Source organism: Podarcis raffonei, chromosome Z (genome assembly GCF_027172205.1).
Source record: "Podarcis raffonei isolate rPodRaf1 chromosome Z, rPodRaf1.pri, whole genome shotgun sequence".
In the NCBI taxonomy this organism is placed as follows: domain Eukaryota; kingdom Metazoa; phylum Chordata; class Lepidosauria; order Squamata; family Lacertidae; genus Podarcis; species Podarcis raffonei.
Window position 1 is genome coordinate 10,219,191 of NC_070621.1, and position 285,341 is coordinate 10,504,531.

The window sequence follows — 285,341 nt, forward strand, 5'->3', positions numbered from 1 at the left end:
GGAGAGTCCCCTGTATATAATTTCATAAACAGAACAAATTTGCTCATATCATTAAAATGATACCCAAGTAAGCCAAGAATACATTTCCTTGACAGAACATTTTGTAGATAAATATTCTTCCTTTTTATGAATGTCCACTGGCAGGACAGTTACAAAAATAAAATATTTATTTTACATGTGTCTTCTGATTGAAAGTAATAGAAAAATTAAACATTTTAATTCAGTAGTCCATCAGCCATTGCTAAATACATTGTTTTTCTTTGAATGTCTCAGTAGATGTAAATTTACACTTTAGAAGTAATTATGATTTTTTTTTAAGGTGAGATGTGTTAAGCAAGTAATGTTTCATATAAAGATCGATAGGAAAAAAATGAAACCACCATAATGCCATCACTCTAATTTTAGATGCTGCTTCATCAAATTTGGGCAAGGAAGAGGGGCAATTAATTTCTCTTCTGTTAAGTCATGTTGGTCCTTTGGAATAAGAAACAAACAAAATCAGGGATGGATAACAGGGAGGGATGGGCAAACTGGTTTCTCTCAGTTTCCCATTTTTCAGTCTTCAGTTCTCTACATTTTTGCAGCAATTTGTGCATTATTATTATTTTAAGTCCTCATGAAAATTCATCAACTTTATGCTGTGAATTTCTCCAAATAGATTGCACTTAATTCCCTCTAACATAATGCATTTTCCTGTTTTTTATTAACATAGGTATTTTTAATGCACATTTTATCCTATCAGCAAAACATTCTGTATGCCTTGCTTGGCTGTAGGAAGTGCATTGCAAAATCCAGAGGTGTGCAAATGTTGGAGGATTGCTCCAGTTTGATTCATATATTGTTTCAGGAGTACTAATTAGGTAGGCTCCCCTTTAAATGTGTACTGAACTAAATTTCTCCCCCCACAACCCCGGTAGCCGCTGGATCTGGTCCCCCAAAGGAACTTTCTCTGGCCCTGCACGGGTCCTATCAGATTTTAGTCATGGTGTGACAGAGTACTGTCTCTCTAGTTTCACTCATGAGGAAAAGAAAATGCTACCAAGTTAGAACCAAATGGAATATTCCACTGTTGCAACATCACATCTCTCCTTTGGCTTTTTGCAGAATCTGATGAAGTTGAGGCACATACACTGAAAAATAGGGGATGAAAAATCTGTAGTGCCCCAGATGTTGTTGCATGCCATCAGCCTCAGCCACCATGGCCAGTATTCAGAAAAAGTCCATTCAGTTCCTAAATTGCCATATTGGCAATAACCACAATATGAGTTTTCTAATAAGGAGGGCTTGAGGGATGCAAGTGGCGCTGTGGTCTAAACCACAGAGCCTAGGACTTGCTGATCAGAAGGTCAGCGGTTTGAATCCCCATGACAGGGTGAGCTCCAGTTGCTCAGTCCCAGCTCCAGCCAACCTAGCAGTTCAAAAGCATGTCAAAGTGCAAGTAGATAAATAGGTACTGCTCCGGCGGGAAGTGTTAATTCTTAAAGGTACATCATTAATTTCATTAAACATGAAAATATGGTCTCTCTCATTAACATTTACAGAAATTGTAGCCACCTGTGTTAGAATCTATACTGCCTCTCTGTATAAAAAGGAACTTTGGCCAGTGATTGGATTAACTGAATTAATTTTGTTACATGTTTCTGTCATACAAGAATATGGTATATAAACCTGTTGTTTAATTTGTATATTGTGTTACTTGGTTTGTATAAGGATTATTTTATATCATGTTTGTTTAATTTAGAGTATGCATGGCTGACAAAGCCGGGTTGGGCGAAACAAGGTCTCATCCTGGAATCCTTGTCACCATATTGTGGTTATTGCCAATATGCCAGTTTAGGAACTGAATGGACTTTATCTCCTGACCATCGATTGGACTTTGATTTCTCTCGATATGTTCTGTTTGCATGATGTGTTGGTCTATGGAATTACACCTTGTGAGATATTATATGTTGAATTGTGTTTGAAATAGAAGTTACGTAGTCAAAAACAGCCTGTTATGTTGTGTGTATTGTTACCAGGATTGTATTTACGTAACCTAGTGTTTTGCATGAAGCCAAACCAAAGTCACTGTTTCCTGACCCCTCACTGGCGACTTGTGGGTAATTATTTTCTTTAAAACAACCACCACCACTCAGGCCATGAAGAGGTAGAGGCAGTGGAAAAGATGAACAGCAGATATTCATTCTTAGACCCTTACACACACACACACACACACACACACACACACACACCACGCCAAGTACCACTTTTGAGTCTAGCAAGTTTACTAGCAAACTTCCATCTCCTCTCAGACAAATGCCTCTAAATTATATCACGAATGGTCACCAGTTCATCACTTGCAAGCAGATAAAGAAAATGTGGACCTAGAGACACTGTCAAACTCCCAACATCATGGGCTGCTACTCATGCTGCCTGGAGCTGATGGAAGCCAAAAAGCATCTGAAGGCCCACAGGCTCCCCATCCCTGGTTTATAGGATGGGAATAGACACATGTTTTGTAATGGAGAGGTGTGTTCCTAACTCAAGGAAGATAACTCAATAAGATACTTGCAGCTTGACAGCACTCATCCAACAATGAAGTTGTTGTCCCTTCTGTAAACAATTCTACCCAAATGGACATCTTGAGTCTCCAGCAAATGGTTACAGCCAATTCTCATGACAGTTATGACCACTCTAATCTGATTCCTTGTGTTTACCAGATTTCCTCTTATAGGACATGGCAACACATGTCTAGAGGATAAAGATACCTAGCAAATCATAAGTAACCACCACCGGAATGCTTCATTGTTTTCAGTTTTGAAGCTCTTTTGCTTTGTACATAATGTGGCCTTGCTTCTGGACTGGATGGGTGGCTGAAACACCTGGTGCAACAATCACCTGTGGAAACCCTCCAGTGTATGACAATGAAGATAGATTTGGTACATTTTAAAAAACCCATCCGACCTTCCCTCTCCCAATTTTTTTTTAAAAAAGAAATGATTAAAACTGAGACTTGTACGAATCATCCATGTCTTCGATTGGACCATGTTTCCTTTAATTCTGAAACTCTCAGGACCTTCCATTAGAAGCCTTTCTGGGGGAGACACAAAGCCAGGTTGGGGAGCGGGGGGAGGGAATGTGACTTTTTCTCAGTGCCCTGTGGGTCACTCGGTAAGCTGGTCAGGATCCCCAACCAAGCGGTTGTCTTTGTCTTTTCGATGAGAAGCCCATCATCAATCCCTGCAGAAAACTGTCCATCCCCTTCAGCAAAGTTCATCCATTAAGTTCTGTTATAGTTCCATGCATGGACAAGAGGGGGAGGCAATAGTGTCCGTGCAAAAGGAGGGAGGTTCTCACAGCTGCGTCTCATCTCTCGTTTCGGGGCTACAGGGGTCCAGCTTGTTACTGCAGCTGCTCTTTCGACTGTGGGTCTCATTTTCGACATGAGCTAAAGGATCGGGTCGTATTAAATACCTAGGCAGAAATGATTATGCATTGCTGTTATTCTATTTCTTGTGCCCCCACCCTTCCTCTCATGAGAACCCAGGGCAGGTAACAATAACAATACACCATGAAAGCAAAAGCAAAACCACAAATACATTGGGTGGTATTTAACACAGTGCTATGTAGCGTTTTGCGTGAGCAGAACAACTCTCCTCTCCCCTTTGCACCCCCTAAATTTGGGGATAGGGTGTATGTGAGGAAAGGAGGGGAGGAGAGTCCTGTTGGGGAAATGGGAGTTATTTTTCTAGCTGAATACCACCCAAAATATTGTAAATGAAGCAGTAAGATGGATAGCAATAAATTATCCAGCTAAAGGCCTGGAAGAACAAATAAGCCTTACCATGTTGCCAGAATAATCTCAAAAGGGTTGGAGTTTCAGAACTGGGGTGCCACCACTGAGAAGGCCCTGCTTCTTCCAGTGGCCCTACCCAGCCGTTTTACCCACATAAAACTCCTGGAGCCAGATATGAAAGGTGTTCTATCCAACTTACACTATCAATGGTTTCAGTCAACCACATCAAAGGTACTTACACAATGTCGTTGAGTTCCAGGCGTGTGTCTGGAGGAGGGTTGATGAGAACATAGGACAATGTGTTCTGATGGTCATTCATTTCATCTGCAAGAAATATGAGGAGGACTGGTAAAACAGCAAATCCTTTAGTAAAGAAAGGCAAACCTCTGAGCCCTTTGGAGTGTTTGAATCATAACTACAAGGGGAGAAAAATTCTGACCTACCCACCCGCCATAGTATTTTGAGGCATGCAGGTTTCCAGCATGCAATAATAGCCATTATTATCATCCCAGGAACAGTTCTGGGGCTGACTTTAGCTCAGGCGTGGTGAACCTCAGGACCAGGGCACAAATGTAGTGCTCCAAAATTTGCATTCACTGCTTCACTCACTTTTGTGCCTGTCCCTTCTCACTACTGACATGCAGCCTCTGGCAAGTTTCCCAGGAAACAATGCAGCTCTTGGGCTGAAAAATGCCCCCCCCCTAAACTAGGCTAGAGGTGTAATGGCAGATCTCTAGCAACTTCCCTTCTCCCCTGGCCACAGGCCTTGCCTTGCACCCCACCCACCTGAGTGTCCTTTGCCTGGCTAGATTGTGTCCTTGCCTGGCGGGAGGATTGAGATGGATAGGTGAGTGTGAAGGAAGTGAACTTTATATTATTTCCTCCACCCGCTTTTGCCCCTGATCCCATCCACCATAGGCATGTGGTCCTCAGAAGGCTGCTCCCAAAAGAATGCAGCCTCTGGTCTTCAAAACAAAACAAAACACATTCTCCACCTCTGCTCTGGTTTAAAACACCAAGCACAACCCCATTCAGACTGATGAAACATGGCTTTATGCAGCAGCATCTTCTCCCCTTGGAAGTGGGTATGCTTGGCTTTGTGCAAGCCATCTGAGAAACCTGGCCTTCCACAAAGGACCTGGTTGTTCCACAACGACAGAAGCATGCATGAAAAACAGGGCGATGGAAAGGAGGGCCACACGTCGGAGGGACAGGCCATGGGAGCATGCTCAGAAATGGTTAAAAGTTGGTTGCTTGTCAGATGGATGAATCTGGGTCATGTGAATTCCTTTCAGGCAGAGCCTGTCTGTGAAATGTTATTTTTTTAAAAAAAAATGTGTGCTGGTTCATTTGGGTGATGGAGACGTTTCCCCACCAACTTCAGCCAGTCCTCCAGCTGCTGGACTTCTTGGTTACATCCACCCCAGGGGGCAGCCCTGTCTGTCAGGTTCTACCTCCTTAGTCTCAACATTGCCCATGGACAGCCTGGCAGGGAAGAGAATGGGGACAAACTAGAATGAGTTGGTGCCACCTGCTGTTGGCCTCCTTGCCTTCTGTTGCACCAGGCCTAATGGACGGCAGCGCCCAAATGACTCTGAGCATCTCTGTGTGTCCCATATCCCCATCTGTTCTCTGCAGAAATTCATTGTATGAATGCCTGGAACACCTTTTGACACACACAACTGCGGCACTTTCAGAAGGCATCCCTCCAAGAAAGGCTTCTCCATTCACTGTGCAGGCAGGACCAGTTCTATTAGAGCCAAGTGGCAAAAGGAGGTGCGTAAGGTGGAGGGGGTGGCGGGATCTTTGGAACTGGAGGCTATGCTCAGAGATAGTAAATCTCTGTGGGTCTGATGGAGCTGCTGGCTTGCAATGGCTACCCCAGGTTCAGACATTCCCCGGGAATCTGAGTGTTGCCCATTTATAGATATGGATAGAAGGATCTCTAAATTCAGGGAAATTACTCAAGTCAAGCAAAAAAGAAAGAGAAGAAAAAGAGAAAGCCTTGATTTTAGCCATTCATCTGGATATTTAATTTGTTCCCCTGGTGACCTTGTGAAAGCACAAGTTTGTTGTGTCTCGTATGCTGTGGAAGTCTTTAATTGGAGAAGGGCTACACATGTACCCATGCGGTTGTCTAATACCCTCCTCTCTCTCTTAGCCCCAGTCACATATATGCAAAATGTTGGATATTACTGCCTTACATTATAGAGCTTTGTAAGCAAAATTGCAATGTCTTATATTTTTTAATGAACACACAAAAGTGCATACATTGTTTCATTTTCACTTTTAACCAATCAATATTCATTGATGTTTTAAGAATGTTTTTGTGCTTATATTATTCTCATATGTTGTATTCCACCTTTAATTAAAAAAAAGTACAGATTATAAACAAACAAATATTTTTTATTTTGGTGAGGTAAGGGATTGACACTCTGAAAACTGAATTCACTATTGGCATATAGTATTTGCTTAGCTTCCTCTGCTCTGACTCCTGAAACCCACCCAGGCACTTTCAAGCCTCAAGAATTTGAGGACTAGAAACTTGATTTGGAGCAGAGATTCCCGAGGATGCCAAATTATGTGCAACTTGTGGGACTGTATCAAACATACATGCATAGTCCTATTAATATCCACGAAGACTCCTTTGAGGCCAGGGATGTGGGTGCTCTAACCCTCCAGAAGTTGTTGGACTCCAGTTCCCATCATCCTGGCTGGGAGTGATGGGAGCTGGAGTCCAAGTGCAACCAAGCTGGGAGTCTTATCCTAGCTGCATCTATAACTATTCACATTGTACTTGAAACGGTGGGTTTGATGGGACCTTGGTTTCTTCATTTTGGTACTGCCAGAGTGTGACCCTGAAAATGAGGAGCATTATGACAAAAGCCAGCTCAACAAGCACAGGATGATGAGATGAGAGCCAATGGGATTCTGAGAAACAATAACATGCATATGTGAACCAGCCTATACAGTGAGGAAGTCCATCCTAATGCCCAGCTCAGATTTCTCTCTCTGCAGTTTGATCCATCATTCTTCACCTAGAACCCAGCAGAAGGTGCAATAGAAAGGACCACAGCATTGGGCAAGTGTTGGGAACTACAACTCCCATCAGCCTCTGCGAGCATGGCCAATGGCCAGGGATGATGAGAACTACAGTTCAGTAACATCTGGAGGGCCAAAGTTTAGGGCTATGTCCTAATGCCATTATGTTCATTGTGTGATCTCTGAGTGGGTAGGATCACCCTTGTGGCATTTTCCATTCATAAGTTCAGTTTTCTACAGTTCCGCATCAATCAGTGATTTCTTTGTAAAGTCCTCATGGAAATCCATCAACATTCCCAGTTTTTGTGCACAAGTTTCCCAAAGTTTTGCAAAGCAAATTTCCTTACTTTAACGTGTTTCTGTGTGAACTTCACTCATATATGCATATCCATGCACACTTTATCCCAGTATATGCATTTTTATTTTTTTTACACATTACATGGCTGGAGAACTGTGTAACAAAATTAAGAGATGTGTTGAGTTCCAAAGGATGGCTGTTAATTCAGTTCACATATTGTTTCAAAAATTAGGTACAGCCATCTTTAAAGATAATATGAATGAAGATTCTCTCCAATCCTTAGTTGAGACTTGGAAGACTATAAGAAAGAACTCTTGCATCTTCAGTCTATTTTGGCATCTTATGAGCCCCTCCATATGACCTATTTATTGATCATAGGAACATAGGAAGCTGCCTTACACCAAGTCAGACCATTGGTCCATCCAGTTCAGCTCTGCTTAACCTGACAAGCAGCTGCTCCCTAGGATTTAAGGCAGAAATCTCTCCTTTAGCCCAACCTGGAGATTCTGCCAGATTGAACCTGGGACCTTCTGCATGCAAGGAATGTCTTCTACCCCTGAGCAATGGCTCTTCCCAATAATACAATTCTGATTTGTTCGTGGGGAGGTTAGATGGCATTGCATCAAACAAAGGTCATTCCACATTTTCCAGCCCATTTCTCCAATAAGTTTGATCTTGGAAGCGGGTGGGAGTGAGTTTGATGCTACAAATAAACTTTGCTGCAAGCTGAGTTTTCTGGTACGTGATAGTCACTATCCGAAATAGTGACGGTTTGGAAGCTCCTGATGAATTATTAGGATTTAAAAGGTCACCCCCCCTTACAACTGACATCATTTGGAATGTGGTAATGTGGAATGGGGGGTGGATTTTTGAAGAGGAACAACGCATCGGCCATTCACCACATCCTCCTAAAAGGCCACTGAATTTTTGGTGGGTATTTTGGGAAATTTCCCCGAACCTCCCAATTGTTGTGATGATGCAAAATGGTCACCTCTGTGCCACCTCCACCCTCCACCACCATGAGATGCATTTAACTTGAGCCTCTGTATGGCATGTTCTCAGTCATGCAGTTTAACCACGAGTCAAGCCTGACTCTCAGGGAAAAGAGATTTACCTTGCAAATATCCAAGGTTTACACGATTCATCACATCACAGGCTGTTAAATTTGCTACATCCTCTACAGAACACACAGAGAAGGAAAAACGACGACAACGAAAAAGAAAAGGCACAGACATAAACAGAGAGAAAGAGAAGAAAGAGAAAGATCAGCGAGCAGCGATTTAGAAAGTACTTAAGAGACCAGCATTGGTGATTATATGGGCAGGAATGTAGTAAAAATATATATACACACAAAATAAATAAACAAAATAAAATAAGAAGGAAGCCGGACTTAGGTGTTCTGTTCATGGCATTGTGCAGACTTCAGACACCAGCGGGTGATATGGAGTGAGGATGCATTCAGAGAACCATTGAAATGATCAGTGATGTTCGTCTTACATGCCCATCCCTCACTCACTAGGCAGTTCTTTAGGAGAGTATGGCAGAGTCTCTATAGCAGAAACGGGCAATTTGCAGCCCTTGAACTGATTTAATACAGCCCTCAGGTAATTTAAAAACCCCTCTGCCAGTGATTGCTTCAGACATCTGGCAGGAGGAATCTGCCGCTTCCCCAGCGCAGCACAGAGCGGGAAGGAGGTGAAAGATAGAGGGAGGGAAAGGAGGAGAAAAGAAAAGAGTGAGAAGGAAGTGGTGGCAAGACAGAGGAGGAGGAGGAGTGTTGGTGTCAGAAAGAGATAAAATGGTGTGTAAAAAGAGGATGAGAAAGCACACACACACACACACACACACAGAGAGAGAGAGAGAGTGACAGAGTGACAAACAGAAGTGGTGTCTGAATGGGAAGGAAGTGGTGGAAAAAGGGCCTCAGGAAAGGAGTAGGAAGAGAAGGGGAGTCAGAGAGAAAATGGGGTGTCAAAGAGAGAGGGGGAGAAAACTGGTGTAGGAAAGACACTGAGATGGGAGTGTCTGAGAGAGGAGAGAAGGGGAATTCAGAAAGAGATGGAGAGAGGGGTGGCAGAAGGAGACAGAGAAGGGAGTGTGGTACAAACTCAAATTTGAGCTGGGCCAAGCTCAAATTGGGTTTTGGCCCAGCTCAAATTTGGGGAAATTCATTCAAAGTGGAAGAAGGAGGGGGAGGGAGGATTAAAAGGGGCAGGGTGATCTGTCTATTTTGGGTTTTGGCTGTACCTGTCGACACTTTTGGTCCATCCACCACTGCCACTCGGTGCCCCCCATAACCCTGCAATAATGCTACTGTTTATGGAAATGTGCCCACTCCAGTCAAGCCAGTTCTCAGAACCCACCCCCAAGACACCCTAGATAGAGGAAAAGATTTTGACTCTTGCTATCTTTTCACTCAGCTCCTGTAATCTTGGTTCAAATCTACCACTGCATTTGCTGAGAGCCACCCTCCTCTGTGTCTGCCGATGAGCTCCCTAATCAATATTACACATATTCCCTTTAGGCTAATCTTCTAGAACAAGCCCTTCTCAAATGGCAGAGATGCACAGACCTTGCCAAGGCACAGACCTAAATTTGCATTCCCCCCCATTCCACCAAAATATTTGAATGTCTCCTCATAGGAAAGCCCTGGTATGAGCCTTACTCTCCCCCTACATCTACTCAAGTAAGTGAGGACGTGTGTGTATGGGAGCCCTAAAAAGAAATAGCAGCCTACAACCCTCCGAAAAAATATGTTGGTTATAGCTTCATATCACTTTAACCACCGCAGTGTCCACACAATGAATCCTGGGAATTGTAAGTTTGTGAAGTTTGAGAATTTGGGGCAAGTTAGGGATGGGGAACCGGTCGTCCTCCCAATGCTGTTGAACTCCAGCTCCCTCCAGTAGCAACAATAGTCAGGGATGATGGGAGTTGGAGTCCAGTGACATCTGGAGGGCTACAGATTCGCCCCTGAAAAGTGCTTCTTAAGAATCTAGTTTCTTTCCAAAAGTAAAAGTCATTGTGGATTGCTTCTGCATTACCCCACAGCGTGTCCATTTGAAAACAGATGTAAGGTGGTCACAGCAGTTTGGGATGATGGCATATCCACAGCGTTGTGGGTGAGTGTATACAAAGATTGTGACCACCACTTTCTTCTTCATTCACCTGATAATCATGGATAATCTAATGAAGGAGGAGGTTTTCCAAATTTATATCAAGGAGCCTATGTGGATGGCACCATCTAGTATCAAACTAGATTAAATGCAGAATGTTGAGGATGAGCATGAATGACTCCTCATTCATGAGAATGAGAAAAGCTACATTTTTGTGCAAAAAATGGGTGTATATTCAGTCTCCGTCTTTTCCTCTTATGGCTCTGATTCTTTAACAGTTGCTGAATTTGGGGGGGTGGGGATTTGGTGGCCGTCTGTGGACACAGTCATACAATGCAGTCTCTGGGCGATGTGAACTTGTTACTCACTACTAAGAAAGGAAAATCACATGCATTCACTCATTTAAATATTTCAGGATGAACTTGCATGTCTCTTTCAAAGCCCCATTGGATCAGTTCACACATTACCCTCTTTAATTGGGGGGGGGCGCACATACAGAGAAGCCTCCCTGAACCTGTAGTAGCCTCTGGTTCTGACAGCCACTACAAGCAGATGCAGCTGTAAACCCACCTCCCAGCTTTTGCCTCGTTCCCTACTCCTAGTAAGAAAGGTGAATATTCCTGTCCGCTGCACCTTGTAGCAACACCTCACTTTTTATTGCTAGAAAAATAAACAAGGAAATTGCTGCATCAGCATTTTCATTGCTTATTATCTTATTTCTGACGGTGGCTATAATTGCCTGCAATCTGAAGGGGGAAGAGGAGGAAAGTAAATTCCTTTTTCCATTTCTCAAAAAAGGAAAAAGGAAAAAAGAGGAACATCTGTGTAGGTGAGTAGACAGAGGACCTCTTCTGTGCAATATATATATGTGTGTGTGTGCAATATTTATAAAATATTTTTATCACACTGGGGAAAGAGCCCCATAGGCAGAACCTCTCCAGCTGTGGCCATTTGTAGGGATTATTATTAATATTATGTTTTATTGAATTTATACACTGCCCTATACCCTGAGGTCTCAGGGCAGTTCACAGATCAAAATATAAAACCACAAAATATATAATCAAAAACAACAACCCAATACCCTCCCCCAAATACCCCACATTTTAAAAGGGCACAGGGGTTGTCAAGCCAGCAGTCATCACTACAGGCTCAGGGAGGCTCTGATATATTGGGTACTCCCTCACTAAATGATGCTTGGAAAGTAAGAGAATAGCCATCTACTGCTTCTTTCCATTTCATTGTTAGCCTGTTGCATTCCAGGCTTTTTGGGGGAGTGGAGGTGGGGGGGGGGTCAGTGGCAAGAAAATGCAACTCCAAAGCCTGGCTGCCTAGCATGGACAGACAAAATGCTATTGAGTCTTTTAAGTCCTCCTATTCCTTTAATCAAACACCCCTCCCTCTTATTAGTTTCTTTGAATAATAATAGTGTTCTTTAAATTAATGAAAGGGGGGGGATCAATTAGAGGAAATAAACCGTCAAAGCTTTGTCCCACCCGTTACAGAAACTGAAATTGAGACAATTAAGAGAGGCAATTCCAAGAGCAATCTACAAGTTCTATGTCATGAATCCTGTGCCTACACTCATCAGGAAACAATACAGCAATGTAGACATACAAGGAGGAAACTGTTAATTAACATTGCTGGAGACCTTTATCAACTGGGACGATGGTGAGGCAACCATTCCAGGAGGACCTTTGCTACAGATAAGGCTATTACTGGATAAGGGACGCAGGTGGCGCTGTGGTCTAAACCACTGAGTCTCTTGGGCTTGCCGATCAGAAGGTCGGCAGTTCAAATCCATGTGATATAGTGAGCTCCCATTGCTCTGTCCCAGCTTCTGCCAACCTAGCAGTGCGAAAGCATGCCAGTGTGGCAGGAAGGTGAACAGCATTTCCGTGCGCTCTGGCACTTGTCATGGTCCTCTGTGCACCAGTAGCGGTTTAGTCATGCTGACCACATGACCCAGAAAAATGTCTACAGACAAATACCGGCTTCCTCGGCCTGAAGCGAGATGAGCGCCACACCCCATAGTCGCCTTTGCCTCACCTTAACTGTCCAGGGGCCCTTTACCTTTTATTACTGAATAATGCAGGGCTTTGAGAAGTAGTGGTGCTGAAACTTGGTTTTAATTCCCCTACCAGTTTACCCATAGGAAAAAGAGTGCAGTAGTCATAACACTAAAGAGCTCTAATGTTGAAGCAACTTTTTTTCTATTTGGCTTAAGGATGTACAAAAAGACCTCTGTAGGTTTCTGGACCTCATTGAATCAAGTCTTCATGAGAGGAAGATTCAATTCTTTTGAAACACTCTTCATTCCTTTGAATACATTGGGCCTGCAGGTAGGGATCAACATTGACACTTTGATTTGCCTCAGTTGCTTGAGATGCTTACCCGCAAAGCACCACACACCAGCCCTCAAAACTACCAATTTTGGTTTGGAAGGTCTGGCTCTGTTTTTGGCAGAATGAATGAATAAATAAATCCTGTTTGCAAACAGGTGCAGGGAGCCATTTTCTAGGCATAAGAAGGTTTAGTAAGGTATAGAGCATAAGAAGAGCAAATGGCCAACAGCACAGGATGGCAAAAAATAAATCTAGAAAGAAAGGAAAAGCAAAGAAGCAAGAAAGTTGTGTGTGTTTTAATTGTAAGGGTCTTCTTCTTTTCAATATACAGTCAATTAAAAAAACATTCCATTTTGTATGGATTTCCCACAGAAATAGCTCTTGGGCTTGAATGGAGTTGCCATTGGCAGGTGTGCCATTGTTTTTTTCTGGGAGAGGAAGGGCCTAAGGCAGTGGAAAGGTTGGTGTTGTGCAAACAGACCAGAAAGAGTGAAGAAGAAGAAGAAGAAGAAGAAGAAGAAGAAGAAGAAGAAGAAGAAGAAGAAGAGGAAGAAGAGTTTGGATTTGATATCCCGCTTTATCACTACCCTAAGGAGTCTCAAAGCGGCTAACATTCTCTTTTCCCTTCCTCCCCCACAATAAACACTCTGTGAGGTGAGTGAGGCTGAGAGACTTCAGAGAAGTGTGACTAGCCCAAGGTCACCCAGCAGCTGCATGTTGAGGAGTGGGGAAGCGAACCTGGTTCACCAGATTACGAGACTACGGCTCTTAACCACTACACCACACTGGCTCTCACAGTGTGAGAGTGGTGGATTGGGTCCGCTGGTCTGTTTGCTTCTTGCCATCTTGCCTCCTCCCTCCTGGTAATCATCACTGACCTATCTGCCAAAGAGCTAGGGTAGCAGCTCTGTCCCACTCAGAAAGTCGCTTCTGATTTCCAGTCCTAACTCTGAGACAGCCTCATTAACCCCTCCATTCTTATGTCATGTTGATCTCATCGCTCTCTTTAAGGCTTGGTTTCCTGAAGGCAAGGAACCCTGTGACAGTCCCCCCTCCCCCCGCCTGATGAAAAAGGTGGCTGATGGCAGAATAAAACGACCATGGTATTTGCATGTCAACAGCAGTGGTTGCATGATGGTCTGGTTTTGACTCACCGCCATCTCCTTTTATGTATTATTTCATAGAATCATAAGAGTTAGACCTACGGGATCCTCCAGTCCAACCCTCTACAATGCAGGAATCACAGCTACATAACAACATAGGAACAGCCAGTGGCCCACCTAATCCTGCACCCTGTTTTTGCAGTTATCAACCCAATGCTTGTTGGAAACCTGGAAGCAGCACCTGATCAGTAGAGCACTCTCCCGCACTGTGGCTCCAGAAACTATTTATGAGTGGATTTGCTATACAGTTTCCCTGCCTTCCACCACGGAACTCAAGGCAGCGTCTGTGGGGCACATTGGGCTGAATGTTACATCGTTACATGAAGAGGCGCTGATTGGAGATGCCACGAATGAAGGGGGCCACTACTTACCGTACCCTGTTGTGGGCAAGCCCAGATGTTTCATCCGGTTCTTCACCAGCTCTGAAAGCTCCTGCCGCTCTGATCGCCTGTAGAGGCTCAGCCTCTGCTGGTTGATCCACTCAGCTGTTTTGGGTGTGTGTTTGCTTGCTCCTTTTCGACTCAACCGGCGGGCCCACTGCATGCTCTTGCGCCGTAGCAAAGGATGCTCTGATTGGTCAGTGGGGCACGAGTTCCGGTGATGAGGGGTTTTGGTGTTCCAGTGGTCCTTCACCTCTTTTGTATCCTCACAGTCTTCCACGTTGATTGAGATCTGTGACTGGGAACACCAGTAGGCCATGAGGGAAAGCAAAATATGGCTTTTGGTCCCCTGATGGGCCACTGATGTCATTCCATGAAATCATAAGAAAAGAAAGCTTTCATTTCCCCAAAACTAAAAGCAAACTTTTATTGGGAATAGATCATAGTTCGGTGGCATGACCCATTCTTTAATACTGGGTGAGGAACTTTTTAAGTACCGTAGTAGTAGTAGTAGTAGTAATAGTAGTATTTGTTTCCCCCCCTCTTTCATTTCTTTCATTATTTTATTTTAGTTTCCTTTTTTTTAAAGGAAAGCTGTATAAAGTGTGAGGTTGCACAGGCTGAATTTATTGACAGCATTGGCTGACTTGGTACGCACTATTTTGATGTTGTATATATATATATATATATATATATATATATATATATATATATATATATACACACACACATATAATCTTTTTTAATGCAGTTATCTTGAGTCTGCAACTCGTCAAATTCAGGTGAAAATGTTCACTTGTTACCCAAGGAAACTAAGGGCATCCTTATTCTACCTTTAGCTGAAAAGTTGTAGAGCTACAATAACTTTTCTCAGCATAAAGACAAATAAATATTTTTTGACAGAAGCCAATACTCACCTGTGTCCTGATGTCATGAGGCTGGGGTTGCAGAGAGAAAGAAAGACATAATACTTGAAAAACATAATTTTAAAAAGTGTATCATTGTTTTGGCCCGACATTCCTTTGCTGAAACACAACACTGAGAAGATTCTTGTTTAAGTGATGTTTACTTTACCTCTCTTGCTCCCTTCTCAACCTAAACTGTGTAACAAAAATGGTCACCTACTTATCAACTGTGGGCTCTGTCTGATTCAGTGGGGATGGGCAAATCTGTCCATTTCAGTTCCTCTCAGTAACTGAAATCGACAGACTCAAGTCTTAGGTTCCAGTCTTAAGTTTAGTTCTCCACATTTCTGAATCAGTTTGTGATTTATTTTTAATTTTTTAAAGAAAAAGTCCTCATAAAAATTCATCTGCATTTGAGTGCAAATTTCTCCAGATGCACACATTTTTGTATGCAATTTTGCTTGAAGTAATATAATGCATTTCATATATTATTTTCACTAACACGTGCATTTTATCACACACGTTCCCCATAACATACACATTTTTGTACATGTTAGTTGGCTGGAGAACTGCAACACAAGACTCTGAGAAGTGGAAATTGCATAGAATAGCTTTTTTAGTTTTCATATTGCTTTGGAATTGTGAGGAATAGGTAGGTTCGCATTAAAATCCTAACCAAACCAATTTTCTTTTCTATTCCCTAATAGTCAATGGTGATATTAGTCAGGATTAGGTTTATTATATCTGTATGTCGCTTCCCACTAAAGGTCCCGAAATAATTTAAAGGTAAAGGTAAAGGGACTCCTGACCATTAGGTCCAGGCGGGGATGACTCTGGGGTTGCGGCGCTCATCTCGATTTATTGGCCAAGGGATCCCCCATACAGCTTCCGGGTCATGTTGCCAGCATGACTAAGCCGCTTCTGGCGAACCAGAGCAGCGCACAGAAATGCTGTTTACCTTCCCACCGGAACGGTACCTATTTATCTACTTGCACTTTGACATGCTTTCGAACTGCTAGGTTGGCAGGAGCAGGGACAGAGCAACGGGAGCTCACCCCGTCACAGGGATTCAAACCGCTGACCTTCTGATCAGCAAGTCCTAGGCTCTGTGGTTTAACCCACAGCGCCACCTGCGTCCCTCCTGAAATGATTTACAAGCAAGTAAAAAACCCAACAAGAAAGCTACAAAAATTAGAATAGAATGGAATAGAATACTTATTGGTGGTGCCCACATACATGGGAGGGAGAGAATCTATTTGCCCGGCAGCAAAACAATGACAAGGTTGGTACTAGATGGGCCTCCCTGAGGACAGTAATCCATAAATTGGGGGGCTGTTACAGAGAAGGCCTGCTCTCTCATCAGTACACTCTGGACCTCCTTTGAAGGTAGTATGCCTATTGATGGGGTGGGGGTCTTCTAGACCTGGGATGGGGCACCTGTTGCTGTCAAGAAGTTTGTGAACATTCTAGGCCACTGAATGTGTCAGTGGCAGAACCTTCACACAAGGCAGAAGGGGGTCAAATGCTCTTGGCAGAGAAGGAACAGGAGGGCATGGGAGAGTGTGGCTAGCAGAGAACCAAGAAGAAAAGGTAGAGGTATGGGTGGCTGAAGACAGGTCTGGATTTGATACACTCATATCTGAATTAATTGCAGGGCCCCCCCGGTTGGGAGAAGCAGCAGTAGAGAGAAAGGAAATCTGGATTTGGGTGGGTGGATATTGGGGATTAGGGATTCTGAGGAGAGGCCAAACAGGTTGATTCTCAACTTCTTACATCCATGGTGGAAAACATGTGGGACTCAGTCCTATAGATGCCAATGGGGATCTCAGCGCTGGAGGAACATAGCTTCTGGAACAGACGCCCGTATGTCCGGATCCACAGGTCATCCTCAGTGATTTTCATCTATCCAATAAAGGATGGAAAGAGAGAAATAATGAAAAGTTACAATGGGTGACAAAAACAGATTCCTTTGCATTGACACTCTCCCATCAACCTCCATGCATTGGAATATGGGATGGTGCATTATGCTGAGGTCAGACCATTGGTCCATCTTACTCAGTATTGTCAACACTGACTGGCAGTGGCTTCCCAAAGTTTCAGACAAGAGTCTCCCCCAGTCCTACCTGGAGATGCTGGGGAATGAACCTGGGACCTTCTGCATGCAAGGCAGATGGCTCTACCACTGAGTCACAACCTTTCCCTACTTCAGATCACTGAGAACAAACAGAATAGGGAGGCCTATCACCTTTAGGCATCAAGCTTTTTCTCACTGGTAGGTAAAGGTTGGCAGAAGCTGGGACAGAGCAACAGGATCTCATCCTGTTGCCCGGATTTGAACCACCAACCTTCTGATCAGCAAGCCCAAGAGGGTCAGTGGTTTAGACCACATCGCCACCCGTGTCCCTTCTCATTGGGAAGGACCTTGACTAGCGAGACTAGCGAGAGAACGCTGGGGCTGAACCCTGAAGAATGGCAAATTCTAGCAACTCATGCTTAAAACATTTTTACAGAGCAAGAGACCTCAAAGGTTATCCAGTTTGACCTCTCTACCAATGCCGGAAAACTGATGCTACAGCCTAATACTGGTCCCCACCATTCCCAGAGAACACCACCCAGCACTGTCAAGCTCCATCTTCTGTGTGAAAAACCTTTAGATGTGTGAAGACAGCCATAAAGTCTCCCCTTAACGTTTTCTTCTCTGGGCTAAACATACATGGATATTTGGGCCATCCCTTGTAGGATTTGGTTTCCACACCCCATCACCATCCTGGGTACCTTCCCTGGATAATTTGGAGGGTAGATCTTCTTCACTCGGACTGGGCTAGGCAGGGAACCTACAAAGCACTATATTTGCCACTTTGGTACCACTGAAAAGAATGCAGAAACTCAACACTTACAGCACAGAGGTAGCCGGACCCTGGAGTGGTGTCTAGACCGAGAAGCAGCCTTGTGATGGTGATCATATAGTCTTTCACGAATGACTGCAAGGGAAGAACCCATCAACAATTGGGCAGCGGCCTCTACTAGGGCAACAGCATCTAATAGATTTGGTCCCTCGATTTGATTCAATAACTGAGCTTGTGAAAACTCCAATTAACCTAACAACAGGTAAAACTCATTCCCACAGGAGGCAGTGATGACCACCAATTTGGATGACTTTTAGACAAATTCATGGAGAACAGGGCTATCAATGACTACTAGCCACAATGGCTATGCTCTGCTTCCATAGGTGGAGGCAGTATTGAATGTAACAACATAAGAAGAGCCCTGCTGGATCCAGCCAAAGCTCAACTAGTCCAGCATTCTCTTCTTATAGTGGCCAACCAGATGCCTGTGGTGGAGTCTCCTTCTTTGGAGGTCTTTAAGCAGAGGCTTGACAACCATATGTCAGGAGTGCTCTGATGGTGTTTCCTGCTTGGCAGGGGGTTGGACTCGATGGCCCTTGTGGTCTCTTCCAACTCTATGATTCTATGACCCCAAGCAAGATGCAAGCATAAAAGCTCCCTTCTCCAGTGGTTTCCAGCAACTGCTATTCAGAAGTATGACTGCCTCTCAGAGCAAGGTGCTAAGATGAAGTTGGGTGCCTCTGCTGCTTATTTCCAAGAACCCAATCTGGGGGGAGATTGGAAAAACAGGAGGGGGGAAAACTTGATGGGGACAATGTTATTGAGACTTGCAGAAGCCAGAAAAAGTACATCACAAGGAACTGAAGAAATATAAATTCAGAACATTTGGGGGTGGGAAGAAGATGAAAAGAAAAGTTATATTGGACTTCCTGAGTGACAGAAGTGGAACACTGGAGACCCATGAAAGAAACTAGGGAACACAGCATTAGCAGTTTGGGAGAAAAGCTGATTATCATCAACTACAGTGTCAAATTATTCTGGAATGTATATGCTACATTCCAGTTATGGCGGGTGGGGGTGGGAACACGGCTATTGGGTTGTTCTTGTTTTTACTTTGATTATGTATTCTGTACTTTTATATTGTGATTTTTATCCTGTGAACCACCCTGCGGGTATAGGGCAGTATACAATTTTTAATAATAATAATAATAATAATAATAATAATAATAATAATAATTGTAATACATACAATTTGCAGATAGAGACATGGAATTACACCTCTGTTTTTCCCTTCTATGTTTTTCCTCCTCCTTTTATCTTTTTATCTTAGTTCTGTTTGTTCTCTTTTTCTCTTTCTCTTGTTTTCTCTTTGTATTTTTTATTATTTTGTACAGTATTGGAAACATTTATAAAAGGCTTTTTTGGGCGTGGGTACGGGGCAGCGGGTGGAGACGTCCTTTACCATGGACTGAGGAGGACACAAGCAGGAAGGGGACAGTCGTAGGAGGGGGGTCCCTGCACGAAAGGCAGGGTGGATAGGGTCTCCCAGGGTGAGAGAAAGAGGCTCCCCAGTGGGAGATGGGAGGGTCAACCTCTTTGTATGTGGATAAATGACAGGATATATATGATATAAATATGGCAAAGGGCCTTTTAGGCATTTCCTCCCTCTCCTTCTCTTTTTTCTTGCTTTTTTTGGTTTTTTAATATTCTTGTTCTGTAGACTTCTTATTGATTCTTATTATCAAATTATTATTATTATTATTATTATTATTATTATTATTATTATTATTATTATTACTACAGTGGTACCTCAGGTTACATATGCTTCAGGTTACATACGCTTCAGGTTACAGACTCCGCTTACCCAGAAATAGTGCTTCAGGTTAAGAACTTTGCTTCAGGATGAGAACAGAAATCGTGCTCTGGCGGCGCTGCGGCAGCAGGAGGCCCCATTAGCTAAAGTGGTGCTTCAGGTTAAGAACAGTTTCAGGTTAAGAACGGACCTCCAGAATGAATTAAGTACTTAACCCGAGGTACCACTGTATTATTATTATTATTATTTTAAGAAGCATTATTGCCTCTAACACCAGTTGCTGGAAACTAGAGGAGGGGAGAGTCTTACTCTTGTGCTTGAGCCCTGCTTTTGGAGTTCCCATATGCATCTAGTCAGCCACTGTGAGAATATGATGTTGGACTAGATAGGCCATTGGCTGGATGTAGCAGGATTGTCTTACGTTCTTAATATACGTTTTCTTTTTAAAAAAATATTTTAATACATATTCTTCTGAAACTGAAATCAGCACATCACCCAAGATTCATTCTTTCCTGTGTGGAATAGAACAAGGCGATGGAGAAAACGTATCATCTAAATGCAAAGCATTTGTGCCCCCCACCTGCCCAACATGGACCCCCTTGAGAACCCCTTCCTCAAATGCAGTATCTACCTATCAATCCATGCACAAAAACTCATACATTAACTAACATTTCTTTAAACTGTGTGACAGTCCTGAGCGACAGCCTTCTGCCACCTGGTGGCCTCTGGACATTGTTGAATTGAAACCTCCCATCAGTCTCAGCCAGTATGACCAACATAAAAAAATTCCTTCCAGTAGCACCTTAGAGACCAACTAAGTTTGTTATTGGTATGAGCTTTTGTGTGCATGCACACAATTCTTCAGATACACTGAATCAGAAGTCACCAGACCCTTATATATAGTGAGAGGGTGGAGAGGGGTATTACTCAGAAGGGTGGTGAGAATGGGTGATTGGCTGATAGGTGTGGTAAACCTGCTGACGACTGTTAACGACTGCAATTGATCTTACAGGAAAAAGCAAGGGGTGAGATGGCTAAAAATAGCTATATCGTGTATAATGAGATAATAATCCAATGTCTCTATTCAGACCAGGTCTCTCCGTGGTTTTAAGTTTGGTAATAAGCTGCAATTCAGCAACTTCTCTTTCCAGTCTATTTCTGAAAGACAGCTACTTTGAGTATGACCAACAGTTAGGGATGATAGGAGTTGCAGTCCGATAACAATTCTACACAGAGCAGACCCATTGAAGTTAGAAGGTTGGGCTGAGACCTGGGAAACTGGGGTTCTAGTCCCAACTCGGCAAATTTACATTTACATTTACATTTAGAGAGGTCCAAACAACTCCATTCTTGAATCGGATTCCTTCCCTTCCTGGAGATTCAGTATGCCACAGTTTGCAAAAAAAAAAACATCCCAATGCTACAGGGGATCAAATGTTACAGCTAGAAGGCCCTTCTTTTGGAACGAATTGGTGGCTCCCTTTTGGAACGAATTGGTGGCTCCCTTCTTCCCTTCTTCCCTTCATTGTTACCTGGTAAAGCAGTGTATCCAACATGCTGATGCTGAAAACTCTGCCGGCAGCAAACGGAAGGCGGAACATGAAAGCCAAGTTGGAACCGTTCTCCCGCTCTTTCTGTGGGGAAAGCAGAGATGAAAATAATAGTATGGCAGCCTTCCTGGATTAGACCAAAGGCAATCTGGCCCAATATCCTGCCTCTAATGGTGGTCACCCCAAAGTTGGCAATAAACAATATTTATTTTTATTTTTTAAACAACAAAGTTTGAAGGTAGAGACCAAGACAGCCCATGGAATACTTAGAAAGTTCATGGCTAGCTGTCGCCACGATCAGGTGTGCTTCACAGTGTAGCACTTTGTTGCAGGTCCCAATTTCTGCTCGACTTTCCAAGGGTTGAATTCAATACTACTCCTACTCAGAGTAGACTTATTGAAATCAATGGGCAAGACTTATTTAGGCTCTTAATTCAATGGGTCTATTCTGTCTAGGACTAGAACTGGCTACAACCTCAGCGCTCATGATCTTTTTTATATACTATATTAAGAGGTAGCATGGCAGTGGGCATACAGACATCCACAGAACACTGCTGGATTGCCCTGTGAAAGGAAAGGGCACAATGAGAACTGTGCTTCCTTTTGAGCCTTGCATGTCAGCATGGAATCTCATAACAAGGGAGCAGCTGGGACATGACCTGCTTGGTGGGTAGCAATGAAAGTAATGGTGACCATGATGGCATTTTCCTCAACAGCGGGAATCAGGGAGAGGTGAAGGGGCAACAAATCAGCATTATTTTAAATATATATATATTATTTTTCTCTCCAAAGTGCCTCATACCACCATAAATTAGGACTCTGATAACCAAATATACAGATTTTTGTTTGTTTGTTACCTTTTCTAGTTTGGAAAGGGCCAATGAGTAGCTATCCTTTGCTCGGAACTGCATGAACCTCATGTTGGATGGATGTGTCAGCTCTGTAATGATGCTCAGGCTTGGGAAAAGCCTAGAATGAAAGCAAGGGGTGCGGGAGAGAAAGCAAATACATTTCTGTTAGACATTTCAACAAATGTAAGAATAGATGGGCCACAGCGTGAGATTCATAATTTGGCATCATGCTCCCCAAAACCGGCCAGCTGGTTTCTTCTGGGGAGCCCACAAATAGGGCACAAAGACAACAGCCCATCAGTAGGGATGAACCAATAAAAACCTAGAACAGCCCACTGAAGAGTGGCCACTATCTAGCCATTGCTATGGAAAACGCGGTTGAGATGGAAAACGAGGAAGGGGCATGAAATAGAGTGAACACCTAGCTACCCCATTTCATTTTTGTTGGATATAGAGATAGAGATGAATTCCTGGATGCCAAGATCCAAGTTTGGGGCAAGCAGTCTTTGGTAAGAGAACCCCCCAGAGATTTAAGGTCACAAAATATGCAGCAAAGTAAAGTGTGGAAGTATAGGCTGTTAGACCATTAAAATATGCTCTTCCAAGTAAATTCCAAGATTTCCTTCTCCTCCCAGTACAGCAAGAGACCGCATGTTTGGTAAGTTTAAAAATGGATTACTTACAAACTCTCCAAAGGTCAAATTTATGTGCTTTCCCTTACATCAGTCAGGAAAGCTGCACAGTAAGCAATACTTAGTTACAAAGTGGTAAATGTTTCTAGATTATTAGTATAAGAACTCAAGAGTGGCTCGTAAGAGCCACGTGGTTGAGCTGTAGCTGGAATTTCTCTTTTTTTTATTATTAAATATTTATTAGCATTTTCAAGAATTAAACAAGAACAAAAAATAAACAAAAAAATACATAACAAAATTAAACAACAAAAAAAGAAAAAATAGAAAAGAAACACATAAAATTATTCATACTTATTGTTCTTAACCTTATTTCTCAGACCTCCTCACACCTCCCCTTCTTGTATTCCAATTTAAATTATCAGTTCAGCAAGTCCTTAACTTATTTCTTTACCTTAATTTATACATTTATTCTAACATACCATTATTTTACTTTGCCTCTTTTTTCCATTTCCTCCATTTATTTTTTACAATCTTATTTTCAATTAATTTAAAAAAGAAGAAACCAATTTTACCTTATTAAAAACACACATCAATACTTATACCTCATTAATTGTTCTTAAACCTTTTTCCTAAAGTCGACCAAAATTTCCCTTCCACGATTTACCCAATTTCCTTACCACTAATTAAAAATGAAAAGAAAAACAAATTATCCTTATGTACCCTTTGGATCCCAACCTCCACCCGCCCTTTTTCCCGGTTCTAGTCCCCAACCAATGTCCATCAGTCTTTATGTTATTTATTTAGCCTGGAGACCTCACGTCCGAGGCCCTTTTATCTCTCTCAGTTCCTTTCTGCCGGTCTCTTTGATAGTCCTTAATGTTAAACCCCAAGTCTCGGAGGGGCTCCAGCCCAGCAGAATCCTTGTTGCTTCCAGCCAGTCTTCCATACTTGAACGCGAAGCCTATGGGGGGCTCCAACTCTTGTTTCAAATTTCTTACAGATCCAGATGTCCCCAAGGCTCCAGCTTTCACCTTCCGCAGATTTATAATCTCCCATTCAGACCAGGCTTTCCACATCCAATTTTTATTGTCCTTTTTTATCATCATGTCAGGCCTCATATTGTAACTCTCCTTTAACTCCTGCACATCTCCTGCTTCTCCTTCATTTTCTTCAAAGACAGCACCTTGCTCCATCATTTCTGCACTTTCAGTTTCATTTACTTGTTCAGTTAAGTAGGCTTCCTGTTTCAAGTCCTTATCAGGCTCAAAACTGTTGTTCACTGTCCAGTGTAGTAGTGTTATCTTTGTAGACATAACATTGTATTCATCTTTCAAGTTTCCCAAGAGAGCGAGTGTTCTATCCAGTTCTGCTTGAAATTTACGTGCTCCAGCCATTTTTGTAATGTAGTATCCCTATTACCCCTCTAGGGGGATTTTAGTTCCTTAATATTCCTTTCAGCTCAAAACCAAAAGTCCAGTTAATTTGTATCAGCCCTCGTTATTTTCAAATAAAACAACAAAAACAGCAGAAACAATGTTCTCTTTTTCCAGCTGGCAACTAGCTGACTCGCAGCTCTCTTGACAGCTGTCAAAATCTTCCTTGCAACAGACTTTCTCTTAGGACGTTCCCGGGTCTCGGGGGGGGGGTGAAATTTCAGTCCCCAAATTCTTTTTATCCTCCAGTAAATCCTTATAGTGTCAAAACCGTGAAATCAAGATCTTTTCACTAAGAAACAGGTTCTCTCGACCTTAGTTGCCCAGTCCTTTGCTTTAAATTGTTTACAAAGGGGGGGGGGTGACTTCCTTTTTAGCCCCTTCCCGCTTGTTCCAAATCCAGAATTAAGTTTTTTAACGTTCCAATCTCCGTATTACTCACGGGTTTATATTTTAGAGTCCAGTCGGTCTTGGAAGAAGTTGGCGCTCTCTGTCTATGGCTTGCGGCTTCACTCCGTAGGCGAGGGAGTACTCTCAGCACCACGCCTCACCCTGCCTCCGCTCCGAAGCCTTTAAAAAGGCTCCGGCGCGGATTGGGGGGGCGCAAATGGTGCCCGCCGAGTCTCTGTGTTCACAGGCATCCGCGCCTGTGATTTTAAGGGTCCCCGCTTCGCCGCAGCGGCCAGACCCAGACGCTACGGAGCCGATTCCCTCCGGAGCTCGGAGGGAATCCGCCATTAAACAATGGCGCCAACCCGGAAGTCCCCTGTAGCTGGAATTTCTCATGTAGACTGGGGGTGAACAAACGTTTGATTTCCTATTTTCCCCAAGGTAAAGGGAAGTGACCTCACTAAGCTTATTCTATGGTCTTAACCATGTATTAATTGCACTGAAGCATGTTGGTTATATGATGCTGATTATCCCACAACTTTAATTGCTACTCAGTTGGGAATTGCCAAGGAGGACAAAATAGTCTTGCCTCCCCCACCCTCAATCAAGTCCAGCTGAGAAACAGCCTTCCTATGGCTTTAAGAGCAGCAGATGCAGCTGGAAAGGGAGAAGAGGAATATGGGGGGGAGGGAATTATTTTAAGTTATGTGATCTTGTTGTTAAATTTGATCTGTTTATATAGCTTTTACGCATTGTAATTTTGCTGTTGTTTTGTAATTTAGTAATGTTTTTTTATTTTTTTGGGGGGTGGGACATGGGTGGCGCTGTGGGTTAAACCACAGAGCCTAGGACTTGCTGATCAGAAGGTCGGCGGTTCGAATCCTCGCGATGGGCTGAGCTCCCGTTGCTCGGTCCCTGCTCCTGCCAACCTAGCAGTTCGAATGCACATCAAAGTGCAAGTAGATAAATAGGTACCGCTCCAGCGGGAAGGTAAACGGCGTTTCCGTGCGCTGCTCTGGTTCACCAGAAGCGGCTTAGTCATGCTGGCACATGACCCGGAAGCTGTACGCTGGCTCCCTCGGCCAATAAAGCGAGATGAATGCCACAACTCCAGAGTCGGCCACAACTGGGCCTAATGGTCAGGGGTCCCTTTACCTTAATGATTTTTTTTAATTCTTAAGTGAATTTCTATTTAATTATTGTTGATATTATTGTGTAACTTTATGCCGTATTAATTACACCACATTGCTTTATGCCAGCTTCATGTGCATAGGATTGCTCCCAGTGGTGGGAATAGCTCAGGCTGCATGTCTGAGGACCAATTAAAATATGCTGTAACCTCTGAGCCTTTTTCCATTTAACTCTTGCCCTAGTTCTGTCACTGGACAGCTCAGCTGGTTAGAGTGTGGTGCCGATAATGCCAATGTTGCAGGTTCGAACCCCATACAGGACAACTGCCTATTCCTGCATTGCAGGGGGTTGGACTAGATGATCCTCAGGGTCTCTTCCAACTCTATAGCTCTATGATATTTTGTGTGTTATTTTTGTGTGCTATTATATTACTTTATTTTGTATAAGCTGCTTATTCTAAGTCATATTTTTAACTGTGACTTTTTTTTGCATTGGATCAGATTGTTATGAGTAATCTTTGCTGTGTATTTTGTTGCTTCTTCAGCTTGTAAACTGCCTTGTTTATCAATATATAGGTATATAGAAAGGCAGTATACAAATTTAAAGTGAAACAAAATGAAATGAAAATATGAGAACCCCACATTGCAATGTCTCGTGTATGTGGGGGGGGGGGCAAAACTGTCAATTTTTATTCTCTCCGTTTCTCATTTTTCCTGTCTTAAAATTCAGTTGTCCACATTTCTTCTGCAATTTGCATTAAAAAAAATGTTTATTCAGCATTACATGTGAATTTATCCTACTCAACACATTTCTGTATGCAGGCTTGACTAACAAAGGACGTATTTTCAAGGAATTTCCTTTGATATAATGCATTTTGCTATGTTATCTTCACTAATATAGGTGTTCTTGTGCACATTTCCTTGGCTGGTGAGTAGATGATAGCCTTATCACTGAATTTGTCCAGTGTTCTTTTAAAATCATCCAACCTGGACCCAGCTCTCCATTATGGGATGCAAGAGAAATAGTGGGAGTGGGGAACTGAATACAGCTTGCCAGGCCTCTCTATCTGGCCCTTAGAACTGTCCCCAGGCCACACTTTCCATTGGCCATGCTTGGCCCTCCAAGTGTGCTTTGCTTGGCTGGAATGTGTCCTTGGACTTTGACGATGCTGCTTGCTTGCTTGACTGGATGGAGGACTGAGAGGTGCGTGTAGCAACCAGCCCCCTGTACCAAAAGTAAAATTGGCATTCATTGCTCCACCCACTCTTCTCTCTGGCCCTGCCCACCACTGGCATGTGGCCCCCAGAAGATATCCAGAAGGAAATGCAGCCCTCAGGCTGAAAAGGGTTCCTCAACCTGGAGAAAGAGGGAAGATTATCATGGCCAGAGATGCTGAACCTTCAAAGCACTTTGCCTCACCTGAACATGGTTTGGACGTTGACGATGGTCTTGGCATCTGCCATGTAATCCTCTTCGGCGCTCATGGTGCTCTCCTTGTCCACCACCACCAAATTGTCAGCATAAATGATCCCACACTGCAGCAAGCTGTCGAGGCTAAAAGGTATTCCCCAAAACAAGTGACAATTAGGAGGCTGTTGGAAGGCGGGAGGGGTTAGGGTTAGCCAGCTTTGATGCTCGAAATGTCTCAGAAAATTATGCTCTTGGCAATTTGCTGACAATTTTTTCCTTATTGTTTTGAGATCACCCCATCCCAAATTGTTGCATTGGGCCAGCATGGGGAACACTGCCTCAGGACATAAAATTTAGGAATCAACTTAAGGAATGTACAAAGGCAGAACTGTTTTGTATGTTTATGGATCTGAGTATGAATTATTAGAGGGTGTTTTTTTTTTTAGCCCAACAAAATAAAACACCTCCAAGTTTCTGTCCCTCATGGTGGTGCCTTGGGGTTGTGCCTTGGGGCACTGAACCAAAAGAGACAGAGACAGGTGCAGGGAAGGAGAGAGAGAGAGAGAGAGAAAGGAAGGGGAAAGCTTACTTATCAATTGTGCCTTCCATATAATAGACCATTGGAAAACAGCAGATGGCTTCCAGGAAATGATGGTCAGGCCTGAAAAAGAGACACTCAGTTTCTCTTTTTTCCAATCTTAAGTCCAGTTTTCCACATCAGTCCGTGAATTCTTATTATGAAGAAGCACCCATGAAAATTCTTCAGCCTTTTAGTGTGAATTTCTCCTAATGGACCCATGCCTGCATGCAATTTCCCCTAAAATATACACATTTTGGCAAAGCAGCTTCCCATAATAAACTGCATGTTGGCATTCTATTTTCACGAATACGTGCACATTTATACACACTTTGCCACAGCATATGCATTTTTGTGCGCATCACTTGGCTGGAGAACTGCACTGCAAAATCCAGAGAAATGCGGATTTTGAAGGATGGCTGCAGTTTGATTCTTGCAATGTTTCAAAAAGTGTGAATTGGATAGGTCCACTTTGAAAGGCAAACTGAATTGAATTCCTTCCCGGCCCCCAACCACCAGCCTTGCTTTCTGGTGCTGTGCTGTCCAAATCTTTCACCCTTCTTGCCACTCTGACCATGATGACACCCCACCTTCAGTCTCTGCATAGGTCTCCTCTCCTTCCCTGGATCCTGTGCCAGCTCCTCATCCTTACTTTCGAAGTTGTACTTCTCCACTCTCACAATACACCTCCGCCTGTGACCTTTGCTGGTCACAGGCGCTGTAGCTCAGTGTTAGAGAGTTGGCACTTGGAAGGCCCCTGGTTCAAGTCCTGTCTTGTCCCCAAAGTGGGCTGTGAAAGATGCCCACCTGAAATTGTTGCTGCCAGTCAGTGTTTGCGCAATCATTTCCTAAGCTGCTCTAATACGTCAAGGACCACCACTCCCCACATGAACAGACCCAGATCCTGGTATTGCCATCTGAGGCATTTCTCTGTGTGCTGCCACCATGGAGAGGACTGGAGGGTGGCAACACAGAACAGGCCTTCCCAGCGGTAGCTCCCCAACTTGTGGAATGCTCTCCACAGTGAAGCTCGCTTGGTGCCATCTTCATTTTCAGATATGAGACATTCCTTTTTACCTGGGTGTTTGGCCCTTAATTTGAAGGTTTTCAATTACTTGTGGCCTCTTTTAGAAGGCAGGATCCATAAGACTGGCCTTTATTTGTTTAGGTGTTGTGTATGTGTGTGTGTGTGTCAGGTTCTATTTGTTGCTTTCATTGTAATTCGTCTTTGTAAATTGTATTAGTGTTTGTGCACTGTGCTTGTAAGTGACTTTTTTGAGTAAAGCAACTGTTATGTACTGAAGTTCTCACCCTGGGCCAGCAGGGGGATACTGTAGATAGTTTTCACTCAGGTCCACATATGCAAATAAGGGATCGAAAGTGACGTTCAGTGATTGAATAGTTACAGAAAGTTGTTACAGTTACGTTGTACTGGAGCTCTATATAAGCAGGCTGGCTGAACCCTTCAGTTCAGGTCTGGCCTATGAATAAACAAGAGCTGTTTGAAGAATCGCTGTGTCGTCTGATATGTTCACCCACAACTTAACAGCAACAGTATCATCACGTACAACACCAGCAGAAGCAGTCTGAGTAGGAAGAATTTCAGAGCAGAGCATACCACCATCTTTCTTAATCACTCTCTGAGCATCAGCTTTAGGTAGAGCCTTTCCCCTAAAAGCTTACTTTTCTATTTACAGGGAGTGTGTAGGGTGTGTGTGGGGGCTCTGATGTAGCACCAGTATATTTGTATATTTGTTGTATATATGAGCTGGAGCGGGGAAGTACTTACTTGTTGTCAAGCAACAGTACGATGGGGTTTAGCTCTTTCCGTGACCGGTAGTAGGCACGGAGAGGAACAATGAAGTTGTACAAGCCGTTCCCAGCCGTCTCTGCTGACACAATGATCAACTTGTTCTTAAAGCCGTAGGCTTTGGCGTCTTCATAACTGTTGTGCCTGCAGCCCTGGAAAGATGCCGGGAAATGTTTTATTTTACACTTCCTGGTTGGCGCTCAATAAAGGGCCAATGTCACCTATTCTCCCCATAAGAAGATAAGACCCAATTAGCCTAGCATCTAGTCTCACAGTAGACAACCAGATGCCCCAGTGGGAAACTTGCAGGTAGGACCCACTCACAAGAGGTTGTGGTCCTCCTGTGGCTTCCAGGAACTGGGATTAAGAAGCACTGCTGCCTCTGAGAATGGAGGGAGGGAGAATGTAGCCACCAAGGTTAAAAATCCTTCACAACAAGGTAATAAAAGCAGCCACAGCAAGCAGGGCAGTTGGTAAACTAGACCACTTTCCCAATAAAATTATCCTCCCTCCCACAGTAACCATTTCCAACTCTCCTGGATATGAAGGAGTCACAAAGGAACAGCCAACTGAGAGGATGAAATGAACAGGAAGATGGATGAAGTAGGAAGAAGAGAAGAGCCCCCACATGAACAAGATGGGGGCAGGGAAGCTGCTTAGATGCAAGAGCTGGGGGGGGGGAGAGGAGAGAAACAAAATCTCCAGCTGCTTCACTTTTATCAGCTGCCAATGTACCAGATGTTTCCACTTTATAGAGAAACCCTGCTGGCCATTCAAACAGTTCCTCCAGCATCAGAGACGTTTGTGTGGCTTTTTAGAAAGCCCAGCCCAGGTAGCAGCTTGTGTACATGTCTGCATCTCCAAAGCTCCCATTCCTACAAACCCCTGGACGTTTTGTTTAGCCTGGAGTAGCTAACCTCTTGCTCTCTAGACGCTGCTGAACTACAGCTCCCATCAGCCCTTGGCAGAATGGGCAAAAGTCACAGACGATGGGAGTTGTTAGTTCAGCAATATGCAGAGGGCCAGAGGTGAGGCCACCCTGATCTAGACCTTCTCATGCCTCTGATCATTGAGCATGCACTGCATGCACGCCTTTGCCACAGTAGGGACTAGAAACCTTAAGATAAAATAAAATTGGTGATTTTCAGGAAATATTTTCAGTCGCTGGTGTTTCTAAATTAACCTTCAAAGGTAAAGAGTAAAGGCACCCCTGACCATTAGGTCCAGTCATGACCGACTCTGGGGTTGCGGCGCTCATCTCTCTTCATTGGCCGAGGGAGCCGGCGTACAGCTTCCGGGTCATGTGGCCAGCAGGACTAAGCCGCTTGTGGCGAACCAGAGCAGCGCATGGAAACGCTGTTTACCTTCCCGCCGGAGCGGTACCTATTTATCTACTTGCACTTTGACGTGCTTTCGAACTGCTAGGTTGGCAGGAGCAAGGACTGAACAATGGGAGCTCACCCCGTTGCGGGGATTCGAACCACCGGCCTTCTGATCAGCAAGTCCTAGGCTCTGTGGTTTAACTCACAGTGCCTCCTGTGTCCCCTGTGCCACCCGTGTCCCCTATGAACCTTGGTGCCCCACAAAAGGGTAGAAAAAGAAAGAACCTGTTCAGAAATGCATGCCTTCTAATATGAAGTGGCCCCAAACTGGGACACCCTTTTCTGGGGTCGCACTCCTTCACAAGTCATGCAACACAAGATCCCCCAGTGCTTTTTTTGGGCACAGCACCCAAAAAGGAGTGTTTTGGGCTGCCATGTCCAAAAAAATGTGCAACCCTAAGTTGTGCAAGATTACAGTGGGCATTTGGGCTGCTGTCCTCTCACAAGAAGGGACAGTTGATAGATATGGAAATGTGACAGGTCCTTACCTTATCCAAGCGCAAGCAACAGAATGGAGCTTTAACGGGCAAAAGGTGGCATAATGTGGGAGAACTTCCAATGTAGGGAGAGTTGGGAGGGTAGCCTTTCACATACCTGTAGAACAAGGGGGAAGTGGTCAGGATTCGGCCCACCATTTTGTTTTTTGTGGTTTTCCATTTCCACACACAATGCCCCTTGCAATGGGGGAATTCCAGGAAATGTAAAATGGTTGCAGCAAGCCCAACAGCATACTCTCCAACATTTATCCAATGAAAATAGGGACATCCTATTCCATAATAAAATAAATACTAATAATTTTACTATTTATACCCGAACCATCCGACTGGGTTGCCCCAGACACTCTGGGTGGCTTCCAACATATATAAAAGCACAAGAAAACATTAAACATTTAAAAATTTCCCTATACGTGGCTGCCTTCAGATGGCTTGGGGGGGTTCAGGTAACTCCATACCCTCCAACATTTCTCTGATGAAAATAAGGACATCCGACAACACCTTACAACATTTCTCAGATGAAAATAAGGAAAAGCAGGACATTCCGAGATCAAATCCAGACCAGGATTTCAGAATACTTTGAGTCCACCCCAGGCAGTCCCTAAGGTACCCCTGACCTAAGTTGTCCAGGCCTTTGTAAATTTATACAAGGACCTTGAGCCTGGCTTGGTAGTAGATGGGCAGCTAATACGGATGCTTTAACAATTGCATCACATGCTGTCAGTCAGATGCCCCCACCAGCGTTCTGGCCACTGCATTCTGCATGAGCTGTGGCTTCGAAACCAGGCCCTAGGGCAGCCCCACAGACAGTGCATTGCAGTAACCAAGCCTTGAAGTTTCCAAGGCATGGACTACAGTGTTCAAGCAAGGCTATTGTATATAGTAGATGCATTTGATGAACACTTTATCCTAATGTATGCATTACTGGATGCATTTTATGTCTGGAGCATCACAAAATAAGGAGAAATGCAAACTTCAAGAGAGAGCTGCATTTCAGGTTATGTGTTGGAACCACAAATTAGGTAGATTCACATCACACTGTGCAATAAATTGAATTTCCTTCCCCATCCTCTATCCCATGGGTAGGCAAACTAAGGCCTGGGGACCCGGGTGGTCCTGGAATCAGCGTTTTTGGCATGAGTAGAATGTGTCCTTTTATTTAAAATGCATCTCTGGGTTATTTGTGGGGCATAGGAATTCATTCATTTCTTTTTCTTCAAAATATAGTCCAGGCCCCCACAATGTCTGAGGAACAGTGGACCGGCCCCCTGCTGAAAAAGTTTGCTGACCCCTGCTATCCTCAACCACTTTCTGCCACCTGCATGCACATACTTTCTAAGTGTCCCTATTTTCCAGGGACAGTCCTGGAATCACAGAAGCCATTTTGGTTTCTGATTTGATCCTGGAATGTCCCAGTTTGCCTTTTCCATTCCCTCCATGTCTCAGAGAACAATTAAAAGTGGTGTGTTTGTTTGTGTATCTTTGTGTGTAGGTGCAAACACTGAGTCCTGTTTATACTGAAAATAAAATTCCTGCACCAAATGAAGGAAATGGTGAAGCAATCCCTGCAATTTTGAAGCGGAAGGCCAACAATCCACTTTAAATTGTTTCATTGCGATGGTTCAGCAGTGACTCATTTCTTAGGAAACATTTGGAGTGTTTATTCCTTTACTGTAAATGGAGTCTTGCTCTGTCTACTCAGAAGTAAGTCCCACTGTAATCAATGGAGCTCACTCCGAAATAACTGTGTAAAGACCCGGCAACCTTACACCACAACCCAAAATATTTTTTACTCAGAACTAAGTCCCACTTAGTTCAATATGATTTTCTCTCTTGTATGTTCCTCATTATTCTCAGTTTCCATTCTTATTCTTATTCTTATTTCTCACCTTTTTCCTTGACAGGGACTCAAGGCAAAAAAAAATTTCATTCTGTTTATCTATTGAAGGTGCTGTACATGACTCCTTCCCTCAAACATTTTTTTCTTTACAACACTTCTGTGAGATAGGTTTGGCAGAAAGGTTGTAACTGGCTCATGGTGACTGATGTACCGTATTTTTCGCTCGATAACACGCACCTGACCATAACACGCACATAGTTTTTAGAGGAGGAAAACAAGAAAAAAAAATTCTGAATGAAACAGTGGATGTATCATTTTTGTGCTTCATGCTGCGGCCACAGACATGTGATTTGACGGTGAGTTTGGGGTAGCCCAATGCAAAGATCCTGAGGATCCATGTGGATCCATGCTTTGTAACCACGTTTTTGCACCATTGCAGCCCCAGGCAACAGTGGGTGCGTGATTTTTTTGGTGCAGGCTGTAGCCATGGACATGCTATGTGATCTGATGGTGAATTTGGGGTGACCCAATGCAAAGATCCTGAGGATCCATGTGGATCCATGCTTTGTAACCACGTTTTTGTACCATTGCAGCCGCAGGCAACAGTGGGTGCGTGATTTTTTTGGTGCAGGCTGTAGCCATGGACATGCTATGTGATCTGATGGTGAATTTGGGGTGACCCAATGCAAAGATCCTGAGGATCCATGTGGATCCATGCTTTGTAACCACGTTTTTGCACCATTGCAGCCCTGTTTTTGCCTCAGATCATTGCTATGTGATCTGATGGTGAATTTGGGGTGACTCAATGCAAAGATCCTGAGGATCCATGTGGATCCATGATTGGAACCACGTTTTAAGTACGGAGAGAAGGAAAAACATAGAAGCGACAAGGAGAGGGGTGTGCAGAGAAGCAGCTGGCTAAGAATGCAGGAGAGGGGTTTTACCGGAGGGAGGAAAGGAAGGCAAAAGTCCCCCCCCCCACACAAGCCAACCAGCTCTCTTTCTCCCCCCCCCCCAACCTGCATGTTGCCTTCGAGTCCCAGACGCACGGAGAGGAATTAGAAGGAAGGACGCTCTGCTTGCCTGGAGGGGAGGGGTTTTCTCTGCTCTTTGTTCCGTTTGAGCAAACACAGTAAGGAAACAGAAGCGGGTGGGCAGTAAGACCCTGAGGCAGAATGCAGGAAAGCAGCAGCTTCCTCCTTTCCTCCCTTCTCCGGACGATTTGATATTTGCCTGATTTTTGCCTTCACTCGCGCTTGTCAGCTCCAGGGACCACACATTCGCTCAATAACACGCACAGACATTTCCCCTTACTTTTTAGGAGAAAAAATCTGCGTGTAATAGAGGGAAAAATACGGTAGATGTGCAGACGATGTATTTAGGTGTGAGGAGACCAAACTTGTGAGAAGCTTCCTGATGAAGAATAGAACGTCCCTATTTCCATCTGAGAAATGTTGGAGGGGCTACAAAAGTCTGTGTGTATGGTAGGGTTGCCATACACCCGGAATTTCCTGGACACATTCGGCCCTTGTCAGCAGTGTCGTTTTTGCTGATTTTGCTTCGAAATAGCTGGAAAGCATCCAGTTTTTTGTGATTTTGCAAAAATCTAATTAGATTTTGGGCAAAACAAAAAGAAGCTCAACAACTTTTCTGTCTGGATTTTCGCATTTTGAAACATGGCAACCCTAGTGTTTTTGGTGTTGTCGTTTTTTGAAGTGGGGGGAAGAGACATTTAACTCAGCCCCATACTGATTTTGCAAAGCATTTATGGAGTGGAGGAGACTCTTGAGAGTCCCATGGACTGCAAGAAGATCAAACCTCTCCATTCTGAAGGAAATCAGCCCTGAGTGCTCACTGGAAAGACGGATCGTGAAGCTGAGGCTCCAATACTTTGGCCACCTCATGAGAAGAGAAGACTCCCTGGAAAAGACCCTGATGTTGGGAAAGATGGAGGGCACAAGGAGAAGGGGACGACAGAGGACAAGATGGTTGGGCAGTGTTCTCGAAGCTACCAGCATGAGTTTGACCAAACTCCGGGAGGCAGTGGAAGACAAGAGTGCCTGGCATGCTCTGGTCCATGGGGCCACGAAGAGTCGGACACGACTAAACGTCTAAACAACAATAGCAATTTAGCTATTACAAATGTGTCCGGAAGATGGCACTGTGGTGCCACTTTAAGAAAACCATGGCAAAGTCCTTCACCTCCTGCTTGCTCTAGTGAGATCTAGGCAGAAAGGAATGGAATAGAAAGCATGCCACCCAGGAACAGAGCTGAAATGGAGCAGAAAACTGTTAATGGGAGGCTAATTTATGCAAATGGCCCATTAAGTGCAGGAAATAACAATAAATTTGCACGGCAGTGCTTCCACAGAACAGCAAGTTGGCATCTTGCTGGGTCCTTTAATACCCAGAACACCATCCTGGAGGCACTTTCCACTCTGCTGCACTCTAAAAGCCACCCCATTTGTTGTGTGTGTGTGTGTGTGTGTCTTGGAAGCAGCATGGCTCTAATCTTGGCATTTCAGCAGAGGGATGCAGCAAACGTCCACCAGGACTTGAGAACACCCTGGTCCCAGGTTAAGAACTGTAAGGCAGGGCTGGACTGAATGATTAAAACATACAGTATACTGGCAAGCTTCTGCAATTCTCCGGCCTTTGTCATAGCATCCTGGCATGTTCCTTATGGAGGAATTAAGCGAAGCTGTTGTGCCCCCTGGCGGGTCATGCGCTTCAATGCATTTTAATGCTGCCCAGCTAGCTAGAATGGCCCTTTGTAGGGCGCAAGGGGAAGATAAGAGGAAGACAAAGGGTGACATAAGCTAATGGTCTAGAATTCCCCAGGATTAAAATTCCCATGCGTATAAAAAACTAATGTATCAGAAAGAAAGCTAGGCTAAATGCTGCCTTCCTGACATGCTAATTGCCCAAGTGTGGGGAGCTATTTAATAAAAAAATGGGAGGGGGGGCATACAATCTGTCCAGTCGTCTAATGTTAGATTAGCCTCAACCAGAGCCAGGGCCTTCTCAACACTGGCTCCAGCCTGGTGGAACGCTCTGCCTCATGAGACCAGGGCCCCGCAGGATCTGATTTCTTTCCGCAGGGCCTGTAAGACAGAGTTGTTCCGCCTGGCCTTTGGCTTAGAATCAGCTTGATTCCCTCCTCCTCTTTCTTTTTCCTTTCTCCTCCTGTGAAGAGGCTGCATCCTAACGTTTTAATGATCTATTCTAATCTTTTTAAAATTGTATTTTAATCAACTTGTTTTTATTATTGGTTGTTAGCCGCCCTGAGCCCAGTCTTGGCTGGGGAGGGCTGGGCATAAATAAAATATTATTATTATTATTATTATTACTGTGGTGCAGTCCAAGAGCCAGATTTACTACTCTGCCACCTGCAACCAACCCTAAGAAATATATTTCATTTGTTTGTTGTTAAATGTCTATACTGGATCAGAGGATCACAGGGCAGTTTAACAACACAGAAATACATATCATAGCAACAAACAAGAAAAATACTCCCTCACGCACACACAGTTTAAAAGGCCATAGATATGAACTAACAGCTCACTGACTCGATAACAGTGAGTCCTTCATCATCCGACTGAGTCATCTCGTCCTCGGACTGGTCACTCAGCATGTCACACGGCAAGAGGGAGGAACTGTCGGCCACCTCTAGGACAGGGGCAATACTGGGCCTCCTTTTCCCAGAGCCATTTTCCGCTGGCAAGGTGAGCTTGCTGTTGTTGATGGGGCGGCACTCTGTGTTCTGCAGATCCATGGCCACCGTGCCTGTGGGGACAGAGGGAAGAGGCAGGATCAGGCACCAAAGGCAGCTACTACAGGCAAACCAATGCACATATTACACTTTTTAAAAAACAAAACACACCTATTTTTTATTTTTTGCTCTACATTGCAAGCTACCTACAGCAAGGGTGAGAAACAGCAGGCCTGACTGTGGCCCTCCAGGTCACTCAGGCCATGCCCTGCACTGGCCTCGCTTCATACCCAGAGCATTTCTGCCTGGCTGGAATATGTCATTGAACTCTGAACATGCCTCTTGCTTGTCTGGATGTGGGATAGTGTGGGTGTGGATGTGGGTGTGTAGAGAAATGGATCCTACTTTACAAAAGGTCAAAACTGTGTTTGTTGCTCTGCTGAAAGGAGCAAGCCAGCAGTAAATCACACTGTACACATTGCAGTTAACTCTTTACAGTGGTACCACGGGTTACATATGCTTCAAGTTACATACGCTTCAGGTTACAGACTCTGCTAACCCAGAAATAGTACCTCGGGTTAAGAACTTTGCTTCAGGATGAAAACAGAAATCGTGCGGCGGCAGGGGGAGGCCCCATTAGCTAAAGTGGTGCTTCAGGTTAAGAACAGTTTCAGGTTAAGAACGGACCTCCGGAACGAATTAAGTACTTAACCTGAGGTACCACTGTATTAGCAAGAACTTGCACAGACTTGGTGGAGTGTCAGGCCTAATGAGCACAGGAACTAATCCCTGGTAGGTCTTGCCCCATGGATCAGGTGCCAAGACTAAAGATCCCTGCCTCCTCACAGCTGTCTATGTATCCTCCTCTTCAGAGTCTATCTTTGCTCCTCCCACTACATGCCTCTTCTGGTTCTGGGAGGTTGGGAGGTGGGAGGAGCTTGTCAGAGCAGGAGGGGGAGACACCCATGACTCTTCACCAGCCAAACTCATCTCTGCCTCTCCAGATTCCACCTCTGCTTCTGCTTCAGTACTGCTCTCTGCCGCCGACTCTCCCAGCTCACTAAGCCCTGTTACCCGTTAAGCTTGTGATGCCTCCTCTCCCCACTCTTCTCTTTCTTTCTTCTCATTGTTGTCCTACTACCACTCCCTAGGCTCTGAGCCTTCTTCCCTTGGGGATTCCCTAGCTGGTGCCTCCCCCCACATTCCTCTGCATCCAACCAGTCCATGAACATCTGCCCATTTTAGCCTCTGGCTCCACCTACCACTGGCATGTTGGAAGGTCCCCCTGAAGGGAATGAGGCCCTCAAACCAAAAACAGGTTTCCCACCCCCAGCCTAGAGAGCCTTTACTATTAGGTGACCTAAAAACAACCCAGATAAAGAAATCCATATATATAAATAAGACTTGCGCTGGAACAGATTAAAGGTTCACCTAGTCTAGCAACCTGTTTCCTACAGGGGGTGCCACTGGGGAATCCACAAGCAGAGCTAATAGGCAGCAGCCCCCTCCCCAGCAACTGGTATTCACAGGTATACTGCCTCTGAACATGGAGGTTTTCTTTAGCTGTCATGACCAGAAGCCATGGTCCTAGTCCTCATTGTTGTAGCTCAATGGCAGGGCATCTGCTTTGGATACAGAAGGTCGTAGGGTTGATCCCAGGTATCTCCAAGTCAGCCTGGGAATGTCATCAGCCTGAAACTCTGGAGAGGCACTGCTTGTCTGTATTGAGTTGCATAGACTAATGGTCTGATTCAATATAAGTCTGCTCCCTTCCCCCCAAAAATCCTTCCATCAGTGCCCCCCCCAATAAGCTCCTGTGGTGTAAATTTCCCCCCAAATTTATGGTAAGTTGTTTTGGAACTTCTGAGGAATGTCTGTATATTTATTTATTTATGCCTCACATTTTCTTCAAAGGTGGTGTAAATAGTTTCTCCATTTCCTATTTTATCCTGGCAACAACCCTGTGATGTAGGTTAGGCTGGGAGACTGCAATTGTCTCAAGGTCACCCGGGAAGCTTCATCATGGCTGAGTGGAGATTTGAACCAAGGTCTTCCAGGTCCTAGCCCAACATTCTTACCACTGTGACACCACACTGAGCAGGATGGGTCTAAGAAACTCATTCTTTACATATTCGGCAGCACTAACATCTCCAGCAGGTGTGCACCTGTGTGCCATTTATGCAGATCTGTTTCAGGTAAAATGCAGACTGCTCTTTATTCTGCAAAGCGACGGTAGGTGGCCCTAATTATCTGGATTGCAGTTTGACAGAAAGCAGCATGAAAAGCCCCATCGTGCCTGGACTTCTGGGTAACATCTTTGCTGAGAGGGGTGAATCAGGGCTCCATGAGAAGGCCAGCAACAGATTCTAATTGGTGAACCCGAGGAGAGAAAAGGCAGATGATGAGAAGAACGATCTTTGACTCTGTTTGGAGGAGGAGAGCAGGAAGAGAGGGAGGGAGAGCCTTATAATGAGCTAACAGAGTGGGCGGCAGAGAAGCAAGATTGTATAAGGGAGGAATGATTCAGGAAAGGCATAAATAGCACTCCTGTATTTCGCCTGTGGCGCTCTCTCTGCCTTGCGACAAGACAAGGATGCAGGGTGCATATTCAAAGGGCCCTTTCAGCTGGAGGGGAAATGCATAGGCACTGAGGATAAGGCTGTGTATTAGGGGGCTGCAGTGGTGGCTTGTAATCATTGGGATGCCATGCGGGGACGCTGAAGGTAGGGGGAGCCAGAGCCAGTATTGAGCAGTTTGGCACCATCAGGGATGCTGTAGCATCAGATTTCCTGAGTTGGCAGATGGGTCAGACTGAATGACACCTTTGAGGTCCCTTCCAGAGACTCCATCTCTTAACAGCAGCACCATGGTATCTGTGGTGCCTGGTGGAGCCCAGCAGGGACAGAACCAGAGCCAATGGCAGGCAGAGCCAACTAATTCAAGCTTGCTCCCATACTTCTTCCTGTTGAGTTCTATAATAGGGTTACCAGATGTCCCCGGTTCCCGGGGACAGTCCATGGATTCACCAATCTGTCCCCAGACAAAATCTGCCCCCGGAATGTCCCCGGATTTTAATTAAGAAGAAGAGGAGTTTGGATTTGATATCCCGCTTTATCACTACCCGAATGAGTCTCAAAGTGGCTAACATTCTCCTTCCCCTTCCTCCCCCAAAACAAACACTCTGTGAGGTGAGTGGGGCTGAGAGACTTCAGAGAAGTGTGACTGGCCCAAGGTCACCCAGCAGCTGCATGTGGAGGAGCGAGGAATCGAACCCGGTTCACCAGATTACGAGTCCACCGCTCTTAACCACTACACCACACCGGTGTCCCCAGATTTATGCCTGGGGACTTCCGGTGAGGCAACATGGCAGATGCCATGGCAGCGAGCAGCACTGGAGGTCCCAGCCACGTCAAAGTTCCAGCCAGCCATTTATTGATCAATGCTCGCCCCGAACTTGCGCAGAGCTGCCCACAGCAGAAGAGCTCACAGTGCTCTGCACACCTGAATTTAGGGGTGGGGGTGGTGAACGATGCGCTGAGGTGGTGAAGAAAAGGAGGAGAAGCATAGAAAAGAGCTATGCCGTGTTGCGAGACAGAGAGAGAGAGAGACGGAGTGTGGTGGCAGCTTCTCATGGGAACAAAGAGGCGCGAAAGTGAAGGCTGAGGGGGAAATGGGGAGGGGAGGAAGGCAGGCAGGTGAACAGGCTCCTTTGCTTTCCCTCCCTCCTGTCCCTCCAATGGCCACTGAGGAGGTGGTGAGATTAACGAGGGGTGAGGAAGGCACTGCGGCACCCCTTGTCCCCGGCGGTGCCGCGCTGCCTTCCCACCAGGAGTGGGGTGCGGGGGGTGGGGGTTGAAACGTTCTCAGGAGATGGGGTCTCCTTCACTCCTTCGTGCCTCCTCCGGCACCAGCAGCCTCTCTTATGAGGAGGGCTGTGTGTGAGTCCTCTGTTTGTCCACCTCTGGTAACGAGACACCACCACACCAGTTAAATCTCCATAGAGACTGCACTCACCCTCCCGCTGTCTCCCAGTTATGGGAAGCCGGTGCCTTGCGTGTGTGTTTTAATGCATGTTTTCCCAAGACCAGCGTGCACCTTTACTCGATCTCCCCCCCTCCCCGCAACCAACCTCTTTTTTGGGGGGCTTTTGTGTGTTTGTAGATGGGCTTCTCCACCTGCCTTGTGTCAAGGTGCATGCCCAACAACTTTGGGGTCCCCTCCTCTAAAAAAAGGTCAAGAACTCTGGGCAACACTTTCCTAAAATAAAGCATGAAATAATAATAATAATAAATAGTGTCCCCGGATTCCTTGAAAAAGAATCTGGTAACCATATTCTACACAGAAACTAAGGAAGGGAAGGAAGCAGACAAGCTGTTCCACTCCCTGGACTGGTTATAGGTAAGCAAGCAGGCAGGGGCTGGGGCTGGTTGAGAATGATGGGGAAACATCCTCCCTGAATGTTTAAACATCACACTGAGGTCCAGCGCTGAGGGCCTTCTGGGGGTTCCCTCACTGTGAGAAGCGAAGTTACAGGGAACCGGGCAGAGGGCCTTCTTGGTAGTGGAACCCACCCTGTGGAACGCCCTCCTATCAGATGTCAAAGAGATAAACAACTATCGGACTTTTAGAAGACATCTGCAGGAAGCTCTGTTTAGGGAAGTTTTTAATGTTTGAAGTTTTATTCTGTTTTTAGTGTTCTGTTGGAAGCTGCCCAGAGTCGATGGGGAAACCCAGGCAGATGGGCGGGGTATAAATAATATATATTAATAATAATAATAATAATAATAATTATTATTATTATTTACTAGTAGTAGTAGTATCTGTATCTATATCCAGTGGCAGGTGGTGCCTTTTGAGGCTGGTTGGGCAGAAGGCTGAGACACCAACAGCAGGCGGCACAAGAATCAGAGGAGCCAACTCATTCTAGTTCTTTCTTCATCTTCCTTCTGGGATCTACAAGTGCAGCACTCAAGACTCAAAGAAGAGGAAGCTGACAGGCAGGGCTACCCCCTGGACCAGGTGCAAGTAGGAAGATAGGCAGGTGGGGGGCTGCCTGAGTTTGAGATTTCTCTTAATGAACCAAACTCCACCAAATGGCTGTATGCTAATTCCAGAACCAGAAGCACCACACCTCTGGGTACCAGCTGCTGGGGTGAGAGCACTGTTGCACTCATGCCCTGCTTGTGTGCTTCCTATTGGTTGGCCACTGTGAGAACAGGATGCTAGACTAGATGGGCCTTTGGCACTTCTTATGTTATTGTGAATCTGCTGCTCTCCCCACCCTTGGAAACTTTAATGTCAGACTAAGTTCAGACTAATGTCAGACTCAGAAGTTCACAAAATAGCCTTTGAATATTTGCTGGATAATCTGCAAACATTTGATATTTGCATCTGATAATCAATGGCCATTTGTCTTCAGTATTTGATCTTAGGCAGATGAAACTGGTTAGCCGTCATACAATGGTGTGCAGTATTTGAAAAAGAAAAAAAACCTGCGAAAATCAGGGCACCGGTGATTTGTGTGTGGCCTCTTTTTATATGCCAAATAATGAAGCAAATTGGGGTGATTCAGGGCTTTCCCTGCCCCAAACATTGAAGCACAATGCCAATTACCCCCATCCCCAAGATGGATCAGAGCACCCCACAAAGACTTGTGTCTATTCTGCACCATATAGTTCTGTACTTTCTGTACAATCCCCCCCCTTCTTTTTTTTTTTTTTGGTCTGTGGGGCTTTGCTGCCTGTGACACATTGAAGAGACCTAAATTGTTCTTTGTTAAAGCAACATTGTTTTAAGCTGTTTTTAATATTGTGCTTTACCATTGTTACCTGCCCTGGGACCTTAGGGTGAAGGGTAATAAATTATAATAAAAGTAACAACAGCAGCAGCAACAACAACAGAAAAATAAATGGTACTGGAAAGTAGAAACTGATAAAATCAGAAAATGCCCTTATAATAAGCCCTTACAGAACTCTGCATGATTCTAGATTCAGGTAGGTAGCTGTGTTGGTCTGACGCAGTCGAAATAAATAAAAAAATAAAAAAAATTGCCCAGTAGCACCTTAGAGACCAACTCAGTTTGTTCTGGGTATAAGCTGTTGTGTAGTTATCTGAAGAAGTGTGCATGCACACGAAAGCTTATACCCAGAACAAACTGAGTTGGTCTCTAAGGTGCTACTGGACAATTTTAGAACTCTGCATGGTGGAAAATGAGGGACGCGGGTGGCGATGTGGGTAAAAGCCTCAGCACCTAGGGCTTGCCGATCGAAAGGTCGGCAGTTCGAATCCCCGCGGCGGGGTGCGCTCCCGTTGCTCGGTCCCAGCGCCTGCCAACCTAGCAGTTCAAAAGCACCCCTGGGTGCAAGTAGATAAATAGGGACCGCTTACTAGCGGGAAGGTAAACGGCGTTTCCGTGTGCGGCTCTGGCTTGCCAGAGCAGCTTTGTCACGCTGGCCACGTGACCCGGAAGTGTCTCCGGACAGCGCTGGCCCCCGGCCTCTTGAGTGAGATGGGCACACAACCCTAGAGTCTGTCAAGACTGGCCTGTACGAGCAGGGGTACCTTTACCTTTTATGGTGGAAAATGGGGCTAAAACTAGACTTATCTGGTGCCCCCAACCGTTGGGTTCTCTGCCTTCTGCCCTGCCAGCCCCAGTGGGCACCAGACAGAACTACTTTTATACTTTATGGTAACAATTGACTGATACAGTTATGCAAATAGGGTTTTTCTTAACCTTCATCAACTGCCAGCTGAGTGCAGCCTCATTTTCGGAGAGATTAATCATTCTGACACTTATTTTTTTTGTACAAAACACCCCTCTAAGGAGAACCAAGTGCAGCAGCGCAACACACAAGGCATGTAAATAGCACTTTGCAAATATATTGGCATTGTGCTGTGTGGGTAATAAACTGGAGCAGGAGATAAGACTGATGGAGGAAAAATGGGAACACAATTTGATTGGACTTTGAATTTTCGGCTGTGCCTTCGGATGGACGAGCTACTGCCTGCTTCTGCCTTTCCTGCTACTTCTGTCTGATGGCTCACATGCACTGTCTTGAGAATGAATATTGCCAGCTTTTCACTCCTCCTCTCCAAGCTGCTAGCCCTCATGACAGCAGGAAAGGGTAGATGAGATAAGAAAACACAGACAAAACTAATATGTCCTGATACTGTTTTTACAATAAAGGGCCGGATACAGATTTTGGAAGGGGGGAAAAAAGGTTAATGCAAAAGGCCAAACTACACATTTTCATGAATGCACAAGTCTGTAGGGTTCTGTGTTTCTAGAACCAGGGTTTCCAGCAGAAACCAGTATTCTGTTTCATTGCAAACCTGGTAGACTTGAGACCTGACAGGTAGGGTGCAGATCTGGCTTGCATGGGCTATGGGCCAACCCCTGTCCAACCAGTCATATAATAGTGTTAGGGAACTTTTTCAGCCTGGGGGGCGGGTCACATTCCCTTCTGGGCAACCTTCTGAGGGCCACATACCAGAGGTGTGCAGGGCAAGAAGCAAAACCAGGCAGAAGAATGAATGTAAACAATAGACTAGTTTCTACACACACAATCCTCTCTCCATCCTCCATCCAGGCAAGCAAGAGGCATTATCAGAGTTCGACACATCCCAGCCAGACAAAAACACTCTCTGGTTGCAAAGCAGGGCCAGTATGGCCTGAGGAAAATTCTGAGAGGTAGATAGAGACCTTTTGGGCTGCATTCAGCTGCCAGATCCGAGGTTTCCCACCTCTGCTATAGGGCTATCTTGCAATGCAACCTTGAAAAGAGGCAGACTAACTCACCCATGCTGGCAATGATGCTATGGACTGGCAGCCTTGACGGCCCATCATAGATGCCTCTCCCTGCAAATCCTTTCTTCTTCTGCTTCTCCTCCTGCTTGAAGATGAAGGCTGAGTTCTCCTCCTTCGTGATGTTGATGTAGAAGCATGTGTCGGAGGCACTCAGGATGTGCCGCGGTCCTGGGTTTAAGAGGATGCTTTTATTCTCCTCCCTCTTCACGCCCATCAAGCAGACTCCATACCTGAAAGGAGCACCAAAGAGGTCTTTGATAAAGCCAACGACAGGGGTCCCTTGAGTTACAAATGCTTCGGTTACAAACTCCACTAACCTAGAAGAGTTACCTTGGGTTGAGAACTTTGCCCCAGGATGAGAACGGAAATCATGTGCTGGCAGCACAGTGGCAGCAAGAGGCCCCATTAGCGAAAGCACGCCTCTAGTTAAGAACATTTTCAGGTTAAGAGCGGACCTCCGGAACAAATTAAGTTCGTAACTAGAGGTACCACTGTACTTTGCATGATCCAGTCCCAAGCTGGAAGCCCAGATTGGTGTGTATGGTTCTCCTCCTCCTCCTCCTCCTCCTCCTCTAACCAGTGGAGAAGGAAGGGGGTCGGTGGTCTGCCCCGTGTGCCATCTCTGAGGGGGGTGACAAGAAGGCACCCTGTGGGGGGCTCACCCCGCCACCCTTGGGCATGGTGGCATGAGCCGCCACCATCGTGCCACCGCAGCCGCATGCAGAGGATCCCTCCGCCGCTGCTGCCACAAACAGAGTATCCCGCCACCGCCGTCCATCCAGTTAAGCCAGCAACAGGTGCCAGTTAGCCTTCCTTCCCCCCTGCCTATAACCCCCACAATAACCCTGTGAAGTAGGTTAGGTGGAGAGTGAGAGTGACTGGCCCAAGATCACCCAGTGAGATTCATGGCCGACTGGGAACTTGAACCCTGGTCTCCCAGATCCTAGTCCAACACTCTAACCACTACATCACTTTTAAAGCAGCTTTGTAGGCATTCCTTGGCTAGAGAACTGCACTGCAACATTCGGAGGAGTGTGTGCATAGGGAAAGACAGTTGCGTTTCAGCTCTTGTGTTGTTTTGGAAAGTACAAATTAGGTAGGGCTGCATTTAAATGTGAGCTGAATAGATTTTCTCCCAGACCCCTACCTAGGTGAGAGACAGGGATGCCACAGGGTTAAATGCCTTACCTAACCATATTTAGTATGGGCATTTTCTAATTTTGTAATTTTATATGCTTTCAAGTAATTTTTTAAAAAGAAATCACTTAATGTACTTTAACGGCATGCCAGCAGCCTTGTACTCAGTGCAGTTTTGAAAGGCTCAGCCCACCAGCTTGATTCAAAGCAGAGTCCAGCTGTATCCAAACACACAAACACACATGAAAGCCTGCTCCTTGATCTCAAGAACCATCGTGCCAAAATTGCTTACGGTATCTTGAGAGGTGTCCAAATGCATAGCAATAAATAAACAACACCCCCAAATATATAATAGATGACCTTTTGTATTAATACTTTGTTCCTCACTTTGGAAAGGGCTTTGTTCCTATGGAATCACAGAACTTCAAAGCTGGAAGGGACCTCCAAGGGTCATCTAGTCCAGCCCCATGCAATGCAGGAATTCCAGCTAAATCCTGAACAGTGGAGTGTAAAATAAACCATATAACATCACATTGTCAGGCTTTTCCTCTCACTTTTTGTGGGCATGGAAGGACGCGTAGGTGAAACTCTTCCCTTCGTACTCCATGAAGAACTTGCTGTCGCCCATCCGGATGTGGTAGACCTCATTGCCAGAGCAGCGACCGTACATCCTCTGCCACTGCTCTGGTGACTCCTGACCCTCTCTGGAAACAGATCAGAGGAGGAGAAGAAGAAAAACACCTCTTAGTAACTGGATGGAGCTGGATCCAGAACATAGCATGCTCAGTATGCTTTATCTGTTTAGACAAAGTAATTTGCTTTGCCAAATGAGTAATGGAACAAATTGGGCAAGTGCAGATGAATAGCAAAACAAATGAGACCTTGAACAAAAATGAATGGGGGATAATGCAAGAATGGAGGGCTGTTTTCGGTCTGAGGGCCTTCCAGGAAACTTCCAGGGGCCGGAAGCAAAAACAGGCAGACCAATGAATGCAAACTTTACCTTTGTCTAGTAGGCTAGTTTCTACACACACACACAGTTCTCTCAACCTTCCAACCAGGCAAGCAAGAGGCGTAATCACAATTCAAGGAACATTCTAGTCAGGCAGAAAACACTCAGGGGAGGTGTGAGGCAGAGAAGTGAGAGGTGTGGCCCAGGGAGAGTCCTAGAGACCAGACAGAGAGGTCTCGGCCTGAGGTATCTCCAACCCTGATGTAACAAAATGGTCAAGTTCTTGTATATCTTTATGGCTTCCAGGATAGGTACCAATGCAGAGAAGAAACTTCCTGGAAATTGTGCTGAAACCAAGCCAAATGAGAAGTGATGAAGGCAATTGGTACAGCCACACTTGGCTAAAGACTGGTGGTATACTAGCTGCCTAAGGCACAGACCTCATAAGTGCACAGTACTGACCTTTGAAGGGCGCAGTTTTGTACAGATTAGTTTTTGCTTTATCTGTGCTGTGAACTTTACAGCAATAGCTCGAGGGCTTCCAATGTCAATGCTGCCACAAGGAGTATTTCTCTTCACACCACAACAAAAAATCCAGGGTGTGTGCCTAATTCCTGTTTCTCAGAACTAAGTCCTAGTCAATCCATCTCAGTGGCTGCTCCCAGACTTTGGAACTCCCTTCTTAGAGAAACAAGACTGGCTCCTTTTCCTTCCACCTGCAGGTGAAGACTCTTTTATTCCTGCAGGGTATTGGGAACTGGCTGCTTTTAAGGAAAGGCTTTTAAGAGTGCTGTGCTGTTTTTATCTGTATTTTAATGGGTTTGTTTTTATATCAATTTAACTTTGCTATATTTTAAATCCTTTTTAATAATCAGCTTTTATATATGTTGTTAGCTTTCTGTGTTTTATTCATGTTTGCTTTAATTTTTGTGAGCTGCCTTGAGTCCTGGTTCTGGGAGAAAGGCGGGATATAAATAATAAAATAATAATAATAATAATAATGTTTCCATTGTTCTAAGCATCCTTCTCACACTTCCAGTTTCCGTGGCAAGTGGGGAACGCAGTTTCTCAAAGCTCAGACATATAAAAACTTGCATGCATTCAACAGTGTAGCAAAAGAGACTGGTTGGCTTGGCAACTATATCAATTAAACATGCCCAAGCATCAGCACTTGACCTGAAAGAATCGGTGACAAAATTTGTGAAGGAAAATGCATGCAAGGTGAGATTTTTTGATGTGCGTGAAAATGAAACTTTTAAGATGCGTGAATTTTTACATCACAATTCACAAGATTATCCAAAATTATTTGTGCCCTAAAGTATTTTCTTTTATTTGAGAAAGATAAGATTGTTGTATTACTTGCAATTTAAAATAAATTTAGTGGTTTCAAATTTTGTGCTTTTCATTTTTTTCACCAAGACATTTTTGTCTGTTTTTGACAATTGAAGTTAGCAACTTTTTTGCTGGGGTGAGGATGCAAGTAGTTAGCCTTGCCTAGGGCACAAAATAGCCTGGCCCTGGAAGTATATCCCTCTGTGTCATCCTGTAACAATTTGCTTAAGTTCTTCCTACCCTCAAAGCCTAGCCAGCCGGAACTCCAGAACAGGGCAAGTTACTCAAGATGTCATCATTCATAATCAGCAACAAGATCAGTCACTAAACATATTTTATCAAAGCTTGCAAAGCATGCTTAGGAGAGATTGGCCCAGAGAGTCCATGAATCAAACATCCTTCCATTGAGCGTGCAGCATGAATAAGGATGCGTTTCTCTCTCTCAATGCCAGCAAGCTTTAGGCTGATGGTGTGTCCTCCAGCAAATGCTCTTTGCATTCCCAGATATCACGCTCTGTGACAAAACACTGCCTCTTTCCACCTTTTCATTTATAAAAGAGTTTGGTGGAACAATTCAGCATGGCATCATATCAAGAAGAACAGGCATCCCCAACCTTCGGCCCTCCAGATGTTTTAGACTACAAGTCCCATCATCCCTGACCATTGGTCCTGTTAGCTAGGGATCATGGGAGTTGTAGGCCAAAACATCTGGAGGGCCGCAGGTTGGGGATGCCTGAATAAGAAGCTTTATTCCTACTTGAAAATACAGTGGTACCTCGGGTTACATATGCTTCAGGTTACATACGCTTCAGGTTACAGACTCCGCTAACCCAGAAATAGTGCTTCAGGTTAAGAACTTTGCTTCAGGATGAGAACAGAAATCGTGCTCCAGCGGTGCGGCAGGAGGCCCCATTAGCTAAAGTGGTGCTTCAGGTTAAGAACAGTTTCAGGTTAAGAACGGACCTCCGGAACGAATTAAGTACTTAACCCGAGGTACAACTGTATAATGCCCCAGTTTCCAGGAAGGGGTGTAGTTCAGGGACAAATAATACACTTCACATGCAGAAAAGTCCCTGGTTTGATCCACAGCATCTTCTGGTAGGGCTGGGAATGTCTTCTGGTTGAAACCCTGGAGAGCTGCTGTCTGTCAGTGAAGAGGAAACTGAGCTGGATAGATCAATGGGTCTGACTTGGCATAAGACAGTCTCCTGGGTGAACTAGTCCTTTATTCAGCACCATGAGAACTGGAATCACACTTTGTTTTTAGAGGAAGGGCCATAGCCAGTGGCAGAGCAGAAAGTCCCAGGTTTGATCTACAGAATCTCTAAGTAGGTCTGGACATTTCCCTTCCTGAGACCCTGGGCAGCTGCTGCCAGTCAGTGTAGACATCAGTGAGCTATGTGGACCAATGATCTGACTCAATATAAGGCAGCTTCCTGTGTTCCTAAAGGTTTTGGTTTGACCCCCAACATTTCTGGGTTGTATCATGCCTTGCCTTCATATTATATCATATGTGTTAGCACATGTATAGAATCATATATTTGTATGCATATTTAGATCAGGGCTAGCTAAATTGTGGCTCAGAGACTGTATCTGACTCCCATCCAACAATTTGCTGGTGGTGAAGAATTGTCTATTTTATTAAAAAGACAAAAACAAATCAGTGAGTTGACTTCCTTGTGGCAAGTGTTGGCGCTAATCTCCACTGTCATGATGGTTTGGGTGGAGATGTTCCAACCTTTCTGCTCCAATCCTGCCTATCAGACTTACTGGACACACTCACTTTGACTTTGACCACACCCTCCGCTAGCATGGGGCACCCAGGAGGCTAGATAACAGCCAATGTGAAAAAAGTTAGCCATCTTTTTGATCTCAAGAGGATGGGTCATTTGAAATCTATCCGCTAAGGAGGGAAATGGTTTAATACACATCTATTTGCAGCATTTGCTTTCAGGGCACAGAATGCAGATAATAATAATAATAATAATAATAATAATAATAATAATAATAATAATTTATTTATACCCCGCCCATCTGGCTGAGTTTCCCCAGCCACTCTGGGCGGCTCCCAATCAAATGTTAAAAACAATACAGCATTAAAAACAGATTCAAAGCACTTCCTCCCTACCAGCCTTCCCTTGGTGAGAGTGCCCATCTATCTTCACCCTGCCTGACTCTTGCTGGTTATTCAATTACTTACTGTCCTCTAGACGTATGGACAAGGAGGGTTATGAGCGTTGAGGTAGCTGGGCAGACGCAGTTCAGAGCCAGCATGGCATACTTACATTCCTCTTCACACACCACGTGATCTGAAATTAAGAGAGGCCTTCCCATTAGTCCCAAAGCACAAGGATTTGAGCCACCAAACACAGTATGTTTCCCCTTTCTTCCCACGCAAGGGCCTCTTAACAGCCAAAGCCCCTGTTCTTTGCACTGCTGCATTTACAAGAAACCAATGGAAATACTTGTTTTAAAACTCTTCAGACAGTTTACAAATCTTCAACAAAACAGCAGATTGCCTGTTGTGCTATTGATTTTCAATGTCTGGCTAAAGCTATACAGTACAATCAATTTGCTGGGAATATTTTTTTTGGGGGGGGGGGTGGGGGTCCACAGCATCTATATCCTTGAAATAATTTAGCAAAATGATTGCACCGGATCTCCTTCATCCCTGAGGGTGAGTAACAGGTGCATCACATGCCCATGGATCCAAAAGGCTTCATAAACCATGATCAAGTGAGACTATGAGCAAAACAGGAATCTCCATTCACAAGAAGACCTGGAGCCTTTAATGTTGAGGTGGAGAATCTGTAACCCTCCAGATGTTGTTGGATTCCATGTACCATCATATTCCTCTATTGTTGCTGTTGTTGTTGTCGTCATCATCACTATTATCATCTTCATAAACACCACCACCACCTCCTTCATTTAGATTTCCTGTCTGTCCTTCACCTTAAGGTATCAGGGTGGGTTACAACAACAGCAATAAAAAAAGTCTCTGGGTAGGGAACAGCTATGGGGCTGCCACAGAGAATGCCCTCATTTGAGTTGTCACCCCACTGAACTTCTGAAGGAGGTGGAACAACGAAAAGGACCCCCCTCTTCTGATCCTAAGACTCCAGAAGTTATGTAAGGGGTGGTTTTTCAGATATTTGGATCCTATGTCATTTAGGATCTTAAATATCAAAGTGAACACTATGATTGAATTAGTTAACAAAATATATACCATATTTTTCGCTCTATAAGACGCACCAGACCACAAGACGCACCTAGTTTTTGGAGGAGGAAAAGAAGAAGAAAAATATTCTGAATCTCAGAAGCCAGAACAGCAAGAGGGATCGCTGCACAGTGAAAGCAGCCTGCATTCGCTCCATAAGACGCACACACATTTCCCCTTACTTTTTAGGAGGGAAAAAGTGTGTCTTATAGAGCAAAAAATACGGTATGTGCCACTTGGTTGCAATAGAACTTCAAAGTGGAAACCAGTGCAGTTGTTCTAGAAAAGGGGTCTGTGATCTCTGGATGGAACACCAATCAGTAATCTGGCCACCGAGTTTTGGACCAGTCAAAAATTCCAAATCTTCTTCAAGGGCAGGCCCACACAGAGCACACGGCAAGAATCCAGCCTGGAGGTTACCAGAGCATGAAGTACAGTGGCCAAGTCACCTCTGTCTAACAGCGGCTGAAGCAGTGGCTGGTAGCCACTGACAAACTTATCCTCCATTGCCATGCTCCTTTTAGGCTGCTGGTTCCTCATTGGTTCTCCCCCCCCCCAATTTCTCCCTGTCTTTCTTTGGCTTATATCAATGCAGAATAACTGGCTATTTCTTCTGAATGCAATTCTCCCTTGCCATTTGCAAGGTACAGGAATGGGTCACAGCATGGGATTCAGCCTGTCGGCAACACCCTCCACATGGAGCCTAGAATCTAGTTGTTTGATGCCCTAGTTCCTTTTCAGATGTTGATTACACACAGCCGAGAAAGTACATTATCTTTCTATTCCAGCCCACCCATGTTTCCAGATGATAGAAAGCAAACAAACAAACCCACTCAGAGAACAAGTGGAAAAGAGGATGAAATAAAAGGTGTGAGAGAGTGAGTGGGGGTGTTGTGGGATGCTAAGAATTGGAAGCTAGCAAAGCAGGATGAATACCAGGGAGGAGATAAGAGACAAAAAGGTAGAAGGAAAAACTAGTCTGGCATAGCAAAAGCCTTATCCAACCTGGTGCCCTCCAGATGTTTTGGACTACAGTACCCATCACACTTGACCAATGGCCATGCCGGCTGAGACTGATGGGAAATGTAGTGCAGAATGTCTGGAGGGAACCAGGTTGGAGAAGAAGTTCATTTTAAAGCTAAAGAATAATCAGAAGGGAGAGTATGACGAACCCAGAAGTCACCCATCAATAGTTAGCACCTGAGCGGCAGACAGCAAGAGAATGGACAAATAATATGTAAATTTTATTTTCTTTCCATTTCGTTTTTCAATCTTGCATTAAGTTCTCCACATTCTATTTCAGTTTTTTCCATAGCCTTATATTTATGGCATTGAATGAATTGTCAAGATTGTCAGCTATCTGTGAGATAGTCTTATAGAATAGAATAGAATGGAATTTATTATTTATACCCTGCCCATCTGGTTGGGTTTCCCCAGCCACTCTGGGCGACTTCCAACAAAGTATTAAAATACAATAGACTGTTAAACATTAAAAGCTTCCCTAAAGAGGGCTGCCTTCAGATGTCTTCTAAAAATATGGTAGTTGTTCTTCTCTTTGACACCTGGTGGGAGGGCGTTCCATAGGGTGCCACTACCGAGAAGGCCCTCTGCCTGGTTCCCTGTAATTTGGCTTCTCGCAGTGAGGGAACCGCCAGATGGCCCTCGGCGCTGGACCTCAGTGTCCGGGCAGAACGATGGGGGTGGAGACGCTCCTTCAGCATAAATAAGCATGAGTAGCTGGAGATCTAACAGCACATCTGTTTACATAGTTGATATACAGGGGCCATGCCTTGTCAAAAAGACCATGTTTAGTTTGCCCTTTAGCAACCCTTCTGTATTACGTTAGATGCATGAAGGAGTCAGATCCCAACTCTTCCCTTGTCATCTCATCAGAGGTGAGGGGCAGTGGTGAACAGCATTGCAGCATTAAGGTAAAGGTAAAGGACCCCTGGATGGTTAAGTCCGGTCAAAGGCGACTATGGGGTGTGGCGCTCATCTCACTTCAGACCGAGGGAGCCGGCGTTTGTCCACAGGCAGCTTTCCGGGTCATGGGGACAGCATGACTATGCTGCTTCTGGTGCAATGGGAAACCGTGACAATGGCCAGAGCACATGGAAATGGCATTTGCCTTCCCACCGCAGTGGTACCTATTTATCTACTCATGTTGGTATGCTTTCGAACTGCTAGGTTGGCAGGAGCTGGGACAGAGCCACGGGAGCTTACCACTGTTGCATGGATCTGAACCACCGACCTTCAGATTGGCAAGCCCAAGAGGCTCAGTGGTTTAGACCACAGCATCACCGAAGTCCCACATCTTTACCTATTGCAGCATTATATATAAGGGGTGGATGTATATTGGCATCTATTGACATAAGGGTTTTCTCCCTTCATGCGACTGACATAAGCATGTAACTCAACAAGTTTCATTGGAATCAATCCATGCTATCTTTCTACAAAATTAAGAAAACATTCTAAATAACTGAAACAATATTATATTCACACTTAGTTCTATTGTTTTCTATCTGTTTTGGATATAGTTCTTAAATAACCTTTTTCTATGCTCCTTTTCTATGTTTTTTTTGAAACTAGGTGGGGTTTTTTTGTAATTGAGACTGTATGTGAAATATTTTATGTGATGGATTAAGTCTTTGGGTATTTTGTAAAGAGGTAAGGATCCTTCCCCTCACTCTTTTTTGTTTTTATGTTTAGTTTAAAACTAATAAATGTAGTTTTTAAAATTAAAAATATCCTCATGCAAATTTGGTGTAGTATAAGGTCCGAATAGTTAAAGCTATGGTTTTCCCAGTAGTGATGTATGGAAGTGAGAGCTGGACCATAAAGAAGGCTGATTGCCGAAGAATTGATGCTTTTGAATTATGGTGCTGGAGGAGACTCTTGAGAGTCCCATGGACTGCAAGAAGATCAAACCTATCCAGGAAATCAGGCCTGAGTGCTCACTGGAAGGACAGATCCTGAAGCTGAGGCTCCAATACTTTGGCCACCTCATGAGAAGAGAAGACTCCCTGGAAAAGACCCTGATGTTGGGAAAGATGGAGGGCACAAGGAGAAGGGGACGACAGAGGATGAGATGGTTGGACAGTGTTCTCGAAGCTACCAGCATGAGATTAACCAAACTGCGGGAGGCAGTGGAAGACGGGAGTGCCTGGCGTGCTCTGGTCCAGGGGGTCACGAAGAGTCGGACACGACTAAACGACTAAGCAACAACAAAGTCATATAAGGACAGAGAAGAACATGACGGTCAATCTAGTCCAGCATCCTGTTCTCGCAGCCCTATGCCTCACTCAGAAACTTGGAAGCAGGACCTAAGCACAACTCCCCTCCTTTGGTTTCCAGCAACTGGTATTCAGAAGCATTACTTTCTCTGACCCAGAAGGCAGAGCATAGCCATCATGACTAGCAGTCATTGATAACCTTGTCTTCCACAAAGGCATCTAATCCTCTTTTAAAGCTATCCAAGTTGGTGGCCATCACTGCCTCCTGTGGGAGCTCCATAGTTGTCTGTTGTCTCTCCCGAATCTTATATAATAATAATAATAATTTATTATTTATACCCCGCCCATCTGGCTGAGTTTCCCCAGACACTCTGGGCGGCTTCCAATCAAGTGTTAAAAACAGTACAGCATTAAATATTAAAAACATCCCTGAACAGGGCTGCCTTCAGATGTCTTTTAAAGATAGGATAGCAGCTTATTTCCTTCACATCTGAAGGGAGGGTATTCCACAGGGTGGGCGCCACTACCAAGAAGGCCCTCTGTCTGGTTCCCTGTAACCTCACTTCTCGCAATGAGGGAACCGCCAGAAGGCCCTCTGCGCTGGATCTCAGTGTCCGGGCTGAACGATGGGAGTGGAGATGCTCCTTCAGGTATACTGGGCCGAGGCCGTTTAGGGCTTTAAAGGTCAGCACCAACACTTTGAATTGTGCTCAGAAACGTACTGGGAGCCAATGCAGATCTCTCAGGACTGGTGTTATATGGTCCCGGCAGCCACTCCCAGTCACCAGTCTATCTGCTGCATTCTGGATTAGTTGCAGTTTCCGGGTGACCTTTAAAGGTAGCCCCACGTAGCGCACATTGCAGTAGTCCAAGCGGGACTTCCATCATTCACCTTCATTCCCTGAGTTCTAGTCTTACAAGAGACAGACAAAAACTTTTCTCTACCCAGCTACTCCATGCCATGCATTAGTTTATGAACTTCTATCATGTCACTTCTCATGTGCTTTATCTGTAAAGTAAAATGAAACAAGAAGAAACAGGACAGTGGGGAACCATACCAGCAAATTTTACATGGAACTTATTCTCTGGCTTCAAAATCTGAACATAGAGAGGACAATTTGGAGCAAAGTCCTTCACCGCCCAGGCCCTCAGGATAGTTTGATGATCCTACAGAAAGAGAAAAAAGCAATAATCAGAAGCCTTCCTTACATTTATTTTCTGCATTGGACAAATTGTGTTGTGTGAGTTTCACTTCTAAAACTGCAGGGTACACGTATGCTTGAATCGCGCAAGAATTACAAAGCTTTGAAATGTGGCTTTTCCTACTGAATGCGAAATTTCAAAGCTGAAATCCAAAATGTGAATCTCAGCATTTGAAACTGGAGAGTTGTACAGCACAATACTATACATGTCTACTCAGAAGTCAGCCCCACTGAGTTAATTGAGGCTTACTCCCAAATAAGCAGGTGAAGGATTGTAGATGTCTTGGCCAGAAAAACCTAGTTCCCTTGGCTGTTTGACTTTGGCAGGCATCCCAGATGAAATCTCATCCAGAGCTGTCAATGTCACATGCTACACACCAAATGCAATCAAACCCCAAATAACACCACACAAATACAATTTTTAAAAAAACAAAAAAGGAAAACAAAAAAACAAACAAACCACATTGCCTATTGGCAACTGCAATTCCTAGCTTAAAAGAAATGCTTTGTTTAAAAGTTCTTCCACATTTTTTGATCATTCTCCACTGAAAAGAAATTGTAAGAAATTATCAAGGAGTGACGGGTGGGTGTTGCTTTGACAGCTCATTTCCTGCAGGTGAAGCACAGCCATCAGGAGTAGGCCCTCCACTCACCTAGGCTCTGTCCTGCTGGGTTCTGCTTTGTCTATTCTATGGGTCAACTATGACAACTGGATGTGATCCAGGGGTCCCCTGATGTCATCATAATGATAACAGATGATTGACAGTTAGACGGCCCCACTCACATGACAAAGCACGCCCCCAGGGGTTGGGTTGAGGAGTCAAATTTCTGGCCCAAGAGACCAAAATAGTTCCCCACCCCCGGTGTAGAGAATAGTTCCGTTTTAGGGAGGCTATTGGGAAAGACTATTCCCAATCTCAAAACCGTCATGTGAGAATTGCAAGAGCAAATGCTCTTCAACTCTCCTTTGCTTGTCCAGGTATACAAAGCCCATTTCCCCCAACAGAAACTGCTTCATCAGGAAGAGTTTTAAGCCTTGAAACAGCCAAGCTGATTGTCCAGGACTTACAGCAGCTGTGCGGTCCACCTCATTTCGGCTGCTCAGAATGAAACAAGCTTCGCCATTGTCCATCCTGAAAGCATAAAAGATTCTGTCAATCAGACCCAACAGGAGGTCAAATTCCAGATAAAAGCAGGAGGGCAGAGACTGTGTCTCAAAGTCCTTTATCCACAAAGCCTTTGGCTTAACCTTTTAATCCCCATCCCGATAGCAACAAAATCCAAATATTTGGGTAACTTCCTTTGATCACTTTTGTTGACCTTAAATCTCCCCACATCCTTCTGTTCTCTCCCCACACCCCCACACCAATTTGGAATGTCTACATGCGTGTACAAAATGCCAGATGCAACCCACCAAATTCAATAGGACATATTTCAGGATTATACAGTCTATTAAGTGCTATGTACATTGATGGCAAGGTAAAAATAATGGGTTGTATCCCATGTTAGAGTAGATTCATTGGAGCTGATGGGCATGACCAGTGCTTTTTTCCTAAAAAAAAAACATGTTTAGGGGTACTCTCATTTTGACTCAAAAAAATGACCATTTTATAGTTCAAATCAGAAAAAATAAATACAGTAAATTGACAAAAGTACAAAGATTCATGCAATGTTTAGGGGTATGTGTACCCCTGCGTACCCCCAGAAAAAAGCACTGGGCATGACTAGCTGTGACTCATTAATTTAAATGGGTGTACTCCAAGTAGACCTTAGTTGGATATAACTCTCTCTCTCACACACACACACACACATCTTTACCCAGGTAGCAATAGTTGAATCCAATTAAATTTTACTCAGAATATGCACATGTTTATAAATTTCAATGGGTTTACTCAGAGTAGGACTAGCACAGGATAGAGCTGTGGGTGCAATTCTTCCTTTGCTGACCCCTTCCCTCCAGATCCCTCACCTTTCCTCAGTTGTTCCCTGGGCTGAACTCTAAGACTGTAAGTTTATTGGGGCAGAAACCTGCCTACTTTCACATGGATGGCACTAAGTTAAGAACATCTTTACTACTAGTAGTACATAAGAACATCAGAGGAGCCCTGCTGGATCAGGCCAATGGCCCATTTAGTCCAGCATCCTGTTCTCACTGTGGCCAACAAGATGCCTGTGGGAAACCTGTAAGCATGAGCCCTCTTTCCACTTGTGATCCTCAACAACACATATACTGAAGCATTACTGCCTCCAGCTGTGCAGGCAGAGCACAGCCATCATGGCTAGTAGCTATCAATAGCCTTATCCTCCATGAATTAATCTACAGGTGAAACTCGAAAAATTAGAATATCATGGGAAAGTTCATTTATTTCAGTAATTCAACTTAAAAGGTGAAACTAATATATGAGATAGACTCATGGCATGCAAAGCGAGATACGTCAAGCCTTTATTTGTTATCATTGTGATGATCATGGCGTACAGCTGATGAAAACCCCAAATTCACCATCTCAGAAAATTAGAATATTCAATGAAATCAGCAAAACAAGGATTGCAAATAGAGCAAGATTGGACATCTGAGAAGTAGAAGCATATTTCGCTTTGCATGTCATGAGTCTATCTCATATATTAGTTTCACCTTCTAAGTTGAATTACTGAAATAAATGAACTTTTTCATGATATTCTAATTTTTCGAGTTTCACCTGTAAACCTCTTTTAAAGCCATTCAAGTTGTCTATCATCATGGCTTCCCATGGGAGCAAGTTTCTTGGTTAAATTACGCACTGCATAACGTGCTTCCTTTTACCCATCCTGAATCTTCCAAAATGCAGAACTTCATTGGATGTCCATGAGTTCTAGTGTCATCTATCTAGTGCCTCTATCCATTCTCTTCATTCCATGCATAGTTTTATAAACCTCTACCGCACCACCTCTTTCTTGCCTTTTATCTAAACTAAAAAGCCCTAAATGCTGCAACCATTCATCACAAAAGAGTTTCTCCATCCCATAGATCCTTTTGGCTGCCCTTTTCAGAACTCTGCAATATCCTTTTTGAGGTGAGGCAACCAGAATTGTACAAAGAACTCCAAGTTGCAGCCACACCATAGTCTTTTCCAACCTTACCTGGCGATGCCAGGGATTGAAGCCTTCAGCGTGCAAAACATGGAGCAGAAGCCCTTCCACAAGGATGGGATAGGAAAGAGAGTAACTCAGTAATTCCAATCATTAACACACCTTCTTCCATGTGAAAAAGGAAGCAGGGAAAGGGAGGCTGTCATTCACTGGACTAACAGACAGGTACGCAGGTAGACATTGGCAAACAAGTTTCAGCATCCGAATCTCACAGATCTCTTTGTGAGGCTGTGCACCTGCTAAGCTCACCTCCCCTTTCCAAACTCACTTTGCTCTCATGAGATCCTGGTCTTTCAGAGCAGATCCCTGGAGATAGATCACCCGTTGAGACCACAGTGGGATCTGCAGGACCCGACGCACTTGAATATCCATCTCTGTCGGGCACAGGATCACCACATAGTAATCCTGAAAGAGAAGCCTAGAAATATTTAGGAGCACATTTACACAAAAACTTTGGGACTGGCTTAACTAGAAAGGCTTCTCACAGGCACCCACACCCCAACAAAAAGTCTCCAAATAGTAGGTCTGCAAGGATGCTGCAATTTTAAGGAAACCCTTCAGATCTTTTCAAAGCTATTAGTTCAGTGTGTAATTCCATTTAACACATTCATTCATTCAAAAAGAGAATCTACAATAGTGGCCAAGCAGGATCAGGACCATGGGATTTAGTGTGGAGGGTTAACTGCTTCTCCATGGACTGTTGTTGGGGGTTTTTGGGGGGGATCCCCTGAAATCCAGGAGGAAGAACAGCTTATGCATTTGGATGGGGCAGATTTTCTAAGGCTCCCTACATTGGAATAAGAATGTTAACTCTCCTCTCCATTGACTTGAAACTGATTTCCCTGATTCCATGGCAGCTACCTTAAATAAGAAGGTACACATCCACCACAATTGTTTGTATGGGTTTATTTTTAATACTTGCTTTTAAATTGTGTTGATTCTACCTGTACCTTATTTTAAAAAATAAAAATAAATACTTGACACTATTTTATGCAAACTGTTCAGCAATTTTTCCTTTGCAGTTGATGGACAACCAGCTTGCTCACCTCTGAGACTACGTAAGGGCATTATCCTATGTCAGACTGTGAATCACTAGGCAGACTTTTGAGCCTCGGTGTCTCTCTCTTTACAATGGGACTGGAGAGCATTTTACATTTGAGGGCGACATACCCTAACAGCAGACCTTCAAAGGGGCCAGGTGCTAGTGGGGGGTGGGACCAGAGGTGCAATCTGGTGGGACTAGAGGTGCAATCTGAATACATTTCCAGCCATCCAGGAGTGGATGGTTTCTACACACAAACACACCTCTCTCTATCATCCATTCCGGCAAGCAAGAGGTATCATCACAGCCCAAAAGTGTTCCCGTCAGACAAAAGCACTTAAGGAAGGTGTGAAGTAGGGCCGGCACACCTACGAGGCAAGGTGAGGTGACCGCCTCAGGTGGCAGGATCCACAGGAGCAGCAGATCCAGCTTCCAAGGAATGCATCACCCACTGCGGCGTCACACTCCTTCAAAGCCAAATCTTTTATTTTCTCAGGACCCTCCCCCCCCCATGCTGCCTCTACAGTGGCCTCTTGGTGAATAGGAAGCGTGGCTGGTCTCCTCCCACCCTTGCTCCCAATGTAGACCTTTATTGCCCCCTTTCTCCTGAAGCAGATCTTCACTCACCCCTTCCTCCCAGGCTAGGGGGACGCCATTTTGTGGTTTGTCTCAGGGGCCAAATGTCTTGGGCCAGCCCTGGTGTGGAACAAGGTGAGGGGTGTGGCCTAAGGAGAGGGGGAGTGACTGGAAAGAGTGGCCTCGTGGGCCACATTTGGCCTCCAGGCCTGAGGCTCCCCACCCCTACTTTAGAAGCTGACATAAAGGTCTTCACCTGCAGACGAGGGTGAGCATAAAACTCATTGAGGAAGTCCATGAGCAGGTCAATCTTGAGGGAGCTGACACAGAGGACCACGTGCTTCTCTGTCTGGGCTCGGTGGCGACTGTAGTTCCCTCCTGACTTCTGACGCTCCATCCACAGGTACACAAGTTCCTCAAACTGCAAGGGGGTGGGAAATGAAGCAGGTCACCCAGTAGCATAGTGGGCTTCCAAAGGCTGATCCTCCTGTGTCAACTCAGACAGCCCCAGGCTCATTTGAGGGGCATTAATTAAATGGGTGGGGTGAACAATTGAGAGATAGAGCTACTAGAGCTATCAGCGAAAATGTCACTTTCCCACTGAGAACATTGTGATTTGCAATCACTAGCGGTGGGACTACTCAGCCACTCAAGGGTACGCGATATGTCAAGGCAAATATGTAACAATTACCCAACTTTTTTTAGAGAGAGAAAGTTTTGAGAGGTTGTGATTTTGATTGGAAAAGTGGTAGGAGAGTATGCTTTGCCTTTTACCCTCCCTCCAGTTTTACTGCTTGAATCAGCACTGTGTGGAGGAAACCATGTGGAAAGAAAGAAAGAAAGAAAGAAAGAAAGAAAGAAAGAGAGAGAGAGAGAGAGAGAGAGAGAGAGAGAGAGAGAGGTGGTGGCTGGTGCCCATTAGAACTGGTAGAGTAGAAGGCAAGGAAACCAGCAACTTGTGGTGCCAGAGCCAATGACAGGAAGAACTACCCCGGTTGTAAGTGAAAAGGCAGGCATATAGGAGGCTGGCTGAAAACTGACTGAGATTGTTGGGTCTGTGCCCCATTCACCCTAATGGATCAGCCTTCGCTAGTGGTTCCAGTGTGCATATTGGTGGGAAAGAAGCAGAGTAAGCACCTCAGAAGAGCCTTGCTGGTCCCATTCTTCATCAACCTGTTCTCACAGTGGCCAAATACATGCTTACAGGAAGTCCACAAGCAGGCCCTGAGGGCAGGAGCAATTCTCCCCACTTGTGAATTCACAGCACTGGTATTCTGAGGCATACTGTATCTGGCAGCGGAAGTAGAACATGGCCTTCATGGCTTGTAAACACTGATAGCCTTCCCTGTGAATTTACCTAGTCCTCTTTTAAAGCCACGGGATGTTGGTGGCCATTACTACATCTTGTGGAATACCTCTGGTAGTGGATGCTGGAGGGGAGGCAGAAGCAGTAGCTCCCTCCCACACAAAGCCACCACCATCTTTCATCCCGAATTCCCTGGGAAAGTGGAAACCACCTCTTCTTTTGCTGTTGAAATCAGTCTCCTGGGAATCGCCTGCCTAGACAGCTCAAGCTGTAAACAATAAAGGACAGCAAGCTACTGAGGAAAGTGATGGCTTCTCTTTTTTCCTCCCTGGCTCAAGATATCAGCTAGTCACAGCTCAACGAGTCCGTGACAGTTTCACAGCTGAGTGAAAACTCTGGAAGTCCTCCAGCACAGTGACTGCGGAGCAAGCTTGTCTGCCTCAAAAGGTCAACTTGGCAGCCAGCTGGTGGGCAGCCAAGGGCAACATCCCCTGGTGGACCCGTCAGCTCATAAGCCATAACGGGGAACTACGTCAACAGGTCCAGAGACTTGCACACTTCAAGTGGAATATGCTGTAGCTAGGGATATCAAAGAATTCTGACAAAAATAGGAGTGGGAGCAGAAATTGCCAGTGTTCTTGCCAGTGTTCCCTTATTTGTTTCATGCCTGGAACGAAAATCAATCTACTAACCACTGTTGTTTTTGCTTTCAGTTCACAAATGATACATGACTGATTACACACACCGTTTATGTTTACTTCACAATGAAAATGGAAAATGCATTGGAAAAATTACATTGGAAAAACGTAACAACATAGTTTTTAGCAGAAGACAAACTGCAGCAGAAAGAAACAGTGCTGCATGCAATGAATATAGGGCAGATGGAAGCCGATGCCTTCCTTCATCCCTAGCTGTGACTTCTCTCTATTGAGAGTTCCAGATAGTTGTGTCCTAGAGCTGTAAGTTCCCCAATAAATGTTAGGGGTGATCATGGCTGTACAACAGTGGAGCTTGCTAACTTGAGACAAAACATCTTGACATATAGAACATATTGTTGTTGTTTTAAGGAGCTCAGGTTATAAAAAGTAATTGCATGAGCCTTGAAAAACTCAGTGCTTATAACTTACTAGCCTCGTGGAACCTGAGTTGTGTCAAAGCTGGACTCCTTAACAAGCCTTTGAATTGCCCTTTGCAACTCAGCTCTGGTCCATCACAAGGTGAGCTGTGTGGTTCAGCTCCTGAACTGCTTTGATTCTGCAAGCACATCTTGCTCATGACTTATCTGATAGAACAACAGGAATCACACCTTACCTGCAATGGCAATACAACCAGGGCCACACAAATCATGATAACCACAAGCAGCTGTGAGGGCCAGATCTTGGGTGTGACATCACCATAGCCCACCGTGGAGAAGGTGACAATGCAGAAGTAAAAGGACTTGAAGAGGGAGAGGTTTTCACCAGCTCTTTCTAAGTGCTGGATGCCACAGGTTCTGGATGAAATGAAGGAAAGAACCAAAAGAACTGATTCCACACACAGGACCAGGATTTCCCCCCCAAACTGAGAATAATTTCAACCCTTTTCAATTTCAAAGGCATAATATGCATTCCATAACTGGGAACCGGTTGAGAATTCCACTTTCAGCTGTGTCATCACATCAGGCCTCAGCAGAAAGGCTGACCATGTTTCAAAGTAAACAAGTTAATCCTAGGGCTATGCGCCAGCTCTGGCTGAATCCTGAATACCAAACTGAATCAGTCCAACTTGAGTCAACCCACAATCAGGTGAGGGAGCCTCAGATCAACCTAGGTTGGATAGGAGAATTTTGAAAGCATTCCTTGCTGGGGATTCTGTTTCACAAAGAGGCTTCTATTAGCATGATTTACACGGCAACTTCAGTTTTAAAAACAAATATTTGCCAAGTGAGATCTTACCCAGTGAAAACAAGACACAGCAGAGTGCAGATCAAAATGAGCACCTGATTGAACATAGCCGACTGGGTTCTTTGTATCGCTCTGTGTAGGTCATTCTGGGGGAAAAACACATAACCTTCATATTTACCAAAACAAGATAACAAAGCCTGCTCCAGATTATGGCAACTGGTGAACATTCCTTCATTAGATGTTTCTCAGCAGAGGCTGGATGGTGGCCTATCAGGAATCCCGCAGCAGCAGAGTCCAAGCATTGTCAGTGGGTTTGGACTAGATTATGGGAAGAGCCGTAGCTCAGAGGTTGAGCATCTGCTTTGAATGCAGAAGCTGACAGGTTCAATCCCCAGTTAGGGTTGGGAGAGACCCCTGCCTGAAACTCTGGAAAACTGAGTATCGACATTGCCAACTAATTATCAGTTTCATGCCCCATTAGAGCTCCCAGCTTCCCACAAAAGAATCCTGGGAGCTTGGTGAGGATGCTGAAAACTTTTCTAAGTCCTGGCTGCCCTCACAGAACTACAATTCTCAAGGCTCCCGGGGAGGGGTGGGAACAACTATTAAATCAGTTTAACAGTTACGTGTAGAAAAGACAGAGAAGTGCTATTTACCATTTGCTTGGTAAGGATGTGGGAGAGAGCCTTTCCAGAAGCTGGACTGACTCCCTCTTTGTTGTCCTTTTGCCAGCAGGTGAAGACTTTCCTTTTCTAACAGGCTTTTGGGAACTGACTGCTTTTAATGAAAGAACTGGGGTCATGTTTCTTTACTGTAGCTATGTGTTTGGTTTTAATGGAGACTGTCTATCATCTCTATCTATCATCTATCTATCATCTATCTATCTATCTATCTATCTATCTATCTATCATCTATCTATCATCGAATCTATCTATCATCTATCTATATCATCTATCATCTATCTATCTATCATCTATCTATATCATCTATCATCTATCTATATCTATCTATCTATCTATCTATCTATCTATCTATCATCTATCTATCTTCATCTATCTATCTGTGTGTGTATCTGAAGAAGTGTGCATGCACACGAAAGCTCATACCAATAACAAACTTAGTTGGTCTCTAAGGTGCTACTGGAAGGATTTTTTAAAAATTTTGTTTCAACAATGGCAGACCAACACAGCTACCTACCTGTATATCTATCATCTATCTATATCTATCTATCTATCATCTATCTATCATCTATCTATCTATCTATCTATCTATCTATCTATCTATCTATCATCTATCTATCTATCTATCTATCTATCATCTATCTATCATCTATCTATCTATCTATCTATCATCTATCTATCTATATCTATCATCATCATCATCATCTATCTATATCAGCTATCTATCTATATCATCTATCTACCTACCTTTCTATCTATCTATCTGTTTAATTGTTTTTAATGATTGTTTTTTTCTATGTTTTTAGTGGTTGTTATTTTTATCTGTAAGCTGCCTTGAGTCCCGTAAAGGAAAAGGTTGGGTATAAATTAATAAATAATAGTCTGACATGCTACCCACTAAACTAGTCACTGGTGGGGCACTGAGTCTCCCTATCAACCAGAAATCTTATTCAGCAACTCCTCCTCCCTGTGACCACCACCCAAAGACTTTCAAATGCATCTTTGGAACCATCTTTGGAAACCTGTATTTAAAACTACACTCAAGACCACACTGTGCTACTTGCAAGGAAACAAGGCAGACAGACACACGGAAAGGGACTGTGCGGCTGCTCTGTTGTTAGGCAGGAACTACATATGGCCTGTCCCAGATCAATCGTGACAACCCAATGTGCAGACAGAAACACAGAACAGGTGGAGAATGTTAAAACAATTCTATCTGTTACAAACAACAATTCCCTGGTCACTTACAATCATGTTTTCCAAGGCATGTTTTGCCAGCCAGCAGTTCAGAAAAACCGGGATAAATAAATTCCGCAGCGGCGGCCAAAATATCTAGGCACAAACAAACAATTTGCTGTTATCTGCATGTTTGTTGAATTGTAGGCATGTATGTATGGGTACATTTCTGTGCATAGACAAATGGATAAAGATATACTAGGGGATCTGCACCCCTGCTTGTTAATCTCGCCAACCCTGTCTATCCCCTGGTCAACCACCCTTCCCCACACCTGACCATCCCCTCGCTTCATCTATCCCCTCCCCTATTCCATCACAGCTTGCCCTAGGCTCTCCCACTCCCCACAGTTCTGCCCAGAGCTCGACTCTGCAAAATCAAAAGAAAGAGACGGCAAATGTTCTCCTGAGCCAGTGCAGAATGCTTTCCCTCTTCACCACTAGGTAGCTACCAGAAAGTCCTGACACATTCATAGAATCAAAGAGTTGGAAGGGGCCACAATGATCATTCTAATCTAACCCCCAGCAATGCAGGAATCTTTTGCCCAATGTGGGACTTGAACCCACAATCTTAAGATTAGGAGTCTCGTGCTCTGCTGACTGAGCTTAGATGGAGCAGCTTCCATGCAGACTTGAGTTTCACTGTCTATATTTTCTAGAAATCAAGCTATCCTTTTACCCTTAATCATGCAGACAAGTGTATGATTTTCACTGACAATGAGGATTTGATTGCAACCAACCTTGGTGACTGCAAAATACAAAATACAGGCTATATAATACAGTTGAAATGATGGCTGTATAATGATTAGGTCACAATTAGATCCTCATTGTCAACAACAGTAATAACGCATCCCCCAGCAATTACAATAATAAAATATGCATGCCAAACCTCTCCTTAAATAAACTGTCAGCCACTCGGGTTGTAAACTGTACATTGGAAAAGAAAGAAATAGCTTTGAGAGGTTGTGATTTTGGAGTAGTGGGAGGGTATGCCTAATCCTTCTCCCTCCCACTGATTTCCCCACCCATATGTATCTTTTGGGACACGGGTGGCGCTGTGGGTTAAACCACAGAGCCTAGGACTTGCCAATCAGAAGGTTGGCAGTTCGAATCCCCGCGACAGGGTGAGCTCCCATTGCTCGGTCCCTGCCCACCTAGCAGTTCGAAAGCACGTCAAAGTGCAAGTAGATAAATAGGTACCGCTCCGGCGGGAAGGTAAACGGTGTTTCCGTGCGCTGCTCTGGTTTGCCAGAAGCGGCTTAGTCATGCTGGCAACATGACCCGGAAGCTGTACGCCGGCTCCCTTGGTCAGTAAAGCGAGATGAGCACTGCAACCCCAGAGTCGGCCACGACTGGACCTAATGGTCAGGGGTCCCTTTACCTTTACTATGTATCTTTTAGTTCAATGTCATCCCACTAGAGAGTGTGCGCACGAAAGGAGCCCCAAGATTTTGACAGCCTAGGGGGCCCCTGTAGGGGTGTGTGTGTTTGTGTGTGTGTGTGTGTGTGTGTGTGAGAGAGAGAGAGAGAGAGAGAGAGAGAGTGCATGTGGCAGTGGCTGGGGAAAGACTGAAGCAACTCCCCACCACCTGCTGTTTCTCCACTCAAATCCACAACCCCCTGAACCTGCTTTTCTCAGCAAAAGTCTCCAATGGAGATATATTTGCATGTGGATATTCATCTTACCCTTCAAACTGGACCCTAAAAGTTAAGGTTATATTACACTGCTATTTCATCTGAGGATTGTTTCCTCTAAGGGGTTCAGCTTGGCATATTCAACTCCTCACAGTTTTATCTCACAACAACCCTGTGAGGTAGGCTAGGCTGGGAAATAGCCTAGTGAGCTTCATGGCTATGTGGATATTTCAACCAGGTCTCCCTAGCCCCAGTCCAGTACTCCATATAGGCTTAAGCTCTGTCTCATCAGGTTTCAGTTACAAAGAATGGACATCTTCATGTGTTATTATGGCAGCTGATTCCAAGCGTTGTCCTATAATCCTGCTGTAAATTTTGGAAGCCCAGCACCAAATTGCAGTAGGGTGGGCTATTCGTTAGCAGCTGTGCTCTTGCAAAGCTCATGTATCTTTTGAGTGAGCTGATGCTAATGAACCCTACCAGCAGCTGTTCCCTTGCAAAAATCCTTTTTTAAAAAATCTGAATGGCAGTGACAACTGTTCTTCCTCTCTCTCTCTCTTTTTGAATGAACAGGAGAACCTCTCAGCAACCATTTGTTTTAGCAATGTCCATCTAACACACACTTACGGTAATAATGAAGGGCACAGTGTTGATCATTTCAAGGATGAAGGTTACACGAAAGATCTGCTCACAAATGTTTCCCTAAAAAGAAAAAGAGATCCATATTTGTTATCCCTGCATGCATGCACAACAGGCATGCCATCTATGTGGGGCCGTGGGGGCTGCGCTCCCCCTCAGTATTTTCACTGAGGGGTGTGTGGCCCCTCAGTATTCCACAGCTGCCTGGGCCCTGCCAGGCCCTCCCATGGCTGCAACTAGGCCTCAATGGGGCCTTTCTGAGGGCGTACCAGGCCCAGTTGATCTTCCTCCCACCGTATGACACCACACATGTGTGCCGGGCCCTTGCAGTGGTGGGCAGAACGCAGTGCGCCTGATGCAAGATCAGTTTAGCCAACCTACCTTCAAGGCCATAATCTTACCTTGTAGCTGAGATAAATCAGAAGCATCGTCTCAAGAAAGCTAATGATTGCCACGCTGACCTGGAAGTGGTGGTAAGGGGAAAGCAGAGGGATTTTTAGCGCCGCTGTCCAACATGAATGGAAAATTCTGCAACAGTCTAGCCCAGGAATGTCTGACTTGAAGGCTACTGGCTTCCTCCTTAGGTGCTTACAAAGATATATACAAATCAGGGTCTCACTGTCAGAGGTGTTTCCCCTGGACCTTTGTAATTTCTTTTGACAGACATGTCAGCCAGAAAATTAATCACGGGTCCTGGGGACACCTGTAACTGACAAGATATACTGAGCTATGAATCCAACTCTGATTCAGTTATCTGTCCTCTCCATACTGCAGGTGGGTTGTAATATTTTTATTTTTTTAAGTGATGCTATTGTGTTGTTGTTGTTTAGTCGTTTAGTCGTGTCCGACTCTTCGTGACCCCATGGACCAGAGCACGCCAGGCACCTCTGTCCTCCACTACCTCCCGCAGTTTGGTCAAACTCATGCTGGTAACCTCGAAAACACTATCCAACCATCTCGTCCTCTGTCGCCCCCTTCTCCTTGTGCCCTCCATCTTTTCAGCATCAGTGTCTTCTCCAGGGAGTCTTCTCTTCTCATGAGGTGGCCAAAGTACTGGAGCCTCAGCTTCATGATCTGTCCTTCCAGTGAGCACTCAGGGCTGATTTCCTTCAGAATGGACGCCTTCTGACCTGAGGGGCTCATCTTCCAGCGTCATAACTTTTATATGCCTGTTGTCTTTGTCCATGGAGTTTTCTTGGCAAGGATACTGGAGTGGCTTGCCGGTTCCTCCTCCAGGTGGATCACGTTTGGTCAAAACTCTCCACTATGACCTGTTCATCTTGTGTGCCCTGCTCGGCGTAGTTCATAGCTTCTCTGAGTTCTTCAAGCCCCTTCGCCACGGCAAGGCAGTGATCCATGAAGGGGATGCTATTGTATATTTATTCAATTACATGGATGTGTGTGTGTTTCTCTCTCTGTGTGTTTAAAAAGTAGAATAAGCTTGTACTGTGTTGAAAAATTGCTCTGGTAAGGAGAAGGGGGTTAAAGATAGCACTGGTCCGGGACAGTCAGTGCTGTGCATAACAACAACTGATGTAAATAAGTAGAGTAAATTTCCTTCAGTTTTATCTTGCAGAGAAGAAGATTATGTTTAAATTACCAAAACATGGGGATTGTACTTCACCTGTAAAATTATATATGCCTGGATGAAACAAATTTGGCTCCAAGTGGCCCTATCCAATTTTAATCAAGAATATATAAAACTACGTTTCAGACCCTTGACCACTGCATTCATTTGTGTATTTTAACAATTTTCTTCTTCACTTACCTGTATTGCCCACAATGGCTTGTTTCGGTCCACCCATATAACTGGAGTCCTGTACAGAATATGTAATAACAAAGACAAAAAATCTTGTTGGGGGATTTGATTTGAAAGCAGTGGGCTCATGTTGATTGTAGCCAACTTGTCTTACTATTGAGCTGTTTCAGACTTTGAACACAAAATGTATAAATTTGGAAACAGCATTTCTGAATTTTAAATATGACATTTTATCTCAGGATTCAAAATCTGGGAGTTTTAGGCTTGCTGGCATTTCTCCTCTCTTTTGATTTTGACAGGCACAAAACGTGAACTAACAATGCAGTGTCATGGATCAAATCTCATCTAGGCTAGATGGTAAGATAATAAATTTGCATGCTGCCTATAAAATTCTACGCAGGACAAAATACCACCACATATAAGCAATAAAATACTAAGGGCTGTTCCGTGTCAATAACACAACTGAATCAAATATTAAATCCCATTACATGTGGAATATAAAATACTTCCCAATACAAAATACTGCTGTATTATCAAATAATAAATACTGTTGTATTTATTATTTAATCTGTTCAGTAAAATATTAAATACATCTCAAGCCAACTATCACATACTGTCTAACACTATGCACCTTTGCATGTCATGTAAAAAACCCAAACACAATTTCATGCTAGCTATCCAGTAAAGACAAACATAAAATGTTATTGTATATCAACTACCAAGTACAGTGATACCTCGGGTTGAATGTGCTTTGGGATGAGCGCGTTTGAGTTGCGCTCCGCGGCAACCCGGAAGTAACGGAGCGCGTTACTTCCGGGTTTCGCTGCTTGCGCATGCGCAGATGCTCAAAATGACGTCACGTGCATGCACAGAAGCGCGAAAACGTGACCTGTGCACGTGCAGACGCACAGACACAGGTTATGTTTGCTTCTAGATGAGAACGGAACGGATCCCATTCGCATCTAGCGGTACCACTGTACTCTTAAATATTGAATATTGAAATAAAAGATCTTTAGTGTCAAATACCAATTGACTATACCAGTTGGGAAGCTGCTTGTTTGCTCCACATTTGGACACCTCTTAAGATATTGTAACCAAACTTTTCATGGTTCCTGAGATCAAGGAGCAGGTGTTTGTCTATGTTTGGATACGACTGGGTGCCATTTTGATTCAAGATGGCGGACAGAACATTTCAAAACTGCACTACTTTAAGCACTGGTCTCTAAACCACGTGGATTTTTCAGTTTCTCATAATTCCAAAGTACACAAGATAGAGAGCAAAGATCTTCAGTGTCAAATATCAATACCACACACAGAGAGAGAAAAAGAGAGAGAGCTTATTTCGTTTCAAAAGTAGCAGTGAAAACTTCTGGGGACAGAGGTCAAGTTAGTTCAATTCTTCCTTACACTCAGTTTTACTCAGCTCTGGGAGGCGACGTTCTTCTCTTACCTGAATCATTTCTACAAATGTGCTGTCTGGTCTAGCAGTTTAGTTAAGCAGATTACTAAGTGCATTCCTCCATGGGGGATGAGCAATTTCCAACGCCCCTCTTCACTTGCTATGCATCCTAATATCTCACTTACTGGAATTTGCATATTCTCCTTTTTAAGCTCCAACCTGGGAACACAGAGCACTTAACAGCAGCCTAAGGTACTGTATTTTTTGCTCTATAAGATTCACTTTTTCCTTCCTAAAAAGTAAGGGGACATGTGTGTGCATCTTATGGAGCGAATGCAGGCTGCGCAGCTATCCCAGAAGCCAGAACAGCAAGAGGGATTGCTGCTTTCACTGCACAGCGATCCCTCTTGCTGTACAGGCTTCTGAGATTCAGAATATTTTTTTTTTTGTTTTCCTCTTCCAAAAACTAGGTGCGTCTTGTGGTCTGGTGCGTCTTATAGAGCAAAAAAATACGGTATATCTTTCCCTGATGTTCAGGCTTTGAATAGGTTGTTGCTTAAAAGGCCCTCCCTCAGAAAATCCCCTTTCCTTGGGATCATCAAGCAGCAGATCACGTGGAGTGAGCAATAGGGGGTGAGTCCTCCCCACACTGTGAAGTGGGATCTGAGGGCCTCCAGGTTCACCTAGGACGAGGAGCTGCACTGCGTAGGTAACCAAGTCAGCCTGGGAACTGCCTGCAACAATGACTTCCAGGCTTCAGCTTTTGTCTTGGGGAAGAGATCCACTGCCCCAAAACCTGGACAGAGACTGCCAGCTGGTGTAGGCAACATTGAGCTATTTTGACTAATGGTCAGATTCGGTAAAAGCAGCCTCCCATGTCCTTTCTATGCACCTGCATAGAGGCTCTGTCTCACCTAGTGAGCCACTTTTTTTGTGCCAGGATGGGGTATTAAAAAACATTATTATGGGGTGTAAGCAACTCCCCCACTCCCCATCAACAACATGATTTTGCAGATTATATAAACTAGCCTGTCATTTGAGCAAATCCACAGATATATAATCAGAAGGGCTACTGGCCCCCTACTTACCAATTGATTTGTGTTGATGACTGGTTGAAAGTTGAGGAATTGTGTTTTTCGCATTCCCAGCTGAGTGAAAATAGTATAAAAATAAAATGCCTTTTAGAAACAGTACTCAGGCTACAGGAAGCTACAGCAGGGAGTTAGTATTTCAGAAGGCAGCATGTTGCTTTTAATTGAAATAAGCTATGTTAGGAGCCCTTTGGATTGGTGGGGGTTTTTTGGAGGGGATTGTCTTCTGCAACATGCCACTGACACAACAACAGCTTACCAACAGTGAATGCACGCAGGGCCATCTACAAATTATTCTACTTGTCCTGTGATGCCACCCCATGCTACCATATTAACGCCATTGGGAGGGGCACTTTTGCATCACAGCATGACAAGGCAGAGACAAAACAAACAAATAAATAGGCCTGGAACATTTGTAGTAGGAAAAGTTTTAGGATTTCAGTAGGTAGTTATGGCACGTGCCCTGAAAGCAGAATGTCTGCCCTGAAACTTTTGCAGGTGTAAACAATATTGAAAGTGGGATCACACATGACTGCCCCGATACCATTGTTATGTACTGAAGTTCTCACCCTGGGCCAGCAGGGGGATACTGTAGATAGTTATGCAAATGAAGGATCAAAAGTGACATTCAGTGATTGGATAGTTTTAGAAAGTTGCTACAGTAACGTTGTACCAGAGCTCTATATAAGCAGGCTGACTGAGCCCTTCAGCTCAGTTCTGTTCTGGCCTCTGAATAAACAAGAGCTGTTTGAAGAATCGCTGTGTCGTCTGATATGTTCACCCACAACTTAACAACCATCATGAACACAAATAATCATGGATGCACAACAAAACAGGCATGCTGTAGCAGAGAGAAAGGCTCTCACCATCCTATCTGTTGTGGGTCATCAAGCAGAACACGGACAATGTAAAGGAGGCAGGTAAGTAGCTTCAGGGAGAAGTTGAACAGGCGGATTCTCAGACCTGTAGCAAATGGAACAAATGAGAGCTATTGGGTAGCCCTAAAACAAAACACACACAAACCCAAGAGTGCCCCAGACATATTTCTGAGCTTGTGACAACAGCAGACATGTCACTTTCAAGAACCATGGAGCATCCAGAACACAGAACTGTGACAAGCGGTGCTAATGGCTTGGAGAAGGCATTTGGTATTACATTAAAATAATTTTTAAAAACCGATGTATAATTATAAATTCTCAAAAATGGTATAAAAATAACAGTAAAAGATATAAACAACAAAAACATAAAGCAACAGTCCAAGTAGCACAATATTAGGTTGGGGGAGGTTTGATATTATTTGTTTCAGATCCTATTGTGATTTATGTGGAATTTTAAAAATTTGGTTGTGCACTTCTTGATGTTTTATATATTGCTTGTGACTGCTTTTGTTATGTTTGTAATTATGTGTATTTTATGTTGTAACCCACCTTGTGGGTTAACTATCGAAAGGCAGCATACAAATAAAACTTGCACACCACTTGACTGTAATAAGAAACCTCAAAGTGGTTTACAAAAAGATAAAACAATAAAATCAAGAAAAATTCACAGCCATACATCACCTTACCTGAAAATATTGTGCACAGAGCTGCACTGCAAAATTCAGAGAAGTGCAAATTTCAAAAGGTGGCTGGATTTTGGTTCCTGCACCATTTTGGAAAGTGCATATTAGATAGTCCACCTTTAACTGCAAACTGAATTTAATTTCTCTTCCCCTCCCCTTAATCCAAATACACTGCTCACAATGGGGGTGAGGGAACAAAAGGGGTCATGTTATCTCGTTATGTTAAAAATGCTTGCTTCTGGGAACATCTGCTTTCAGCAACATTTAAACATCTATTGTCACTTCATCAGGAGAAACAAACACACATAGTAATTTGTGTTACTTAATATAGAAAAGCTGCCTAAGGATCATTTCTCTGAGCTGTGTTAGCAACAATTGCCCCACCCCCGATAGATCGACTGCCATTTGCCCAAGAGCTTTGTGCTGCACCCCTCATTATTTATCATCTTTGTGCTTTAAATAAGCACAAATATGATAAATAAAAGTAGCAGGCATATCAGCTTGTTGAAGTTATTCCACACTTCATCTTCCCTGCATGGGGAAAAGTTCAGGACAACTGTTGTCAGAACACCCAGAGTACTAAGCTCTGAGGATATTGCATTAATTTGTTTTTCCACCCTTCATGATATGTTCATTTAAGAAACTAGCAAAATCCTAACCATTAGTTGTTATAGTAGTATTAGCTTTGGTATGATTACAATTTATTGCCTGCCATCAACTTCAACATCCCAGGACAGGTTACAGCAATCAAACATTAAAATACAATATAAAATACAAAAACCACAACATCAACATTAAAATACAACATTATACAACATGCAGTGGAGATAGGGATATAAGAGCATAAGATGAGCCCTGGTGGATCACAATAAGGCCAATGCTAGGGGTGGCGATCTTGTTCAGTCTGAAAGCCACATCCCCTTCTGGGGTCATGTGACGGAGGTGGGTGGGGCCAGAGGTAAAAGCAAGCAACAAATGGAAATTTTACCTTTGTCCACCAGGCTGCTTTCTGCACACACCTCCCTATCCTCCAAGCAAGAGGCATTGTCAGAGGTCAAGGACACATCCCAGTCAAGCAAAAATACTCAAGGAGCAAAGCAGCCTATAGAGAGGACTGGAGGCAGTAGCGGTGCACTCCATTTCACCACCTGAAGTGAAATGGAAAGGTGCCACCCTGTTCATGAGCCAAAGCCTTGCTTGCTAGGGTTGTGTGGCTTCTGGGTTCCAGCAAGATCTCACAAGAGCCCCATGAGATCTCTCTGGAACCCACTGGAGCTGCTTCCCCAGTTCAGGTGGCAGGGGCATGGCCACAAAGGGGCCTCTTGGTTCCTGCCCCTTGAGGCAGCAGCCTCAATCTGCAGGGAAGACTCAAAGGGTTTGGTCTATAAGCTCCCTGTACCCACTGATCCACCACCACAGTCCCTACCCCAGACAATCCACCACTACCATGGACAGGGAGGTTTATTTCAGTTCTGGAGCCTTGCTTAGTAGGAGATGTTATGGCTGAGAAGAAGCACTGGTGGAGGAAGGGAGGGGCGGGGGGAGTGCACCGCCCCTGGCACCATCGGGGAGGGAGGTACCATTGTGGCCGCCCCCCCAAACGCACCTCCCCCCACTGCGCTGGGTGCCATGCACCCGCAGTCAGTGCCACACCCCCACGGGCGGCATGCCACGCCCCCGGGACGTGCGTCACACCCCCAGGATGCATGCCAGCCATGCCCCTACCTGCTCTCCGCCCTCGGTACCGGAGTATGCAGCTTCACCACTGAGAAGCAGTAGGTATAATAATGGTTCAGTGCCCCCTCTCATTTACTGATCCTTCCCACTAATCCCCTCCTTTCCATCCACACACTAGCATAATGAGGCAAAACTGAGTTTGTGGAGTTTTTCCCTGAAGCATCCATGTGCTCCTTCATCAAGTTCCCATTATCTCTGCCTAGAAGGAAGACTGTGATTCTAGGGAAGGCACATGAAAGAGCCCTGCCCCACACCTTTAAAAGTGCTTTGGTCAGATTTGTACTAAAATTGAATATGAATTTGCAAGAAGGGTTCAACCCCCCTACGCAAAACTGGGAGCTTCCTCTCTCCAAATGTGAAACCTAAAACAAGGAAGAATCTTGCTTCTATGGAGATTGGAAAGGGCTCAGAAAATCAGTCATCTGCACATACGACGCTGTAGCATTTGCAACCAATAGATGGAGCCATTGTTGTCCCAAAGCAGCACTCCAGAGAAGACCTACCCTTATTTGTAAAAGGAAAAGGCTTCAGATGTGAGCAAAGCTGTATTAACAACAATTGATGGCTCAGGTTCAGAAGCAGAAATGTGTGAAAACAGATGAATCACGCTCCACATTAAATGATCTGTTACTTCCACCAGCTGTTAAATCACCACCGTTGCAAACCACAATATAAATCAAATAGATCAGCATGGTCAATTCAAGCCCAGCTATGGCAGGATATGAGGGAGGGGTGGGATCTGAAATCACTTTTGCATGCTTAAAAAGCTGTTGGGTGCTTAGTGTCCTCTCTGTATACCCTGTAGGACTCACTAGCAATCTTCCCTTATGCTGGCACCAGAGTCTGCTTTGTGTGTTGCAGCAAAATATAGACTCCCTGTGCACTCACTCCCCAGTTCATGCAGCCCAACTGTCCTCATTTATCGGAGACAATCCCTATTGTTTATCAATCAATCAAATTCTATTATTATTATTTCAAATCAGCCACCAGAATAAAGTGAACCACATGCAATTTTACAGTTTACAGGCAAAAGACTCTTTGGGATTAACAAAAAGCTAGGATATGAGTGTGCATCATCACACATTCACAAACACACTAGAGTGAATTGCTGAGGACTAGAATGGTTGGTAGAGAGCTTTAATCATCGGGTTCCTAGCAATGCAGGATTTTGCCACATGGCTGGTGATTTTGTTAGTGGAGTCTGTCAAAGGGAAGGAAGTGTAAAAATTATCTGGTCTCCCTGGGAATTTTATTAAAATAGGTGTGATGTATAAGTAGCAAATGTCCTTATAGTATAAGCAGTAGAGTAAAACACACTCTACTATTTCAGTGCTGGATTGACAGAAGCAGACATGCTGGTTATATGGAATGTGTGAGTATTTCCCTTCCAGCAAAGCTGATAGTAAGGCATTAAAACTGGCCAAAGTGAAAGTTCCGTGGTATTTGTAAATTTCAAGTACATAAGATAATCAGCGAGTGCTGTTTTTGCTACAGTTTCCAGCTGCCAGTTCCCAGTTATTTTGAAGCTTGTTCCTGAGTAAACATTGCTACCCATTATTTATTTTATTTACTAAACATTTTTACAAATCACTTCATAGCATAGAGTCATCAAGACAAGGGCAAAACAGAATGAAAAACTGAAATACAAGCTCTAAGAACAATAAAGTCAATTAAGCAACATCTGGAAGAGTAAAATCTAATTATAAATCAATGGAAGCATTTCATCAAATATTTCATAAACAGGAAGGGAAAGCCTTCCATACACACAGCCACACCCACACACCCACACCCACACCCCACCATTCATTTTTAAATCACTTCCTATAAAGCATCTCAAAGTAATATCACAATCTCTCTCTCTCTCTCTCTCTCTCTCTCTCTCTCTCTCTCTCCCCCAACCACACACACACACACACAACATTAAAACAATTGCATATATAAAAACAATTAAAGGAAACATCACATATAACAAAACAATCACATTTATTAAAACCATTGCATATGTAGAACAACTTCAAGTAAACTTGGATACCAGGTGGTATAAAGATCTCCACTATCAATATTCCTTCTAGCAGGCACCGAGAAGACAAAAAAACATGCCCCCTGTTTGATGTGCAATGTGAAGGAGTTCAATGTTTGACCTGGAATGCAAAACTGGGGGTACCTGCATTTTTAAAAGCTGGGTTAATAAGCTGTTTTCCATAATGACAAGTGCCCATTGGGACCAGGGGGGCCGAAGGCAGGGAGCTGAATTGTAGGTGGCACCAGAGCCAATGAGAGGCAGAGCCAACTCAGTCTAGTCTTGTCCTCTGCCATCCTCCTCCCTGCTGAGCAAGGGCAACACTTGAGACTAAGGAGGAGGAAGTTGGCAGGCAGGGACACCCCCTGGACTGGATGTAAGAAATAAGGGAGGCAGGTGGGAGTAGCTAAGGGTAGAGTGAGGTCAGTGGGACAAAGCCTCATTTGTCCTAATGGACCAGCCTCCATTGGTTCAGTGCCCCATCCACACCCTTAGTTCTCCTACAGCACTTCTCAGACTGTGCGCTAGGGCCCACAAGGAGGCTACAGAGTGGTTTTTCAGGGTTAGGTTTTTGCTGCCCCAGATGCCCCCTACCACCATCACCCCACACACAGAAGACTGGGTGTCTTGAATTTGGCATGAGTACATTGAAGTATATAGATTGCCTCACATCAAGTATTTTAGTAGTTCTAAACCCATAGACACAAAGCAGAACCCAATGGTGCAAACACTTACTTGATCTTTGGTTTTTGATGAAGAACAGCTTGAGGCGCTCCTTAAACGTGTTTTCGTTCACATAAAACTCCACTTGGACCCTGCCAAGTGAGAAAGAAGCACGTGAGGAGTTATCCAGAGCTCTTACAATATCACCACGACCAAGTTGACACTACAGTAGGGTTGGGTTGCCATATGTCTGGACATGTCCTCTATTAGGGGGGCTTCATGTCCATCCAGACAACCGTGGGGTGAAAGGGTGCCCCCAAAAGCTCAACAACTTTATGTGTCCAGCACCCCTACACTACAACCTATCTGCAATTGCTGTGCAATGGCTAGTTTCAAGGGAAACAGATTGACCTTCCTTCCCTTCCTCCCCTCTCCATTTATTTATTTGGGAGGAAGAGATGGGGCCTTATGAACAAATTTGTCTCTGAAAAACTAGACACACATGCAACCTCTGCTGGTTTTCTTGCAATGGCCACATGCCATCTTGTTTTGATGACAGTGTGGCAACTCTCCCACTGAGTTTGCTGTTAGTATCGAGAGAAAGATACGGACATTTCAGTGTTACATGCAAAATCTAAAGAAGAGATGCAGCATTAAGAAGACCCGAAAAGCCCTGCAGGATCAGTCTGATGGCCCATCTAGTCCAGCAACCTCCACAGTGGCCAACCAGTTGCTCCAATGAAAAGCCTGCAAGCAAGACCTGAATGCAACTTTCCCCACTTCTGATTCCCAGCAACTGGTATTCAGAAGCAGACTGTCTCTGAAAGTGGACAAGAACATAGCCATTGTGGCTAGTATCCATTGATATCCTTAGTAATACCCCCTGTGAATTTGTCTAATCCTCTTCAAAAGCCACTGCAAGACGGTAGCCATCACTGTTTCTCGTGGGTGCCAATTCCAGTATTCCCCCCCCGCCCTGAACCTCCCAAAACTCAGTTTATTTTTTTTTAAAAAAAGATATTTATTAAAGTTTTTAAAAACAGAACAAAAAACAAAACAAAACAAAATCATGACAAAAAGAGAAACATACAGAAAAGAAAATTACAAAAAATACAACAATAAAAAACTCAAACACATAACAACACAAAAAGAAAAATGATTAAAAATCAAATCAATTTTTCACATTTTCCAAACTTCTCATTAGCTTATTTCTTTGACCTCCTCACACCTCCCTTTTTTGTATTCCCATTCACATCCTTAGTTCGGCAAATCCTTACCCCTTTTTCTTTATAACATTTGACTCAATTTTCAACAAATTTACATCTTTATACCTTAGCCAATTATCAAACTATTTTTACATACTCTTACTGGTCTTATTGCTAAGTCCACTTAGGTCCAGTCCAACATCATTTTAACATTCATTAATTTTGCAATATTTCTGTAAGTAGTCTTTAAATTTCTTCCAGTCTTCTTCCACCAGCTCTTCTCCCTGGTCACGGATTCTGCCAGTCATTTCCGCCAATTCCATATAGTCCATCACTTTCATCTGCCATTCTTCCAGAGTGGGTAAATCTTGTGTCTTCCAATACTTTGCCACGAGTATCCTTGCTGCTGTTGTAGCATACATAAAGAAAATTCTATCCTTCTTTGGCACCTGTTGGCCGACTATGCCCAGAAGAAAGGCCTCTGGTTTCTTCAAGAAGGTATATTTAAATACCTTTTTTCATTTCATTATAAATCATTTCCCAGAAAGCCTTTATCCTTGGGCACGTCCACCAGAGGTGAAAGAATGTACCTTCATTTTCTTTACATTTCCAACATTTATTGTCGGGCAAATGGTATATTTTTGCTAGCTTGACTGGTGTCATGTACCACCTATATATCATTTTCATAATATTCTCTCTTAGGGCATTACATGCCGTAAATTTCATACCGGTGGTCCACAACCATTCCCAGTCAGCAAACATAATGTTATGTCCAACATCTTGTGCCCATTTAATCATAGCAGATTTAACCGTTTCATCTTGGGTATTCCATTTCAACAGCAAGTTATACATTCTCGAAAGTATCTTTGTTTTTGGCTCTAACAATTCTTTCCAATTTTGATTTCTCCATCTGGAAGCCGGTTTTTTTGTCCAAATTATAAGCTTCCCTTATTTGATAGTAATGAAGCCAGTCTCACACTTTATCTTTTAATTTGTCAAAACTCTGCAATTTCAATTTATCTCCATCCTGTTCCAAAATTTCCCAATATTTTGGCCATTTGGCCTCCATATTGAGCTTTTTCTGAGCCTTTGCTTCCATTGGTGACAACCACCTTGGGGTCCAAAACTCAGTTTAATTGGATGTCTCTAAGTTATATTTATTATGAGAAAGGGAGAAGTTTCTCCACACCCTTGCCTAATCTTATAGCACTGAAACACAGGGTCCTTACAACTTGCAAACATTTTCTCATAGGGTCACCAGGGACCAGACGTTGTTCATTCATGATGACTAGCTCCAGGGCTATCAAGTGGCCACCCCTGCTTTGCACCAAACTTTTTATACACACACACACACACTTACAAATTTAACAGGGGGGGGGGATAAAGTTACACCATCAGCTCACATTAGCAATAAGAATAATTCATCACTCCTAATTTCCACACATATATAAGCAGCCCCAAAATCCAAAAAGATATCCCCATGAGAGTGATGAGTATATGATACAGAAAGCACAACAACATCATACTTTGCACCAGACTTTTCAGTTTCTGCATAGTGGACAATGAGAACTTTTTTTTTGTTTTTTGGCAGAGAGCCAAAAGCTTGGCGTTGACACTTTTCTTTTAAACCTTTGGTCTTATTTAGAAGATAAATAATTGCCATCCTTACTTACTGCAGTTTTTTTTAAAAAAAGATGTCTTAAAAACAAGCAGCAATTCCATTTTATTCAAGCAAGAAGCAGTTACAACCAGTGCTTTTTTGGGGGGCGTAGCAGGAGTGCACATACCCCTAAACATTTTGTGAATCTGAGTTTGGCCTCATTGAGGGGCAGTATTTCAATATGAGTAGCGAAATGAGAGTACCCCCTAAACATTTTTTTTTGGGGGGGAGCACTGGTTACAACCAATATCTAAACACATCAAGCACTAAAAAATGAATCAACAATCTTTGTTTATGTAGCAGGCTGAGAAGGAGTGGAGAGAGTGGGGGTGAGAGATAAGAGAGAGTCCCAGACAGTTCAAGCATATTTTGTGTTGTTCCCCCAAACATACATACTCACTGTCCCCTTGGTCTTGAGCAGCTGAGAATGGTTACCTTTTGATCCCTTGAAAAGTACAAGAAGCTGAAGGAGGAAGTTGGAAGAGGCTTTCTTTCCCACTTCCTTTGTCAGCTCTATGTACTTTTCAAGGCTCCTATTAGTTCTACTTAGAGTGGAGAGGGGAGAGTGACGCCCACAGTACCAGCTCAGAGACGCAAACAAGAGAGTCTGAGACACTTCAAATGTTCATGTAAGCTGTGACCCTCCAGCTGTTGCTGCACTTCAACTCCCATTAGTTAGCATGGTCATGACCATAGATACTTCTGATCAATGCATTCATGTTGGGAAGCATCCTTTGAAAACCAAACAACCATTTTGAGCACACATCAATTGCTGTTCTGCCTTTGTTACACTTTACCTTGGAGTACCTCAGAAGGGAGGAGACCAGTATTCTGTCACAGCTACCACTCAACAGATTTACATTTGTCAGTCTGCAAGTGTTAAAACAGTAAAAAGGTAAAGGACCCCTGACAGTTAAGTCCAGTCACGAACGACTCTGGGGTTGTGGTGCTCATCTCGCTTTACCGGCCAAGGGAGCCGACATTTGTCCCCAGACAGTTTTTCCGGGTCATGTGGCCAGCAAGACTAAGCCGCTTCTGGCGAAAGCAGAGCAGCGCATGGAAACGCCATTTACCTTCCCACCGGAGCGGTACCTATTTATCTACTTGCACTTTTTGGCATGCTTTTGAACTGCTAGGTTGGCAGGAGCTGGGACTGAACAACAGGAGCTCACCCCGTCGCGGGGATTTGAACCGCCGACCTTCCGATTGTCAAGCCCTAGGCTCAGTGGTTTACACCACAGCGCCACCCATTCACCTCCGTGAAAAACATTTGTAATAATAATGGAGAACCCAAAACAAATGAATCCATCTCAGCTTTCAGATGGGTGGCTGATTGATGGATGGGTCCACAGGGCACTATGGAAATACTAAAGATGGATCAAAGCAAATGACAATGGTCATCTAGGCTACAGACTCATATGCCAGCTTTTATACCAAGTTTCACATCCCTGGCTTCCACCAAAGAATGCTGTAGTTTGATAAGGAAGCTGAGCAGAGTTGGCACCAGGGTTCAGAATCACTGGGCACATGCTACTGTTCACATTCCCACAGTGGGTTCTGCTGATCCTGCTGCTCTTCCTCCCTGAGTCAGTGTTAATCTCTTGCCGTACACTGGTTGTAACAGACGACTGGTGATGATGCAGCTTCCTGTTGAAAGCAGAGTTTGTTGACATGACTTATCAGCTGAGCAGTGACATCCACATATCACTAAACCTTTGTCCACATGGTTTGTTATCAAACTGCCTGGGCAAAAGAAGCTCTTGACATCACAGTGGTGCCCAGGGCCATCTTACCCATAGGCACTAGGGGTGCAGGGCACCCGGGCTTTCAAGGAGGCCAGGCTAAGAGTCCAGGGCCTGAGAGTTGAGTCCGGGGAAGAGCCTGCCCATCGGTCAGAGCGCCACGCCAGGCTCTTCTGCTGCGGGCAGCTCAGCACCGCGAGTCCATGGGTGACCGAGCCACTGAAATGCTGAGGTGGCCGGCCAGCTCTGCCCTCCTGCACACCTGGGACTGGGCAACCTGGGGGGGGCACCGGATGGATCCTGGCATCCTGGTGCCTGAGCCTGAAGGGTCCTCACCTGTGCTGGATCCTCAGGTGCAGGCACCCGCTGAGTCTGCTGTGGCCCCTGAGGTGATGGAGGGCCCATTGCCTGCAGGTGCTCCACTCTCAGCCTCGTCAGGGGAAGGTGAGGTTGCCTCTGGGTCCAGTAACCCTCCAGCATCTCCTGAGCTGCAGAGGCTCAGGGCAGAGAGGCGGAGGGAACTAAGTTCTCGCAGGAGGAGTGCTCGCCTCCAGGCCAGGAGAGGCAAGTCACCTGTGGACCGGGGCTGCCCTATGCCTCAGAGGAGATAAAAGCCAGCCAGCCCAGTCCCAGGTTGCGGGAGCAACACTGTTGGTAACCTGTTCCTGCTGGCACCCTGTCCTGCTCTTCTGCCAGAGTTCCTGACCACATCTGACTCCTTGCCTTGGACGCCGCTTCAGCCTTGGCGGATAGCCTCCATACCACACCCTCCACCTTGGACTGGACTCAGACCACGCCGCACGGTAACCCCCCGGGACCAGCACACCTAGTTTCTGTGCACGCACACACATACCGCTTTCCATTCTGGCCTGTAAGAGGCATTATTATAGCACAAATTCCAGTCAGGCAAAATGAGTCAAGGGGGTGAGAGGTAGGAATGGGTGATCTTGTGCCAGTTCTGTCTCTCACCTAACCTAATCTCCATATTGTTGTGAGGATAAAAATGGAAAGGGGGAAAGCCATGTACATCACCTTCAGCTGCTCGAAGGAAAGATGCGACACAAAGGTAACCATAAATAAAATACATAAGAGAACCCACCCCTGCCTTGCATTAGCTAACAAAACATAGTTCTACTGATGATGATACCCATAAAATACATTTGCTTGCACTGCAATCTGTGCAGTGAGAGACTACATAGTTCCCAGCATTTATCCAGGGTGTAGTTTCCTAGGGATGAAGAGTGTTGGATACTGCGAAGTCTTTAAGATATATGATTTTATTTACACATATCTGCAACCTGAGAATAAGATGGAAGAGCTCACAGAAAGCACTTCAACAGAACTTGGTTCCTCATTAGGTTTCTAGGGGGCGTTTCCAAGGCCATAGCTTTGGATTCAGCACACAGCAAGACAAGCTTGCCATCTTCAGCCCAGACAAATGGCAAGCTCTTGTTCACCTGCCTTCATGATGATGTGGTCTCCAGCCAGGTGAGCTGTTAGGAGAAAGTCTCACCTCCTCCTCTTGGAAGCTCTGTCAACGAGTATGACAACATGACCAGCTCTTTGGACATGTAAACAAGGTCATTACAGGCCTGCTCAGAGACACTGACCTAGCAAAGAGACTGCTTTGGCCACTCCAGCAGTCTCTTCTACTACAAACTACAACCTTACAAATATGAATTCACAACCTTGGTTGGGACCCAGAGACTTGATCCAGCTCAACGCTGCTGCCCCCAGTCCTATAGCAACACTAGCAGCTGTGCCAGCAGCTCAAACCTTAAACTGCTGGTGAGAAAAGATAGGAAAGGAAAGGAAAGAGCTATAAAGGAGTCATTTAATGAAGTGCTCAGAGGTGACCAGCTGTTGGGAAGGAGCCAGCAGAAGGGATCCAAAATCCTTTCCTTCAGCTATGATTTATTTGTATGGCAAGAGAAAAATATCTGAGGAGTGCAGGAGTGCAAGGGGGGGCGAAAGGGAGAATAAAAGCAGAGGTGTTTTTTTTGTTTTGGGTTGGTTTTTTTTTGCAAATACACACATGGCTGGGCAGGAAAGCGAAAAGAGGAATGCTTGTGGTAAACAATGTTCACATCTATTTACAATTATGCACCCCCATCCCACCTCTATCATTCAATTAGGATGCCTCGTGAACTGCCTCCCCCTCCTTTAAATGGCATTGGGGCAAGCTGAGGAGGGAATAGGCAAGAGGGTGGGTGACGTGTTAAGAAGAGAAGGCTGGTCAAGGGAGTTAATGGGAAGTTAACAAATGGGAAGTTAACAAAGTTAACCTAGACAGCATCTTAAAAAGCAGAGACATCACCTTGCCAGCAAAGGTCCATATAGTTAAAGCTATGGTTTTCCCAGTAGTGATGTATGGAAGTGAGAGCTGGACCATAAAGAAGGCTGATCACCAAAGAATTGATGCTTTTGAATTATGGTGCTGGAGGAGACTCTTGAGAGTCCCATGGACTGCAAGAAGATCAAACCTCTCCATTCTTAAGGAAATCAGCCCTGAGTGCTTACTGGAAGGACAGATCCTGAAGCTGAGGCTCCAGTACTTTGGCCACCTCATGAGAAGAGAAGACTCCCTGGAAAAGACCCTGATGTTGGGAAAGATGGAGAGCACAAGGAGAAGGGGACGACAGAGGACGAGATGGTTGGACAGTGTTCTCAAAGCTACCAGCATGAGTTTGACTAAACTGCGGGAGACAGTGGAAGACAGGAGTGCCTGGCATGCTCTGGTCCATGGGGTCACAAAGAGTCGGACACGACTAAAAGACTAAACAACAACAAACAGGGGGAGGCAGTGTTGGCGAGCAGAGCAAGCAGGAGTGACAGTCCATCTCTCTCTCTCTCTCTCTCTCTCTCTCTCTCTCTGTGTGTGTGTGTAGATTGATAGGTCAAAAGATCAATAAATAGATATGAGAGAGATTTAACATGAAAATGATAACATGAGCATCCGTGACCATGTACATGCCTGGCTGGCCAGTTACTAACTATAACATCTTTTGGAAAATGAGGTAGGAAGGTAGGATATGACCAGTATTGGCCCCCGGATGCCCTGATTTGCTCCTGTTGGCCCTGGTGCTGATGAGGGACTTTTATGCTGATGCCCTCTTGGTAGTCAGCTGGAGGCCTTGCCCCAGGCTGTGCCACTTGGATTAACTGTAGATCATCACAATAGGGGGGAAAAGGAAATATGTTCATTATATAATGAATGAGGTGAGGAACAAAAGAAACCCACTTAAGGATAAATGGATTCAAAAATGAAAATCTAGCAATCACCCCAAGAAATAAAATCATTGCTAAGTACAGTTCAACAAGTTACATATCTAAATTTAAATCCCCATTACAGGATTTGTTTTTATCAGTAACTACTAAAAAGAACAAGAAAAGAAATGTACAAAGCCAAGTAAAAACTAATTGAAACAACTAAATCAGTGGAGTCTTTTACATCTGCCATATATGCCAGCAACCCGTCTTTATCTCTTGACATCCTTACTAAAGAGCATAAAGTATATCTCACTGGTGGAGAATCTGCAGTCCTCTGACGCTGTTGTACTCCAACTCCTATCAGTCCCACTTGGCATGGCCAGTGGTCAGGGGTGATGCATCTTGGAATCCAGAAACTTCTGGAGGGCAATGCAAATTCTCTACCCATGGTCAGTATTTTGACTAATCAGTACAATAATAACAACAACAGATCAGCATGAATTTTCTGCTCCAAAGCCTTGTGTGTAAACAAAAAGATTACACCAATGGTAAGGGATGTTCCTTGATAATAAAAAGAAAGTCATGCCCTCTGAGAATTATTATTAAGCCAGCATCTCTCCTCCTTAATCCTGAAAGCTTGGGTGCCTTCCAAATGTTCCAGGCCTGCTCCATATTTTCAGTCTGCAGCACCTGAACAGTTATTCAAATAGAAATAATGCCATGTGACATATTTTTTAAACAAATGCACCAAGAGCCAAGAACACAAACTGCAAATGTTTTGAATGCAATTGGAATCATAAGAGCACACCCACACACCCACATACACATCCATGCAATGGAAGTAAAATCAGTTCCAGACTACATGAGGTGCCCCTTAGGGCAAAACTATCATACCTGTGTGTTTTCCTCTGCACCTGGGTGAGGTTTTTATTACCAGGAAATGGGCAGAGGGGAAAGGGGTTAATATTTTCCCCCATTGTACTGCAATCTTATCATATTCAAGCCCTCCATCCCAGGTTGCTATTAAAAGTTCTATCACCTCTGTTGCAGAGGTACATAAACGGCAGAAAATCAGAGGGTGATCATTCTTAGCTATTGTTTTTAGAAGCCTACCAGGGTTTGGGAGGTGGATGTGATTTGGCTAAAGTTGTTAGGCTCATGGATTTCATTAAGGGCCTTTCTTTTTTTTTCTCCATATAAATTCATGGCCTGTCCTGGACACAATAGAAATAAACATGCTGGTAGTTTCAGCACCACAGATAGTTCCAAGTGAGCGAACTGTTCCAAGGAAGGCTGAGAGCTGGGAACTTACAAGTCTCTGAGACTGGGAACTTACAAGTCTCTGAGACTGGGAACTTACAAGTCTCTGAGACTGGGAACTTACAAGTCTCTGCTTCCAGTGTTGCTGAACTGATAGTTCCTTCCAACCTCCCCATGAAAATGGAACCCAGGTGGATACTCTGGGAGGGGGAACTAGCAGATTGCAAGGATTCCCCTACTGTGTAAACTCCCTGACCAGATATTCAACTTTCAGAACCCTTAGACCCTTCTGCTTTTAATGCTGCAAAGAACTAGTTCTGACTGTGAGTGCACAGCTCTCAGGTCCTGATAGACAAGGTGGGGAACCTATGGCCCTGTTGGTTAACCATTGGCCAGGGCTTAATAGGAGTTGCCATCCTACCACATCAGGAGAGCTGCAGGTTCCCCACTCCTGATAGGCTAGAACAGGGATGGAGAACCTGTGGACCTTTAAATATTGATGGGCCATTGGCCCGGGGCTGGTGGGAGTTGTAGTTTCAGGCACTCATAGGAAAGTGGAAAAAAACTAATATGCCCATGGAGAAGACTGATGAGGCCGCTTGAAAATGACGAGTTCAGAGCAGCATTTATTTCAAGTAACTGGTAACTGTCTGAAGTCCCTTGCCATATAGCCACATCACCACCAATTTTGTGGAGGACTTCCTTGTAAGTAAAAAATGACACATCATTGTCAAGCCACATGCAAGGAGCCACATGCAGCAACATAATTAGCCCCAGCATTTGATGAATTTATTGGACAATATTAAATCAATGAATCCCCAGATCTATTTAACAAGTGCTACTTTCATAAATGGAAGTGGTGACACCTGCTCTCCAGCACTTAACTACAAACAGCTGCTTTCTCTGGGGATGCAATACTGGTATACAGCAACAGCAGGCACTAGTCTTTTCAGATTTGGGGGCCCATGTTAAACCACAATCTGCAAGAGATTGTACCTGGGACTTTTTGCATGCAAAGCAGATTTTCTACCACCGAGCTACAGCCCATTCATTTCAAAGAACATAGGAAGCTGTCTTATACCAAGCCATCTTTTGCTTACTATTGTCTCTCCCAATCCTACCTGGTGATGCCAGGGATTGAACCTGCGAACTTCTGCATGCAAAGCAGATGCTCTACCAATATACTATTCTTATGCTCATTTTAGAACATACCCGCAGGCCTGAAAGAAGGGGTCAGAGATATGTAAAGTGGCTAGTCTGATGATCCAACAGACTAACTCCACTTTCAGAACTGATTTCCCTGAGATGAAATGTATTTGAGAGACCATGGTCCTAGTTTCTCCTATATATTTTTTATTTGCTGGGGCTTCAGTCAAAACCTGCAGGCTGAAATTGTTGATGCTTAGTATATATATCACAGTGCAGTACAGACATGAGTAGTCTGGCAAAACAGCTGGTTGAAAGAATATGAGCTTAAGGTTTATTACTCCTGGCAAACAAAGCCATTCTAAGTACAAGCTTTTATGAGGAAAAAATGGAGTCATAATAACCTTATGGCACTAACATTAAAGAAGAAGCAGGAAGGAACTAAAGCCTGAGAGCCAAAACAATCCACATAACCACATGGTATCTGAAGAAGTGTGCATGCACATGAAAGCTTATACCCAGAAAAAACTTAGTTGGTCTCTAAGGTGCTACTGGACATTTTTTTTTAATTTTTTAAAATTTAAATCCACATACAGTTACTCAAGAAGGAGTCAGTGAGGGAAGAATAGGTTGTCTTTCTGTCAGGTAACTTATTGCAAATGTTGTTGCTTCACTCCCAACAGAAATAACTCCATCTTGAGGGACCATCTCAGAAATGTCCATTGTGGCTGCTGAAAAAGTGCTTGCCTGTGATGATGAATCTCCATAGGCTGGGCAAATATGTTCTCTGAGACACAGAGTTATATATTCCTTGCCAGCCCTGACAGTGAGCAGGGAAAACACACAAATTCTCTCTTACATAATGAATGTAGGCTAATGACTCGTGTGGTATAAAGCAGAGAGTTATAGAGGAAAAGTCACTGAAGCTACAGAAAGAAAGAAAAATTGTTGATGGGAGCATTCTCAGGAAAAACTGAGAGAAAATCTACAGCCTGTTTTATGTAAGTTTAGCCAACATGGCTCCTCCCAAAGAACCCTGGGAACTGTAGTCTGGTGATACACTCAGAGTTCATTAGTGATCTCGAAATCTCTTCCACATCATAGAACTAAAGTTGGCAGAGTCCCCCAGGGAGAGGAAATGGGAGTTTGTTTACTTAGCAAGATTTCTATAACGATCAACAAACAAACCTCTAAGCAAGTTTACGTGAAACAATATGAAATACTCATTAAAGAAATGCTGATTTAATCAACAGTCTTTGAAAACAACTAGACATAATAAAGTTATCAAAATGTAAGATAAAAGCAACTGTTTAAAAAACAAATATATATAATAAAATTACATGTCTGATGAATAGGCTGACCTAAACAAAAAAGTTTTCATCACGTGTTGAAAGTGATACAATGAAGTGACTGCCTAATATCAACAAGCAAGAACTCCCAGAGAGTAGGCAATTCCACACTAAAAGATCGATTCCTCACATGCATAGAACAGACGTTAACATAACACTTGTAAAAGCCCCAGTTCTGGTTTTAATTGTTTGAAACCAATTTAAGATTGTGGCCCCTTGCTTAAAACCTGCTCACATTCTTTCACTTTCACTCACAATCCTCCGTAAATAACCTTAAGAAGAATAGAATGTAAATGAGTTTCTCAAATCAGAGTACTGTTGCCATCTTGAAGCGCATGCAGTTTGGAGCTCACTTACTGTGAAAGGGAGGAATCCATACTGAAATCTTCGGTATGTGGCCTACAGACATGGGGCAAAAGGAGCGTTAACAGGTCAGACACACATCAACAGAACATTCAGAGGGTTATTGGACACAACTGGTGGAACTGGACAGGATGGAGTGGTACAAAAGTCTATTGGCACTGGAAGACAGGGCATATTTCTACCTTCCTACCATAGGCAATACCACCCAGATGACCAAGATATACTTCAATGGAGTAGCATGAGAGCTGCTTCTCCACAGTCCAGTCCCACAACCATCTCAGTTATAAGTGTTCAAAGGTTTCTAGGAGTTGGAACAATAATAGAGCCCCTTCCATTACCAAACCACAGAAGACAGGAGGTGCCAACTTGTGAAAGTATCAGATTGGCCAAATCCACATTGTCCAATCCTAGACATGGCTAGTTTGTCAGGAGACTATGGGGAAGTATCACCCATGTGGCTAAAGAAGTGCATGCCCCACCCTGAAAAGTAAATAGAATGGACTCTCTACCTCAAAGAGGGAGGGCCTGTAGTCCTCCAGATGTAGTTGGGCTATAGCTCCTACCAGTGCCTGACCAATGGTCATGTAGGCTGGGTTGATGGGAGTTGTAGTCTAGCAAGATCTGAAGGGCCATAGCTCCTATCCCTGCTATACAAACTCTTCTTGGGACTTCTGAATATCAGACATTGTTAATTTGAACTAGCTATTTTGAAAGTGGTCTTCAGATGTAATGCAGACAACCAGAGTGAGGAACCTGTGGCCCTCCAGATGATGTCAGACAACAACTCCCATCATCATCCCTGACCAATGGTTATACAGTTTGGGGCTAATGGCAGTTGTAGTCCAGCAAAACATCTGGAGAGACACAGGTTCTCCATCCCTGACCCACCTCAAAACATGGAATTTTTGTGACCATAATGGACATTTGGAAGGAGTAGGAAGTTTGCGTCCATATTCCTTTGTGATTTTTCTAATGAAGAGAGATCTGGGGTATGTGTGTGGACATTCTGTTTCAGATGGGACAGAGATGTAAGGGAGACAGGAAGTGTGAGGCTCATGTACTTCCTGCTTCCCCAGAATCTGTCATGTTAGTATCCATTGTTTTTCAAGTAGGCCCAACCCCAAACTGGGCTGAGGTAGAGTTGTCTGTGGAATTAATTTCTCTGATTCTATGTTCTTCACTAGAAACTGGAAGAGGGGCAGAATAAAAGCTTCTGAATTTTGATGTTCAGCATTAGCAGGGCACATCACTTGCACGACTACTGATACCAGTAGTCATATCAGCAACACAGAGAGACAGAAGGGAGTGCTCACCAGCTGCGGAATCTGATGGCTGCCAGAAGATTCTGCACATTCTAATCCCCAATGAAGGTAGTTGAAGAGTACTACTGAAAACTCTGTAGCACTGTGTGTGTGTGTGTGTGTGTGTGTGTGTGTGTATCTCTACTCACTGTAGAAATAATCCTCATAGACCAAGGAACTGCTACTGAGAGTTGTCACATTCTTCTGCTAGGTCAGCGTGAGTACAGTAAATATTTTATAACTGTACTATGTTCATTTGGGATTGCTTTGACTATTGTTCAGGCCTATTGCACTGAAGTTCCTATCTCCCTTTTAGTGAAGAACCATCAAACAGAGGGGTGAGGAACCCTTTTCAGCAGTTCAATCAAGTCCAATGGGGCTTTATTCCAAGATTACACCAAAATTATTGAGTGTTAAAATGTCATGGGTAAAGCATAACAGATTTGCAGCGATAAATGATTGGATAAGAGTTAAAGATAGGAATTAATAATAATTTGGACCAGGGGTTGCTGGAAAAAAAAAAGTTTAAAATAGAGATGCAGAAAAGGGGGGCATGGGGAAGTCGCTGAAATTGGGTATATGGAAAAATCTATGAAATTTTACATGTTTATATGTGTGTTTGTTTGTGTCTGTCTTTTGTATTGTCTTATATTATATGTGGAAAAACCAATAAAAAATTTTATATAAAAAAAAAAATATTCCAAGATTACACCCTGGTGCACTGTTCAGATAACTGGAATCTGTGCACAATCAGTGTGTTTGTGTGCTGGGATGAGAAGCAGAAATCATATCAGCAGGCATCCTCTGGGTGTGTTTCACACACTGGTCATGCCTTGCATATATCAAGAGCCTGTCTATATAAAACTGTCCTGGACACCAGAAGTTCTGCATGCAATTATTGGATCAAGGCATGGTGATCCTTGGGGAGTGGGGTTTGATTGCACAACCGACATTTGCTTGGGAAACTGATTGCACACAGCTGATATCTGTGTATGGAGGGCTGCCAAGAGGAAATGGTTTTGCAAGTTCCGTACAGATACAGATACAGGCTTAATAACAGTGGCTTAATGAAAAGTGGCTTATGGGGAATATGTGGCCTTTCAGATGCTGCTGTGCTACAACCCCCTTTATTCCCAACCACTGGTTGGGGTTGATGAGAGTTGGAGTAAACAAAATAAAAATCGGGAGGGCCACAGGTTCCCCATCTCTGGGTTGTGTCAAAGAGGTCACATAAAAAGTGAATTCCAAGAAGGGATTTGACAGAAGGGGTATTGGTCTTTGTCTCACAAGGCTGCAGTACCATGTGAGTCAGTCTCAGGCTTCAGTTTTGAAAGGATATTTATTGTACTTTTTTCATTTGCACAGGCATAATAGGAGGATAAGACGATTCTCCCGGTGCATTTCAGCACTTGTTTCCATAGCAATTAGCACTAGACTTGAAAGCGTAATGTGATTATCATACTCCCCTAAGGAGCACTCTTTTCTTTTGTGTTCTGTGTGTTTGGGGTGCCACTTTAACCCCTTCCTCTCACTTGGTTCAGCGTTCATGTATATGTCATCTTGGATGCAATCTTAATACTTGCTTATTTGAGAGTAAGCCACACTGCACTCAGCGCGACTTAGGAACAGAGGAAGTTTGCCTTGTACTAAAGCCAGACCATTGGTCCATCTAGCTCAGTACTGTCTGCATGGACTGGCAGGGGCTGTATAGGGTTTCAGACAGAGTTTCTCTCTTAGCCCTTCCTGGAAATGTCAGGAATTGAATCTGGGACCTTCTGCATGCAAAGCAGCTGCTCTATCACTGAGCTATGGCCCCATCTATAGGATCTTGCTGTCATTCTTGAAGCTTGACAATATACAGGCTCATGGAAAAGTCATGGTAGGGCAAGTGATGGGATTTGTGTTGTGGGTCTTTATGTGCCCTACTCTATTGAGCTACTAAAAGTTAAAATTAAAATTTTAATAAAAATGTAAGGAGAATTACATGACTTGAAATGCCTTTACAACATTTTTTCCAGGGAAGCGCCAAAACACACCTCCCATTCTTAAATTGTCTTGACATGGTTTTTCTCAGCAACCTTCCTCCATTTCCACAGTCCTCAGCCCTCATTTGCCTATGGTGCTCCTATTGGTTGAGCCAGTCCATGTGATTTTCTGACTACATACCAATACTGGTATTACTTATATACTGAGGATACAGCCATGCGTGTAGCCAAGGGGGGAGAGCAGGGAGGCAGCTGCCCCCCCCCAGTCAAGTAAATCAATACTTACTGTAACTAACTGAGGTTCTGCCCCCAACCAACATGAAGCTTGCCCCTCTAACATAAATCCTGGCTACGCCCATGGATATAGCACATGTTCATAAACAAAGTATCATGAGTTGTCACATCCAGCTGGATTCAATGGTAGTGTGGGCAAGTGAGGGCAAGCACACTGAGGGGGGAAAAGGAGGGGAAAAAAGGGGGAGCCTAGATCAGGCCAATGACCCATCTAGCCCAGGATCCTGTTCTCAAGATGATGGCTAGATGGAAACCTGAAAGTAGAACCTAAGCACTTCCCTGCTTGTGATTCCCAGGAACTGGTATTCAGAGGCAAAATGCCTCTGATAGTGGAGGTAGAACACAGCCATGGAGGTTAGTAAAGGTAAAGGTAAAGGGACGCCTGACCATTAGGTCTAGTTGTGGCCGACTCTGGGGTTGCGGCGCTCATCTCGCTTTATTGGCTGCGGGAGCCAGTGTACAGCTTCCGGGTCATGTGGCCAGCATGACTAAGCCGCTTCTGGCCAACAAGAGCAGCGCATGGAAACGCCGTTTACCTTCCCGTCGGAGTGGTACCTATTTATTTACTTGCACTTTGATGTTCTTTCAAACTGCTAGGTTGGCAGGAGCAGGGACCGAGCAACGGGAGCTCACCCCGTCATGGGGATTCGAACCACTGACCTTCTGATCGGCAAGTCCTAGGCTCTGTGGTTTAACCCACAGCGCCACCCACATGCCTATGGAGGTTAGTAGCCACGGTTAACCTTATTTTCCATGATTTTTTCTAATGTCCTTTTAAAGCCTTCCAAGTTGCTGGTCATTGCTACTTCATGTAGCACAGTGAGTTGCACAGTTTAACTAAGTGCTGTGTGAAGAGGTTCCTTTAAATCCTCCAACATTCAGCTTCATTGGATCTAGTTCTAGTATTATCAGAGAGGTAGGAAAACTTTAATCATGCCATCCTTGACCAACAAGGTTCTTGACATGATTGCTCATGTCAGGGTAATCACAGAAAATTGATGAAATAATGTTTAGTGGGGCAATTTAAAAAAAATATGGTGGAAGGGCATAGTTCCTCTGCACTAAATGTGCTACTTTTGAAGCAAATATTGAAACACAGGAGTAACTCTCATTAATAGTACAACGGGACTTACTCCTAGGTGTGTACAGGATTGCAAGTTAAGTTATTGCATTTTTTTAAAAAAAAAACCTTAAATCTGCTGCGTGGAGGGCATTCTGCTAGCATGGCACAGGGTGGGGTTGCACCAAATTTATTCCATGGACATCCATTTTACATCTTACATTATTTATCCACAAGAAAGAGAGAGAGAGAGAGAGAGAGAGAGAGAGAGAGAGAGAGAGAGGAATAAGGAAACAGAGACAGGGATAGAGTGATGGACAAGAGATGAATGGACGTAAGAAGAAACCAATACAATCAGAGGAAAGTTTCCATTCCAAATAGTCACAAATATATGTATGTACTGCATATTTCCCAGTGTGTAAGTTTGACAGCTGCTGACATTGCAGAAAACGTCCACTCTTAATGATATTAAGTAATTTCCAGAGAACTTTTATGGCTGAGGATGCCCCCTAAAGGCAGATCTACACACACACACACACACACACACACACACACACACACACACACACCATTTAAATCAAACTTAGGTGGCTCAAGAAAACTTTGATGTGCATTACACTGAGAAAAATGTACCAGCTTCTTGAATTCAGCTGAGCTCTTCTGGCGTTCGTAAGATTCCTGCTGGATCAAAGCAAAGGACTATCTTGTTCAACTCCCTGTCATGGCCAACCAGATTCCCCACCTGCAATTCCTAACAACTGGTATTCAGCAATAGGCTGTTACCACCAAATCTATTAAGATAAGACACATTTTTCAAAAGCTATTTTACTTTCCTGAGTTTACTTGTTTAAGAACTTTGTCACCTGCAAAGTCCCAGGATGGGTTACAACTATTTAACCAGATAATGTTGAAATCTAATTAAACGATTTAAAAAATGAAACCAAAAAGAAACAGTGGTCATTTTACAAGAAACACAAAAGTAAAGAGGCTGGGCTTTCAACAAACTATGTAAACTTCATAATCAGCAGGGCTTTTTTCCGACTCGAACTTGCTGGAACTCACTTCTGGCACCTCTCAGGTGAGCACCATTGACATTATAAGAAAACAAGGGAGGTGTTCATCGTGAGTTCTAGCACCTCTTTTTCTAGATAAATAACACTGATAATCAGGTTCCACTTAAAATGAAGATTGTAATGAACTGAACAACAACAAAAAAGTAATTTTAAGGAGCTTAGTTTTAATCTCCAAATCTTACTGCAGCTGCTAGAAGCTACCCAATGGCCAGGTCAGGTGAGAAACACAGCAGAGGTATAGTGGTAAATTCTGAAATGTATAAGCCCATCGTAACAGCCCCTGTAGCTGCCCTGTCCAAAACTACAGCCCCTATGGATTTTCCTATTTCCTCTGTGTTATTCCCTCATGTAGAACTTAAAAGCCTCATTATCACCTCAATCACATGCCTCTGCTAATGTGTCACAAACTGTTAGTGAAAAACTTGAAAGCCTCATTATCACCTCAGTTATTTGCTAGATCAAGACGAGTCTGTCACTGGCAGATGATGCCACAGATCTTGCTATGGAAAACAACATCATCAGAGCTAAGTGACCCCTCTTCTCCACCACTGCCCCCACCACACCACTGGTGTACAGTCTTCCTCCAGCTTATCCTGTCCCTTCTCTGGGTACACTTTCTTATATACCATGTTTGTCTTATGGCTAAGCAGAAATAATTAAAATAAGAGATCACTCTATGATATTTTAAATACTATTTGCTGGTTTATCTGATAAGCAAAGGCAGCTGTGTTGGTGGATAAGAGGGAGAACCTACCCACCTCCCAGCTCACAGTTGGCAATACTTGTACAGTGGTACCTTGGTTCTCAAACACCTTGGTACTCAAACAACTTGGAACCCAAACACTGCAAACTCAGAAGGAAGTGTTCCAGTTTGCGAACTTTTTTCGGAATCCGAACATGCTCCATTTTGAGTGTTACGCTTCCGATTTGAGTGCAACACTTCCATTTTGAGTGTTATGCTGAGGTCTGTCTGTTTTTGCTGTTTATTTTGCATTTTTGTTTTTGTGGCTCTTTTGTTTTTGTTTTTGTGACAGCTACTGATTGATTGATTGATTGATTGATTGATTGTGTGTGACTGCAGTGTGACTGCAGTGCATTGTTTATTGCTTTCATTTTATGGATCAATGGTCTTGTTAGACAGTAAAATTCATGTTAAACTGCTGTTTTAAAAATCTGGAATGGATTAATCCATTTTGCATTACATTCTATGGGAAAGCGCGCCTTCGATTTGGAACGCTTTGGTTTTGGAACGGACTTCCGGAAAGGATTAAGTTTGAGAACCAAAGTACCACTGTATTACAAGGGTGCCGAACTCTTGGGCCTGGGGACCTAATGTGCCTCTCCGGGCCTCTCTATCTGGCTCTCAGAACTCTCCTAAGGCCATACCTTTCACTGGCCTTGCTCCATGCCCCCAGTGTTTTTGCCTGGCTGGAGTATGCCCTTAAACTCTGGTCATGCATATCCGAATGAAAGATAGTGAAGAATGTGTGTAGAAACTTGCCTGCTGTGCAAAGGTAAAATTTACATTGTTTTGCTCGTCCCCTTGTGCCTCTGGCTCTACCCACCACTGGCATGTAGACACCCACATCCCCAGGAAGGTCACCCAGATGAGAATGCGGCCTTCAAGCTTGTAAAAGAGTCCCCACCCAGCTTTATTTAGGACCAATTAAAATGTTACAAAAATAGCAAGCCAGCTGTTGAGTCCTGATTTTCTTTCCTTTTTATGTATAACTTGCTTTTGCAGGCCCTTTGAAGGTCTATCATTGAAAAAATAGGGCTAGAGGAAAGCTAACATTCCCCAGGCATGTAATCTGTTTTTTAAATAAAAATAAAAAGTTGTTTTATGGTATTTTTAGGGTGTCTAGCAGACCCTATTTTTGGAAGAAATGTCTGATTTTATCTCTACCCCTGGTGTAAACCACATTGAAACCATGTGTTCAGAGGATAAGTACAAATAAATTAATATTTTCCCCCATCCTCATAATAGATAATAGGCAGCACTAGGGCTCCACCAGGGAAGAAAGATGATACATTTTTTTTCAATAAAAAGTACTAATCAGAAAATCAGACCTTCCTAACCGTGATTCACAATGCTCACCATAGATAGCATTTCCCAAAAAGGCATTACAGTGGTACCTCAGGTTACATACATTTCAGGTTACATACGCTTTAGGTTACAGACTCCACTAACCCAGAAATAGTACCTTAGGTTAAGAACTTTGCTTCAGGATGAGAAGAGAAATCGCGCAGCAGAGGTGCGGCGGCAGCAGGAGGCCCCATTAGCTAAAGTGGTGCTTCAGGTTAAGAACAGTTTCAGGTTAAGAACGGACCTCCGGAATGAATTAAGTACTTAACCCGAGGTACCACTGTATTTAGTTTCAAGTGGGAGTTGTAGGGCAGGAGCAAGGATTCAGTGCAAAGTGCTGCTGTTCAGGATTCGTGCCTCCCACAAGTTTTCCTCCCTCCAAACTATCAGCATTCCATACCATCTACGGCTGCTCAGTTTTCACTGAACTGTTTTTTTTGGGTTTCCCCAGGAGTTTCGGCCCCCTCTTTTTCTGTAGCTTCCTTCAAAAAATCCTGGGAATTGTAGTTGGTTTGAGGGTGCTGGAAATTATGAAACCCTTGGTCCCCTCTCACAGCTACAATTCCCAGAGTTCTTGGGGGGGGGGTAATATTGGTTGTTAAACCACTCTGGGAATTATAGCTCTCCTAGAATAAAGTCTCTTAGCTGCTTTTTCTGGGGAAAACCACAGCTGTTTACAGTAACATGATAGTGCTTTTGGTGTGTAGTGCAGATGGTGCTTAAGTTCAGTTTCCCACATTTCCACATCTATTTGATTTTTTTTTTAAAAAAAAAGTCCTTCTGAAAATTCACCACGATTTTAGCATGAATTTCTCCTAATGAGTACAGTCATACCTTGGGATAAATACGCTTCAGGATAAGTATTTTCGGGTTGCGCTCAGTGGCAACCAAGAAGTAACAGAGCACATTACCTCCGGGTTTCGCCACTTGCGTATGCGCAGACGGTCAAAATGACGTCATGCACATGCGCAGAAGCGGCAAAACACGACACAAGCAGACGCACAGACGCATCTTATTTTCTGTTCAGGATGTGAACAGGGCTCCGGAACTGATTCCATTCGCATCCTGAGGTACCATTGTACATCTTTGTTTGCAAGTTTGTCTGATACACATTCCTGCAAAGCAATTCCCACCCCCCAAATAACCCACATTTTGTATGCTTTTTTCACTGATGTATATCTCTTACGCACACATTACCCAAGTAGCATGCATTTTTTTTTAACACGCTACTCAGCTGGAGAACTGCATTGCAAATTTCAGAGCAGTGCAAATTGCAAAGGATAGCTGTCTTCTGGTTCACATATTGTTTGGGGAAGTATGACTTAGATAGGTTAACCTGTAAATGTGAATTGAATCAAATCCCAGGGGCGCTGACTTGCCCGTTGCATGGAGGGGGGCACATCACGTGATGCACCAGGTGATGGGTCCCGCCCCTGCCTAGCACATGAGCGCTTGTGTGCTGGTGGGGACATGCAGGCGCCCCGACCCCACTGCCACAATGCTGGTGCTCATGCAGCAGGTGAGGAAGAGAGAGTTCAGAGCTGGGCTCCACATCTGGCCTGCTTCTTCCCGTCAGGGAGGGAGGAGGTGGAGCAGGCCTGAAGGTTTTTTTTGGGGGGGGCATCCCTCTCTTTGAAAATTGGGGGGGGGCTGAAGACACCCTCAGCCCCCACTACTCAGCATGGCTGCCTTCTCCATCCCTAGTTTGTGGCCACACCTGCTTTTGCCTCACCCACCCCTGTTGCATGGCCCCCAGAAGTTTGCCCACAAAGGAATGTGGTCCTCAGTCTGATTATTATGTTTATCCCAGTCTGAATTGCTGCCTTCAATTAAAACCACTTCCGGTCTGCTGTGGGAGCTATTATCAAAACTCAGAAAGGCTGAGTAGTAGCTATTTAATCCTTATGGGTTGTGGCACCCAGAAGGCTTGTTTGAACAAACATTGCCACTGGTTGTTTTGTTTTCATTCTTTGGGCTTTTATGGCTCCAGAAGCCAGTGATTATTTCCACAAGTGAATGTTGGTATTTCCATGGGCTCCTGTGTGTTCTCATTCAGCATATTGCTCCAGGGACATGCTGTTTGTTGGTAAACAGGTGGCCCTAAGCCAATTTGGAAAGAGAGAGAGAGAGAGAGAGAGGAGTGTCTCAGGGGCAACTGAACAGCAAATATGAAGCCTTGATGAAAAGAGTCACTGGGGAGTTTGCAGGAATCAGGGACACAGTAAGAGAAAGAGAATGATGCACTAAGGAAACAGGCAAGTGAACTTTTAATTACCAGTAGCTGTACACACACGCTTGTTTTGTAAATCAGATTTGTTTCTGTATTTTTTCCTGACATATTTTGTGTGTGTCTTTTGTGTGCTTGGTTTTTGTTAACAACAAAATAATAACAACAAAATAACCCCCCCTGTGGTTTCCAGCAACTGCAGACCCTCCAAGTGTCCCTATTTTCCAGGCGCATCCCTGATTTAGAGAAACCGTCCCAGTTTCTGATTTGAGCCCGGAATGTCCCACTTTTCCTTAGGATGTTCCTATTTTCATTGGAGAAATGTTGGAGGGTATGGCGTTATCTGACTCCCGAGCCATCTGAAGGCAATCCTGTATAGGGAAGTTTTTTTTAAAAAATGTTTAATGTTTTATTATGTTTTTATACGTTGGAAGCTGCCCAGAGTGGTTGGGGCAACCCAGTAAGATGTGTGGGATTTGAATATGGATATAGAACATAGTGTTGCATGCTAGCCCAATTCCTGAGAGGTGGGAGGTTCCAGGTGCCCACCCAGGCTTTGTGTTACCTTTTGGTAATGAGAAACAGTGGAGACTGTGATGTCTTTTGGTTTATGGTTAATTTGCATGCATATACAGTCATACCTCGGGTTAGAGACGCTTCAGGTTGCGCGTTTTCGGGTTGTGCACTGTGCCGAACCCAGAAGTACCGGAACAGGTTACTTCCAGGTTTCAGCACTCGCACATGCGCAGAAGCTGTAAATCGCACTTTGCACATGTGCAGAAGCACTGAATCATGACCCGCACATGTACAGATGCGGCACTGCAAGTTGTGAACACTGCGGGTTGCGAACGTGCCTGCCGCACTTCACATTCGCAACCCGAGTGTCCACTGTATATCCTGAGCTTATAATGGAGGGGTTCACAGCATCAAAACCCCAAAAGGGTCTAGCTTCTCCCTAGCTGCTGCCTGATTTCAAGCAGAAATCAGCCATGACTCTCTCTGCCTTTCCAGCTTGCAGGTTTTTCTTTTAGGCCACATTACAGCAAACTCTGCCCTCAGATTACGGCTTTTTCTTTCTAACCCTTTAAGAGCTGGAGGAGGGGTCCTACTCATTTGCCATCTGGCCCAGAGGCCGCCCCCCCCTTTTGCTTTCTTAATGATCCATCAACTTTCTCTTAACACCTGCTGGGTCTAGGGGTTGTTTTAAGGTAAAGGGTAAAGGGACCCCTGACCATTAGGTCCAGTCGTGACCGACTCTGGGGTTGCAGTGCTCATCTCGCTTTACTGGCTTTATTTGTCCACAGACAATTTTTCCGGGTCATGTGGCCAGCATGACTAAGCCGCTTCTGGCAAACCAGAGCAGTGCACGGAAACGCCGTTTACCTTCCTGCAGGAGCGGTACCTATTTATCTACTTGCACTTTGACGTGCTTTCGAACTGCTAGGTTGGCAGGAGCAGGGACCGAGCAACGGGAGCTCACCCTGTCATGGGGATTCAAACCGCCGACCTTCTGATTGGCAAGTCCTAGGCTCTGTGGTTTAACCCACAGCGCCACCCGCATCCCGAGGGGTTGTTTTACACTCAGTTTAATACCCCAAGCCTTAATGAAATTCCGACATCTTCTGGATCCAGGGAGTCTGCCACCCACGAACTCATAACAATATTCATCAGGGTTAGTAGCCATAGATCGCCTTATCCTCCAGTAATTTATCTAATCCTCTTTTAAAGCCATCCAAGTTGGTGACCATCACAGCTTCATGTGGGAGCAAGTTCCACTGTTAAACTATGCAAAGTGTGAAGTCACGATTCCTTTTATCCGTCCCGAACCTGCCAACATTCATTCTCATTGGGTGTCCCTGAGTTCCAGTGTTGTGAGAGAGGGAGAAAAACTTTTCTCAGTTCACTGTCTCCATGTCATGCATGATTTTACACATATTTATCATGAGGCTGGAGAGCAGCAGCAGTTGGCAACAATGGCAGTGAAGGGGTAAATCCAGGTCCACCTCCTTTACCCAAGGGGTAGAATTTATGGAGCTGGCATTGCCATGGAGTCCTGGATAGTTAGCTAAATATCCATCTGAGACCAGGGTTGCATCTTCTGTCCATCACACTCAACTCCAAATCTCTGCCAAGGAGCAAGGCTTCTGACAGCCAAATAAATGAATGCCGAATTAAGCAGGCATGGATGCATTTATTTGACATCTGCTAGTAGGAAGGGTGACATAAAGAAGTATGCAAAGCTCCCCCTCTTCTCTTAACTTCTCTTATGTTCAGCCCGGACACTGAGATCCAGCGCCGAGGGCCTTCTGGCGGTTCCCTCATTGTGAGAAGTGAGGTTACAGGGAATCAGAAAGAGGGCCTTCTCGGTATTGGCGCCCGCCCTGTGGAACGCCCTCCCTTCAGATGTGAAGGAAATAAACAGCTATCTTCTCTTTAAAAGACATCTGAAGGCAGCCCTGTTTAGGGAAGTTTTTAATATTTAATGCTGTATTGTTTTTAACACTCGAATGGAAGCCGCCCAGAGTGGCTGGGGAAACTCAGGGCAGGGTATAAAAAATATATTATTATTATTATTATTATTATTATTATTATTATTATTATTATTATATTGACTAGTTTGCCCACATGAGATGTATCCCAAAATCTTTATTATTCAATCTTCTAATGTAGGACTGGCCAGTTATGTTAGGATCGTCCTACTCTCGTGTAGGACCCTGGTAGAGACACATGCCTGATTGGCATGTTCTCTCCCTCCTGGTTGATCGTTTGGGAGCTTCAAAAGCTTTCTTCAGCCTGAACATCACAGCGACTGATACCAAGAAGCATCAGCACACTTATGATCCTGCAGAGTATTAGCAGTTCACGTAACAGACTCAATAGCACAGCGTTTTGGCTAATCTAATTTTATTTTACATATAACACACTCGGAGCATTCTTACTTAGCTCCACACCGTCATGTGATAGACAACAATCTCATGACTGCAAACATGGGGCAAGAATCCTAACATCCTCCCCCCTATTCATGAACCGTGTTGTAGTCATCAGTGTAACTGCAACAACCATGCAGATGTCATACACATACACTGGGTCATCCGTTCCACCCTTGGAACTACCTGCAACTGGATTAGCCTTGGGCCTTACCATCTTGTACTTTTGAGTAGTCTTGGTGTCATAGCTCTTCTGACTATTAAGAAGTTTCACACACCTGGCTTTGTTGGGACTCGATCCTAACAAGTTCCCCCTGCTCCTCAAATTATATCACAGTGTAAAACAAGCATAGAACAAGTACATGCTGCAATATGAGCAATAGTAATGTCCAGTCAGTAAAGCATGGCGCTCTTAATCTCAGAGTAATGGATTCAAGCCCCACATTGGGCTGAACATTCCTGCATTGCAGGGGGTTGAACTAAATGATCCTAGTGGTTCCTTCCAACTCTATAATTCTGTGATGGTATGATTACCAGGCCTATGACTACTCGCATCACTTTTAATCTTCTTGCCAATTAACCTAGTAAGGCATAGATCCCCAGAGGTGTACCGCCTTAGTCACCTACCAGCCAGTATGCACACAAAAATAGTTGGGCCATGTGGCACCTAGAGCACAGTGTTCCAAACTACAAGACTTTGCCTTGTTAGTGAAATTGCACAGGTGGCCAAGAGATCTATCCGAGATCCAAGAATGTTAGATTGCTCCTAAGTGGCTCTGTACACTCAGCACCCCCCACCCTGGCTGCTTTTGAGTTATTAAAACTTAATTCAGTCACTGCCTAGCCATTGTGAAAGGGGAGGGAAAATCCCCTGGAGGAAAGAGATGAATGAAAATTAAAGAGCACCTGACAGATTCAGGGCCATTATGCAAGCCTCCGTAAAACACAGTGTGTCAAATCACCCAGGGAGGTGATGACCAAACTACAAAGTGCCCCTGCGACAGCCAAGTGAAGGAAATGGGAGCAGTGAGATAGAAATTACCAATTACATCTCCCTAATCTTGTTTTGCAGCTAAAGTGGCATTTCGGAGACTGGCGACCTGCCCACTTCCCTCAGCCCTGCAGGATGCCAAGCAGGAAGGAAAGTGCTTCTCAGGCTGCAGGACATCTTGTTGACAAAACGGGGCTGGAGAGAAGCAGAGCGATACTTGCCAGCCATTTGGACCACCAAATTACAGTCAAAGCATTACACCTGCGGCGTGAACATGGAGGTTTCTGTAAGCCTACCTCTGATCATTGGCAATCCTGAATGCTCTCCTGGAAGACGGGCTAATTGTTCCCATTCCTCCACCCCTCCCAATTTTCCTCCTTCAAGGAAAATTAGCTTCTGCAGGAAAGGTGAGATAAGCACAGATAAAACAACACAGAGACAGGCAGCCACGAGTACTGCAATGTCTTCCCCAGACAGGTAGAGGAAGCTGAAGAGTGTCACAGCTTCCATTCAGTGAAGAACTTGAACCCATGGTGCAGCTTCTACCAAAATCTTTACTGCAACACATAGGCAAAACACTGTTCAAAGGCACAGCTGGTGCTACACATAACAACACAAGCAAAGAAGCTGATCCAACTATGACACACACCTTGCAACTTTGTTATAAGAGAAAGGTGTGGGATCAACTTAACATAGTAAACGGTTCTGATCCTTACACTGGAGAAGCAACCTACAACTTTGCCGACAAGGCTGAACATGCCCCTGTCTGTTCACACCTGCATTGGTGCCTCCATGACCTGGGTGATGGAGGAGGCACAACTGCCTCCTCAGAGGTAGATGGGACAGGTGGGGTAACCTCCTACCCCCCGGAGAGGAGAGGCTGGCCATAGTTTCTGACAACTATGAAGGTGGAGTTGGTGGTATGATAGGCAAAGTGGAAGAACCAGAACCTGCGTCCAACAGTTCCAGAGGCAGAGCCCTGGATCCCGACCTGGAGTTTTCTGTTGGTCACTCCTCCTGATCCAGCCAGCCCCCCTGCTCAGGTCTCATGTCAAAGGGGATCCTAAAGACCCTGGCACCTTTCTTTGTCTGTTGTGTACATCTGCAGAGATATTGGCTTACCTTACATTGCTGTTGTAAGGATTACTGAGAAATGCAGTAATGATGCATTATCATCAACTACTACTACTACCACTACTATTACTATTATTATTGGTTAGAGGGATGCGGGTGGCACTGTGGGTTAAACCACAGAGCCTAGGACTTGCCGATCAGAAGGTCGGCGGTTCGAATCCCCGCGACAGGGTGAGCTCCCGTTGCTCGGTCCCTGCTCCTGCCAACCTAGCAGTTCGAAAGCACATCAAAGTGCAAGTAGATAAATAGGTACCGCTCCAGCAGGAAGGTAAAAGGCATTTCTGTGCACTGCTCTGGTTCGCCAGAAGCGGCTTAGTCATGCTGGCCACATGACCCAGAAGCTGTACGCTGACTCCCTCAGCCAATAAAGCGAGGTGAGCGCCGCAACCCCAGAGTCGGTCACAACTGGACCTAACGGTCAGGGGTCCCTTTACCTTACCTTTACTAGAGCAGGTGTGGAGAACCTCAGGTCCAATGGCCAAATGCAGGCCTCTCTCTGGTTCTTGCAACATTGCCCAGACCGCACACTGGCATCGCTTTATAACATCATTGGGTGTTTTTGCCTTGAACTCTGGGAATGACTCTACCTTGATGGAGGATAGCGAGGAGCATGTGAATGTGTGTAGAAACTACTGCACAAAGGTGAAATTCACATTCATTGCTCCATCCTGCAACTGGCATGTGGCCCCTGGAAGGTGGCCCAGAAGGCAATGTGGACCTTCAGTTGGAAAAGCTTCCCTAAGCGTGGGTTAGATCAATAGAACAACCATGTGGCCACTTTCCTGGAAATGCAAAGTGAGTGAGAGAAAAAGAAAATAGATGTCCCTTGACATTATGTATGATGATAAATTGTTATGTGGTTGGATTGTTTTTTCTCCAAAGTATTCAATCAATACCAGCCCTTAAGAGCACCAGTTTGACGAAAACCTATTCTGAAGGCAGGTGGATAGCTGAGGGGACTTTTGCCTGGGAGGCTGTTATGAATGGAGGATACCAGCTGTATCTGAATCTAAGCTACAGGCAAAAAGCTTTGTCTAGAAAGAGTTCCTGGAGCAGCGATATGAAGGAACCCAAACTCCTAAGAGCCCATTACAGTTTACATTTAAAAAGAAAGCCTGCTTTGAATAAAGCAAGCAATGGTTTTCCAAATGCATTGCAAAACCATAATGGCAAGGAATAAATAAATATTTCATTAACTAGGAAACGAGTCTACCACCAATCCTGCCTTGTTCTCCTTTATACCATGGCTTGTGACACAGAGGATACCCTTTCCCCCAAACTGCCTCTATCATCCCTGCAACTTTTCAAAACCCCAGAAGTTTACAACACCAAGGAAACATAACTAAAGTGGTACTTCGGGTTACATACGCTTCAGGATACAGACTCCACTAACCCAGAAATAGTGCTTCAGGTTAAGAACTTTGCTTCAGGATGAGAACAGAAATCGGGCTCCGGCTGCGCGGCAGCAGAAGGAGGCCCCATTAGCTAAAGTGGTGCTTCAGGTTAAGAACAGTTTCAGGTTAAGTACGGACCTCCAGAACAAATTAAGTTCTTAACCTGAGATACCACTGTAGTTCCGTTGCCTACATATCCTTACATCCCGTACCAACACCTGGATTGAGGAGGAGGCTGCTCCCAGCTCTATGTTGGATGATACTATGCTTCTGCTTATGAGAAAAGTTCCTTTGGATATGACTAGGGTAGGGTAGGGAACTTCAGGCCTGTGGGCCATATGTGCCCGCCTTTGCCTCTCTCTGTTAACAGTCTTTCTCAACCTGTGGGTCCCCAGATGTTGTTGAACTACAACTCCCATCACCCCTAACTAGCAAGGCCAGAGCTCAGGGATGATGGGAGTTGTAGTCCAACAACATCTGGGGACCCACAGGTTGAGAACTGCTGCACAGTAGGATATACTGAGCTGAGCTTGTGCTGCAGGCCCTGGACATTCCCTTCTGGTATGACTGACCCAATCACAATGTACTCAATTCTGCTAATGTCACAGGGTGCTTGACCAGATGGGCCTTTGGTCTGATCAAGCACGACTCTTATTACTTTCTTATGGGAGCAGCTGCTGAAATGATGGTCTGATTTATTGTCCTTGGGGTTTCCTTTGTGTGTTTCTTTTTTTGGTGGGTTGTTGTGGTAACCTGCTTTTTCATTTCTGTTCTGCTCTTCAGCACATTAATTGAATCTGCACCTGTAATGTTCCTAAGCTCCATCTATATAACAAAATAATCCAGCCAGCCAGCAGCAGCATAAATTCAAGGAAAAGCCAGCAAGAATAAATATGTTTTTTTAAAAGCCTTTAAATAATTTGATTGATTGACATCTCAGTTGGAAGGGAGCATTGTAGACATAGTTCCATCACTTGACAAGTCTTCTCTTTCATTTCTGCCAACTTGTTTGATTTCTGAGGGTCCCAAATCATATCAGGAGCCTATAGGAGTGGAAGAGACTCCCTGCTGCAGCGCAAAATTAGCCCAGAACACATGGAGATTAGTGCAGGGTTCAGCAAACTTTTTCATCAGGGACCGGACCACTGTCCCTCAGACCTTGTGGGTTGCCGGACCATATTTTGAAAAATATAAATACCCCACAAGCTGGTCCCACAGCTGCCTCCTGACCTGGAGGAGGAACACACTCTGCATGCGCTCAGGAGCACATCCTGGCACCGCCCACTCACTGGCGTTGTTGGTGAGCAGCAGCCACTCCATCGGCCCGTCTCCATGGAGCTCCCAGGCGGTGTGCACCATGCGCTGCAGCCTGTCATCCAAGGCCAGGTCAGCGGGCAGGACACGCATGCGGAGCACCAGGAAGGTGGCGTGCAGCTCACCCTCCAGCTGCTCCAGTGAGGCCGCCAAGCGCGCCACCAGCAGCAGCGCTGAGCCGGGTGCCAGGCGTGGGGCCAGCAGGTGTGCCAAGCTCCAGCTGAAGCCTCACGACGCACCCCGCATGATGCCCATGGCACAGTCCAGACCTGCTGCCTGCCCGCTGGACTCTCTGTCCATGGCCACGCCAGGTTTACCTCAGCCGCAGGTGGCGAGGCTTCAGATTGGCTGCAGGTACTTCCTGGATTGGTTTCAGGAGCTTCTTGCAGTCAGTCCAAAGCAGCGGCAGCAGTGCTGCCCACCCAGAAGCCATGCCAGCATCGTGGAAGTCAGTCCCCATGCAGCGAGGCGGTTGCAACGTAAGCGGGTGGCAGGGTCCGCAGGCCAGATTTATGAGCTTGGGGGGCCACATTCGGCCCCCGGGCCTTAGTTTGCCGACCCCTGTATTAGTAGGTGTGTATAGAATTGCACTGTAAACCACACGAAGGAATGCCTCGTGTGTTCACTTATGGTCAGATCAAAACAATTACTCACCAATTGAGACTAGTTTATTAGGGCAAATGGGGCACTGCCCCACCAAACACAGTCTGTCCTCAGCCAGCTCCCACCTGCCTGCCTCGTTACTTACAACCAGCCTGGTGGCTGGTCCTGGATGCCAGCTACCTCTGCCTTAACATTACCTTTGTAAAATGATGTCATAGATGAGGATGAAACCAGAATTGGTTGAACTCGATCTTTCATTGACCCACTGTTGGCCTCCCTGCCTTCTGCCCTACCAGTCCAAACGGGGGCCTGCCTCCACCGTAATCCACATAACATCAATCTCCTTGCCACCCTCACAATTCATCCTAGTTCTTCTTTCTGCCAACTCTTCCTAGACCTTAATAATATAAGAAGAGCCTTCAGTATCAGGACAAAGGACCATCTAGTCCAACATCCTGTTACACAGTAACATAGGAAGCTGCCTTACACTGAGTCAGATCAATGGTCCATCTAACTCATTACTAAGTACACTGACTGGCTGTGGCTCTCCAGTGTTTCAGACAGGGGCCTCTCAGTCCCACCTGGAGATGCTGAGGGTTGAACCTGGGACCTTCTGCATGCAAAACAGTTGCTTTACCACTGATATCCTTTCCCCAACTAGATGCTTTTGGGAAGCTTTCAAAAACAATACTCAACAATTCAACAATACTCTTCCCACTTGCGATTCCCAACAACCTATTGACAATGTGATTTCCAGCAACCTATATTCAGCAGCCCATTGACAATGTAGAGTGGTAAGATGTAGCCATCATAACTAGTAGTCGCTCACAGCTTTATGCTCCATGAATTTGTCTAATCCATCATGGAGTTCCATAGACTTTGATCAATGGGTTCCATTGAAGTACATTTCTTGCAGCAGCATCTCTGGCCCAAATTAAAAGCCTTTATTTTACAGCACTTCAAATGCAAAATAAATAAATAAATAATGAAAACAAAGTAATAATAAAAATGCATGCATTTGCCATTATTGCAAGTTCTTGCTGTGATGAAAGCAATTTCCTAGGAGCGAAAGGCATTAGCTTTGGAATCTTGCAGGTCAGCAGTTCAGATCAGCAATGCTCAGTTCTCCAGGGGAATTTACATCTGAGAGACTAACTTCGTACTTGGCAGGAATGGAGATTCTTGAGAGAGCTAAAAGGCACTAAGAAAAAGCTCCCTAGGACAGAGAAACAGCAGCAAGCCAACTGCATTCCTTCTCTAAGATACATGGAAAGAACCAACACTCAGGTTAGATTCACACATGTATACTTTCCACTTCAGGACTTCTATATCAAATGGTTGCTTGCACCAAATGCTTGAGACATCTTCCTAGCCCTAGACTAATCTAATCTACCAGTGGCATCAATACATAGGGCAGTCCCATGGAAAAGAATCAATGGACATAAATTGGACATCAGAAATTGCAATATTCAGAAACCAATAAGAGAAAATTTAAATTCCCCAGGACTAGGGAAGCAAGAAAAGGCATCATTTCCCACTCCACCTTGCATCCTTTGCATGCAACACAGCTTCCATTCTACTGCAGTTCGTCTTCTGCCTAAAACCACATTATTCATCTCTCTGTCCACTGTGGCAAAATCATATGACATGTAAGTGATATTACTGTTGTATTTTTCCACCCCATTCATCCCATTCAAAGAAACATGCAAAAGAAAGTGCAATCGATTACTTATTGGCTAATTAAACAATCAATGGCCTTTTAAATGGGGTGGGGGTGTTATTGTTTTGTTTGTTACTATGTTATGTATTTGTGTGTTTTTATATAGTAAACCACCCTGTGATCCTAGGATGAAGGGTGGTATAGAAATTTTAATAATAATAATAATAATAATAATAATAATAATAATAATAATTGTCAGAGCTGCCCAAGGTCCCAGCTCACAAAGGACCAACGCCGCTTCGTTGTTAAGTATAAAAGTCTTTATTGAAGTTCAGTTTCACTTTCACAGCCGCAGCGTGCAGCCCTACGTCTCAAACTCTAGACCGCTGAAGCTCCGTCTGAATCTCCTCCCCCCTGACACCAGTTTAAGACTCTAGCCTTGCTCCACCTCTTCCTCTGCTCTTTCCTCCTCTGGTTCCGCCTGTCCGTCGGGGTCTCGCCCTTCCTAGACTCTTCTGACGCTGAGTCCCCTGAATCTTCCCCCTCCCTCCGGCGGGCTTTAGGACCTGGTTCCCAATCCGGGTTTCCTGCTGTCCCGCGCGCCTGTACATTTGAACTTGGCGCGCGCGCCCAGCCTGCAACCTTCCTCCTGACCGTTGCACTGCTGCTGTCACTGCTCCCCCCTTCGGGGAGGCTAGCTGGAACTGACCTCCCCTCCGTTCCCCCACTTTCCGATGGAGGCGTGGTCAGCCCTGACTCATCTTCTCTCCCCGCTGGAGGAGACGCTGGTCCTGACACATGTGACTCTTCCCCCCCACTACGCTCTGGTGGGGAAGCTGGTCCTGATCCCCCGCTGCTGCTTTGGGAGTCCCCGCTGGCCCCTTGTTTCTGGTGTGCCCCCCTGGGACCCCCCTTGCCCTGACCATCGGCGCCCCCTTCTGGGAATCTTCTGATTCGCTGGAGAAGCTCATGGAATCTCTCGGGTCACTGTCATACTCCCCTACACTGCCCTCGGATTCCTCCCCTTCACTCTCCATTTCCTCTCTCCCCTGTGCTTCTGCTCCTGAGCCCCTGACAATAATAATATCACTTGTTGGCTAAAAGCAAGAACAGCAATCCAGCATTTGCTGGATTGATTTCCATTCCTGACATGGGATGTATAAGCGAATGCCAGCAATTTCCACTCCTATCTCTACTTTCTTTGGAATTCTCTGACATCCCTAACCAGGGCACACTGCTACTGATCTTAATATGGCTCATGATTGGCTGGGAACACTGAAGAGTGAGAAAAGAATGGGTAGCCAGACTGAACTAATAAGTGTTATAAGAACTTGTTCTTGAACTTGCTTTTCTCTCCTCACTGCTATTTCCTCAAGTGTTATGTCTTATTAATGAGCCTGAGGACAGGGACCATTTAAGTACTGGTTTTTCTGAGCTTTAATGACAGCCTTTTTGACTAAAGGTGTGGGGAATAAATTAGGGCTGTGTGCTGGCTCCAGGTGAATCCTGGATCCTGAATTGAATTGAGCTGATTCAGGTTGACTTGGGATTCAAATGGAGAGGGTTGAGGTAGTCCCAGATGAGAGCAGGTCAAAAGGAGGAGACAGACAGGCAAGCAGAAAGGAGAAGAGAAGGGGATGCACACCCAGACTGCCTGGGTAAAGGTAAAGGGACCCCTGACCATTATGTCCAGTCGTGACCGACTCTGGGGTTGCGGCGCTCATCTTGCTTTATTGGCCAAGGGAGCCGGCGTACAGCTTCCAGGTCATGTAGCCAACATGACTAAGCCGCTTCTGGCAAAGCAGAGCAGTGCACAGAAATGCCGTTTACCTTCCCACCGGAGCGGTACCTATTTATCTACTTGCACTTTGACATGCTTTCGAACTGCTAGGTTGGCAGGAGCAGGGACCGAGCAATGGGAGCTCACCCCATCGCGGGGATTCGACCTTCTGATCGGCAAGTCCTAGGCTCTGTGGTTTAACCCACAGCGCCACCTGTGTCCCTTAGACTGCCTGGGGAGCTCACCTGAAATATGAGAGGGAGGGGCAGGCTTTGGGCCTAAACAAGATTAGTGTTTACGGGTGCATGTATCTGCCATGCAGACTGTGAAGCCAGAACACACTGTCATTTCTTTTCCGTTCACCTTTGCTCTGAAATTGGATAATCAAAATGTCTGCAACACTATGGTGCTCTTGATGTAAACGAACGAACAAACAAAACACCTTAGAAACTCACAGCCTTGGATCGTGCATTGATTATTCATGACCCTGCTGGGGATTCTTTCCATTTAAGAGGAATTATACAGCTCCATGGAACTCAACAAGCCATGTTTATGATGTGAGTGGTGCTTATGGCATCTCAGGCAAAAGCGCTGACTGAGTAAGGCAATGGCATAACTTCTGGCTGACCTGCTAATCATGCACCACCTACAAAACCGTCAGAGTCAAAAGGAAAAGCAGTGAGGCAGGGGTGTCACAATTTTACAGGAGGAGAAAGCAGAGGATGTGGTAAATAGGTGCAGAATTCAACAAAATCTGAGAATTCCTCAACATTCTTTTTTTTTAAAAAAGCAAAGAGCAAGTTACATATCCTCCAACATTTCTCCGATGAAAATAGGGACATACTATTCAATTATTGGGACCCGGGTGGTGCTGTGGGTTAAACCACTGAGCCTAGGACTTGCTGATCAGAAGGTCGCCGGTTCGAATCCCTGCGACGGGGTGAGCTCCTGTTGCTCGGTCCCTGCTCCTGCCAACCTAGCAGTTCGAAAGCATGTCAAAGTGCAAGTAGATAAATAGGTACCGCTCCAGCGAGAAGGTAAACGGTATTTCCGTGCTCTGCTTTGGTTTCACCTGAAGCGGCTTAGTCATGCTGGCCACATGACCCGGAAAAACTGTCTGCGGACAAACGGCGGCTCCCTTGGCTAGTAAAGCAAGATGAGCGCTGCAACCCCAGAGTCATTCGCGACTGGACTGAACTGTCAGGGGTCCTTTACCTTTACCTTTATTCTATTATTATTATTATTATTATTATTATTATTATTATTATTATTAGTTCATCTGACTGGGTTGCCCAGCCACTCTGGGCGACTTCCAACATATATAAAAACATAATAAAATATTAAACATTAAAAGACCTCCTTATACAGGGTTTCTCTCAGGTGTTTTGTAAAGGTTGTATGGGATCAAATCACAAACCAGGACGACTTCTGTAAATCTGGGACAGCCCCTAGAAAATAGGGACACTTGGAGGGTCTGAAGTTACCCTATGATCAACCAAGAGTTGGAGGGCACCCAAACAGGTGCTAAAACTACTAGGAGACTGGAGGGGGGGTTACGGCTCTCAGAGCCCCTACACAGCTCCTCATTTCCACCCAGGACCAATGGAAGAAGGATAAATGATACAGAATTTGTATTAAACACACACCCATGTATTCATTTGCTTAATGTATGCTGCCTGTGGGATTTCACATTCCTGGAAAATAAATTTGGTTTTGGATTGTTTTGGCTTTACAACATAGGGATGAACCAAAGCGGGTGGGAGGTGGATGGGCAGAGGTGGCACTATGGAACTGCCAACTGTGTGTCCCAAACTATTGGATCTTTGGGTCCTGATTCAGCAGTCCTATACCAGGCTGCAAAAACAGGGCCAACGAGAAGCCGCAGCAGGAGTGAGATGCTGTTAGCTTGTAACACCTTTGCTCAAAGACCTGCTACTGGGACAAGTTCAAGGTGTTACTATTAGTATATAGAAGCCTGGGACACGTTTACCTGTAAAGTCGCCTGTAAAACCCATATACAGTGGTACCTCGGGTTACATACACTTCAGGTTACATACGCCTCAGGTTACAGACTCCGCTAACCCAGAAATAGTGCTTCAGGTTAAGAACTTTGCTTCAGGATGAGAACAGAAATCATGCAGCAGCGGCACGGCGGCAGCAGGAGGCCCCATAAGCTAAAGTGGTGCTTCAGGTTAAGAACAGTTTCAGGTTAAGAACAGACCTCCAGAACGAATTAAGTACTTAACCCGAGGTACCACTGTACCTTCACTCAATTATTGCAGTCTGTGGAACTGGCATTGTTACAGGTGCCAGAGAGTACCATACCCTCCATACCCAACGAACATACCACACCAAAAAAAATCCGGGAGGGACACAATCTTCCAGGACTGCCTCCTCATTTTTTCTTGCTAGAGAATGGCATCCATTGTGTATGCCATAATTTCGTGTGATTTCATGCCATGTCCCTCCCCCCCCACACACAAAAAAGTGCATTTTCCGGCATGGCACCCAAAACCACACATTTTAGGACACCGCACAAGATTGTGGCCCCAAAGAAAGCTCCTTGGGGCATGAGGAATCGTATGAGATCACAGTGTACAAAATGGTCACCATTCTTTCATGAGAAAAAGAACAGCATGACCTGTTTCCCCCCCAGGACCCTTGCTTTGGAATTCCCTGCCTATTAAGGCAGGCTCCTTAGCTGTACGTTTTTTACACCTGTTAAAAACATTTTTATTTAAACAATCCTATCTAGAAAGGTAGGATGCTGACAGGTGTTTTCATCTGTTGTTGTTTTTAGTTTATTATGGACTTTAATCTTTATTATTACAGTATTTGACTGTTTTATACTTTTAAATCATTGTTTTATCTTTTTGTAAAACACTTTGTTTATTTACAATCAAGCGGTATACAGTGGTACCTCAGGTTACAGACGCTTTTAATCAGGTTATTTAATTCCCAATTAAATGTACTATCAGGCAAGACAATCATGCTGTCAGCCCCAACCCGCCGTCCGCTGGCACCCAGCCACACTCCTTTTGCTAGATCCACATTGCTCCAGTTGGACCTGTTCTGACCCAGGACAATCTAGGCCTGTCTCAGCCTGTTGTGGATGGATTCTGGGTCAACGCAAATAGGCCCACTTCAGCTCATTATCTGGCATTTGTCCAGATCTGCATTCCTAATATGTTACCATCCTCTGCTGTTGTCACTGTAAGTAATGGCCTGTTTATGCATGCAACAAGTTTCAGATTAATTATTACGCAGAATATAACTGCTACTGTGCTTGCAATAAAATGAACAAATTGTTCAGGGGAGAATTAATTAACAATGGTACTAATGCATGAATCAAGGTGGGGATGGATGCAGTCTTTGGATAACTGCAGTCCAAAGGCGGGGAAATCATTTTTCTTCTGGGGGCCATGTTCCATAGTCATAGCTACAGGCCAGGGAGACTAGCCAGGTTTCTTGCCCCAGGTGAAGCCTCCAGAGGGGCGCCACTGAGGCTCCCAGCCTGTGTGTGTGTATGCAAAAGTGCACTGAGTGTGTGTGTGCCCAACTGGGTCTTTGACCCAGATGAAATATTGCCTACTTTTGCCCCTGCCTTCTTTGTAACCCTCTAGAGGCTGCGTGCAAGCTTTGATGAGTATCATCAGACCTTGCCATGTGACCTGACCTAGCCAATCTTGATGGCCCTTCTCTGATGCTTCCTTTTCTATGGTCAGTATCCGCCAAGTGACTGTGTAATGCAGCCTCCCTTCTAACCTTGGACCACATCTCCCATCATCCCTGACCACTGACCATACTGGCCCGTGCTGATGGGAGTTGTAGTCCAAAACGTATGAGCACTGTAGTTCGTTTGAAAAAGGTTCCCAGCCCCAGCAGTAGAACTTTCTAATATGCCCTTAGTGAAAAATGTAAGCAACTCTGCAGAATTCCTCCTGCTGGGTTAGACAATATCACTCATTAACATGCCAGCACTTTATAGCCTTGAAAAAGATAAGCACCAAGCAAGCAATAAAAAAAACACCATCTCAAACAGCCTTGGAAAGATTTGAGGTTAGCTTGCAGAATAAACATTCTGGGTGCAAATCACAAAGACGGTAGATGCCAACAGTGCTTTTTTTATTTTAAAAAAATCTTTAGGGGTACTCTCATTTCCCTAAAGGTAAAGGGACCCCTGACCATTAGGTCCAGTCGTGGACGACTCTGGGGTTGCAGCGCTCATCTTGCTTTATTGGCCGAGGGAGCTGGTGTACAGCTTCCAGGTCATGTGGCCAGCATGACTAAGCCGCTTCTGGTGAACCAGAGCAGCGCACGGAAACGCCATTTACCTTCCCGCCAGAGCGGTACCTATTTATCTACTTGCACTTTTACCTGCTTTCAAACTGCTAGGTGGGCAGGAGAAGGGACCGAGCAATGGGAGCTCACCCCATCGTGGGGATTCGAACTGCCGACCTTCTGATCGGCAAGTCTTAGGCTCTGTGGTTTAACCCACAGCGCCACTCACGTCCCTCTCATTTCTCTACTCATATTGAAGTACTGCCCCTCAATGAGGCCAAACTTAGATTCACAAAATTTTTGGGGTATGCATCCCCCCGTGTCCCCCCAGAAAAAAAGCACTGGATGCTCAACACCAGCCCACAAAACCAGCATTGAAAGCAAATATGAAATTAGTAAAACATTTAAAACACATATAGGTCATGAAATCATTTATCTGGAAACAGAAGAGTTTCCAGCAAATAATAAAAGGAAGGGCACACCTGTTTAACATCAATAAGCAGGGGGTTCTAGAGAGCCTTCTCACACAAAAATATACGTTGGGGGGACTGCAGGTGTTTTCATCTCTGCCCATCCCTGAACACATGTTACATAGGGTTATAAACCCTGGTTAAACATGTGGTTGGAGGAAGAGAAGGAGACTCATGTAGTCAGTTTCAGTTCTTCTCACTTTCCCAATCTTACTTTTAGTTCTTCAAATTTCCACATTAGTTTGCTTTCTTTTTCCTTTCATGAAAATTCATTACCATTTCAGTACAATTTTCTCCTAATAAACACATTTCTTATGTAATTATTCCAAATGTACATATTTTTGCAGAACGATTTCTGTATGTATTTCTGTATGTGATGTTCCACTATAATATGCATTTTTAGGCATACTTTACACTAGCACATGGGGGGAAAGGCATTTTTTCGGTAGGTGTGAATTGGATAGACTTGCTTTTAAATGTGGGTGTAGCAGAATTCCACACCCCCACAATCCCTACACTTCTTCCTACTCACTGGGAGAGGGTTCCAGATTTCCATGACAGGGGGGATATGATGGCAAAGGGTGGCTTGGGAATATAGAACAGGGTTGCCATATTTCAAAAAGCAAAAACCAGGACACCCCAAAAGTAGGAAGACTCCGAAAATTGCCGAGCTTTTTTTTCCTAAAGAAAAACCCGAAAGTTGGGTTGTGCTAAAGGGCTACATCTGGCTCTAAGGTTGAGTACATTTGAGCAATAAGGACCATTTTGAGGTCCCATTTTGCACACAGAGAGAGAGACACACAAATAAACAAACAAGCCACACACAACTGCAAGGAATCCCAGAATGAGAGAAAGATGGGCTGCAGTTTCCCAGATCTAATTTCGGAAGCCCACCAAAATTGTATCAAGGCGCATAGCCATTCCCTTGCCATGCCTCGTGTGCTTTCAAACAGTCCATCATCAGGAGCAGCCCAAGATTAATCAGGCAGACACGGGGAAAATGAATCGGCAGACATCTGTAGGACTCGCATCCCACACAAAGAGCTCAATTTAGATTTGTGGCAGCGTTACAAGGAGAAGGAAACTAAAGCAATATTGAGACAGATGCAGAATGGTACTGCACACAGAAGGAGGAGAAAACTGCAGGAGGCACACACAGACACCCCCTCTTTCTCTAGCCCCTGAAGAATCTTGGTTTGGAGAAAATACCCTAATATGGCTTAGCAGCTACAGTATGCAAATTATGTGAAAGAGTGGGTGTCTTAAGTAAGACCAGAAGAAGATCCCTGCTGATTGGGGGAAAGGGCTGTAGCCCCATTGTAGGGTATCTGCCTTGCATGCAGAAGATCCTAGGTTCAATCCCTGGCTGCCGTGTTAGCTGGAAATGTCCCGTCTGAAATCCTGGAGACCCAAATCCAGTCAGCATATACAATACTGAGCTAAATGAGCTAATGACTCAGAGGAAAGCAGCTTCCTTTGTTCGAGGAATTTATTTTCTCTACTATGTTATTTAATATTACAAGGGTGTTGCTTATTGCTTCCAACACCATTGGTTGGCATGTGTCTTTCTTCTTGGGAGACAATGGAGGAATGCTCCCTTGGGGGTGAGGTCAAGCTGTTGGAAGGTCGCAGCGCCTGCTGTGGCTGTAGAGACTGATGCGGGAAGGACCTGGTCCAACACCACTCATATTGTAAATTGCTTTGGAAACTGATTCTGAAACCAATAGATAAATAGTACAAGGAGGAACAAAGGAAAAGGAAGGTGGAAGAGGAGGAGGGAGAAGAGCCTTCCTGGATCAGACCACAAGTCCACATAGTTCAGCATCTCTACTTCCAAAAGTGGCCAATCAGATACTTTCAAGCAACTCCCAAGCCCTGCCACACTCCTCCTCCTCAGCGACTTGTAGAAATTGCATGAGAACATAGGAAGTTGTCTCATACCATGTCATACCTTTTCTGCTTTCAAACCGTCCTATCTAGCACTTTGAATAACCACAGCCTCCCCTCAAAGAATCCTGAGAACTGTAGTTTGTTACAGGTACTGAGAGGTGGCAAAAGACCCCCTATTCCCCTCTAAGAGCTACAGTTCTCTGGGAAGATGGATTGACTTTTAAAACATTCTGAGAATTGTGAAAAGTTTGCATAAGAATACATTGTGAATACAATAAACAAAATTGCATTGAGTTGCATGCAACATTAGTAATAAAAAAGGCCCACTGTCACTGAAATTAATCAACAGTACTAATTTAGGGCTGTAGCCAATGCTAGTGCTACTAAGAGCAGATCCACTGAAATTACTGCACATGAGTAACTTAAGATCATTAACTTCAATGCACCTGATCTGAGCATAACTGAGTTGCATGCAACCCTCAGTATACCAAGTCTATTAATTTCAAATTAATTGGGCCTATTCATTCAGTGGTGAAGCTGCATGCTCCGGCACCAGGGGCGGAGAGCAGGTGGGGGCGTGGCTGGGCAGGGAGTGTGTCCCAGGGGCATGGCACATTGCCCTCGGGGGCGTGGTGTGCATCCTGGGGGCGTGGCATGCGTCCCAGGGTCGTGGTGCACCACCCACGGGGGTGTGGTGTCTGGTGCATGTCCAGGGAGTGGCCGCAATGGTACCCCCTCCCTGATGGTTCTGGGGGCGATGCGGCCCCCGTCTCCCCGTCCCCCCATCAGTGTATTCATTTCAACTGAGCAAAGATTAGTTGAATGTGACTCATCAGATGAGGGGAATATATTTGGGGGGGGGATATGCACATTAGTACCTTATTTTTCGCTCCATAAGACGCACCCGAACATAAGATGCACCTAGTTTTTGGAGGAGGAAAACAAGAAAAAAAATATTCTGAATATAGCTGTGCAGCCTGCATTCGCTCCATAAGACACACACACATTTCCCCTTGCTTTTTAGGAGGGAAAACGTGCATCTTATACAGCAAAAAATACGGTATATCAGGAGGCATATGCATGAAAGTAAGTATGGGTTTTCATGTGCACTTAAAAGAAATGGTGTTGTGGAGTGTGCTGAACTGAAGACTGGTAACTACAGGAACTGCGAGAAGCAAAACTCAACACTTTTGTCCTGTGCTGCTATACACACACAAATTTTGCAGGTGGCAAACTCTCTCGTTGAAGACTTTAGCCCTCTAGTGTAGGATAATCTAGTCTATACTCTGCCCTGCCATTTAGGATCATAGGAATGTGCCTTATACTGAGTCAGACTATAGTCAAACCAGCTCAGTATTGTCTACACTGACTAGCAGTGGCTCTCCAGAATTTCAGGCAGAGATTTCTCCCAGCCTTTACTGGAAACGCCAGAGATTGAACTTCGGACCTTCTGCAAGCGAAACAGAGCTACACTGCGCTACAACCCTTACTTAGCCATTGGACCATTTAGCTCAGTATTGTCTACACTGACTGGCAGCAGTTCTCTAGGACTTCAGGCAGGAATCTCTGCCAGTCTTACCCAGAGAGTGCCAGTGGAGATTGAATCTGGGACCTTTGCATGCAAAGAAGATGCTCTGCCAATGACCTACAGCATTGCCCTGAGTCTCCTCTATTTACAACACTTTTGTGCAACTTACTCCCTTTCTTTCGCCATTATGTGCCTTTAGGTGAGACATTAAAAATGTGTGATCTGTGGAGTGATAAAAACAGCATATGCTTTCAAACAATCAGTTCTTCTGAGTTCTTTATAGAAGAAAACTAATTTGTATTCCTGGGAGCAGTTCGCAAGATGGATTTTCTTTTCACTTCTTACTTCTATTCATCACATTAAGTTTTGTCTCAGTAAAAAAAACAAAAACCCCAAAAACCACCTCTTACAGTAGAAGAAGCACTGGTACCCAGACTAGAGGAACTGAGCTGATCAAGACTAGAGACCGGGAGAAGCTTGATCTGGTTCACATTGAAAGGCAAACCTCCTAACTTGCACTTTCTGGAACAATATGAGAACCAAAACAAATCATCTTTTAAATTTGCACTTATCCAAATTTTACAATGCACTTCTCCTGCCAGGTAATATGTGCACACATGCATATAACAGGGAATAGTCACTAAAGGCCCAAGTGTCCTCTCTGGGTAGGAGTGCATTTTATCAGCTTCATCTGGTTCACCAACTATGGTTGTTCCTGGTTGGAGATAGCCTGCCCACTGCAGTCCATGCACTGAAAACCTTGAGGCTAGATTACTGTATGTGGGGCTGCCCTTGGATCTGGCTCGGAAGCTCCAGCTGGTGCAGAATGCTGCAGTCAGATTGCTGGTCAAGAACACGTGACACCATTGTTAGAGCAGCTGCATCTTCTACCGAGCCAAGTTCCAGGTTCTTGTGTTGATTTACAACCCCCTGGACATCTTGTGATAAGGGGCTGTGGCAGACCACCTGCTCTGAATGCAGAAGGTCCCTGATTCAATCTTCAGCATCTCCAGGTAGAAGTGGAAATGTCCACACACACACACACCCCGCTGCCCTGAAACCCTGGAAAGCAGCTGCCAGTCAGTGTACGCAGTAGTGGGCTGGATGCCCTGAACTAGATGCACTGACGGCCTTGGTGCAAGGCAGCTATGCATATTACAGCATTGGAAGCAATTGGGCTGGATACAGAATAGCAAGGTGGAGGGAAGAGTGATTATATTGCCCAAAGATATGCCTAGGATAAAAACCAAAATTCTATGGGGGCAGCTTCCTAAGTGCAAAACAGAGAAGTCAAAGACAAGCCTGGTTAATATGTGGTAGGAGGGATGGGGCCTAAAGCAATAGCTTGTACACCCACCCCCACCCCCTCCAACACTGAATGAGTGTATATTTGTGAATACTGTGGGGTGTGTTGTTGTTTTTTGTATTTATGTATTTTTATGTTTTTATATTTTAAACCACCCTGTGATTCTTGGATGAAGGGTGGTATAGAAATAAAATAAATAAACACAAACGCACAGAGACCAACCTCCATGCAAGCCCCTTGATTTTCCATCAGCCAATTATTAGGGCTGAGATTAACATGGGACACTTTTCGTGAACTTTTTAGCAACTAGTGGATTAGGTGGAGGTGCCCTTCTGCCCAACTCCCCCAGGTAAGCTGGCCTTCTGCTGGCCATCACTGCAAGAGCTCCAGCTCTGTTGGTGCACCACCTCCGCTCCTGCCTGTTAAATGCGTAGGTGGGAATATCATCACAAGAATGGCCATTTGGCAGCACAAGAGGGGGAAAGGCTGGGCCTGTTCCGCTGCCCTTGCTATCTTTCTGTGCCTCCCACTTTCTGCTGTGAGCAATGGGGTTACAGATGTGCAAAGCCCCACCACTGTGGTGGTGCGGAGAGGTAAGTTAGGACTGTGCCCTGTGAAAACCAACTCCACTATTCTCATTTTTCAGACTGTGTTTGCCTGTTCAGAGTGACAGCAGTGCTGTGGGGCCTCATTCTCACTGCCTTTGTTCTACCTCAGTAATTGCCCTGTGAAACTAAACTTTGTTGGCACTACCACTTTTTTTGTGTGATCTCTAATTGGTCGGGGCCATCCAGGAAGGAGAAGCAGAACTAGGGGGAAAATGTGAGACAGAAACAGTGGCTGTTATTGGCCAGAAGCAGCAATGGAAAAAAAATTGCATTTTTATGGAAGAGAAGATTTTGGGGCACTACTTTCAGTCCAAAAATTGAATGAGGAACTTTTGATACAGTCCAAACAATCATTCAGCATTTGATAACTTGCAGCTGAATGCATGAATGGACTCCGTTAAGTCTGCATTGATGACAAAGGCTTGTGAGAACACTGTCTCTATAATGTTAAATCTGGGATCACCAATCATACATGAAAGTCTCAACGGACTAATGCAGTAATGAGTGGTGCTGTGACAAAATTTTGTTCTACCTTTTTAAACATTCTCTATCAATTTATCTAGTAGGGTGGCCACTGACACATCTCCCCACATCCCTCCCCCCCAAAAAAAGAAAGAGGCAGAAAAGGGACAAAGATCACCATAAAATTTGCTAATTTATATGAACAGATACAAATTTAAATATAATGGGTTGTATCCAATTAAGTTCTACTCAGAGTACATTAATTGAAGCCAATGGGTCTAAGTCTGTTAATTATTCTGAGTAGGACTGGGTATAGCTCAATTACTATAATTTAAAACAAAATACTGCTGGTGTGATTTAATACATCTCACTAGCCTAGTGGGGAAGACTGACCAGGTGAGATCCTAACCAGGTGATGAGGCAGTTTCAAGGCTCCTAGTCTCCCTTTCTGATGGGTCTTTATAAAACTGGAGTTGGATTGGAGCATCCTTCAAAACAAAGGACTTCTTCAAAGGACCATCCTCTGCCAGATCTTCAAATAGAGGTTCATTTCCTGTAAAACAGGGAGCACAGCCACCCTAATTCCTGGTCCTTATCTGGTCACCCCCTTATAAGAACTGGGGTTTTGCAAGGACAGTCAGTGACATCAGCCCGCCTGAGAGTCCGTACCTTTGGGATGCAATCACAGACAGAAGAACAGGCTGGTTTTGGGAGCCCTGCCAACAGCATATCCCTATGCCTGCCTATACCTGGGATGCACTTCCTAGAGGGCATAATGCATTAGTCATGCCTTTCCAACCCGTGTGAAAATCTTTCAGAAGCAGAGAGCTTGGATGTGACACGAATGCTTGGGAAGAGTGCAAGCAATTCTAGATGCCATCGCCCTGCTCCTAAGCCCATTCACAGATTACCCCACTCTTAAGCTTATTCATGCATCACTACACTCCTAAACCCATTCATGGCAAGGCATGTCACACCAATTGATTTCAATTAAAATATCTGCCATGCCCAAGAGGGAATTCCATCCTGTCCTGCTGGCTTGCTGAGGCTACTCAGGAGGCGAATGGGGATCTGTGGATCACTGCAGGCCCCTAACCAACAGTAGGTCTCTGTTCCCTGCATTCAATTCAGCTGCTGGCTTGATTAACACCCCAAAGGCCATATTCCTTCCTGTGGAACATTGGGGGGGGGCACATGCCCACAGTGGGTGAGGCCAAAAGCAAACATATAAATGTGCATGTACAAGTATGTGTGGCTAGCTCCTCCATACATTCACATGCTACTCTCTGTCTTCCATCCAGCTGAGCAAGAGGCCTGATCAGAGTTCAAGGGCATATTCCATCAAGGCAAAAACACTCAAAGAGGGTTTGAAGCAGGATCAGTGAGGTGGGTTGCCTGGAGGCCAGATGGAGAGGCCTGGAGGCCTGCATTCAGCCCCTGAGCCTGAGGTTCTCCACCCAATGTAGGACCTGGAAGAGCAGCCCCTAATGGTCAGCTCCTTACCTAAAGATCACTTAGGAAACCAGGAAGCTGCATTCTAATAAGTCCCACCATTGGTCCATCTAGCTCAGTACTGTCTACACTGACTGGCAGTGGCTCTCCAGTGTCTCTCCCAGCCCTACCTGGATATGCCATTGGGAATTGAAACAGGGGCCTTCTGCTGTTTCTCGTACTTCTTGATACTGCTAACAACAGGTGATGCAGCAGGATTTGGCATCACCAGCCCTGGACACCCAGGCTCTCTGTCTCTGCCCATTCTTGCCCCCTTGAATATGTGGCACTCAAAACTGCATGCCAATGTCACACCTTCCAAAAAGGAGAACCCAAAGAGTTAAAAAAACAAGAGATTACACCAGCAAGAAAATCTACTGGGTCAAAAGTGGGAACAGTGGTCGCTATGAAGAAGTGGTAGGGGACATTTTTCAGTCAGGCAAAATGGCTCAAGGCAGAGAGATGGTGAAGCAGGACTAGTGAAGCAACCTTCACATGAGAAAGGTTCTGGTCTCAAGGAGTCCCGTGATGGAGAGCCCTGGAAGGCTGAGGTTCCTCACCCCTACTGTAAAGCCCATAGCCCTCCAAAGTACTGTTGACATGGATTTTATCTACCCATGTCGATATTTTGAAGAGCAAAAAAGAGGATGTTATTGCAACTGTGATTTTAAATGTCCCTAACTGTATGTGGGCTATAGAAGCACCAATATATTACAGAGGGGGGCGGGCAGGAGAAGAGAAGAGTCTTCAACCACCAGTTATGTCTATATCTCTTCCAGAATTTTGGCACATTTAAAAAATCCACCGGAACAGAAATTTTACCCCTAAAAAAGAGGATGTGTCCTGGAAAAAGAGGACACATGGCAACTCTACCTGTTTAGCCCAGGAACAGCATGTGTTCCAAATACAATCACAAGGAACCAGGCTCTGTGGGGTTATTAATTATACAGCATACTTCTTGTGTCCCATAACTCCCACCCACAAGTACATATGTGAGGTTACCCCCACTGACTTTTATGAACTTCACAGAGTGGGAGGAAATGACAACATCAGTACCACCCAGTGCATGTCAAAGCAGAATCAGGCTCAGGGTCTCCCTAATCCAGCGGTTCTCAACCTGTGGATCCCCAGATGTTGTTGGACTACAACTCCCATCTTCCCTGAGCTCTGGGGACCCACAGGCCTGCCCTAGCTAGTATTTGAATCCACAGTAGGTCTTAAGAAAAGAAAGTATTTCACACAGTGCAGAGTTAAAATATTAAAATTCGCTCCCAGAAGAAGCAGTGGTGGCCACCAATGGGATTCTAGTCATTTTATCAGCTTTGGTCAATATATCAATGATGAGCCTAAATGGCTGGGGAACAGATTGCCTAAAGAAGCATCTCTTCCCATACCTAAGTGTCCAGTCCTCAAGACTCTTCATGAGAGAGCCTTCCCCAGGTCCACCACTGCCATCTAATGAAGTGAGGCAGTGTAGCCTCTAGTAAGGGAGCCTTTTCAGTGATGGTGCCCTCGTGATGAGATGTTTCCCCCTAACCAACCACAAATACCATTTCAGCAAGTAGAATTCCCTATTCAAAAAATTGGTGGTCACATATAATACTCTCATTAAAGGACTAATTCATTGTGGGAGTGCAGTCTCATGGCACAATTAACACATTACATCAGAGCAGGGGCCAGCAATTTGACATCTCTTGGGGTCCTTGGGCACACTTGGGGTCTTCCCTTAGTGTCTATAAAACCTGGAGCTTTCTGCACCTCACTGCCCCCTTGGTCATGAGGTATTGAGGGAACTTACCTTGTTTTGCCTTGAAAGATACCTAGAGCTAAAGGAAGAAGTTGGAAAAGTGATGTTCTTTCCAACTCCCTCTTTTGGGTAGATTTCCTGTCCCTCACTCAGCAGAATGACCAGGAAGGTCCAAAACTGGTGCAAAACTGGCTTACCGCATTTGGAAGTCAGTGAAGTAATACACATTGCTACCTAATGCATGGCTGACTTTTGCTTCAAGGGGGGGTGGGGGGTGGACGGAGGAGCTGCAAGTGGTACTCAACCCTGCTGCTGGCACCTGTCCATCGCCACCCTTGCCAAGATCAGTCCACAAGCCTGAGCTCATCCATTCAGAGAAGCAAACAAGTACCTAGGTGCCTTTTTGCCCTGCAGAAGAAGACCTGCTATTTCCACAGCTGATTTTCTATGTGCCCCTGCTGTTCCCCCACCGCTGCCCGCCTGCCCGCAAACACACACCAGGTAGATCCCCTCCCCTAACAAGGAAATACCCGCCTAATTAGACAATCCTTTTCATGAACTGCCTTGTTTACATGGAGCCCCTTCGCAGTCGGGGAATGAATAAAAGGCGCCAGCTCGCCTTACAATCCAGCGATATATGCAGTACATACAGTGTTTCAAGATTTAGAGAAGACAGACAGACAGACAGACAGAGCATGCCGGTAGGCGGGCTGTGGAAGGATTGATGGATATAAGAGAAAGGATGGAAAAGGGATGCCATGGAACAGAGGTAAAGCGGAGAACTCGGTCCTGCATCTATCTGCAATGCTGGGATCATTCATTCAGGCTGTGAGCAGCTCGCCCCACCTCCCAAGTGAAATGGACGGTTTCAAAGGAAATGCAAAAACACCTGCCGATTTCGGAGAAAAGGCTTGCCCACCCCTTGCCTGTTAACAGATGTGTACCCAGAAGATAGTGTTGCATTTTTGATTTGATTATTTCCCCTGGTTAATTTTCTTTTATCTGCATGCAAAACCTTGGTGCGAGCGCGAGAGAGGGAAGGTTCTTTACGCAAAGGGGTGTATTTTCCAAACCTTGTGCTCTTGCCTCTCCAGACAGATTCCAAAGATGGTGCATAATAGCACACACCACAAATTGGGAAGACTGGGGGAAAGGGCTTCGGCAACCCCCCACCCCATCCCTCGCACAGATTAATGCACACTGCAAGTTAACAGGGGCTGAAGTCACGCTTTCAGGATTTTCAATAACTGGCATGCAGCAGTTTTGTATGCTTATTTGAATCTCATCAGGGTTTGGTTGTTTTGGAATCTTTGGTCTTAGTTAATAATGGCACCCCCCCTCCCACGAGGGAAAAAAACAACAACCAGGTTTGGGATGTTAAGGAGCATGGGTGTGGGTTTACAATAAAAGGGAGGGGGAATCCAATTTTCCACATTTTTGCTCCAATAAACCCATTCGGCTCCTTGCTATGTCCGAAGTCCACTACGGGGGGTGGTCATCTCCACACTGAGGCATGCAATGCTGCAGTACCTGTGTCCAGTTTCGCTGCCCAAGGACCCCAGCCTCCGCGCGGGTAGCAAGGGGCTGACCCCCGGGACATCCTCGGTCGTTGCCAGAGGCGGGATGGTTTTCTGGTGGGCATTGCTCTCGGATGGCGACTTCTTCAGCTTTGCCCTGGCCATCGCGGAGGCTTCTTCGGAGATGGGGGCTGCCTTCACTTCCCCCCTCAGCAAGAACTCTTCTCTCTTCTTCCTCCTCTTTCACTCATAGCAATCCTTTGCTCGAAATGCAGTTGGGTCGAGAGCGGGAAGCACGTACCATTTTCCCTCTCCCAGGCACACAACACGCTCGCCGCCCCCCAGACAAAGCTGCATAGTGGAACAATCCTGCCCTTGTGGATTTATTGTGGTACTGATGAAGGGAAGCTCTGGCTGGCATGGTGGTGCAATGAATCAGGTGGCATGCAGCGGAACCGTGGCAAGATGAGAAGAGAAAGTGCTTCCCCTGGCTAATAGGATTTATGCTGGTGGCACTTCCAATGCCTTGACCAGTTAATATGATGATAGGTGATATTTTTCAGTGGCTGTAGTGGTAAAATGCTGAAGTGCAGGAGCTCATCAGAGAGCACTGTATGAAGAGCCCTAGAGAACCCTATAGCCTTGCACATGTGGATAGACCCCACATAGAGTAATAGAATTGGAAGGCGGTCAAAGGGTCATCAGGTGCAACCCACAGCAAAATATAGGCAGGAATTTTGACTTCAGTGTCATAGTTTGTACAGGCACAGGTGGGTTGAATGTGGTCCTCTGATCCTCTCTATCTGGCCCCTGAGACTCTTCCCCAGGCCACACATCTCAATAGGTTTGCTCCACCTCCTTAATGACATGAGTGCTTTTGCCTGGCTGGATTGTGTCCTTGACCTGTGATAATGCCTCTGGCTTGCTTGCTTGCTTGCTTGAATGAAGGATGGAGAGAGGGGTGTGCTTGAAAGCCTTGTTGTCACCTCATTCTGCCAGTTACCCTGGTGTACATATACATATGGGGATGCAGGTGGCGCTGTGGGTTAAACCACAGAGCCTAGGACTTGCCAATAAGAAGGTCGGTGGTTTGAATCCCCACGACGGGGTGAGCTCCCATTGCTCGGTCCCTGCTCCTGCCAACCTAGCAGTTCAAAGGCACATCAAAGTGCAAGTAGAGAAATAGGCACCGCTCTGGCAGGAAGGTAAACGGCGTTTCCTTGTGCTGCTTTGGTTCGCCAGAAGCGGCTTAGTCATGCTGGCCACATGACCCGGAAGCTGTACGCCGGCTCCCTCGGCCAGTAAAGCGAGATGAGCGCCGCAACCCCAGAGTCAGTCACAACTGGACCTAATGGTCAGGGGCCCCTTTACTCTTTATCTTTACATATACATATGCAACGGGAGCGCACACACACACACTTTTGGCAATAGAAGCAAGCAAGACAACATGCGAGTATTTGCTAAAGCAGGAAAGGGGAAGCTGCAGCCATTCAGAAGTTGTTGGACTTCAGTTCCCATCAACCCCAGCCAGTATTGGTTGTTTTTATATTGTACATCATTTAAAAAATAATAATAGTGGTTTATAAATGATTTAAAATAAAATTTAAAAATATTAAATTTGCTTTCCTCTTCATTTCCAAACCAGCACGATGTGATGCCTATCTGCATTCATGCCTGCATGAATCAGGCACCGATGCCATTAATGCAAGTGAAGTCACCTAAAGAGAATTGCCTCCTAGTGTCTACTTCGGCGGCAGCTGGTGCCTGCTGAGCCTAGTGAGATGGAAGGACAGCACGGGGCATCAGAGCCAATGACAGAAGGAACCAGCTTGTTTTAGGTTTGCCTTCCTCCTCCTCCTCCTCCTCCCTGCTTGAGTTCTACAAGGGCAACACTGAAACTAAAGAAAAGGAGAAGGCTGACAGTCAGTGCTGACAACCCCTGGAATGGATGTAAGGTTTGAAAGCACATTAAAGTGCAAGTAGATAAATAGGCAGCACATGGAAACACCATTTACCTTCCCGCTGGAGTGGTACCTATTTATCTACTTGCACTTTGATATGCTTTTGAACTGCTAGGTTGGCAGGAGCTGGGACCGAGCAATGGGAGCTCATCCCGTCACGGGGTAGCAAGTAGATAAATCTGGTAGGAAGATAAACGGCGTTTCCGTGCAGTTTTAGCTAGAAATATAAATGTTTCTAGTTAGGGAGACCACTGAACTGACCCCTCCAAGATCTACATTTTGCATGCATGCACCAACTGTCTGAGGACTTGCTTTTTAAAGGTCACAGCAGTGGGGTACTTCACACATACCCTATAATTTTGATTTAAATGCACACTTCTTCCGGATTTGCATCCTTGGGAGCAATTTAACAAACAAAAGCCACCGCCCATCACTAGAAGGAAAAGCTGTCTTTCCTATATACTTTCCCACCCCCCAAGAGGGTAGCACACCTGAATCACAGACATAAAATAAGCAAGTGTGCCCTTGGCTCCTGGCTCCACTGATTAATCAGCTTAAAAGCTTTTAGTTGATTAATCTACTCCAGTAACTCCCAAATGGCACAAGTGAGCTAAAATGATTCACAGCCACTAAATAATGAACAATAATTCAAACTCCCTAAAAGCTTTAAAAGTCAGAGGTTGGGGATCTTTTCCAGACTGGGGGCCACATTTCCTGCTGAGTAGCCTCTGAAGGGCCACATGCTAGTGGTGGGCAGGACCAGAGGCAAAAGAAGGTGGAAGAATGAATGGGAGTTCATTCACCCACCCCTTTCTGTCCTTCATCCAGGAAAGCAAGGAGCATAATCAGAGCTGAAGGGCACATTCCAGATCGTCTGGGTCTGAAGCAAGGCCAATGAGGGGTGTGGGCTAAGAGCTAAAAAGGGATGCTGGAGAGGGGGCATTTGGCCCCTGGGCCTGAGGTCACCCACCCCTGCTTTAAACTGGTCAATCAGTGGTGGCTGCAACTTATGGGCACATTTTTATCATTGTACATGTGTGTCTATTTTTGCTTCTGCATACTACCGTGAGGTCTTTGCGGGGTTTTGGGTTTGGAGGGGCTTTTGGTGGCATGCTAACAAGAGAGCCACTAGTGTGCTGCAGCATCAAATCATTAAACAATTAATGTCTTCTACAGGTCCAGAGCTCCCATCCCTAGAGTGGAGCCACTGCTGGCTGCATCTCTGTGTGATTCACTGATCTGGCCGTGTCATTTTCCAATCAGCTTCTGCTGGCTGCAGGGAAGAGGGGTCAAAATTCCACCATGGTTCCTGTACCACATACAATCAGATCATCCTGGTGCAAATGGCACAGCATTGAAGGATGCAGATTGATATCCTGTGCTTTCTGGAACGTAATGACGTTCCTGAGGATGCTCGAAAGCATCATTTCTCATGATGGAGAGGCCAGCAAATGCCTCTCCTGGCTTCAGTAAGCAATCCTCATGGATAATTCACTGCCCCCTATTCTCAAAAAAATTTGCTTGCACTTGGGAAGAGGGAGAATAGACAGGGAAGGCTGCCTAGCAGTAGGGTTGGGAATTCCTATTTAGCCTCTCTTGAAATGTGGTGGAGTTTGGGGGTAGGGCTGCTGGTGGAGGAAGAGGAGTACGGGGGGAGCAGTGCGATCCTGGTGGGGTGCCATCATGGCTGCCCCCCCACGCTGGGTGCCACGCCCCCAGGACGCGCGCCATGCCCCTGTGGGTGGCGCACCATGCCCCTGGGATGTGCACTAGCCCTGCCCCCGCCTGCTCTCCACCCCCCCTCCTGGTGCTGGAGCATGAAGCTCCGCCACTGGGTAGGGCTTCCATTTTGAGACGCCCCTCCCCAAATTCACACTGAAGCATAAACACACCCATGCTTCCTTGCCCCCTTGCTCTCACACACCTTTGTTGTTGTTGTTCTTGTTTAGACGTTTAGTCGTGTCCGACTCTTCGTGACCCCATGGACCAGAGCACGCCAGGCACTCCTGTCTTCCACTGCCTTCCGCAGTTTGGTCAAACTCATGCTGGTAGCTTCGAGTCCAACCATCTCATCCTCTGTCGTCCCCTTCTCCTTGTGCCCTCCATCTTTCCCAACATCAGGGTCTTTTCCAGGGAGTCTTCTCTTCTCATGAGGTGGCCAAAGTATTGGAGCCTCAGCTTCAGGATCTGTCCTCCCAGTGAGCACTCAGGCCTGATTTCCTTAAGAATGGATAGGTTTGATCTTCTTGCAGTCCATGGGACTCTCAAGAGTCTCCTCCAGCACCATAATTCAAAAGCATCAATTCTTCGGCAATCAGCCTTCTTTATGGTCTAGCTCTCACTTCCATACATCACTACTGGGAAAACCATAGCTTTAACTATACGGACCTTTGTTGACAAGGTGATGTCTCTGCTTTTTAAGATGCTGTCTAGGTTTATCATTGCTTTCCTCCCAAGAAGCAGGCGTCTTTTAATTTCGTGACTGCTGTCACCATCTGCAGTGATCATGGAGCCCAAGAAAGTAAAATCTCTCACTGCCTCACACACCTTTACACACACACAAACACACGAGTGCAAGGGCACTTATTTTGACTGTTTTTGGATCACTTGGGGTGGGGGGAATAAAAGCCTCAGCTCCCTAGGAAACTTGATGCAGTCAAAATGCCATCTTCACACTGCTTAGAAACTGAAGATGTTAAGGAGGATAAGCAGCAGAGTAAAGGAGTGGAGATCCCAGGGAAGGATGGAATTTGGCCAAAAGTCGCATGCAACCCTTGGGCAAAGGTTATCCATTCTAGGTCTTAGATCTTCTGGAAATCTTTGCCTGGTTGAATTTCCATTAGATGGGGAACTTACAGCCCTGTAGTTGTTGTTGAACCACAGCTCCCATCAGCTTCAGAAAACGGGGCTGATGCTGAGAAATTATGGGAGTTTTAGTCATATGTCATCTAGAGGACCAAAGCTTCTCCACACCTGCATCAGAGGTTGTTTAGGGTAGCACAACCAGTGTGGTCGCATTGGGTGCCGCACTGCAGGGGGTGCCAAAACAATGCTATAGAATGGAGCATGAGAGGTGGGGAGGGGCAATAAATTTTAGCATTGCCCAAGGAACCACTGAAATATGAGAGACCAAAGTCTGCCACTACCTACATTAGAGGACTTCATGGTTACTGTTCTTTCGACATCGTATACAGTGGTACCTCGGGTTACAGATGCTTCAGGTTACAAACACTTCAGGTTACAGACGCTTCAGGTTACAGACTCCGCTAACCCAGAAATAGTACCTCAGGTTAAGAACTTTGCTTCAGGATGAGAACAGAAATCATGCGGCGGTGGTGTGGCGGCAGCGGGAGACCCCATTAGCTAAAGTGGAATCTCAGTTTCAGGTTAAGAACGGACCTCCAGAACGAATTAAGTTCTTAACTGGAGACAGCACTGTAATCTGAGTGGATATGGAAGGGGCTATAGAAGCAAGCTGTCAGTCTAAAAGGAACATCAGCACCTTCAAAGCCAAAACCACCTTGGGGATTCCCATTAACCAACTCAGAACTCTTTTAGGCCAGCCAGATCAGGTTTCTATCCCCTCCTGGGCAGGTGAATGTGAGGTGTAGCAGTTAGTGGTATAGGCGTTAACTAGGATCTGAGAGCCCAGGGTTCAAATCCCCACAGCCATGAAACTCAGTGGGTGCCCTTGGCCCAGTCACTCACTCTCAGCCTAACCTACCTCACAGGGTTGTTATGAGGATAAAATGAAGGAGGGAGGAAGGAGAGAGAGAAGAATGTAAGCTGCTTTGAGCTCCCTAGTGGAAGGGTGGGATAAAAATAGATAGATGATAGATTATGATAGATGATAGATAGATAGATAGATGATAGATAGATGATAGATAGAGTGGTACCTCGGGTTACATACGCTTCAGGTTACATATGCTTCAGGTTACAGACTCCGCTAACCCAGAAATAGTACCTTGGGTTAAGAACTTTGCTTCAGGATGAGAACAGAAATCGTGCAGCGGCGGTGTGGCAGCAGCGGGAGGCCCCATTAGCTAAAGTGGTGATTCAGGTTAAGAACAGTTTCAGGTTAAGAACGGAGCTCCAGAACGAATTAAGTACTTAACCCGAGGTATCACTGTAGATAGATAGATGATAGATGATAGATGATAGGTGATAGATGATAGATGATAGATGATAGATTAGATAGATAGATATAGATAGATGATGATAGATAGATAGATGATAGATAGATAGATAGATAGATAGATAGATAGATAGATATTTAGATAGATATAGATAGATAGATGATAGATAGATAGATGATAGATAGATGATAGATAGATAGATAGATGATAGATAGATAGATAGATAGATAGATAGATAGATAGATAGATAGATGATAGATAGATAGATAGATGATATAGATAGATAGATAGATGATAGATGATAGACAGATATAAATAGTTAGATGATTGACATATATATATAGAGAGAGAGAGAGAGAGAGATTATATATATATATATAGAGAGAGAGAGAGAGAGAGAGAGAGAGAGAGAGAGAGGGAGGGAGAGGGAGAGAGATGATAGAATTTTCCCTCTGCCAGGAACCACATACAGCAGTTGGGGGGCAAATGGGGAGATGGGCAGGACCTGGAGCAATCTCTCTCTCTCTCTCTCTCTCTCTCTCTCTCTCTCTCTCTCTCTCTCTCACACACACACACACACACACACACACACACACACACACACTGTTCAGCTGGAGAAATGCAATGTAAAATTAGGAAAAGTGCAAATTTAAAAGGATAGTCCATGTTTCCCATTTATGCATTGTTTTGGAAAATGTGAGTTGAGTTGTGTCTCATTCAAATGCTAACAAAATCATGGATTTCTTCACTATCCATATCTGTACTCAGTCACAATTGAGAGCAAAAATAGATTCCTGCCTGAGTGCTGAGAAAGAAACAGAATTAGAATGTCAATCATTTTGGCACTCCCAAAGATATCATAATTCCCCCTTATTTGTCTCCCCTTCTCCCCAAGTTTCTGATTTTGTGATGGAGCCATTCATCCTTTTAGCACACACAGGTGCCTCTGGCACAGAGGCAAAAACCAACACATTTTACATAGATTACACACAATGACACTTTCTCCATCTATTTTGGAAATGAAACTGACATTCTCTTTGAGTAACCATGGTTTTGGGGACTGCAGGCACATTATTTGGAAGGGCTGAATCTTCACTTTGTTGCTGTTTTTGGCATCTTTCAATCAAGCTAAACATCCAGAATGATCTGTGTGGCACAGGCCCCCATGGACTGTACCATTTATGAAGATAGGGGCAGGAATCATATGATGGCATGCTCTTCCATGCAGTGTTTTTTTGTTTTGACTCCTTGCATAAGGAAACCTAGCATATCTGGGAGAGCAGCCTATTCCCCATGAACAGCTAGGTTCCCACAGTCAGGGAGTTTTTAGGGTGCAGTCCTCCACCTATATTCAGGAGTGATACAATCCCAGGAAGCTGTGGAGTCTGGTTCATCAGTGTGAATGGGGCACTGCTGCACCAACCTCATCATGCCCTTGCTAGCCCCCACTGGCTTGCCTTTTTGCTTACAACCAGTCCAAAGGATGGCCCTGGCTATCAACTTACTCTTCCTTTATCTCAGTGTAGTCCTTTGTAGAATTCAATAGGAAAGATGACGGGGGAAACTAGAATTTGTTGGCTCTGTCATCTCTGTAGCCATCTGCTGCTGGTCTCCTTGCCTTCTGCCCTACCAGTCCCAACAGACACAAGACACCACTGCCAGGAAGGCTGTAACTATAAACACATTATTCTGAACGTGTAGATGCAGAACCCCATTTTGGAGGGGCCCAGCATTGCACGCGTGCACGTGATATCATGAAGTCATGCACATGCTATGCTGTGCTCTGCACTTGGCCTCCTCATGATGCACGCGTGGCACGGCATGCCCACCACTGCCACCCGCTGCCTGCAAACGCAGGCTGGACTGCCCCTGCTGCCTGTTGCCCACCACCTTTCCTCCGCTGCCGCAGTGGTGACTGGGGCAAGGCCTCCACCTCCACATCAAGGCCTCCATTGAGGCTTGCTGCAGCTGCAGATGTACTTCTGGAAGCATGGCTTGGCTTCTGGAAGTATGTCTGCAGCAGCAATGGGCCTCAATGGAGGCTTTGTTGTGCTGGTGCACTTGGCCTAGTCACAGTGGTAGAGAGCCAGCGGAGAGCCAGCAGAGGTAAGACAACAGGCGAGCAGTGGCGGGTGGTGGTTCAAGGTGGTTTGGGCCACATTTGTGGGCAGGAGGGTGGTGGTAGGGCACGTCACACAGTGCACCCATCATCAGGAGGCCTCCTCTGCCCCCACAACACTGAGGCTCAGCCCCCTTCCTGCAAATATTGAGGGGGCCGAGGGGCCCTTGGCCCTATTGAGATTGTGCCTTGAACAGGGAGGGCTTTTAGGCCATCTATGATCCCAGGACTTGAGTGTCTCCACTCTTGCAATAAAGGAATAGAACAGGGAAATTCCATTTATCCTTTGGCATAAGCAAACACGCAGCATTCTGGTGCTGGGTCCCCACATACTCTGACAGGAGACCCCACCCTATGTACAGTGTGGTAGAAATCCAACAGGCATAGCTAATTTTAATTGGTAAGGTAAAGGTAAAGGGACCCCTGACCATTAGGTCCAGTCGTGACCAACTCTGGGGTTGCGGCGCCCATCTCACTTTATTGGCTGAGGGAGCCGGCGTACAGCTTCTGGGTCATGTGGCCAGCATGACTAAGCAACTTCTGGTGAACCAGAGCAGCACACGGAAACGCCTTTTACCTTCCCACTGGAGAGGTACCTATTTATCTACTTGCACTCTGATGTGCTTTCGAACTGCTAGGTTGGCAGGAGCAAGGACCGAGCAACGGGAGCTCACCCTGTCGCGGGGATTCAAACCGCCGACCTTCTGATTGGCAAGTCCTAGGCTCTGTGGTTTAACCCACAGCGCCACCCACGTCCCTAATTTTAATTGGTAGGATGCCATAATAGGAAAATCTCCACCCTGAAATATCTGTTTCCCACAGAGCTGTTTTAAGGAGCCCTTGCCAGAGTTTTCCTACACTGGGCCACCACAGCCCATCTTACCCATGTTTGGCTAATCACAACCTGTCACTCTAACATTGGGAGCTCAGCTCTGGAGGCTGATATGCCTGCAGAGAGGTACAATTGCTGGCTTCCAGGTCCACTCTGCCTTAATGGAGGCAGCCTCCACGACACTGGGGGATCGTAGGCGAAGGGAAAACAAGGATGATCGGGGGTAAATTATCCTTGCAATTTCCCCCCCAGGGACTGAAGGAGTGGGCTTCACTCACAGTTCATCTCAGTACCTGGCTCTTGATCTGGCATGAAATGTGGGGGAGGGGGGCAGGGAGGCACTGAGTCCAAAAGCACTTCACCTGCCAAAATCCCTCCAATGCCGCCATTAAGAAGCAAAGGTTGCCCTGTTAATTAGAGCTTAATTGGACTAAAGTACAGGCACATGCTAGAAGAGATGAGATCACAAACTGCAGAACAAACCAACTGCAAGGACTTTGAGGTTTGAATTTGAGATAAGACTTCATTTGGTCAAAAGACGGTGGGGGGAGGGGAGCCTACGATTTCTTGTTTTAAAGTTTTCTTCTCTAAATTTATGATTCAGCAACCCTCCTCTGAATGTTAGTTCAAATTATATTTGTACAAGAAGGATGGAATATAACATCAAATGGAACTTTGTGTGTAAAAAAAAACACAGGAAAAAGGAAGGGAAGCTCTAATCTGCAAAAGGTTTACGATGGAAACTTAGAGCTGACTCTTCCCCGTCCTTTATTATCTATGAACTGAACTGAACTGAACTGAACTGAACTAAGAGGACTTGGAATTTAATTTAATTGGAAGGATAATCAGCTGGAAGGAAGGATGAAAGGAGTCTGTGAGCTGCCAAGGAACTGATAAGGTTCTTTACTGAGTCATGTGCAGTTTGACAGATCACTCTTCTTCCCAGGCTGAGGGGAGTAAATGGTGACAACTGTTTATTTACTGTGACAGAGTGACTTTTGCAGCTGTTGTTAAAGTTCTTGGTGCAAAACAATGAAGCACGTGACAGAGCAATGGAGAAATTTCTGGAACAACAATGGGATATCAGCTCCACCCAAGGCATGACTGATAAGAGCAACAATTGGGGGAAAGAAAGACATAACATCTTACAGGAAGAAACACCACAGACAGAATAATTGCCGCACACAGGAAGAACAAGGATATACAGTGGTACCTCGGGTTACAAACACTTCAGGTTACAAACTCCACTAACCCGGAAGTAGTACCTCGGGTTGCGAACTTTGCTCCAGGATGAGAACAGAAATTGCGTGCCAGCAGCATAGCAGCAGTGGGAGGCCCCATTAGCGAAGTGCGCCTCAGGTTAAGAACGGTTTTGGGTTAAGAACAGACCTCTGGAACAAATTAATTTCGTAACCCAAGGTACCACTCTAGTTTCAGTTCCTCACTTGAAGCTCTCTAATGTGTCAACATGAATAGAAGTTTTTAATATTGCAGTTGTTGTATAAGGGATTATTTTTGTGAGCAGAATTTAATGGAAACTAATAAGATTTTGGAATGCAGAAATTAAAAAAAATCATCAAATCATCAAATTTAGCATGCGGGGGCCCACTTTAACTAAATTATATAATTTGGTACTTGAATGATTGGTATTAATAATTGTATTATAAATTGGTATTGTTATAATGAGGTTATTACTGGACTGTAATTGAAAACTAATAAAAAACTATTTTTAAAAAAAGAGAAAGGTACAATTGTTGGCTCTGCTGACAGCCTGTTAACCAGATGGTGTTGAGGCCTTCATCTCACTGCTGAAGATGGCTCTATTTATTATTAACACAAGTGCTTCATAAATGCTGCCCCAGCCATCGATCTTCCACCAACAGAATTAATATCGCCATCTTTTCTATTACTGTCAAGATCTCGGAGAAAGATGAAGCAAGAGGGTTTGGGGGGGTTGTTCATTCATTGCAAGCTTACATCACTAATAAGGTAAAGGTAAAGGTACCCCTGCCTGTACGGGCCAGTCGTGTCCGACTCTGGGGTTGCGCGCTCATCTCGCTCAAGAGGCCAGGAGCCGGCACCATCCGAAGACACTTCCGGGTCACGTGGCCAGCATGACGAAGCTGCACTGGCGAGCCAGCACCAGTGCCGCACACAGAAACACCGTTTACCTTCCCGCTATAAAGCGGTACCTATTTATCTACTTGCACTTAGAGGTGCTTTCGAACTGCTAGGTGGGCAGGAGCTGGGACCAAACGACGGGAGCTCACCCCGCTGTGGGTATTCGAACCACCGACCTTGCAATCAGCAAGTCCTAGGCACTGAGGTTTTACCCACAGCGCCACCCGCGTCCAATACTACTACTTACCAGCACCCTAAATCCATCAGTTTTAAGCTGCTAGCCAGTCTGTAAACACAGTGGAGAAAACCCTGCAGCCAGCCTACCAGGGAGACAGCTTGTGCTTCTCCAATGTCCAGAAAAAGTTCTAATTGACAGAGAGGGGGTGTACTGTGTACCATCAAGATCTCAAGACTTTCTCAGCAAGTTTAACAGGATACATCCTTCTATGAGGTTCTAGAGTGATTGATGACTGGTCAAAAGTAGCCAAAGTGATGTGGTTATATGGAGGCAACAATGCTTGCTCAGTATCAGCGAGCAATGGCTGGCAGAGGCTGTCTTTTAAAAATGGATGAGGACCAGCTGTTCATGAGTCAACAGTAGAAAGCACTTAGATTTAGGGAAACACATACATACAGCAGATGCCAGATATCCCTCCAGAACTCAACCCATTCTGAGCCTTGGAATAAGATAAATAAGTTAAATTGAAATGTGCTGTGGTTGAGGAGGGTGTTGTGTTCGGAGAGAAGGAACAGTGGGTGCTTAGCTGAATCTTTCTTCAATGTAGATGATAGGACAGTATCCTGCCCTGTAAGGAATGAATACACCGCCCTGTCTCCCAACAGCTCATTGCTGGTCCTCAGCATCTGCTGTCTGTGGCAACTACCTCAATCAGCCCAATGGTAGAGCTGGAAAGGAGCATGGTATGATAGTTGTGTTGGTGACAAGACTTTGGCTGACTGACAGCTGAAAAAGGGAAAAGGGAGAAGAGTAGAGTGGAGGATGTTAGTGAGGTAGGTATGGGTTCAGAAGATGGCTGAAATTTAGAGAAAAGTTTAGTTTATAGAAAGAGAACCAGGTGACATCATTGGAATTTATAAAATTATGTGTGGCATGGAGAAAGTGGACAAATAAAAGCTTTTCTCCTTCTAATAACACTAGAACTCATGGACATCCAATGAAACTGAATGCTGGAAGATTCAAGAAAGAGAAAAAACTTTCTTCACACGGCTCATAGGTAAACTATGGAAGTTGCCCCCACATGAGGCAGTGATGGCCACCAACCTGGGTGGCTTTGAAAGAGGATTGGACAAATCCATGGAGGACAATGGCTACAAGTCATAATGGCTGTGCTCTACATCCAGTGTCAGAGGCATTGTGTCTCTGAATACCAGTTGATGGGAAATACAGATGGGCAAAGTGCTATTGCATTCATGCCCAGCTTGCAGGTTTTCCACAGGCATCTGGTCAGCCACTTGTAAGCAAAGCTGATTTGCTGTCAGGGGAATCAACAACAGTGGCACATCGCCAGTGGAATTCTCCAAGAAATGTAGTTAAAATCTCTTCCAATAATTAGACACACAGTGCAACATCAGCATAACCATCATTTTAGCAATTAGCCTAATGATTGTCTCTAGCACAATGCTGTCTCTGGCCTGTCTTCAGATTCTGCGGTCATGGGCCAGAACACACACTGGTCACCACAACCAGACTCAATGGCAAATGAGGGCAAGCAAACTTCATTGAGCAAACAGGGTGATGAAAAAGGCATCAAGCAGCACTGAAATAACATGAATATGTTTCTAACATGTGTCTTCAAAAGTGATGAAAAGGGGCTATATTTTCCAATGCTGGTGAAAATGAACTGGGTAAGTAGTGTTCAACTCAGTGCTACATGAATCAGTTAGGAGCTGAGCATTCATGGCTGGAATATAGGAACATATGGAACTGCCATATATTGAGGCAGACTCAATGGTCCATGTAGTTGTGTTGTCCGTACCAAATGGAAGTTGCTCTCCTGGGTTTGAGGCAACAAACCTCTCCCAGCCCTACATGGAGATACTGAGGATTGAACCCAAGACTTTCTGCATGCAAAACAGACGCTCTACCGCTGAGCTACAGCCCCTTTCCAAGGCTGCATAGGCCAAAAAGACCAATGGTTCACTAGGGTGAGCTACACAAAAGCTTAGAGAAAAAAGATCATTTCTCCATTTTTGCACAGGCATTAAAAATTATTTTCATATCCTGTGTTAGGCAAAGGAGAAGCTAAGCTGGTTTGCTCTGCCAAGGACCCATTACAGAACTGACACACTGAAAAGCTCAAATGCAAGGAGATGAGTCAGCAACTCTTTCATGTATTTCTAAAATAGCCAACAGCAAATGGGGTGAGCAACCTAAATAATCATCTGAAAGAGCAGCACAATGCATCTTCTTGCACATGGGTAGGCAAACTAAGGCCCGGGGGCCGGATGCGGCCCAATCGCCTTCTCATTCCGGCCCGTGGACTGTCTGGGAATCAGCGTGTTTTTACATGAGTAGAATGTGTCCTTTTATTTAAAATGCATTTCTGGTTTATTTGTGAAGCATAGGAATTCATTCATCCCCCCCCCCCCCAAATATAGTCTGAGGGACAGTGGACTGGCTCCCTGCTGGAAAAGTTTGCTGACCCCTGTTCTTGCAGATAAGCAGGGCTGTAACTCCAAAAACCGTTTTAAGAAAGGGGGGGAGTCAAAGTTACTCCATCGGGCACCTCCTGCCTCCAATGAAAACTGATAAATGAATAGAAAGGGAATCTACACAAGTGATGCTGATACAAAAACCTCACACATACATTAAGTTTAAAAAATAAGTTTACCACCCACCCTCTTCCCCGCTCTCTTCTCCCCCAACCTTATACAGTGGTACCTCGGGTTACATACGCTTCAGGTTATGTATGCTTCAGGTTACAGACTCTGCTAACCCAGAAATAGTGCTTCGCGTTAAGAACTTTGCTTCAGGATGAGAACAGAAATCGTGCTCCGGCAGCGCGGCAACAGCAAGAGGTCCCATTAGTTAAAGTGGTGCTTCAGGTTAAGAACAGTTTCAGGTTAAGTACGGACCTCCGGAACGAATTAAGTACTTAACCCGAGGTACCACTGTACTATGTACAACATTAATGTCTCACACTGAATCTAACTAATCTGTAGAAAAGACTCTATAACCTGAAAATAGAGACAATGCATGTATTTTGTAATCCAATAAAATCTCTAATAAAACTACTAAAACAACCACCACAACTGTTAAAGAATTGGTGGTTATGGCAGATTCTTCTCCTCTCCCTCACCATCCCTTTTCCCTCGTGCACCATGTTTTTACATTATAAGCCTGCAGACAGGGACTACCTTTTTATTTTAAAAAATTGATTGCATGGTACAAGAGCCAGTCTGAGAGCCTTTTTGACTGAGGAGCCATTTACAAATGCTCTAAATAAATCCATGCACAGTTCCGACTGAAATCAGACAGGCCCCTCTTGTTTTGTCACTTGCTGAAAACATTTCTGTTCCATCAAGTGTTTTTAAAGAATTGGTTCAGAATTGGTTTTATAATGCCACGATATTTTAATGGTTTTATTGTAGACCACAATTACATTATTTAAGAGCTGGAAGTTTGGAAATATGCTTATATAAATAAAAGCCTAATTGCAGCAAGAGGCTGTTCAGATCCAATGGATTTCTTCCCTGAAAAGAGATCATTTTTCTTGTAGAAGCCAAATGGGAGAAACCTCAGACACAGGGGAAAATGGGTCCTTCATTACACTGTTTCCTGCACTAGTGACTTAATAGCATGAGGGCTCCTGGGATCACAGAACTGAGCTCTTATCTCCCCTGGAGGGAGATTGTCTTAATTAATTAAGAGCTCTGCATTTGCTTAATTCATCTACTTCAGCCATTTATCTCTCCACTTGCTCTGCTAATTCTACTCAGACCAGTCAAGAAGGATCTAACGGAGGATCCAAAAATTAATAGGTCTGTGCAAACACACACACACACAATCTGCCCTGTGGCCCCATATTGGGCCAAGCAGTCTTGAGCCAATGAAGGGACCACTCACCCTGGATCTGCCCCTGGATCAATTCAGTGGTAGGGGGCTGATGTTTAAAATAGGTTTTTTTTAACCCATATTCAACATAAGATCACAAGGGGGAGGAACTGGTGTCTCTGCATCTTCTTCCCCCATCCTGGCCATGAACCGGAGGGTTTGATCCCATGGGGTACAGCTCCTTCACAACTGCCAGTGTGGTGTAGTGGTTAAGAGCAACAGACTCGTAATCTGGTGAACTGGGTTCGGGTCTCCGCTCCTCCACATGCAGCTGCTGGGTGACCTTGGGCTAGTCAACTTCTCTGAAGTCTCTCAGCCCTACTTACCTCACAGAGTGTTTGTTGTGGGGGAGGAAGGGAAAGGAGAACGTTAGCCGCTTTGAGACTCCTTTGGGTAGTGATAAAGCAGGATATCAAATCCAAACTCCTCCTCCTCCTCCTCCTCCTCTTCTTTTCCTGCATGGAAACTCTTCACAAAGGAGCAGCAACCTGCACCCAAAGGATTGAACACTCTCTGTCCTGTGTTGTGGTATGTGCATTGTGTTGGTGCCATGTGCCAGGTGGGAGAAAGAAGAAGCCAGATGGGACACCACACTCAAAGGCATTCACCACCAACCCTTACAATCTTCCAGGAAAGCTGCAACCATCAATATGGTCTCAACTCTCTTTTTGGAGATTCACCTTCTTCCTGCCCAAACACCTGCATCTCCTTTCTCCCTGACCCCAGCCCCCTGACAATCCAGATTCACTTTGATCCACCTGACCCAAGTTGTGGGGATCAGGGGTTGCCTCAGCCCAACTCAAGTAACACTCAGACCCCCCCCCCAAATCAGACCAATTCATTCAGGCCTCCACCAAATCTGGTGCATAGCCCTAAAAATTATCATCTCCTTAAACCTAGAGCTGGCACAGATGTTACTGCAGGGCCTAACCCTCCCGATAGTCACTGTTCACACATGTGGTCTACTTGCATAACTACTACAGTGGAAGAGAAAGCTTGTCCAAGAGGAGTGGGAGGAACATGTGGTCCTCCAGATGTTGTAGAACACCCCCCAGCTCCCACCAGTCCTTCCAGCATAGCCAATACTCATCTGGAGGGCCACTGGTTCCCCATTCCCAGGCACAGAAGAGCATATATACCTGGGCTAGCTTTAGAAGCTGCCATCATTAGGCTCCTGTTGAGATCTGTGTCCCGGTTGGGGGTTCTATGTACCTTCCAAGGGAGAAGAAGGTAACCCCCCCCCCACACACACTACATTGTGATGTTGTAAGCAGTGAAGGGGGGAAGCATCAGATGTTTTGTGTTCAACCAGAGAAGACTTCAAGAGCGCTATTGTGCCCATGGGTGCAGCGTTGGTGACCCCTTCACTAAATATATCTATGAGACAGAAAAGCAGGTGCTGATATCCTCAGGTTGTTGACTTCTCCTCACCTGCCACTCCTTGGGCTTCTAGCAGTTTTGAGGACCAGTAGCTTGCTTTCCAGATGAAGAGAGTGCTGATGTTATCAGGATGCCAAATGCTGACCACAACACACAATTCTGCCTAGAGTACAGCTTCAGATGAAGATGCCATTTCCATTGTCACATAAGGAGGCTTGAGGTATATATGAGTCACAAACAATCGCGGTTAATGCATTAGGAATGGCATCTCAGGGAAATGATGTTGTTATTTTTAGCTGGCAGCAGACACATCAGCCTCCACTGAGTCAAAGACTGTGTGCACACTAAATTTTTGAAGCACATACAAAGCACATTCTTAACCTCTCAGAGTTATGGGCACTTTCCTTCATACGTTTATTGTTCTAGCCGAAGGCTATGACAAACCAGTAGCAATAGCATTGATAAAACAATGCAGAATGTACATCCGTAATATAAGCCATGATGTAAGAGAGAGAAGTTATCAGAGACACCAACAAATTCAAATCTGAATCACCACAACCATTACAGTGATTTTATCTAACTCCTTTCTCTTGATTATTTTTTTGGCAGCCTGTGCATAGATGGCTATTCTATGAGTTAGGAAGCTAATACTGTCACTCAAAAGAACCCAAACTATTTCTGCTGGGGTGTGCCTGATTGCTTGTGAAAGCAAATGTTTTAGAAAGGAATCTCTTGGGTCTCTAGATAGGGGGCAGGCTAACAGAAAATGAATGATGTCTTCCACTGAAGTTGGCCACAAATACAAAGTCTGCCTGTGTACGGGACCTTGTTGTAGTGGCGATCCAAGACTGCAGTGTACATCACTTGGAAACAGAGCTCAATGAAGGCATTTCTTAAGGAAACTGGTGAGAGTTTGATCAGATGCTCTGAGATGCTCTGTTCTCAAAAATGGATACCAAAGCTTGTTGAGGCTTGCTGGAAATTGTAACTGTGATGGGTAAACTGCAGTCCCAGAATCCCTGAGAGACATAAGATGCTTCCAATGTGTTTTAAAGTGTATGGCACAAGCCACGTCACAGTGCAGGAACTGGTGATTCTCCTACCAAAGGCTCTTTCTCTCAGCAAAACAGGAGAGGCAATTACATGAGCATAGCTGTGGGGGAGGCATGGAGGGGCAGCTGCCCCCATCAAATAAATCAATACAAAATACTTAACTAACTGCCTGAGGTTCTGCCCCACCCCAACATAAAGGCTGCTGCCCCCTAACACAAATGCTGGTGACACCCATGGGCATTTAATATTCTGTTTACATGGTGATTTGGCAGACTGTCTGCCCATCTGGTCTGAGGGCTTCATGCCTGTCTTCTGTACAACATTCTGATTAAATTACACAATGAAGAGTGGATCTGACATTGGCAGCTGGCACAACGCCACTACTGTTTTCTGTGGGAGCATCTACCCACAAGAAGACAACTACAGAAAATTCCAATACCTCTGTGAGCAGCTGACTTGACCCACAGTGCTGGATCTAGTCTGCTTTTACTCATTATTATACCTGGGGGCTTTTCAAAGTGTGAAAGAATAAGGAGAGCCTCCCGCCACTGTTAAGTTTTTGCACAAGTTGCTCCTCTTCTCAGCATCCCCAAGAAGATGAAGCAAAGCAAGTCACAACAAAAAAATTTTTTCCTTCCAGTAGCACCTTAAAGACCAACTAAGTTAGTTCTTGGTATGAGCTTTTGCGTGCATGCACACTTCTTCAGATAAGTTCTTCACAAGTTGGTGACTCATGGAGAGACACAACAAGCAACTTCTCAATGGATGAGTGAATTGGTGATTTTGTCAGGAGGCAGCTGGATCTGCAGCCAGCTCCCCATGTGGTGACCCATTGAAGTGCAGACTTCTCAATACAGTGGTACCTCGGGTTACATACGCTTCAGGTTACAGACGCTTCAGGTTACACACTCCACTAACCCAGAAATAGTGCTTCAGGTTAAGAACTTTGCTTCTGGATAAGAACAGAAATCAGGCTCCGGCTGTGCAGCAGCAGCAGGAGGCCCCATTAGCTAAAGTGGTGCTTCAGGTTAAGAACAGTTTCAGGTTAAGAACCCACCTCCAGAACGAATTAAGTTCTTAACCCAAGGTACCACTGTACCTTCAAGCCCTGGACTGGTCCAACCCACCAAGGTTGACTATTGGATCCTTCTCAACAGGAAGGCTATAAGAGGACTTCTGGTTCCTGCTGAGCTTTGCTTGAACAATCAGGTGTTCTGAGCTGCACCATATTCCTGCAGCCATGGTTCCAGTCTGAGGTTCAGTTCACTGCAATTCTACATGTTTTTTTTTTAAAATAATATTTATTCAGAGTTTCAAAAGTACAAGAAAAAGGACAAAAAAATAAGAAAAAAGGAACAAATACATCACAACAACAACAAAAAAGAAAAAGAAAAAAAGACAAATCCCATATTACATCTTTTCATTTGCTTAATTCTTTGACCTCCTCACACCTCCCTTTTTGTATTCTAATTTAATTCGTTGTTTCAGCAAATTCTTTCCGTCTTTCTCAATTCTTATTTAGATAGTCTAACCTATTAGTTAACTCAACAAGTCCTTTCCATCTTTTGACATATTCTGTTATTCAGTTTACCTTGATTTATTTAACCTTGTCTTACCGTAAAAAGAAAACCTTAATGTTCAAAATTTAAAACATATTTATACATAACTCCTTATATCCTTTCTACTAAAGCCAGATAATTCCATTCCAACATTTCCCCTAATATTTCATTAGTTTTACACTAATTCCAAAAATAAAAAGAAAATTTTCCTTTTATAGGCTTTTTTAAAAAAATTTATCCAACGTCCCTTCTTCCTGGTCTCGGGTTATGTCAGTCCTTACTGTCCATTCCATCCAGTCCATCAACCTGGTGATCTTATGTCCGAGGCCCTTAAGTCTCTTCTATGCCTCTTCTGCAGATTTTCTTCTTGTTGTTTATGCTTACACTTTTCCTTATCTTTCGTTGGTTTCTTTCTTAATTACTTCCCTTTCTCCTTGAGGAGTAGGTCTCTGGAGGATTCCAACCGATAGTTATATCCATCTTCCTTCATCAGACTAGCCCATTCCCCACAGTCCCACTCCCCGCCATCATCATTGTAATCCAAAAAGTAACTATCCAAAAAATAGTTGTCAGCATATTTCCAAGTCCCCCCAAAGTTAAGAGCCTCCTTAACTCCAGGCTCTCCCAGGCCCACTCCAAATTCAATCTTCCAAAACAGCGGCTTATGCTCCTGCAGGGCTTCGGATCTCTCCATTTGTGTTGCTTGGGGTGCGATCGCAGCCTCCTCCATCTTCATCTGCCCTTGCACTTGCCCAGTCGAACCAATTTCCTGAGTTGGTTGCTGCATAATTTCTTTGTTTCCTGTTAATCCATATTCACTGGCTACAGCAGTCATCAAGTCCAACTTCTCCATCAAACCCGTCTTCTCATGCAACTGCTCCAGCAAAGCATTTGTCTTGCAAAAAGCAGACACCAAAACTTCCTCCCCACACATTTCTATTCAAGGTCAAACGGCTGGTCCCACGATCCCAATCTCTCAGCTGTGAGGTCTCCAAGTAAACTGCAGCAACAAATTGACAAGCTCCCTCTAGGGGACACAATTTCTATTTGTATCCATCTTTTTAAAACATGTCCAACAAAAGAAAGTTACTTTCAATTTTCAATTTTCAAATACTTTGTTTCTTTAAAATGCAGAAGGCAGCATTGAAGTCAGTTTGGTTCTCTTTTTTAACTATCTGTCAAAATGCTCCACGTACAATCAATGGACGTCTCCGGCAATTTCTGTCCTGACACCCCGTTCCCAGGTTTGAGACGATGGAAACTTATTTTCCTTTACTCCCTCTCCTGCAGGCTTAAACAGTCAGATTTCCCCCCCTTTTCACCTGCTTCCAAGGGGGTTTTATTAGTTGTAAATGCAGGAAATTCCAACCTTTAAGACAACTTTCCAGGCTATTAGATTGTAAGGTTTTTGCTTCAGTCTATTTACAAAAAGCGGGAGGCGGACTTCCTGTTTTGAACCTTCCCGCTTCAGAGCCTAATTCAAGTATTTCTTGATCCAATTTTCCGTTTTTACTCACGGGTACTTGTTTAGAGTCCAATTGTCAACAGGAAAAAGTCAGCGCTCTCCGGCGATGGCTGTGCGGGTTCCCTCCGTGAAAATAGCAATCAGTTCGCAGCACCGCGCTGCTCACCCCACTTCACTCCGGAGCCCCAAATTGGGGTTCCCCGTGAGTAGGGGAGGCACTCCTGGTGCTCTGCCGAACCCCACGTTCCCAGGCCATGTTTTTGTTTTTTAAAGTCCTCACAAAAATGCACCAGCATTTGATCTTACTTTGCTTTTCACCTTATGTACCCAGTTTTTCAAACAACGAAATGAATCTCCATCTGTTATTTTTCTTTAACACATGCATTATTGTGCCCACTTTTTGCTAAAATATGTGTTCTTGTCCACATTCTTGGCTGAAGAGCTGCTTACCAAGATTCAGAGAAATGCAAATTTCAAAAGACAGTTGGCAAATTAGATACATTTGCATTAAAATGTGAACTGAACAAAATTTCTTCCCCATCCCTTAATTTATTCAAAAACGTTTCATGTTCGTCTTATAGGCAGGAGTTCATATCTCTTACTTTCCCCAGCATTCTGCCCTTATGAGGTATGTTCTCACAGTAGCCAACAAGACATCCATAAGAAGCCCACAAGCAGGAACTGAGAAGCACTCTCTTCACTTGCGATTCCTGGCCACCAGCATAGCAACCCTCACTGGCACCTGGGATGGAGAGATAGGACATAAGCCTATTCATGCAGGGCACATGCGAGGGACAGTGGCTCCAGCACCCTGAAGCCACCATGCCACCCACCAGCCAAGTGCGGCTGGCGCACCATGTCACCCTCCAGACTCCGTGATGCCCTATGCCCCCACCAGCCCCTGACTTCCTACGCTACTGCTGCTGGCAACTGGCATTCAGAGGCCCATCCAAGTCAGTGACCATCACTGCCTTGCGTAGGAGTGAATTCCACAGTTTAACTCTGTACTGTATTAATAAGTACTTCCTTTTGTCTTTCCTGAATCTTCCAACATCCAGCTTCAAGTTCCATTACTATGGGAGGAGAAAAACGTCTCCCTATTTCTTTCTCTGTGCTGAATATGGGGAACCTTTGGCCCTCCAGATGTTGGTCCCATCAGCCTAGGGCAAACATGGCTAACGGCCAGAGATACAGTGGTACCTCAGGTTAGGTACTTAATTCGTTCCGGAGGTCCGTTCTTAACCTGAAACTGTTCTTAACCTGAAGCACCACTTTAGCTAATGGGGCCTCCTGCTGCTGCCGCGCCGCCGGAGCATGATTTCTGTTCTCATCCTGAAGCAAAGTTCTTAACCCGAGGTACTATTTCTGGGTTAGCAGAGTCTGTAACCTGAAGCGTATGTAACCCGAGGTACCACTGTAGTGGGAGTTGTAGTTCACCAATCTGGAGGGCCAAAGGTTCTCCACCATTGCTCTACACCATACGTAATTTCATACACCTTTAGCATGCCCGTCCTTACTTACCTTTTTTCTAGGAAAAAGGAAAAAGAAAGAGATTGTAGTGGGAACAGTGGGAACCGGGGCCAAATAGAAGCGAGGCAGCAGGAGGGTGTAATCAGAACTAAAGAGGGGCATAAGCTATTCAGTAGCACACAGCAAACCCATCTCCTTCTGAAAGCAAGGCTGCACCACCATGGAATAATGACTTTTTAAGCAAACCTATTTCCCCAAACCAGCTGGGACTTCTGGCACTGAAAAAAATATACTTCATGTTCCCAGGAGTCCTCATTTCTTTCCTTCAGAAACAGACATAACCACTTTTGGCACAGAAAAATAAAATTAAGACACTTGAACGAACCCCATTCAATGCCAGTTACTGACTGTTCGATGAAGCAAGCAGTGTTCCAAACATTACAGCCTGTTCCAGAGTGAAGGGCTCTGCTTAAGGATGAGCAACTGTCCATTTGCATACATAGCTGAATGGCTTTTCGGTCATCCAGCCAAAAACTTCTTTCCTTCTTCACAATAATGAATTTGCACTCAGCTGCTCTTTGCAAGCAACCATCAAAAGGCCAGGCAGAGAAAGTACCTTACTAAACAAAACCCCTCCTGCGATATTATTTTCACAGATGGCATTTAATACCTAGGTTTAATACCTAGCAGTGGGAAGTTACTCAATCAGCAAGGAAGCCAAGACCCAAGTTTGGGGCAAGCACTCTTTGGTAAGAGAACTCCAGCAGATATTTATTTTAACATCAACAAAACATGCAGCAAAGAAAAACATGGAAATATAGCAAGGCCTTGGCCCAGCACTCATCTCCTGGCATTGAAGGAACCAACACTTGCAGAGAGGAGCACCGGACTGGGCCACACTGGGGGGGGCCGGAGTGGGGGCACCTGCTTCACACCCCCCAAGTGCCCCGTCTGCTGCCTGGGCTGCTCCCTGCACAGGTGGATAGGTTGTGCAGTACATGGTTGCCGCATCCCAGACCCTTCAAGTGTCCCTATTTTCCAGAGATGTCCCTGATTTAGAGAAGCCGTCCCGGTTTCTGATTTGATCCTGGAATGTTTCACTTTTCCTTAGGATGCCTCCATTTTCACTGGAGAAATGTTGGAGGGTATGGAGTTATCTGACCCCCGAGCCGTCTGAAGGTAATCCGGTATAGAAAAGTTTTTTTAAAAAAATGTTTAATGTTTTCTTATACAGTGGTACCTCGGGTTAAGTACTTAATTCGTTCCGGAGGTCCATTCTTAACCTGAAACTGTTATTAACCTGAAGCACCACTTTAGCTAATAGGGCCTCCTGCTGCCGCTGCACCACCGGAGCACAATTTCTGTTCTCATCCTGAAGCAAAGTTCTTAACCTGAGGTAATATTTCTGGGTTAGCGGAGTCTGTAACCTGAAGCATATGTAACCTGAAGCGTATGTAACCCGAGGTACCACTGTATGTTGAAAGCTGCCCAGAGCGACTGGAGCAACCCAGTAAGATGTGTAATAATATTACCTTTATTGTCAATGTACAACCTGTGTACAATGACATTAACCGAGTCTCCCTCCCCGCCCCAACAAACACTCAATCTCATTGCACTCTGTGTGCTTGTCACACAACACACCAACCCCGAAAGTCAGTTGCACTGTATTATTTTCCATTCAGCAGCCTAACAGCCCATGGATAGAAACTGTTTTTTAGCCTGTTGGTACCACTGATTATACTTCTATATCTCCTGCCTGAGGGTAGAAGATTAAAGAGGTGCTGGCCGGGGTGTGAATCATCCCTGAGAATTTTTCTCACTCTCCTAAGGCATCGATCCCTTGCGATGTCATCTAGCAGGCTCAGGGGACAGCCCATGATATCATGTGCTGTGTTCACCACCCTCTGTAAAGACTTTCTGTCCGTGGCTGTCAAGCCAACATACCACACTGTGATACAATATGAGAGGACACTTTCTATTGTGGACCGGTAGAAGGAGGTCATGAATTGTTGTTTAACATTGTTCTTTCGCAAGACCATGAGGAAATGGAGTTTCTGTTGGGCCTTCCTAACCACCTGAGTTATATTGTTCTTCCAAGTGAGGTCTTCACTAAGGTAAACTCCCAGGAATTTAAAGGACGAGACTCTATCCACACAACCCCCTGATATACAATGGGGCTGGTGTGGTGTATAAATAGTAAAATTTCCATTATGGAATGGGACACCCCAGTTTTCATCAGAGAAATGTTGTAGGGTATGGCATCCTTCTTGCGCCGCCTTCACCAGATCCCAGCCTTGCAAGGCTGTGGGGAAGAGGGTCCTGGGGTCGTGACAGCTATGCACCCTTCGACCCCAGCCTAGTGTGAGGCTGGGATCAAGGGATGCACAGCTGCCGTGTCATCCCCCCCCCAAGTGGCCATGCAAGGCTTAAATCTGGGGAAAGCAGCACAAGAAGGGTGCCACAGCCATGCCGCTTGAGGCTGGTGTCACTCCAGCGGTGGCAGGGACTGGGTGGACATGATGGGCTCTATTTGTCCCCCACCCCTTGCCCATTCCCCACCACCCACACACCACCACCACGCCAGGTGGCATGGAGACATGCTCCACCATGGCATCCAAGTGCTCAGTAAAGCAACAGAGCAGACCATAAAGACATGAGATAAGGACCAAAGGCACATCTATTGCTGCATCCTGCACTCACAGTGGCCAGCCGGATGCCTCTGGGTGAACTGCAAACGGGAATCCACTTGTATTTTAATCAATTGTTTTTATACCTGGTGTTAGCCGCCCTGAGCCCGGTCTTGGCTGGGGAGGCCGGGGTGTAAATTGTTTATTATTCCCAGCAACTGGCACTCAGAGGCGACTGCCTCTGACAGTGGAGTTAGAACATAAGAAGAGCCTGCTGGATCAGGCCAAAGACCCCTGTAGTTCAACATCCTAGGTGCCTCTAGGTAGCACGTGAGCAACTCTGTGTGCAACAGTAGCTCTGCCCAGGAATTGTGATTCTAGCAATTGGTATTTCGAGGCTCACTGCCACCTTCCTTCCTATTTTCAGAGCACCCCAATTTGTTGTCCGTGGTGGAAGAGGCACTTCATTGTTTATGCCAGCAATGCTGCCAGCAGTAAATTGGGGTCAGATACCGGTGGGCAAAAAAGAAAAGAAAAAAGGATAGTTTAGCAGGCCAGATTATGCCTGTGGACTTGCATTTCATCACCCCAGGACCAGAGGAAGGTCACAGCCTGTTAGGGGATATGATCCTGGCTCTCAGGCACAAGCTTGTTATCTTCCAAAATTCAGTGATAGCCATGACATATACCCAAGAGGAAGACATCTGTGAAAATCAACGGCTTTCCCTTTCCCTTCAAGATGAGTTGCTAAGGGGCTCCTTAATCTCTAGAGGGCGCCATCGGAGTAGGAAACCACAGAAACCAGACAGGGATTGTATAGCAAAAGCTGCCACCTTATGGGGAAAGGTGATCGTTAATAGAAGGCTGAGGTGACTGGATGTTAGCTGGCATAGAAGGATAGACACAGACATATAAGACAAGAGGCAGGGTCTGGGAGCTTTTTACAGCCAGGAAACAGGGTAGGAGACAACAGCATGTTCATGTAACAGTGGGTGGGGTGAAGGGCTACAACGTTTGGTTGACTTCTCTTTGGATTTATTGATTTAAAAGCATTTTGCTAGACTAAGGCTGCAATCCTTGCCCGACTTCACTGGGAGTAAGAACATAAGAAGAACCAATGGCCCATCTAGCGCAGCATCCTGTTCTCACAGTTGCTGAGCTTTTTTAAAAACAAAAACACCAAAAATTGACTTGCCTAAGATCCAGAGCAAAGTGCCACCTTTGGAAAAGCCTTCCCTCCCCCCAGATGTCAATTCCACCTTTTAAAGCCCAGTTATGTCCAGGAGAATTCAGACAAATGGCAGCCCTACCAACCAGATGCCTGTCCAGCAACTGGTATTCAGAAGCATTGAGATGGAGCATAGCTATCATGGATAGTAAAGGGACCCCGACTGTTAAGTCCACTCGCGGACGACTCTGGGGTTGCAGCCCTCATCTCGCTTTACTGGCCGAGGGAGCCAGCGTACAGCTTCCGGGTCATGTGGCCAGCATGACTAAGCTGCTTCTGGCGAACCAGAGCAGCGCATGGAAACGCCGTTTACCTTCCCGCCGGAGCAGTACCTATTTATCTACTTGCACTTTGACGTGCTTTGGAACTGCTAGGTGGGCAGGAGCTGGGACCGAACAACGGGAGCTCACCCCGTCACGGGGATTTGAACCACCGACCTTCTGATCGGCAAGCCCTAAGCTCTGTGGTTTAGACCACAGCGCCACCCGTGTCCCATCATGGACAGTATCCCCACTGAATTCAAGCAAAATTGTTTCGCTTGAGCCATTTTTGAATCAAGCTGGTTGACTGAAATGTGACTTCTTCCCAATTTTTAGCCCTATGGATTCAAACTCACAAATTACACTGTCCATTTAAAAATCACATTTTTTATATTCCCCAAGTGAAGGTCAGCAGTGGGGGGAAAGGGGTGAGTGAGGATCAGCATCAGAAGGGGGGGAAGGAGTGAGAAGCCTATATATTAAAAAACACCCTTAACAAATTACAATGGGGGGGGCACACACCTCTTTCTGATTTGGCTCAGGCGCCAAAATGTCTAGGGCTGGCTCTGTGTAGGCCAACCCTTATGTACCACCTCCTGTTTGTGGGGTGTTCCCTTCCCTTTAGAGCAGCCTTTCTCAACCTGTGGGTCCCCAGATGTTGTTGAACTACAACTCCCATCAGCCCCAGCAAGCATGGCCAGAGCTCAGGGATGATGGGAGTTGTGGTCCAACAACATATGAGGACCCACCGGTTGAGAACCGCTGCTTTAGAGCTTCTTTCTACGGCTCTATTTTTAAAAAACTTGTGCAAATCTTGGCCTGCTCCTTATGTGGCCCAGTACCATTCTTTGCCTCTCTGCAGAAAGGAAAAAGGAGAATCACCCAACTGTGAGTCTAATGTGTGTGGGGGGGGGGGGATTGTAGGAAACCTTCAGTAACTTCCATCTGAAACTCACATCCGTTCCCTTGGCAAGAGAGCCCATTTGGCTCTGCAGCCGCCAGGAACACCCTCAGCCAAGCAGAACAAACCCAGCTAGGCTAATCAAGGACGAGTGGCATTTTTTGCAAAAAAATATAATTATACTCCATTCAGCTGCAGGGAAGTGGGCATCTGTCTCAGAGATGGCGGCTGCTGTCAGTTTCAATTTGAGCATTTTACATGGGCACAGCAATGGCCGGAGGACACTGAACTCCCTCTGACTCCCCAGCTGTGACTTGCACAACCACCACAACCACCACCCCTGCCAAGCGAAGCAACACCACCAGAGCCGGCCCACCCATGAGGCAACGTGGGTGGGCCTTGGGTGGCAGAATCTACAAAAGCAGCAGATCTGGCCTCTCAGGCATGTATCACCTGCAGTTCCTGTCACTGCTGGTGGCACACTCCTTGGATGCCAGATTTGCTGCTGCTTCCTTTGGCAGCCTGTCTGCTATGCTGCCTCTACAGTGCCCTCTTGGTAAATAGGAGGTGCTGCTGGTCTTTCCCAATCTCTAGGGAGGAAATTGTGGGGGCTGCACTCTGGGATATCTTGGGCTCTCCCACCCTACTCTCCTGCAACAGCTTTTGATTCCCACTTTAATCAATTATGGTTGCTTTTAGTCCCCCTCTGCTTGTTCCTGATGTAATAATAATAATAATAATAATAATAATAATAATAATAATAAATTTTATTTATACCCCGCCCTCCCCAGCCAAGACAAGGCTCAAGGCAGCTAACACCAGGTATAAAAGCAATTGATTGAAATACAACTTAAAAAACAAGATTAAAATACAACATTAAAATGCAGCCTCATTTCAGTAGAAACTCAAATCAAAAAAATTTTGGAGGTGAAAATGTTAAATCTTCACCAAAGCTAACTATCCAGACTGGTCCTATGTGGGCCAGAAAAAAGCCAGGGAAGTCCCCAAATAGGAGCTCCATCACAGAAGGAGGGGGGGGAATAGATCTTCACTCACCCCTTCTTCCCTGGCCAGGGGGCATGCCATTTTGTGGTTCAACTCAGGTGCCAAAATTTATCTTGCCAACTTTGACCAACACACTGCAGGGAGTTGGGAGCCTTCTTCAGCCCAAGAGTCACATTCCTTTCTCAGCAACCATCCAGGGGCCACAAGCCTGTGTTGGGCAGGGCCAGTTGCAAAACTGGGCAAAGTCCTCTGGTGTCACATTTTAATAACACATTATTGACGATTTTTTTTAAAAAAAAGTCATATGGCTATATGGTTATCAGAACCCCCTTTAAACTCATTTTTAGCATTAAAAACCACGGGTGTAGATGAGTCCTCTGTCACCCAATAGCATTTCTCCATCTTCTCCATGCAGAGGAGCTACTACTTGCATGTTCTTCTTCTTGCTTCGAACATGGACAAAGAAACCCTTTAAAAATATATATATATTTAACCTCTTGCGCAAGCCGGGGCTCATTTTGAGCCTTGGCTCCCGGTAACAATATGCACATCCCTCAAGATCTTTTGGGGATTATGCATAATAGCTGGCAAATGTAGAAAATGCAGTTGAGATGTGCACATTTCACAAGGCATGTTGGGAATTCATATCCCTTGATCAGGAAATGTGCACAATTCCCTCTTCATAGATTATGTGCACATTCTCCAGAGGTGTGGTGAATGTGCACAATGGCTGGTTTTTGTGCACATTAACCACCCAGCGTGCATTACCACTAACACACATAAAACTAATAAAGGGGCAGAATCATTTATGGAAGAGGGTGGAGACACACACTGATAAAACAGATTATCCACTGTATTATTAGTGTCTGTATACACACACACAACACACACACACACACACACACACACGTGGGGGGGGAGGGCATATATAAATACTGTACTGTGCCAACTGAAAAATGAAATGCTACAATTCTGAGGACAATACAAACTTCGTAGGAAGGAGAAACAACTGAATTCACAGCATGATAAATAACTGGAAAGCATGAGAGAGGAAAAACCTATCCATGTTCTTGTTTCAGTGAGATTCCTGCTGTATTAGACAAAGGCCGTTTCCTAGACTCTGTAAAAAACACACACCAAAAAACACCCACCACTCCATATTCTTGGAATAAATGGACCCTGCTGTTCACCAGAAAACAACATCAGTGCAAACCTTAAGTGATGAAAACAGCACCTCACTCCTCCAAAATTAATACAATTATATGAGCAATCACTAGTGCCATTCAGGAGCCGTCAATTTAATAAATTTTAAAAGTCTCTCTTCCCACCTAATCGCAGGCAGACTCCCATTCTTAGCCTTGACGGGGAGCTCATCAGCTCCTACACAAATATGAAGGGGGAGGGAGGGAGAGGAGGAGGAAATCAACTCAAAATGGGCCAACTTGCTATTTTATTATTTTATTTTTTAAAAAAGAGGGAGAAGGGGAAGAGAAACATTTTCTCTGAAACCAACTAAGAACCTGGAGGTATGCCTATCTGTTGACCAAATAAGTAAGCAACAGTTAAATATATATATAACTTTTACACCAGAAATAATAATGATGGTGATAAGATAGAGAGAAAACAGACACACATAACATTTTTTCTGGCTATAAGGCTATAGGAAACTGCCTTAGGATGCATCTACATAATACATTTTAAAGCACATAATACTACGTTTCCGTGTGCTGCGCTGGTGCCGGCTCGCCAGAGCAGCTTTGTCACGCTGGCCACGTGACCCGGAAGTGTCTGCGGACAGCGCTGGCTCCCGGCCTCTTAAGTGAGATGAGCGCACAACCCTAGAGTCGGACACGACTGGCCCGTACGGGCAGGGGTACCTTTACCTTTAATACTACTTTAAACAAGAATCCTGGGAGCTGTGGTTTGTTTAGGGTGCTGAGGGATGTTAGGAGACCCCAATTCCCCTCCCAGAGCTGCAATTCCTAGTTTCCAGGGAAGAGGAATTGATTTCTAAGCCACCCTGAAAATTGTAGATCTGTGAAAGGAGTCTTGCAACACCACTCAGCCCCATTAAAAAAAACTACAGTTCCCACCATACTTGGGTGGAAGCCATGACTGTCTAAAGTGGTGTGATACTACTTTACATATATAGTGCAGATAGGGCCTTGGTTCAATACTGGTAACTGAGGTCCCAGGTTGAATGCCCATCATCTCCAGGTAGGTAATGTACCCTTCCTGAAACCCTATTATGCCAGTCAGAGCAGTCAATACTGAGCTGTTGTTGTTTAGTCATTTAGTCATGCCCGACTCTTCGTGACCCCATGGACCAGAGCACGCCAGGCACTCCTGTCTTCAACTGCTTCCCACAGTTTGGTCAGACTCATGCTGGTAGCTTCGAGAACACTGTCCAACCATCTCGTCCTCTGTCGTCCCCTTCTCCTTGTGTCCTCCATCTTTCCCAACATCAGGGTCTTTTCCAGGGAGCCTTCTCTTCTCTTGAGGTGGCCAAAGTATTGGAGCCTCAGCTTCAGGATCTGTCCTTCCAGTGAGCACTCAGGGCTGATTTCCTTAAGAATGGATAGGTTTGTTCTTCTTGCAGTCTGTGGGACTCTCAAGACTCCTGAGCTAGATGGGACCAATTATGGACTCAGCGAAAGACAGCTGCCTGTGTTGCAGCATCTACATGAACTGGCAGCAGCTGTCTGGGATTTCAGACAGGAAAATACCCAGCCTTTCTTGGAGATGATGGGGATTGAACCTGAGACCTTCTGCATGTGAAGCAGCTGCTCTGCCATTGAACTACTGCCCATCCCTAAAGGTCCCCTTCCGAAACCTTTCTGTGGGTGAGAATTAGCACACAAAACCCAGCAATTAGATATGTGGGAAGAATAAACAAAGAGAGAGAGAGAGAAAGCTCTATATTCTGCACCCAGCATGAAGACATGGAAATGACTCACGATATTCTGTTTAAGAAAGGAAAGAAAGAAGGAACCCCTCGCCTGTTTTATTTTTTGTTTTATTTTAGTTTTAAGCATCTTAATGGGTTCTATATTTACTTGGGGTGGAACTGCAATTGCCACTTATCAGGGCTGTCTTCCAAGGCACTTTCAAATGGCAAAAGAACACAACAGCAGCTCTTTTCAGGCAAACAGAGGTGGGTAGAATCAGGATTGCACTTGATGTCCTTGCTGCTGACCTCTTCACCTTCACCCAAAGCTGCAATCCTAAATACACTGAATAGGGAGTCAGCAGCTTTGAACCACATGGGGTTTTCTCCAATTCAAACCTGCATAGGATTGCACTTTGTAAGTTCTGAATTAAACTGATGCACACTAAAGCCTGTTCTCCAAGATGATAGGAACATAGGAAGCTGCCTTATACCAAATCAGACTGCTCAGTATACATTGACCAACAGTGACTCTTCAGGGTTTTAGGCAGGAAGTCTCTCCCAGCCCTGCTGGGACCTTCTGCATGCAAAGTAGATGGTGTGTGTGTGTGTGTGTGTGTGCGCGCGCGCGTGCCTGTCAGCATCTACAGCAGTATACTGGTGGTCTTTGTTCAGATCTATTGGAAGAATGCTTGGAGGATGAAGCCAAGGACCACAAATGTGATCCCACTCCTGATCTCAAACACTATTATGCTAAAAGGGGCTAATATGCTCCTTCAGGACAAAGGTATAGATTACAGGTAGGACAAAATGGAAAACTGAGAGAAATAGAAATTGACCAATTTGCTCATCCCTGTGGGTATGTTAAGGAAGGTAGGAGAGGATATTTTGTTTTGATATTATCCCTTCTCACTCATGCTAGTGAGTAAACAGAAGAGCACATTCCCTTTGCAACTTACTGGAAGCGAGTTGGCAATTCGTTAGAATCCTTTAATTAAGCAATCCAGTCTGCCTTGTCCAGTCTAGATTGTTTCTGGTAAGTTTCCCCTTTTATTTCCCTCTTAAAGTAATAACAACAACACAACACAGTCTTCTGAATAAGAATAAAGTAAGAATAAAGTTTTTCTCACATTCAGTACACAGCAGTAATCTGAAGGCAGGGTTTATCTTGTTGTCACAGTGAAAAGAAGTCTGAGCTACATCTCAGACTTTCTGTTTGTGGGCTCCATCCTATGTGAAGGTTGAGCCATGCGCTCACTAAAAGTCAGGAGAGTCCAAGAATGAGAGTAAGAGAGAGAGTCCAAGAGAGAGATGGTTGTGTGGCCAGCGCTTTTATCTCGTCAGCTAGGTCACACACAGAGCAAAGATACTCTGGAGCAGGTATGACAAGAAGTCCTCCCTGCCTGGAGCCACATTCCCCTGTGTGTTCCTTCTAGGCAACAGGAGAATGTTGTACTTGACTGCTCTAGTAATAGTACATCCCACAATCCCTACATGTAAAGGATAGGTGCTGCCACACCTGATTCCGGTATCATCCTGAACTGTAGTCCAAAATGTCTGGAGAGCACCAGATTGCCGAAAGCTGGCCTAAATTAACATCCCAGGCCTTAACAGCAGAACACAATATTCTCTCATTTATCACCAACAGTTCCAGGCATTTTCCCTGCCAGATTCCCAAAACATTCCTGCAGACCTGTTCCCCAGCTATCTCCCCAAAAGCTGTTCGATTGCCCATTTAAAATACAAATTGTGCTGTGATTAAATCAGGCTGCGTTTCAGTGTGGGCTGCTGTCCTGCTGATTTCCTCCCCCTGGGGGAGCAATTCTGCAAAGTGATCTTCAATTTTTCCTGACTTTTAAAATGGCCTGCATTTTGTCTGAAGTGGGGGTGGGTTGGGGACCATGAATCCAACACCAGTGGAAATGAAAAGGTCAGACTTCTTAGTCCCATAAGGAGGTGGAAATTCATCCCACCTCTTTGCTGGGCTGCAGCTGGAAAGCCACGGTTTAAAAGTCACCCCGGTGAGAGTCACGCTGCTTATATGTGGGATTAAACGTAAATTAATTAATTTCTTCCCCTCAGTCAGAACCAAAATAATTTACTTGCCTCAAAGAGTTACCTAATTATCAAACTGACCCAACAAATCTATTTTCAGAACCCAAATGAAGAGCACCTATTATGGTATGTATTTTTATGTTTTTATATTGTAAACTGCCCTGTAATCCTTGGATGAAGGGCAGTATAGAAATTTAATTAATTAATTAATTATAATGCAGAGGTTGTGCATCAGCCACCATCTCTGCTAACCTCAGTAGCAGGATTCCAGGAGTTCATCCAGGTTTGTGTTACCTCTGGGAAATAGAGGCACAGTGAAGACCTTTAAGAAATACAGTTTATTTTACACATATTTGGTCTTCAATGGAAGGCATGCAAAACATTACACCCCCCAATTACCCCTCTCATTGCTTCAGCAAGCTGGGGCCCAAAGCAACAGTCAGGCGCGCTTCCTGCAGCCTCCTCCAGCCAGTGGACTTCTCTCTTACATCTTTCTTCTTGTTCCCAGAACTCCTTACCAGAAAAAAAACTTCCCCTTCTCTCTGCTCACACACACCCCTTTCTCCAGTGTGACACCAGTCCTCCTTTAACCTCACCCTCCCAACTCTTCTATTTCTTCTGCTAACACCCAGCTGGGGGAGGATTTAACAGCCCAGTACTTATTTTGTCTGGAACAGGGGTCAGCAAGCTTTTTCAGCAGGGGGCCGGTCCACTGTCCCTCAGACCTTGTGGGGGGCCGGACTATAGTTTTTTTTGGGGGGGGAGTGAACGAATTTCTATGCCCCCACAAGTAACCCAGAGATGCATTTTAAATAAAAGCACACATTCCACTCATGTAAAAACACCAGGCAGGCCCCACAAATAACCCAGAGGTGCATTTTAAATAAAAGGACACATTCTACGCATGGAAAAACACGCTGATTCCTGGACCATCCGCAGGCCGGATTTAGAAGGCGATTGGGCTGGATCTGGCCCCCAGGCCTTAGTTTGCCTACCCACGGTCTAGATCATATGGGACACAGGTTTTCAACCTTTTTGAGTCCATGGGTCCCTTGATCAACTACATTCTTCCTGTGGCTCCGCTGTGGCAAGAAGGCGGTCCAAGCCTCAGAAGCCTAGTTATATCACCCCTTGCCTGCATAACCGGCAGCCCCTCACCCTCCCTTGTGAAGTGATCCCTCAGCTTCCTCTCCCCTCCCTCTCCTTGGGAGTCCTCTGGGCAGCAGCCGCAGCCACCCCTGCTCCCAAGAGAGGTGCCTCCTCACAACATCCCACAGGGGCCCGGGAAGAGGATTCCCCTAGCCTTAGCAGCCCAACAGAGACTGGCCAAAGATGAATGTGACACTAGCATAGTACCTTGGGAGGCAACAGTGGTCGCTGCTGGGCCTGCATGGAGGAAAGCATCCTCTTTGGTGCCAGACACTCAGCTCCCAGGCAGGCCTTGCACACAGCAAGCAGAAGGAAGGCCAGCACAGTGCCTGCCTGCCTGGCCTCCCACTTGTCTGTCCATTCCCAACAGCAAGGGCTGGTGGACTGGCTGGCTGGGCTCCCCCATCCACTTGCTTGCTTACTCTGAGGCTGCCTCAGCTGCTGGCAACCAGCACCCCCTGGCCAGCCCCAGAGGCGCCAAGGAGCATCTCCACCCCCATCGTTCTGCCCGGAGACTGAGGTCCAGCGCCGAAGGCCTTCTGGCGGTTCCCTCACTGCGAGAAGTGAGGTTACAGGGAACCAGACAGAGGGCCTTCTTGGTAGTGGCACCCACCCTGTGGAACACCCTCCCTTCAGATGTGAAGGAAATAAGCAGCTATCTTATCTTTAAAAGTCATCTGAAGGCAGCCCTGTTTAGGGAAGTTTTTAATGTTTAATGCTGTATTGTTTTTAACACTCAATTGGGAGCTGCCCAGAGTGGCTGGGGAAACTCAGCCAGATGGGCGGGGTAATAATAATAATAATAATAATAATAATAATAATAATAATAATAATTCACATTGGGAGCATGAGGCCAGGGCTGCTGCAACAACAGCTGCACAAGCCTTTGGGAGGCAGAGACGCAAGAGGGCACCCAAGGAGGGAGGGAAGGGAAGGGAAGAGGGGTGGATATCAACAGCTGCTAGCCATGACAGCTGTGCTCCGCCTCCATGATCAGAAACAGTAATGCTTCTGAATGCCTGTTGCTGGAAACTGTGGAGGGGAAGGAAGGAGAGTCCACAAGCTGCTGAGAGAGTCTCTTCTGCTATTGAACAGCTCTTACTGTCAGAAAGTTCTTCCTGATGTTTAGTAGGCATCTCCTTCCTTGTAACTTGAAGACACTGGTTTGAGTTTTAACCTCTGTGTCATGAGAGAGCGGCTCCCTCTTCTCAGAACAGCTTCTTCCTCACCCCATTGATATGCAGACCCAAATTAGTTTTTCTTCAAGGGAATTCAGCCCTCTGTGGGATGGTGACTTGGGGGGGGGGGAATTGGCTGCCCAAACCTACCTTACAGGTTTGTTGTGGAGATAAAATGAAGAGGAGGAGGAGAACCATATATGTCACTGTGAGCTCCTTGGAAGAAAGGGAGTATGTAAATGTAATAATAATAATAATAATTATTATTATTATTATTATTATTATTATTATTAACACAGGGAGTGGGAAAATCACATATGTCATCCTAAGCTCTTTAGAAGAAGAGGAGATTACAATGTCATTTTTAAATAATACAATTCCCCCCCCCTTGCTGAATCTGGAGCATGGATAATGTGAGAAAAGAAATAATACATCACAGTTTTCTTTAACCTAGAAATATAAATGGGGATGAAGGTTTTTTTGGCTTTATTTAAAAGTTAGTTTGCTTTCATAATAAAATAAATCCTCAAGGCATTTGGTTATGCAATGTCAGCAGAATCCTTCCTTCAAAATAAGGGCTGCTAAATCTGCTCGACAGAAGTTGCTTCCCTTTCGTCTATGAAAACTCCTCTCTCTCTCTCTCTCTCTCTCTCTCTCTCTCCAACCCTTGTGCTAAAGATAAATCCTTTGTTGATTATTAGATGTTAGGAGCAAACATTTAATCAGAAGGGCATCCATTATCTCTGCCGCTATAAGTTGACCCTTGTGGTTTCCAGCTCCAGCTTCCTGGAAATGGAGCAGATATTTAACTCAAGACAAAGGCAATGTTCCCTCTTAGACCACTTTTCCAAGAGCAGTGTATTCATAAGCCACATCACAGGTTCTTACGCACAAAGTGGAAGGATGTAATTTATTTGGTCAATAAAACTAGTCTGACCAGACCATTGAGGGCTTTAAAAAAAACAAACTTCACATTTTGCACTGAAAACAAGCACATACCTACGTAAACTTAAATAAGTAAAACAAATCAAGCAGAATCTGGGGAAAACAGACCACAGATACCAAAATACTATCATGGGGTTTGCTAAGAGGTTTTAGTGAACAGGAGTATCACAGTCGCCTGATTTGCACATAGCACTAAACTATGGTTTATAAAACATGGTTTAGGTTGCTCGCCCAAGGCAGGCCCAGAAGTTTAACTATGGTTTACTAACCAACCACACTCATGGTTTGTGGTTAGTTAGCCTTGCTGTTAACCAGAACTTAGTGTTGCACGTGAATCCAAATGTTGAGCTGTATTCAGTGTTAGTTCTGCTCAGAGTAAGCCCACTGAAAAGAATGGACATGACTAACATAGACACATTGATTTCAATGTTCTGCTTGGTAGAACTTATGTAGCCCTAGCTTTGGAAAAAGCATCCCAAAAGTGTTCCAAATAACTCAAGGCTATGCTTCCATAACATGTGGATTTACTCTTAGAAGCATCAGTTGCACTTTAGAATGAGAAACTTCAATCTTCTCTCATTGCACTGACATCAGTATAAAAACAGGTCTTCATTTCTTCTACACTCATCTGTCTTCTATACAAGAAATGAGTCAAACTTTCCTGACATTCAAATTACTCTGAATCAGCCAGACTTTAATGAAGCAGTTTCATGTCGATTTTTTATTTCCAGATAGGAAAAATTTAAGGGAAGCTCCAATGCAAGCAAATGTTTGACTTTGGGGTCTGTTCTGCTCTTACCTTGTTAAAGACAGGCTCTTGCCATATAATCCTGCCCACTACCCACTGCATTCAACACTGGAGGCTATGATATGCAACCCACCACTATGCACAATGGGATGGGGGATGACATGGGCCTTTCTTCCAATGTGCTACTCAGGTTGTGCAATCCCCTCCCTCAGGGGAGCCTCAGTTCTGCAAGATGGTCACAGGTGGCCACTGGGATGCTGGACTAGATAGGTCTTTGGTCTGATCAAATTGGTCTGATGTTCTCAAGCAGGGTGGGGGGAATCTTTTTCAGACTGAGAGCTGCCCATTCACAATTGGGCAACCTTCCAGAGGCAAGGAAACAGTGGTCAGTGCACCCAGGGGCAAGAAAGGTTGGGCAATGAATGTAAATAATTGCCTTTATATGGTAGGATGGTTTCTAGATATGCTTACACACATCCCTCTCTATCCTCCATCCAGGGAAGCAAGAGGAATGATAAGAGTTCCAAGGATGCATGCCAGCCAAGCAAAAACACTTGAAGGTTCAAAGCAGGGCTGGTGAGGGTGTGGCCTGGGAGAGGGGGTGTGGCCTTGGTAAAGTCCCAAGGGCTGTGCTGTACCACTGAGCATGCTTTAGATTTTGCATTATCTCTTTGTCTCCAGTAGGCCAAATTATCACTTCTCCCAGTTGTTTCCCCAGACTTTCCAGACAGTGTCAAGCAAACAAGGCTATTTTCCTTTCTCTCGTCCCTTCCACACACACATAGAGCTTTGGCACAGGTCTCTCCCTAACATTTTCTTCAAGAGCCATCAGGAAGCTCCCCCCAGCTGTCACCCTTGCTCAGCAAGCCAATACAAATGGTTCTAATTATGCTAGGAGCTAATCACCACCATCTTGTTTTCTTCAAGTGAGCATTTCTCCATGGGCCTTTGGAGTTAACTGCACTTCCATTTCAAGTAATCAGGGCATGTTCTCATACCAGAAGAACATTCAGCCAAAATGGGGGGGGGGGATGTCGCTGATTTCCCTCTTCCTCTTGATTGGGTTTTTAAAAATCTGAGCGGATATTTAGAGTCATTGTATATAACTTGATCAGGCCACAGCTGGAAATTTAGAAGTGCACTCTCAGCCTTCTACATGCTCCCAGAAAAGGGGGGAAAATCAACCTCAGTTCTGCAAGATGGCCACAAATGGAGGTTTTCTTCATATTAAAAAGGGGTTAAAACCATTTTTAAAATCAGGTTCTATCCAAAAGATTTAGGGGTGGGTGACCTTTCACAGGGTTATCTGGTCTTGCAACTTTACTGCCCCTTTTATCGTATCATTGAACCTCAATGGGATGTATCAATGGGATGTATCCCACTGAGGATTACACAAAAGAGGAATTAGAGAAATTCATGGAGAAGGCTATCAATGGCCTTACCAGCTTACCATGATGCCTACACTCTGGCTCCACAGTCAGAGGCAGTAATGCTTCTGAATACCAGTTGCTCAAAACCACAGGAGGGGAGAGTGCTGTTGTGCTCAGGTCGTGCTTTTGGGCTTCCCACGGGCAAATGCTTGCCCACCATGAGTACAGGATATCCGGACTAGAAGGACCATTGCCCTGATCCAGAAGGCTCTTCTCCAATAATAGTCCAACTCAAAATAAAACCATTGACATCGATGAGCTGAACCATCTCATATCTATTTACTGCAATAGGCCCACTTTGGGTATTACCCATTGCTTCCAATTACCTGGTGCCATGCAAAATGTCTCGGGTTCACAGAGTCATAGAATTGTAGAGCTGGAAGGGACAACAAGTGTCATCAAGTCCAGCCTCCTGGAATGCAGGAATCTTTTGCCCAACATGGGCTAAAACCCATGGCCCTGAGATACTCTAGCTCCAGTTTTTATACACACACACACACATATATATGGACGCGGGTGGTGCTGTGGGTTAAACCACAGAGCTTAGGACTTGCCGATCAGAAGGTTGGCGGTTCGAATCCCCGCAACGGAGTGAGCTCCCGTTGCTCGGTGCCTGCTCCTGCAAACCTAGGAGTTCGAAAGCACGTCAAAGTGCAAGTAGATAAATAGGTACTGCTCCGACGGGAAGATAAATGGCGTTTCCGTGCGCTGCTCTGGTTCGCCAGAAGCGGCTTAGTCATGCTGGCCACATGACCCGGAAGCTGTACACCGGCTCCCTCAGTCAATAAAGTGAGATGAGCGCTGCAACCCCAGAGTCGGTCATGACTGGGCCTAATGGTCAGGGGTCCCTTTACCATACACACACACACACACACACATATATATATATATATACACACACACACACACACATACATATATACACATATACACACACGCACACAAATCATGATGAGAGGAAGGGAAAGACCTCTTGGAGAGCTCTTGCCAATCAGAGCTCACAACACTAGGCTAGACTGGCAAGCAGCCTGACTTGACAAAAGGCACATTCCTATGTCCCAGTGTCTTGCCAAGTAAATTATGAGTATAGCTATCTGGAGAGCTGTGGATAGATTTTGGCTGGCTAAGCTGATGGCTATTCATGGGCTTATAAAAAAGCGAGCTAGAATCAGGGGTAGGCAGCCAGTGGCCCTCCAGATATCGCCAGACTCCAGTTCCCATCAACCCAGCCAGCATGGCTAACGGTCCATCTCTTGGCATAAGACCAGTTATGACTTGGCTTTTTTGCATTTTCCCTTTGCCTCTTCTCTCCACCTCAGAAGAGAAGCTTGTAGGTGACCATCGGTGCTGGAGTCACATCCTTGTAACTGCTAGATTTATATTTTCAACGGAGGGCTGGGGACCACCATTAGTGCTATTTCTTGTCCTAGAAGTCTTTAGTTCATCCTGACATCATTTTTACCGCCTAGCAGAAGCTCATCTAATAAAACAACAGCAAAAAGCTTTGTGAGGCACCTCAAAGATTAACAATAAGTAGCACTCATATCATACTATTCAGAAGTTGTCAACAACTTTCCCACAATGATCTCACTACTCACCTGATGACTGCAGCACAGCTTATTATTGCAAGGGATTGGAAGACTCTAAATGTAGACCTATTTGAGACCTGGATCTCACGACTAAATACAAATGGACAAAGTGACAGCCCAGGTCCAAGAGAGTTGAACAGGCAAGAAAAACACTACTCTTCAATCAACCTGGCATAGTTTTATGATATATGCAACATCAAAAGGCCTCCAGTGACACCTGGCAACTTGTGGAGTTACCGTATTTTTTGCTCTATAAGACTCACTTTTTCCCTCCTAAAAAGTAAGGGGAAATGTGTGTGCGTCTTATGGAGCGAATGCAGGCTGTGAAAGAATGCTTTCACTGCACAGCAATCCCTCTTGCTATTCCTGGCTTCTGAGATTAAGAATATATTTTTTTCTTGTTTTCCTCCTCCAAAAACTAGGTGCGTCTTGTGGTCTGGTGCATCTTATAGAGTGAAAAATATGGTATATATTTGTTTAAAAACTGAAATGGCCTAAATGAAATCAAACAGGAATTTAGTGCTTCTGCTGGGGGTAGGTTTGTTGACCGTTGATTGCTCTTCGTCTAAATAAGCAAAAACAATGGAAAATCTACTTTTAAGATTAACGTATTTATTATGGACAGAAGCTTTTCTTGGTCTTCTAAGCAGGGATGAAGAACCTCCAGCCTGTTGGTCAGTCTTGCCTCTAAAGGCTATCCCCCCCCCGCAAAAAAAGAACCACATGTCCATCTGTCAATCAGTTGGCATTACTGGATGACATCAGCTGATGAGCAAGGTGGTGCAGTTCAATTCTGCTGGATGATGCTATGCCAGCAAGTATCCCGTGGGGAATGTGCTGGCAAAGCAGACCCCTCCCCCACCCCAACGTTTTATTTATTAAAAATGTCCTGATGTCATCATGACATCAGGTGAGTGACCCTGTACATCTATCAAAGTCAGCCCATGGGTGGGGTCGGGGAGATAAAGATTTGAGCCACTAGGCCAAACATATTCCCCACCACTTGTCAAGAAAGCCTACCCCATGAGAGGCATGAAGGCATGCAGGCTATAAATCAGTCTTTCATTGTATGTAGAAGGTGCACACCCAATGTGTTTCTTGGGCTCATGATTCCAGTTCAAAAATGGACCAGTGGTGCAGTTAGGCAGTTTAGATGGCAGTATGCATTACTTCAAAATTTGTTACTTTACTCCTCATTCTATTGACCGGGGTCCTGGTCTTCTGTCCCCAAAGCCATACTCTGATGGTATCGCTGCCAAACTTGCCACTTCCCTATTGCAAGAATTGGGGGGGGGGGTGATTTGCATAGGAGAAACAGCAAACAGGTGTGTGAGCTTGACCCTTCATTGTTCTCCCCCATCAACTCCTATTCAACCATGTCTTCCCTACCCACAGCTCAATGTGGCAAGAAGGAATCTGAGAATGTAGTAACTGAGATGCAGATAGATGGAGGGAAATGGCCAACAGGGGGAGGGTTAAGTGTGCCATCTGGCTCTGCAAATTCTCCCCTTTGCTGCTTTGAAAGGGATAATAAGATCATTTCATAAGTTTATTATTCTAGCCAGAGGCCATGACAAACATGTATTAAGCAATAGTACCAATAACATAATACAAAACATGCATAATATAACAATCTGCAAATACTTTGCCAAGTTCCTGGGCATTACAACAGTTTCCCTTTGTGCATCTCTTACAACTCAAATTATAGCATTATTTTGCCTTTTTAAAATCCAATTTGCCAACATCCATTATGTAAGAAAGAGAAGTTACCACATACACCAAGAAACTCAAATCCAGTTCGATTTCAGATTAAATCCCTGAATCATCAAAACAATTTATAGTTATTATAGCTGACTACTTTTTCCAGATTTGTGTGTGTGTGTGTGTGCATGCTCAGCCAGTGCATAGAGGGGCACCTATGTGTTATGAAGATACTATTTTTACTTTAAAAAAACCAAACCATTTGTGCAAGAGTGTGCCTGATTGCTTGTGCTTTGTTTCAGAAAGGAATCTCTTGGGTCTCTAGATAGGGGGCAGGCTAACAGATAGAGTGAGGTCTTCCGCCTGAGGTTGACCACAAATACAAAGTCTGTCTGCATATGGGACCTTGCTGAAGCAGCCATCCAAGATTGCAGTGGGCGTCACTTAGAAACAGAGCTCAATAAAGGCATTTCTTACAGAAACTGGTGAGATAACTAGCTCTACAATGTTCTGCTTTGAAAGAGAGAAGAAGCAGTCCAAATTTTCCCTGAACACTCAGTCTGATCCCCCTGTAGCAAAAATTAGTTGCTTCTTGGAGATCCACAGAACACTTCTTTGCAAGATAAATATTATCTTTGTGGGGAAATAATGTGCCATATTGCAGAACAGACCCCCATTAGCAATAGATTGCATGTCTAATGGTTATGACAACCACACATTTCACCAGAGGGCAATCACTCTGTTATTGCTGTTTGTTTTAACTGACACTTTCTCTGAAACTCATTTGCAGCTAAGCAACTGTAAGCTCACAGCTTGGTTATAACTTTGCAGGAACCTTAATAAATCATGGCAAATTGGGCAGGTGGGAGGGGAGAGGAAGGAAGTTTAAAATCAACAGCGATACATATCCAAAACTCCACAAACCATTTTCAAATAAAATAAGGAACGTTTATCACAAACACACCCTCTCCCTCTTCAAAGGTTTATTTGCATTCACTCAGACTGAGTGTCATTAACCATGCAAGTCTTTTCCTATATACACATGGCCAAGTATGCATGTCTTAAACGAATATGAACCACATTTGTCTTAAGCACAAGGGAAATTTCAGACACATGCAGCTCTCCAGTTCGAAATCCAAGACCATAGACACAAGGGAAATTTCAGAAATTTGCAATTCTCAAAATACAAATCCATGACCCTAGACACAAAGGTAATTTCAGGTAGGTGCAATTCTCCAAAGCAATAATCATCCATGACTCCCAAAGTCACCATCTTACAAAATGCCCATCACCACAAGAGCCACCCCTGAGAGTTGTTGCTATACCATTGATTCATCCTTGCCTCTAGACTGCAATAGCAGCTACCAGGCATTAAAAATTTGCCTCGGGACTTGTCACTACACCAGCTCTCTGAATGAACTTACAACCCAATGGGATGTTTGACTGGGTGTAGAGAGAGCTTTGCAGTGTCCAGAGCAAGAAAACAGATGACAGGTGGCAACAGGAGCGTCAAAGGTTTGGGCAACAAAGCAGACAACTTGGACAAAGTCTCAGGGATGCTCCAATCCAACTAACATAGAAGGACCACAGCTCAATAGTAGAGCAGCTCCTTTGCACACAAAAGGTCTCTGACTCAATCCCCTGCTTGAAACCCTGGGGAGCCACTCTACAGAGAAGACTGAGCAAGGAGGACCAATGGTCTGACACAGTATAATGCAGTTTCCCATGTCCCTTTCATACAGGAAAATAAGGGTGGCTGGTTGTTTTTTGGAGAGCACTTTCAGCAAGGTAGCAAAGGGAATAAGATACAGAGGAAGCAAAAGGAAGGGTGGTTTGGTGAGCAAAGCATTGGCATCCCGTTTAGCAAGCATGGAAGGCTTGTGGAGAATGGGACACAGTGGGAAGAACCACCCTTTGGAATGTAGCCAATGTCAGTTCTACTCAGAGAAGGCCCATTGAAATTAATGGATGTGCCTAGGTGATGCCCATTAACTTCATTGGGTCTACTCTGAGTAGAACGTAGCTGGATACGCTCTTTTGTAATCCACCTTTGAGCCTGCTTGCAGTTGATCACAGGAAGGTGCCTTGTACCAATTCCACCTAGTCTAGCAGTGTCTTCCCAGGGTTTCAAGGACACTCCCAGTCCTACCTGAGGGTGCTAGGGATTTGACCTGAACCTTCTGCATACATGGTGGATGTTCTTCTAAGGAGCTACAGCCCTTCTCCAAAACATAAGAGGCTGCCTTATACCGAGTCAGACCATTGGTTCATGTAGTTCAGTATTGTCTATACTGACTTGACAGCTCCTCTCCAGAGTTTCAGCCAGGGGAAATTCTCAACTCTACCTGGAGCTTTCTAAACACAAAGCAGATTATTCACCACTGAGCTCTGGCCCTTCCCTCAATGTGGGATACATAATCCAAAAAAGAACTGGCATTTTTACATTTCAGTTTAACTGGGCACTCTTATGCATGTTTCGTCAGAAGTTCCACTAAGTTCAAGGGGGCTTACCTTACACGATCAGTAATGTCTATATTAGCAGGAATGTAATTCAGATTAGAAATTAATCTCTCTTGGGATCTTACTTTCAAAGCAAAAAAAAAAAAAAATACAAACTAGAAAACGCAAACACGCTTCTGCGGGCAAATGGCATACAAGTCTCCCAAATGTGTGTTAAGTATGTGCTAAAGCCCTCTTTGACAAGGGAGAACGGAAGGGGCTCTTAAATCTCGAAAGGGAGCAGTTCCGGCGGGCGCGTTTACAGCACACTGGATAGAGGAAGGAAGAAAGAAACCGGAGGGCCAGCCAGAAGGTACCCGATCCCCACCGCCACCATGCGAACAACGACGACTGAGGAAGGTTTGGGGAGAGCGGCTTTCACAGGATCAGCACCATGGAGAGAACTCACTCAGGGCATGAAATAGTAACAGGACTCCGGAGCCGCTCAGAGTACAACCAGCGAAACGGCTGCGCGTAAAAGCGGAACGCAGCGATAAGCACCTTGGAGAGCACCCCAGGCGCCCTCTTACCAGCTGCCGCTATTTTGTCGCCTTTTGACCCAGCAACCTCCAACCAAAAGCATCGCCATTTCGACCCCAGCACTCGTGAAACGCTTCTGTGCCCATCGTGAGGTTTCCCTGTGCCCTTGGTCCGTCCTCCTCCCGCTCTGCGCTCTTACCTGTCGTCGTTTTGAAAGCTCTGATCCCCCAAGAGCAGGTCCCGGAACCGGTAGCGAGGCGGCAAGGGAAGCACCTCGGAGTCCAGCTCGTTCATGGTCAAGGAGGAGATGTCCAGGATGACCCCGCTCTTCTGCTTGTTGGCGCCAGCCGTGCCGGTGCCGCCGCTTCGGTAGCCGCCAGTTGACGACTTCAGCCTGCGAGGAATAGAGGGGCGAAGAAGATGAGAGGATGGAGCCAGGCTAGAGACTGTGCTCTCCTTTCCTACCCGCTGGACGGAAGCCTTGGCGGAGGAGGAAGGCGACTGCCCGCCGTTCAAAGACCTCCTCTGCAAAACTGGCTCCGGAGGCGAGTTCCCCGCGGATCTAACTTAGATTTCCTTTGGGGGTTGTGTGGAGTTGATTCCCTGGACTGCAAATGAGACACCGCTCTCTCTCTAACTGGGACACTCTAGCCCCCCAAATAAACATGATCTCTCAAGCCCCATCCGGCTTCGCATCCTTCAACCTCCCCTTTTGGTAGAAGGAAAAACACGCTCTCGCTTTTTAAAAGGACCCTCACCAGCTTCCTTTAAGCCTAGAGGGGTATAGGCACAGTTTCTCCGGCAAAGAAAAGAATCCTTCCAAATTGACAGGCAATATTGAAGTAGGAGAGGAATTTGGGGGAGGGAAGAGTATGAGGCACCCGGAGACAAAGCCCAGCTCTGACTGACCGTCCTGCCAGCAACGAAGACGGATGGCAAGGAGAGATCTTGCATCTGGACGTGTGGAGTGTCCACAGAGACACACTAACAAGGCAAACATCTGGATCAGCAAAATGGGGGGAGGGAAGAGAAGAGATTTCAGCAAAAGTCAAGGAGAGGTACTGGGTTGGAGCCAACTAATTTCTATTCTGAGTAGACCCAACTGAAATCAATGACCTGAAGTTTGGGAGGTAGTGTGGGGGTAGTGTTGAGTGTCAGAGTATGACCCAGGAGACCAGGGTTCAAATCCCCCACTCAGCTATGAAGCTCACTGGAGGACTCTGAGCCAGTCACTGCTTCACAGTTTAACTTACCTCACAGGGTTGTTGTGGGGATTAAATGAGATGAGGGAGAACCATGTATGCCATTTGTAGAAAAAGGTGTGACATAAATGCAATAAATAAATTTCAGTGGATATGCTCAAAGTAGAACTAACACTGGATACAACTGCCCTTCTCTAGTGTAAGAATTCCATATATGCACATACATCATGTTCCACTGTCACCGTTGATGCAATCAGTAAGGCTGCTGCTGCCTACCCAGGGATGCATTGCAGGGGTTGGACTAGATGATCCTTGAGATCTCTTCCAACTCTACAATTCTATGATTCTATCCTGCATTACATTCACTGACAAATCAAACTGGAATCCAGCTGGACTTTGGTAACAATTTACAGAAAGGTATCTTTGTTGGTTGTTCTTGTTTTGCTATAGCAGAATCCTTAAGATGCCACAAGATTAACACATTTATAATGGCACCTGCTTTTATGGACCACAGTCACGGGAATTCTGTAGCTCAGTGGCAGAGCATCCCAAACTCAATCCCAGTCTGAAACTCTGGAGACCCACAGCCAACCTGAGTAGGCAATACTGAGCCAGCAGGACCAGCAGAGTTGGTATAAGGCAGTTACAACTGATTTGGGAGGTGGGACAGGTAACTCAGTGTTGGAAGAAGAGGAGGAGTTTGGATTTGATATCCCGCTTTATCACCACCTGAAGGAGTCTCAAAGTGGCTAACATTCTCCTTTCCCTTCCTCCCCCACAACAAACACTCTGTGAGGTGAGTGGGGCTGAGAGACTTCAGATAAGTGTGACTAGCCCAAGGTCACCCAGCAGCTGCATGTTGAGGAGCGGAGATGCGAACCCAGTTCACCAGATTACGAGTCCACTGCTTTTAACCATTGCACCACACTGGCTCTCACTGGAGCATCTGCTTTGCATGCAGAAGGTCCCAAGTTCAATTCTTGGCATCTCCAAGTCAGACTGGAAAAGATAACCTGGAGGGCTGCTGTAGACCAGGGGTCGGCAACCTAAGGCTCATGGGCCACAAGTGGCCCATGGGGGTCGCTTAACCAGCCCACAAGCTGCCCCTGAACTGAGCTGCCTGTTCAACGAGTCCCTGTGCTCTGTGCTAAACCGGTGGTGGTGCGGGGACTCACTTCAGTGGTGCCGGAAATCACATCTGCGCATGCTCAGATGCTGAAAATTGCATATGCACAGACGCCGGAATTCGTGGCCGCGTGCGCTCACACACGTGCATGATCCGGCCCACAGAGGGATCTCCACTGGAGTGAACCAGCCCAGGCAAGGTAAACCTTGCTGACCCCTGCTGCAGACAATACTAAGCTAGATAGACTCAATATAAAGGTAAAGGTAAAGGGACCCCTGGCCATTATGTCCAGTCGTGGCCGACTCTGGGGTTGCGGCGCTCATCTCGTTTTATTGGCCGAGGGAGCCGCCGTACAGCTTCCAGGTCATGTGGCCAGCATGACTAAGCTGCTTCTGGCGAACCAGAGCAGCACACTGAAATGCCATTTACCTTCCCGCCGGAGCAGTACCTATTTATCTACTTGCACTTTGTGCTTTTGAACTGCTAGGTGGGAAGCAGAGACCGAGCAACGGGAGCTCACCCCGTCACGGGGATTTGAACCGCCGACCTTCTGATCGGCAAGTCCTAGGCTTTGTGGTTTAACCCACAGCGCCACCCGCGTCTCGACTCAATATAAGGCAGTGTCTAATGTTCCTATGTCCACTTCATCAGTTGCATGATGTGTAACCCTTAATTGTCCAGGATGTATGCATGCCAAAATTTTGTGTTTTCACCAATGCTGTCTAGTCAAATTAGTAACTGTAATGCCTTCTTAGTTGATTTTCTAATTATTTTGCTTTCAGGTAATCATCACCATCTCTCATTTTGCTGTACACTTTCCACTAAACTCTCTCCATGTGCACATATGTTCGCCGATTCAAGGTTTACACATCATGCATCTGACAAACGTCTTATCCACACTTACTTTCCCCCCGCTTTTTCCAGGCACAGTCTGCACTTTAATGCTCTGTGTCAGGGTTTATTTTTTCTACAAGCTGCCTTCACACACACACCACACTTTTTAAAGCTAAATCAGAGCAAACATCAATTCGGGTTTACCGTGGATTGACGTTTGCTCCGATTGAGCTTTGAAGAGTGGGTTTTTGTGGGGAAAGCTCCAGAGCAAAAACAAAGGAGGGCACTCAGACACTGAGCTTTAAATTGTGGGCCATGCCTGGAAAAAGCAAAGGAAAAATAAGTGTGGGTAAGTGAGCTGTGCTGCATGAAAGCTTATGCCATTTTTTCGTGTGTGTGTGTGTGTGTGTGTTTTTAATGCTTCAAGGTGCCACAAGAGTCTTTGTTGTTTTAGAAATCCATCAGTGGATTGCAGTTACTGCTGATATGCCTTAAAGCAGTGGCCAATCTGATGGAGCAGGTTTTGGATTCCCCTCAACCTAAGGTGTTGGTGCTAATCCTAAATACTTTACATAGATGTATGGAGAGCATCTCTGTAGATATAGTCCCTTGCAACACCTGGGCTAGTGTTTGAACCTGAGTTTAAATCTCCACTTGACCATGGTGCTTCCTAAGTGTCCTTGGGTCATAATCTCTCAGCCTTACCTACCTCACAGATAGCTGGGGGCTAAAATGGAGTGGGGAGAACATTGAGCTCTTTGAAGAAAAGATATAAATACAGTAAATAAAGCCATCTAATCCCCTTTTACAGCCATCTAAGCTAATAAGAACAAGATGGAAGGATAAGCTGCAACTGTTTGCAAGGTTCAATGTTCCAGAATTTACTACAATCTGAAACTCCCAAGATTGCAGGATAAGTTGCCTTATGTGTACACAATTGCAAAAGGCATGTTTGCCCCTTCCATGAGATATGGAAGCTCAAATCTCACCTTAGCACAAATTCCAGGGGGTTGGACTAGATGACCCTCACAGTCCCTTTCAGCTCTTCTATTTTATGATTCTATGAATTGGCCAATGTTGATGGCAGCCCCAGAGTTTATTCCATGGTTTTGAACCTGGTCTGAGGCCTTGGCACCTACATAGCATCAGCTCTCAACAATACTGGGTGAAAGGGAGCAAAACTGAACAGCCTTTATCAGCCACATTTTCACCAAGGGAGAGGAGAGGAGGAGGAGGAGGCTGTCTGGCTCCAGTAAACTGCTGTGAAGATGCATTCTTCTTTTAGTAGCTGAGGCACCTCCTAATATAGCTTGCCAAAGTGCTAAGAAGTCAATGAATTTGCCTAAAATTGCATTTCCTGGGTTGGTTGAGAAGCAAAGGGCATCTGAAATTTCTGCTGAAGGATGCACTAAGGAGCCTGAGGAAGCTGCTTTTCAGTGCTTTTGAGATCAAAGTTTCACCCACCATGTGCTACTCATAAGTAAAAAGGTAAAGGTACCCCTGCCCGTACGGGCCAGTCTTGACAGACTCTAGGGTTGTGCGCCCATCTCACTTAAGAGGCCGAGGGCCAGCGCTGTCCGGAGACACTTCCGGGTCACGTGGCCAGCGTGACATCGCTGCTCTGGCGAGCCAGAGCCGCACACGGAAACGCTGTTTACCTTCCCGCTAGTAAGCGGTCCCTATTTATCTACTTGCACCCGGGGGTGCTTTCAAACTGCTAGGTTGGCAGGCGCTGGGACCGAACAACGGGAGCGCACCCCGCCGCGGGGATTCGAACCGCCGACCTTTCGATCGGCAAGCCCTAGGTGCTGAGGCTTTTACCCACAGCGCCACCCGCGTCCCCGCTACTCATAAGTACCATTGCTTTATTCTATCCCCCTTGAGCAAGAGTGGGTAGAATCCTTTTTCTTTCTGGGAGCCAGCCTGTGCTTAAATAATCAGAGCCAACTGAACTTAATCCACACAACCAAGAAGTGTTCAAAACCTAAGATCATAGAATCTTAGAGTTGGAAGGGACCCCGATGGTCATCTAGTCCAACCCCCTGCAACGCAAGAATCTCAACTAAAGCATCCATGGCAGGTGGCCATCCAACCTCTGCTTAAAAACCCCCAAGGGAGGTGAGTCCACAACCTCCTGAGTGAGACTATTCCACTGTCAAGCCAGTGTGGTGTAGTGGTTAAGAGCGGTAGTCTCGTAATCTGGGGAACCGGGTTCGATTCCCCGCTCCTCCACATGCAGCCGCTGGGTGACCTTGGGCCAGTCACACTTCTCTGAAGTCTCTCAGCCCCACTCACCTCACAGAGTGTTTGTTGTGGGGGAGGGAGGGAAAGGAGAATGTTAGCCGCTTTGAGACTCCTTAAAGGGAGTGAAAGGCGGGATATCAAATCCAAACTCTTCTTCTTCTTCTTCTTCTTACTGTCAGAAAGTTCTTTCTGATGTTTAGTCAGAATCTCCTTTCTTGCTGTTGGTTTGAGCCCTATGCTCCAGAGCAGGAGAAAACAAGCTTGCTCTGTCTTCCATGTGACAGCCCTTGAGATATTTGAAGATGGCCACCATATCTCCTCTCAGTCTCCTCTTTCTCAGGCTATGCATACCCAACTCCTTCAAGCGCTCCCCATAAGGCTGAGTTTCCAGATCCTTGATCATCTTGGTTGCCCTCCTCTGCACACATCCTAGCTTTTCAAGAGCCTCCATAAATTGTGGCACCCATAACTGGACAGAGAACTCCAGGTGCGGTCTGGCTAAGGCAGGGTAGAGTGGTACTATTGCTCCCCACCCCCTTTGTTAAATAATTTTTACAAAAATCCAATATGTTCCATATTATATTAACACCAAATACCAATACCAATTCAAATACAACTCAATTACATAGCCAATTATAAATTTTGTGTGGCTTCCCACATGCAGTACTTCAGGGTTTTATTCCCTTAAGTTCTGCCTCCAGACTGTTGTACTATTACTTCCCTTGATCGGGACACTATCTGTTGATGCAGTCTAGAATAGCATTGGCTAATTCTGACCTTCTCACTAAGGTGCTCCAAAAATTGGAAATTTATATAGATTTGCTAATAACTGATTAGGGTTACCTGTTCCAAAAGATGCTGAAAGCTGCATATAATCAAAAACATTTTAAAAATTAAAAAAATCAATCACTGTAAAGTGATTCTTACAAGTAGACAATATGTTATCAGTATCGAAACCCTCTCACTCATTCACATACCTGGCACTAGGTAAAACAGGAGTGGGGGACATTTGCCCTCTAGGTGTTACTGAACTACAGTTCCCTCCAGCTCTAGCAAGCATGGCCAATGGCCAGAGATGTTGGGAACTGCATTTCAGCAACATATGGAGGGCCAAAGGTCCCCCAGTTTTTTAAACATTAGAGCAACTCTGTTGGATGACACCAAAGGTCTGCCAAGTCCGTTGTTCTGCTTGTAAAGGTGAACAGCCAAATGTCTCATGGGCATGTTCTAGGGAATGCAGGGAAGGCTGCTCCATTTGAGCAAGTGGGGCACTGCCCCACCCATCTCAGTCTTCCCTCAGCCATCCCCCTGCCCCATGTATTTACAACCAGCCTAAGGTGTAGTCCTGGCTGTCAGCTTCCTCCTCCTTATTGTCTCAGTGTTGCCTTTGCAGAACTATGCAAGGAGAAGAAGGCGGGGGAGAGAATAAAGTAAAATGAGTTGGCTCTGCCTGCCACTGACTCTGGGCTCCCTGCACTCCGCCCCACAAGTCCCAATGGTTACTAGCCACCACTAAGGACATTGTCTGAAGACACATGTCCCAGCAACCTTGCTGAAGCTAAGTGTAGGAAACTGCTTTATACAAAGTGAGATCAGAGGTCCACTTTGTCTAGTACTGTCCACTGCAGGGGTGAGGAACCTCAGGCCTGGGTGCTAAATGCAGGGCTCCAAGTCTCCCTGCCTGGCCCTCAAAGATTCTCCCCACCCCGCAGTGCAGCCAAAAGCACCTTTTCCTTATCCTTGTTAGTGCTCAAATGCTTGGAGAAGGCAGGTGAGCAGGAAGCAACAGCAAAGAGAACAACCAGAAGGGACTGGCCAGCAGTGCTGGCCCTGCTGGGTTGTGAGCCACGACAGGTGCCTGGTGATGCCGATTTATTGATGCGACCCCTGGATACATGCCCATGGGCATAGCCAGAGGGGGCAGGGGGCAGCTTCCCCCCCCCCGATCAAGTAAACAAATAAAAATACTTAACTAACTGATCAATCATGTCACAGATAGCTTGGTTCTGCCCCCACCCAAAGTCCTGCCCCCCCTTGTAAAAATCCTGGCATCATGTACATGCCCACCATACCAGAGGTGGGGAGCATTTTTCATACTGAGGGCCACATTCCTTTCTGGGTAAGCCTCCAGGGGCCACATGCCAGTGGTGGGTGGAGCCAGAGGCAAAGTGGGTGTGGCAATGAATTTTACTTTTGCACAGTGTTTCTTCACACTTGCACAACGCACTCTACCTTCCATCCAGGCAAGCAAGAAGCATTACCCAAGCTCCATGACACATTCCAGCCAGGCAAAAACACTCAAGGAGGGTGCAAAGCAGAACTGGTAAGGGGTGTGGCCTGGGGAGAATCCCCAGGACCAGATAGAGAAGCTTGGAGGCTGAGGCTGAGCTTGAGTGTCCCATAGTTTCCCAAAATATCCTCAAACCACTTGGGGGATCTTTGTTTTTTTTGAGGGGACACCTAGATTCCAGCTGCTTCCCAGCTATGGATGGGCTCAAGTTACTTCAAATGAAACCACCATTGCTGATATCTGATCCCTCTGCACCCCAGTCTGTATGACCAGCATTACAAAAAAAAAAGTCAGCAGTCCCCCACTGCATGCTGCAACATTCCTGAAACAACTAACAGCAGAGGCAAAGCATGTTGGCAGATGAAAACTAGAAGCCTATTGTGGCACTGAACAGTTGGAAAGCTGTACTATCAAAGCACCGAGGAGTCAGAGGTGGCCTCCCCCAGAGGAAGGGAACACCCCCTGCAATCCACAGTGCAATTAGGCAATTTGAAACTCTGGACTTAGCAGTCTTATGGTGGAGAGCATGGTTTCTTTATATACAGGTGAAACTCGAAAAATTTGAATATCGTGGAAAAGTTCATTTATTTCAGTAATTCAACTTAAAAGGTGAAAGTAATATATGAGATCGACTCATGACATGCAAAGCGAGATATGCTTCCACTTCTCAGAGGTCCAATCTTGCTCTATTTTCTATCCTTGTTTTGCTGATTTCATTGAATATTCTAATTTTGGGGTTTTCATCAGCTGTTCGCCATGATCATCACAATGATAACAAAGAAAGGCTTGACATATCTCACTTTGCATGTCATGAGTCGATCTCACGTATTAGTTTCACCTTTCAAGCTGAAATCAATGAACTTTTCCACGATACTCTAATTTTTCGAGTTTCACCTGTATATTGTGCATATTACTTCACTTCCTTTAACACGTGGCATCCCCTCCTGCTCATTATACAGAATAGGGCTCTGGACATCTGTCCCAAAGTCCTGCTGTTGACTTTAGCACTACTAACTGACCTTCCTTTCTGCATAAATCACTAATCTGATTCAAACAGCTGGTCACACAGACATAGAACCGGCAGGTGCTCTGAGGGCAGATCTTCTGCTGGGAACCTGAGCCCGGTGGGGAACTCATGTAGAGACAAAGCAGGCAGTCCCCTTTGAGGGTGGGCATTTCCGCTGCATCACTTACAGAAAGCTCCAATCACCACTGATGCCACAAGAAGGGCCAGAATGACCACTCCTTGGCAGAGGCTGACCAGGAGGAGGCACAAGGTCAGGCCAGTGATTCATTCAGAGGCCTTGGAGGTGAGACTCCTAGGTTTGGGGAAATACCATGTGATAAGGTGTCCTCCATGCTGACATCACTTGCGACAGAGGGAAAAACTGCACCGGGCTCCTTTTTAAATTGCTACATTCACCTTTTCCCAAAAAAGGATGAAAGAGTCACACTTCCAGCTATATCCACACCAGTACCTGGAGCCAGCCAGCGTGTCTCCTCTTCTGGCAGACACTGACCTCATCAGTTCCTGAGCGAGATCATCCCTCCTAGAACGATGACTCAACATCATATTGGGTGCAAGCATGCTGGGTGCCGAGCCTTGGGAATCAGCTGCTCAGCAAACACACTTTTTCAAATCAAGCACAGCAGAGGAAGACCCCGCAGCCAGGAAGCCTCTCCCACGCCGACAGGTGGGGTAGCTACAGCCCGTTCCAAAAATCCACTTCCTTAAACGAAGGCTCATCTGCCCCCACTTTGTTCTGCACCCAGAAACTGATGGGAAATCATCACGCTCTCTTGTTTCATCTCGGCAGGTCCAGAGGCTGCTGCCACTTTGCCAGTTTCCCCTACCCACGGCTCTCGGCGATCTCCGCTTCTGTGCTGAAGGATGACAACAGGCCTCCAGGCACACGCACAATGAGGAAACAGCAGGGAAAGAGGCAAAGCCGCTCACATGCACAGAGGAGGAACGCATGCCATATCCATCTCCACAAGCTACTCCAATCCCTCATACAGTCGTGTGAGCTGGCTGAGTGACAACGCAGAAAAAGAGAGAAAAAGAAGGGGGGGAGAGATTTTCCTTTCTGGAAGTGCTGGTGCCTCATCCTCCTTCCTTCCCCACACGATTCATGTTATAATCACCTCTGCATGCTCAGGACTTATCCATCACTGCATTTCATATGTACTGTGATAGCTCTAATCACAGCAGATCATCTTAGGACAACCTCCTGCTTGGAAATGCAGGAATTCCAGAATAAAGAGCTTTCAGGGGTGCAAAGCCCTGTCGTTATCTAAGTGTACAAACTACTTGAAACCGGGGCAGGTGGTATTTTTGCACCCAAAGGGCTGCATTCCCTAAAGAGTAGCCTTGCTACACAGGCTAGAAGTGGGTGTGGCCAGGGGCAAAAGTGGGTGGAGCAATGGGTGTGAATCTTACCTGTGTATGCTAGTAGGCTAGCTTCTACTCACGCTCACACACACTCTTCTCTCTGTTTTCCATCCAGTCAAGGAGGAGGCACCACCAGAGCTCAAGGGCACATTCCAGCCAGGCAAAAACACCAGAGGAGGGTGCAAAGCAGGGCTTGCAAGGGGTGTGTGTCCAGAGGGTCAGAGTGAAAGGCCTAGAAGGCTGCGCTTGGCCCCTGGACCTGACTTTCCCGACCCCTGCCTTGCTCTGCAAGGTAAGTCAATATGATCACCCCCTCCCTTTGTCCCAAGTTGCCTTTAGACTGCAGAACTGACCTACTCCACCAGCCAGCAGAACTGAGGGCTACTGAGAGGCTGTTCCACCAGACTCCAATGAAGGCTCTTATGGAGCAAGAGGGAAATCAGCTTGGGCTCCTCCACTGGCCAGAGAAGGAGCAGGTGTAAGGAATTTGCTTTCATTCCCTCTCTGTGAGAAAGAACTCTAAAATGCAGATTGTTCTGAATTCCTCCCCATCCTGGTTGCCTCCCAGCTTGATCTCATGTCTGGATAAATCACTCTGCTTAGTTGCTAAATAATACCTCCAGACCACCCCTCTTAACTGACTTACTGATAACCCTTAAGGCACCTCATCGAATGATCTCCATTGTTACACTTCCAACAGGAGTAATATAAGCAGTATTCAGGAAAAGGTACCAGGAGCTGAACAGAAGGCTCTGGAGTGAGATCCAGGCTCACATTAAGCCTCTGTGCAATATTATGCCATATCATAGAATTGTAGAGTAGGAAGGACCACCAGGGCCACCTAGTCCAATAAAGGAAACTTTTGCCCAGCCTGGGGTTTGAACCCATGACAATGAGATTAAGAGACTCGTTCTCTACTGACTGAGCTATGCATTTTCTCTGCTTAATATTTCTCAGCCAGCTTTTGCTCTCAGAAGCATTCCTGTAATGATGGGCTGCTTGATGGAAATCTTACTTAACGGCTGCCATGAGTGATTTGGCTTTTCATCCCAAGCCACAATTACCACCATCCTTTAAATATTTCAGTCTCCTTTGGAGGAGCACTTGCCTGCAAGGGAGCCCACAAATGCCCATTCCTGGTAATCTTTCTAACGAGACAGGGATGAAGAATCTTCTGCAGTCAGGGGGCCACATTCCCTTGCATGAAATCTTCCAGGGGCCACATGCCGAGGGCAGGGTGGGGCCCGGGGCAAAAGCAATCAGAGCAATAGATGCAGCTCCAGTACAGTAGGCTATAATCCAGCCACACAATGTCAGGCACTGGCTGGGTGAAGAGGAATGGTGGGAGCCTCCAGCTAAAGAGCCCCCCAGGGAAGCAGCTGGGGAGGAAAGCACACAGCCAGAAATGTGGTGTTGCAAGTCTGAAGACAGGTCAGAGGAGAAAGGACGCTGGGAGGTGGGAGAAACAACAGGCACAAGGGAAAGAGAAGGCCAGAGGCTGAAAACCCTTCGTAGGCTTGCCAGAAGGAACAACCCCCTGTGACGTTAACATATGAGAGTGCTGGAGGTGAAATAGTTAAACAAGTTACCCAATCAGAACCTGGGGGTGGAGTCAGAGGGACTATAAAACCAGCTCTGGGAGGGGCTAAGGAGGAGTTTGTTGGGAGTTGGGTGGTTGGTTGGAGTGGGAGTGAATTGGGATAGAGTCTGTGGGCAGGTTGAGTTAGTGTAGCAAAATAAGCTGAGTCAGGAACAGTTAGGGGCTAGAAAGACAAGTAAATAACTGAGAGGTGGTTTAGGGAGTGAGAGCAGGTAGCGGAAGTTATAGGTCTGGATAGGGACCCCATGACTGTAATTGACCGATACCGGTTATGAAACCACACGCTTGTTAAACTGCAATAAATAAACAGAAGTTTCTGTTCCAATTTAACCCTGACTGGACTCAGTATTGTCCCAGGTGGGGCCTGGGTGGTGGCAGTGAGAAATAAAGTGGTGGCACAGGGATCAATAGACGGTGAAATGTCCGGGGACCCTGTGTGGTCGCCGCCGCCCCCTTACACATTGCTGGGAGGAATCTCTCAACACGGGGAGAAAGGAAAGCCCCATTTTGCCACTTCCACTGATGGGCTTCATTCATGAGATGAATCCCACCCAGAAAACATGGAAAGGATATTCAATATGAGGATTCCAAAGCAGAAAAGCTGGCAACTTGGAAAAGGTCAGGTTTTGGCTTACACCTCTGTTTAGAAGTTGAGCCCCATCAAGCTTGCCAACCTGAGTTATAGGAGACGGGAGCACAACTTTCTGACTACGCAGTTTGGATATAGGGAAGCTGAACTCTAATGAACTTTGGCTGCCAGATCCATTACTCCAGATGAGTTTCATTCCCTCTTTCCCACCCAACCCAGCATTTCTGATTCCACAACTAGGTCGTTTTGCACATGGCTCAGAGTCAATCTTCAAGTCAGCCAATCTCTCTCGTGAGAAATGGCACACTTTTGGAATTCCGTAGAGTACAGAAAATATCTTGGGAAAAGCAGGACTTGCTCAGAGGCAAAACTCAACCCCTGGCATAATTTTTTTAAAAATGGAGTCAGCTTTATTAATATCAGCAGGAGATGCCTGGCCTGAGCAGTTATCAGCCCTAATAGAATTTAAAAGAATTAGCTTCAGTCATCAGTTAGACAGGCTGCACAGATGGATGCTTAATAGCTTTCATGCTGAGCCCAGGCCTGGTACCAGAAACGGTTCTCATAGGAACCCTGGACAACCCACAAGTGGAAGACTTGGAGGAGCAAGTAGGTCCCCTGTAACCATTGTTGGTGACCCCCTGAAGGGGCTCCCAGTCCTTGAGAAAGGTTCGGGTCAAAGAAAGGCAACATAGCACACATCTATGAAGTCACTGCACAGCTCATGAGCAAGGGGTCTCCTCATGAGCAAGCAGTTCATAAAATGGCTTCACTACCAATATTGGTGGTTTGGGTGTTGTCTTGGGGACCTAAAGTATGTAAGGCATCCTTTGGGAGTCTTACAACAGATGGAAATAACCAAAGTCCCTGGCTTCTTGGTCAGATGATCTTGCCTAGCATTGGTGCACGTTGCTTGAGCACCTGATAGTGGTGCCTCACCTTGCCTCTAGATCATGTTTTCATGCTGGACACTGGCTCCTTTGGACAGTGCTGCACATGCAACCTTATTCTGGTTGGTGAGGGTTTTTGTGAAGAGGCTTATAATAAACCATAATAATACTGTTGTCTTTGTTATTGTGCTATATAATTAATTAAAAAAACCTCCTTGAAGTGGGACCCCCCTTCTCCCCGAGGGCACCCACAGGAGTGCTATGCAGATGGTGGCATTATGTACACTTTGCCCAATGACAGTACAATAACTTTGTTCCCTCTAGAGCAGTGGTTCCCAATTAGGGGTCCCCTGGGGGTCCGTGGATCACACCCAGGGGGTCCGCGGCACCACCCCCTGCCAGGGATTCGCTTATCTTGCTAATTGGACAGTGAGAGCCTTCCACGAGTCATCCAGCTTTTCCTCACAACCAGCGCCTGCTTCCTGGTAGGGGAAAAACTTGTGAAATATTTGCTGAATGGCAAGTGAGCTGGGATTGGGCACAAACCTCTGGCACAGTTTCTTAGGGCTCTTGCAATTGGAGGGGTGAGAGAGAGTGCAAACAGCTCACATGCTTATCGTTTTAAAAAAAGTAAAGGATTCCTTCTCCTCGCTCTCTACTTTTTAGAGTCCATCCAGTCTTTGTAAGGCCCTGGTAGCAGGGTTCTGGAAAAGGCTGCCTCTTCCCACACATCCCTTCCCAGACCTTGCAATCCTCTTTGGTGACCTTTATCCAGGCGCCCCCTGCCAAGGGAGGTATGGCTAGCAGCTACTAGAGAGGGGGCCTTTTTGGTGTTGGCATCCCAATTAAGGAATGCTCTCCCTATAGGGATTCACTTGGGCCCTACTCTGCAGTCTTTCTGGTGACAGGTAAAGACCCTTTTTATGTTCTCAGGCAGTATTACTATCATCACCATTGCTCTATTATTCTCTTTCTATACAGTTGTCTCAAAGCAACAATAAAAGCAGCATAAACAAAAAACAAAACCCTGATAAAGCCCAAAAAAACCCAACCGATATTTTAAAAACAAAACTTACATCATACAAAATAGACACTCATGGCAAAGACTCATTTATCCAGCTGAGAAAGCGTATTGGAACAAAAATGTCTTCCATTGTTGCTGGGCAATGCTGAGAGTGGGTGCTTGTTTTATCTCAACAGGAATGCTGTTCCACATAGCATATGGTTACCAGACGCCCCTGTTCCTGGGGACAGTCCCCGGATTTACAAATCTGTCCCCGGAATGTCCCCGGATTTCATTTAATGTCCCTGGATTTATATTTTTTTAAGTGTCGTAGATTTATTAGTAGGGAATGAATGTTACGTGACTGGTTCAATGGCACAAGACACATCATATGGGGACTTCCAGTGAGGCAAAATGGCGGGCGCCACGGCAGCGAGCAGCTCCTGAAGCCAGCCAGAGCCAACTGCGCTGCCAGGCTGGCTCCGGGCTACTGAGACTGCCGCTGCCACTGCCACTGCTGAGGGAGAACCGGGGACGCCTGGCACGTCAACCCCAGAAAACCCCGGAGCCAACGCAGGGAGAAGGAGGATAGGAGAAGGAGAAGGAAGAGAGAGAAAGAGGAGCCCTGACCTTGCCCCGCTGCTACCGCCACTGCCACTAAGGAGAAAAGGTAGGGCAAGAACATGTGGCAGAGCCTACTCCATGGCTGCTAGCGCTCCAAAAGAGCAGGCCAGGGCCCATAGGAAGGTCATGCGACACAGGAGACCACAGAAGAGAAGATATTACTTCTTCTTCTTCTTTTTTTAAAAAAAACCTTTTTTATTAACTTTTTTTCTCTTTTCAAAAAACAAGAAAGTGTCCCAAGATTCTTTGAAAAAAATATGGTAACCTTAACATAGCAGGCTTCTCAGCAGCAGCATAGCTAGCCGCTTGGGTGCCTGGTGTGGGGGCGTGTCCTGCAGCCGGGGGCGGGGTGATCTGTCCATGGGGGCGGGGCAAGCCTCTCCACTGCCTCCCTCTCAGCTGTAGGGCGGCTGAGGAAGAGGCAGTAGGCAGACACAAGTCCCACACTGCCGTTTCAGGCAGCACGGAACCTGCAGGCACCTAAGCCACCACCTCACTCCTAAAAAGTTTCATGAGCCCAATTTTTAATTTTTTATTTTAAACTCATTTTGCCACACACTCCCTCTCAGTGATGACACCTGGGGGGGCTGCAGCCCCCCGCACCCCCGCTTCCTCCACCACTGCTTCTCAGGTCTTTGGAAGTAGCAGGAGAAAATCTCCTACAGGCCACAGTGAACCACGAGGTATAAGAGGGATATTGCAGTCGTTCAAGAAACATATAGGACCCTGTATATTAGTACCAACACCTTGAGCTTTGTCCAGCAACAGATTTGGCATTTTAAAGCTATTCTTATTGTCCTTACTAAACTTTAAAGTTGTTGAAGTTAAAATATTGCCCTGGGAATTTTTATACTATCCATTCTCACAGCTTATCATCAGGTTGTACCGAGTTCTATTCAAAGCATGTCCACTGAAATTAATTGATCTAATGGATCACATTGCTAGGGCTAAAAGGTTGCTGAAAATCCCTGGAAATCTCTCCCAATATGTGGGCTTTGGGGCTTCAGCAAATGTCTCAACCAGATCAACACTGACACACACCAGTAAGGATATTTTATTCCACAGCAGAAAATAAACAAAGCAATCACACCCTTTCACAGCAAAACATGCAGACTTACAAACTCAGAAGCCAAGTAGAAAAGCAGTGATCTCTATCAATGAAGGACATGTCTGAATAACAGCAACCATCAAGGATTTGCCTCAATTGCTCAAGGAGTGGGAGCAAAGAAAGGTTGAGTTCTCTTATTACCTCCTATTAATGCCTTATTTTATAATTATTGATTTCTGTGCTAGAGCTGGCAAGTCCATTGGTTAAAATTATGTCTCCCTATGGAAAATGGCAATAACTGTGGTCATTTTTTCCTCCTTTTTCATCCTACTTTACTTAACCACAGGATGATCTAGGGTTCTAAATCTCAGAGAATCCTCTTCAGTTCCTGTTCGCATCTGTTTTCCTATTGCAAGAAACTGGCATTGACCTGAAAGTTCATTAAACCTGAGCAAAACTTTAATACAGCGGCTATCAATTCCTTATTTATGCTCTTTAATACTCAACTTTGATTTAACTAAAAACAATAATTAAGTAATAAGCAATTTCTTAATTGCATCAAGTATCCTGAATCAGTATATATTATACAAAAGTTTCATATTTAAATCAGCACCAGAGAAGGCTGTTTCCCTAACACAAGCCTACTTCTAATCAATGCAAATACACAATGTGTAGCGTGTTTTCACAAAACTGGTAAACTGAAAACTTTAATAATAATGTTCATTATTTTCAATAGGTCTAGTTTGAGTATGACTAGCAGTGGATAAAACTAACTGTATTTTAATGTTCTCATTCATACAGAGTTACTTTGCCTCCATGCTGCCAATATTTTGTGGGAAGGCACAAGGCAGAAATTTCGCATTCCGCCATTGAAGTGGGTTAAAAGGTTCTCGGTTGTCCTAGAGCAACAAATTCAGTTTAAAAATAGACAGACTATTTGCAATTAAGGAGAGGTCAAACTGGAAGAATTATCATATTGTGCTGATTGGAGCTGATGGGAGTTATAGTTCAAGGCACCAGGAGGTCACAAGGTTGGCAGAAGCTGATTTTAATCAAATCACACCTGCCGCACTTCCCCCAAACAAACAGAATGATTCAGAAAGTAATATGCTGAATGTGGCATTGCAGTCAATTTCAGATTGCAGGAATGTTCGATTTAAACTCCTAGACTTGCCCTAGCCACTAACTAATACAGGTAGAAAGCTTTTCTTACATGCTGCTGGCGATCCCAGCTGAGTCTGGACTCAGAAGTCTCTCCTGGCAAACGGGCTCTGCAGATTTGCTTTCCGCTGTGGACTTTCTGGAGTCTGCTAACTCCACCTGAAGACACCCCAGCTGGGGATTTGGGTTAAGCATTTGTAGATCTTAGCTTGTGAAATCACGGCAGTTACCTGGTCAGCTTTCAAGGTGTTGACACTGAGCAGACAAAGGTCAATCCCAACTGCCCACTCAGGAAGGAAGGAAGGAAGATTGGGGTCTTTGGTGGGGAGTGTAACAAAATGTCAAACTTACCCAACTCCAGCCTTTTCTATCATCTGTTAACAGGGGCAGCCTGGTTGTGGTGATTCATGCATTGGTAACCTCAAGACTTGATTACTGCAATACACACTGTGTGGAGCTACACTTGCACCTGGTTCGGAAGTTCCTGATGGTGTAAAATGCTGCAGATTGTTGATCAGGAAATATTATTCCTGCCCAGCACATAAATCCAGTGCTCAAACCCTTGTGATGGCTACCCACATGTTACTGGGCCAGATTCAAGGTTCTTGTATTAATTTACAAAGCCCTTAACAACTTGACTCCAGGAGAGTTAAGGACCACCCAGTCCTTTATATTCCTGCCCCATACTGCCAATTTAAATGTATCCCTATTGTGTTTCATGACTTCCCTGATTTTGTATGTGAGCTGGAACTGGTCTGTGACCGAAATAATAAATTCATTCATTCCTGCCCCATCACTGAAATATTTGAGGGAGTTTTTGTTATTTGCCCCCCCCCCAATGGCGTAGATACATGGCTCTCAACTAAGTCATGCATTCAGCTTTGTGGATCAAGCTTGTTAAACTCCCTCCTGACTTAGCAGAGGCATACCTCGGATACCTTGAGCCCTTGGCAAGGAGCTTTATTGGCACAGTTGTGTTGGCACCCCGCAGTAAAATAAAATAGAATCACTTTACTGCAGTAGCCACATTAAAAATGACCACATTTACATGACCCAAGTAAATGTCTGGAGTGAGGCTGAGGCAAAAGAGGAAGGGTGAAAAAAATTGCACACTTTTTTGTGGCATGGTGCAAGAAGTATGGTAGGTTTCTCTCACATTTGATCTTTCTGTGCATCACCACAAACATATCCACCATACACTACATAGTCTGGTAGGTGGTTTTTTTGGGGGGGGGGAGCTGGGCCTGCACTCCTGTCCAGGGCTGGTTTTGCCAACCCCTAGATATGCCTCTGTGACTGAGTTTAGATGGGAACCCTCGGTGAACTTCAGGCACATGACTAAGAGCAGCGGTCGGCAACCTAAGGCCCACGGGCCACAAACGGCCCATAGACTCCTGCTGCCCGCTGAGGGACCCCCATCACCCACTCAGTTGGCTCCCGTGCGCTGCACTAAACCAGCTCCTGCAGCCAATGGGAAGCTGCATACGCCTCCTCAGAACTGGAAAGAGTGTGTGCACATGCGTGTGTATGCGCGCACTCCAGCCCACCGTGGTGTCTGCGGGACCGTGAACCGGCCCAAGCCACAAAAACTTTGCTGACCCCTGACTAAGAGTTTCTTATACCTGCAGGCATTTCAAGGAGGGTTTTTTGTTGTTTCAGCGATGATTTTTTAAATTGTTATTATTCTTTGTATTATTCTTTTTAAATTATGTGCACCACTCTTCCCTCACTGATGCCTTTTTCCCCAGTAACTAACTAGACTGTTTGATTTTCAGGCTTTGCTCGTCTCATGACTCCATGATGGCCACATGTAAGTTTGTGCTCAGAATGGTTTGTTTGCCAGGAGTAATAACCCTTAAGTTTATTTACTCATTCATTCATTCATTCAGCCAGGTTGGCATGCGTCTGTCTCAAGAAACCATGGAATGCGCCTCCAGGAATGAAGTCAAACTGCTATGTTAGCAGCACTGAAATTACTTCCCCGGGGTGCAAGCCTGGGCAGTAAGTATGGAGGTCCTGGGCTGCTCAGGCGACAAGACCCCCCTCTTGGCCTTGCTGATGTGGTCCAAAGAAAAGCAGATATATCACCATACTGTTTACTTACTTATTCCTGCACTGCTATAAATGCCAAACTTTACATCAGCCAGGCTAGCCAAATGCCCTGCCTTGTTTGCCCTCTGGAAAAAGCCAGGGGGGGCTGGCACAAGCACCTCTCTTAAATAAAGCTTTTAACAGCATTGTTCTGTTTTTATTTGGTTGCTTTTTAAAAAATCACCAATATACATTGTTATCAGATTCTTCCTAACATGGCATGCCACCAAACTGTATTCTGCATCTCATCATTTTAATACTGAATAAACAAGTTCCAGCTCTGTACAAATAAATCATTTTGTTCTCTTAATTCCCCTAGTTCTTTTAATATTGGTACGTTTAACCATATAGGCCAGATCCCAAATTCTGAGGCAGCAGTCCTCTGTTGATAAGTGGATCCACCTCTCATCCATGCACTATTTGTATTACACACCAGTTATAAATAGAAAGCTATAAATAACACCTTTCAGTTCCATCTTTGTGGGAACAAAGTAAAACAGTCGATACTGGCACCCCAATGCCTCTTCCCCAAAAAAGGTGTAAAGTTGAATTACCTCCACCACAATCAGAGATAAAACTGTTTCCTTTTCTGCCCAGATTCCAGTCCACAAAGTACTTCTGAAACTCGATACTGCTAAATCCTCAGTTCCAGAAGAAGCACATGGAAGGCATTGCCTCTTCTGAAATCCGAGTTGCACCTTCCTCCTCCTCCTCTTCCTCCCCCTCCCCCCCACCAAAGATACAACCTCTTTAAGAGCAGGTTATTTTGGAAAGAGAGTGCCGCCTTCATTCCTGTTCCTTTGCCATCCGGAGTTCCCTTACATGGTCAAGAGAGGGGATTTGACAGGTCCCAGGAGGCTTTTCCCTAAGGCAAACAGATTTCCCATAAGGGAAAGTCAGGGGGAGGAAGGCTGATTTTGTGCTTCTGTCCTGCAGCACAAATAACATAAGCAAATGACAACGGGAAGCTGGGATGGAAATTATCTTTGCCACACATACAGAATAATTTTGCAAGCTCCAAATCCTACTGGGGTGGGGTGCTGCCACTGTACAGGGTGGCAGCAACCTGATTTAGGCACCACAGCATCAAAGTAACAGAGGACCTGCTACTGTAATGTAATATAAAAGGTAAAGGGACCCCTGACCATTAAGTCCAGTCGCGGATGACTCTGGGGTTGCGGTGCACATCTCGCTTTATTGGCTGAGGGAGCCGGCGTACAGCTTCCAGGTCATGTGGCCAGCATGACTAAGCCACTTCTGGCGAACCAGAACAGCGCACAGAAACGCCATTTACCTTCCCACTGGAGCAGTACCTATTTATCTACTTGCACTTTAACGTGCTTTCGAACTACTAGGTTGGCAGGAGCAGGGACCGAGCAATGGGAGCTCACCCCGTCATGGGGATTCGAACCGCCAGCCTACTGATCGGCAAGCCCTAGGCTCTGTGGTTTAACCCACAGCGCCACCCGCGTCCCTTAAATAATTTGGGGCTCTGGGCAGGGCCAGCACAATACATTTTGTCACATGAGGCTCACCACAAAATGGCACCTCCCCCACCAGGGAAGAAGGGGTGAGTGAAGAGCTACATCAGGACCAATGGAGGAATAAAGATCTACACTGGAAATAAGCAGTGAGTGAAGATCTATGTTGGGAACAAGAGGTGGAATCAAATCAGCCTTACCTAACAGTTGAAGTGGGAATCAAAGGCACTAATGGAGGGGAAAGGGGAATGCACTGAATCACACTGGGCAGATACAGACCCCAGGAGATCACAGAAGACAGCTTCTGCCATTTCCTTCTTAGGGATGGGGAAAGGCCAGCATCATCTCTGATTTGCAGAGGCCATAATAATAATAATAATAATAATAATAATAATAATAATAATAATAATTTATTTGTACCCCGCAAAACTAACACAGTATACAAAGAACATAAGAACATAAGAACATAAAAACAGGGAATCAATTAATTAAAATACATCGTAAAATTAGTTCAGAGCAAATTAAAATCTGGACAGATGGCAGTCCACAGGTAAAATTGAGATTGGTTAAGATTCTCCAGGGCCAGCTGTTACCACTGGTCTTATAAAGGACCTGTGAGTGGGCTAGGAGGCCTCTTTAATGCTTGTTAAAGAAATGAATCAGACTGAACCCGACCAAAGACCTTGGCGGAACAGCTCCGTCTTGCAGGCCTCACGGAAAGATGTCAAATCCCACAGGGCCCTGGCCTCTTGCGAGAGAATGTTCCACCAGGCCGGGGCCATGGCTGAAAAGGCCCTGGCTCGGGTCGAGGCCAGTCTAATCTCCCTGGGACCTGGGATCTTCAGGGTGTTATTATTTGCAGACCTTAAGGTCCTCCGTGGGGCATACCAGGAGAGGCGGTCCCGTAGGTACGAGGGTCCTAGGCCGTATACAGGCAGCAGTGGGGTGAGGCCAAAGGAGGAGGCAGATCCAGACTCCAAAGAGATTGTGCCATTGCAGCAGCAGGGGATACACTTCTTGGAAGCTGGATCCCTGAGCCCGGTCTTGGCTGGGGAGGGTGGGGTATAAATAAATAAAAATATTTATTTATTTATTTATTATTATTATTATTATTATTATTATTATTATTATTATTATTATTATTATTATTATCCCCTGCCCTCATGGATCCTACCACCTGAGGCAGTTGCCTCCCCTGACCTAAAGGATGAGAGGGCCATGGCTCTGGATGTTACAAAATTATTATTATTATTACTATTAATAATAATAATAATAATAATAATAATAATAATAATAATAATACCCCGCCCATCTGGCTGGGTTTCCCCAGCCACTCTGGGCGGCTTCCAACAGAATAATAAAAACAATACAGCCCCACCTTGGAAGAATGGCAGATGCAAGTAATCGACTATATGGAAATGGCTGAGATGACTGGCAGAATCCGAGACCAGGGAGAAGAGTTGGTGGAAGAAGATTGGAGGAAATTTAAAACTTATTTACAGAAGTATTGTAAAATGTATGAATGCTGATGACATTGAATTAAAATGAAGGGGTTCTAGTAATAAGAGATAAAAATTTGAAATTTGGGAGGTAAAATAAATAAGGATAAAGTAGTAGGATACGAATTTGCTGAACTAATTGTTAAAAAGGGATATAAAAAAGGGAGGCGTGAGGAAGTCAGGAAAATAAGTTAATTGAAGATGAATAATTGGAAAAGAGTGATTTGTGTTTTTCTTATTCTACTTTTTGAGTGTTGATTGTCTTTTTTTGTTTTCTTGTTAAATGTTTGTATTTTATGTATCGTGAAAGTTTGTATTGTTGTGTTTTATATTTTCTTTGTGTTTTTATTGTTTTACTTTTTTATTGTTAAACTTAATAAAATATTATTTAAATAAAATAAAATAAAAAAATAAAAACAATACAGCATCCGACATTAAAAACTTCCCTGAACAGGGCTGCCTTCAGATGTCTTCTAAAAGTCTGGTAGTTATTCTTCTCTTTGACATCTGAAGGGAGGGTGTTCCACAGGGCGGGCGCCACTACTGAGAAGGCCCTCTGCCTGGTTCCCTGTAACCTCACTTCTCGCAGCGAGGAACTGCCAGAAGGACCTCGGCACTGGACCTCAGTGTCCAGGCAGAACAATGGGGGTGGAGACGCTCCTTCAGGTATACAGGACCAAGGTGTTTAGGGCCTTAAAGGTCAGCACCAACACTTTGAATTGCGCTCAGAAACGTACTGGGATCAAAAGATCAAAGCAGACTTTAAAGCAGTGTTTCTCAAACTTGGGTCTCCAGCTGTGGTTGGACTACTACTCACATCATCCCTGACTGCTGGTTCTGCTATAGCTAGGAATGAGTTGTAAGTCCATGTTAGAGAAACACTTGCTTGACGTATTGGCCATTCCACATCAAAGTGCAAGTAGATAAATAGGTACCGCTCCAGCGGGAAGGTAAACAGCGTTTCCGTGCGCTGCTCTGGTTTGCCAGAAGCAGCTTAGTCATGCTGGCCACATGACCCGGAAGCTGTACGCTGGCTCCCTCGGCCAATAAAGCAAGATGAGCGCCGCAACCCCAGAGTCGGCCATGACTGGACCTAATGGTGAGGGGTCCCTTTACCTTTACCTTTAACTTTGGAACCTTTCGTTTTCAGCTTTTTCGTGAGCAGGGGATACAAAGGAACTGAACAAGGAAGAATATTCCAGTGGTATTGGGGCCGTGATTAAAAATCGGTCCTGCTCCAGAGGCATGGGACGACAGTCCATCAAAGCTCTCAAAAATATGGCACCCGGAGTGGAGCCTTATTGGCTGCAGTGAGGACTTTGAGGCATAAGTCCTACCGCTCTGTTGCCAGGCAGGGTGATGGGGGGTGGGATTTCCAAACTGGAATCCAGACAATGGCAACAAGAAGCTGTGCACTAGCAGTCCATCACCATCAGCTTCTTCAAAGCAACATGAGTGACAATGAGCTTCACCAATCAGATGCCAGCTTTGGTGCTGGAGCAGGGAGGGGGTTGGTTCAGCACCTGTTTGGCTGCGCTTGTTGCTGCTGCAGCTGGCGGTTATTGCTTTTTTTTAAAAAAAATTGTCCACTCCAGTGCAGAGCAGAAGGCATGTTTCACATGCAAAATTTCTCAGCTCGCTCCTTTCCTGTGGCACATTTTGAGTGTGATTTGCATTCTGGACCAACAGCATTTGCACTTGGAATTCTTCCAATGATACTTAGCAATTATGTTTTTTCAGATCATCGTTTTTTAAAAGGCAATCATAACTTTTCCCCAAACTATACAGTCCCTACACTCGTATTATAACAATAATAACAGTGTTATAACAATAAGACTTTTCTTTCCATTCTACCTCTTGGTTCAGAATACCAGTTTTCATTCTGAAATTGTTCATATCTACACACACCAAAACAAAAACCCCTGCACTCAGTTATCTATCACAGGCTGTTGATTATCCCCAAACTAAATAGATGCGCTGATTAAATCCCAAACCTTAGCCAGTCATCAGCTTTCTTCCTCTCTCAAATAATAGCATGTCAGCTTTGAGTACAGAAAGCTATGAGTCTCCCTAGCTCAGTCTTGTCTATGCTGAAAGACCACAACTACCTTGAAAGAGCAGAAATCTGCCCATGCTCTGAGATCTCCTAGAGGAGCTAGATTGGCTTCCTCCTTGCTGGCCTTCTGCCGGCAAGGCTGTTTTATTCTGGCAGGCCCTTGGGAATGGACTGGTTTGTTTTGTTTAAAGAAAGGGCTTCTATTAGTGCTGTGCTGTTTTTACTACCTGTATTTTAATGTTTGGTTTAGCCTTATTAGAAATTAATTACTTTTTAATGATTATCTGTAAATAAATAAATGCTTTTAGCTTTTTGTATTCTATCTGTGCCGTTTTAATTTGTGTAAGCCACCCTGAGTTCTGGTCTGCGGAAAATGTGGAGTATAAATAAATAGATAAGTAAATGATACACTGACTGGCAGCAGCTCTCCGGGGTTTCATATCCTGTGTATCCTCTATCCCAACATAAATTTGGCATATAAAAAGACACTACATTAGTATATATATTGCAGCTGAACCAGTAGGAGAATTTCATTGAACAGTATGATGTATAGGAGAAGGTTTTTTGCATTTTTCCAAGTGTATCTTTTACCAAAGTTGTGATAGGGGAAAGAGACAAGGCGTCATCTGTGGAAGCTTAAACTTCAACAGGCAAAGCAGTTTGCCACTGGGGGTCCAAGAAGCTGCACCTGTTTGATTTCTGCCTATCATGCCGCCCAAAACACATTGCTTCTTTTCACCTTCTCTGGGAATGTTGTCATCAGCTGAGCCTTTTCACAGCTTGGAGATGCTGGCAAGAGACACTTGTTAGATTTCTGGTTTGTGTAATGGTGTACAGTGGTACCTCTGGATGCAAACGGGATCCGTTCCGGAGCCCCGTTCGCATCCTGAGCAGAACACAACCCGTGTCTGCACGTGCACAGGTCGCGATTCGCCACTTCTGCGCATGCGCGTGACATCATTTTGAGCATCTGCGCATGTGCAAGTGGCAAAACCCGGAAATAACCCATTCCGTTACTTCCGGGTCGCCGCAGAACACAACCTGAAAATGCTCAACCTGAAGCTACTTTAACCCGAGGTATGACTGTATTTATGTATGCAACAACAGCCACTCAAATTATATATGCCCAGAGATGGAAAGAAGAAGTAGTCCCAACCAAGGAAGATTGGCATCAAAAACTGTTGGAGTATGCAGAAACTTACCGGAAGAATAAGAAATCAAGAAGATAGACTTTTTAATTTAGAATGGGGATCACTATTTGAAAAACTATTCCAAACAGCTTAAAAGAGTAGCAGTATTAAATTTTTAAAATGAGCAGTGAAACAAATTAAATAAATAAAGGATAAGTAACAAATTGATTTAAATTGGATAGGCAGTGATAAAAGATATGACATAAGCAATCACAGAAAGAGGGGAGGGGGTCAATATTAATATCTGGTAATTTAAATTGCATGTGTAAATTTGTACTATTATAAGTTTATAAATGAGAAAATGAAAAATAAAATTACAAAAGAGGGAGGCATGAGTATTCTCTCAAACCCCTCGCACCCCAAAGTAAAACCAGCCATCTTAATAAAGGCACAGAGCCTCTTTGAGAAGCAAGGGTGGCAAAGCTGGAAGCAGGGCAGGGGAACTGAAATAAACAAGATTGGTCTGCCTGGCAATGTGGAGAGGCAATGTGGCCACAAACTTCCTTGATTTAACAGCCAGACATGTATAAGATTCATGTATAAGATCCATGGATCCTAGGAACAAACAGGAGATGCCGGCAATTGAACCTGGAGCCTTCTGTACACAAAGCAGAGGCTCCACTACTGAGCTACACCTGTTCCCCTAGCAACAAACTAAGGTTCCAGTCCTCATTGTTCTGAATAAAGAGCTGATTTAAATAAAAGCACAGAGAGCTGCCTTCTAGCCTGTCAGGCCAATATTTGCCATTGCTTAGTATTTTTCTGGATCACTGCAGATGGTGACAGCAGTCACAAAATTAAAAGGCACCTGCTTCTTGGGAGAAAAGCAATGACAAACCTAGAGAGCATCTTAAAAAGCAGAGACATCACCTTGCCAACAAAGGTTCGTATAGTTAAAGCCATGGTTTTCCCAGTAGTGGTGTATGGAAGTGAGAGCTGGACCATAAAGAAAGCTGATCACCGAAGAATGGGTGCTTTTGAATTATGGTGCTGGAGGAGACTCTTGAGAGTCCCATGGACTGCAAGAAGATCAAACCTGTCCATTCTTAAGGAAATCAGCCCTGAGTGCTCACTGGAAGGACAGATCGTGAAGCTGAGGCTCCAGTACTTTGGCCACCTCATGAGAAGAGAAGACTCCCTGGAGAAGACCCTGATGTTGGGAAAGATGGAGGGCACAAGGAGAAGGGGGCGACAGAGGACGAGATGGTTGGATAGTGTTCTCGAAGCTATCAGCATGAGTTTGACCAAACTGCGGGAGGCAGTGGAAGACAGGAGTGCCTGGCGTGCTCTGGTCCATGGGGTCACAAAGAGTCAGACACGACTAAACAACGAAGTATTTTTCTGCACTGACTGGCAGTGGCTTTTTGGGATCTCAAGCAGGGCAATTTCCCAACCCTAACTGGAGAGGCCAAGGACTCAACCTGGGACCTTCTGTATGCAAAGCAGACGCCCTACCACTCCCTTTCATGGAGCCTTCTTGTTGAGAAGCAGTCTACCTTGGAATACCAGTTGCCTTGGGAGCAACAGAGAGCAAGTGGCTTCCCATGATCTCCCAAGGGGGCCAGTGAATGGAAGGACACCTGACTACTATGAGGCATGTCTACCCCTTGTGCTCAGGATCACATACTGACCCATCTCCTGGCTTCACAGGCAGTAGACCACCGGATGCTGTGGACATGCAACACGGGGGAGGGCTGGCTGCCTTTTCTGTGCTGCTTGTGTTCTTCCCAGAGAAGTACCAGGGTGATGACTTTTGGAAACAGGATGTCAGACAAGTATCACCTGGTGCACCTTTTGACTGATCCCATCAAGCAGTTCCTACGCTTGAAAGGCTATTGAGATGCGTGTGTGATTTGAACACACACATAGATACAGTTATTTTATGCGGGATGTTGTGCTGGCCCCAGAACAAAAACGTTTGTTTCCTACTTTAGGGCAGGACTCTCTCCTCTGTTACGTTAGTCACCGAAATAAATATAGCAGGTTGGAACCCAACTATGGTCTAATCAGAGCAGATCTACGGAAATTAGTGGACCTTTATTAGCCATCTGTTCATTTCGGTGGGTCTACTCTGAGTAGGACTAACAGCGGGGTGCAACTCGTTGGTTTCAGCTAACAACCTGCATCCTCCGGGGCTCTGTAACAAACTTGCCTGAAGTGCCGCTTAACGCTTTCAAAAATAAATAAATGTGCATATCGTCAGCTCATTAAGTAATAATTTATAAACGCTTGACATCAACGCTTGACATTATATACAGCTACCTCTAAGTGATAAAAATAAATCTCTTATTCCTTACCTGCGTGAGGTGCCATCGTCAAACAGAAAGGTCTGGTTGGTGTAGCATTCCGGGCAGGATTGGGTCTCTTCCGCTTGCTGGCCACCACTGCGGCCGCAGGTGGGCTTGTAGACCCCGGCTAGCCCTCGTCCTTCTCCGGGGCAAGGCATCTCTCGCGTCCGGATCGGCGCGCCTGCCAGCATCAACCAGCGCATAGGATGGCCGCGGGCGCCTGCTTAGAGATGATGCTCCGTCTCTCTCTCTCCCTCCCTCCTTCCCCCACCTTGCCTGGGCTCGAACCTGTTCACCAGGAGAGCTCTTGGCCGCCCCCCACAGCTACACCGATCGCAGCTAAACCCCAGCTTGGGTGCCGTGGCATCAAGGGCGAAGAGCAATAGCCGCTTAGCCTTCTCTCCTCCGGCCGCGCATTGCAAGGAGCGACCCCACTCGCCTTTGCCTCGCGATCCTGATCCGGGCGCAGCGAGGACACACACAAAACAATCAACAAGTCAAGCTGGAGAAGGGAAGAAGTTGCCGCTTCACGAAAGGCCAGACAATTTCCTCCTAGGAGGGCCATTAAACAGCTGGAGGGGTGTGATCCTTCTCACCTCCCTCCATCCCTCTGGGCGACCGCAGCAGAGGGATCGCGAACAGCTACATCCAAGGAAAGGCGTCTGCAAAAAAAAAAAAAAAAGATGTCAGATTCGTGGTCTCAAAAACCACACATATAGACAGACATAAGCCTTTTCTTCCTCTTAACTTGCCTTTTCCTGAAGGTCTGTGTAGGGGTGAATGGGATCGGTTTGTTGCGTTGTGGCGGCATCTAGTGTCAGGACGAGAAGCGCGCAGCTTAAGGTAACATCACAGTCTAGTCTGTGGGAAAGCAGCAAACAGGACCCCGAGCGCAAGAGCGCTTCCCCAGAACACTCCTGTGGCTTCCAGCAACTGGTATAGCATTGCTGCATCCAAACTTAGAAGAATTTTTGTGCAAAAAAACCGAGTGAATTTTAGACGATTGGGTTCAATCTGTATGCATTTGCACATGAGAAATATATAAATATTGCAGCCTAGCCCAAATGCACTCTTAGCCCAAATGTGAACTTCATGCCACACTCAGATCCCATAATTGTTATGTGCAGTGCAATCTTATGCATGCTTACTCAGAAGCAGGAATGGAGAGAGAAATCCACTTTGTTTGCATTTAAAGGCAAAATGCAAATGCAAGCTGAAACAGAGCCATCCTTTGAAACTCGTCTTTTCCAAATCTTGCAGTGCCGAGTCATTTCTGGCCAATGTGCATATAAAAATGCATGTACTATGGCAAAGTGTCCATAAAACGAATGCAGAAGTAAAAAATAATGTAAAATATGTATCATGTTAGGGAAAGCCACTTTGGGAAAAAGGTGTACGCTAGCAGTTACAGCCCTGCTTGTCCCATTTGACATCCCCTTTGACAACCCCTCTTCCTCCACACCTGACCAACACCTTATCCCTTTACATCTCACCTGTCCCCTTACAGTCCACCCAAACTGTCACTCTCTTTTAAAGGCGGTGAGAGGCACGTCAGAGAGCAAGTTGCCAAACCCCTCTCTGACTTGCCTCCCCCCTCCTGCACTCTGTTAAACAGCTTACCTGGGCCACCTGCCTCCCATACTGCTCGCTCACCTGCCTGCCTCCCTGCCTGTTGTTGTGCCATCATACTGAAGTTGGCATCACCACCTATTGGTGGCCAGGTTAACTGCAGCATGACAACAGACTTACATTTTTAAATATATAGGAAGATCAGGCAAAATAGCATGCACACATATTTCTATTGGGATAAATTTACAGAAAAATGCTGAATTATGAGGACTTCTTTTTTAAAAGCCGCAAACTGATGTGAAAATGCAGAGAACTGTACTTAAGACTGCAAGAATGAGAAACTGAAGTTTGACAGATCTACCCATCCTTGCTTAGAAGTGATCCCAGAGTTCAGTGAGGCTTCTACCCAAGTAAGTGTGCATGCATTTGGAGCCTTTACCATCGCCAGTCAAACCAGTGGAGAGATTCCTCCTTTACTCCCTTTGGGTCTTCCGCATAGACCAGAAACAAGTTCATATCCTTTTACTGCTGAACAAGTTACATTGCAGATGGGTGAACAATTCTCAAAACAAGGAACAGAGTCCAGATCTGCTTTCCAAACTTGCAGTCTAGCTCTCAAGTTCCCCCTCGTTTTCCTCTTCTGTGACTATTGCTCCCGTTGGTTCCAATGGTTCCAATGTTCAGAGGTGAGTGCAGCCGAAACAGCAACACCCATGCACAAGAGGGACATTACAGTACAGCTGGTGGGGGGGCTCCCGAGGGTTGCAGTACAAAAAAGGGGGGACTCTAAGACTAGACTACTCCCCAAAAAAAACTCCAGCTCAGTGAAGATGGGCCTTTCTCAGTGGCCGCAGAATGCTGACAGCCATTACCAGCATGCAGAGCACACAAAATCAAAAGGCAAGAACAATGAATGGAGTATGTTGAACAAGGGCATTTTGCTGCAGGTCCCCACTTGTGACTGTATTTTTATTGACTATTATATCTGCCCTTCACATTGCTTCAGCTTCCTTTATCTTATGTTACAGTTTCACACTGCAATAACATTGTTGCCATAAACCATCAGCTTGAACTACTGCTACTACTACTACTACTGCACTGCTAGTTTAGCAAAACATGTTTATGCTTATCCTTTATAGCAAGTTACTCATTTCCACCCACCCACTGAAGTGCTCCTTCTCAGATCTAATCTGTGCAGCTCACAAAGCTGTGGGAGAGATGCAATGGGAGCAAGGTGAGAGGCATCATAACACAACTCTAGAAAGAAGATTGCATTGCTTTTACGCCTGAGAAAGACATCTAGATAATAATGAAGATAATAAAACAAAAATACCCAACAGCTTAAAATGTTGAAGGGAGCCCTATGTGAATGCTTAAAGTCCTCTACAAAGAGCCAAGTATAACCAACAATGCAAGCCTATATGTCAATGGGAGGGAACCTTACCCCCCCCAAGGGCCGCATTCACATCTAGGCAACCATCTGAGAGCCATATTCCAGTGATGGGCAGAGCCGGAGGCAAAAGTGAGTGGAGCAATGGATGCTGATTTTTACCTTAATGTACCAGGTTGATTTCTACACACACACCACTCCCCATCCTCCATCTAGGCAAGCAAGAGGCATTATTAGGGTTCAAGGACACATTCCAAAAGCACTTGCAGTATGAAAAGGGGTCAGTGAGAAGTGGGGCCAGGGGAGACTCTCAAAGGCCAGACAGAGAGCTGCCAACCCTTGGGCCTAATGTTTCCTCTAGGTAAAGGTAAAGGGACCCCTGACCATTAGGTCCAGTCGTGGCTGACTCTGGGGTTGCGGCGCTCATCTCGCTTTACTGGCCGAGGGAGCCGACGTACAGCTTCTGGGTCATGTGGCCAGCATGACTAAGCTGCTTCTGGCGAACCAGAGCAGCGCACGGAAACTCCGTTTACCTTCCCGCCGGAGCAGTACCTATTTATCTACTTGCACTTTGAGGTGCTTTCGAACTGCTAGGTGGGCAGGAGCAGGGACTGAGCAACAGGAGCTCACCCCGTTGCGGGGATTCGAACCGCCGACCTTCTTATCAGCAAGCCCTAGGCTCTGTGGTTTAACCCACAGCGCCACCCGTGTCCTGATGTTTACTCTACTTGCCAGTGAATAAGTCCCATTGAACTCAAAAGGGCTTAATGCTTAGCGGTTGTGTTTGGATTGCACTGTAAGTCAAGGGTGGAGAATCTGTAGCTCTCCAGATGCTGTTGAACTCTAACTCCCACCATCCAGGATTATGGGAGTTGTAGTCCAGCAAAACCTGAAGAGCCACATGTTCTCCACCCTTTCAGCTGAATTCAGATGCTTTGTACCCTAGATAACATGTTGCGGGGGGGGGGATTCCCTTCACAGATGGGGGTGTGCAGTTGGATTTAGTCCATGCACACACCATCAGAGGGCTAATAGCATCCACTATTCCTTTTTTGCTCATCTCCCTTTTAAAAAATGTACTGATGGGTTGATTTTCAATAATATGATGTATATAGAGAAACAAGAAATAAACTGGTGTGTTCTTCCTCCCAATTCCCCGCCCCCCATGAGTGTCTAAAATTCTCAGTAGCTGCATTAAGGCAAGCATAAAATCCACATCTGTTTGGACATTCACGCAGCATTAACATGATTCCCCACCCCCCCATATACATAAAAATGTAACACTGTCTTCACATAGTCCCCACTGGAGGATTTGTAGTGCCGCATCTCAGTGTTGGATTTGCATGGGAAAATGGGGTTGGGAAGGTGAAAAGTGAGGCTAGCCTGGGGTGAGAAGGGGAAGTTCTAAAGGATTAATGGAGTTTTGCAGGGGAGTAGTGAGTAGAGTGAGGCGAACCCCTAGTATTTATCCAGGGGTGAAACTAGGCTTCTTTTCACTGGTCAAAGACCCAATTTGGCGTGTGCACACACACACCATGCACATCTGTGTACACACAAAGAGAAACTGGGAGCCTCAATGGCACCCCTCTGGAGGCTTCACCTGGGGCAAAAAACCCCGGCTAACCCCACTGTAGCTATGGCTCTGATTTATCTTAATATGCCCAGACTTGTTTTAAGTAGCAATTAGGCATACATGAAAATATAAATTGAGTATGCATTGTTTTAACTTACATGCTTCTTGTAAGTATAAATTCCACACTTGGTTGGATGTTCAGACAGAGTAACATAATTTATCCTATATTTATCTTAACAGGTCTACCTTCATTCGTTCACTGTTTGGAATACACTGAATAAAGTAAGTGTATGGTTCTTATTTGATTTTAGTTGTTTTAGTTGGATACCTTGGCAGCTTGGGGCCATTTGATTGTCTCTCTGTGGCCATCAGCAGCTCATCGTCTTGGCTTCTGAGCTCGTGCTCTTAAAGGTGGTGGTCCCTGAGGGAAGATCCTCTGACAAGCACTTTCCAGCAGGAAGTAAGCCAAGTGCAAGGAAATGTCAAAAGAGCGAGCAGCAAATTCAAAGAAGACAGAAGTGGTGAGTCACCCATCACAGAGAAGCTTTCCACAGTTCCAGCAACATGGAGCACAGTCTAATAAATGGCACAGATCCCCAAGGGGCCAAACTAAGCTCGTTTTAGGGATAGGGAAGAATTTGGATTCGGTTCACATGTTAAGGCGAACTTTCTTAATCTATGCTTTCCCAAACAATAAACAAACTGAGAAACATCCATCCTTCAAAATCTGCCTTTCTCCACCTTTTGCAGTTCTCCTGCTAAAATGGAACTAACGTACAAAAATGTATTAGGTTTGGGGAAATTGCTTTGCCAAAAATCTGTGTAATGGGGCCAAAAAATGAACGCAAAAGTGGGTCCTTTTAGAAGAATTTTGCACTAAAATGCTGGTGAATTCTCAATAAGACTTTTGAAAAATAAATAAATCACAAAGTGATATGGAAATGTAGAGAACTAAACTTAAGACTGGAAGGAAAAACTGAGAGAAACTGCCTCGCAGATATTTTGTGCAAATGTAGTTACCACTCATGGGACACACTGCATGGACTACAAACACCAAAAGGTGATCACTTCCAGGTAACCTGTTTATCAGTTGTTTATGAAGTATCTGTTCTGATTTGTTGGTAGGGAACTTAGATGACCCCACCTGTACATTTAAAGCAATATCATACCACTTGAAAGAGCCATGGCTTCCCCCCAAAGAATCCTGGAAACTGTAGTTCGTTAAGGGTGCTAAGAGTGGTTGTTGTTGTTGTTTAGTCGTTTAGTCGTGTCTGACTCTTCGTGACCCCTGGACCAGAGCACGCCAGGCACTTCTGTCTTCCACTGCCTCCTGCAGTTTGCTCAAACTCATGCTGGTAGCTTCGAGAACACTGTCCAACCATCTTGTCCTCTGTCGTCCCCTTCTCCTTGTGCCCTCCATCTTTCCCAACATCAGGGTCTTTTCCAGGGAGTCTTCTCTTCTCATGAGGTGCCAAAGTATTGGAGCCTCAGCTTCAGGATCTGTCCTTCCTGTGAGCACTTAGGGCTGATTTCCTTAAGAATGGATAGATTTGATCTTCTTGCAGTCCATGGGACTCTCAAGAGTCTCCTCCTCCTCCCAGCACCATAATTCAAAAGCATCAAGAGTGGTTAGGAGACCCCATTCTCCTCACAGAGCTACAATTCTAGAGTCACTCTTCCCAGGAAACTGCGAATTGCAGCTCCCTGAGGAAAATAGGATTTTCCTACCAAGTCTCTGCACCCTTAACAAACTACAGTTCCCAGGGTTCATTGGGGGAAGCCATGGCTCTTTCAAGTGATTTGATACTGCTTTAAATGCACAGTGCAGATGGGGCCAGTGCTGGGTCAAGCAATTGTTAGCTTCTACTTTCCAGTGCATTTTCCTGTCAAGTCTGGATTTCGAGGTGGGTAAGAGTGGGTTTGTTGTACGGGAGAAACAAACCAACTTTAATTGCACAGCCTAAATTTGCCAGTATGTGGTTGAATTCCACCTCAAAATAGCAACAGTACAGAAGCACTCTTTGACACAGGGCAGGTAACTAATTCCTTCCTTTTCCTCCCCCACCAATCTTTCAATCCCCTTCCTCAACAGCTGGGGTCAATTGAGGGATGGTGGCAGTAGGACTGAGATGTAATTTGATTTGTTGTTTTTCTCCCCCACCCACTGTTTAGGGGCTGGGTGAGAAAAAAACTCAAAACATATTTTAAGGATATATGCTAACTTTTTAAATTACAAAAAGTCTTGTAATTTGTTGTCAGTTGGTTTTTATCATAGTGATTTTTTAATCATTTTATTGTATTGTACCCACCCTGAGACTATATTGTTGCAAGTGCAGCAGCAGGGATCATTCAGTTTGTAGTTTAAGGGTTAATTCTATTGGCAGTAAGTCAAGATGTGAATAGAGGTGTTGCTTGGCAACCAGGCAGAGTGGCATGAGGTTTACTGAGGTAGTGCATGCCCTGATTGGCTGTGTAGCTCTGAAGGAGTTTTCCCTCTGGCTGAATTGTCTCCCTGATAGGTACAAGGTCTGAAGAAAGAAAGAGGGAACCTCTCTGTTCTTTTCTCCTCAAATTACACAGACTTTGTCCAGTTTTCTCAGTGAAATGCTATCAGGATTTCTTTTCTCTCTAGACTTACCGTATTTCAGCTGCTTATTTAAGCGGCTTTGTTAAAACTTAGAATGAAGGGAAGGTTGAAAATATCCCATAAATCAGAAAATTATATTAACCAGGAATTCTTATTCTGTTTTATATATTTAGTTTCTTTTATTTTTGAACTTGGGTTTACTTATTTTCCTGCTACATTTATACACTGCCTATACAGCCTTGCTTTTTTGGAGAGCATTTTCAAAATCCATTCAAAGTACAAAAGCAAACGTAAACAGCCCAAACCATTATAAATATATGAAAACAGCAACAAAAAAGAAAATCTAAAAATTGACATAAGCACAACAGCTAAAGAACATTCTTTAAAACAGCAAAAACCAGCAAGGGAATCTTAAAAACAACCAAACAACAGATTATTGCAATTATTTATTTGTTTGTTTATTATTGCATTTACATTCCACCTTTCCTCCACAGAGCTCAAGGTGGCATACATTGTTCTCCTCCTCCCCATTTTATCCTCACGACGACAAACCTGTGGTCTTGGGCTGAGAGTGAGCGACTGGCCCAAGGTCACCCAGTGAGGTTCATGGCTCAGTAGGGATTTGAACCCAGGTCTCCCAGGTCCTAGTCCAACACTCCAATATTTCTCTGATGAAAATAGGAACGTGGTAAGGAAATGCAGGACATTTTGGGATCAAATCGGAAACTGAGATGCCTTTTGTAAACATGGGACCATCCCAAGAAAATAGGGGCACTTGGAGGGTCTATGCTGTAACCAGTACACCACACTGGTGGTTGCTTCAAAGGAGATATGGGGGAGAACTTCATCGGCACCCTTGATTTAGATACATGCAGTGGAGGCTGATCCATGGGAGCAAATAGGGGCATTGCCCTGCCAACCTCAGCCTGTCCTCAGGAACTCCCCACCTGCCTCCCTTCTTCCTTACATCCAGTCCGGTGGGTGGCCCTGCCTCCTTCCTTCTCCTTAGTCTCAGAGTTGCCCCTTGTAGAACACAGTAGAGAGGAGGAGGATGGGGACAAAAGTAGAATTCATTGGCTCTGCCCATCATTGACTCTGCTGCCACCTGCTGTTGGGATCCCTGCCTTCTTGCCCATCTGCCCAGTGGGCACCAGCCCCCACTGGCTATAAATATAGATACTAGCAATGTTTAAACCAGGGGTCCCCAAACTAAGGTCCACGGGCTGGATAAGGCCCGAGGGACTCGTTTATCCAGCCCGTGGCAACTGCTGCTGCCCACTCTTACCGGTGCTGCACTGCGCAGCTGCCCACTTCTGGGTCGGAGAAGCACCGGAAATAGCTTGTGTGCATGCGCAAGCGTTATTTGCACATGCACATGCATTATTTCCGGTGCACATCTGGGTCGGAGGAGGAGGCCCGTGCACATGCGCACAAGTTTGCTGACCCCTGGTTTAAACTTTCAAGACGTCGAAAGACACTCAAGGGGAAACAGCATAGCAGGACGGGAAGATTCGCTTTACATGCACCACACTAAAAGAAAATAAAAACAGCAGTATTAACGTCCTTGAAGAACACCGTATACTGATCTCCCTAAGCCTCAGGGCCTAAGGTCACAGCAGCAGAGATTGCAGCCTGCTCTACTTTGCATTAAACAGAATAATAGACAGGGGTGGTTTTGATGATTGGGATAAAGACTAGCAACTCCACGCCCACATTTTGAAATATCCCTTCCATCATAACCCCCTCCCTAAAAAACAAATCAAAACAGAATAGAACCCACCTTACTTCTTAAAAGGCAAGAGGAATTCAGAGTGTAAGGCGAATTTGGGTGAATCTACTAATGCAGCAGTGCCCTCTAATGAGTGGTGAGCATGAGACCAGCTTCTAATTCCACCCTTTAATAAAAATTTGTTTATTATGTTTAGCCAAACAGCAGAGCCTCGCCACTTGGGGACTAGCAATAATGCCTGTTCATTTGCGCCTAGCTTCCAACAGCACTCATAAATTTGCTGCTGGGCTATTTCTCTCTTGCGGCATAGGAAAGTTATAAGAAATACCTGCCTCCCCTAATGTAGCTTGTATTTACATTAAAAGTTGCCGACTTTTTGGAATCTCTGGGCACCACCCAAGAGCATGGGCCACTTATTCTATGGGCTAAGGGGAGGGCTCTAGCTCAGCGGAAGGACACCTGCTTTGGATGCAGAAGGTCTCACGTTCAGTCCCCAGCATCTCCAGGTAGGGCAAGTAATATGCCCTGCCCAAAACCCATGCAGAGCTGATACAAGTCAGTGTAGTCAATACTGAAGCATGTCATCTGACTCGCTGTAAGACACCTTCCCATGTTCCTGCTTAATTCAACCCTTTGTTCAGAACCATGAGGGCTGGAATCTTACATTAGATGTTAGAGAGGGACAGGACAGTGACACAGTGACACAGCAGAAAAGATGCCAGGTTCAGTTCTCAGCACATCTAGGTACACTCTTGCCTGAAATCCTGGAGAGCTGCTGACAGTCAGTGTAGACAGTACTGGGATAGTTGGACCAATCATCTTACTCAATGTAAGGTAGCTTCCTATATCCCTCGTAGGGAACTAATTGCATCTGGAAGATGGGCAGCAGAGGGGACCCTGTGGGCACCATGGAAGACTTCTGTGGGTGCCCATGAGACCATGTTAGTGACCAGTGCCTTATATTAAGTCTGTCTCCCAATGCCTTTCTGAAGATAAACTCAGGAGGCATATTCAGTGGGCCTGGAAGTTAACGTGTTTGTTCATTTTGTGGTTTAAGGCAGAGGAGAGGCATTCAATAATTGTCGGAAGGAAAAAGATGAGTCTTCCTCCTCCAGTAAACTGTTAGAATTCCTGCTCCATGGTTGTAGTCATGGGGTTTTTGTCTATCACATGATGGTGTATGTTTTGACTCCACAGTGGGAAGCGATGGAGACAGGATGTTTGTGTTACTGTGTTCCATGAAGTGGGACTATTGTCCTTTGTTCATTCTCTTTGCTGCCTGATGCTAGAGAGAGAGGGAGACATGTTGCAGTGCTCCGTGTGTGTTTATATGTAAATAAAGTAGATAAGCCAAAATGCTGAGTTGCTGAGGTCTGTTACGCAAGCTGCGAAGACTCTGCGGATCCATAAGTGTGCCGGTGTCGGTTGGCATCGGTCGCTGTGATGTTTGGGCAGAAGAAAGCTTTTGAAGCTCCCAAATGATCGACCAGGAGGGAGAGAACATGCCAGTCTGGCATGTGTCTCTGCCAGGGTCCTACTCGAGTGTAGGACAAGCTGCTAACAACTATGTAGCACCTCTCCAAATTAAGCAAATGAAGCATAGGATTGTAGAGTTTGAAGGTACTCCCAAGACATCTAGTTCTGAAGCTAGGCTTCAGCTACTTTCAGGCAAAGGACAAACTAAATATATTCTGGGATACACAGAACTAAGACTTAAAACATCAGCACTGTGTCATTGTCTCTTGCTTATTATTGATATAGGGGCACCAATGGGCATGGGCATTTTGCAGCCTAGCAAGGGGTCCCTGCCCCAAGAAGCTTACAATCTAAAATTTGACACAGGTGACACAATCAAAAGAGGGGGAAAGAGCAGGAAGAGGTCAAGCAGGTAGTTTAGTAACACATTGTGTGTCAATTGTATACTGAAGACCAGACAAGGAAGTCCAGAATTTGCTGCTGTTGTGTGTGGGGTTTTTTTTTTTTTATCTACTCCAAGGTGACTCAGAAAGTTCCAGATAATCAGGAGCCGTTTTGATCACAGTGACACCTCCACCTGGATGACAGGTTTGCGTGTTTCCAAAACGTCTGCAAGAGAGGAGAGAGGCTGTTAATGGAGCGTATACTGTTGGTGCAAAGGCAAGGGGTGGGGAACATTTTTCTACCTGAGGGCCATATTCCAGTCTTTGTGACATGCCAGGGGCCACAGGCAAAAGTGGTGGAACAACTAATGTAAATGCGACCTTTGTGTAGCAGGCCACTTCCTCACAGATCCCTTGCTATCCTCATTCCAGGTGAGTAAGAGTTCGAGAATATGTTTCAGCCCGGCAAAAACACTTCAAGGTCATGTGCCATGGGGGGTGGATATACCCCCCCCTCAGCCATCACCACACCCTTTCCCACCAGGTGGCTCCCACTTCCCACCTCCCAAGGCCAGGCTGAGGTTCTGGGGGCCTTCCTGATGCAAGGTGGACTCTGCAAGTTTCTCCACTCCTGCTTCTGCAGGCACAGCATTGATCGAGGAAGCCATTGGGGGGGGGGGAGGCGGCTTCCTTTCTTCCAAAAACTTGTTCCTCCCTCTCCATGCAAGCAGACAGTTAGAGACGCAAGTTACTATATTAATAATAATAATAATACTGAGGAGTTGATGGAAGCGTCTGCCTTAATACGTGTGTCATAAGAAGACCCTGTTTCGTTACTCGTTCTGCTTGTATTGTACGTTCCTGCCCTTTGGGAAATCAGAGGCTGCCTCACAAGATTGAGAGAAATTACAGCTTAAGCCAAGTAATAAACTAGAAGCAACTAAAGGAAATTGTGTGTAAAAGGCAAAATAACAGGCCCCCGGCAGCAGCCATAGGTACCCCTCCCTCCAGACTGTGGAATCTGGAACAGATTCAGTCTTCCACTCTGAGGTGAGGAGGATGATCCCCAGCCACCCTGTACACTTCTTCCTCCTCCTCCTCGTCCTTTTTCATGGGCTGTATTTATTTATGGGCTCCACAAAAGGCTCAAATCCTTTTGACTAGAAGCCTTATAAAATAAACTACTACTGTGGGACTTGACATCTTTCCGCAGGGCCTGCAAGACAGAGCTGTTCCACCTGGACTTCGGTTCGGACTCAGTCTGACCCTTATGTTTCCCTCCCCTTATGGTTTTGATGAGGCTGCATTTTAAATTGCATTTTAACCTGTATTTTAAATTGGTTTTTTCCCCTCCTGTTATGTTTTTACTGTAATTTTACTGTTGTTAGCCACCCTGAGCCTGGCTCTGGCTCAGGAGGGCGGGCTATAAATAAAATTTGTTATTAAAATTTATTATTATTATTATTACTACTAATACTATACCGTGCCTTTTTATCCTGACAGGGACTCGATGTCTGTGTTGTTAACGAACGTGCATATGTATGTTCATGCATAAATAAATATATTAAATCTATTAAGTGTGTACATGTGTGTGTGTTCAGTTAAATATATTGTGCATATTAAATGTTATTTAATAATAAATAATATCATTTACTTGCGTATATTAAATAATATTAACTACACTGCATATTTACAATATGGAAATGTAATTCTGTGTGTGACCCCCAGGCTCTGTGTTGAAGTACTCTTGCAGCCCACTTGGACTGAGAGGTTGGGCCGCCCTGGCTAAGAACTTGGGGGGCTTCTCTCCCCGCCCGCATCCTCAAGGGGGCGCCATGCAAGGTCTCAAGAGTTGTGTTGCTAGGCCAGGAAACTCCCATAAGAGCAGCCTCACTGAAAGGGGATGGTAGCTTACCTCCATCCATTTAGCTCCACGTCAAACGCTTCCACAGTGGTTACGTGGACAGTGCCGTCATAACCCCCAATGGCTAAGAGGTAACCATTGGCAGCAACCAGGCTCACCTTCATTGTTAAAAGTAAATAGAGATTTCTCAGTTTTGCCACCACACACATAAATTTTCAGGCAATGACTGTGGAAGGCCTGCAGTTAGGGTGGAGGAACATCTGCTTTGTGTGCAGAACGTTCCAGGTTCAACATATGGCATCTCCAGATAGGGTTGAAGAAAGACTCCTGTCTAGAACTCTAGTAAGCCATTGTGTAGATAGTCACAGATAGTTATTACTATTACTATTACTAGTACTATTACTATTACTATTAAAGGTAAAGGGACCCCTGACCATTAGGTCCAGTCGTGACTGACTCTGGGGTTGCAGCGCTCATCTCACTTTACTGGCCGAGGGAGCCGGCGTACAGCTTCCGGGTCATGTGGCCAGCATGACTAAGCTGCTTCTGGTGAAACAGAGCAGTGCACGGAAATGCCATTTACCTTCCCGCCAGAGCGGTACCTATTTATCTACTTGCACTTTGACGTGCTTTCGAACTGCTAGGTTGGCAGGAGCAGGAACCAAGCAACGGGAGCTCACCCCATTGCGGGGATTTGAACCGCCAACCTTCTGATTGGCAAACCCTAGGCTCTGTGGTCTGACCCACAGCACCACCTGTGTCCCACTATTACTATTACTATTTATTAAATTTGAATACTACCCTATACCTACAGGTGGTTCACAAGATAAAATCACAATATAAAAACACAAAATACATAATCAAAATAAAAATGACCCAATAACCCCCTCCCAACACATTTTAAAAGGGTGTCAATCAGCCAAAGGCCTGGTTAAAAAAGAACATTATTGCCTGGTGCCTAAAGGTGCATAACAAAGGCACCAGATGAAACCCCTGGGGTAGACAATGCCTATTTAGATGGACCAGTGGCCTCACTTGGTATAAGGCAGATTCCTGTCATTTTAAGGGGAAGGGCCATAGCTCAGTGGTAGAGCAATAGAATATCCCAGGTTAAGTCCCCAGCATCTCCATGTAGGGCTGAGAAGGACCCCTGTCTGAAATCCTGAAGGGCCCCTGCCAGTCATTGCAGACAGTATTGAGCCAAATGGACCAAGGGTCTGGCTCTGAGGAGTGTTCCCATCTTCCTAACATTCTGTCGTGGGTTGATCTAGTCATGAAACCAAGAGGCCAGATAAAAAATAAATAAAGCAGAGCTGCAAGTATCGTTTCAAGCAACACTCTGATCCTATACCGATCTACAATATAAATATAAATCCTATACATATCTATTGAGTTCAGTGGGACTTGCTTACAGGTAAGTGAACACTGGGATGGCAGCCTAAATAGATTGAAGGTTTAGGCCGCTATCCTAAACACACTCATTTGGGAGTAAACTGCTCCATCCCTTATGCACCCAGTAGATTGCTATGGTCTGCTGGAGTTTCTCCTACAAGTTCGGAAGACGTTGAAAGAAGTTTAGACATTACTGTGATGAGCATAGCTGTCAAGCGTCCCTTATTTGGCGGGACAGTCCCTTATCTCAGCGCCATGTCCTGCTGCTGTCCCTTATTGATGATGTCCCTTAAATAAGCTACTGAAAAAATAAGCTCCCAGTAAATAAGCTACTGGGGCCCTTTCTATGTCCAGCTGTGCTTTGTCAGCAACAAATTGTTGCTGGTTTTTTTTGTGTTGAATATATGCTATATGGTAATTTATGGACCTAATAGGTATCTAAAGCCATTTGCACGCAACAAAATATGTATTTTATCAAAGTAATTGTTGATCCCTTATTTTGGCTGCTGATCCCTTTTTTTCGAGGCTACTGGTCCCTTATTTTCAAATCTGTAAGTTGACAGCTATGGTGATGAGTTCCCACAGCACTGATACCTTGCTCCTTCTTGACTTCATGGGCGTGACAGCAGACCATTCATTGGCAAGAGGATCAAATCGCTCAACACTGCACAGCTCAGTGAGGTCATCTCTCCCGCCAACCACATAGATATTGCCTTGAAAGGTAACACAACCCAGGTTCTCTCGACAGGTCTTCAGGGGAGGGCAGGGAGTCCATCTGTCTTCCAGGGGGTTGTAGCGCTCCACTGGAGGAGGCAATAAAATTGAGGCACAGGGTACATTCAGGAATGGGAACTATTGCATTAGTTCCCCTGTTTGCTCATGCTCCTTCGGCAGCCCAGTACCTGTTGTGTAATGGAACTGTGGCTTTTTGACTGGTGTGCCGGCATGCCACACTAAATATCATTCACAGTTTTGGGCATGGTTACTGGCAGAGGAAGAGGAGTGCAAGGGGAGCGCACCACCCCCAGCAGTGCGATCCCGGTGGGGTGCCATTGCGGCTGCCCCCTGCCTGCGCTGGGTACTACGCCCCCAGGACGCATGTCACACCCCTGCGGGTGGCGCGCCCCGCCCTGCCTGCTCTCCACCCCCTGCCCCTGGTACTGGAGCATGAAGTTCCACCACTGGGCATGGTGTGACACAACAAACATCACTAGACAGCATAGCTACTCCCATTCCCTTTCCACATTTGTGCTTCTGTTCTTCCATGGTTCCCCCATGAAAACAACAGGAAATAACTGTTGTCACTTCACTCCCAAATATTTTCCAGGTTAAGGATGATGCAATTGGAGGGTGGGGCGCTTCCACTAGGCTCCACTAGATTTCTGGAAGTGGCTTTTATTACCCCCCCCCCCAAAAATAATGTGAAAATTAATAGCTAGGGAAATGTCAGGTAAACAGGGGGGGAAACTACCATGTGAATGCAGCCACAGTCTAGATCAGAACTTTCCAAACTTTTTCATGTTGGTGACACACTGTTTAGACAGGCATCATTTTGCAATACAGTAATTCACTTTTACTAGCAAACCAGAGGTTAAACTAACCCCTTTCCAGGAGGAGAGCAGGGAGCATTTGAACGACACACCTACACACTACAGCTGACACACTAACGTGTCATGACACACCGTTTGGAAAGCTCTGGTGTAGATATTCAAAGCTTCACATTTGCTCCAGTGTGCATGTGGTGCTCTCTCAGGACTGGATATTGCCACTGACTTCAGCACTGGGGGCCAGTTAGGGATGAGAGAGAAATTAGATTCAGCTTACATTTGAAGGCAAACCTATCTAATCCACACTTTCTGAAACAATAGGCAAACACAGCTCTCCTTTGAAATTTGCACTTCTTTGGATTTTGCAATGCCGTTCTCCAGCCAAGCAGTGGTGTACCAAAATGCTTATGGTGGTACAAAGTGTGCTTTAAAAGGATGCATATTTTTATGACAATAACATACAAAAAGTGTGTTTGGAGAAATCACTTTGCAAGAATGTGTATATTAGACAAAATCGCACACAAAAAATGTGCACATGCGGTGAAACTCAAACTTAAAATGCTGATGAATTTTCATCTTTAAAAATAAAAATCTCACACTCACATGGAAATGCAGAGAACTGAATTAAGATTGGAGAAGTGAGAACCTGAGAGAAACCAAAGTTGGCATATTTGCCAATTTGTACGCATCCAGTAGCAACAGCCACAGAGATCTAGTTAACACTTGCTGATTCATGCTGGAGAAAAACAAATACAATTCCTTCTCACTGAGCTTCATGTTAATGCACGTGTTACTTTAAACCACATGAGGGCACTGTTTGTCTATCAATCTATCCAGCACTTGGTTGCATTGTCTCTGTCTAAGTGAATTCTGCCCCTAAAAGCTGAGCCAGTTGGTTTTTTCTCTCTCCCGACATGTTGAGACAAGATGTCTATTTCTCTCTTTCACCTCTACTCATTCTGTAAATAGTTCTTGCCCAGATGAACCTGTTTCTGCATGAATAAAGCCTTTGAACTCCAGAAACTGTAAGTGATCATTCCAATCTAATGCATCCAAGCTGCAATCTTTCCTAACAGTTGGAGGGTGGGTTTTTTGGGGGGTTGCATCTCCTCTTCAGACTCCTGTCTACAACCAGAGCTTCTTGCTACCTGAATGTAATGTAGAGTATCCATCAGATCCTCCAACAGCATACAAGTAGCCATCCAGTACTGCCAAGCCTAGGCCCCTCCGGCAACGATTCATAGGTGCCATCTTGTACCACCTGTTGAGTAGTGGATCATATCTAGAGACAAATTTACAATTGTGAGAATGCTTAGAGACGATTGAACCAGTGTTTACTTCACTGGATGGAGGGTGTCAAAGGGCACAAAGGATGCAATGGAAAGAATAAGATGGATGCAAACAGAATATAATTTATTGGTATTGACTTATGCAAAGAAAGTACCTGTATATTTAAGAGAGTTAATATTATAGATGACTGTTGCCACTAGACTTGGTTATGCCAAATACTGGAGATGGTCCAACATTCATGTTGTTAACTGGGAAGCACAGTTATATGAGTTGCATAAAGCATGTCAAAGGTTACTGAGTATTAACAAAGGTACACAGAAGCAAAATTTGAGAGTTTGGAAACTTCCCATAGCAGCCCCAAATCTGTGGCATTCCTTCCACACAGAGATGCATCTGGCATCTTTGTTGTATAGCTTTTGTCATATGTTGAAGATGACAAAGGCTTCTTTGGCGTGTGTGTGCGTGCGTGTGTGTGTGTGTGTGTGTGTGTGTACCCACCCTATTCTTCTGATTACACATTTGAACAAATTTTAATATTGTATTTTTACACTGTTGTAACTTTATCTAGGGCTTTATGGTGAATTAAGAAATAATTAACAACCACCACATCATAACAAAATAACAGTAATGGTGCATTTCTAGACAACAGAAGAGCTTTTTAAAGTTTCTAGTGCACTAAAGCTCCTTTATAATATGGTTGTTGTTTTTTAATGGTGTTAAATACATACTTACTAAACGTACATGCAGCTATATAGATCACCAAACTGGTTATATGAAATTAATCAATAAAGAAAAGGGACCATTAAATAATTATTTGTATCAAAAGTTCATAGTGTTCCATTTAATTAATTGTTTCTTTTTAGGACTGATTCAGTATAAGTCCCACTGGAAAATCTCTATTCGAAAGGCAGGGTGGACACTGGTTTATCTTTTTAACAAAAACCAAATAAATGAACAAATGTACAAGAACAACCATCATCTTGCCATCATCACACCCAAAGGGCATCCATTGGATGCAGCTTACCTCTCAGTGGTGTTGACACATAGGAGCCCATCGTAGCCACCAACACAGTACAAGTAGCCTCCTAGCTCAGCCACGGCCGCATCCTGCTTGGGTTCACGAAGCGGTGCCACATCCCACCTCCACTCGTTGATTTCAGGATTGTACCTTCAGCAGCACAGGAAGGAAGATGAAACAGAGTTGCAGTGTTGTTCTTTATTTTACATTCTTTATTGAAAAATAAAAAGTACAAAATTACAAGTGCACAGAGATAAGACACAAAAAAAGAAGAAACAAGAAACAGTACCCGTGAAGACATATGTGGTGCTGTATCATTCAAACTGATGAAATTCTTTCAACGGCATCTCAAGTATTGATGTATTTAGAACCGAGTGCTACCCATCTTTGCAGAGGTGCTACGTAAGAGTATTCCAAGGATGCCCAATTTGGACAGTTATTATCGGTTGCAGATCTCCAGAACTGTGTAAAAATAAATGTACAGGGACCCCTGACCATTAGGTCCAGTCGTGGCCGACTCTTTAATGGCTGAGGGATCCGGCGTACAGCTTCCGGGTCATGTGGCCAGCATGACTAAGCCGCTTCTGGCGAACCAGAGCAGCGCACGGAAACGCCGTTTATCTTCCCGCTGGGGCGGTACCTATTTATCTACTTGCACTTGATGTGCTTTTGAACTGCTAGGTTGGCAGGAGCAGGGACCGAGCAACGGGAGCTCACCCCATCACGGGGATTCAAACCGCCGACCTTCTGATCAGCAAGTCCTAGGCTCTGTAGTTTAACCCACAGCGCCACCTGCGTCCCAGCGCCACCCACATCCCTTCCAGTACTGTGTATTGACAGTAAATGGATATGATGCTATACTTCTAAATCTGGGGTCCCAAATCCTCCTTCCTTTATTTTCTGCATGGATATTCTCAGGGTTTAACACCCTCAAAGGCATTTTCTAAACAAAGATTTGATTCTTTGAAAGTATTTACTAGGAATATATCGTTAGGAACACAGTTAGAAGCTGCTAAGGCAGACCATGAAGGCCCACTGGGAGCAGGAGGGCAGAAGGCAGGGATGGCCACAGAAGGTGGAGCTAATGACAACCACAGCCAAGGAGAGACAGAGCCAGCCAACTCTGGTTTTGTTTCTAAAATATACTCGGAGTTGAGTGTTGATTTTATGCTCTTTATTTCGGCTCATGGTAAACAGTGAGTGCTTTTCCCTAAAACCTCTGGCTATATATACATTATGTACACAATGGGTCCCGTGTGATTGGCTGATTCAACTTCCCTCCTGGAGCCTGATTGGGCCGCTCCTGCAAACCAATCAGGTTGCTGCCTTCCAGGATCCTACCTGTCTATTGTTCTAGGACCCAAGCTTAGTACAGTAGAACCTCGATTTACCACCGCCCCTACTCGTGAACAATTCGACTCACGACCATGGCAAACCTGGAAGAAAATACTGGGTTTGCCGCGATTCGCGCATGTGCAGAAGCAGCTTCTGCCATCTGCACATGAGCAGAATAGCACTGCCCCCAAATGCACACGCGCAGAATGGTGCTTCTACCAGCGACCCAGATAGACTCACAAATGGACCTTCAGAATGGATTTCATATGTGAGTGGAGGTTCCACCGTACATAACAAGTTTCCATAGGAGTTCTACACAAGAAACACTGAAGCTAAAAGAGGGATAAGGGCAATACAGTGGTACCTCGGGTTACATACGCTTCAGGTTACATACGCTTCAGGTTACAGACTCCGCTAACCCAGAAATATTACCTCGGGTTAAGAACTTTGCTTCAGGATGAGAACAGAAATCGTGTGGTGGCGGCGGCAGCGGGAGGCCCCATTAGCTAAAGTGGTGCTTCAGGTTAAGAACAGTTTCAGGTTAAGAATGGACTTCCGGGACGAATTAAGTACTTAACCCGAGGTACCACTGTAGCCCACTGGACTGGCTATAAGTAAGGAGGTGGGCTGGCTATGGGCAAAGTGTGCTTGGTGGGGCTGGGTCTCGCTCAGATGAAGACCACTCACCCATGCCATGTAAGGACGTTCCAATGCAATGCTAAGGCTAAGCAAGTGCCTCCATATAGCCAAGAACCTGACTTAGCAACCAGAGATAGCAACAATTTTTTTTAACCCAGCTATCCTTCTGTCTTACATCATTGGACCCTGAGCTAGCCTTGCAGTAAAGCAATCTCTTTTGGGAGACAGGCAGCCTCCTGAAGCCAACCGCAGGCTGCAAATACGGCATGACGCATTACTGGCACCCCCCTGCCCACTCAATTAAGCATATATTTAGCTGTGGGATTCCAGCCCTCCCTTCCTGGCAACACTTGCAAAATGAGCCAGAGGCACCGAGTTTGCCTTTAGCGAGAAATATCACATAGTAAATAGGTTGTCAAAGCTATCAATCAGAGGAAGCAGTAATCACGTGGGTGGCTAAAGAGGCACAGGGAAGGCCAAGGACGGCCTGTTTTGAAAAAACATTCATTCCACTGATGAGATGGATGCTGCTGGCAAAACTCTGTTGCAACGAGGGAAGGGGAAAGGGTCCATATATTATTTCTCACCTGTTGTCTGGTGCCTTGACATCTCTATGCATATGTTTGCATGCATGTGTGCTGGACAGAAAAAAACATCTGCTCCCTTCTCTTGAGATTTTCCATTTTAAAGCCACTTGAGAAGATCTGGCACCATTGGGGGCAGGATTTGGGGGCAAAAATCTAGGACCCAGCTCAGGAGGAGGAGGGCCTCCAAAAGCAGCAGGACGGATTTGTCATGTTTCTAAGGAAGTGAAGTGACGCGGGTGGCTCTTAACCACAGAGCCTAGGACTTGCCGATCGGAAGGTTGGCGGTTTGAATCCCCGCGACGGGGTGAGCTCCCATTGCTCGGTCCCTGCCCACCTAGCAGTTCGAAAGCACATCAAAGTGCAAATAGATAAATAGGTACCGCTCTGGCGGGAAGGTAAATGGCATTTCTGTGTGCTGCTCTGGTTTGCCAGAAGAGGTTTAGTCATGCTGGCCACATGACCCGGAAGCTGTACACAGGCTCCCTCAACCAATAAAGCGAGATGAGCGCCGCAACCCCAGAGTCATCTACGACTGGACCTAATGGCCAGGGGTCCCTTTACCTTTAAGGAAGTGAAGTAGTTTGAGGGGGGGGGGAGCAGCAGTGGAGGCTTGGGCCATTAGACCCAGATGAGGAACAAATGGGGAACTGCCCCACCAGCCTGAGTCTGTCCTCAGCTCCCTGCCTGCCTCCTTCCTTACAACTGGTCCAAGGGGTGGCAACTTGCTGTCCGCTCCTTTGTCTTAGCGTTGCGCCTTGCAGAGCTCAGCAGGAAAGAGGACAAAATTAGATGGAGTTGTCTTTACTTCTCATTGGCTCTAGAACCACCTGCGGTTGGGCTCTCTGCCTTCAGCCCTACTAGTCCCAGGGGGAGCCAGCCACCACTCTCCAAAATAGGGCTATGAGGTTGTTTGCTAGGACTGTGGGTGCTTTCATCATATTTATGCCAGGGTGTCATCATCTGCTGTTCCTTCCAGTCCATCTTTGAGGCTGACTGGCTTTGAGGCTGACTGGCTTTGCCTTTTTAAAGGCCCTTTGGGTCTTCCAAGCACTTGAAAGATCTCCTCTTCCCACATGTCCCTACCCAGGTGCCCCCAGCCAAGGGAGGTATAGCTAGTGGTTTCCTGAGGGGGGTACTTTTTGGTCTTGGCATTTCAGTTATGGAATGATCTCCCTACAGAGACTCCCTTTCACTGTAGTCCAGCCTTTCTCAACCTGTGAGTCCCCAGATGATGTTGAACTACAACTCCCATCACCCCTAGCTAGCAAGGCCAGAGCTCAGGTATAATGGGAGTTGTAGTCCTACAACATCTGGGGACCCAAAGGTTGAGAACTGCTGCTAGTCCTTTTGGATCCAGGTAAAGATGTTTTCATTTTCTTGCACAACATTTTCATCACCACCACAATCAATGTATTAATTTCCATTACACAATCATCTCAAGCTGATTGAAAATAAGAACAGCAAAAGCAATTTAAAACATGCAACAACAACAAAAGGTGCACACGTTTAGGACCATTTAAAGGTAAAGGTAAAGGGACCCCTGACCATTAGGTCCAGTCACAGATGACTCTGGGGTTGTGGCGCTCATCTCGCTTTATTGGCCGAGGGAGCCAGCGTACAGCTTCCAGGCCATGTGGCCAGCATGACTAAGCCACTTCTGGCAAACCAGAGCAGTGCACGGAAACGCCGTTTATCTACTTGCACTTTGACGTGCTTTCGAACTGCCAGGTTGGCAGGAGCAGGGACCGAGCAACGGGAGCTCACCCCGTTGCGGGGATTCGAACCGCCGACCTTCTGACTGGCAAGTCCTAGGCTCTGTGGTAGACCACAGCGCCAGTCCCTTTAGGACTGTTTAGTCTGGATTAAATAATGACAGAATTAACACTAGATGAGCCTGCTGAATCAGGCCACTGGCCCATCTAGTCCAGCATCCTTGTCTCACACTGGCTAACAAGGTGCTTGTGGGAAACTTGCAGACAGAACCTAAGCACAACACACTTTCTGCTTCTGTGATTTCCAGCAACTAGTATTCAGAAGCACTGCTGCCTCTGACTGCGAAGGCAGAGCAGAGCCATCATGGCTAGCAGCCACCAGCAGCTTTCTCCTCCAGCACAGGAAGGTGCACCCTGTGGTATGATGGAAACTAACAATACTAATTTTTTTAAAAAAAATTCTTTGTTAAACAGGCCTCCCCAAAGGCAGAAAATATAATGGCAGTGGTTTATGAGGGGCAGATCCTAGGAAATAAGGTCAGTCAGGGTGCGAGAAATAGCTCAGGAGCGAGAGGGAAGTGATGGGCTCATTCTGAATCAGCTGGAGAGGGGAGAAAGATGTCAGCAGAGAAGGATTCTCAGCTTGGCCTCATTTCTATAAATGAGAGGTTGGAGTCTAATAGGGTTCATTAAACAGATATTTTCGTTCTTAAGCACCCAGCCACAGAAGCTCAGCTTTTCCACCCTGGGGGGCACTGCCCAGCTACCCACCCTATGTTCCAAGCAAGCAAGGAAGTGGCTTTTGATGTTGTCACAAGGGACCAGTGACATTCCTTGGGAGTTTTCCTGTGGCAAATGAGCACCCATCAGAATCAGTCATCTTTAAAAAGAAAGGCAGGTGAAGAAGTCCTCACTTGGCCCCTCCTTTTGGCACGATCGGGGGGGGGGAGGCATTCCAGTGAGGCTGAAAGTGAGCTAACCCCAGGGTTAGCCAAAAGGAACAGAAAACAGAAGTGACTAAGGAGGAAATTGGAGAGATGGGGAGAAAAGGTCTGAACTCATGAGATGCAGCAGTGAAAATCTTACCAAAAACAAATACAGCTTTTATGGAGGGAACACCAAAATACTCAATTGCCCCTGCAGACACCTGTGACACTTGTCACTAGAACCATAGCAGGTCATTTTACCCTCCCCCAGAGTATTTCCAGCTATATATTAAAGACATGATTTAGGATGCGGGATAAATTAAATTCAGTTTGCATTTAAAGGCTGTATCCCATTCAGTCCTACTCGGGAGTTGAACCGCTGAAATTAAAGGATCTAAGCTTATTGTTTCCATCATTTTCAGAGGGTGCACTCTGAGTAGGACTAGTATTGACCAATCCCTAATTTGCAAAACAATATGCAAATGTCATAAAATCTTCCAGCATTGGTATCTCAGTGCTTCCTCCAAGTCAGCAGAGTGTACATGCAATCTGGTGTAGTGGTTACAGTGTTGGACTAGGACCTAGGAGGCTAGGCTTCAAATCTCCTCTCAGCCTATGAAGCTCACCAAGTGACCTTGGGGCTGTTGAACTCTCTCCATCTAACCTACCTCACAGGATTGTTGCGAGGATAAAATGGAGAGGAAAGGGGACCATGCACGCCTCCTTGAGATCCTTGGGCGGGGGGAGGTGGAATACAAATGTAAGACATAATTAAATAAAAAAATAAATTAAATTACACTTTCCCTAAGGTCTTCAGGTTGGTACAGCAATTTCCCCCAGTTTATCCTCAAAATAAGCTGAAAATCAGGCTACGTTGGCCTAGGATTACCCAGAAAGTTTCTTTCTCAACAGGCAGGGATTATGAACTCTGGTCTAAGTTCAACACTCTGTTCAGTTTTTTGTGTTGTCATTTTTTTTAATAAGAAAAAGATTACACCAAAGTTGCTGCATTGCTAATGGTGCAACCATCTGGACCCCTCATGAAGGTAGTTATTTATGGCCAAGCCACCCTCCTTTCTGGAAAGTCAGTCCTATTTGTTCCTCCTGCTTAGGGTCATAGCTATTTTACAGTCCTTCAACGACTACTTTAGTCTTTTCTCATGTTTCTGATTGAGTAGCACTGGCTGGATGGTTCAGATCTGCCAAATTCTGAGAACTCAGCACTTGCACTAAGGATGTGATTGGTGTATCCATCGACCTCTTTCAGATTATTGTTAAACCATCGTGGACTTGAAGGGAGCCTTAAAGGATGGAGATCCAGAGGCTGGAGGCCCAATTGTGACCCTCCAGGCCTCTCTCTGTCTGGCCCTCTGGCTCCTCCCCAGGCTACAGCCATCACCAGCCTTGCCTTGTACCCTCTTAAGTGGTTTTGCCTGGCTGGAATGTGTCCTTGAACTCTAATGATGCTTCTTTCTTGCCTGCATGGAGGGTAGAATTCACTCCAACGAGAGGCTGTGGTGGCCACTTACCTGGTTGGGTTTTAAAAATAAATTAATGGAGGATAATGAAATCAATGACCACTAACTAACCCTGCTCTTCCTCGTCTGTTGTAAGCAGCATGTTCCTGAACTCCAGTTGCCAGAAATCACAAGGATGGAGAGCGCTGTTGCCCTCAGATCCTACTTTGCAGACTTCCCATCAGGCAAGGCAATCACCTCAGGTGGCAGATCTGGCCTCTGAGAAGCATACCACTTGCCATGACTACCACCTGTGTGGTCACCCACTTACATTCATCACCTGCCTCTCTCTGGCCCTTTATACCATCATCACCACTTTCGGCAGGGGAGGGGGGCTGCTGCCGAGGAGGAGGTGAGGGCATTTTCTGTTTTGCCCCAGGCAGCAAGATGTCCCTGCTCCCCAATTCATGCATCTAGTGGTCAGTCACTGTGAGAACAGCATGATGAACTGAGTCAGGCTTTGACTTGATCCAGCAGGGCTCTGTGCTGCATAGGACAATATAGTAGTTCTGGGGGAATGGACATAAAAGAAAAATGCCAAGCAGGCCCCAAAGCCATCTTGCCCTTCTTAAAAGGTAAAGGTAAAGGGACCCCTGACCATTAGGTCCAGTCACGGACGACTCTGGGGTTGCGGCACTCATCTCGCTTTATTGGCCGAGGGAGCCAGCGTACAGCTTCCGGGTCATGTGGCCAGCATGACTAAGCCGCTTCTGGCGAACCAGAGCAGCGCACGGAAACGCCGTTTACCTTCCCGCAGGAGTGGTACCTATTTATCTACTTGCACTTTGACGTGCTTTCAAACTGCTAGGTTGGCAGGAGCAGGGACCGAGCAACGGGAGCTCACCCCGTTATGGGGATTCAAACCGCCGAGCTTCTGATCAGCAAGTCCTAGGCTCTGTGGTTTAACCCACAGCGCCACCCGCGGCCCTTTCTTGCCCTTCTTACTTCTACACAAATGAAAGGGATAACCACATGCAGAGCCACCACAGAAACTGCATATCCTAGTCAAAGGAAGTTTCCTCTTCAGTTAGCTCCTTCCCATTGCATTTCCGGTTTGCCCCACCATCACCAGCCCCACAAAGGTCTAAAACAACCCAATCACACGGCAGAATTACCTCTCAACACTGCTGAGGCACACCATGCCATCATGGCCTCCCACTGCGTAGATGGAGCCATTGAGGGGAGCCACTCCAATTCCAGTCCGATGCCTTGAGACGGAGCCCAGAACCTTCCACTCATGTTCCAGTGGGTTGTAACACTCCACACCACTGACATTGCCCTTAGGGCTCAACCCCCCAACTATAAGATGAGAGAAGAAGGGTGGAAGGAGATTAGATCAAAGAATTGAAATCTTAAGTGTGGATAGTCAAAGGTCAGAAGGAAGTGATGGCATCTCTCTCATCAGTGCCATTTCCATCAGCCTAAAGCAGAGGTGGTGAGGAGCAAAGCTGGGTTGTGTCCAGTTGACTCTTCTGGGGAACCAGCAATCAATAGGCTTACCCTCCATGAATTTGCAGCAATTTAAAGCCATTCTGTAAGGTGTGGTGCCAGGAGGGCAATTTCCCCTGATGATATAAGTGATGTTACAGTTCTGTGTAGGGGAGGTGGTCTTTCAGGTATACTGGAAGCCTGACTCCAGAACTAGATATACATTTGTGCTTGGTTTATTCCCCCTCCTATTTCTGTCAAGCAATTATTTAAAAACTTTTGCCTTCCCACCACTAAAGAGCTTTTGGAGGAAACAGATGCATGGCTGAAAGCGCTCTGCCAACTGTAAAGCAGCAATAGATTTCCTCATTAAATGACTCTATTTCCAGAGACCGGTGTGAACTTTTCTCCCTCGTTGACTGACAGCCTGTCAGCCTGCAAAGCATAATCTTTCCCTGGTAATCAAGGGGTCTCTGTGCTGAAGTCATTAACAGAACTCATGTTGGGGGTGGATTTTTAACTGGGTTGGGGAGGCATCCATTAATCAGCTCTTCACAATTTTAATGAGGAGGGTCATGATCCTCTACCACCCTATACACAAAATTGTGGGTCGCTCTAGAGCTTTATTGACAGGAAAGGAATCGGCATTAAAAACAATCCTTTCAGAGCTCCCCTAAATAGACTTTCTGACAAAATGCCCATTATGTGAATCTTATCAGATACAAAGGGAGTGGTGTTATGTATAACAGGCCCAGAAGGCTATAAGTATTGCTTTTATATATTATATTATTTATTATTATTATTATTATTATTATTATTATTATTATTATTATTATTATTATTAAGTTTATGACCCACCCTTCACCAACAGCTCCCAGAGCAGGGTCCTCACTAGGGGTGGGAGAGAAATCTGTTTCAGTTCACAATTAAAGGTGAATCCACCATGAGGAAGTTGTGGGGATTAAATGAAGAGGGGAAGAACCATGTTTGCCACCTTCAGCTCCTTGTGTGGGAGAGGTGGGATATAAATGCAATAAACAAATAAATGAAACAAAATAAATATAATGAAGGTTCCTACATTTGAGTCCAATACATGGATTTAAGGCAGGACCAGATCCTGGCATTTCGCAACTGCAAGCTCTGACTTTTAACTGGCATCTGCAGATGGACATGGATGAGTCAAGCCTTCTCTGTTATTTTCCACCCATCGCCACCTGTTTCCAGAGGAACACAACCTCTTCTTCATTTTACAGAGTTAGCAGGCATGGGTCACAAGATCTTAAGAAAACTTCAATGTGATGAAAACATCTCTTCCAGTATGTACGAGTATAGGCAATTTACAAGTGGGTTTTAAAGCTTGCTGCCTGTCTACTATACTATTTTTATAAAGCTACATATAACTTCGGTAAGGCAAGAACTGTTCTCCTTACAAAACAACATGCCCCACCCCTGCCTCACATAAATTTCTTAATAAAATATAAAAAGTAGGAGTGGTCAGCCTCTGGCACCAGATTGGTGAGATTGGTCTTCTTCATTCCAATTTGATGACACTAACGATGAATAGGTAATGGAAGGGAAGAGGGTGGCAGGCAGATAGGGAGGGAGAGAGGGAGGTGGGAAGGAATGTGGCAGAGAGTGAACAGGATTTGCTCCCCAAAATAGACATTCCTTGCCTCTACTAAAGAGCATGGAACACAGAAGGGCCAGAGCTCAGCGGAAGAACATTTGTTTGCATGCAGAAGGCTCCAGGGTCAGCCTCTCCAGGGCTGAGAGAACAATGCTGTCTGAAATCCTGGACAGCTGATATAAGTGTTGGCACATTGACCTAGATGGACCAGTGGTCTGGCACTGCATAAGTCAGCTCCTAGCTCCCAGGCTTGAGAATGATACTAGTGTTCTGCCTCAGTGCCTGAAAGGAGCCAGATGACTTACCTGAGTTTCATTTCTGCCCCTGCCCCCACTGGATCCAATGCCAGAGAGAAAATGATGGATGTTTCCAATGGGATGCTAGAAAGGACGCCGTGTTATACTTACTAGCATAAACAAGTTCCAGGGGACGTCCTCGGTTGGACACTGCACATTTGGTTCTCCAGCTAAAGGGCTTCCTCTTCGGTTCAACCCGTTCCCTGGAACAAACCAAGACCTTCCTGTTATTATTCTACCCTCAAGCTGCCATTCTATCCCAGAGAAGTTTGGAGATGTTGACTTTGAGAGTATCAGCCCTCGCAAAGGGAATGCCACGTGAGAGCTCGAGTCATTCCGAGAAGGCTTTAAAAAAAAAGTTAATGGCTTGATCTATCCTGACTCCAAATAGGAAGCAGGGGTATTTTAGAAGCATCTAGCTAGAGCATGTCCTTGATTCAGGGCACATCTGGACAATATGCTTATTGAGCATCATAGGAGCCAACTCCTAGGGGCCAAGGTCATTTCAGGTGGCCATCCCACCACCAAAGATAATGGGCATTCAAATGGTGTGTGTGCACCACATCTTGTGATCATTATGCAAGGTGGGGCTTACCTGCCTTCTCCCCAATATTTTGTTCAAGTTGGCACTCCTGTGGAGCATCCATCCTGACTGGTTTTGCAGAGGTGGGTTAGGTTGTGCTGTCTCCACCCACTTCCGCACCTGGCCCTGCTCACCACCAGTTTAAGGCTCTAGGAAGGTTGTCCTCAAGGAAATTGGGCCCTCAGGCTTGAAAAAGGTGTCCCGCTCTCCCCAAGAGCTACTGCCAATCAGAGGAGACAATTACTGGGGAGACTGACATATAGCATGACCTGACCTATGTTGCAGAGATGAGAGCATGGGCACACTAATGCACTTCTACTTTTTTCATTCAGCGTGCAGAGCAGTGGCCATTAAGTTGAGGGCAGGTGTGGAGAACCTGGGCCTTCCAGATGTTACTGAATGGCAATTCCCACAATCCCTGCCCATTGGCCATGATTGCTAGGGCTAATGGGAGTTGTAGTGTGGCAATATCAAGAGAGCCAAAGATTTCCCACACCTGCCTTAGAGCTTGTGCATTGCTCTCTCAGCTTACCCCTCACAGGTTTAGGGAGGCAGGATACAAATTTAATGAATGAACTATTAAAAACTAAGGTCTCCTCCAGATGGCATATTTATTGAATGTTCACCATGATTTGCATGCAATTTTTTTTAAAAAAGCAAAGGTTAGATTGCATCTGGGCTTTATTGAGCATTTGTTCTGATTTGTTTGTGAGGAGGTCATAGGTTGATGAGCATTCATTTTGATTTGCTTCCATGTTGTTTATGTAGCTTCCCATTAGTCACACATTCATTCTGCACTTTTTGATGCACAAAAGGTCCATTGTCGTCTTTTAAGTGGATTTGTTGTGCTATGGTTACAAAGTGCTTTAATGCACTTCAGTTGTGCAAACCTCAATTTCCTGGTATGCACTTGAATCCTCACACAAAATATATTGACATAACTTGAGGTTCCCTTAGGTCCAGATCCAGGCCCAATTTCACTAGGTATCCATGTCCAGCTCAGACTCCCACAATGCTGCTCCCCCACTCATCTTTCAGATCCAACAGCTCCCAGTTGTTGCACACATCTGTCTCAGCTTCTTCCCTCAGTCCCTATACACTATGATCATCATGCTACTTCCATCTCCACTAGAAGAGCCAGTGCAGTGTAGCAGTTAGAGAGCTGGTCTAAAACCTGGGAGACCAGGGTTCAAATCCCCACCCACCAGATGACCTTTGGCCAAGTCACCACCTCTCAGTCTAAACTACCTCACAGAGTTGTTGCGGGGATAAAATGAGGAGGTGAAGAACTGTGTACACCATCCTGAGCTCCTTGGAAGAAAAGTGGGGTATAAATGGGAATAAAGAATAAAAATGGCCCACAGCTCTGAGGGAATCACATATCCAGTTCTTTGGATTTTTAACACACATTCCATGCTAGTGTCTCCTCTGCTCTCCAACAGGAAGGAAAACACACCCTATTATTATTATTATTATTATTATTATTATTATTATTAATAGATAAAAGGTAAAGGACCCCTGGACGGTTAAGTCCAGTCGAATTCAACTGTGGGGTGTGGCACTCATCTCTCCTTTCAGGCCGAGGTAGCCAGCCTTCTGGCACACGGAGGACTGTGACGACTGCTAGAGTGAATGGAAACACCATCTACCTTCCCGCCACAGCAGTACCTGTTTATCTACTCACGCTGGTATGCTTTTGAACTGCTAGGCTGGCAGAGCTGGGACAGAACAACAGGAGCTCACCACTGTTGAGCAGATTTGAACAATCAGCAAGCCCAAGAGGATAATAATAATAATAATAATAATAATAATAATAATAATAATATAGGTAATAACCTACCCTCTTTCTTCATAGATGCCCATCCTCACACTCTGATGATGCTACTTGTCCAACAAAGAGAGGGAGCCGTGTGTCTAATTTAGACGCAAGGCGGCAGGCTTATATGCAAACTCAGAAGCCAAAAATAGGAATGCCTGGCATAGCTCCAAGCTGGAGGCCAACGATCCATGTGTCTCTGTGAAATTCCGCTCAAGCCATTGTTCCCATCCCTAGCCATGAGCCTCGCTCAGCATAACAAGACACCTGATATCCAGCCAGAGCTATCTATTCCAGCTCAGGACTTGGTGGCCAGTCTGGAAGTGACGGCCAAGATCATCTGTTTATTTCCTGATTACCTCCAAATCCCAAATAGAACTCAAGTTGGCAAACAAACGCACAGGGCTCCCAAACCAGCTTTCCATCCAGGCACTGATCAGACAGTGGATCAATGGGTGATCCATTAGGGGAAATGGGGCACTGCCCCACCAACCTCAGTCTGCTCTCAGCCAGCCCCCAACTACCTGCCGCCTTACTTACAACCAGCCTGGAGTGCAGGTGGCACTACCTGTCAGTTTTCTCCTCATCCTTAGTTTTATTATTTATTTAATGAATAAGCCGTATTTTCCGTCTATAAGACACCCCCCATGTATAAGACGCTCCCTATTTTTGGGGACTCAGATTTAAGAAAATGGGGGAGATGTATCCGTGTATAAGACGCCCCCTAGTTTTGACATTATTTTTAAGGGGGAAACCTAGTCTTATATATGGAAAAATACGGTATATATCCTGCCCTTCTTCCCCAAGGAACCCAGAGAGGCAGAGATAGATATACAGTGGTACCTTGGGTTAAGTACTGGAGGTATGATATAGTCATGGGGGAGGAGCCAAGATGGCGCTGAGGCAAGTCACGCTCTCCGGCGCTCACTTTTATTCTTTTAAAACCTTATCTTAATTGCCCTCCGGATGCCAATTTCTAACAAACGGAAAACATTTTAAAGACTCTGAGCACTTTTATAATTCCTTTTATAATTCCTGTTGGCTCTGCGAGCTTGTCTTCAGCTTGTCCCAGCCTGCTCCCTCCCTCCTTATCAGCTGCCCGGTCAAGGTTACCAGAGAGGAGAGAACGCTGCTGCCTGAACTGAGAGCAGAGAGAGAAGAGGTCTAAAGACAGAACTGTGAACTGCTTACCCGACCAACGGTGCCTGGAGAAGGAGGGTAAGGAGAGACACGACTGTGAGCCCTGCCTTGAGACTGGCCCATAGACACCCAGCTCTGCTGAACACAGAGAAAGATAAAGCTTGGAGATTCGGGGGTTAATTGAACTGACTGACCCCCGCCCAGCTGGGGGGCTGTGTGAACTAGCTGGGGACAGCATTCCTGCTTTGCAGTTGAAGAGGAAGTGCAGTAGCTGGAAAGACTCTTCATTTTAACAAACTGTTTTCTGAGGAGACCAGCATTTATACTCTCAGAGACTCCTGGTGAAGGCATCCTGAGTTTTTTTTTACAGGAAGTTTTTAATCTACACAATAACTCTACAACAGTGTATCGGATAGGTCCCTCTGGAGGTTTGGAAAACCGGCTTCAGCAAGATATCGCTCTGTGCCCTGCCTTATGTGGTAGGCCTCTGAAAGACTGTTTAGAAGGAATCAGTGAACCAGCCCACAGAAAGTTTCCCTTCTGGGGCTCTTGGATATCCTTCGTTCAGTATAGGGCGGTGGGAGATGGCCTCTAAAGACTAAGCTAGGGCCCGAAATACAAGGTTATCATAGCTGTACATGCGCTATAGCCAAACTCCACTATTATCCTTTTCCAGCTGCACATAAATTGCCTAAATAAGGCAATTTTAATTTTAATGTAGTTTTTAGCCGTTTTATCACTGCTGTCCCTTTGGCAGCATTGTCTTATTATTATATTCTGACTAGGTTGCAGCATCTGTGAAACAGCGCTGGTCACATGATTGAGGTGAAAACTACAGGCTTAGGACAATCGCCAAGATCTAAAAGCAGAGAACGCAAAATAGAGAAATATACTGAGGCTGTTGATGAGTACATCAGGAAGCTGCTGCACAGAGCAGGTGGGAACATAGATTGATACCCCCACTTGCCCCCCAATTTAAGGCAGTCGCACCTGGGGTAAACTGCCCTCTCTCTATATCAAGACAACTTTTACCATGGTTTTTACTAGAAGAACATATAAGGAGTTGGGTATACTGCCTGACTCGGCAATTAGCCCCCCGGGCCCTGGTAAAAGACAAAGCAAAATCACAAATTACTTTCCTAAGATGGAGGAGGGTAAGAGTCCACAAAAAGAGTTAATTCTTGATGAAGTAATACCCCCCTCTCTTACTGTTCTTGATTGGACGTCTCATTTTAAAGAGATACATCAAGATACTGGAAATATTAACTCCCCATGCAGCCTAGCGCAAGAACTAGCTTTAGCCGAGGAACTTCAGGAGGGAAATACCTCTATTACTAAGGAACAGCTGCCCACGGAAGAAATTACATCAACCCATCAAAACCAGATACCTATTCCAAAATACTCTCAAACGGAATTGAGTGACGGCCGCCCTTCGGATTATTCCTTAGCAATAAGTACTGATCTAGCCAACATAAAAAATTATCTAACAATAACGAATGGGCTACTGCTGACATTAGTAGAAAATTTCATACCTCAATTAAAAGAGATGAAATTAAATGATATGCCCCAAGAACATAAAACAGTTGAGCTAGTGGGGACGAACAAACCAGTAATAAATAAGAATTTGCAAAGACATAACTCAAGGGCAAAAGTGAAGAAAAGTAAAAATATCAAAACAACAAGGAAAGCCAAGTATACCTGCAGTAATCGAAGCATACATTGGCAGAAATTGTTTAAACTTCTTCCCTCGGCCCCAAATAAATCGACCACACGGGGCAGCAAAAAGAAGGGTAAAAAGAGAGAAACAAAGATAGTTACACAGCAACCGGCTAAGGAGGACTCGCCAAGGCTGACTCCAGTAGCAAGTGAGAAGGCAGAAGTAACAATTCAGTCCCTGGATAACCAACTATTTAACAAACCTGATGCTGCGGAAGTTGAGGCCTCTACCTATGAAGGCAATAAAACACTTAGCAAATCGAACAGCGGGGAGGAGGAAGTGTTCAGTAGAGATGATACCCCCCTTCAGACCTGGCAAGCCTCCAGTCAAGATTGGAATTTGATCCTAAATCCCCAAAAATTGGTACTCACGAACTTCCCGAAGCCTAAGGGCTTCCTTACAGGGAAACAGCGAATAATGAACTTTGTATCTAGCCTAAATGACATACTGCCAGGAATGGTTAATTCTAATGATATCATCTCGGTGGAATATCTACGTTATGATGGTCACTCAGTGAGAGCACTGACCACTTTTAGGGATCAGAACCTGGCCAAGTTTATTTTTAGGTCAAGACCTGCCTTTTTAAAAGCACGGATAACAATACTTAGGTTCTTTGAAAATAAGGCTCCTTTGAGCCCCCTTTTGAGAACTAAGCAGGCAAATCTTAGAAAGGGGAAACAACTCTCAAAATTCTGGCCTGACAAACAGAATCCGCAATGCCTTGTGAGCAAAGGTGAGGATTTCTTTACTATAGAAGAAAATATCCTAATTGACCAATTCTGGATGTTCCCACCATTAATACAAACTGACATCTTGGGAAGACTAGACAAGCTAAGAGATAAGCTGGCCGAGAGAGCTTCTGGCAACGAGGTTATTAAGGGGGACCAAAAAAAGACCACAACACGTAACCTTCAGATCAAAGCGGAGATTAACTTTCCACCAAGAGAGAATGTGCCACCCTTCAAGGAGAGCACTACATCACCCCCTCGAAGGAGAAATATCCCTAAGGTGACCCCACCAGACGTATGGGACAAAATGAGATACCTAGATGAAACAGAATTGGGCCAAAATCAGGCCGCAACAGAATATCCACAGAAGGAATTTATGCATAATAAAGATCCGGTGTTCACAAACGTGAGCACTTTGCATCCACCTATTGAAATCATAGAGCGGCTGGATAGCCCGCCATACAAAGTCGATAGGCGACCGATACATAAAGCGATAAACCCTAAAAGTACATTAGCTAATAATTGACAAAGACTCGACTGTGACAAAGCCAATCTTAAATTTTTATCATGGAACATTGCTGGTTGGCTCAACAAGGCGACTGACCAATCATTTGTCAATTTTATTCAAGATCATGATATAGTCTTCCTGCAAGAGACATGGCTAACAGGGGATTTAGATGTAAATGGTTTTGCCTCATTTTCACTCGCAGGTTCACCAAGCAACAAAGGGGGACGAGTTAAGGGTGGGCTAGGCATTCTAATATCCACAAGGCTGAGAGCATCTTTCGTCGAGCTGGAGCCTCTGAGCAGTGTGGCCATGGCATTATTAATGAAATGCAGATATTGCACACTTCTATTGATTAATATATATGCCCCTCCCCAAAGAGGCAAGCAGCTTATCAAAAATATCTGGCATAGACTAGAATCATATGTCGATGAGCTAATGAATCAAACTCCTGCAGCGGCAGTGCTGCTGGCTGGGGATTTAAATGCCAGAATTGGCCAATCAGACGAAGCGTTATATGCTCATTTCCATGATGTACCTCCCATTTCTGAAGAAGCCCTTTCTATTCCCCCAAGGCTCTCAAAAGACAAGGGCTGCAACTACGCAGGCCTATGCCTCCTACGTTTTTCCAACAATCTGGACCTGACTGTATTAAATGGTCGTGTTGACAGAGAACCCAGTGGGGAATTTACATTTATATCCAACATGGGAGCCTCCACTATCGATTATGTCCTGGTGTCATCTAACCTTTTGAGCAGAGCACGGGAATGTAAAGTGGTGGAGAGGGTTGACAGCGACCATCTACCGCTCTGTTTAATACTGGATGTAAGAAAAGATCTATTCTGCTCTGATAAACTTGTAGCTCCATGTTTCGAAAACATGGAGCTAAGATATTCACGTATTAAATGGTCCAGCAAATTGAGTGATGAAATATCGGAAAGACTTCACTCAGATACTTTTCTTGCTAAAAAGGAGAACCTCGTTAATTCCCCAACTCCTGAGGCTAGATTAGACATGTTCCGGGAACTGATTTCGTCTCTACAACCTTATCTGACCAACAAAAAAACGCCATGGCAATCTCTACACTCTAATAAATCCAAACCTTGGTTTGACCAAGAATGCATGGCTATGAAACGCCTCCTGCTGGACAAGTACAGGAACTATAGATCAGCGAACTTATCTTCGCTTCCATTAGACTGGTTTGAGTTAAAACGCAGTTATAAAGCTTTGATTAACAGGAAAAAGCTCCAGTCACAAAGGGAGGAATGGCAGTGCCTAGTGGAGGCCTCCCGAAGGAAAGATTCTGCCACGTTTTGGAAAACAATCGCAAAGGGCTAGAGAGACTCCCCGATCGAAGTCGAATACTCTATACCCGCTGGAGCATGGGAGGCCTATTTCCTCTCATTATATTCATCAAATCAACTGGTCCCAGTTCTGCTTCCTGCTTCAAGTGAATTTGGCAAGGAATGGCCCCCTGTAACCACAGAAGAAATTACTGGCCTTATTCAATCTCTTAAATCAGGGAAAGCCCCGGGTGCTGACAATATCCCACCAGAAATTCTTAAGGCAAATGTTGAATGGTGGGCCCCTGTGCTAGCCGCCTTGTTCACTAGTATAAATCAAACGGCTATTATCCCCGAGGACTGGGGTTTAGCCATCATCATTCCAATATTCAAGAAAGGAAGCAGAACTGAGCCAGCTAACTACAGACCAATCAGTCTATTAAGTATTATTAGTAAACTATACGCTGCTCATTTATGTGATAAATTAGTGGAGTGGATGGAAAGAGAGCATATTCTATCAGAAGCACAAGCAGGTTTTAGAGCAAAGCGTTCAACTATAGACCAGGCCCTTATCCTTCAACACCTGGCAGACAAATACTCTAGAAAAGGGGGGTCTTTATATGCAGCTTTTGTGGATTTTAAATCGGCTTTTGATCTAATACCAAGGGACAGACTCTGGGAAAAGCTTGGCGCTACAAACATAGATAAACGCTTATTACGCCTTATCCGTGGTCTATATGAAAACACCAGGGTGAGGGTAAGATGCGATCGGTCAGGCCATCTAACTAAAGAAATTCAAACGCACTATGGGGTTAAACAAGGATGTGTCCTCGCGCCAACGCTATTTAATTTTTATATCAACTCTCTAGCAGTAACTATGGCGAAAGAAAATGCCCACCCTCCCAATCTGGCAGGTATGCCCCTCCCGGTGCTTCTGTATGCGGACGACGCAGTCCTACTCTCCTTTTCCTGCGTTGGCTTGAGGAAGCTTTTGAGATCACTTGCTGACTATTGCCAAGCGGAACAACTATCAATAAATTACAGCAAATCTAAAATTATGGTGTTTTCAAAGAAAAGAAGGAAACACATATGGAGAATTAATGGTCAACCTATTGACCAGGTAGCAACTTTCAAATACCTGGGAATAACTTTTCAGGAAAGGGTCTCGTGGCACCAACAGATGAAAAACGCCATTGCCAATGCAGGAAGGGCCAATAAAGCCCTTACAAGATTTTTTCACGGGAAAGGGGGTAAATACGTTCCGGCGGCCTCCCAGGTTTTTGCTGCAAAAATACTCCCACAACTCACTTATGGATCCCAGGTTTGCAGTTTTAAAAATTTTGCGCCTATGGAGGCATTTCAAACAAAATTCTATCGGTGTTTATTGGGGATCCCCCCCTGTGTATCTAATATAGCTGTCCGCTTAGAAGTTGGACAACCACCCGTTAACGCGTGGTTGTGGATTCTAAAGATACACTACTGGTTAAAACTTATTTTTTTCCCGGCCGGTTTGGCTCCTTTAACACTCTTAGACACCTTTCATTCTACCTGGAAAGCTTCCCTGTTTGAAAAGATAAGAAGCTTGGGATTCTCCCCGCAGATCTTGATAGTGGCAGAATATGAGAGAGCCAGAAGTCAAGTGCTTCAACGCATTAGGGACATAGAGCTGCAATGTCATATGGGCAAAATGGAGAAACATGCCACAATTAGAGACTTTGGGAGAGGGTTCTCACCCGCAAATTATCTGGCTGATTTACAAATACCTAAGTACAGACACTCCTTTACCCTGGCCAGATTTAACGTTCTGCCCTCTGCCCTGCTGCTAGGCAGATATGAGGGCAAACCATATGAGTCACGTGTTTGCCCATGTGGCTCATCGGAAGTGGAAACAAATCTGCATGTATTGCTGCACTGTAGTTACTACGAGGATTTACGCCTGACCTTTATTGCCCCAGTTCTACAAAAGCTTAAAAATGAACCAGAACTCCAACGTATGAGAGCCTTGGTAGAAGATAAGGTTCCTGAAATTACGATCAATGTTGCCAAATTCTGTGTAGCCGCTATTAGGCGCAGGAAACAAGAGCTTTCCAATGCCAATATGCAGGCGAAGGCAAATACTTAATTTTATTTATGCTGTCTAATTTTAAATTGCTGTTATGGCCTAATCTGTATTGAAATTGTCCTTTGTTTTTTCCGGTGTTATGCTTTGCTGACTAGCTGTACGAGTTAATCTGGTCTGTGACCGTTTTTAATAAATTTGAATTTGAATTTGAATTTGGAGGTACTTTGTTCTGGAGGTCCATTCTTAACCTGAAACTGTTCTTAACTTGAAGCACCACTTTAGCTAATAGGGCCTCCCTTTGCTGCTGCGCCACCGGAGCACAATTTCTGTTCTCATCCCGAAGCAAAGTTCTTAACCCGAGGTACTGGGCTAGCAGAGTCTGTAACCTGAAGCGTATGTAACCTGAAGCGTATATAACCCGAGGTACCACTGTAATATAAAAACAAAGCAAAGAAAAAAAAAGATTAAATAATTTGAAAACAATTACAGTTAAAAGCATCTAAAAACAGTTGCTGTTAAAAACATTCCTAAGAACTATTTCAGTTCAAAGCATACTTGGCCACGGCCTGAGCAAAAGTGAGCCACTTGCCCTATGAATATAAGCAAAATATTTATACACATTGCTCACCCCCTACCCCCACCCCCCACTTACACCTCACCAATAAGTTTGTTATTGTACTGTATTCTGCAGTGTCACCTGTTGGCAGCCACACAAACTGCAGCACACGACGACAGGCTTACATTTGTATGTATATAGGAAGATGTTAAGTTGGTTACAAAATACGTGTTTGGCCAGGATCCTTGTCCTGAAAAGGTTGCAGACTATTTCACCCAGGGCTGACCCCAGGTTTGAGGAGGAGGAGGAGAAGAAGAAGAAGAAGAAGAAGAAGAAGAAGAAGAAGAAGAAGAAGAAGAGTAGTAGTAGTAGTAGTAGTAGTTTGGATTTGATATCCTGCTTTATCACTACCTGAAGGAGTCTCAAAGCGGCTAACATTCTCCTTTCCCTTCCTCCCCCGCAACAAACACTCTGTGAGGTGAGCGGAGCTGAGAGACTTCAGAGAAGTGTGACTAGCCCAAGGTGGAGGAGCGGAGACGCGAACCCGGTTGACCAGATTACGTGTACACTGCTCTTAACCACTACACCACACTGGCTCCCATGCTGTCGCGTATGCCTCAGGCTTTTTGCATGGCAATGGAAGCAGCCACAGTACTTGAAGGGTGGCTTAAGAGCTGCCATTTTCAAATTTCTCTGGAGGGCCCTAGGCCAGGTCGTAGCAGAGTATTGTGGTGACTTAAAATGTGCGTCTAGGTAGGAGAGCCTCTAATGTGGTACAAGCACTGGTGGATCCTGCTGGAGCCGTCAGGTGATGACACCAGACCTGACTGCACCTAGATCATTCCCCCACCAAAATGCTACATTATTATTATTATTATTATTATTATTATTATTATTATTTTATTTTGCTATTATCATCACCATCACTACTATTAATTAATAATTAATTAATTACCTGCAATTCACCCCCACCCCTCATCTAAGGTCCCAGGGAGAGTTATAACATTAAAACACAGTATTAAAAAGAGTTTAAAACAACTTTATACAAATATATATATATATATATATATATATATATATAATCCCTCTCCCAACACTACCTTCTCATTTGTTCTCTTTTTTTTATAGAATATTTATTGAAATTTTACAAAAACGTAAGTTTAGAAAATACAAAGAGAAACATAGTAAAAGAAAAAGATATAAAAAACAAAAACATACAAAAATTCATAAAAAAGAAAAAAATAAGAATAAAAATACAAAATACAAAAAAGACAGATAAATAAAAAAGAATTATTTGTTCTCTTTTCTCATTGGGGATGGGGGGGGGATGAAAATTGCAAAGTGGGAAGAAACACCTCACATCTTGGCCTCAGTATGAGTGCCATTTCCACCAAGTAAGAATCAGAGGCAGAGCATACGCTGAGACACACCAGAAGCTTGAAATAACCACTTAAAGGACCTTGTTGTAATACATCCAAGGGCAGAGACGAAGCAACCCTTTGAAGTCCAGTAACTGAATTAGGAGAGAATCCCTCTATAAGAAGGTGACCCGATTAGGCAGTAATCCCATTGCCATGGCAACCCAATTCTCTTGTGGAGTTTAGTTTCGGTTTCAATGTCTGCAAGAAGGGCATGCAATTGACCTCCCTGAGCCGAGGCATCACCTCATCTCCTCCTCATACTGCTGTGGCTCTGGTCAATGCAAAGCAGACCTCAGTTGCTGCTGTTTCGTTTAATTTCCTTAAAGCACAATCCTAACCATGTTACTCTGAGTATTTATTGAATTTATATCACACCTTTTTCTCTGCATTGTTTTCTCTCCTTCCTCATTTAACCCCCTCAACAACCCTGTGAAGTAGCTTAGGCTAAGAGGCAGTGGTCAGCCACTTTAACCATTGCACCACACTGTTAAGTCCTGTTGAATCCAGTGGGGGCAGTGATGGCTGGTGCCCATTGGGACTGGAAGGCAAGCAGCTCAACAGCAGGAGACGCCAGAGCCAATGACATGGAGAGCCAACTAATTCTAGTTTCACCCCCATTCTCCTCTCTGTAGAATTCTACTTGGGCAACACTGAGAATAAGGAGGGAAATGAAGCTGACAGTTAGTACTGCCACCCCAGGAATGGATTTCGGTAAGAAGGGAAGCGGGGGGCGGGGGCTGAGGTTAGACTGGAGCTAGTTTGGCAGTACCTCATTTGCCCAAATGAAGTAGCCTCCACTGAATGGGGCTTACTCCCAGGTAAGTGGAGTTAGGATTGCAGCCTTGAACACTCAAGAATACTTTCACTCATAAAATATGGACTTTATTGTACCATTTATCCCCCACCTTCAGGCCCAAAGGCCCACAAGGCAATTTACAATTAGTCATGTGGAAACTATACAGTGGTACCTCAGGTTAAGTACCCGGTACTTAATTCATTCCGGAGGTCCGTCCTTAACCTGAAACTGTTCTTAACCTGAAGCACCACTTTAGCTAATGGGGCCTCCTGCTGCTGCCGTGCTGCCAGAGCACCATTTCTGTTCTCATCCTGAAGCAAAGTTCTTAACCCGAAGCACTATTTCTGGGTTAGCGGAGTCTATAACCTGAAGCGTATGTAGCCTGAAGTGTATGTAACCTGAGGTACCACTGTATATGATAAGAAACATGGCTTCAAAAATTAAGCTACAATATTACAATTATATCCACTTTTCTTTCAAGGAGCCCGAGATAGCATGCCTCTATCGACTTTATCTTCACAGCAAGGTAGATTAGGCTGACAGTGGTGCAGTGCCCAGGTTTACAGAGTATGGCCCTCAATGTGGAGATCTATCAAGTCAAAGGAGAAATAGACAAATCTGTCAGATTAGTCTCTCAGCTACTCATTTTTCCAATCAGCACATTTCCATATCAGAGAGACCAAATTCTTTTTCTAATACTTTCCCCCCACCATCTTCTCCCTTTTGCATTTCCTCAGCCTCAACCAGGTACACTTTGCTTTCTTGCATGGGTCAGGAAGCTTTATGGCCCAGCAGCCAAGATCTTTACCTCCTCCCCACCTGACAGGCCAACTGAGACAGGTGGTTGGGTGATTGGCAGGCAGGTAGATATGCACACCGGCAAAAGCAGTGAAGGTAGCGAGCAAGAGAGATTGAACGCCCCATGTTCTACAGGGTTCAGATGTAGGAGGGAATTCTCTGTAGATTATTCCCTTATGACCTCCAACTGAGCAACACTGAACTCCCCACACCAGGTCAGTTCAGTCCTACACATGCAGGGAACTAGGGCATGTAGATGAACCACCCCACATCTACCTATTGGGCTAATGCCACTTTATTAGCAGGTGGGTGAGGTTTAAGGAAAAAATGGCCCTGTGGGCCAAATCAAAACCTCTGGTGGGTCAAGACTGCCCCATGGGCCGGAGGCTTCCCACCTCTGCATTACTGTACAACAATTGGCATTTGTAGTAATTAAACTATAACAATTAGATGTGATACTTATAAGCACGGAGGCCGAGAAAGAATCTCCATCACATCGGAAGAACTGAAATCAGCCTAGCGACTCATAAGGCACGCTGCCAGCTGTGGGCACCAGTCTCTCATGTTGTAGGTATTCCAAACTGGTTAGCACATCAGTGGACATTGCAATCACAGCCTCCACTTGGCAGTGCACAGAACAGGCTGAGGCAATAGGGGAGGCAAGTTGAGCTGTCCAGAGAGACACAAGAGCAGCTGTTGGAAAGTTCAAATCGCTGAGGCGTCGGCTCGCGCCAGGCTGGTTTTTGCACCTGTGAGGAAAGAGATCCCTTCCACATTCCATAAAAACATTGCATTCTTGGCACGATGACCAATCCTCTTATTCTAATCGGGGAATTTAGATGGGGGTTTGTCACAACAACTGTCACTTGTACCTCTCAGTGGCCAACACAACATGTTCAGCATAAAACAGAGCAGGGTTGAGGAACTTTTTCAGAGCACATCCAATTGTGGGCAAGTCCGGAAATGAAAGTGGGCAGAGCAACAGGCAAATTTTACCTTTGTGCAGCAGGCTAGTTTCTACATAACCCTCAACAGATTAGCTTTGAATCCAGTTGGATCTGGTTGGAATGTGTTCCTGACCTCTGCTTGTCTGAATGGATGGGGGTGGGTGGCAGGTGTAGACAGTAGTCTACTGTGCAAAAATAAACAACTACATCCCCTTCTCCACCCACTGTTGCCTCTGGCCCTTCCAACCAATAGCATGTGGCCCCCATAAAGTTGCCCAGAGGCTAATGTGGCCCTCAGGCTGAAAAGGGAATGCACCCTCTAGGGAAAGCACCACTGCCCTCAAGAGCTGCTTGATGTTGCTCGTATCTGTCACCAGAAGAAGCATTCATTACCACAAGTAATAATAATAACAGCAAGAACAGCAGCAAGGGCCTGCAAGTCAGAGCATTCCAAACTGTGTGTTGTGATATGTTGATGTGTTGGCTGCAGTGTGTAGGTGTGTTGTGTGAATACTCCCCACGCTCCTCCCAGGGGTTAGTTTGCTAGTGAAACTGAATTACAGTCATACCTCATGTTACGTCCGCTTCATGTTATGTTCTTTCAGGTTACGTCCCGCGGTGACCCAGAAGTACCGGAAAGGGTTACTTCCGGGTTTCACCACTCGCATATGCGCAGAAGCAGTGAATCACAACCCGTGAGTGTGCAGACGCACTGCTGTGGGTTGCGCTCTTTTCATGTTGCAAACGGGCTCCAGAACGGATCCCATTCACAACCAGAGGTACCACTGTACTGTGTCGCGATGCATGTCTAAAAATGTTGGCGTGTCACCAACATGAAAAGTTTGGAAAGCTCTGCTGTAAGTCATTTGAGACTCTTCTCCGGGTGCGTACCCCACAGGAGGTCCAGAGAGTGGCAACACATGAATGGGTCTTTTCTGTGGTGGCTCCCTTCTTGTGAAGTGCTCTCTCCAGGAAGGTTTACCTGGCACCATCATTACTTACCTTTAGGCTCCAGGCAAAAACATTTCTTTCCCACCAGTCCTTTAGCTTTGAATGATCTGCAGCCTCCTTCAGTGGATGGGATGTTTTTGTCCTTTTAAAAATATGGAGTTTTATATTTTTCTCTGTTTTGTTTTTGTATTGTTATATGCTTTGTTAATTGCTTTGAGTTGCATTTGTAAAAGGGGGGCCCTAGTTAGTACAAGCAGGAGGAGGCTGATATAAATCACAGAGTACTCAGCTAGCAAAGGTAAAGGGACCCCTGACCATTAGGTCCAGTCGTGGCCGACTCTGGGGTTGAGGCGCTCATCTCGCTTTATTGGCCGAGGGAGCCGGCATACAGCTTCCGGGTCATGTGGCCAGCATGACTAAGCCGCTTCTGGTGAACCAGAGCAGCACACGGAAACACCGTTTACCTTTCCGCTGGAGCGGTACCTATTTATCTACTAGCTACACAGCTGCAAATAAAACATTTAAAGTGCAGTATGCAAATATGACACAAATGGTGACAGTGATCTATGGAAAATTCAATGTATTTTTTCAAAACTTTTTTTAAAAAGCATTTTCACCGCGTTTTTTTATATGTGTGTAGATTCCACCTCAGAGATGGGAGAATTGGTTGGTTTTGGTTTCTCTCGGTTTCTGTTTTTTCTCTCTCTCAGTAATAGTTGGAGTTTTGGCTGCTAAGATACAATAAGCCTTGATTTTTAAAATAATAATAAAAACATTTACTGAATAAAGCTTTTTCCCCCCAAAGAAGCTTGTAAAGGCTTCAAGCTGCAAGAAAGGAAATTCCGACTAAACATTTGAAAAAGCTTTCTGACAGTAAGAGCTGTTCAGCAGTGGAACAGACTCTCTCGGGAGATTGTGAACTCTGCCTAAACAGCGGGTATATGGCCACCTGTCATGGATGCTTTAGCTGAGATTCTTGCATTGCAGGGGGTTGGACTAGATGACCCTCACAGTCCCTTCCAACTCTAAGATTCTATGATTCTATGAAAGAGAAATCCCCAATCGATTGCACCCTCCAATTGAATTAATAGGAGGTGATGCTATTGGATAAAGCAGTAGTGCTACTGTATTCTTCCATGTATAAGATGCCCCCATGTATAAGATGCCCCCTACTTTTGGGGACCCCAAATTTAGAAAATGGGCATATATGTACTATCCGTGTATAAGACGCCCCCAGATTTTTAATTCCTTATTTTGAAGTAAAAAAAACCCTAGTCTTATACATGGAAAAGTACAGTAATTTTGTGTGTTTGTGTGCAGGTACTAGGATACATAGCCTAACTTTACCAAATTAATTCATTAAATTCATAAAATTCATTAATTAATTAAATCTGCTCTGCAATGAAACACTGACCTCTGCTGGACCTCACTGTGCATCACAAGCTAAAATCCTCTTTTCTTTTTTTAAACTCACCCTCCTGTTTTGCAGTATAGAATAATGGAATTTTAAAGTTGGAAGGGACCACAAGGGTCATCAAGTCCAACCCCTGCAATGCAGAAATCTTGTGGAGGTTGAACCCAGAACCCTAAGATGAAGAGTCCCATGCTCTACTGCCTGAGCTATCCAGGAGATATTATTGTTCCCTCTAATTTGTTCTGGAAGTGATCATTGCAAGATACAATTGACATTGCTCATGTTGCCAAAATGGCAGTAAGAGAGAGGTTGTACCCAGTAACGGAGCTTCATGCTCCGGCACCGGGGGGGGGAGGGAGAGAGCAGGCGGGGGTAGGGCGTGCCGCCCTGGCGGCGGGGGGCACTGCCTGCGGGGGCATGGCACCCAGCGCGGGGGGGCAGCTGCGATGGCACCCCACTGGGATCGTGCTGCCGGGGGTGGTGCGCCCCCCCACACTCCTCTTCCTCCTCCATAAAGTGAGATGAGCGCCGTAATCCCAGAGTCATTCGCGACTGGACATAATGGCCAGGGGTCCCATCACCTTTACCTTTAGCCTCTTTAAAAGGCCTTCTATCAAACAGGCTGATGGAGGAGTGATGGAGCAATCTGTTTGAAATCTACTAGCCTGATAGGTTTCAAACAGATTGCTCCATCACTCCTCCATCAGCCTAGCCTGATGGGTCCCCTTCATGGATCACTGCCTTGCCGTGGCGAAGGGGCTTGAAGAACTCAGAGAAGCTATGAACTACGCCGAGCAGGGCACCCAAGATGAACAGGTCATAGTGGAGAGTTTTGACCAAACGTGATCCACCTGGAGGAGGAACCGGCAAGCCACTCCAGTATCCCTGCCAAGAAAACTCCATGGACAAAGACAACAGGCATATAAAAGTTATGAAGAAATCCCATTAACAAAAATAAATATTTTATATGTATTGTTAAAAAAACTTACAGATGAAGTTCTGCTTAAATGAAGTCCTTTGTATTCTACCTAAGAAAGCATATTTGAGATTCATTTTTATAAAGTACCTCCAACAATAATGACACTATAGTTTGAAGAAGTGTCATTCATACATTTTAATATCACATTTGCACAGCCCCGCTTTTTTTTTCGTGTCAGAAATTAATGAAGTACAGAAGGATAATTGGCTCGTTTTGATGCCACTGTAATACAATCACCACCCTCTGGAATTACATGTCCTTTGCTCAGAGGCAGAGCTGAATGGAAAAAAGAAAATCGAACTTGATTGTTAACACAGAGGTAACTTTATCCAGCAGGATCTACATGCCCAACCCTGCTTCAAGTGCAGAAATACTGCCTATCTGTCCAAAACTGCACGCGATCTTCAAGGCTTGGAAGATTCAAGCATAACCTACCAGCATCATGCAGGTAAGTCTTGAACTATATTTTTATCGGCAGCCCCCTGGACTACCATGTCAATACATGAAGACTGTTCCAAACGTTAAACCTCACTTTATAAGTGAAGAGAGACATGAAATTAACTTCAACATCTGTGCAATATGGAGGGCAGGTCTGCTACGCAAAATACCAGTCTAAGAAACTGACTTATACTGTGTCAGACCATTGGGTCCATCTAACTCACTGCCCTCCTGATGTCTTGGGATACAACCCCATCAGTCCTCCCCCCCACACACACACACAGACTGTAGCTCCTGGAAGTTGTAATTATAAAACATCTGGAGGACACAGGGTTGGCAAAGGCTGATCCACATTGACTGGCAGTAGCTTTCCAGGGGTTTCAGACAAGGACCTTTCCAAGTCCTGTGCTGGAGGCTGGACCCAGGAGCTTTCACATGTGAGGCAGGTGCTCTACCACTGAACTACAGCCAGTGGTTCGCAGTTGCACAGGGTTGGTGGTCTGTTATTATTTTTGCAGCAAAATCGCTAAAGGCTCTCAATCTCCAGTGTCCTAGAGCCACCCTACCAACAAACAGAAAAGTGTGAGTGTTCCAAAGTTAAGCATCTGGGAACACTGAAAACACAAGGCACCTCATTTTCAAGAAAATAGGGTGCACGTTCCGTCACATACAATGGAATTTCCGAAAGAAGATATTGGGAGCACACCCAGTCATTTGCCCATGTATGTACACATAAAATAGTAGATTGAGCTGAAAGACGAACACATGATGTACATTGATTGTTGCAATGCACCCCTAATTATTATTGTTGTGTAAGATTGTATAAGAAAGTTGTATAATCTTAGAAGGGGCATGGCTGTAACGATCATGAAGGGGACCCTGCATGTCTGAATTTGCCCCTTTCCTAAATATATAGGGTGAATACTAGGGTTACATCTGTTTGAATCTGTAATCAGCTTGAACTGGAATATGTGACCACTTACGTAACTCAACAGGGCTTACTTTTAAGTATAGATACAGGATTGCACTGAAAACTTTTAACTACTGTAATTGGTGGGGCCAAGAGTTGAGGACACACATTTCTTCCAGGGCCATCCATCCTGGCCTCTGGAATGATACTGCAGATTAGTGAAAGTGGGAGAAATTAGATTTGGTTTACATTTAAAGGCAAACCTACCTTATTTTCACTTTCTGAAACAGTATGTGAACAAAAACAGAACCATCCATTGACATTCATATTTCTCCAAATTTTGAAATGCAGTTCTCCAGCCAAGTAATGAGTACAAAAATGGATATGCAGGCAACTGTCCATTTAAGTGTGATCACATACATGCACACCGAACCCAGGTGTAGCCCCCAAATGTCATGGAAAGGGATTGAATGAGGGGAGGCTTATGCACGCTCCATTGGCATGCATAGGAGTCCAGAATGGAACCCCTGCACAAAACAAGGATTGCCTGATAATGCATATATTAGTGAAAATTGTGTACAAAGATACATTGGGTTGTATCTAAGTTATACTCAGAGTAGACCCATTGAAATTGGTGGGCCAAACTGAGAACAGACTCATAGAAAGTAATGGACATGTGTGAGTAGAAATAGCATATTACAACCAGGCCTTTTTTCTCAGCTGGAACTCAGTTCCGGCATCTCTCAAGTGGGTGCCATTGGCATTCTAAGAGAACAAGGGAGGTGTTCACAGTGAGTTCCAGCACTTTTTTCCTAGAAAAATAGCACTGAGTACAACTCAGTATATCGGAGATTGCTTTGCAAAAATGTGCATATTAACATAAATTCACACTAAGACTAACATTCACAACTTTATTTAAGTAGAATATGAAGAAAGACAACGCAACAACATGTATAGTTATTTAACATGCAGAAGATAACAAGTAATGTAATAAACCAGAAAGGCAAGATGAGGGAAGTCAATGGGAGGATGGGGATTGTAAAATATAAAATTTGGATAACTGTATTTGCAAATTGTTACAACAAAGAAACCCAAGTTTTTTTTAAAAAAAAATCTGTATGTTTTTAAAACCTACCACTCTCCTCCCAAAAGAGGGTAAAAGCACATGGCTTTAGTATGCATGTGAAAATAAGAATGATGCAAAATATAAAATGTGTCTGGTAATCTTAGGCACTCATATAGGATCACAGAAGAAGGAAGTAGTCCATATACAACTATGAGAGGAGGGGTTGTTATTATTATTAATTAACTTTCTATACCACCCTTCAGCCAAGGATCACAGGGTGGTTTACTATATAAAAATACTTAACACAGTAATAAAAACCACAAACACACACTGTTTAAGAAGCCATAGATTTTTTAATTAGCCAAAGGCCTGGGAGAAGAGGAACATTTTAGCCTGGCACCTAAAGATGTGCAGTGAAGACAACAGGTGAGCCTTCCGGGAGAGAGGATTCCAGAAGTTGGGAGCCACCGTAGAAAAGGCCCATTCTCATTTTATCACTCTCTGGACCTCTCACGGGGGGGGGGGGGCACATGAAGAGCCTCAGATGACGGTTGAAGGATGCGAGTTGGTTGAGTACGAGTATGTTTCCGAGCACAATTCAAAGTGTTGGTGCTGACCTTTAAAGCCCTAAACGGCCTCGGCCCAGTATACCTGAAGGAGCGTCTCCACCCCCATCGTTCTGCCTGGACACTGAGGTCCCGCTCCGAGGGCCTTCTGGTGGTTCCCTTGCTGTGAGAAGCCAAGTTCCAGGGAACCAGGCAGAGGGCCTTCTCGGAAGTTGCGCCCACCCTGTGGAACGCCCTCCCAGCAGATGTCAAAGAGATAAACAACTACCAGACTTTTAGAAGACATCTGAAGTTTAGGGAAGTTTTTAATGACTGGTGTTTTAATGTATTTTTAATATTTTGTTGGAAGCCACCCAGAATGGCTGAGGAAACCCAGCCAGATGGGCGGGGTATAAATAATAAATCTATTATTATTATTATTATTATTATTATTATTATTATTATTATTATTATGGTGGTGGTGGTGGTGGAGGAAGAATCACTGCACAACACACTCTTGAAGAGGAAGCAGACACTAAACCTCTTCTCTTTTTTGCCCTGCAGCTAATCTTCTGCCGGCTAAGGACCCACCAGTGGTGTTTCATTCTTTTTAATGTTGTTCTTTTCCACATTTTGTTCTTCGGAGCTGATCTCGTGGAAGAATACTTCTTGCGAGCACTCCCCAATACCTACACAGACATGAAGGTCCTCGAAGCCAGGGAGAGAGCACAGAAGCTGGATATGACCCCCTTGAAGGCCAATATCTCCAAGGCTTATGTAGCTAGCAGATCAGAGGCCTGCTCCAACCAAGAGATCTTCCTCCTTGTCCTAGTCTTTGGCAGCCCTGAAAACTTGTCAAGGCGCAACATCATTAGAGAAACATGGGCCAACCAGACACACGTCATGGGTTATGGTACTCTCGTTTTGTTTGTGCTAGGGAAGCCCTCTTCAGAAGGCACCCAGCTGGAGGTTGTCCAGGAGATGGAGAAGCATCAGGACCTCATTCAAGGCTCCTTCCTGGACTCTGTAGAGAACCAGACACTGAAGACACTGATGGCTGTGGAGTGGGCCATAACATTCTGCTCCAGGGCCCGGTTCATTCTCAAAGCAGATGAGGAGATGTTCATCAACCTCCCAAGTTTGGTCGAGTACTTGCTCAACTTAAGAACCCATCCCAAAGACATTTACCTTGGGAGGCTGGTTCATCAAGAGAAACCCAACAGAGACCCACAAAGTCATGGTTTTGTCTCCCAACAAAAATACCCAGAAAAATATTATCCCGATTACTGCAGTGCGACTGCGTTTGTCATCTCACAGGATGTGGCTCGGAAGATCTACGTAACCTCTGGAGAAGTTCCTCTTTCACTGCCTCCTGGTGCCTTTGTGGGACTCTGCAGCAAAGCAGCTGGTGTGGTGCCTGCTCACAGTTCTCGATTTTCTGGGAAAAAGCACATCCGCTACAACCGCTGCTGCTACAAGTTCATTTTCACCTCCTCCACAGCAAGAGATACTCAGCTGCTCCAAGAATGGGACGAGATCAGCAATGGTAAGGACTGCACTGTACTAGAAACTTATTATGGGTTGGTATTCTGCAAAGTCATGACATACCTGGATGGATTTAAACACCTAAGTGTTGATGCCTTACAGAACGAGGCTCTCCATTTTGCTGATTAAACTGACCCAAAAAACTCACATTCAAATGTTTGATTTTAACCATGGATTTTCTCTGCTGAACCATTTATGCTAGGAGCCATGGCCAGCATCCTGTTGCAAGGAGTTCCACTGACCACTTGTGCATTAAGTTTTTCTCTATTCTGAACTTCCCATTTAAAACATGCACACAACAGGAGAGTATAGTTGATGAACACTCAAAGAACATGAGCAGGAGTCACAAGGTCATGTGAACTAGTCCACTCCACTAGTGGATGCAAGTTCTTTAAATGATGCATCTGTGCATGGTGTGGATGGTAATCTGACAGCCAGGTGCGGCAGCAACCAGCTCCCACAGTATTCCTTGGACATGTATAGATGATTTTACCCACCCAAACACTGAATAGTCAGGAGCTCATTACCTCTCCTCCCTTCCATGTTCCAATATCAGTGATCCAAGGATAGACCAATCCAACACTTAGCCTGTTCAAGTAAGTTAGGGTAACAGCCAATCAAGAACAGGGGAGGCTGTTGTTGCTTTTACAGTTTCTTGCAAAATTCAGTGGCATCTGGTAAGTCAGCCTTTCCCAACCCTGGGTCCTCAGATGTTGCTGGACTTCAACTCCCTCAGCCTAGGCCAGCATCCCCAAATGGGCAGGAGGAATGAGAACTGCAGTCCAATGATATCTAGGTATCCAAGATTGTGGTAGGTGTCTTATCAGAAGCAGAGCAAGATTAGAACTGGGGATCTTGCGCAGCCCTCTAGATGAGGTTGAGGAGGCCAACTCCCATTAGTTTCAGCCAGCATGGTCAATGGACAGGGATGATGGGAGCTATAACACAACATCTAGGAGGGCATCAGTTTATCATCCATAGAGTAGACTGTCCTCTGGGTCAATTGAGCAAATCAGTTCTCTTATATTAAAACTGTAGCTCTTTGTGTAAAGTTGCTCTTAAATTTTAAATAATTCTCCTCTCTCAGAATGAATCACTAGTTGACCAGCTGTGTTTTCGTATGTATTCCAGTCTTGCCTGGCCCACTTTTTCATGTTAAGAGCATCATTTTCATGTTCAGACTAAATCTCTTTATTTCAAATGAGCCACAAAACATAATTGGGCAGACATACTTCAAACAATTGAACCTATTATGTTTTCCCCATCCTGGATATGCAGTGTGAAACAGCTCTCACAAAACAGTACTAATATAACCACACAAGTCATTTTTCTTTCCAGTGACATAAATCATAGCAGGGGCTCAAAGAAACCACAGAACAAGCCCAAGAGAAAACCTCTCAGAGAGAATCTCTTGTCTGTGTATATTTCAATTTCTAGTTCAAAACACACTTTCTGCTTATTTCCTAGCAAGCACCTTCACTAATAACTCCTCTTAAATCAGTCCTCAGGTCATATTTCGCATGAGCACTTAAATGGATGTGTAAATAACTTCTGAATTAATTTATAGGTGTAGCTTCAAAGGTAGTTAAAAAACAGAAGGAAAGGGAGAATGGCAGGTCTTTTCACTGGAATAATCTCAGCATTTTAAGTGCTCCTTGGGCCAGTGTTGAAATTCTTTCCCACTCCCAGATCACTCACCCAACAGGATTTCTCTATCCCTCATTGGCGGACATTCCACTCCAGAATTTCTGGAGATTAATTCCCTATTATCTGACTGCAGAAATAAGACCGTAAACAAATAAATCTGCTGTTGAACACCACTTAATAGTGACTTTCAGAGCTCTACCGGAAGCTCCTGAGAGCTGTGACAGACCTGGATAAGCTCCTCCCAGGAAGTCCTGAAGGACTGATTTTTCTAAATAGCATGGGATGGAGTAAAATTGCTCAACCTCTGAAGATAGTGGTGAAAATAAACCCAGATCACTTCACCTCAAAGCTTTGGTCCCTCTGCAGAAAGTGTTACCCTTTGAAGTTCAGTCATACTAACTTTTGTGTCTCTGCAGCTGCTGTTAACAACTAAGAACACAAGCCAACACCTTCTGGTGGTGTCCCTGTCTAAGACACTACTGCACTTGGTAGAAAAGCTTAAGATGGATAAGAAGTAATAATAACAATAACAATAACAACCCCCAGTCATGTGATTTTTGTTATTGGGCTGTACCAGTTCACACTGCACACAGTGGAGAAAATCCTCCCGATTTCCTGTAAGAGCCAAGATGCCAGGAGATCGTAGTCTAGCCTTCTCAAAATTCAGCCTTTATTTTATGTCAGGGAGCATTCCTCACTACAATCTGAATTGGAACAACCCAGCAACCTTCCCATTTGACACCTGTAGCAGCCAGATCTCTCCCTCTGCCCTTCACAGGTCCAATGTGTTAAAGGGTTTGCTCACCTTTCCTGTAAACAACAATTAGGGCAATTTATATGCTGGAGGAAGCATCAATGAAGTACAGGCAAAGCATTTAAGATCAAGGCCAAAAGACTCAAAACACACACACCGCTGCATGGCTTTCACCACTTTTAGGAGTCTGGCTACCTTGTGGTGTTCAACTATGTTAACAATGCATCTCTCACTGAGGAATTAACAGAAGGCAGAAAAACCACTGTTTATAAAAGGATCCCATGATTTGTAGGCCCTATGCCAGCTGCTGACTAAGCATCAACTCTTAAATAAGGATAAACTTGACTGGCATAGTCCTTAACATGGTCCTCAACATTATTTCCCAGCTATGTGAAATTTCTGAGTTAGAAATGCAGGGAAAAAAATGACCAAACCAATTCCTTCCTCAGATATTTTCCCCCCTCCACATCCAAAGCGAAATCCTATCCAGAAGTCCATTATCACCAGAGAGCAGCTGTTCCAATGTTATTCAGCTCCTTCCACAGCTGTGGTCGAAACAGCCTTGACATAATAAGGCCCTTCGCGCAGGTATGCCCTGAGCCTCAAGTAATGCTGGTTTCCAAAGATTTCAGCGATGGTCTTTGAATTGGCCAGAGCCTTCACAAGTTCGTATTTGGCCTCCTTTGAAGGTTTGTCTGGTTCCACTGATCTGTCTACGATGTATTCCACAAAGCCTGGACTACTGAGCATCATCCTCTGGGCCCAAGGTTGACTAGCAATGGCCTACAGCATTAACGAAAGAGAAAGATTTAAGACATTATTCCTGCCCTTCTGTTCCAAAAATTGGATTTCCAGGGCAGTATATGCTCCTACTAAAATAACCATTTAAAAGTAAAATATAGCAGCAGCAAAACCAAACCACCAACAGCAATTCAGCCTGGAGGAGAACAAACTTAATACATCATAGCAATGTTCTTGATTTCTTCAGAAAACATGAAACAAGTCCAACACACTTCATGGGGAACACAGATATAGAGCCTGGGTGACTTCAACTCACCTTCACCACGGGCAGAACACAGATCAAGAAGAATTAGAGATGGATGTCCTAATTGTAGCCAGCATTAATCATGTGAAATCCTGGGGTGGATCTTAGCTCAGGGATGGGAAACCTGTGGCCCTCCACATGTTGTTGGACTCCAGTTCCCTTCAGCCTCAGCCAGCATAGCCAATAGCCAGGGATGATGGAGAGTGGAGTCCAACAGCACTGGATGGCCACCAGTTTCCCACCCTTGCCACTGAAGGCAACCTGCATGCCTACGGCAGACACAAGACTTTCTCCCACAGCCCATTTACTTAATGCCAGTTCATTCAGTTTCAGCTCTGCTTTTATCTCACAGTTAAATCAATTGAAAGGTACAGTCTGAGCAGAGCTCCAGATTACTCAAAGTCTGGTGTCCCATACAGGATTTCATTAAATCTGCAAGGACTAGACAACCCAAACAATGGGTTTGGGTAGTGCTGTGGTTCCCAAGCTCTCTCAAAAGGACTATTAGATACATTCAATCAGACAGGTCTCTGTTGTGAAAAAGCACTTACAGTGAAGACCTTTAAGGCACCACAGTGGAGATCAGGGAAGGGCTGGGTACTGATGCTCCTGAAGAGTTCCAAGGGCTGGCTGGACAGAGAGGAGAACCAGGATTCTGTCATGCCCAGGTGGTCTTCTGTCTGCTGGTCTGGCTGTATGCAAAATATAGCAAATGAGTTTGCAAATGCAGCTGATAACTTACTGTCTTGAGGGACAGAATAAGGATGGTCAACGTGGTACCCTCCAGATGTTGTAGGACTCAATTCTCATCAGACCATGGCCAAAAGTGTGGATGGGATGATGGGAGTTGTAGTCCAATATTGGAAGGCACCACATTGGCTGTGCCTAGGTCAAGCCATCCTACAATTTACTCCACCTACACACATGAAGTGTGCAAAACTTCCATGCATGCAAAACCTTTATAACAAAGGCAGCAGTCACATTCTGCTTTTAAGCAAGTCTGTAAATGCACATTTCAGACACTGATTTGTCCTGTGCACAAATGTTTGAAGTTGAGTGGAAACACAAATTTTTTTCTTTTTTTTTCTTTAACTGTTTATTTATCTTTTAAAGGTATTATACAGAACCATAACGTTCAATAAACTCTCGAAGCACTTAATTTTTGTTCATACTTTTGATAAGTCTGAAAGGCTGACAAACAAGTCAGAAAAATGTGAGTTATGGTTCTCTTGCTTTAACTCCTCACTAGTGGATATCACAGATGCAGAAAGCTACCCAATTGCTATTGCTTTCTTCCAAGGGCTGATTCAAACCTTTAATGCTCCATTTTTCATAAGAAACAGAACGTTTTCAATTCCATAAAACTTACCTGCAAATACAAAAGAGATGAAATTGCCTCAAGACACCGGACTCTCATCTCTGTTGGGGCATTCTTTGCTTGATGTCCTATTCTGTTTAGCACATGATGAAATCTACTCCCTGGGAAGACAAACTTTTTTTAACCTTTCCATTACATAGGAAGTTGCCTTATACAGAGACCAGACTATTTCTCCATCAAGCCCAGTATTAGACAATACCTGCTTTGGAGAGTAATATCTTGAATTAACAATCATTTTAGTCACAACTAAAACCAGATCATTTTTGCCTGTGGACATGGATCTGTTGCTTGAGTCACAACTAAAACCAGAAAATCTCTAACCACAGTTTGTCAATAAAGTGGCTCCAGATCTTAAAACCAAGTTTTAAACCATGTTTTGACTCTCCCTCCCCAGCCTAGCTGCTTATGCCATGATAATAGCAGCACTGAAAAAGGTTCTGCCCGCCATGTCTCCCAGCCAGCATGGCCAATGCCAGCAACACCTGGAGGCTGACAGATTCCCTATCCCTCCCTCCGGATACTATTACATTCATTAGCAACCCTTGTACTTGAGATGAATCATTTTCCCACTTCCAATCAAACCTCCTTTCAAACTGAAGTTTAGAAATATGCTGGGTACATTTATAGCCTTCCTACATTCCTGTGACAAACTCTTCAGACCAATATGATTATAGCTACACATACACACAAATGTTGTACAGACCCTTCTTCTGTAACACTAGCTTCCCTTCCACAGTTGACCCCAAGATCCCAAGTGTGTCCACTGCCACGCCAAACATGGTTGGGTCTTGGCTTTCTGCCATGCTGAATACTTTCTCCACAAATGCGGGGTATCGCTCACATAACTGCTGAGGACTGTCAACAATAGCCAAGTTGCCAAAAAATTTCACAAAGCCTGAAAAAACCAGAAAATAAAACAACGGGAGTTTCGTCACACCATACATGGAACATAGCATCTGGAAAGAAAAATAAAGACAGACTGGGACATTGTGCACAAGCAATGTATGTAGTGAAGAGAAAGCCTACCAAAAACAAAAAGGACCAGATGGTCAAGGCCGGGAGGTTTTGTTTTACATGCCAAGCAGACAAGTTTTTAGTACAATGTCACCTGTCAGAGTAAACTTAAGTCTAGGATTGGGGGTGGGCAACTCAGGGTCCAAGGCCTACTATTCTTCCAATGCATTCTATCTCAAAGTCACCAGGGTTAAACTCAAACTTGCTTTCCTCTGGGCTGCTCTAGCCATGTCTCTACCTGCTGTTGTTCGGTGTGGGGCAGATAGGTACAGTTTGCAGAAAACAGCCTGGAAAGCCAAACAGGGAGGCCTAGGAGATCGAATCTGGCTCATGGGCCAGAGGCTGCCCGTCCCTGAACTAAATAGTGAAATTTTTTTTAAAAAAATTACCAAAATTTTACCAAAGTAAAATCATGCCAAGAAGGAAAACTTTTTAAATCACCTGGCAAGTAGAAGCTTGAGAAGGGATCAGAATCAGCCCCGATGATTATGTTGGAAATCTTATCAATGATTCCTTGTTGGGCAAGATATTGGCGTCCGTGGTAAATATGGGCAAGAGAGGTCACCATCTCTATACACGTAGCTCTGCAACATAGACAGAACATGCAGGTGTATCGTTTAAGATTCCTTTCATCCTCAAAACAGTCCATCATTGAGTAATTCCTGGAGGAGACTACTACTTAATTAACTGGTAACGCTTTCTAGGTACTGTGCCAAAGTTTTCTGTTTTTGTTTTAAGTGGCACAGGCCCTGCCCTCAGGCTTACAAACCAGGACAGAGTATAAAAGGAAAGAAGAAGACAAAATTATAAGCATATTCAGATATAAAGCCTCCCAGTTAAATAGCAACCTGGTAAAATAGCTACTAAGCTGACAGCGCAAGGCAAGAAGCCCAAGTGCAGCTGCTCTCAGTCTAACAAATTGAGTGGACTGTGCCATCTCATCTCTGAAGCCTCTGCTGTTTGTTTGAGACAAGACATGTCTGAGAAGTAGGAGGTGGAAGGGAGGCACTGGGTATTTTTATACTAGCCATGCATTTGTAATAATGAGGTAAAACTAGTTTTATAAGCAGTTTTACTGGTATTATTCACTGCTGAATCACTGTTATGACTTTGTGGTTTTAATGATGGATTTTTTGTGATAGTTTATCAATTGGTTCTTAGCCACCCTGAGTTTCTGATTGTATGGCGAGAGGAAGAAAAACTGTGCAAAGAAAGCCCCTGCATGATTAGGCACTATTGTGCTGAGATATTTTGAGCTGTGTGGTGAGAAGGGAGGGCTACTTTCTTGCTCCTCTAGCACGTAAGCACTGGATCAATCAGTCAATCATTTTATTTGTATGCCACATTTCTTAAGTTGAAACCATGCTCAAAGCAGCTTACAAGTATAAAAAATATTACAAAAAGTAGCCTTAAACAATAAATATTAAAGTGTACACAGTGAAATCAAACTATCTAAAGCAAAGATACAAAATTTAGTATCAGTAACAGCAATAATACCCCTGCTCTAGAGTCTGTTCAGCAGTCTCAGCTTTTGTAGCTGGAGTCAGTCATTCAGGGCCACACCCTCCCAGACCAAGTGGAAAAAAGGCCTACAAGACAGACAGCAGGTCTTCCAGGATTCACAGCTTCCAGCCACTTCAGCAGCCTCAGCTTTTGTATCCAAAGTATGTATGTATGAATCAGGGCAGAGACAGGCAAGAGGCAAAGCATGCACAAATGTGTACAACTCCCAAAACTCTGGCATGCCAAGAAATAAAACCTTCTATTAACTCAATAGAAGCAGAATTACTCCAAAGCTATACATAATATGAAACAATCTAATGAGTGCCCATGACTGCTTCTGCCACACACCTGAGAAGCACATCATTCCCCGTCAGCTCCCCGATCAGCTCTGATATTAATCCGCTGTTCACGCAGTAATTCAATGAATCTGCCGACACCAAGGAGATATTGATCACCAACTGTGACAGAAGCATAGGAGAAAAGGAGACTGAGATTTATTTCTTTTTAAAAAACATAACACCTACAACAAACACACACTATATGCCATTCATGCATGAAATTGTGCTTGCTCCACTTATAACTTCATTCACTGAATGAGGCTGTAGCAACGTTCAAGTCATAGCTACAAGCCTTGTGGTGGCTGCAATAGGACTTAAAAGGAATCAACATCATATATCATGGGCCTATGGGGAGGCCACTGCCACCTCCACACCTTGGAACAATGTTCCCCATAGCGTCCAATTGCTCCAAGGGGCATCTGTAGCCCCATTGTTTATTTACCTATATAAATGTGTTTTATTTCATAGCATCATAACTTCACATTAAAGGATTAACAATAACAAACATTGGCCTATTGTGGTTTATTTTACAGAACATGGCATTTAAAAACAATACAGCACAAGTGGATAAAGCAACATCTACAGACACAATCATATTCATAAAGAGGGGGCATGCAATCTCAATGTGATCCCCTTCAGGTGGTGGTGGTTGCACCAGCACACTAAAAAGACCGAGGGGGGTGGGATCTTAATAGCAGCTTTCAGAATACCTTGCAGGATTTTCATGTGGATTTTCCATAATAAAGGTCACATATTGGTGCCGAGATAGGAAGGAATGGACTTAAGACTGACTGCATAGAAAGGTGACACAGAACAGAGACTGGATTCATCCATCCATACCTTTTGCTTATTTTTTGTTTATATTTTACTGCAGGATCTTCTGAGAGTCACCTTTTGTGCCACATTGTGAGGCAGGAAGGCAGGATACAGGCATTTGAGGCAGACTACTGTCTTGTACATGCCTGGTACCATGGACCAAGTCAATGCTCATAACTCCAGTTAAGGATCAAACTGTTCAGGGTACAACCATACCCTATAGGCAGTAAAAGAGCATCATGACCTGCTCAGATCACATTATTTAGAGCAACTGCCAATGGGACTATTAGCAACATGTATCAGGGCACAAGCTATTGACAATGAGTGTCTCCCATTTGAGGAAGGAAGATGCAATTAGGAATGGAGGTTAGACAACGTGAACCCAATATAAGCTTTAAGACAATCATGTTCCCATGGGAATGAATGGGATGGGAGAGCTGCCAGTGTTATGATAATAAAAATAACTGTAGGTAAGATAACTAACTCACTTAAACCTCCAGGGAAATTGAGGAAGACTGTACCCAGTTTAGCCATGTGTTAATGTAAAACCATATCGGTCCAGAGACTCATCCAGGTGATTCTAAGCAATACTACACAGAAACTTGTGAACTTTATGCTATTAGTCCAAATTGTACTTTTGCTATATTTGAGGGGCAGGGAATCTTAGGTCCAGGGCAAGGGCTAAATGCCTATCTATCTTGCCCTTGGGAATCTCCTAAGCAGCTAATTCAGTGTCTCTCAAACTTGGATCCCCAGCTGTTGTTTGTCTACTACTCCAACCATCCCTAGCTAGCAGGACCAGTGGTCAGGGATTATGGGAGCTGTAGTCCAACAACAGCTGGAGACCCAAGTTTGAGAAACACTGAGCAAATTGCATTCCCAGTCTTTTCTTGGCAGCTGTGGCTATTCCACATCTGATGTCACATGCTGTCAGGCAAGTGACAAGTTGGCATGGCTGGCAAAAGCTGCCAGAGGCTCCCCACCCAATGAATTAGAATTAAAGGAGCAGCTAGAACACTATGGGAAAAGGGATGCTTACCTCATACACACGGCAACGAACAATGTCACTCCTGGTCATGACATTTTTCAAGTCAACTAGCAAGTTGCCCGCAAGCAGTGCCTCCAAGCTCTCTGCAGTTTTTGCTACCTTTGTCAGCGACATGATGGCCTAGAAAACAAAGGGGAATAGCTATGTGAACCGGAGAAAATTAGACAGCAGAATTAGACACAAAGTTAGACCAGTTTTACAAAAAACACACAAAATTAAAACCACAGATCACCAGCTAATTATTACATTCCCCCTTAATTATCTGCATAAGTCTGACAGCGCAAAAAGCCTTCAGCATGCATTTAAATATTCCTACAGAAACAGCTGGTAAAGCTCTAATGTAAGAGCACTGCCCACCCATGGCTGGGCCAATAACGCTGAAGGCTCAGTTTTGCGCTGAGATCAGAGGAACCTCACCCACTTGATGATTATGCTGAAGGCTCTGTAGCCAGCTGCTGTTAAACTGGCTCCAGTTTAAAGCTCTTACCTCTTTTGCCACTGCTAGTTTCTCATCAGCAATGCAATAAATGACCTGCCTCAGCAACTCAGGAGTGTTGAGGATTTCTCTAGCAGCACTGGAATCTTCAACTATCTTCCCAACCTACAGATTCAACATGGTGTTGAAAGGCATTAGGAAGTTTCCAACAACTACTCAGTGCACAAGTTTAAGTAGTTAAATAAAGGTGCCTTCCATTCCCACCCCCACTACCAGCCTTTTTAAACAAAGAAAATGTTGAAGAGCTGTATCATTTTAAGGAACTAGTGAATAAAAAAAAACTGAAGGGAAGGTTTATATATTTGCTCCTCTCACTTTGTTGTTGTTGGGTTGTTTTTTTAAGGAGAGTGGTATGCAGACAGAGGAAAGTTTTATCCACTCCCTCAATGTGAAGAGGCCTAGGAGAAGGGCTCACAATGCCAATGCCCAAAACTGCTTTTGCTAATCCAATGATTGGATTGAAAAAAATTAAAGCTCCCCCCCCCAAAAAAAAAACTACCTGGAGCACTTTAAAAAATCTGTATCACCCAATGATAGCTTCTGCAACAAGTGTGTGGATCATCTAAAAACAACATCCACAGAATGGTTTATCCTGAGAACTACTTTATTCCTATGCAAGTTTAGCAAATATAAATCTATTAAATTCATGATCCAAACACCAGCCATACAAATTTTAAGGAGTCATTAAGATTTGCGCCCCTAGCCTGGTTCTCCCTCCTGGCTGGTGTCCTCTGAAAGTCACAGGTTGCTCAGGGTCATTAAACCCAACTCACAGCAATCCATAGATGTGTCCCAACCCATCCAGAGCCTTCCAAATTTGACTGATTTGGCTTAGGACTCGCCAAATCCTGTGCAGAGCCCTAATGTATATGTATGTACATTATAAATAAGAAATCTCCTCCTTCTTGATAAAGATCTCCAAAAATGTCATTTTAACAGACAAGTAATCAAGCATACCTGAGCTATTGTTAGAATTTTGACTGAATTATCTGGATGGAAGAGCCCTTTCTGAAGTTCTTCACCAAAGTTTTGGATTACATACAAGGGATCCATGATCTGCAGTAACCGCTCCAGGATGGAAACACATAAAGAAATCTGCTCACTGTTTTGAAGGGAAAAAATAAGTTAGTTGAAAAGCTTTTTAAAAACCAAAACAACAACAAAAAAACCTTTACAACCCCAAATAGCTTAATACATGGGTATCTGCTTCTTTACCAAAATCCACACAAGGGATTACTGATTCAAAAGAAAAGGTAAGAAAGTACAAGAAACAAGACCCCTTTCTGTAATAGTATCCAGAGTACAGTCATACCTCGTGTTGCGTCTGCTTCATGTTGCGTCTTTTCGCGTTATGTCCCGTGGTAACCCGGAAGTACCGGAACAGGTTACTTCTGGGTTTCACCACTCACGCCTGCACAGAAGTGCTGAATTGAATTGCGCTTCGCACATACGCAGAAGCCCCAAATCGTGCCACACGCCTGCACAGACACAGCACTTCGAGTTACGGGCATTTCACGTTATGGACAGGCCTCCGGAATGGATCCTGTCCATAACATGAGGTACCACTGTACATTAACACCCTGTCCAGGCTTATTAATTCAGCACCAAAATTTGCTCTTTTTAAAAGTACCAATTAAAATCTGTGATATTCTTGTTTATAATGTGAAGTTTCAGAGTGGCTAGTCATTTGCTTACATTTATTACAGTGGACGCTCGGGTTGCGAATGTGATTTGTGCAGGATGCATGTTCACAACCTGGAGCGGCACTTCTGCGCACGCGCGGGTTGTGACTTGGTGCTTCTGCGCAAGCGTTTTTTAGCACTTCTGCGCATGTACAACCCCCAAAACCCAGAAGTAACCCGTTTTAGTACTTCTGGGTTTCAGCGGGTCCATAACTCAAAAAAACGCAACCTGAAGCGTGTGTAACACAAGGTATGACTGTATCTTGTATCACTATTTTATTCTTATTTATTCATGAAATGTACATACCATTTGATTGTAAGGGGGGAAACCCTCTAAGTGGTTTACAAAGGAAGGTAAAACAATATAATCACCACTAGAAAATATACAAACAATTATCTAAAACATACAGAATGTTAGAACAGCAATAAAATAGACTAAAACAAATTAAAATTCATGTCACCTTCTAAAAAACTTCTAGCAAAAAAAATGCCCCAAAAGCAACCTTGGTGGATTAAAAATGTTTGGAGCTACAAAGTGTTTTAAAATTAAAATACAAACTTTTTAAAATAACAACAACAACAACAACAAGCCACATCCCAAGATGTGGTAAATGTTAACCTCGCCCCAGGGCCAGATTTAGATGACGAGAGACCCTAGCCTACTCCACTTGCGAGGCCTCTCCCAAACCCCCACCCTCACAACTAGAAGAAAATGGAAGTGTTATAAACAAAACTGAGTGAAGCCAAGGATGATGGTACACAGTACTTCTTTTAAAATTGGCTTTAAGTGCATCTAATATAGGAATAAAGGATTTTATCCTAAACTTATCTCTTGAAGAAAGTGCATCTAAGGCATCAGGTGCACTTCTGTCATTTCTTTGCTGTTCCCTCACTCTGTCTCCTTGTTTTGTAGTTAACAGGTCTGATTTCTGAAGGGCTTTGCTGACCTTGTAAAAGTGACCTAGGACACGGATTTATATCTCTAAGAGTCTGCAGATTTATGTAGCCTATACATAAATCCGGCACTGCCCCACTCTTTTCTTCCCAAACCTATATTGATATAACACCAATGTCTCACAACAAACCTGAAGAAAGAGACAATGCATGTGCTTTTCAAAAGAGGGGAAATTATTTTAAAGAAAAGGAGTGTGCAGCAGCCCCCAGTATTTAAAGAGCCCCCACCCCTATTACATCATTAGAACCAGAAGATAAACCTATGAAACTAGGAAAGAGCAAAAAATAGCAATGTTTGGTCCAGATCCTAGGTACTGCACCCTCACTAAAGGAGACTGTATGGATGATTCACTAAATGATTGTAGGATGACGTGTGTACCTGAGCTTATGGCCTCAAATTCTGCTTTATTACAAAAATGACGACTCCTGATCCTAAACTGAATAGTTGCCCAACCACCCCCTCCTCTCAACTGCCTCGCATTCAAACTACCTTTCAAATCCTCATCCAATCATCACTCACCACCAGAATTCCACTCTCTCTATCCCCCTCCCTCCTTAACATTCCCATAAAGCTGTAATTCTGATACAATTACCTTAATAACCCTATTACATTCAATATTTTATACACACTGCTCCCTATAACCACACTGTTAGAAGCACTTGAGCTTCCCATTCCTGGTTCCTAGGAAATGGGGGTGCGCAAACTGCAGGACCCCCTGGAAGGACAGATCCTGAAGCTGAGGCTCCAATACTTCGACCACCTCATGAGAAGAGAAGACTCCCTGGAAAAGACCCTGATATTGGGAAAGATGGAGGGCAGAAGGAGAAGGGGGCGACAGAGGACGAGATGGTTGGACAGTGTTCTCGAAGCTACCAGCATGAGTTTGACCAAACTGCGGGAGGCAGTGGAAGACAGGAGTGCCTGGCGTGCTCTGGTCCAGGGGGTCACGAAAACAGCCCTTTAGACTTTAGTTATTGAAAGGGCTGCATGGTGCGGATCTCATATCAGTGTTATGAGAGTGTAAGCAACACATTTCTCTCTCCCCTTTCTCCACACCATGCAGAATTGCAATGGTAACCAGAAGTCTGGAGTTTGGAGCCAGGGCTGGCTGTGGGCAGGATCCTTGCATTGCCGGGGGTTGGACTAGATGACCCTTGGGATCCCTTCAAACTCTGCCATGCTATGATTATATCATGCAGCTAAAGGAACAAAAAGATGCTTCTGAAACATTTGGGAATCATAGGCACACTCTCCCCACCAGTGGCTTCCAGCAACAGCTTGCATCTTCCTTAAGAGAGAGGCAGCCCAGAACAAGGGGGGGAAGGCTTAGAGCGGGGTTCAGCAAACTTTTTCAACTGGGGGCCGGTCCACTGTCCCTCACACCTTGTGGGGGGCCAGCTAAGGGGGGGGGGATGAACGAATTCCTATGCCCCAGAGAGACATTTTAAATAAAAGGACACATTCTACTCATGTAAAAACACACTAATTCCTGGACCATCTACGGGCCGGATTTAGAAGGTGATTGGGCCGGATCCGCCCCCCGGGCTTTAGTTTGCCTACCCATGGCTTAGAGTTCAGGTAGGTGGAAATGCCAATTGAGTGACCTACAGGATAGGAATGCTTTCTTCCCGTGTCCCCCACCCTCATGCGATAGACTGGTGCTAGCATGGCTGGGAGCCAGGCACCTGCTGATTGCTCCATTTTCTTTGCAGGGAGGGAGCCTTTCCCCAACATATACATTGTTCTGGTCAAATCCCTGGAGAGACGTGACGACCCTCAGGTACTGGAGAAAAGGGAAGCAAGGGGTCCTTGTGAAACACGTTTGGGGAGTCTGTGGCTTCCATGAAGCGCTTTTCAGAAGCATTGCTCCCTCCAACAGGGGAGGCTGAGCATAGCTATCACAGCTAGTTGTCTTTGATAGGCATCTCGTCCATGCAATTGTCTAGCCCTCTTTGAAAGCCATCCCATCCAAGATGCTCTTGTAGTGCATCTGATTCTCCTATGCTTCCTTGCTCCTGCAAGGAGATGACTATTGTGAGATCCTTTGGTTAACATCTATCTGGGCTGGAAAATATTAAAGAATCAGAGGATTGGTTAGCTTTCCTTGAAGCACAACTGATCAAAGGCAGGCAGATCCATTAGCATCTTGATAAAGATGTTCAGAAGACAAAAGATGCTATCATACCCTGCAAGCATCTCAGAAAAAGCTCCCAAGCTGATGGAGCAGTTAAGTGGTCAGTGGGGCTCCAGGTTGCCATTTCTGGATCCCACCACAGCCCTTCCAAATTGCCAAAGAAATCAATGTCACAACAGTTTTTTCCTCGCACCTCCTCCCCATGATCCCTAGTGTGGCCTTCTCAGACATATGCTGTGTCTGAACCAGCAGATCCCACCAAACCAAGTAATCAAGGACCCAGTCAAAAAAGTAGTGTGCGCAGTCATACCAGAAATAAGCAAAATACCTAAGCAGGTATGTACTAAAAGTCACCCCAGAACTGGCCCTACTGAACACCTTCCAAGATAGCAATGCCCACTCACACTAGAAAGAGTTCATAACTCACCGACAGCATATGATTCAATAAGGCTAACTTAACCCGACAAACCCCCTCACCCACGCACAAACAAATCCCACTGCAGCCAGCCAAAGACACACCCTAGGCCACCCCAACCTCTCTCACCACCAAGGAAACATAACAAGCGAATAGAAAGAGAACTTCCCCAAGTGATGCTGACAGGAAAAAAACCCAAGCATACACTAAATACAAGAACTTAAGCTTTGCCACCCCAGCGCCTCTCTCCCGTCCCCGCCTCGCCCCCACCCACACCCCTGCAATTCAGAGACAAGGGGCTATCGCCAGAGCTGGCCCTACTACAGAACAAACTTGCTGAAATTAACAAACATGAGCAACTTAGGCCCAGTTTCATGGAGTCGAGGGGCAACCGAGCAATGAAAAAAGACACAGCCAGGAAAGGAGCACGATCTCCTCCACTGAGGATTAGACGTTTGTGGGAGCGGAGCGGAGGGGCGGTTATTGGTTTGTGCTTTGCTTTGCCGTGTATTTTGGCGACCTCGTTTTCTATTTTTATGTTGTTAACCAGTCCTGCGATCTTCCGGGTTAACGAGGGCAGTTCTTAAAAATCTAATAAACAAAAATGGAGAGAGAAATAGAATCCCCGCTCCCACTTTACACACACACCTTTAAATAGGCGGCTGGGTCTGTTAAGCGCCACAGAATCATAGACATGTAGAGTTGGAAGGGACCCCCGAGGGTCATCTAGTCTAACCCCCTGCAGTGCAGGAATCTCAACACGCGTTCTCCGTGGCGGGCATCCGTTTTATACCCCGCTTTCCCTTTCCCCCTGACAGGGACCCGAGGCGGCTTAATAAAAAGCAAGAGCCGCCCGATCTCTCTCCACTCACCTTCCCCCGCGGGCCGTGAGAGCGAAGAGTCCCGCCAAGGGGAGCTCGGAACGCCGCTCCCGCAGAGCATTGAGAGGAACGGCGAGCAAGGCCAAGTGCAAAGCGCGCAGCTCCTCGAGCGGCTCCTCCAGCAGCGGGACCCTCGCGAGCAGCTCCAGCGCTTCATCCACCTCTGGCGCCGCCATATTTGAATGTCTGGGAGAGCAGAAGAGAATGCCTGGGGGGGGCGGAGGAAGAAGAGGAAGTGAAAGAAGTCTCGCGAGACTTCGACCCTTAGCAACCGAAGCAGCGGCGTAACCAGGGCCCGCGCCTCATCACGGCCGCGGCACACACGTACAAAGGCAACGCCTCCTATGTCTTGAGAGCCCCTTATGACTTCGGCGCTCGGGCTTCTGATTGGCTGAAGGAGGAAGGAGGGCGGGGCGCGCTTCATTTTTGTTCCCTGGTAAAGAGTTAAAAGAGTCAGTTTTTAAGGCTCGCTTCCGTGTTCCCACATGAAGGATACGCGAGGCTAAAACGACTATACAGATAAATATAGATTTCGAAAACAGAAGGGGGGGAAAGAACCGAATTAGAACAGTGTTAACGAGATTCTTCGCGTTGTTACGCGCTCCTCGAAACACAAGTTCTCCGCCTGCTGCAGTTTGAGCTCCTGCCCCATAAATGTCGTCTCTTCCCTGGTCAGACGGTGACCGGAAATGATGTGGCGTTAATCTTTGCACTGAGTGCCTTCCGTTCTTCGCTCAGCAAAAGCAAATGTTCGCAGCCCGAAAGAGCGACAGAAGCAGCCATGTTAGAGATCCCAAAGGCGCCTCCGAGCATGTGCAGAGTTCCCTTCACACTCGCCCCACCGCCGCCATTTAGCAGTATCAAGATCATAAAGAAGTGTTAACATTAAAACATGACGCGCAATCCATAGAATAAATTATGGGTTAATTGGTTAAAGCGTGGCATTGATAACATCAAGCTCACAGGTTCGATCCCCAGGTGGGACAGCAGCATATTCCTTCACTGCAGGGGGTTGGACTAGATGGCCCTTAGGGTCCCTTCCAACTCTACGGTTCCATAATACTATGAAATCAACACATCGAGAGGTTATCAAGCATTCCCAAAGTCCCATTTTACAGCAAGGCAAACCTAGACCAAAAGACGGTTGCCAAGGTTTGACTGTGTATGCACTACTGTAGATATTTAAAGCACACATTTCATCCCTCCAGAAAATCATGGGAAACTGTAATTTGTTAAGGGTGCTGGGAATTGTAGCTCTGTGAAGGGTAAACTACAGATAGAATTTAAGATGTAGGAGTTGCACTTTAAATGCTCTTGTATGCATCAAATAAAGGAATGAATGAATGAATGTGCAGGGTGTCTTTGTTCAAAGGGATTTATCAAAAGAAAAAAAAGATTTAAGGGCAAAGTTTGGCCATATACCAACAATACAGGGAGATATCTAGTACTCACAATAAGGCCGTTAAAGTTGGTCTGCTCTTCATCACTTGGGATAACATTTGGGTTTCACAACTGTTGAATAGTGGGTAGACATGGCAGACGACACAGCGATTTCTCCAAAACAGCTCTTTATTTTGTAAGCTGCTACAGAAACTGAACAGCAAACAGCTCAGCTGGCCTGCTTTTATAGGCAGCCAGCTATCAACATTGTAGCAACAACAACCCAGGGTTTCCCGCCTAAAATAACTGACGTGGACCTGAGTGAAAACTATCTACAGTATCCCCCTGCTACCCCAGGGTGAGAACTTCAGTACATAACAACAACCAGTTTACCTACAAGATTGCCTTGTCCCAGACATGCCCAATCGACTGCTTCAGTTGGTGGATTTGGCACTAAGTACTACAGGTGCCACATAATAAATACCCTGGCTATTGAGATCATGTAGGCACCTTCACCTTTACTCTTTTTCGGTGCCTGCTTAAAACATCATTGTTTAGGTAAGCCTACCCAGATGCGTAGAAAGTTGAAGTAATTTAAATTTGTTTTAGTATTTTAACTTTTGGATGTTTTGAAGTAGGGCTTGGAATTTTTCATCATTTTACTGCTTCTTATCTTTTTGTACACCACTTTGAGGGGGGTTTTCTCCATTTTAAGGAGTAGATAAATTTCATCCAATACTTAATTGAATAATAATTATATATCTCATTTACAAATTTATAATCTGCACTTTCATAAACACATAGCAAGACAGTGTACAACATATAAGGATAAAAATGATCCAAAGATCCATAAAAACATCAAGATATATTAGAATTGGGTAAAGGAAAAAAGGAAATCATATTACAAAGGCCTGTCTAAACAAGTTTTCAAAGGATGCCTGAAGGAAAGGAAGGGTGGTCATTATTATTATTATTACTATTATTTAAAAAGTTTGATTATTATTCATTGGATTTGTATATGGGCTTTCTTCCCAGACAGTTTCAAGTACAAAGATATAATATAACATTCAAAATTGGGGTGGCGGTGGAGACTTCCCTTGCGTGTTGGGTAATTATTATACAAAATCAACTAATGTACTGTTTACATTTCGGATAGGTTTTGCAACAAGTGTGAATCTGGTTTATCCCCGCGGATGTCAGGCACCCAAACCAAACCGCTTCAGTGTCCCCAACCAAGCAAAATACTTTGAATGCCTTAGAGACGCTGGAGCGGGTTCAAATGGGGGAAGATGTACAGAGGAACGAGCCAAAAGGCAGGGCATCGGGGCTCTCAGAGGGGCTATGCCAGAGAGGCGGGCACCAGCCGCTAGGAAGGAGGAGTTTGTCAGCCGTCAGTCGGCTTTCCTTTGCAAGCAAACACACCATTTATTTTTGTTTGCTTATTTCACAGCGGTAGCCACATCTGGAAAGGTGGCGAACAAGTGGGCGAGGAAAGGGAGCCACAGCCTTGGAGCAGGGGCTAGTAGCAGCCATGGGCAGGTGCGCTAAGATGGCAAAAATGCCGATGGAGTGGTTTGCTCAGCGTTGCCAGGCTCTCCTCGCGGCGTCTGGCTCGGCGTTGCGCCAGGGATACTTGACTTTGCCGCTGGTAAGTTTGACATCACTACGTTGCAAAGTTGAAGAGCGAAGGGAGAGCCGAAATAGAGCAAAAGCAGGCGAGAGCCACAGGGGAATTCCCACAACATGACGTCGCACCTCTCTTCCCCGGCATTAAAAGACAAACTTTAAACTTGGCGGGGCGAGGGGTGGAGAGAATGTGGCTATCGTATGGGTTTAAAACAAACAAAAATATTTCCCTTGAATTTAATGATCGTGGGGTTTTCCTCAAGTTAAGTTTCACTCAGGAGTAGACCCATTGAACTCAATGGAGCTAGGTTAGTTGCGTCCATTTTCAATGGGTCTACTCTGAGTAGGGCTGCTAACATTGGATGCAGCCTCATGAGCCAATGTCTGAAATAAAAAAAATATAGCTTCCCTCTTTGGAAGAATAAAACTATCTCAATGCTTTTGGCAAGCAACACTGGTTCTAACTTCTTGAAAAATTAATGCTGTTTCTTGCAAAGATGATGTTGTCTAAGGACGATGCATCTCTGGCAAATTGCCATGGACATAGTTTTGTTTTACAGTGCAATTTCTCCTCGGAAATTAGCTGGGTTTTATAGGGTTTGTTCCCTGGGTGTGTTTGGCTTGTGCAAAAGTTCACTGTGAATTGCAACTTTTCTTTGATGGTGTTGTAAAAGGTAAATAAGCTGCCCTATCAATAATAAACTTGAAAACTATTTTAATGCATCAGAAGAATTCCTGGTTTAATTTTTACCGAGGTTTTAATGATTTAGCAAAACATTAAATTGCAGTTAATTTTTTTGTGTCTCTTTCTCCCCATTGGGGATTATGCAGCTTATAAATGAGTTTAACGCAGAGGTGACCCACCCCACGGCATCAGGAACAGGACTTTGCAAGCATGCATAAGGGTGGTTATTCTAGATGTATTTAAAAGGTTTCAGTTCTGCCTCCCCATTTCTGTGGTGGAATAAGAAACTCCTGTGTTGCTCTATGGCAGGGATGAGGAACAAAAGATATGGTTGCAGTACCATTCTCCTCATTCCTGTCACCGGCCGTGCTGGCTGGAGCTGTTGGGAATTGGAGTCCTAATACATAGGGAGGTTAGAGCTGGAAATGGATCGAAAAAGGACAGCCAAAATGAGGAAGTGGGCAGAGGAAAGGTTTGTTGAGACAAAAGACGAATAAGTAGCAACATGATAGAGGTGTATGGCAAGGAGAAAGTGGACAGAGAATTTTTCTCTCTCACACACACAATACTAGAACTCAGAGACATCCCAGTGAAGCTGAAGATCGGAAGGTTCAGAACAGACAAAAAAAAAAAGTACTTCTGCACTCAGTGGCTCCCAAAATTGGGTCTCCAGCTGTTGTTGGACTACAACAGCATCCCTGACCACTGGTCCTTTTAGCTGGAGACCCAAGTTTGAGAAACATTGATTTGAATTTGCTCCCACAAGAGGCAGTGACGGCCACCAACTTGGAAGGCTTCAAAAGAGGAGTAGACAAATTCACGGAGGATCAAGCTATCAATGGCTACTAGCCATACTGGCTATGTGTTGGAGGTAGTATGTCTCTGGACAGCCGTTGCTGGGAATCGCAAATGGGGAGAGCACTGTTGTACCTGGGTCCTGCTTGCAGGCTCCCATCAGGCATCTGGGGTTGGTCACTGTGAGAACAGGAGGCTGAAGTAAATAGACCTCTGGTCTCATCAAACAAGGCTCTTCTTATGTTTTTATGTCACAAGTTCTTCACTCCTGTGGTGTTATTAAACAAGCACTGTTTCCCCGTCTCCCAGACACATTTCCTGCTTTTCAGAATACTTCAATGACCTGTATTTACATTGTCTAAGTTTGGAGGCCTATTCAGCTGATGTATGATCTGGTTTCTTCTCCCCACCCCACCCCTCCTCCAGGTTATGAGCTTCTCTTTGCTAATGTATCCAGTGCTGAGAACCCTTGTCCTCCATTTGCACTCTGCTGTTACTGGTAGCTATATTCCTGGATCTCATTCAATTGCACTCGTCAATTGCCCCAACGAACAGACTGCTAGAGACATTGCAAGGTAGGGTGACTTGACACATTCTTGGCCCAAGCGGGTCAATGAATAATTGAAATATACTAGTTTGTTGAAGTATTGAGTGGCTTGTTTGTGCTGTTGTTACATACAGCTGAGAACATTCCACTCTTTATTCAGAGGTTAAGAGATCAAGGTGGGATGAGAATGAGCTTCTACAGAGCCGAGTCATATTTCTCTTATACAGAGCTAGACCATTTGTCTATCTAGCTCTCAAGGAACAGAAGTGAGGGGAGTTATAGGCCAAGAATAAAGTCTAGGTCTGTGGAACAATATTCCTGTCAAGACATGAGAGGAACCCACTATCTGCACCTTCCAGAAACAATTGAAGATTTTTTTTTTAGTTGCTACAGGATTTCTCAGCAGGATAAATGGTCTTTACCATGAATGTCCATTTGTTAGTGTTTTATTCTTGTTTTAAATGTATTTGAGTTTTGAGTTTTATATGAATTGCCTTCAGATGGTGGTTTAGAAGGTGATTAATAAATTAGGAGGAAGAAGAGCTGGAGGGTCACAAATTCATAGCCCTGCTCCAAGACTTCACCCTATCAAGCCAATATTCATAAGGACTAGAATCTTACTTCTAAAAACAAATGTGAATTTGGCACTTGTGTGGTATGGTAGCTGAAACTTAAGACACAGATTCAGCAATCAGACCACATAAGCCTTGCCTGTAAGTTCTATAAAGGGGACGTGGCAAGCAGCTTTGAAAAGTCAGAGAGGGGAAATTCCACATGTCCAAAGTCTAGCATGATGGGATTACACCCAGCTTCTGTTTCTGGGTTTGAATGGTTCTCTGTTTCAAGCACTCTCTGCCAATGAAATGTTTACCAAGCAAAGCAGAGTTCCCTGGGGCACCTCTGTATAAATAGAGAAACTTCTCTCCACCCCACCTCTTGCCCCATAAGCAGAAAGGAAGTGCGAACAGCCTGTTTTGCCCAGAAAATACAAACATGTTGTGGCAGCCTCTCCTTTCCAATATGAATATTCATCCCTTTCTGCTACCAGTCATGTTTGCTTGCAGTTAAGAGTGAGGCTTGATGCGCAATAGTAGAGCATCTGCTTTGCATGCAGATGGTCCCTGGTTCAATCCCCAGTGCCTCCAGGTGGGGCTGGGAATAACTTCTGCCTGCCTGAAATCCTGGAGAGCTACTGCGCGTCAATATAGATAATAGAGAGCTAGATGAATGCATAGCAATCTGAGGCTGCTTCCTATGTTCTTTTGGGATAGGGCCATAGCTCAGAGGCAGGGCATCTAGAAGTCCCAAGTTCAATCCCTCCAAGCTGGGCGGAGAATGATTCTTCTCTGAATCCGTGGAGAGCTGCTGCCAGTCAGTGTGTAGATGATGCTGGACCGATGTTCTAACTCAGCAGAAAGCAGGTTCTTGTGTTCCTGTTCATGTGTACATGTCATGCACAGTGAGCAACTCCTGAACTCAGATGGTGAGCAATGATAAATCTGGCTCTCAGAAGGAGCCACTGAGAAAGAGGAGAGAAGAATCAACATGTCTGGAGCAACTCTGAGGTTCACAGGATTACATCAAATCTAAGGTTGTTGTTTCTTTAAGCGATGGGTGGCAAAATCAGTAACCATGGTATTTGGAGCATCCTGGGACTTTGCCTGAGTAAATCCATCCTCTAGGAAGCTGTCTGAAAGAGAAAATCCACTAGAGGAAAAGAGGTCACAGTACAAACAACAGCTGCCTTTTTATCCTACCCTTGAAAAAGGTCCCACTCTTCACTGCTTCTGTGTATGGGAAAGGAAATAAACTTATTTCCATGCATCCCCCACTGTGGAGGTTTTGACTGTCTGGACTTTGCTCTTAAAATGGTGTGCTAAGCGCAGCTCTGATGATGATCCAATATGTGGATTAAACATTGTTCAGTCCTTTTGGGAACAGGGTGTTTTTGCGAAATAACTTTGGTGCATCCACTGTCTGCTTAAGTAATGGTGTGTCATGACACTCCCCTAAATACACAACCTAAAATTGCATAAGGGGCACACACAGAAGATGTCTGTCAAGACTGTTGTTTATTATGACTAAGGACAAGTGTTGTTTATTATCATTAAGGATCAGACAGGACTACTGCAAAACAAAGTACTTTGTTTAAACAAGCTTTCTTTAACTCCTCTCTTTCTCTGACTCTCCTGCTCTGCATACTTTCTGAGTTGAATCACTTCCAGGTAGCTTTCTCTTAACCTATGTCTTCCTTTTGTGTCACTAAGTTTCGCATGCTGACCACTGTCCTAGTTCTCTTACTTAGTTCCACATACATTAATGCATATTTCCTTTTATAACTTTAACCAAATAAAATTATTATTACATTTAACTATATAGTTTTAAAAGTCCATATACCCCCGTGAATATGGACCCTAAATCGGCAACGTACAGAGAGTTGTTAATTGAAACAGAAAACCAGTTAAAATTGAAAGACTTTAATGAAGTTAGAGAGAACGTAACAGATTGGTAACAATATTTTCAGCTAAATGAAATGTTTAAGAATGATAAAAAGATGGGATTTGAGTATGAAATTTCAACTTTTCAGACAGAAATAATAGAAAATGATACGAAATTATTATCTAAAATGTACAATCTGTTGCTGGAATGGGAAACAAAGGATGAAGAGGTCAAATCAGTCATGAAAATGATGTATAGATGGTACTTAACTACAGTTAAATTAGCAAAAATGTATAAAACTAGGAAAAGCAAGTGTTGGAAATGTAAAGCAACAGAAGGGACATTTTTTCATATGTGGTAGGATTGTAAAATTATAAAGAAATATTGGGAAATGATTTATAATGAATTGAAGAAGATGTTTAAAATAACCTTTCTCAAAAAACCAGAAGCTTTCTTACTAGGTATTATAGGAGTGCACCTACCAAAATTACAAAAGTACTTGTTTATGTATGCTACAACAGCTGCACAGACTTTATTAGCACAATATTGGAAAGACGAAGGTGTCCCTTTCAAAGAAGATTGGCAAGTTAAACTAATGCACTATGCTGACATGGCAAAATTGACGATGAAATTAAGAGGAAGAGACAACAATGAATTTAAGGAAGAGTGGAAGATGTTTATTACATATATACAGAAGCAATGTACACAGGCTAATACATTAGCAGGGTTTTAAGTTTGCTTGTAATTTTACAATGAATGGATAATAGGTGATTTAAATATGTTATAAATTTAACAATGGACACGCAGCATGTTGATAAATAATAGAACCAAGGAAGGGATTAGACTGAGGGAAGTCAATCTGGTTTGTTTGGTTTTTGTGTTTTTGTTTGTTTTTTTGGAAAATCAATAAAATATTATTTTATAAAAAGAAGAGCTGCTTCGTTCCATATGCATTGATACAAAGGCAGTGGTGACTGGTGCCCATTGTTGGAACTGATAGGGTGCATAGGAGACAACTATGCATGGGCACCCACAGTAATATAATTGTAGGGGCTGGGCACCCACACAATCAATGCTGCCTCTGAAAGAGAAGCAGTTCAGCTCCGCCTTCTGCAGTCAGCGAGATGCACACTTTTTGGGGGGGTGGGCGTCAGACGCAGAGGCAGAGTCCAAGCCCCTCTGTGGAAAAGGGTGGCTCACTGGCTGTGAAGAGGGGGAGGAAGAGGAGCTGCCGCTGGTCGCCACATTGCAGACATTTGATGTCATACGTAATGCAGACGTTTGATGTCTTACGTACATGCCTGCATGTAGTGCATGGGACATCACATGCACCATGTGCAGGTGTGTGCATGTGACGTCACACGTCTGCATTGTGGCAGCGGGCACCCAGAATCCTGAAGGTGAGATGGCATCCCTGATAGGGTGGAAGCCCAGCCGTAGGGGGTGCCAGAGCCAATGCTAGTCAAAGCCAAATGATTATTCTTTTGTCACCATCCTCCTCCCTGCTGAATCCTGCAAGGGAACACTGAGACTAGGGAGGAGTAAATTGGCAGGCAGTGCCGTGCCCTAGGTTGGTTGTAAGTATGAAAGCAGGTGCAGGCAGGTGGAGTCTGTCTGAGAGCATACAGAGGCTTTTGGGATTGTTCCCCATTTGCCCTAAGGGACTAGCCTCTCTGTAAGGTCCCACCCACCTGTCTGATATGCTGGTTGTTCAGATGCGAGTAGCATGCGTTTTATTTTATTATCAGGGAGCAACTTTGGAAGGGCCTTGAAATATACTCAGAGTCACAAAGTCATTTCATGCTCTTTATTCAGCTCATAGTGGTGAGGAGGAATGAATGAAAGTCCCCTCAAAGTATCTGCTTTATATACATTATTTACACAATGGGCTGCACATGATTGGCTAATTCCGGAATTCTACTGTAAGCCAGGTTGTGGATTCACTTCTATCTGGAGCATGATTGGGTAGTTCCTGCCAACCAATCATACTGCTGCATTGTTCTAGGACCAATCAGACTGCTGCATTCTGAATTCTATTGTTCTAGGACCAATCAGACTGCTGCAGTTTGGATCCTATTGTTCTAGGACCAATCAGACTGCTGCAGTTTGGATCCTATTCAACTCAGTACATAACAGGCCTTAACACTTAACTTTGCAGAGTGGGCAGTACCAGCTTTGTGTTTCAGAGGCGGGCAGCAGTTTCCTATAGAAGGTGTTTCTCCCTAACATTGAAATCTGATGCCTACCTCCCTTCAGTGGGGAGTAAGCCCCGCTGAACACAGCAAGAATTACACCTGAGTGAGTTACAAATAGACTTAGGATGCACAGTGAATGGCGTTTCCTTCCCAGTCTCCTGAGGCTAGGCTGAATGGCATGAAGCTGTTGTCTGTCGCCATTCTGGGTCCTTGGGTCCTGGAGCTGTAGCCTGGATGTGCGGTGCGATGCTGTGTTGCCTGTGGTGGCTGTGTACAGTGCACGGTGGACAGCTCAGCAGGATCCCATCCTCGTCGCCAGTGAAATATACTCGGAGTCCTGTAGTGATTTCATGCTCTTTATTGCAGCTTGTAATACAGTGGTTGAATTGCCCCCCAAACCTCAGGCTTTTATATACAGTTCTACCCTGGGTTGAATATGCTTCATGTTGAGCATGTTCGAGTTGCGCTCTGCGGCAACCCGGAAGTAACGGAGCGTGTTACTTCCGGGTTTCGTCGCTCGTGCATGCACAGACGCTCAAAATGACATCACGCGCATGACATCATCCACTCCAGAACGGATCCCGTTCACATCCCAAGGTACCACTGTACATTATTTACGCAATGAGACCCGTCTGATTGGCTGATTCTGCTTCCCTCCTGGAGCCTGATTGGTCTTCTCCTACAAACCAATCAGCTGTTGCATTCTAGGATCCTACTTGCCTATTGTTCTAGGATCCAAGCTTAGTACATAACACCCAGGGTTTAACATCTTGCTTACACCTTGGATATTTTAAATCTAACTTTTTCCTTCTGAGATTTGTGGCAGAGGAGACTGTACCATAGTGTAGGCTGGACTATTAAGATACTGCCCTGTCAGTTCCAGTCTTTCCTCACCTGCCTGCTTTCTTACATCCAGCCCCAGGGGTGATACTAATCATCAGCTTCCTCCTCCTTAGTCCCCTTGCAGAACTCTATATGGAGGAAGATGAAGACAAAACTAGAATTATTTGGTTCTGACTACTCCCTGCTTTCTGCCCCACTAGTGTCCTGATCACCACTCCTCAGGAGGAGCTCAGCAGCCTGACTATGGTTTAAGCCATTTGGCATGCAGCACAAAGTGTGCCTATTTATATTCCCCAGGCATTCCAAGACGCAGCATTGCAGTGGGAGTATTAGCAGCCAGTACTTTCTTGATCATCTGACTGTAAATGGTAGAATATAAAATGCCCTGAGATCTATAAATAGAATACAGAAAACAAGCTTATTCAACTCTGGGTGAATTTGAGAGAGAAAAGTGGGAGAAAGCAAATTCCAGACTAGAGATTATTTGGGAAGGGATTGCAAATAATTCCAGGCTGCATAATAGCATTATAGAAATGAATGCTGAGGCTGCCTTTGAAACACTGTGCCCAGTTTTGGTTGCCCAATCTGAAAAAGGTTATCACAGAGCTGGAAAAGGTGCAAATAACAGAAATCAAGGGGTCGAAAAGAAAAATGTAGCCCCTAAGAAAAAAGGCTACATTAATATTTTTTCCTTAGTTTATTTAAAGTAACATGAGGATCGTGATATAAAACAAATGTGGGGGAACTATTTCAAGCTGAGGGCCACATTCCCTTCTAAGCAACCTTTCGGAGGCCACATACCAGTGGAAGGAAAGGCCAGAGGCAATAGTAGGCAGAGAAACAAATGCAAATTTTACTTTTGTACAGTAGGCTGCTTTCTGCTATACACTCTCACACACCTCTGTATCCTCCATCCAATAAATCAAGAGGCATGATCAGAGTTTAAAGACACATTCCAGCCAGGCAAAAACACTCAAGGAAATTGAGGGCAGGGCCGGTGAGGGATGTGGCTGGGAAAAGAGAAGGTGACTAGGGAACCTGGAGAATGTCCTAAGGGCCAGATAGAGAGACCTCGAGGGCCACATTTACCCCTGGCCAGGCCTGAGGGTCACCACCCCTGTCATATCACAAACCTGATGACACTGGGAAGCCAGTTGCAAGGATACTTACCTGCCGATTAACCTCTTCTGTTTCTCCTAGGGCAATTATGGAGAGAAAATTGGCTGCTTGCGTGAATATCCTCCCCAAGGCCTCATCCATGTGAGTCAAGAACCAAACCCATTTGACCACTCTGGAAGAATCATGTGTGATTGTACATCTCTGAGGATACTCTACATGTTTTGTTTGGTTGTTTGTAATTTTTAAGCATACTTTCTTCTTGGCTTTTTGTGTAGGTATATTTGGAATGGAGAGATAGAGGAAACTACAGAGATACTTCTGGTAAGTACAGCGGTGGCTGGTCCATTAGAGTGAATGGGGCACCCTCAGCCTGCCCTCAGCCAGCCCCCACCTGCCTGCCTGCCTCCTTCCTTACAACTAGTCCAGTTTCCTCCCTCTCCCCTTTAATCTCACTGTTGCCCCTTGTAGAACTCAGCAGAAAGGGTGGGGGACAAAACTAGATGGAAACAAATTATTTTGAATCCCAATATCAAATTTTACCATCATTCATTATTTCATTTCAGCTTTGTCCATCTACAAAGTGGTCTGCTTGGCTACAGCTTCACAAATAGACCTTATCATTAATGCATTGTGGTGATGCCTAATCTACATATCTTCCCTTTCTGTTACAGCTGATGAAAACAAGGACCTCCAAAATCAATGAGTTGTCAGAATATATCAGGTGAGGTTTCTTATGTGGCTGGTTTTGTTTATTGGTTTGTTTTGTTTTTGCAGAGGGGCAGGGACACGACACAGCTTAAATCTGTCCCAAAGAGTTGCTTGCAGCCAGTGATGGCTGGCTCCTATTAGGACTGGTAGGACAGAAGGCAGGGAGTCCAAGAACAGGTGGTGCCAGAGCAGCAGAGCCAACTGCCATCCTCCTCCCTGCTGAACTCAATAAGGGCAACACTGAGACTAAGGAGGGAGAAGCTGTAAGCCAAGGCCACACCCTAGACTGGTTGCAGGTAAGAAGGCAGGGCTGGCTGAGAGCAGGCTGAGGGTGATGGTGCAGTGCCCCATTCACTCTAATAGACCAGCCTCCACTGCACTTATCAAAAGTATCTCTGTAGCTTCCTTTTTATCTCCATTCCAAATACAGTGGTACCTTGGGTTAAGAACTTAATTTACTCCGGATGTGCTGGTCCAGGGGGGAGGTTATCGTGGGGCGAGGTCCAGGACCTGAGTTGAGGGTCGGCAGACAGTCCTCCTCGGGCAAAGCGGGGTCCACAGCGAGAAGCCGGGCAAGGACAGGAACACTGGGGAAACAGGACAGGATGCTGGCCGAAACAGCTCTTCAACGACGTTGCTCCCGCAACCTGGGACCAGGCTGACTGGCCTTTATCTTCTCTGAGGCCAGGGGCGGTCCCGGCCCCCAGGAGACCCGCCTCTCCTGGCCTTAAGGTGAGCACTCCTCCTGGGAGAAACCAGTTCCCTTCGCCTCTCTGCCCTTCGCCTCTGCAGTTCAGGAGAGGCTGAAGGGTTACTGGACCCAGGGGGAGTCTCACCTGTAGGCACTGAGTCCTCAACCGCCTCCGGAGCCAGAGTGGATTCACCTGGTGCCTGCTCTTGAGGATCCGGCACAGGTGCAGGCGCTTCAGAATCAAGGCCCTGCCCCAGTTCAGCCGGCCCTGGAGGCGGGGACTCCTGTGCAGGCTGGGATTCCTCCGGTTCAGCCTCTGAATCGGATTCCCAGGCCATCACACCATCCCCCCTCCCAGCCCCCCCCCTCAATCGGGGGTCTGGACCCGGCTTGTTGGGGTACGCCGCATGGAAATCTCGGAGGCAGGCAGGCGCGTGGACGATGGCTGCTGGTTCCCAGGAACGGTCCTCCGGTCCATACCCCTTCCAGTCTATGAGATACTGCAGCTTTCCCCTGCGGTATCAGGAGTCCAGAATGCGTTCCACCTCATACTCAGGCTCCCCCTGAACCAAAACTGGCTGCAGTCGAGGACGGTTCGGGTGGAACTCGTTGGGTGGGGCCACCAGACTCAGATTTCTGTTCTCATCCTGAAGCAAAGTTCTTAACCCGAGGTACTATTTCTGGGTTAGCAGAGTCTGTAACCTGAAGTGTCTGTAACCCGAGGTACCATGTATACCTGTACAAAAGGCCATGATGAAAGTCTCAGCTTGGTGAAGCAGTGCTCTGTAAATAGAAGCTGCTGTGTGACAAGTTTAAAAGTCACACACACAAAGTTATCAGATGGACAAGCCAGTCCTCAAAGCAAGGTGGCCCACCCACTGGGCACACTCTGGTTGTGGCCCTCTATGCTGAATACCAAATCTACAGCTGGTTGCAGGTTTGAGAGGGCTCCCTCAGGTTTTTTATGAAGTGATAACAGCCTGAAGGCACTCCCAAGCAGCTACTGACTGCCATTGTGATTTCCCACATTGCAGTGTTACTCCAGGGCATTGTGGGAAATGAAAATGGCTGTTTGTTGTAGACCCACCTGACCAGAATGTAGGAGGCGGGTGGGGCCCACATTGACACAAGTGGGCACTGCCATGATGTCGGGGCCTTGTCAGCTGCCCTAGGATACCAGGAGCCTACACCAGGCCTGACCAGATCCCACACATTCATGGTACTGTTGAGTGAAAAACACAAGCACGGTTTTGTCGCCCTGCAGTCTTCTAATACAACAGTGGGAAGCCCACCAGCTGTGGGCCAGATTTGGCCCACCAGACCTCCCAATTTGGCGCATTAATCAGTTTTGCCCAAGTCACACCCATCAGCCTCATACCTGAGGTCATATGGGTGAGGTAGAGTTGCAGGGAGTTGAATCCTGCTTAGTTACTGTCTTCCCACTCCTGTTGGCCAACCGTCCATCACCTGACATGATTGACAAGTGCGTGGGCCTGCTGGCTGGAGCTTTATCTTCCCCTACTATCCCAAAATGCTCCTGCACGCCTGTTCTGATATGTGGCTCGTATACCCCTTTTACCTGTAAGAATTCCATTCTCGCTTCATAGTAAGATGCAGATAATCTGTGCATTTCTTCCCTCAGCTCCTTGCATCCATTCGCAATCCCTGAATTTATCAGCCTGCTCATTGACCAGGGAAACCCGGCCTATTTAAAATGGATGGAGGAGAGTATCCCGTATGATTAGCCATCATCATCCAGAAGATGCTTCTGGACAGACTTTCCCAAAGGACTTGTGGATATTGCCAGCTACCATAGCATGACAGTCCTCTCTTTTCGCAGACATGGTCAAGGTGGAAAAGCAACTGAGAATGCTCCGTTAGTGGTTCTGAGTTGCATGAGAGCGGGATCCTCTCTGGAAGAAACAGGATCTTTGTGTGGCAACTTGCTCAGTCTTGCAGTTTTTGGTTTAACATTTTGTGGCTATAATTCTCCAAAGAAAGTAGCTGTACAAGAAGCAAAGTCTGAAATGTCTCCTAACATCCAGACAGGCTTGCACAGTTGCCTCTCTCACATTTTCGCTGGGATCTCAGAAACCAAGAAAATTGAGTTTTAAGGAATTCAGTGAACAAGAAGTAGCAGTGTGAGCCAACCCTAAGATTTGGTTTGGACCCTGATTAGGTGCTTCGGAAAACAGCTCAGTCTGAGACACTTCATGGGTTGCCCAATTTGGCTTGGGAGGTACGCAAGTCTCCTTCATTTCTACCCACTCCATTCACTATTTTGGGGTGGCAGGGGAGGGAGGCTATAACTTTGTTCGCTTTTTTGCAAAAGTGTGTGAAATTTACAGGCATTGCAATGGATAATTTACAAGCATTGCAATACCAAATTACAAGTAAAGAGGTCAAAGGGCTTTCGTACTAGACACTGTTAGAGACTGACTTTAAAAAAAAAACAGAAACACCTATAATTTCTTATTTTGGGGAGAACTGAGTGAAATTTGCAGCCATGATAATCCCTTATGAGTGCATGACACTTACTCAGAAGTGGTTTTCCTGCAAGGACAGCTGCCACAGGTTGGGGGTGTGTAAAAAAGGAATCAAGACCCTGATGTTGGGAAAGATGGAGGGCACAAGGAGAAGGGGATGACAGAGGACGAGATGGTTGGACAGTGTTCTCAAAGCTTGAGTTTGACCAAGCTGCGGGAGGCAGTGGAAGACAGAAGTGCCTGGCGTGCTCTGGTCCATGGGGTCACAAAGAGTCAGACATGACTAAACGGCAACAACAACAAAAAGGAATCAACCTTCTTTGGTGTTTTGTCAGCAATTGGGTCTGAAAATTGCAACCAGAAGATAGGTGACTCTGAATCAGAGATCTGCCAAATTGCAGACAAATAGGTTCAGGAGTTTGGTGGTTTGATTTTGGGGTGGGAAGAATGAAAAAGGATTATCTTTCTAGTGGGCTTCAGGAGTTCCCACTTCAGCTCGCGCCCACCTCTGTGGAAAATATTAATCACCTCCAAAAAAGCTAAAAACCTCATTCTTTAAATTCCCTATTCTGGCTTCTCCCTAAAAATAAAAAATATATAAGCACCTCTCTCTCTTTCTCTCTCCTCTGAAAAACACTAGTCACTTCCAATTCCATTTGCCTAGACATAAATGGATTTTGTCTGTGCTCCTTGCACACAGACTAATCTCATCAAATTCAATGGGTGGCTGCAAATAGTTCCATCTCATTCCAAAATGGCAGCCTTTCCCGGCCTGGTGTCCTCCAACATGCTGTCCTTCTTCATGCTGGCCGAGGCTGGGAGTTGTAGTCCAAAAGATACTGGAGGACACCAGGCTGAGGAAGGCTGGCACAAAGGCTTGCACGATCATTTTAAGCGCATGGGAAATTCCTCTTTAATCTGCTGTCAGTCCATTATGTGATAAAGCTCCTACAACATCTGGAAATGGATTCTGCTCTCTTCCCCTCCTCAAAGTTATTAGAGCTATAGTAGCTAAAGCAAAATGTGTGTGTGTGAAACTAATCTGTTTATTCCTCCACCCCTTAAAATGCAGTTGTCATTCTCTACTCAAAAACTGAGAATTGAGGGGCAGAGGATTTTTTTTTTTTTTTGGTTCTGCTACCAGGAACAAGCCCAGTTGATTTTTTCAGTGCAGTGCAGTGCAGTGGAAAACTGGCAGATGTGCAAAGGATTGACCCATGACTGCCCTACAACCCACCCTACCCCCTGCCACAAATGTGTTGGTTTAAGAACATTTCTATCCCACCTTTTTGTTTAGAAAGCAAACACTTCAGACCACTTATGGCACCTGAAAATTTAAATACTGTAGCCAACGAACTATCTCCCTGCCTGCCAGTGTTGGGCAAGAAACACATGTGTCCAACTAACGTCTGAATAATGCTTTCTGAAGCACAAGGGTAGAGATCTGGAAACCTTTCAGATATTGCCATGCTAAAGCTCCCATCGTCACTGGAAGCAGAGTCCCATCAACATGCAGGGGAACATTTTCTCTGCCCTTTGTGTACCACAGCTCAAGAGCTACATGCCCTTGTGGGCAACCTCACGAGGGCCATATGCCACTGGTGGACAGGGCCAGATGCAAAAATGGATGGAACAATGAATGTAAATTTCATCTTTGTGCAGTCGGCTAATTTCTAAGTGCACTCACAGATATCCTCCTGTGTCCCCCCCATCCAGGCAAGCAAGATGCATTGCTCGAGGATGAACTGTGCCCAGGCAAAAACACTCATGTTGTGAAACGAGGGTGTGGTCTGAGCATAGCTGTCAACTTTTCCCTTTTCTTGCAAGGAATCCTATTCGGAATAATGGTATTTCCCTTTTAAAAAGGGGAAAGTTGACAGCTATGGGTCTGAGAAGAATCCCAAGGGTCAGAGAGAGAGGCGTGGAAGGCCACATTTGCCACTTCCCCCACCCCACCCTGGCCTACATTTTCCCTTTGTTTATGCCTTTGACTTGTTCCTTCCTCCCCACTCAACCCAGGATCTCCCCCCTGCCTTCTGGTCTTCCCCCCTGTGAATATCCCCACCCCCAAATCCATCACCTCTGCCAAACATCTCATTTTGCTTTGTGCGGCAGAACCGTCTCCATCCCAAGAAACACGAATGCCGTGGTGAAGTTGGAAAAAAACAAACCACTTTATTTTTAATAATAATCGCACATCTGTCATATTAATTACAACTCGAATAGAACAAAACAAAAGGTCAGTCATTAAAGAGCAGCAAGTTGAAAGACTGAATCTTTTCTCTCTCTGGTTTTAATAAGAAGGTGCACAGAAGCATTAAGAACATCAATCCAAGCTAATGTAAAAAGAGAGAGAAAATCCCTCGGGAGGGGGGAATGATATTTTTAGAGCCCCGCCTTCCCCCCCCCTCTCACTACGGCAGATTAGTCTGCTCTGTTGTGGGGCCTAGATTTAAATCGTGCAATGAGAAACGTGCAAATGCAACCACATTCAGATCTCTCTGCAAATTACTGGTAATGATAACAGATTCTTAACTTCAAAACAAAACAAAAAACAAAAAAACAAAACAAAACAAAAAGTCAGTGCTTGGTCATTTCAATGTGTCATCCACAATGCTGCGCCCAGTACTTTTTTCAGGTAGAACTTGCCAGAACTCAGTTTTGGCACCTCTCAGGTAGGTGCCATTGCCATTGTAAGAGAATGAGGGTGCCATTCATGGTGAATTCCAGCACCTCTTTTTCTACAAAAATAGCACTGGCTGTGCCTTTCATTGTCAAGGAGAATGTTAGGAGACAGAAGCAAGTCTCTTTTTTTTGGTCTCCCTCATTTTGAGGAAATGTCCCCTTTTCAAATCTTCCCCGTAGTCAAGAGTATATTGGATGGTGTGCATACTAAACCTCAGGTGTCAGTGGCAATTCCCCTCCCCCTCCCAGAGCTACAATTCCCAGAGTTCCCTGTGTAGAGGGGTTAATTGTTGAACATTCTGAGAACTGTGGCTCTGGGAAAGGAATAGGTGTCTCCTAATTGCTCTAAGCCCCCTTAACAAACCACAGCTCCTAGAAATCTTTGGGGAAAATCATGGCCATTTAAAGTGGTATCAGCATGAATATGGCCTGTATTTGAATTTAGAGGTGTTCTCCCAAGAGAGCCTTGTGGGATGGAGAACCCTTGTTGGAAACTGAAGGGAGCTCAGCTAACTCCAAAATGGTGGTGCTTCTCCCCTGCTTTGTTTTAAAACCCCTGACAGAGATCATTCTGTCACACCTGCACTTGAATTATTAAACCCACAGACATTGGTGCAAAAGCCAGACATGTGTTTAGACGCACAAACTGGCTGGTCATCAGTGATTTGGCTCCATAACAACATTAGCACCGCCTAGTGGTTCACAGTTAATAGCACAATGAGCTCCACTGTGGGCAGTGGATGCCAGACAACACTGAAAATAAAATATGTTAATATCAAGGCTGTAGTTCTAAACATGCTTCTTTTGGAGGGAGCTCCAAAAGTAAGTTTTCCTCAGAGTAAACCTACTGAAGTTAATGGTCCTAGTTTAGGGCAGAACCCTAACCCGAGATCCATCAGACTACAATGTGGCTGATCTCTGGCTCGGCTGGGCTATGCTGGGATAAACCCCCAGCCCCAGCTCAGCCAGAGATACACCAGCTTCATAAGCCCCTCACCCCAGCTGAAATGTGCATGGTGGATCTTAAGCCAGCATGAGACCTGAAAAGAGGTCATTCTGCGAGGGGGGGGGTCAGTGCCAGCAGGGAGGATTTGAGAGCTTGGTCACACAACCTGGCAAACTGTCGTAAGGTCAGCTGGCAAAACTCAAACTCTGTTTTAAAGCCTCCTATCCCCTGTGCTTTGGCTTAGACTGGCTCAAATAGTGGTAGCCTCGCTCCCAAACAGAGCTTGGATCTGGCTTTACACCACCTTCCCATACACACGATTGCTCCCTTAGTCATGCTCATTAATTTCAATGGGTTT

General features: G+C 45.0%; 5 protein-coding genes across 15 annotated transcripts; 2 read left to right on the forward strand and 3 right to left on the reverse strand.

Moving 5' to 3' along the window:
* Positions 1–2,999: 2,999 nt before the first annotated feature.
* KCNT1 (potassium sodium-activated channel subfamily T member 1) lies at positions 3,000–200,046 on the reverse strand. Of its 10 annotated transcripts, none has more exons than XM_053374812.1 (32): positions 199,657–200,046; positions 172,239–172,433; positions 78,195–78,274; positions 73,008–73,104; positions 72,139–72,198; positions 69,661–69,709; positions 68,294–68,353; positions 67,881–67,955; positions 65,634–65,717; positions 63,757–63,851; positions 63,134–63,314; positions 60,773–60,937; positions 59,167–59,303; positions 56,842–56,905; positions 55,629–55,737; positions 50,321–50,429; positions 46,391–46,540; positions 44,691–44,929; positions 36,750–36,966; positions 31,335–31,440; positions 29,444–29,616; positions 27,667–27,738; positions 27,087–27,221; positions 22,088–22,199; positions 21,213–21,314; positions 17,919–18,002; positions 16,795–16,923; positions 15,034–15,054; positions 14,108–14,414; positions 8,230–8,292; positions 4,015–4,099; positions 3,000–3,453 (listed from the first exon to the last, which is right to left on the reverse strand). In XM_053374812.1, exons 1-32 carry the CDS (start codon positions 199,848–199,850, stop codon positions 3,333–3,335), a joined length of 3,870 nt encoding a protein of 1,289 aa, XP_053230787.1. In that variant the 5' UTR covers positions 199,851–200,046; the 3' UTR covers positions 3,000–3,332. The 10 variants fall into 10 exon arrangements, with proteins under 10 accessions (XP_053230787.1, XP_053230794.1, XP_053230785.1 ...); XM_053374819.1 differs by lacking the exon at positions 199,657–200,046 and adding an exon at positions 191,597–191,616; XM_053374810.1 differs by lacking the exon at positions 199,657–200,046 and adding an exon at positions 172,798–173,068 and having other exon boundaries at positions 14,108–14,408.
* A 10,176-nt stretch (positions 200,047–210,222) lies between these two features.
* On the reverse strand, positions 210,223–230,076 carry LOC128406633 (kelch-like protein 20). The gene is made up of 8 exons (XM_053374175.1): positions 229,956–230,076; positions 227,644–227,735; positions 225,297–225,480; positions 217,472–217,615; positions 216,306–216,439; positions 214,205–214,413; positions 212,270–212,376; positions 210,223–210,580 (listed from the first exon to the last, which is right to left on the reverse strand). The coding sequence occupies exons 1-8, from the start codon at positions 229,976–229,978 to the stop codon at positions 210,478–210,480; spliced, it is 996 nt and encodes a 331-aa protein (XP_053230150.1). The 5' UTR covers positions 229,979–230,076; the 3' UTR covers positions 210,223–210,477.
* A 15,594-nt stretch (positions 230,077–245,670) lies between these two features.
* B3GALT9 (beta-1,3-galactosyltransferase 9) lies at positions 245,671–250,100 on the forward strand. Its single transcript, XM_053374849.1, has 2 exons — positions 245,671–245,676; positions 248,752–250,100. Exons 1-2 carry the CDS (start codon positions 245,671–245,673, stop codon positions 249,859–249,861), a joined length of 1,116 nt encoding a protein of 371 aa, XP_053230824.1. The 3' UTR covers positions 249,862–250,100.
* Positions 250,101–250,912: 812 nt separating this feature from the next.
* PSMD5 (proteasome 26S subunit, non-ATPase 5) lies at positions 250,913–266,050 on the reverse strand. 2 transcript variants are annotated; one of them, XM_053373647.1, is made up of 10 exons: positions 265,830–266,050; positions 260,729–260,873; positions 259,763–259,876; positions 259,267–259,395; positions 257,422–257,531; positions 256,012–256,154; positions 255,260–255,451; positions 254,548–254,657; positions 253,730–253,870; positions 250,913–252,916 (listed from the first exon to the last, which is right to left on the reverse strand). In XM_053373647.1, exons 1-10 carry the CDS (start codon positions 266,012–266,014, stop codon positions 252,659–252,661), a joined length of 1,527 nt encoding a protein of 508 aa, XP_053229622.1. In that variant the 5' UTR covers positions 266,015–266,050; the 3' UTR covers positions 250,913–252,658. The 2 variants fall into 2 exon arrangements, with proteins under 2 accessions (XP_053229622.1, XP_053229623.1); XM_053373648.1 differs by lacking the exon at positions 265,830–266,050 and adding an exon at positions 262,787–262,868.
* A 2,544-nt stretch (positions 266,051–268,594) lies between these two features.
* On the forward strand, positions 268,595–281,537 carry LOC128406660 (protein CutA homolog). The gene is made up of 6 exons (XM_053374208.1): positions 268,595–268,866; positions 270,751–270,899; positions 277,549–277,608; positions 277,743–277,788; positions 278,139–278,188; positions 280,509–281,537. Exons 1-6 carry the CDS (start codon positions 268,750–268,752, stop codon positions 280,609–280,611), a joined length of 525 nt encoding a protein of 174 aa, XP_053230183.1. The 5' UTR covers positions 268,595–268,749; the 3' UTR covers positions 280,612–281,537.
* The last annotated feature ends 3,804 nt before the right edge of the window (positions 281,538–285,341 follow it).

What these genes read in the sequence shown, in the direction of transcription:
- KCNT1 (XM_053374809.1), bottom strand. Translation starts at nt 173,039, where the DNA reads ATGTTTGCCTTGTTAGTGTGTCTCTGTGGACACTCCACACGTCCAGAT. An exon ending in CAGGATCTCATGAGAGCAAA is followed by an intron (nt 56,906 to 59,166) that starts GTGAGTTTGGAA and finishes TTATGCTTTCAG; the next exon opens with GATGGACAATGGCGAAGCTT. An exon ending in AGGTGGACCGCACAGCTGCT is followed by an intron (nt 55,738 to 56,841) that starts GTAAGTCCTGGA and finishes CTCTTTCTGTAG; the next exon opens with GATCATCAAACTATCCTGAG.
- LOC128406633 (XM_053374175.1), bottom strand. Translation starts at nt 229,978, where the DNA reads ATGGGCATCTATGAAGAAAGAGG. An exon ending in ATACTCTACATTACATTCAG is followed by an intron (nt 214,414 to 216,305) that starts GTAGCAAGAAGC and finishes TGCCTCCTCCAG; the next exon opens with TGGAGCGCTACAACCCCCTG. An exon ending in TGAAGTCAAGAAGGAGCAAG is followed by an intron (nt 212,377 to 214,204) that starts GTATCAGTGCTG and finishes TTAACAATGAAG; the next exon opens with GTGAGCCTGGTTGCTGCCAA.
- PSMD5 (XM_053373647.1), bottom strand. Translation starts at nt 266,014, where the DNA reads ATGGCGGCGCCAGAGGTGGATGAAGCGCTGGAGCTGCTCGCGAGGGTC. An exon ending in TTCGTTGCCGTGTGTATGAG is followed by an intron (nt 257,532 to 259,266) that starts GTAAGCATCCCT and finishes CTTCTGTCACAG; the next exon opens with TTGGTGATCAATATCTCCTT. An exon ending in GTGCCTTAAAGGTCTTCACT is followed by an intron (nt 252,917 to 253,729) that starts GTAAGTGCTTTT and finishes TTAATGCTGTAG; the next exon opens with GCCATTGCTAGTCAACCTTG.
- LOC128406660 (XM_053374208.1), top strand. Translation starts at nt 268,750, where the DNA reads ATGGGCAGGTGCGCTAAGATGGCAAAAATGCCGATGGAGTGGTTTGCT. An exon ending in ACTGCTAGAGACATTGCAAG is followed by an intron (nt 270,900 to 277,548) that starts GTAGGGTGACTT and finishes TGTTTCTCCTAG; the next exon opens with GGCAATTATGGAGAGAAAAT. An exon ending in AAACTACAGAGATACTTCTG is followed by an intron (nt 277,789 to 278,138) that starts GTAAGTACAGCG and finishes TTTCTGTTACAG; the next exon opens with CTGATGAAAACAAGGACCTC.